Consider the following 235,074-nt stretch of genomic DNA (forward strand, 5'->3'; position numbering starts at 1 on the left):
CTGGGCGAGGAGGTTCCACCTCCTAGGTTCCTGTGATTCTCCTGCCTCAGCCCGAGTAGTGGGACATCCCACTTGCTCCCGCCGTTCTGTTTACCACAGGTGACAACCGCCATGGCTGAGAGGCAGGGAGGTCCCCCGAGGACCGAGCAAGGCTCGGTCTCCCAAAAAAAAAAAAAGATACATTGAAGTAATTTAAAAACACTTAGGAAGATGTCATTTCTTCCTACCAAGGCGTCCTCCCTTTATGGTTTGTTGTTATATAGGGAACGATAAAAAGAAAGTTTTTTTGGAGGAGGTCGGCCTCGAACTCGAGGCTCTCGCACCCTCGCCTCCCTGAGGGCCCGAAGGCCGGCGCAATGGGCCAGAGCCACAAAGGCTCCTGGGGTCGGGGCTTGTCCTTTCTTCCCTTTGACCTTACGCAGGGTGAGGGAGCCAATCACAAGAGGCTCACCCCTGACGTCACCCAGTCCCCAGGGCCAGTGAGGGCCCTGTGTTCCGTGGCGCCCCCTGGAGGGAGGAAGGGGAACTGTATCTGAGAGAGAGCAGCCCATTGGGTCCGCTGACTCCGGCCGGGTTCCCGCGCCGCGTCCAACACCCCTCACTCCCTGTCTCCCTCCCCCACGGAGACTCAATTTACTTTCCATGTCCACATTCCCAGTGCTTGCGGAAGATATCCCGCTAAGAGAGAGACATGTCAAAGGTAGGGTACATCCACATTTCCAGGCACCAAAGATGGAGATGTTCCAGGAAAGACTGCAGGGCCCCTGGGCACCTTCCACCTCCTTCCAGGCCATCACTGGCATGAGAAGGGGCAGACCAGTGTGAGCTGTGGAAGGAGGCCTCTTTCTGGAGGAGCGTGACCCCCAGTAAGCTTCAGGTGGGGCAGTTCCTGAGGGTGGGGATCTGAAATGTTGGGGTATCTCAGGTCCTCTGGGCTGTGGGGTGGGCTCTGAAAGGCAGGTGTCGGGGTGGTGGGTCCTGAATAGGAGATGCCGGGAAGGGTCTCTGGGTCTTTGTGGGTGGTGTACCACGCGGGATGGGAAGGCCAGGACTCGGGGCTGCGGTCTCAGACCCGGGTGAAGCAGTGTCCTTGCCCCAGGGGCTGCTGCTGTTGCTGCTGCTGAGCACGGGCGGGACATGGGCATCCAAGGAGCCGCTTCGGCCACGGTGCCGCCCCATCAATGCCACCCTGGCTGTCGAGAAGGAGGGCTGCCCCGTGTGCATCACCGTCAACACCACCATCTGTGCCGGCTACTGCCCCACCATGGTGAGCTGCCCGGAGCCGGGGCAGGTGCTGCCACCTCAGGGCCAGACCCACAGAGGCAGCCGGGGAGGAAGGGTGGTCTGCCTCTCTGGTCAGGGGCTGCGGAATGGGGTGTGGGAGGGCAGGAACAGAGGGCTTCCTGGACTCCTGAGTCTGAGACCGGTGGGGGCAGCCGGGGAGCTCAGCTGAGGCGCTGGCCCCAGGCACATGCTCATTCCCCCACTCACACGGCTTCCAGACCCGCGTGCTGCAGGGGGTCCTGCCGCCCGTGCCTCAGGTGGTGTGCAACTACCGCGATGTGCGCTTCGAGTCCATCCGGCTCCCTGGCTGCCCGCGCGGCGTGAACCCCGTGGTCTCCTACGCCGTGGCTCTCAGCTGTCAATGTGCACGCTGCCGCCGCAGCACCACTGACTGCGGGGGTCCCAAGGACCACCCCTTGACCTGTGATGACCCCCGCTTCCAGGCCTCCTCTTCCTCAAAGGCCCCTCCCCCCAGCCTTCCAAGCCCATCCCGACTCCCGGGGCCCTCAGACACCCCGATCCTCCCACAATAAAGGCTTCTCAATCCGCACTCTGGAGGTGTCTTTCTGTGGGCTCAGGGCAACCACACACACACAGGGTGGGTCCAGCTTCCAAACCACTTTATACAGAGTCACAGTACAGAACTCTGGTAGAAAACAAGGTGGACGGCTGGGCGCGGTGGCTCACGCCTGTAATTGTCGGAGGCTGCGGTGGGTGGATCAGCTGAGGTGAGGGGTTCCAGACCAGCCTGACCAACATGGAGAAACCCCATCTCTACTAAAAATACAAAATATCGTCGGGCGTGGTGGTGCATGCCTATACTCCCAGGTACTTGGGAGGCTTAGGCAGGAGAATCTCTTGATCCTAGGAGGCGGAGGTTGCAGTGAGCAAGATCCCGCCATTGCGCTTCAGCCTGGGCAACAAAAACAAAGCTCCATCTCAAAAAGTAATAATAATAATAATAATAATAATAATAATAATAATAATAATATAACAATTAAAAATGTTTGGCCAGGCGCAGTGGCTCACGCCTGCAATCCCAGCACTTTGGGAGGCCGAGGCGGGTGCATCACCTGAGTTCAGGACTTTGAGACCAGCCTGGCCAACATGGTGAATCCCTGTCTCTACTAAAAAAAATACAAAAATTAGCTGGGTGTGGTGGTGTGCGCCTGTAGTCCCAGCTACTCGGGAGACTGAGGCAGGACAATTGCTTGAACCCAGGAAGCAGAGATGCAGTGAGCCAAGAGCGCACCACTGCACTCCAGCCTGGGTGACAGGGCCTGACTCCGTCTCAAAAAAAAAAAATAAATAAATAAAAATAAAAAAATAAAACTAGAAAATAGTCAACTACTATTACTCAATAGCAACAGATGGTAAAATACAGGATCAGAGAAAGTAATGATTTGTGCCCGGTCACACAGCCAACAAATGGCAGAGATGGGACTTCACCTCTGGGCAACTGCACTCTGCCATCCTTCCTGTAGAACTCTAAGGAACCGAGAGTCTTGCATCCTGGAGGATGTTCCAATCAATTTTTTTTTTTTTGAGGGGGAGTCTCACTTGTCGCCCAGGCTGGACTGCAGTGGCTCAATCTCGGCTCACTGCAAGCTCCGCCTCCCGGGTTCACACCACTCTCCTGCCTCAGCCTCCGGAGTAGCTGGGACTACAGGCGCCCGCCACCACGCCTGGCTAATTTGTTGTGTTTTTTAATAGAGACGGGGTTTCCCCGTGTTAGGCAGGATGGTCTTGATCTCCTGACATTGTGATCTGCCTGCCTCGGCCTCCCAAAGTGCTGGGATTACAGGCATGAGCCACTGCACCTGGCCCAATTTTTTTTTTTTTTTTTTTTTTTTTTTTTTTTTTTGAGATAGAGTCTGAGTCTGTCTGGCCAGGCTGGAGTACAGTGGCACAATCCTGGCTCACTGTAGCGCCTGCCTCCTGGGTTCAAGTGACTCTCCCGCCTCAGCCTTCTGAGTAACTGGAATTACAAGCGCCTGCCACCGTGCCCCGCTAATTTTTGTATTTTTAGTAGAGATGCAGTTTCACGACATTGGCCAGACTGGTCTCAAACTCCCAACCTCCAGTGATACTCCTGCCCTGGCCTCCCAGAGTGCTGGGATTATAGGGGTGAGACACCACGCCTGGCCCCAAACAAATTGCTTTAAGACGAGGTCTCCCTATGTTTCCCCACTGCACTTGAACTCCTGGGCTCAAGCAATCCTCCTGCTGTGGCTCCTGAGTAGCTGGGACTACAGACTCAAGCCACCACGCCTGGCCACATTCCACAATTTAGAGAAAGTCCACAACCTGGAATCCTAGGGAGACCCTGATTCACCTCAAAACTGCCACTAAGGAGGTAAAACCCTGCCCCTCAGAGGCAGGCTTCAGTTTCCCTGTGTGTGAAATTGACGTGGCGCTGGGAGAGGCTGGTGGAGGCGCGGATTTTGCAGTTTCCCTACAACATTCTGGAAGCCTGTGGTTCTGGGAAAGGGTGGCGTGGAGAAGACTGGGAAACAACCAGTGGTCACCAGAGCTGTAGCACCTCCTCCACCTCGGAGCTCTGGGGCTGGGAACCCCAGGCTTCGGGGCCCCTGTGGAGGACGCAGGTGGCCCCCTCTTTCCTGACATCTCAGGAGAGGGAGGGACAACCGGCTAGGGGAAGAAAAGCACAGGAAGGTTATACAGCCAGATGGGGAAGGGGCCAAATCCCTGAACAACCCCTTCCCAGAGTTCCTCTTCAAGTGCAGGGTACCCGAGAGTCAAGGCCCCGCCCCCTTTCCAGAGGCCCCTTTTCTACCCAGGTGATGGGTCCTAGCTGGGATGGGAGGCAGATGGACGGAGGGGAGGGGGGGAGGAGGGGAAGGGAGAGGCAGTGGATGAAGGAGGATGGAAGACATGACATCCCCCTCGGCCCATTCATCCCATTCAGGTCCCCAAGCCGCGCCCCCCTCCGCCCCACCTGCACTGCCAGTGCCAACGTCAGAGGGAGGAAGGGGGAGCTCGGCTTAGAAGGCTGAGGCCCTGCCACCTGGGCCACACAGATCATGTGGCCTTCCTTCTCCCCACAGAAGGCCAGACCATGGACACCCCCTGAGCTGGAGGTCATCCTCCGTCTCCACCCTGTTTTCTTTTTCTTTCTTTTTTTTTTGCGATGGAGTCTCGCTCTGTCGTGGAGGCTGGAGTGCAGTGGCGCAATCTCTGCTCACTGCAAGCTCCCCCTCCTAGGTTCACTCCATTCTCCTGTCTCAGCCTCCCAAGTAGCTTGGACTACAGGGGCCCGCGACCAAGCCCAGATAAGTTTTTGTATTTTTAGTAGAGACGGGGTTTCACCGAGTTAGCCAGGAAGGTCTCGATCCCCTGACCACATGATCCGCCCGCCTCGGCCTCCCAAAGTGGTGGGATTACAGGAGCGCAGCACCACGCCCAGCTAATTTTGGTATTATCAGTAGAGATGTGATTTCACAGTGTTGGCCAGGCTGCTCTCGAACTCCTGACCTCAAGTCATCCACCCGCCTCAGCCTCCCAAAGTGCTGGGACTACAGGTGTGAGCCATAGTGCCTGACCTGTAGTTGTTGAATATTTATTCTTAATCTACAAGTTGGGTGTGATGCAAGTCCTGTACATGGAGTCCCCCAAACTTCTAGAGCAAGGGCTTCCCCATAATCCTGGCAGGCAGGCCTCCCCTGGGGTTCCAAACTTCTGTCCCCACTGAAGTGTTTATCCTCTTCTCTAATCCCAGCCTCCTTTTCCCTGTTTCCATGTGCTCTGAGAGATGCTCCCGCTCCCCCAGGCTCCCTCTGCATCCCCCTCATTTTCTTCCTCCCCACTGTGTCAATGGAGTCCTAACCCCCACCCTTGACATTGTCCCCTTTTCCTACTACAAAGTGGGACCTTCTTTTCCCCCGAGTGGTCCTGTCTAGGGGTGCCGCTGCCGGGCCCCCTCTGCTCTTCCTGCTGGAGACTGGGGCCTTTTGGGAGTCAGCAGGCACCCGGGCCAACCGCAGCCAGCGAGGGGTCAGCGATACTTCGCCGGCGAGTCATCAGGGTGAGCTGGCCGTGTGCGATGCAGTCACTGGCTGGGTGACAGACCCCCGGACCGCTGTGGACTTGGTTGTGCTCGAGGTGGAGGCGTTGGGCGAGGTGCCTGCAGCTGGCGGCAGTTCCCTCCTCCAACACTTCTTTGTCACCTGCTTCGAGGCCGATAACTCTGAAGAAGGTGGCCCAGGGGTAGGTGGAGGGGCTGCCGCCGGGGTGTGGACCGGGGGGCACTGGGTGTCTGAGTGCAAGGCCAAGCAGTCCTATGTGCGGGCATTGACCGCTGATGCCCAGGGCCGTGTGGACTGGCGATGGATTCAAATTGGCACTACCTGTGTCTGCACACTCCTCAGCCGGACTGGCCGGGCCTGAGACTTATACCCAGGAACTGGTCAGGCAGAAAAAGAACAGAGCTGGATGCTGAGAGACCTCAGGGTTGGCCCAGCTGCTCTACGGACCCCAGTTGGGGAACTCATCAAATCATCACAAAATCACAACTCTCTGAATTTGAGCGCAATCTCTGCAGGATGGGTGCCACCACATGGGGTTTTGAAGGTTGAATAGGAGTTCTCCAGGGGGAAATTGAGAGTAATCATGATGATGATGATGATGATGATGATAATAGCCACTATTTACTGAGTGTTTACTCTTTCGTAGCCCTAATACATAACTCCTCGGATCATCTCTCATGGATTTGATCATTGGTGACCTTTGGTGTTAAGCTGCTGACTGCTCAGTCACAGAGGACACCACCTTGCTCATCCTGGGGAGTGGGAGGGCACATTTCACGATGTGCATGGGGGAGGAGAGAAACTGGAACATGCAAGCAGATGGCCAGGGGACCTTGAGGACATGGTCTACGGAAGGCCTTTAAGTATCTGGGAGCTGGGGTTCAAATGAGAAATCTTACTTGGTGAGAGCAGGCAGGGGTTGGCTTCGAATGTTCTGTTTTGAGATAAAGAGCTACCGATCACACGGGGAGTATAAGCAAGGTTGAATGAGAAGCGATCAGGATGCTGGAGAGTTCAGCCCTGGGCGGGGAGCTCAAGTCAGGTTTCTAGCCCTCTTCCCTGTGCCAACCTATACCCGACACTGGGAAAGAAACAGACCTTAAAATTGTCCAGCTTGATGGCATCGCGGGAAAGGGACTAAGTCCAGATAATGTCCTCCGAGGCTGCGGCCTCGGGGGCAGGACACACCTCCTGCGGGCCTATTCAATAATCAGTTAAATCACCTGAAGCACACGCATTTCCGGGGAGCGCTCCGGGCACCCTGGCTTGAGGGTAGAGTGGGCGGAGGTCCCTAAGGGAGAGGTGGGGCTCGGGCTGAATCCCTCGTTGGGGGCACCAGGGTCAAGTGGCTAACCTGGCAGCCCAGTCACGGGGAGGCCCTCTCTCGTTGGGCAGAAGCTAAGTCCGAAGCCGCGCCCCTCCTGGGCGAGGAGGTTCCACCTCCTAGGTTCCTGTGATTCTCCTGCCTCAGCCCGAGTAGTGGGACATCCCACTTGCTCCCGCCGTTCTGTTTACCACAGGTGACAACCGCCATGGCTGAGAGGCAGGGAGGTCCCCCGAGGACCGAGCAAGGCTCGGTCTCCCAAAAAAAAAAAAAAGATACATTGAAGTAATTTAAAAACACTTAGGAAGATGTCATTTCTTCCTACCAAGGCGTCCTCCCTTTATGGTTTGTTGTTATATAGGGAACGATAAAAAGAAAGTTTTTTTGGAGGAGGTCGGCCTCGAACTCGAGGCTCTCGCACCCTCGCCTCCCTGAGGGCCCGAAGGCCGGCGCAATGGGCCAGAGCCACAATGGCTCCTGGGGTCGGGGCTTGTCCTTTCTTCCCTTTGACCTTACGCAGGGTGAGGGAGCCAATCACAAGAGGCTCACCCCTGACGTCACCCAGTCCCCAGGGCCAGTGAGGGCCCTGTGTTCCGTGGCGCCCCCTGGAGGGAGGAAGGGGAACTGTATCTGAGAGAGAGCAGCCCATTGGGTCCGCTGACTCCGGCCGGGTTCCCGCGCCGCGTCCAACACCCCTCACTCCCTGTCTCCCTCCCCCACGGAGACTCAATTTACTTTCCATGTCCACATTCCCAGTGCTTGCGGAAGATATCCCGCTAAGAGAGAGACATGTCAAAGGTAGGGTACATCCACATTTCCAGGCACCAAAGATGGAGATGTTCCAGGAAAGACTGCAGGGCCCCTGGGCACCTTCCACCTCCTTCCAGGCCATCACTGGCATGAGAAGGGGCAGACCAGTGTGAGCTGTGGAAGGAGGCCTCTTTCTGGAGGAGCGTGACCCCCAGTAAGCTTCAGGTGGGGCAGTTCCTGAGGGTGGGGATCTGAAATGTTGGGGTATCTCAGGTCCTCTGGGCTGTGGGGTGGGCTCTGAAAGGCAGGTGTCGGGGTGGTGGGTCCTGAATAGGAGATGCCGGGAAGGGTCTCTGGGTCTTTGTGGGTGGTGTACCACGCGGGATGGGAAGGCCAGGACTCGGGGCTGCGGTCTCAGACCCGGGTGAAGCAGTGTCCTTGCCCCAGGGGCTGCTGCTGTTGCTGCTGCTGAGCACGGGCGGGACATGGGCATCCAAGGAGCCGCTTCGGCCACGGTGCCGCCCCATCAATGCCACCCTGGCTGTCGAGAAGGAGGGCTGCCCCGTGTGCATCACCGTCAACACCACCATCTGTGCCGGCTACTGCCCCACCATGGTGAGCTGCCCGGAGCCGGGGCAGGTGCTGCCACCTCAGGGCCAGACCCACAGAGGCAGCCGGGGAGGAAGGGTGGTCTGCCTCTCTGGTCAGGGGCTGCGGAACGGGGTGTGGGAGGGCAGGAACAGAGGGCTTCCTGGACTCCTGAGTCTGAGACCGGTGGGGGCAGCCGGGGAGCTCAGCTGAGGCGCTGGCCCCAGGCACATGCTCATTCCCCCACTCACACGGCTTCCAGACCCGCGTGCTGCAGGGGGTCCTGCCGCCCGTGCCTCAGGTGGTGTGCAACTACCGCGATGTGCGCTTCGAGTCCATCCGGCTCCCTGGCTGCCCGCGCGGCGTGAACCCCGTGGTCTCCTACGCCGTGGCTCTCAGCTGTCAATGTGCACGCTGCCGCCGCAGCACCACTGACTGCGGGGGTCCCAAGGACCACCCCTTGACCTGTGATGACCCCCGCTTCCAGGCCTCCTCTTCCTCAAAGGCCCCTCCCCCCAGCCTTCCAAGCCCATCCCGACTCCCGGGGCCCTCAGACACCCCGATCCTCCCACAATAAAGGCTTCTCAATCCGCACTCTGGAGGTGTCTTTCTGTGGGCTCAGGGCAACCACACACACACAGGGTGGGTCCAGCTTCCAAACCACTTTATACAGAGTCACAGTACAGAACTCTGGTAGAAAACAAGGTGGACGGCTGGGCGCGGTGGCTCACGCCTGTAATTGTCGGAGGCTGCGGTGGGTGGATCAGCTGAGGTGAGGGGTTCCAGACCAGCCTGACCAACATGGAGAAACCCCATCTCTACTAAAAATACAAAATATCGTCGGGCGTGGTGGTGCATGCCTATACTCCCAGGTACTTGGGAGGCTTAGGCAGGAGAATCTCTTGATCCTAGGAGGCGGAGGTTGCAGTGAGCAAGATCCCGCCATTGCGCTTCAGCCTGGGCAACAAAAACAAAGCTCCATCTCAAAAAGTAATAATAATAATAATAATAATAATAATAATAATAATAATATAACAATTAAAAATGTTTGGCCAGGCGCAGTGGCTCACGCCTGCAATCCCAGCACTTTGGGAGGCCGAGGCGGGTGCATCACCTGAGTTCAGGACTTTGAGACCAGCCTGGCCAACATGGTGAATCCCTGTCTCTACTAAAAAAAATACAAAAATTAGCTGGGTGTGGTGGTGTGCGCCTGTACTCCCAGCTACTCGGGAGACTGAGGCAGGACAATTGCTTGAACCCAGGAAGCAGAGATGCAGTGAGCCAAGAGCGCACCACTGCACTCCAGCCTGGGTGACAGGGCCTGACTCCGTCTCAAAAAAAAAAAATAAATAAATAAAAATAAAAAAATAAAACTAGAAAATAGTCAACTACTATTACTCAATAGCAACAGATGGTAAAATACAGGATCAGAGAAAGTAATGATTTGTGCCCGGTCACACAGCCAACAAATGGCAGAGATGGGACTTCACCTCTGGGCAACTGCACTCTGCCATCCTTCCTGTAGAACTCTAAGGAACCGAGAGTCTTGCATCCTGGAGGATGTTCCAATCAATTTTTTTTTTTTTGAGGGGGAGTCTCACTTGTCGCCCAGGCTGGACTGCAGTGGCTCAATCTCGGCTCACTGCAAGCTCCGCCTCCCGGGTTCACACCACTCTCCTGCCTCAGCCTCCGGAGTAGCTGGGACTACAGGCGCCCGCCACCACGCCTGGCTAATTTGTTGTGTTTTTTAATAGAGACGGGGTTTCCCCGTGTTAGGCAGGATGGTCTTGATCTCCTGACATTGTGATCTGCCTGCCTCGGCCTCCCAAAGTGCTGGGATTACAGGCATGAGCCACTGCACCTGGCCCAATTTTTTTTTTTTTTTTTTTTTTTTTTTTTTGAGATAGAGTCTGAGTCTGTCTGGCCAGGCTGGAGTACAGTGGCACAATCCTGGCTCACTGTAGCGCCTGCCTCCTGGGTTCAAGTGACTCTCCCGCCTCAGCCTTCTGAGTAACTGGAATTACAAGCGCCTGCCACCGTGCCCCGCTAATTTTTGTATTTTTAGTAGAGATGCAGTTTCACGACATTGGCCAGACTGGTCTCAAACTCCCAACCTCCAGTGATACTCCTGCCCTGGCCTCCCAGAGTGCTGGGATTATAGGGGTGAGACACCACGCCTGGCCCCAAACAAATTGCTTTAAGACGAGGTCTCCCTATGTTTCCCCACTGCACTTGAACTCCTGGGCTCAAGCAATCCTCCTGCTGTGGCTCCTGAGTAGCTGGGACTACAGACTCAAGCCACCACGCCTGGCCACATTCCACAATTTAGAGAAAGTCCACAACCTGGAATCCTAGGGAGACCCTGATTCACCTCAAAACTGCCACTAAGGAGGTAAAACCCTGCCCCTCAGAGGCAGGCTTCAGTTTCCCTGTGTGTGAAATTGACGTGGCGCTGGGAGAGGCTGGTGGAGGCGCGGATTTTGCAGTTTCCCTACAACATTCTGGAAGCCTGTGGTTCTGGGAAAGGGTGGCGTGGAGAAGACTGGGAAACAACCAGTGGTCACCAGAGCTGTAGCACCTCCTCCACCTCGGAGCTCTGGGGCTGGGAACCCCAGGCTTCGGGGCCCCTGTGGAGGACGCAGGTGGCCCCCTCTTTCCTGACATCTCAGGAGAGGGAGGGACAACCGGCTAGGGGAAGAAAAGCACAGGAAGGTTATACAGCCAGATGGGGAAGGGGCCAAATCCCTGAACAACCCCTTCCCAGAGTTCCTCTTCAAGTGCAGGGTACCCGAGAGTCAAGGCCCCGCCCCCTTTCCAGAGGCCCCTTTTCTACCCAGGTGATGGGTCCTAGCTGGGATGGGAGGCAGATGGACGGAGGGGAGGGGGGGAGGAGGGGAAGGGAGAGGCAGTGGATGAAGGAGGATGGAAGACATGACATCCCCCTCGGCCCATTCATCCCATTCAGGTCCCCAAGCCGCGCCCCCCTCCGCCCCACCTGCACTGCCAGTGCCAACGTCAGAGGGAGGAAGGGGGAGCTCGGCTTAGAAGGCTGAGGCCCTGCCACCTGGGCCACACAGATCATGTGGCCTTCCTTCTCCCCACAGAAGGCCAGACCATGGACACCCCCTGAGCTGGAGGTCATCCTCCATCTCCACCCTGTTTTCTTTTTCTTTCTTTTTTTTTTGCGATGGAGTCTCGCTCTGTCGTGGAGGCTGGAGTGCAGTGGCGCAATCTCTGCTCACTGCAAGCTCCCCCTCCTAGGTTCACTCCATTCTCCTGTCTCAGCCTCCCAAGTAGCTTGGACTACAGGGGCCCGCGACCAAGCCCAGATAAGTTTTTGTATTTTTAGTAGAGACGGGGTTTCACCGAGTTAGCCAGGAAGGTCTCGATCCCCTGACCACATGATCCGCCCGCCTCGGCCTCCCAAAGTGGTGGGATTACAGGAGCGCAGCACCACGCCCAGCTAATTTTGGTATTATCAGTAGAGATGTGATTTCACAGTGTTGGCCAGGCTGCTCTCGAACTCCTGACCTCAAGTCATCCACCCGCCTCAGCCTCCCAAAGTGCTGGGACTACAGGTGTGAGCCATAGTGCCTGACCTGTAGTTGTTGAATATTTATTCTTAATCTACAAGTTGGGTGTGATGCAAGTCCTGTACATGGAGTCCCCCAAACTTCTAGAGCAAGGGCTTCCCCATAATCCTGGCAGGCAGGCCTCCCCTGGGGTTCCAAACTTCTGTCCCCACTGAAGTGTTTATCCTCTTCTCTAATCCCAGCCTCCTTTTCCCTGTTTCCATGTGCTCTGAGAGATGCTCCCGCTCCCCCAGGCTCCCTCTGCATCCCCCTCATTTTCTTCCTCCCCACTGTGTCAATGGAGTCCTAACCCCCACCCTTGACATTGTCCCCTTTTCCTACTACAAAGTGGGACCTTCTTTTCCCCCGAGTGGTCCTGTCTAGGGGTGCCGCTGCCGGGCCCCCTCTGCTCTTCCTGCTGGAGACTGGGGCCTTTTGGGAGTCAGCAGGCACCCGGGCCAACCGCAGCCAGCGAGGGGTCAGCGATACTTCGCCGGCGAGTCATCAGGGTGAGCTGGCCGTGTGCGATGCAGTCACTGGCTGGGTGACAGACCCCCGGACCGCTGTGGACTTGGTTGTGCTCGAGGTGGAGGCGTTGGGCGAGGTGCCTGCAGCTGGCGGCAGTTCCCTCCTCCAACACTTCTTTGTCACCTGCTTCGAGGCCGATAACTCTGAAGAAGGTGGCCCAGGGGTAGGTGGAGGGGCTGCCGCCGGGGTGTGGACCGGGGGGCACTGGGTGTCTGAGTGCAAGGCCAAGCAGTCCTATGTGCGGGCATTGACCGCTGATGCCCAGGGCCGTGTGGACTGGCGATGGATTCAAATTGGCACTACCTGTGTCTGCACACTCCTCAGCCGGACTGGCCGGGCCTGAGACTTATACCCAGGAACTGGTCAGGCAGAAAAAGAACAGAGCTGGATGCTGAGAGACCTCAGGGTTGGCCCAGCTGCTCTACGGACCCCAGTTGGGGAACTCATCAAATCATCACAAAATCACAACTCTCTGAATTTGAGCGCAATCTCTGCAGGATGGGTGCCACCACATGGGGTTTTGAAGGTTGAATAGGAGTTCTCCAGGGGGAAATTGAGAGTAATCATGATGATGATGATGATGATGATGATAATAGCCACTATTTACTGAGTGTTTACTCTTTCGTAGCCCTAATACATAACTCCTCGGATCATCTCTCATGGATTTGATCATTGGTGACCTTTGGTGTTAAGCTGCTGACTGCTCAGTCACAGAGGACACCACCTTGCTCATCCTGGGGAGTGGGAGGGCACATTTCACGATGTGCATGGGGGAGGAGAGAAACTGGAACATGCAAGCAGATGGCCAGGGGACCTTGAGGACATGGTCTACGGAAGGCCTTTAAGTATCTGGGAGCTGGGGTTCAAATGAGAAATCTTACTTGGTGAGAGCAGGCAGGGGTTGGCTTCGAATGTTCTGTTTTGAGATAAAGAGCTACCGATCACACGGGGAGTATAAGCAAGGTTGAATGAGAAGCGATCAGGATGCTGGAGAGTTCAGCCCTGGGCGGGGAGCTCAAGTCAGGTTTCTAGCCCTCTTCCCTGTGCCAACCTATACCCGACACTGGGAAAGAAACAGACCTTAAAATTGTCCAGCTTGATGGCATCGCGGGAAAGGGACTAAGTCCAGATAATGTCCTCCGAGGCTGCGGCCTCGGGGGCAGGACACACCTCCTGCGGGCCTATTCAATAATCAGTTAAATCACCTGAAGCACACGCATTTCCGGGGAGCGCTCCGGGCACCCTGGCTTGAGGGTAGAGTGGGCGGAGGTCCCTAAGGGAGAGGTGGGGCTCGGGCTGAATCCCTCGTTGGGGGCACCAGGGTCAAGTGGCTAACCTGGCAGCCCAGTCACGGGGAGGCCCTCTCTCGTTGGGCAGAAGCTAAGTCCGAAGCCGCGCCCCTCCTGGGCGAGGAGGTTCCACCTCCTAGGTTCCTGTGATTCTCCTGCCTCAGCCCGAGTAGTGGGACATCCCACTTGCTCCCGCCGTTCTGTTTACCACAGGTGACAACCGCCATGGCTGAGAGGCAGGGAGGTCCCCCGAGGACCGAGCAAGGCTCGGTCTCCCAAAAAAAAAAAAAAGATACATTGAAGTAATTTAAAAACACTTAGGAAGATGTCATTTCTTCCTACCAAGGCGTCCTCCCTTTATGGTTTGTTGTTATATAGGGAACGATAAAAAGAAAGTTTTTTTGGAGGAGGTCGGCCTCGAACTCGAGGCTCTCGCACCCTCGCCTCCCTGAGGGCCCGAAGGCCGGCGCAATGGGCCAGAGCCACAATGGCTCCTGGGGTCGGGGCTTGTCCTTTCTTCCCTTTGACCTTACGCAGGGTGAGGGAGCCAATCACAAGAGGCTCACCCCTGACGTCACCCAGTCCCCAGGGCCAGTGAGGGCCCTGTGTTCCGTGGCGCCCCCTGGAGGGAGGAAGGGGAACTGTATCTGAGAGAGAGCAGCCCATTGGGTCCGCTGACTCCGGCCGGGTTCCCGCGCCGCGTCCAACACCCCTCACTCCCTGTCTCCCTCCCCCACGGAGACTCAATTTACTTTCCATGTCCACATTCCCAGTGCTTGCGGAAGATATCCCGCTAAGAGAGAGACATGTCAAAGGTAGGGTACATCCACATTTCCAGGCACCAAAGATGGAGATGTTCCAGGAAAGACTGCAGGGCCCCTGGGCACCTTCCACCTCCTTCCAGGCCATCACTGGCATGAGAAGGGGCAGACCAGTGTGAGCTGTGGAAGGAGGCCTCTTTCTGGAGGAGCGTGACCCCCAGTAAGCTTCAGGTGGGGCAGTTCCTGAGGGTGGGGATCTGAAATGTTGGGGTATCTCAGGTCCTCTGGGCTGTGGGGTGGGCTCTGAAAGGCAGGTGTCGGGGTGGTGGGTCCTGAATAGGAGATGCCGGGAAGGGTCTCTGGGTCTTTGTGGGTGGTGTACCACGCGGGATGGGAAGGCCAGGACTCGGGGCTGCGGTCTCAGACCCGGGTGAAGCAGTGTCCTTGCCCCAGGGGCTGCTGCTGTTGCTGCTGCTGAGCATGGGCGGGACATGGGCATCCAAGGAGCCGCTTCGGCCACGGTGCCGCCCCATCAATGCCACCCTGGCTGTCGAGAAGGAGGGCTGCCCCGTGTGCATCACCGTCAACACCACCATCTGTGCCGGCTACTGCCCCACCATGGTGAGCTGCCCGGAGCCGGGGCAGGTGCTGCCACCTCAGGGCCAGACCCACAGAGGCAGCCGGGGAGGAAGGGTGGTCTGCCTCTCTGGTCAGGGGCTGCGGAATGGGGTGTGGGAGGGCAGGAACAGAGGGCTTCCTGGACTCCTGAGTCTGAGACCGGTGGGGGCAGCCGGGGAGCTCAGCTGAGGCGCTGGCCCCAGGCACATGCTCATTCCCCCACTCACACGGCTTCCAGACCCGCGTGCTGCAGGGGGTCCTGCCGCCCGTGCCTCAGGTGGTGTGCAACTACCGCGATGTGCGCTTCGAGTCCATCCGGCTCCCTGGCTGCCCGCGCGGCGTGAACCCCGTGGTCTCCTACGCCGTGGCTCTCAGCTGTCAATGTGCACGCTGCCGCCGCAGCACCACTGACTGCGGGGGTCCCAAGGACCACCCCTTGACCTGTGATGACCCCCGCTTCCAGGCCTCCTCTTCCTCAAAGGCCCCTCCCCCCAGCCTTCCAAGCCCATCCCGACTCCCGGGGCCCTCAGACACCCCGATCCTCCCACAATAAAGGCTTCTCAATCCGCACTCTGGAGGTGTCTTTCTGTGGGCTCAGGGCAACCACACACACACAGGGTGGGTCCAGCTTCCAAACCACTTTATACAGAGTCACAGTACAGAACTCTGGTAGAAAACAAGGTGGACGGCTGGGCGCGGTGGCTCACGCCTGTAATTGTCGGAGGCTGCGGTGGGTGGATCAGCTGAGGTGAGGGGTTCCAGACCAGCCTGACCAACATGGAGAAACCCCATCTCTACTAAAAATACAAAATATCGTCGGGCGTGGTGGTGCATGCCTATACTCCCAGGTACTTGGGAGGCTTAGGCAGGAGAATCTCTTGATCCTAGGAGGCGGAGGTTGCAGTGAGCAAGATCCCGCCATTGCGCTTCAGCCTGGGCAACAAAAACAAAGCTCCATCTCAAAAAGTAATAATAATAATAATAATAATAATAATAATAATAATAATATAACAATTAAAAATGTTTGGCCAGGCGCAGTGGCTCACGCCTGCAATCCCAGCACTTTGGGAGGCCGAGGCGGGTGCATCACCTGAGTTCAGGACTTTGAGACCAGCCTGGCCAACATGGTGAATCCCTGTCTCTACTAAAAAAAATACAAAAATTAGCTGGGTGTGGTGGTGTGCGCCTGTACTCCCAGCTACTCGGGAGACTGAGGCAGGACAATTGCTTGAACCCAGGAAGCAGAGATGCAGTGAGCCAAGAGCGCACCACTGCACTCCAGCCTGGGTGACAGGGCCTGACTCCGTCTCAAAAAAAAAAAATAAATAAATAAAAATAAAAAAATAAAACTAGAAAATAGTCAACTACTATTACTCAATAGCAACAGATGGTAAAATACAGGATCAGAGAAAGTAATGATTTGTGCCCGGTCACACAGCCAACAAATGGCAGAGATGGGACTTCACCTCTGGGCAACTGCACTCTGCCATCCTTCCTGTAGAACTCTAAGGAACCGAGAGTCTTGCATCCTGGAGGATGTTCCAATCAATTTTTTTTTTTTTGAGGGGGAGTCTCACTTGTCGCCCAGGCTGGACTGCAGTGGCTCAATCTCGGCTCACTGCAAGCTCCGCCTCCCGGGTTCACACCACTCTCCTGCCTCAGCCTCCGGAGTAGCTGGGACTACAGGCGCCCGCCACCACGCCTGGCTAATTTGTTGTGTTTTTTAATAGAGACGGGGTTTCCCCGTGTTAGGCAGGATGGTCTTGATCTCCTGACATTGTGATCTGCCTGCCTCGGCCTCCCAAAGTGCTGGGATTACAGGCATGAGCCACTGCACCTGGCCCAATTTTTTTTTTTTTTTTTTTTTTTTTTTTTTTTTTTTTTGAGATAGAGTCTGAGTCTGTCTGGCCAGGCTGGAGTACAGTGGCACAATCCTGGCTCACTGTAGCGCCTGCCTCCTGGGTTCAAGTGACTCTCCCGCCTCAGCCTTCTGAGTAACTGGAATTACAAGCGCCTGCCACCGTGCCCCGCTAATTTTTGTATTTTTAGTAGAGATGCAGTTTCACGACATTGGCCAGACTGGTCTCAAACTCCCAACCTCCAGTGATACTCCTGCCCTGGCCTCCCAGAGTGCTGGGATTATAGGGGTGAGACACCACGCCTGGCCCCAAACAAATTGCTTTAAGACGAGGTCTCCCTATGTTTCCCCACTGCACTTGAACTCCTGGGCTCAAGCAATCCTCCTGCTGTGGCTCCTGAGTAGCTGGGACTACAGACTCAAGCCACCACGCCTGGCCACATTCCACAATTTAGAGAAAGTCCACAACCTGGAATCCTAGGGAGACCCTGATTCACCTCAAAACTGCCACTAAGGAGGTAAAACCCTGCCCCTCAGAGGCAGGCTTCAGTTTCCCTGTGTGTGAAATTGACGTGGCGCTGGGAGAGGCTGGTGGAGGCGCGGATTTTGCAGTTTCCCTACAACATTCTGGAAGCCTGTGGTTCTGGGAAAGGGTGGCGTGGAGAAGACTGGGAAACAACCAGTGGTCACCAGAGCTGTAGCACCTCCTCCACCTCGGAGCTCTGGGGCTGGGAACCCCAGGCTTCGGGGCCCCTGTGGAGGACGCAGGTGGCCCCCTCTTTCCTGACATCTCAGGAGAGGGAGGGACAACCGGCTAGGGGAAGAAAAGCACAGGAAGGTTATACAGCCAGATGGGGAAGGGGCCAAATCCCTGAACAACCCCTTCCCAGAGTTCCTCTTCAAGTGCAGGGTACCCGAGAGTCAAGGCCCCGCCCCCTTTCCAGAGGCCCCTTTTCTACCCAGGTGATGGGTCCTAGCTGGGATGGGAGGCAGATGGACGGAGGGGAGGGGGGGAGGAGGGGAAGGGAGAGGCAGTGGATGAAGGAGGATGGAAGACATGACATCCCCCTCGGCCCATTCATCCCATTCAGGTCCCCAAGCCGCGCCCCCCTCCGCCCCACCTGCACTGCCAGTGCCAACGTCAGAGGGAGGAAGGGGGAGCTCGGCTTAGAAGGCTGAGGCCCTGCCACCTGGGCCACACAGATCATGTGGCCTTCCTTCTCCCCACAGAAGGCCAGACCATGGACACCCCCTGAGCTGGAGGTCATCCTCCATCTCCACCCTGTTTTCTTTTTCTTTCTTTTTTTTTTGCGATGGAGTCTCGCTCTGTCGTGGAGGCTGGAGTGCAGTGGCGCAATCTCTGCTCACTGCAAGCTCCCCCTCCTAGGTTCACTCCATTCTCCTGTCTCAGCCTCCCAAGTAGCTTGGACTACAGGGGCCCGCGACCAAGCCCAGATAAGTTTTTGTATTTTTAGTAGAGACGGGGTTTCACCGAGTTAGCCAGGAAGGTCTCGATCCCCTGACCACATGATCCGCCCGCCTCGGCCTCCCAAAGTGGTGGGATTACAGGAGCGCAGCACCACGCCCAGCTAATTTTGGTATTATCAGTAGAGATGTGATTTCACAGTGTTGGCCAGGCTGCTCTCGAACTCCTGACCTCAAGTCATCCACCCGCCTCAGCCTCCCAAAGTGCTGGGACTACAGGTGTGAGCCATAGTGCCTGACCTGTAGTTGTTGAATATTTATTCTTAATCTACAAGTTGGGTGTGATGCAAGTCCTGTACATGGAGTCCCCCAAACTTCTAGAGCAAGGGCTTCCCCATAATCCTGGCAGGCAGGCCTCCCCTGGGGTTCCAAACTTCTGTCCCCACTGAAGTGTTTATCCTCTTCTCTAATCCCAGCCTCCTTTTCCCTGTTTCCATGTGCTCTGAGAGATGCTCCCGCTCCCCCAGGCTCCCTCTGCATCCCCCTCATTTTCTTCCTCCCCACTGTGTCAATGGAGTCCTAACCCCCACCCTTGACATTGTCCCCTTTTCCTACTACAAAGTGGGACCTTCTTTTCCCCCGAGTGGTCCTGTCTAGGGGTGCCGCTGCCGGGCCCCCTCTGCTCTTCCTGCTGGAGACTGGGGCCTTTTGGGAGTCAGCAGGCACCCGGGCCAACCGCAGCCAGCGAGGGGTCAGCGATACTTCGCCGGCGAGTCATCAGGGTGAGCTGGCCGTGTGCGATGCAGTCACTGGCTGGGTGACAGACCCCCGGACCGCTGTGGACTTGGTTGTGCTCGAGGTGGAGGCGTTGGGCGAGGTGCCTGCAGCTGGCGGCAGTTCCCTCCTCCAACACTTCTTTGTCACCTGCTTCGAGGCCGATAACTCTGAAGAAGGTGGCCCAGGGGTAGGTGGAGGGGCTGCCGCCGGGGTGTGGACCGGGGGGCACTGGGTGTCTGAGTGCAAGGCCAAGCAGTCCTATGTGCGGGCATTGACCGCTGATGCCCAGGGCCGTGTGGACTGGCGATGGATTCAAATTGGCACTACCTGTGTCTGCACACTCCTCAGCCGGACTGGCCGGGCCTGAGACTTATACCCAGGAACTGGTCAGGCAGAAAAAGAACAGAGCTGGATGCTGAGAGACCTCAGGGTTGGCCCAGCTGCTCTACGGACCCCAGTTGGGGAACTCATCAAATCATCACAAAATCACAACTCTCTGAATTTGAGCGCAATCTCTGCAGGATGGGTGCCACCACATGGGGTTTTGAAGGTTGAATAGGAGTTCTCCAGGGGGAAATTGAGAGTAATCATGATGATGATGATGATGATAATAGCCACTATTTACTGAGTGTTTACTCTTTCGTAGCCCTAATACATAACTCCTCGGATCATCTCTCATGGATTTGATCATTGGTGACCTTTGGTGTTAAGCTGCTGACTGCTCAGTCACAGAGGACACCACCTTGCTCATCCTGGGGAGTGGGAGGGCACATTTCACGATGTGCATGGGGGAGGAGAGAAACTGGAACATGCAAGCAGATGGCCAGGGGACCTTGAGGACATGGTCTACGGAAGGCCTTTAAGTATCTGGGAGCTGGGGTTCAAATGAGAAATCTTACTTGGTGAGAGCAGGCAGGGGTTGGCTTCGAATGTTCTGTTTTGAGATAAAGAGCTACCGATCACACGGGGAGTATAAGCAAGGTTGAATGAGAAGCGATCAGGATGCTGGAGAGTTCAGCCCTGGGCGGGGAGCTCAAGTCAGGTTTCTAGCCCTCTTCCCTGTGCCAACCTATACCCGACACTGGGAAAGAAACAGACCTTAAAATTGTCCAGCTTGATGGCATCGCGGGAAAGGGACTAAGTCCAGATAATGTCCTCCGAGGCTGCGGCCTCGGGGGCAGGACACACCTCCTGCGGGCCTATTCAATAATCAGTTAAATCACCTGAAGCACACGCATTTCCGGGGAGCGCTCCGGGCACCCTGGCTTGAGGGTAGAGTGGGCGGAGGTCCCTAAGGGAGAGGTGGGGCTCGGGCTGAATCCCTCGTTGGGGGCACCAGGGTCAAGTGGCTAACCTGGCAGCCCAGTCACGGGGAGGCCCTCTCTCGTTGGGCAGAAGCTAAGTCCGAAGCCGCGCCCCTCCTGGGCGAGGAGGTTCCACCTCCTAGGTTCCTGTGATTCTCCTGCCTCAGCCCGAGTAGTGGGACATCCCACTTGCTCCCGCCGTTCTGTTTACCACAGGTGACAACCGCCATGGCTGAGAGGCAGGGAGGTCCCCCGAGGACCGAGCAAGGCTCGGTCTCCCAAAAAAAAAAAAAAAGATACATTGAAGTAATTTAAAAACACTTAGGAAGATGTCATTTCTTCCTACCAAGGCGTCCTCCCTTTATGGTTTGTTGTTATATAGGGAACGATAAAAAGAAAGTTTTTTTGGAGGAGGTCGGCCTCGAACTCGAGGCTCTCGCACCCTCGCCTCCCTGAGGGCCCGAAGGCCGGCGCAATGGGCCAGAGCCACAATGGCTCCTGGGGTCGGGGCTTGTCCTTTCTTCCCTTTGACCTTACGCAGGGTGAGGGAGCCAATCACAAGAGGCTCACCCCTGACGTCACCCAGTCCCCAGGGCCAGTGAGGGCCCTGTGTTCCGTGGCGCCCCCTGGAGGGAGGAAGGGGAACTGTATCTGAGAGAGAGCAGCCCATTGGGTCCGCTGACTCCGGCCGGGTTCCCGCGCCGCGTCCAACACCCCTCACTCCCTGTCTCCCTCCCCCACGGAGACTCAATTTACTTTCCATGTCCACATTCCCAGTGCTTGCGGAAGATATCCCGCTAAGAGAGAGACATGTCAAAGGTAGGGTACATCCACATTTCCAGGCACCAAAGATGGAGATGTTCCAGGAAAGACTGCAGGGCCCCTGGGCACCTTCCACCTCCTTCCAGGCCATCACTGGCATGAGAAGGGGCAGACCAGTGTGAGCTGTGGAAGGAGGCCTCTTTCTGGAGGAGCGTGACCCCCAGTAAGCTTCAGGTGGGGCAGTTCCTGAGGGTGGGGATCTGAAATGTTGGGGTATCTCAGGTCCTCTGGGCTGTGGGGTGGGCTCTGAAAGGCAGGTGTCGGGGTGGTGGGTCCTGAATAGGAGATGCCGGGAAGGGTCTCTGGGTCTTTGTGGGTGGTGTACCACGCGGGATGGGAAGGCCAGGACTCGGGGCTGCGGTCTCAGACCCGGGTGAAGCAGTGTCCTTGCCCCAGGGGCTGCTGCTGTTGCTGCTGCTGAGCATGGGCGGGACATGGGCATCCAAGGAGCCGCTTCGGCCACGGTGCCGCCCCATCAATGCCACCCTGGCTGTCGAGAAGGAGGGCTGCCCCGTGTGCATCACCGTCAACACCACCATCTGTGCCGGCTACTGCCCCACCATGGTGAGCTGCCCGGAGCCGGGGCAGGTGCTGCCACCTCAGGGCCAGACCCACAGAGGCAGCCGGGGAGGAAGGGTGGTCTGCCTCTCTGGTCAGGGGCTGCGGAACGGGGTGTGGGAGGGCAGGAACAGAGGGCTTCCTGGACTCCTGAGTCTGAGACCGGTGGGGGCAGCCGGGGAGCTCAGCTGAGGCGCTGGCCCCAGGCACATGCTCATTCCCCCACTCACACGGCTTCCAGACCCGCGTGCTGCAGGGGGTCCTGCCGCCCGTGCCTCAGGTGGTGTGCAACTACCGCGATGTGCGCTTCGAGTCCATCCGGCTCCCTGGCTGCCCGCGCGGCGTGAACCCCGTGGTCTCCTACGCCGTGGCTCTCAGCTGTCAATGTGCACGCTGCCGCCGCAGCACCACTGACTGCGGGGGTCCCAAGGACCACCCCTTGACCTGTGATGACCCCCGCTTCCAGGCCTCCTCTTCCTCAAAGGCCCCTCCCCCCAGCCTTCCAAGCCCATCCCGACTCCCGGGGCCCTCAGACACCCCGATCCTCCCACAATAAAGGCTTCTCAATCCGCACTCTGGAGGTGTCTTTCTGTGGGCTCAGGGCAACCACACACACACAGGGTGGGTCCAGCTTCCAAACCACTTTATACAGAGTCACAGTACAGAACTCTGGTAGAAAACAAGGTGGACGGCTGGGCGCGGTGGCTCACGCCTGTAATTGTCGGAGGCTGCGGTGGGTGGATCAGCTGAGGTGAGGGGTTCCAGACCAGCCTGACCAACATGGAGAAACCCCATCTCTACTAAAAATACAAAATATCGTCGGGCGTGGTGGTGCATGCCTATACTCCCAGGTACTTGGGAGGCTTAGGCAGGAGAATCTCTTGATCCTAGGAGGCGGAGGTTGCAGTGAGCAAGATCCCGCCATTGCGCTTCAGCCTGGGCAACAAAAACAAAGCTCCATCTCAAAAAGTAATAATAATAATAATAATAATAATAATAATAATAATAATAATAATATAACAATTAAAAATGTTTGGCCAGGCGCAGTGGCTCACGCCTGCAATCCCAGCACTTTGGGAGGCCGAGGCGGGTGCATCACCTGAGTTCAGGACTTTGAGACCAGCCTGGCCAACATGGTGAATCCCTGTCTCTACTAAAAAAAATACAAAAATTAGCTGGGTGTGGTGGTGTGCGCCTGTACTCCCAGCTACTCGGGAGACTGAGGCAGGACAATTGCTTGAACCCAGGAAGCAGAGATGCAGTGAGCCAAGAGCGCACCACTGCACTCCAGCCTGGGTGACAGGGCCTGACTCCGTCTCAAAAAAAAAAAATAAATAAATAAAAATAAAAAAATAAAACTAGAAAATAGTCAACTACTATTACTCAATAGCAACAGATGGTAAAATACAGGATCAGAGAAAGTAATGATTTGTGCCCGGTCACACAGCCAACAAATGGCAGAGATGGGACTTCACCTCTGGGCAACTGCACTCTGCCATCCTTCCTGTAGAACTCTAAGGAACCGAGAGTCTTGCATCCTGGAGGATGTTCCAATCAATTTTTTTTTTTTTGAGGGGGAGTCTCACTTGTCGCCCAGGCTGGACTGCAGTGGCTCAATCTCGGCTCACTGCAAGCTCCGCCTCCCGGGTTCACACCACTCTCCTGCCTCAGCCTCCGGAGTAGCTGGGACTACAGGCGCCCGCCACCACGCCTGGCTAATTTGTTGTGTTTTTTAATAGAGACGGGGTTTCCCCGTGTTAGGCAGGATGGTCTTGATCTCCTGACATTGTGATCTGCCTGCCTCGGCCTCCCAAAGTGCTGGGATTACAGGCATGAGCCACTGCACCTGGCCCAATTTTTTTTTTTTTTTTTTTTTTTTTTTTTTGAGATAGAGTCTGAGTCTGTCTGGCCAGGCTGGAGTACAGTGGCACAATCCTGGCTCACTGTAGCGCCTGCCTCCTGGGTTCAAGTGACTCTCCCGCCTCAGCCTTCTGAGTAACTGGAATTACAAGCGCCTGCCACCGTGCCCCGCTAATTTTTGTATTTTTAGTAGAGATGCAGTTTCACGACATTGGCCAGACTGGTCTCAAACTCCCAACCTCCAGTGATACTCCTGCCCTGGCCTCCCAGAGTGCTGGGATTATAGGGGTGAGACACCACGCCTGGCCCCAAACAAATTGCTTTAAGACGAGGTCTCCCTATGTTTCCCCACTGCACTTGAACTCCTGGGCTCAAGCAATCCTCCTGCTGTGGCTCCTGAGTAGCTGGGACTACAGACTCAAGCCACCACGCCTGGCCACATTCCACAATTTAGAGAAAGTCCACAACCTGGAATCCTAGGGAGACCCTGATTCACCTCAAAACTGCCACTAAGGAGGTAAAACCCTGCCCCTCAGAGGCAGGCTTCAGTTTCCCTGTGTGTGAAATTGACGTGGCGCTGGGAGAGGCTGGTGGAGGCGCGGATTTTGCAGTTTCCCTACAACATTCTGGAAGCCTGTGGTTCTGGGAAAGGGTGGCGTGGAGAAGACTGGGAAACAACCAGTGGTCACCAGAGCTGTAGCACCTCCTCCACCTCGGAGCTCTGGGGCTGGGAACCCCAGGCTTCGGGGCCCCTGTGGAGGACGCAGGTGGCCCCCTCTTTCCTGACATCTCAGGAGAGGGAGGGACAACCGGCTAGGGGAAGAAAAGCACAGGAAGGTTATACAGCCAGATGGGGAAGGGGCCAAATCCCTGAACAACCCCTTCCCAGAGTTCCTCTTCAAGTGCAGGGTACCCGAGAGTCAAGGCCCCGCCCCCTTTCCAGAGGCCCCTTTTCTACCCAGGTGATGGGTCCTAGCTGGGATGGGAGGCAGATGGACGGAGGGGAGGGGGGGAGGAGGGGAAGGGAGAGGCAGTGGATGAAGGAGGATGGAAGACATGACATCCCCCTCGGCCCATTCATCCCATTCAGGTCCCCAAGCCGCGCCCCCCTCCGCCCCACCTGCACTGCCAGTGCCAACGTCAGAGGGAGGAAGGGGGAGCTCGGCTTAGAAGGCTGAGGCCCTGCCACCTGGGCCACACAGATCATGTGGCCTTCCTTCTCCCCACAGAAGGCCAGACCATGGACACCCCCTGAGCTGGAGGTCATCCTCCATCTCCACCCTGTTTTCTTTTTCTTTCTTTTTTTTTTGCGATGGAGTCTCGCTCTGTCGTGGAGGCTGGAGTGCAGTGGCGCAATCTCTGCTCACTGCAAGCTCCCCCTCCTAGGTTCACTCCATTCTCCTGTCTCAGCCTCCCAAGTAGCTTGGACTACAGGGGCCCGCGACCAAGCCCAGATAAGTTTTTGTATTTTTAGTAGAGACGGGGTTTCACCGAGTTAGCCAGGAAGGTCTCGATCCCCTGACCACATGATCCGCCCGCCTCGGCCTCCCAAAGTGGTGGGATTACAGGAGCGCAGCACCACGCCCAGCTAATTTTGGTATTATCAGTAGAGATGTGATTTCACAGTGTTGGCCAGGCTGCTCTCGAACTCCTGACCTCAAGTCATCCACCCGCCTCAGCCTCCCAAAGTGCTGGGACTACAGGTGTGAGCCATAGTGCCTGACCTGTAGTTGTTGAATATTTATTCTTAATCTACAAGTTGGGTGTGATGCAAGTCCTGTACATGGAGTCCCCCAAACTTCTAGAGCAAGGGCTTCCCCATAATCCTGGCAGGCAGGCCTCCCCTGGGGTTCCAAACTTCTGTCCCCACTGAAGTGTTTATCCTCTTCTCTAATCCCAGCCTCCTTTTCCCTGTTTCCATGTGCTCTGAGAGATGCTCCCGCTCCCCCAGGCTCCCTCTGCATCCCCCTCATTTTCTTCCTCCCCACTGTGTCAATGGAGTCCTAACCCCCACCCTTGACATTGTCCCCTTTTCCTACTACAAAGTGGGACCTTCTTTTCCCCCGAGTGGTCCTGTCTAGGGGTGCCGCTGCCGGGCCCCCTCTGCTCTTCCTGCTGGAGACTGGGGCCTTTTGGGAGTCAGCAGGCACCCGGGCCAACCGCAGCCAGCGAGGGGTCAGCGATACTTCGCCGGCGAGTCATCAGGGTGAGCTGGCCGTGTGCGATGCAGTCACTGGCTGGGTGACAGACCCCCGGACCGCTGTGGACTTGGTTGTGCTCGAGGTGGAGGCGTTGGGCGAGGTGCCTGCAGCTGGCGGCAGTTCCCTCCTCCAACACTTCTTTGTCACCTGCTTCGAGGCCGATAACTCTGAAGAAGGTGGCCCAGGGGTAGGTGGAGGGGCTGCCGCCGGGGTGTGGACCGGGGGGCACTGGGTGTCTGAGTGCAAGGCCAAGCAGTCCTATGTGCGGGCATTGACCGCTGATGCCCAGGGCCGTGTGGACTGGCGATGGATTCAAATTGGCACTACCTGTGTCTGCACACTCCTCAGCCGGACTGGCCGGGCCTGAGACTTATACCCAGGAACTGGTCAGGCAGAAAAAGAACAGAGCTGGATGCTGAGAGACCTCAGGGTTGGCCCAGCTGCTCTACGGACCCCAGTTGGGGAACTCATCAAATCATCACAAAATCACAACTCTCTGAATTTGAGCGCAATCTCTGCAGGATGGGTGCCACCACATGGGGTTTTGAAGGTTGAATAGGAGTTCTCCAGGGGGAAATTGAGAGTAATCATGATGATGATGATGATGATGATGATAATAGCCACTATTTACTGAGTGTTTACTCTTTCGTAGCCCTAATACATAACTCCTCGGATCATCTCTCATGGATTTGATCATTGGTGACCTTTGGTGTTAAGCTGCTGACTGCTCAGTCACAGAGGACACCACCTTGCTCATCCTGGGGAGTGGGAGGGCACATTTCACGATGTGCATGGGGGAGGAGAGAAACTGGAACATGCAAGCAGATGGCCAGGGGACCTTGAGGACATGGTCTACGGAAGGCCTTTAAGTATCTGGGAGCTGGGGTTCAAATGAGAAATCTTACTTGGTGAGAGCAGGCAGGGGTTGGCTTCGAATGTTCTGTTTTGAGATAAAGAGCTACCGATCACACGGGGAGTATAAGCAAGGTTGAATGAGAAGCGATCAGGATGCTGGAGAGTTCAGCCCTGGGCGGGGAGCTCAAGTCAGGTTTCTAGCCCTCTTCCCTGTGCCAACCTATACCCGACACTGGGAAAGAAACAGACCTTAAAATTGTCCAGCTTGATGGCATCGCGGGAAAGGGACTAAGTCCAGATAATGTCCTCCGAGGCTGCGGCCTCGGGGGCAGGACACACCTCCTGCGGGCCTATTCAATAATCAGTTAAATCACCTGAAGCACACGCATTTCCGGGGAGCGCTCCGGGCACCCTGGCTTGAGGGTAGAGTGGGCGGAGGTCCCTAAGGGAGAGGTGGGGCTCGGGCTGAATCCCTCGTTGGGGGCACCAGGGTCAAGTGGCTAACCTGGCAGCCCAGTCACGGGGAGGCCCTCTCTCGTTGGGCAGAAGCTAAGTCCGAAGCCGCGCCCCTCCTGGGCGAGGAGGTTCCACCTCCTAGGTTCCTGTGATTCTCCTGCCTCAGCCCGAGTAGTGGGACATCCCACTTGCTCCCGCCGTTCTGTTTACCACAGGTGACAACCGCCATGGCTGAGAGGCAGGGAGGTCCCCCGAGGACCGAGCAAGGCTCGGTCTCCCAAAAAAAAAAAAAAAGATACATTGAAGTAATTTAAAAACACTTAGGAAGATGTCATTTCTTCCTACCAAGGCGTCCTCCCTTTATGGTTTGTTGTTATATAGGGAACGATAAGAAGAAAGTTTTTTTGGAGGAGGTCGGCCTCGAACTCGAGGCTCTCGCACCCTCGCCTCCCTGAGGGCCCGAAGGCCGGCGCAATGGGCCAGAGCCACAATGGCTCCTGGGGTCGGGGCTTGTCCTTTCTTCCCTTTGACCTTACGCAGGGTGAGGGAGCCAATCACAAGAGGCTCACCCCTGACGTCACCCAGTCCCCAGGGCCAGTGAGGGCCCTGTGTTCCGTGGCGCCCCCTGGAGGGAGGAAGGGGAACTGTATCTGAGAGAGAGCAGCCCATTGGGTCCGCTGACTCCGGCCGGGTTCCCGCGCCGCGTCCAACACCCCTCACTCCCTGTCTCCCTCCCCCACGGAGACTCAATTTACTTTCCATGTCCACATTCCCAGTGCTTGCGGAAGATATCCCGCTAAGAGAGAGACATGTCAAAGGTAGGGTACATCCACATTTCCAGGCACCAAAGATGGAGATGTTCCAGGAAAGACTGCAGGGCCCCTGGGCACCTTCCACCTCCTTCCAGGCCATCACTGGCATGAGAAGGGGCAGACCAGTGTGAGCTGTGGAAGGAGGCCTCTTTCTGGAGGAGCGTGACCCCCAGTAAGCTTCAGGTGGGGCAGTTCCTGAGGGTGGGGATCTGAACTGTTGGGGTATCTCAGGTCCTCTGGGCTGTGGGGTGGGCTCTGAAAGGCAGGTGTCGGGGTGGTGGGTCCTGAATAGGAGATGCCGGGAAGGGTCTCTGGGTCTTTGTGGGTGGTGTACCACGCGGGATGGGAAGGCCAGGACTCGGGGCTGCGGTCTCAGACCCGGGTGAAGCAGTGTCCTTGCCCCAGGGGCTGCTGCTGTTGCTGCTGCTGAGCATGGGCGGGACATGGGCATCCAAGGAGCCGCTTCGGCCACGGTGCCGCCCCATCAATGCCACCCTGGCTGTCGAGAAGGAGGGCTGCCCCGTGTGCATCACCGTCAACACCACCATCTGTGCCGGCTACTGCCCCACCATGGTGAGCTGCCCGGAGCCGGGGCAGGTGCTGCCACCTCAGGGCCAGACCCACAGAGGCAGCCGGGGAGGAAGGGTGGTCTGCCTCTCTGGTCAGGGGCTGCGGAACGGGGTGTGGGAGGGCAGGAACAGAGGGCTTCCTGGACTCCTGAGTCTGAGACCGGTGGGGGCAGCCGGGGAGCTCAGCTGAGGCGCTGGCCCCAGGCACATGCTCATTCCCCCACTCACACGGCTTCCAGACCCGCGTGCTGCAGGGGGTCCTGCCGCCCGTGCCTCAGGTGGTGTGCAACTACCGCGATGTGCGCTTCGAGTCCATCCGGCTCCCTGGCTGCCCGCGCGGCGTGAACCCCGTGGTCTCCTACGCCGTGGCTCTCAGCTGTCAATGTGCACGCTGCCGCCGCAGCACCACTGACTGCGGGGGTCCCAAGGACCACCCCTTGACCTGTGATGACCCCCGCTTCCAGGCCTCCTCTTCCTCAAAGGCCCCTCCCCCCAGCCTTCCAAGCCCATCCCGACTCCCGGGGCCCTCAGACACCCCGATCCTCCCACAATAAAGGCTTCTCAATCCGCACTCTGGAGGTGTCTTTCTGTGGGCTCAGGGCAACCACACACACACAGGGTGGGTCCAGCTTCCAAACCACTTTATACAGAGTCACAGTACAGAACTCTGGTAGAAAACAAGGTGGACGGCTGGGCGCGGTGGCTCACGCCTGTAATTGTCGGAGGCTGCGGTGGGTGGATCAGCTGAGGTGAGGGGTTCCAGACCAGCCTGACCAACATGGAGAAACCCCATCTCTACTAAAAATACAAAATATCGTCGGGCGTGGTGGTGCATGCCTATACTCCCAGGTACTTGGGAGGCTTAGGCAGGAGAATCTCTTGATCCTAGGAGGCGGAGGTTGCAGTGAGCAAGATCCCGCCATTGCGCTTCAGCCTGGGCAACAAAAACAAAGCTCCATCTCAAAAAGTAATAATAATAATAATAATAATAATAATAATAATAATAATAATAATATAACAATTAAAAATGTTTGGCCAGGCGCAGTGGCTCACGCCTGCAATCCCAGCACTTTGGGAGGCCGAGGCGGGTGCATCACCTGAGTTCAGGACTTTGAGACCAGCCTGGCCAACATGGTGAATCCCTGTCTCTACTAAAAAAAATACAAAAATTAGCTGGGTGTGGTGGTGTGCGCCTGTAGTCCCAGCTACTCGGGAGACTGAGGCAGGACAATTGCTTGAACCCAGGAAGCAGAGATGCAGTGAGCCAAGAGCGCACCACTGCACTCCAGCCTGGGTGACAGGGCCTGACTCCGTCTCAAAAAAAAAAAATAAATAAATAAAAATAAAAAAATAAAACTAGAAAATAGTCAACTACTATTACTCAATAGCAACAGATGGTAAAATACAGGATCAGAGAAAGTAATGATTTGTGCCCGGTCACACAGCCAACAAATGGCAGAGATGGGACTTCACCTCTGGGCAACTGCACTCTGCCATCCTTCCTGTAGAACTCTAAGGAACCGAGAGTCTTGCATCCTGGAGGATGTTCCAATCAATTTTTTTTTTTTTGAGGGGGAGTCTCACTTGTCGCCCAGGCTGGACTGCAGTGGCTCAATCTCGGCTCACTGCAAGCTCCGCCTCCCGGGTTCACACCACTCTCCTGCCTCAGCCTCCGGAGTAGCTGGGACTACAGGCGCCCGCCACCACGCCTGGCTAATTTGTTGTGTTTTTTAATAGAGACGGGGTTTCCCCGTGTTAGGCAGGATGGTCTTGATCTCCTGACATTGTGATCTGCCTGCCTCGGCCTCCCAAAGTGCTGGGATTACAGGCATGAGCCACTGCACCTGGCCCAATTTTTTTTTTTTTTTTTTTTTTTTTTTTTTTTTTTTTGAGATAGAGTCTGAGTCTGTCTGGCCAGGCTGGAGTACAGTGGCACAATCCTGGCTCACTGTAGCGCCTGCCTCCTGGGTTCAAGTGACTCTCCCGCCTCAGCCTTCTGAGTAACTGGAATTACAAGCGCCTGCCACCGTGCCCCGCTAATTTTTGTATTTTTAGTAGAGATGCAGTTTCACGACATTGGCCAGACTGGTCTCAAACTCCCAACCTCCAGTGATACTCCTGCCCTGGCCTCCCAGAGTGCTGGGATTATAGGGGTGAGACACCACGCCTGGCCCCAAACAAATTGCTTTAAGACGAGGTCTCCCTATGTTTCCCCACTGCACTTGAACTCCTGGGCTCAAGCAATCCTCCTGCTGTGGCTCCTGAGTAGCTGGGACTACAGACTCAAGCCACCACGCCTGGCCACATTCCACAATTTAGAGAAAGTCCACAACCTGGAATCCTAGGGAGACCCTGATTCACCTCAAAACTGCCACTAAGGAGGTAAAACCCTGCCCCTCAGAGGCAGGCTTCAGTTTCCCTGTGTGTGAAATTGACGTGGCGCTGGGAGAGGCTGGTGGAGGCGCGGATTTTGCAGTTTCCCTACAACATTCTGGAAGCCTGTGGTTCTGGGAAAGGGTGGCGTGGAGAAGACTGGGAAACAACCAGTGGTCACCAGAGCTGTAGCACCTCCTCCACCTCGGAGCTCTGGGGCTGGGAACCCCAGGCTTCGGGGCCCCTGTGGAGGACGCAGGTGGCCCCCTCTTTCCTGACATCTCAGGAGAGGGAGGGACAACCGGCTAGGGGAAGAAAAGCACAGGAAGGTTATACAGCCAGATGGGGAAGGGGCCAAATCCCTGAACAACCCCTTCCCAGAGTTCCTCTTCAAGTGCAGGGTACCCGAGAGTCAAGGCCCCGCCCCCTTTCCAGAGGCCCCTTTTCTACCCAGGTGATGGGTCCTAGCTGGGATGGGAGGCAGATGGACGGAGGGGAGGGGGGGAGGAGGGGAAGGGAGAGGCAGTGGATGAAGGAGGATGGAAGACATGACATCCCCCTCGGCCCATTCATCCCATTCAGGTCCCCAAGCCGCGCCCCCCTCCGCCCCACCTGCACTGCCAGTGCCAACGTCAGAGGGAGGAAGGGGGAGCTCGGCTTAGAAGGCTGAGGCCCTGCCACCTGGGCCACACAGATCATGTGGCCTTCCTTCTCCCCACAGAAGGCCAGACCATGGACACCCCCTGAGCTGGAGGTCATCCTCCATCTCCACCCTGTTTTCTTTTTCTTTCTTTTTTTTTTGCGATGGAGTCTCGCTCTGTCGTGGAGGCTGGAGTGCAGTGGCGCAATCTCTGCTCACTGCAAGCTCCCCGTCCTAGGTTCACTCCATTCTCCTGTCTCAGCCTCCCAAGTAGCTTGGACTACAGGGGCCCGCGACCAAGCCCAGATAAGTTTTTGTATTTTTAGTAGAGACGGGGTTTCACCGAGTTAGCCAGGAAGGTCTCGATCCCCTGACCACATGATCCGCCCGCCTCGGCCTCCCAAAGTGGTGGGATTACAGGAGCGCAGCACCACGCCCAGCTAATTTTGGTATTATCAGTAGAGATGTGATTTCACAGTGTTGGCCAGGCTGCTCTCGAACTCCTGACCTCAAGTCATCCACCCGCCTCAGCCTCCCAAAGTGCTGGGACTACAGGTGTGAGCCATAGTGCCTGACCTGTAGTTGTTGAATATTTATTCTTAATCTACAAGTTGGGTGTGATGCAAGTCCTGTACATGGAGTCCCCCAAACTTCTAGAGCAAGGGCTTCCCCATAATCCTGGCAGGCAGGCCTCCCCTGGGGTTCCAAACTTCTGTCCCCACTGAAGTGTTTATCCTCTTCTCTAATCCCAGCCTCCTTTTCCCTGTTTCCATGTGCTCTGAGAGATGCTCCCGCTCCCCCAGGCTCCCTCTGCATCCCCCTCATTTTCTTCCTCCCCACTGTGTCAATGGAGTCCTAACCCCCACCCTTGACATTGTCCCCTTTTCCTACTACAAAGTGGGACCTTCTTTTCCCCCGAGTGGTCCTGTCTAGGGGTGCCGCTGCCGGGCCCCCTCTGCTCTTCCTGCTGGAGACTGGGGCCTTTTGGGAGTCAGCAGGCACCCGGGCCAACCGCAGCCAGCGAGGGGTCAGCGATACTTCGCCGGCGAGTCATCAGGGTGAGCTGGCCGTGTGCGATGCAGTCACTGGCTGGGTGACAGACCCCCGGACCGCTGTGGACTTGGTTGTGCTCGAGGTGGAGGCGTTGGGCGAGGTGCCTGCAGCTGGCGGCAGTTCCCTCCTCCAACACTTCTTTGTCACCTGCTTCGAGGCCGATAACTCTGAAGAAGGTGGCCCAGGGGTAGGTGGAGGGGCTGCCGCCGGGGTGTGGACCGGGGGGCACTGGGTGTCTGAGTGCAAGGCCAAGCAGTCCTATGTGCGGGCATTGACCGCTGATGCCCAGGGCCGTGTGGACTGGCGATGGATTCAAATTGGCACTACCTGTGTCTGCACACTCCTCAGCCGGACTGGCCGGGCCTGAGACTTATACCCAGGAACTGGTCAGGCAGAAAAAGAACAGAGCTGGATGCTGAGAGACCTCAGGGTTGGCCCAGCTGCTCTACGGACCCCAGTTGGGGAACTCATCAAATCATCACAAAATCACAACTCTCTGAATTTGAGCGCAATCTCTGCAGGATGGGTGCCACCACATGGGGTTTTGAAGGTTGAATAGGAGTTCTCCAGGGGGAAATTGAGAGTAATCATGATGATGATGATGATGATGATAATAGCCACTATTTACTGAGTGTTTACTCTTTCGTAGCCCTAATACATAACTCCTCGGATCATCTCTCATGGATTTGATCATTGGTGACCTTTGGTGTTAAGCTGCTGACTGCTCAGTCACAGAGGACACCACCTTGCTCATCCTGGGGAGTGGGAGGGCACATTTCACGATGTGCATGGGGGAGGAGAGAAACTGGAACATGCAAGCAGATGGCCAGGGGACCTTGAGGACATGGTCTACGGAAGGCCTTTAAGTATCTGGGAGCTGGGGTTCAAATGAGAAATCTTACTTGGTGAGAGCAGGCAGGGGTTGGCTTCGAATGTTCTGTTTTGAGATAAAGAGCTACCGATCACACGGGGAGTATAAGCAAGGTTGAATGAGAAGCGATCAGGATGCTGGAGAGTTCAGCCCTGGGCGGGGAGCTCAAGTCAGGTTTCTAGCCCTCTTCCCTGTGCCAACCTATACCCGACACTGGGAAAGAAACAGACCTTAAAATTGTCCAGCTTGATGGCATCGCGGGAAAGGGACTAAGTCCAGATAATGTCCTCCGAGGCTGCGGCCTCGGGGGCAGGACACACCTCCTGCGGGCCTATTCAATAATCAGTTAAATCACCTGAAGCACACGCATTTCCGGGGAGCGCTCCGGGCACCCTGGCTTGAGGGTAGAGTGGGCGGAGGTCCCTAAGGGAGAGGTGGGGCTCGGGCTGAATCCCTCGTTGGGGGCACCAGGGTCAAGTGGCTAACCTGGCAGCCCAGTCACGGGGAGGCCCTCTCTCGTTGGGCAGAAGCTAAGTCCGAAGCCGCGCCCCTCCTGGGCGAGGAGGTTCCACCTCCTAGGTTCCTGTGATTCTCCTGCCTCAGCCCGAGTAGTGGGACATCCCACTTGCTCCCGCCGTTCTGTTTACCACAGGTGACAACCGCCATGGCTGAGAGGCAGGGAGGTCCCCCGAGGACCGAGCAAGGCTCGGTCTCCCAAAAAAAAAAAAAAAGATACATTGAAGTAATTTAAAAACACTTAGGAAGATGTCATTTCTTCCTACCAAGGCGTCCTCCCTTTATGGTTTGTTGTTATATAGGGAACGATAAGAAGAAAGTTTTTTTGGAGGAGGTCGGCCTCGAACTCGAGGCTCTCGCACCCTCGCCTCCCTGAGGGCCCGAAGGCCGGCGCAATGGGCCAGAGCCACAATGGCTCCTGGGGTCGGGGCTTGTCCTTTCTTCCCTTTGACCTTACGCAGGGTGAGGGAGCCAATCACAAGAGGCTCACCCCTGACGTCACCCAGTCCCCAGGGCCAGTGAGGGCCCTGTGTTCCGTGGCGCCCCCTGGAGGGAGGAAGGGGAACTGTATCTGAGAGAGAGCAGCCCATTGGGTCCGCTGACTCCGGCCGGGTTCCCGCGCCGCGTCCAACACCCCTCACTCCCTGTCTCCCTCCCCCACGGAGACTCAATTTACTTTCCATGTCCACATTCCCAGTGCTTGCGGAAGATATCCCGCTAAGAGAGAGACATGTCAAAGGTAGGGTACATCCACATTTCCAGGCACCAAAGATGGAGATGTTCCAGGAAAGACTGCAGGGCCCCTGGGCACCTTCCACCTCCTTCCAGGCCATCACTGGCATGAGAAGGGGCAGACCAGTGTGAGCTGTGGAAGGAGGCCTCTTTCTGGAGGAGCGTGACCCCCAGTAAGCTTCAGGTGGGGCAGTTCCTGAGGGTGGGGATCTGAAATGTTGGGGTATCTCAGGTCCTCTGGGCTGTGGGGTGGGCTCTGAAAGGCAGGTGTCGGGGTGGTGGGTCCTGAATAGGAGATGCCGGGAAGGGTCTCTGGGTCTTTGTGGGTGGTGTACCACGCGGGATGGGAAGGCCAGGACTCGGGGCTGCGGTCTCAGACCCGGGTGAAGCAGTGTCCTTGCCCCAGGGGCTGCTGCTGTTGCTGCTGCTGAGCATGGGCGGGACATGGGCATCCAAGGAGCCGCTTCGGCCACGGTGCCGCCCCATCAATGCCACCCTGGCTGTCGAGAAGGAGGGCTGCCCCGTGTGCATCACCGTCAACACCACCATCTGTGCCGGCTACTGCCCCACCATGGTGAGCTGCCCGGAGCCGGGGCAGGTGCTGCCACCTCAGGGCCAGACCCACAGAGGCAGCCGGGGAGGAAGGGTGGTCTGCCTCTCTGGTCAGGGGCTGCGGAATGGGGTGTGGGAGGGCAGGAACAGAGGGCTTCCTGGACTCCTGAGTCTGAGACCGGTGGGGGCAGCTGGGGAGCTCAGCTGAGGCGCTGGCCCCAGGCACATGCTCATTCCCCCACTCACACGGCTTCCAGACCCGCGTGCTGCAGGGGGTCCTGCCGCCCGTGCCTCAGGTGGTGTGCAACTACCGCGATGTGCGCTTCGAGTCCATCCGGCTCCCTGGCTGCCCGCGCGGCGTGAACCCCGTGGTCTCCTACGCCGTGGCTCTCAGCTGTCAATGTGCACGCTGCCGCCGCAGCACCACTGACTGCGGGGGTCCCAAGGACCACCCCTTGACCTGTGATGACCCCCGCTTCCAGGCCTCCTCTTCCTCAAAGGCCCCTCCCCCCAGCCTTCCAAGCCCATCCCGACTCCCGGGGCCCTCAGACACCCCGATCCTCCCACAATAAAGGCTTCTCAATCCGCACTCTGGAGGTGTCTTTCTGTGGGCTCAGGGCAACCACACACACACAGGGTGGGTCCAGCTTCCAAACCACTTTATACAGAGTCACAGTACAGAACTCTGGTAGAAAACAAGGTGGACGGCTGGGCGCGGTGGCTCACGCCTGTAATTGTCGGAGGCTGCGGTGGGTGGATCAGCTGAGGTGAGGGGTTCCAGACCAGCCTGACCAACATGGAGAAACCCCATCTCTACTAAAAATACAAAATATCGTCGGGCGTGGTGGTGCATGCCTATACTCCCAGGTACTTGGGAGGCTTAGGCAGGAGAATCTCTTGATCCCAGGAGGCGGAGGTTGCAGTGAGCAAGATCCCGCCATTGCGCTTCAGCCTGGGCAACAAAAACAAAGCTCCATCTCAAAAAGTAATAATAATAATAATAATAATAATAATATAACAATTAAAAATGTTTGGCCAGGCGCAGTGGCTCATGCCTGCAATCCCAGCACTTTGGGAGGCCGAGGCGGGTGCATCACCTGAGTTCAGGACTTTGAGACCAGCCTGGCCAACATGGTGAATCCCTGTCTCTACTAAAAAAAATACAAAAATTAGCTGGGTGTGGTGGTGCGCGCCTGTAGTCCCAGCTACTCGGGAGACTGAGGCAGGACAATTGCTTGAACCCGGGAAGCAGAGATGCAGTGAGCCAAGAGCGCACCACTGCACTCCAGCCTGGGTGACAGGGCCTGACTCCGTCTCAAAAAAATAAATAAATAAATAAAAATAAAAAAATAAAACTAGAAAATAGTCAACTACTATTACTCAATAGCAACAGATGGTAAAATACAGGATCAGAGAAAGTAATGATTTGTGCCCGGTCACACAGCCAACAAATGGCAGAGATGGGACTTCACCTCTGGGCAACTGCACTCTGCCATCCTTCCTGTAGAACTCTAAGGAACCGAGAGTCTTGCATCCTGGAGGATGTTCCAATCAATTTTTTTTTTTTTGAGGGGGAGTCTCACTTGTCGCCCAGGCTGGACTGCAGTGGCTCAATCTCGGCTCACTGCAAGCTCCGCCTCCCGGGTTCACACCACTCTCCTGCCTCAGCCTCCGGAGTAGCTGGGACTACAGGCGCCCGCCACCACGCCTGGCTAATTTGTTGTGTTTTTTAGTAGAGACGGGGTTTCCCCGTGTTAGGCAGGATGGTCTTGATCTCCTGACATTGTGATCTGCCTGCCTCGGCCTCCCAAAGTGCTGGGATTACAGGCATGAGCCACTGCACCTGGCCCAATTTTTTTTTTTTTTTTTTTTTTTGAGATAGAGTCTGAGTCTGTCTGGCCAGGCTGGAGTACAGTGGCACAGTCCTGGCTCACTGTAGCGCCTGCCTCCTGGGTTCAAGTGACTCTCCCGCCTCAGCCTTCTGAGTAACTGGAATTACAAGCGCCTGCCACCGTGCCCCGCTAATTTTTGTATTTTTAGTAGAGATGCAGTTTCACGACATTGGCCAGACTGGTCTCAAACTCCCAACCTCCAGTGATACTCCTGCCCTGGCCTCCCAGAGTGCTGGGATTATAGGGGTGAGACACCACGCCTGGCCCCAAACAAATTGCTTTAAGACGAGGTCTCCCTATGTTTCCCCACTGCACTTGAACTCCTGGGCTCAAGCAATCCTCCTGCTGTGGCTCCTGAGTAGCTGGGACTACAGACTCAAGCCACCACGCCTGGCCACATTCCACAATTTAGAGAAAGTCCACAACCTGGAATCCTAGGGAGACCCTGATTCACCTCAAAACTGCCACTAAGGAGGTAAAACCCTGCCCCTCAGAGGCAGGCTTCAGTTTCCCTGTGTGTGAAATTGACGTGGCGCTGGGAGAGGCTGGTGGAGGCGCGGATTTTGCAGTTTCCCTACAACATTCTGGAAGCCTGTGGTTCTGGGAAAGGGTGGCGTGGAGAAGACTGGGAAACAACCAGTGGTCACCAGAGCTGTAGCACCTCCTCCACCTCGGAGCTCTGGGGCTGGGAACCCCAGGCTTCGGGGCCCCTGTGGAGGACGCAGGTGGCCCCCTCTTTCCTGACATCTCAGGAGAGGGAGGGACAACCGGCTAGGGGAAGAAAAGCACAGGAAGGTTATACAGCCAGATGGGGAAGGGGCCAAATCCCTGAACAACCCCTTCCCAGAGTTCCTCTTCAAGTGCAGGGTACCCGAGAGTCAAGGCCCCGCCCCCTTTCCAGAGGCCCCTTTTCTACCCAGGTGATGGGTCCTAGCTGGGATGGGAGGCAGATGGACGGAGGGGAGGGGGGGAGGAGGGGAAGGGAGAGGCAGTGGATGAAGGAGGATGGAAGACATGACATCCCCCTCGGCCCATTCATCCCATTCAGGTCCCCAAGCCGCGCCCCCCTCCGCCCCACCTGCACTGCCAGTGCCAACGTCAGAGGGAGGAAGGGGGAGCTCGGCTTAGAAGGCTGAGGCCCTGCCACCTGGGCCACACAGATCATGTGGCCTTCCTTCTCCCCACAGAAGGCCAGACCATGGACACCCCCTGAGCTGGAGGTCATCCTCCATCTCCACCCTGTTTTCTTTTTCTTTCTTTTTTTTTTGCGATGGAGTCTCGCTCTGTCGTGGAGGCTGGAGTGCAGTGGCGCAATCTCTGCTCACTGCAAGCTCCCCCTCCTAGGTTCACTCCATTCTCCTGTCTCAGCCTCCCAAGTAGCTTGGACTACAGGGGCCCGCGACCAAGCCCAGATAAGTTTTTGTATTTTTAGTAGAGACGGGGTTTCACCGAGTTAGCCAGGAAGGTCTCGATCTCCTGACCACATGATCCGCCCGCCTCGGCCTCCCAAAGTGGTGGGATTACAGGAGCGCAGCACCACGCCCAGCTAATTTTGGTATTATCAGTAGAGATGTGATTTCACAGTGTTGGCCAGGCTGCTCTCGAACTCCTGACCTCAAGTCATCCACCCGCCTCAGCCTCCCAAAGTGCTGGGACTACAGGTGTGAGCCATAGTGCCTGACCTGTAGTTGTTGAATATTTATTCTTAATCTACAAGTTGGGTGTGATGCAAGTCCTGTACATGGAGTCCCCCAAACTTCTAGAGCAAGGGCTTCCCCATAATCCTGGCAGGCAGGCCTCCCCTGGGGTTCCAAACTTCTGTCCCCACTGAAGTGTTTATCCTCTTCTCTAATCCCAGCCTCCTTTTCCCTGTTTCCATGTGCTCTGAGAGATGCTCCCGCTCCCCCAGGCTCCCTCTGCATCCCCCTCATTTTCTTCCTCCCCACTGTGTCAATGGAGTCCTAACCCCCACCCTTGACATTGTCCCCTTTTCCTACTACAAAGTGGGACCTTCTTTTCCCCCGAGTGGTCCTGTCTAGGGGTGCCGCTGCCGGGCCCCCTCTGCTCTTCCTGCTGGAGACTGGGGCCTTTTGGGAGTCAGCAGGCACCCGGGCCAACCGCAGCCAGCGAGGGGTCAGCGATACTTCGCCGGCGAGTCATCAGGGTGAGCTGGCCGTGTGCGATGCAGTCACTGGCTGGGTGACAGACCCCCGGACCGCTGTGGACTTGGTTGTGCTCGAGGTGGAGGCGTTGGGCGAGGTGCCTGCAGCTGGCGGCAGTTCCCTCCTCCAACACTTCTTTGTCACCTGCTTCGAGGCCGATAACTCTGAAGAAGGTGGCCCAGGGGTAGGTGGAGGGGCTGCCGCCGGGGTGTGGACCGGGGGGCACTGGGTGTCTGAGTGCAAGGCCAAGCAGTCCTATGTGCGGGCATTGACCGCTGATGCCCAGGGCCGTGTGGACTGGCGATGGATTCAAATTGGCACTACCTGTGTCTGCACACTCCTCAGCCGGACTGGCCGGGCCTGAGACTTATACCCAGGAACTGGTCAGGCAGAAAAAGAACAGAGCTGGATGCTGAGAGACCTCAGGGTTGGCCCAGCTGCTCTACGGACCCCAGTTGGGGAACTCATCAAATCATCACAAAATCACAACTCTCTGAATTTGAGCGCAATCTCTGCAGGATGGGTGCCACCACATGGGGTTTTGAAGGTTGAATAGGAGTTCTCCAGGGGGAAATTGAGAGTAATCATGATGATGATGATGATGATAATAGCCACTATTTACTGAGTGTTTACTCTTTCGTAGCCCTAATACATAACTCCTCGGATCATCTCTCATGGATTTGATCATTGGTGACCTTTGGTGTTAAGCTGCTGACTGCTCAGTCACAGAGGACACCACCTTGCTCATCCTGGGGAGTGGGAGGGCACATTTCACGATGTGCATGGGGGAGGAGAGAAACTGGAACATGCAAGCAGATGGCCAGGGGACCTTGAGGACATGGTCTACGGAAGGCCTTTAAGTATCTGGGAGCTGGGGTTCAAATGAGAAATCTTACTTGGTGAGAGCAGGCAGGGGTTGGCTTCGAATGTTCTGTTTTGAGATAAAGAGCTACCGATCACACGGGGAGTATAAGCAAGGTTGAATGAGAAGCGATCAGGATGCTGGAGAGTTCAGCCCTGGGCGGGGAGCTCAAGTCAGGTTTCTAGCCCTCTTCCCTGTGCCAACCTATACCCGACACTGGGAAAGAAACAGACCTTAAAATTGTCCAGCTTGATGGCATCGCGGGAAAGGGACTAAGTCCAGATAATGTCCTCCGAGGCTGCGGCCTCGGGGGCAGGACACACCTCCTGCGGGCCTATTCAATAATCAGTTAAATCACCTGAAGCACACGCATTTCCGGGGAGCGCTCCGGGCACCCTGGCTTGAGGGTAGAGTGGGCGGAGGTCCCTAAGGGAGAGGTGGGGCTCGGGCTGAATCCCTCGTTGGGGGCACCAGGGTCAAGTGGCTAACCTGGCAGCCCAGTCACGGGGAGGCCCTCTCTCGTTGGGCAGAAGCTAAGTCCGAAGCCGCGCCCCTCCTGGGCGAGGAGGTTCCACCTCCTAGGTTCCTGTGATTCTCCTGCCTCAGCCCGAGTAGTGGGACATCCCACTTGCTCCCGCCGTTCTGTTTACCACAGGTGACAACCGCCATGGCTGAGAGGCAGGGAGGTCCCCCGAGGACCGAGCAAGGCTCGGTCTCCCAAAAAAAAAAAAAGATACATTGAAGTAATTTAAAAACACTTAGGAAGATGTCATTTCTTCCTACCAAGGCGTCCTCCCTTTATGGTTTGTTGTTATATAGGGAACGATAAAAAGAAAGTTTTTTTGGAGGAGGTCGGCCTCGAACTCGAGGCTCTCGCACCCTCGCCTCCCTGAGGGCCCGAAGGCCGGCGCAATGGGCCAGAGCCACAATGGCTCCTGGGGTCGGGGCTTGTCCTTTCTTCCCTTTGACCTTACGCAGGGTGAGGGAGCCAATCACAAGAGGCTCACCCCTGACGTCACCCAGTCCCCAGGGCCAGTGAGGGCCCTGTGTTCCGTGGCGCCCCCTGGAGGGAGGAAGGGGAACTGTATCTGAGAGAGAGCAGCCCATTGGGTCCGCTGACTCCGGCCGGGTTCCCGCGCCGCGTCCAACACCCCTCACTCCCTGTCTCCCTCCCCCACGGAGACTCAATTTACTTTCCATGTCCACATTCCCAGTGCTTGCGGAAGATATCCCGCTAAGAGAGAGACATGTCAAAGGTAGGGTACATCCACATTTCCAGGCACCAAAGATGGAGATGTTCCAGGAAAGACTGCAGGGCCCCTGGGCACCTTCCACCTCCTTCCAGGCCATCACTGGCATGAGAAGGGGCAGACCAGTGTGAGCTGTGGAAGGAGGCCTCTTTCTGGAGGAGCGTGACCCCCAGTAAGCTTCAGGTGGGGCAGTTCCTGAGGGTGGGGATCTGAAATGTTGGGGTATCTCAGGTCCTCTGGGCTGTGGGGTGGGCTCTGAAAGGCAGGTGTCGGGGTGGTGGGTCCTGAATAGGAGATGCCGGGAAGGGTCTCTGGGTCTTTGTGGGTGGTGTACCACGCGGGATGGGAAGGCCAGGACTCGGGGCTGCGGTCTCAGACCCGGGTGAAGCAGTGTCCTTGCCCCAGGGGCTGCTGCTGTTGCTGCTGCTGAGCATGGGCGGGACATGGGCATCCAAGGAGCCGCTTCGGCCACGGTGCCGCCCCATCAATGCCACCCTGGCTGTCGAGAAGGAGGGCTGCCCCGTGTGCATCACCGTCAACACCACCATCTGTGCCGGCTACTGCCCCACCATGGTGAGCTGCCCGGAGCCGGGGCAGGTGCTGCCACCTCAGGGCCAGACCCACAGAGGCAGCCGGGGAGGAAGGGTGGTCTGCCTCTCTGGTCAGGGGCTGCGGAATGGGGTGTGGGAGGGCAGGAACAGAGGGCTTCCTGGACTCCTGAGTCTGAGACCTGTGGGGGCAGCTGGGGAGCTCAGCTGAGGCGCTGGCCCCAGGCACATGCTCATTCCCCCACTCACACGGCTTCCAGACCCGCGTGCTGCAGGGGGTCCTGCCGCCCGTGCCTCAGGTGGTGTGCAACTACCGCGATGTGCGCTTCGAGTCCATCCGGCTCCCTGGCTGCCCGCGCGGCGTGAACCCCGTGGTCTCCTACGCCGTGGCTCTCAGCTGTCAATGTGCACGCTGCCGCCGCAGCACCACTGACTGCGGGGGTCCCAAGGACCACCCCTTGACCTGTGATGACCCCCGCTTCCAGGCCTCCTCTTCCTCAAAGGCCCCTCCCCCCAGCCTTCCAAGCCCATCCCGACTCCCGGGGCCCTCAGACACCCCGATCCTCCCACAAGAAAGGCTTCTCAATCCGCACTCTGGAGGTGTCTTTCTGTGGGCTCAGGGCAACCACACACACACAGGGTGGGTCCAGCTTCCAAACCACTTTATACAGAGTCACAGTACAGAACTCTGGTAGAAAACAAGGTGGACGGCTGGGCGCGGTGGCTCACGCCTGTAATTGTCGGAGGCTGCGGTGGGTGGATCAGCTGAGGTGAGGGGTTCCAGACCAGCCTGACCAACATGGAGAAACCCCATCTCTACTAAAAATACAAAATATCGTCGGGCGTGGTGGTGCATGCCTATACTCCCAGGTACTTGGGAGGCTTAGGCAGGAGAATCTCTTGATCCCAGGAGGCGGAGGTTGCAGTGAGCAAGATCCCGCCATTGCGCTTCAGCCTGGGCAACAAAAACAAAGCTCCATCTCAAAAAGTAATAATAATAATAATAATAATAATAATAATATAACAATTAAAAATGTTTGGCCAGGCGCAGTGGCTCATGCCTGCAATCCCAGCACTTTGGGAGGCCGAGGCGGGTGCATCACCTGAGTTCAGGACTTTGAGACCAGCCTGGCCAACATGGTGAATCCCTGTCTCTACTAAAAAAAATACAAAAATTAGCTGGGTGTGGTGGTGCGCGCCTGTAGTCCCAGCTACTCGGGAGACTGAGGCAGGACAATTGCTTGAACCCGGGAAGCAGAGATGCAGTGAGCCAAGAGCGCACCACTGCACTCCAGCCTGGGTGACAGGGCCTGACTCCGTCTCAAAAAAATAAATAAATAAATAAAAATAAAAAAATAAAACTAGAAAATAGTCAACTACTATTACTCAATAGCAACAGATGGTAAAATACAGGATCAGAGAAAGTAATGATTTGTGCCCGGTCACACAGCCAACAAATGGCAGAGATGGGACTTCACCTCTGGGCAACTGCACTCTGCCATCCTTCCTGTAGAACTCTAAGGAACCGAGAGTCTTGCATCCTGGAGGATGTTCCAATCAATTTTTTTTTTTTTGAGGGGGAGTCTCACTTGTCGCCCAGGCTGGACTGCAGTGGCTCAATCTCGGCTCACTGCAAGCTCCGCCTCCCGGGTTCACACCACTCTCCTGCCTCAGCCTCCGGAGTAGCTGGGACTACAGGCGCCCGCCACCACGCCTGGCTAATTTGTTGTGTTTTTTAGTAGAGACGGGGTTTCCCCGTGTTAGGCAGGATGGTCTTGATCTCCTGACATTGTGATCTGCCTGCCTCGGCCTCCCAAAGTGCTGGGATTACAGGCATGAGCCACTGCACCTGGCCCAATTTTTTTTTTTTTTTTTTTTTTTTGAGATAGAGTCTGAGTCTGTCTGGCCAGGCTGGAGTACAGTGGCACAGTCCTGGCTCACTGTAGCGCCTGCCTCCTGGGTTCAAGTGACTCTCCCGCCTCAGCCTTCTGAGTAACTGGAATTACAAGCGCCTGCCACCGTGCCCCGCTAATTTTTGTATTTTTAGTAGAGATGCAGTTTCACGACATTGGCCAGACTGGTCTCAAACTCCCAACCTCCAGTGATACTCCTGCCCTGGCCTCCCAGAGTGCTGGGATTATAGGGGTGAGACACCACGCCTGGCCCCAAACAAATTGCTTTAAGACGAGGTCTCCCTATGTTTCCCCACTGCACTTGAACTCCTGGGCTCAAGCAATCCTCCTGCTGTGGCTCCTGAGTAGCTGGGACTACAGACTCAAGCCACCACGCCTGGCCACATTCCACAATTTAGAGAAAGTCCACAACCTGGAATCCTAGGGAGACCCTGATTCACCTCAAAACTGCCACTAAGGAGGTAAAACCCTGCCCCTCAGAGGCAGGCTTCAGTTTCCCTGTGTGTGAAATTGACGTGGCGCTGGGAGAGGCTGGTGGAGGCGCGGATTTTGCAGTTTCCCTACAACATTCTGGAAGCCTGTGGTTCTGGGAAAGGGTGGCGTGGAGAAGACTGGGAAACAACCAGTGGTCACCAGAGCTGTAGCACCTCCTCCACCTCGGAGCTCTGGGGCTGGGAACCCCAGGCTTCGGGGCCCCTGTGGAGGACGCAGGTGGCCCCCTCTTTCCTGACATCTCAGGAGAGGGAGGGACAACCGGCTAGGGGAAGAAAAGCACAGGAAGGTTATACAGCCAGATGGGGAAGGGGCCAAATCCCTGAACAACCCCTTCCCAGAGTTCCTCTTCAAGTGCAGGGTACCCGAGAGTCAAGGCCCCGCCCCCTTTCCAGAGGCCCCTTTTCTACCCAGGTGATGGGTCCTAGCTGGGATGGGAGGCAGATGGACGGAGGGGAGGGGGGGAGGAGGGGAAGGGAGAGGCAGTGGATGAAGGAGGATGGAAGACATGACATCCCCCTCGGCCCATTCATCCCATTCAGGTCCCCAAGCCGCGCCCCCCTCCGCCCCACCTGCACTGCCAGTGCCAACGTCAGAGGGAGGAAGGGGGAGCTCGGCTTAGAAGGCTGAGGCCCTGCCACCTGGGCCACACAGATCATGTGGCCTTCCTTCTCCCCACAGAAGGCCAGACCATGGACACCCCCTGAGCTGGAGGTCATCCTCCATCTCCACCCTGTTTTCTTTTTCTTTCTTTTTTTTTTGCGATGGAGTCTCGCTCTGTCGTGGAGGCTGGAGTGCAGTGGCGCAATCTCTGCTCACTGCAAGCTCCCCGTCCTAGGTTCACTCCATTCTCCTGTCTCAGCCTCCCAAGTAGCTTGGACTACAGGGGCCCGCGACCAAGCCCAGATAAGTTTTTGTATTTTTAGTAGAGACGGGGTTTCACCGAGTTAGCCAGGAAGGTCTCGATCCCCTGACCACATGATCCGCCCGCCTCGGCCTCCCAAAGTGGTGGGATTACAGGAGCGCAGCACCACGCCCAGCTAATTTTGGTATTATCAGTAGAGATGTGATTTCACAGTGTTGGCCAGGCTGCTCTCGAACTCCTGACCTCAAGTCATCCACCCGCCTCAGCCTCCCAAAGTGCTGGGACTACAGGTGTGAGCCATAGTGCCTGACCTGTAGTTGTTGAATATTTATTCTTAATCTACAAGTTGGGTGTGATGCAAGTCCTGTACATGGAGTCCCCCAAACTTCTAGAGCAAGGGCTTCCCCATAATCCTGGCAGGCAGGCCTCCCCTGGGGTTCCAAACTTCTGTCCCCACTGAAGTGTTTATCCTCTTCTCTAATCCCAGCCTCCTTTTCCCTGTTTCCATGTGCTCTGAGAGATGCTCCCGCTCCCCCAGGCTCCCTCTGCATCCCCCTCATTTTCTTCCTCCCCACTGTGTCAATGGAGTCCTAACCCCCACCCTTGACATTGTCCCCTTTTCCTACTACAAAGTGGGACCTTCTTTTCCCCCGAGTGGTCCTGTCTAGGGGTGCCGCTGCCGGGCCCCCTCTGCTCTTCCTGCTGGAGACTGGGGCCTTTTGGGAGTCAGCAGGCACCCGGGCCAACCGCAGCCAGCGAGGGGTCAGCGATACTTCGCCGGCGAGTCATCAGGGTGAGCTGGCCGTGTGCGATGCAGTCACTGGCTGGGTGACAGACCCCCGGACCGCTGTGGACTTGGTTGTGCTCGAGGTGGAGGCGTTGGGCGAGGTGCCTGCAGCTGGCGGCAGTTCCCTCCTCCAACACTTCTTTGTCACCTGCTTCGAGGCCGATAACTCTGAAGAAGGTGGCCCAGGGGTAGGTGGAGGGGCTGCCGCCGGGGTGTGGACCGGGGGGCACTGGGTGTCTGAGTGCAAGGCCAAGCAGTCCTATGTGCGGGCATTGACCGCTGATGCCCAGGGCCGTGTGGACTGGCGATGGATTCAAATTGGCACTACCTGTGTCTGCACACTCCTCAGCCGGACTGGCCGGGCCTGAGACTTATACCCAGGAACTGGTCAGGCAGAAAAAGAACAGAGCTGGATGCTGAGAGACCTCAGGGTTGGCCCAGCTGCTCTACGGACCCCAGTTGGGGAACTCATCAAATCATCACAAAATCACAACTCTCTGAATTTGAGCGCAATCTCTGCAGGATGGGTGCCACCACATGGGGTTTTGAAGGTTGAATAGGAGTTCTCCAGGGGGAAATTGAGAGTAATCATGATGATGATGATGATGATAATAGCCACTATTTACTGAGTGTTTACTCTTTCGTAGCCCTAATACATAACTCCTCGGATCATCTCTCATGGATTTGATCATTGGTGACCTTTGGTGTTAAGCTGCTGACTGCTCAGTCACAGAGGACACCACCTTGCTCATCCTGGGGAGTGGGAGGGCACATTTCACGATGTGCATGGGGGAGGAGAGAAACTGGAACATGCAAGCAGATGGCCAGGGGACCTTGAGGACATGGTCTACGGAAGGCCTTTAAGTATCTGGGAGCTGGGGTTCAAATGAGAAATCTTACTTGGTGAGAGCAGGCAGGGGTTGGCTTCGAATGTTCTGTTTTGAGATAAAGAGCTACCGATCACACGGGGAGTATAAGCAAGGTTGAATGAGAAGCGATCAGGATGCTGGAGAGTTCAGCCCTGGGCGGGGAGCTCAAGTCAGGTTTCTAGCCCTCTTCCCTGTGCCAACCTATACCCGACACTGGGAAAGAAACAGACCTTAAAATTGTCCAGCTTGATGGCATCGCGGGAAAGGGACTAAGTCCAGATAATGTCCTCCGAGGCTGCGGCCTCGGGGGCAGGACACACCTCCTGCGGGCCTATTCAATAATCAGTTAAATCACCTGAAGCACACGCATTTCCGGGGAGCGCTCCGGGCACCCTGGCTTGAGGGTAGAGTGGGCGGAGGTCCCTAAGGGAGAGGTGGGGCTCGGGCTGAATCCCTCGTTGGGGGCACCAGGGTCAAGTGGCTAACCTGGCAGCCCAGTCACGGGGAGGCCCTCTCTCGTTGGGCAGAAGCTAAGTCCGAAGCCGCGCCCCTCCTGGGCGAGGAGGTTCCACCTCCTAGGTTCCTGTGATTCTCCTGCCTCAGCCCGAGTAGTGGGACATCCCACTTGCTCCCGCCGTTCTGTTTACCACAGGTGACAACCGCCATGGCTGAGAGGCAGGGAGGTCCCCCGAGGACCGAGCAAGGCTCGGTCTCCCAAAAAAAAAAAAAAGATACATTGAAGTAATTTAAAAACACTTAGGAAGATGTCATTTCTTCCTACCAAGGCGTCCTCCCTTTATGGTTTGTTGTTATATAGGGAACGATAAAAAGAAAGTTTTTTTGGAGGAGGTCGGCCTCGAACTCGAGGCTCTCGCACCCTCGCCTCCCTGAGGGCCCGAAGGCCGGCGCAATGGGCCAGAGCCACAATGGCTCCTGGGGTCGGGGCTTGTCCTTTCTTCCCTTTGACCTTACGCAGGGTGAGGGAGCCAATCACAAGAGGCTCACCCCTGACGTCACCCAGTCCCCAGGGCCAGTGAGGGCCCTGTGTTCCGTGGCGCCCCCTGGAGGGAGGAAGGGGAACTGTATCTGAGAGAGAGCAGCCCATTGGGTCCGCTGACTCCGGCCGGGTTCCCGCGCCGCGTCCAACACCCCTCACTCCCTGTCTCCCTCCCCCACGGAGACTCAATTTACTTTCCATGTCCACATTCCCAGTGCTTGCGGAAGATATCCCGCTAAGAGAGAGACATGTCAAAGGTAGGGTACATCCACATTTCCAGGCACCAAAGATGGAGATGTTCCAGGAAAGACTGCAGGGCCCCTGGGCACCTTCCACCTCCTTCCAGGCCATCACTGGCATGAGAAGGGGCAGACCAGTGTGAGCTGTGGAAGGAGGCCTCTTTCTGGAGGAGCGTGACCCCCAGTAAGCTTCAGGTGGGGCAGTTCCTGAGGGTGGGGATCTGAAATGTTGGGGTATCTCAGGTCCTCTGGGCTGTGGGGTGGGCTCTGAAAGGCAGGTGTCGGGGTGGTGGGTCCTGAATAGGAGATGCCGGGAAGGGTCTCTGGGTCTTTGTGGGTGGTGTACCACGCGGGATGGGAAGGCCAGGACTCGGGGCTGCGGTCTCAGACCCGGGTGAAGCAGTGTCCTTGCCCCAGGGGCTGCTGCTGTTGCTGCTGCTGAGCATGGGCGGGACATGGGCATCCAAGGAGCCGCTTCGGCCACGGTGCCGCCCCATCAATGCCACCCTGGCTGTCGAGAAGGAGGGCTGCCCCGTGTGCATCACCGTCAACACCACCATCTGTGCCGGCTACTGCCCCACCATGGTGAGCTGCCCGGAGCCGGGGCAGGTGCTGCCACCTCAGGGCCAGACCCACAGAGGCAGCCGGGGAGGAAGGGTGGTCTGCCTCTCTGGTCAGGGGCTGCGGAACGGGGTGTGGGAGGGCAGGAACAGAGGGCTTCCTGGACTCCTGAGTCTGAGACCGGTGGGGGCAGCTGGGGAGCTCAGCTGAGGCGCTGGCCCCAGGCACATGCTCATTCCCCCACTCACACGGCTTCCAGACCCGCGTGCTGCAGGGGGTCCTGCCGCCCGTGCCTCAGGTGGTGTGCAACTACCGCGATGTGCGCTTCGAGTCCATCCGGCTCCCTGGCTGCCCGCGCGGCGTGAACCCCGTGGTCTCCTACGCCGTGGCTCTCAGCTGTCAATGTGCACGCTGCCGCCGCAGCACCACTGACTGCGGGGGTCCCAAGGACCACCCCTTGACCTGTGATGACCCCCGCTTCCAGGCCTCCTCTTCCTCAAAGGCCCCTCCCCCCAGCCTTCCAAGCCCATCCCGACTCCCGGGGCCCTCAGACACCCCGATCCTCCCACAATAAAGGCTTCTCAATCCGCACTCTGGAGGTGTCTTTCTGTGGGCTCAGGGCAACCACACACACACAGGGTGGGTCCAGCTTCCAAACCACTTTATACAGAGTCACAGTACAGAACTCTGGTAGAAAACAAGGTGGACGGCTGGGCGCGGTGGCTCACGCCTGTAATTGTCGGAGGCTGCGGTGGGTGGATCAGCTGAGGTGAGGGGTTCCAGACCAGCCTGACCAACATGGAGAAACCCCATCTCTACTAAAAATACAAAATATCGTCGGGCGTGGTGGTGCATGCCTATACTCCCAGGTACTTGGGAGGCTTAGGCAGGAGAATCTCTTGATCCCAGGAGGCGGAGGTTGCAGTGAGCAAGATCCCGCCATTGCGCTTCAGCCTGGGCAACAAAAACAAAGCTCCATCTCAAAAAGTAATAATAATAATAATAATAATAATAATAATAATAATAATAATAATATAACAATTAAAAATGTTTGGCCAGGCGCAGTGGCTCATGCCTGCAATCCCAGCACTTTGGGAGGCCGAGGCGGGTGCATCACCTGAGTTCAGGACTTTGAGACCAGCCTGGCCAACATGGTGAATCCCTGTCTCTACTAAAAAAAATACAAAAATTAGCTGGGTGTGGTGGTGCGCGCCTGTAGTCCCAGCTACTCGGGAGACTGAGGCAGGACAATTGCTTGAACCCAGGAAGCAGAGATGCAGTGAGCCAAGAGCGCACCACTGCACTCCAGCCTGGGTGACAGGGCCTGACTCCGTCTCAAAAAAAAAAAATAAATAAATAAAAATAAAAAAATAAAACTAGAAAATAGTCAACTACTATTACTCAATAGCAACAGATGGTAAAATACAGGATCAGAGAAAGTAATGATTTGTGCCCGGTCACACAGCCAACAAATGGCAGAGATGGGACTTCACCTCTGGGCAACTGCACTCTGCCATCCTTCCTGTAGAACTCTAAGGAACCGAGAGTCTTGCATCCTGGAGGATGTTCCAATCAATTTTTTTTTTTTTTGAGGGGGAGTCTCACTTGTCGCCCAGGCTGGACTGCAGTGGCTCAATCTCGGCTCACTGCAAGCTCCGCCTCCCGGGTTCACACCACTCTCCTGCCTCAGCCTCCGGAGTAGCTGGGACTACAGGCGCCTGCCACCACGCCTGGCTAATTTGTTGTGTTTTTTAGTAGAGACGGGGTTTCCCCGTGTTAGGCAGGATGGTCTTGATCTCCTGACATTGTGATCTGCCTGCCTCGGCCTCCCAAAGTGCTGGGATTACAGGCATGAGCCACTGCACCTGGCCCAATTTTTTTTTTTTTTTTTTTTTTTGAGATAGAGTCTGAGTCTGTCTGGCCAGGCTGGAGTACAGTGGCACAGTCCTGGCTCACTGTAGCGCCTGCCTCCTGGGTTCAAGTGACTCTCCCGCCTCAGCCTTCTGAGTAACTGGAATTACAAGCGCCTGCCACCGTGCCCCGCTAATTTTTGTATTTTTAGTAGAGATGCAGTTTCACGACATTGGCCAGACTGGTCTCAAACTCCCAACCTCCAGTGATACTCCTGCCCTGGCCTCCCAGAGTGCTGGGATTATAGGGGTGAGACACCACGCCTGGCCCCAAACAAATTGCTTTAAGACGAGGTCTCCCTATGTTTCCCCACTGCACTTGAACTCCTGGGCTCAAGCAATCCTCCTGCTGTGGCTCCTGAGTAGCTGGGACTACAGACTCAAGCCACCACGCCTGGCCACATTCCACAATTTAGAGAAAGTCCACAACCTGGAATCCTAGGGAGACCCTGATTCACCTCAAAACTGCCACTAAGGAGGTAAAACCCTGCCCCTCAGAGGCAGGCTTCAGTTTCCCTGTGTGTGAAATTGACGTGGCGCTGGGAGAGGCTGGTGGAGGCGCGGATTTTGCAGTTTCCCTACAACATTCTGGAAGCCTGTGGTTCTGGGAAAGGGTGGCGTGGAGAAGACTGGGAAACAACCAGTGGTCACCAGAGCTGTAGCACCTCCTCCACCTCGGAGCTCTGGGGCTGGGAACCCCAGGCTTCGGGGCCCCTGTGGAGGACGCAGGTGGCCCCCTCTTTCCTGACATCTCAGGAGAGGGAGGGACAACCGGCTAGGGGAAGAAAAGCACAGGAAGGTTATACAGCCAGATGGGGAAGGGGCCAAATCCCTGAACAACCCCTTCCCAGAGTTCCTCTTCAAGTGCAGGGTACCCGAGAGTCAAGGCCCCGCCCCCTTTCCAGAGGCCCCTTTTCTACCCAGGTGATGGGTCCTAGCTGGGATGGGAGGCAGATGGACGGAGGGGAGGGGGGGAGGAGGGGAAGGGAGAGGCAGTGGATGAAGGAGGATGGAAGACATGACATCCCCCTCGGCCCATTCATCCCATTCAGGTCCCCAAGCCGCGCCCCCCTCCGCCCCACCTGCACTGCCAGTGCCAACGTCAGAGGGAGGAAGGGGGAGCTCGGCTTAGAAGGCTGAGGCCCTGCCACCTGGGCCACACAGATCATGTGGCCTTCCTTCTCCCCACAGAAGGCCAGACCATGGACACCCCCTGAGCTGGAGGTCATCCTCCATCTCCACCCTGTTTTCTTTTTCTTTCTTTTTTTTTTGCGATGGAGTCTCGCTCTGTCGTGGAGGCTGGAGTGCAGTGGCGCAATCTCTGCTCACTGCAAGCTCCCCCTCCTAGGTTCACTCCATTCTCCTGTCTCAGCCTCCCAAGTAGCTTGGACTACAGGGGCCCGCGACCAAGCCCAGATAAGTTTTTGTATTTTTAGTAGAGACGGGGTTTCACCGAGTTAGCCAGGAAGGTCTCGATCCCCTGACCACATGATCCGCCCGCCTCGGCCTCCCAAAGTGGTGGGATTACAGGAGCGCAGCACCACGCCCAGCTAATTTTGGTATTATCAGTAGAGATGTGATTTCACAGTGTTGGCCAGGCTGCTCTCGAACTCCTGACCTCAAGTCATCCACCCGCCTCAGCCTCCCAAAGTGCTGGGACTACAGGTGTGAGCCATAGTGCCTGACCTGTAGTTGTTGAATATTTATTCTTAATCTACAAGTTGGGTGTGATGCAAGTCCTGTACATGGAGTCCCCCAAACTTCTAGAGCAAGGGCTTCCCCATAATCCTGGCAGGCAGGCCTCCCCTGGGGTTCCAAACTTCTGTCCCCACTGAAGTGTTTATCCTCTTCTCTAATCCCAGCCTCCTTTTCCCTGTTTCCATGTGCTCTGAGAGATGCTCCCGCTCCCCCAGGCTCCCTCTGCATCCCCCTCATTTTCTTCCTCCCCACTGTGTCAATGGAGTCCTAACCCCCACCCTTGACATTGTCCCCTTTTCCTACTACAAAGTGGGACCTTCTTTTCCCCCGAGTGGTCCTGTCTAGGGGTGCCGCTGCCGGGCCCCCTCTGCTCTTCCTGCTGGAGACTGGGGCCTTTTGGGAGTCAGCAGGCACCCGGGCCAACCGCAGCCAGCGAGGGGTCAGCGATACTTCGCCGGCGAGTCATCAGGGTGAGCTGGCCGTGTGCGATGCAGTCACTGGCTGGGTGACAGACCCCCGGACCGCTGTGGACTTGGTTGTGCTCGAGGTGGAGGCGTTGGGCGAGGTGCCTGCAGCTGGCGGCAGTTCCCTCCTCCAACACTTCTTTGTCACCTGCTTCGAGGCCGATAACTCTGAAGAAGGTGGCCCAGGGGTAGGTGGAGGGGCTGCCGCCGGGGTGTGGACCGGGGGGCACTGGGTGTCTGAGTGCAAGGCCAAGCAGTCCTATGTGCGGGCATTGACCGCTGATGCCCAGGGCCGTGTGGACTGGCGATGGATTCAAATTGGCACTACCTGTGTCTGCACACTCCTCAGCCGGACTGGCCGGGCCTGAGACTTATACCCAGGAACTGGTCAGGCAGAAAAAGAACAGAGCTGGATGCTGAGAGACCTCAGGGTTGGCCCAGCTGCTCTACGGACCCCAGTTGGGGAACTCATCAAATCATCACAAAATCACAACTCTCTGAATTTGAGCGCAATCTCTGCAGGATGGGTGCCACCACATGGGGTTTTGAAGGTTGAATAGGAGTTCTCCAGGGGGAAATTGAGAGTAATCATGATGATGATGATGATGATGATGATAATAGCCACTATTTACTGAGTGTTTACTCTTTCGTAGCCCTAATACATAACTCCTCGGATCATCTCTCATGGATTTGATCATTGGTGACCTTTGGTGTTAAGCTGCTGACTGCTCAGTCACAGAGGACACCACCTTGCTCATCCTGGGGAGTGGGAGGGCACATTTCACGATGTGCATGGGGGAGGAGAGAAACTGGAACATGCAAGCAGATGGCCAGGGGACCTTGAGGACATGGTCTACGGAAGGCCTTTAAGTATCTGGGAGCTGGGGTTCAAATGAGAAATCTTACTTGGTGAGAGCAGGCAGGGGTTGGCTTCGAATGTTCTGTTTTGAGATAAAGAGCTACCGATCACACGGGGAGTATAAGCAAGGTTGAATGAGAAGCGATCAGGATGCTGGAGAGTTCAGCCCTGGGCGGGGAGCTCAAGTCAGGTTTCTAGCCCTCTTCCCTGTGCCAACCTATACCCGACACTGGGAAAGAAACAGACCTTAAAATTGTCCAGCTTGATGGCATCGCGGGAAAGGGACTAAGTCCAGATAATGTCCTCCGAGGCTGCGGCCTCGGGGGCAGGACACACCTCCTGCGGGCCTATTCAATAATCAGTTAAATCACCTGAAGCACACGCATTTCCGGGGAGCGCTCCGGGCACCCTGGCTTGAGGGTAGAGTGGGCGGAGGTCCCTAAGGGAGAGGTGGGGCTCGGGCTGAATCCCTCGTTGGGGGCACCAGGGTCAAGTGGCTAACCTGGCAGCCCAGTCACGGGGAGGCCCTCTCTCGTTGGGCAGAAGCTAAGTCCGAAGCCGCGCCCCTCCTGGGCGAGGAGGTTCCACCTCCTAGGTTCCTGTGATTCTCCTGCCTCAGCCCGAGTAGTGGGACATCCCACTTGCTCCCGCCGTTCTGTTTACCACAGGTGACAACCGCCATGGCTGAGAGGCAGGGAGGTCCCCCGAGGACCGAGCAAGGCTCGGTCTCCCAAAAAAAAAAAAAAGATACATTGAAGTAATTTAAAAACACTTAGGAAGATGTCATTTCTTCCTACCAAGGCGTCCTCCCTTTATGGTTTGTTGTTATATAGGGAACGATAAAAAGAAAGTTTTTTTGGAGGAGGTCGGCCTCGAACTCGAGGCTCTCGCACCCTCGCCTCCCTGAGGGCCCGAAGGCCGGCGCAATGGGCCAGAGCCACAATGGCTCCTGGGGTCGGGGCTTGTCCTTTCTTCCCTTTGACCTTACGCAGGGTGAGGGAGCCAATCACAAGAGGCTCACCCCTGACGTCACCCAGTCCCCAGGGCCAGTGAGGGCCCTGTGTTCCGTGGCGCCCCCTGGAGGGAGGAAGGGGAACTGTATCTGAGAGAGAGCAGCCCATTGGGTCCGCTGACTCCGGCCGGGTTCCCGCGCCGCGTCCAACACCCCTCACTCCCTGTCTCCCTCCCCCACGGAGACTCAATTTACTTTCCATGTCCACATTCCCAGTGCTTGCGGAAGATATCCCGCTAAGAGAGAGACATGTCAAAGGTAGGGTACATCCACATTTCCAGGCACCAAAGATGGAGATGTTCCAGGAAAGACTGCAGGGCCCCTGGGCACCTTCCACCTCCTTCCAGGCCATCACTGGCATGAGAAGGGGCAGACCCGTGTGAGCTGTGGAAGGAGGCCTCTTTCTGGAGGTGCGTGACCCCCAGTAAGCTTCAGGTGGGGCAGTTCCTGAGGGTGGGGATCTGAAATGTTGGGGTATCTCAGGTCCTCTGGGCTGTGGGGTGGGCTCTGAAAGGCAGGTGTCGGGGTGGTGGGTCCTGAATAGGAGATGCCGGGAAGGGTCTCTGGGTCTTTGTGGGTGGTGTACCACGCGGGATGGGAAGGCCAGGACTCGGGGCTGCGGTCTCAGACCCGGGTGAAGCAGTGTCCTTGCCCCAGGGGCTGCTGCTGTTGCTGCTGCTGAGCATGGGCGGGACATGGGCATCCAAGGAGCCGCTTCGGCCACGGTGCCGCCCCATCAATGCCACCCTGGCTGTCGAGAAGGAGGGCTGCCCCGTGTGCATCACCGTCAACACCACCATCTGTGCCGGCTACTGCCCCACCATGGTGAGCTGCCCGGAGCCGGGGCAGGTGCTGCCACCTCAGGGCCAGACCCACAGAGGCAGCCGGGGAGGAAGGGTGGTCTGCCTCTCTGGTCAGGGGCTGCGGAACGGGGTGTGGGAGGGCAGGAACAGAGGGCTTCCTGGACTCCTGAGTCTGAGACCGGTGGGGGCAGCCGGGGAGCTCAGCTGAGGCGCTGGCCCCAGGCACATGCTCATTCCCCCACTCACACGGCTTCCAGACCCGCGTGCTGCAGGGGGTCCTGCCGCCCGTGCCTCAGGTGGTGTGCAACTACCGCGATGTGCGCTTCGAGTCCATCCGGCTCCCTGGCTGCCCGCGCGGCGTGAACCCCGTGGTCTCCTACGCCGTGGCTCTCAGCTGTCAATGTGCACGCTGCCGCCGCAGCACCACTGACTGCGGGGGTCCCAAGGACCACCCCTTGACCTGTGATGACCCCCGCTTCCAGGCCTCCTCTTCCTCAAAGGCCCCTCCCCCCAGCCTTCCAAGCCCATCCCGACTCCCGGGGCCCTCAGACACCCCGATCCTCCCACAATAAAGGCTTCTCAATCCGCACTCTGGAGGTGTCTTTCTGTGGGCTCAGGGCAACCACACACACACAGGGTGGGTCCAGCTTCCAAACCACTTTATACAGAGTCACAGTACAGAACTCTGGTAGAAAACAAGGTGGACGGCTGGGCGCGGTGGCTCACGCCTGTAATTGTCGGAGGCTGCGGTGGGTGGATCAGCTGAGGTGAGGGGTTCCAGACCAGCCTGACCAACATGGAGAAACCCCATCTCTACTAAAAATACAAAATATCGTCGGGCGTGGTGGTGCATGCCTATACTCCCAGGTACTTGGGAGGCTTAGGCAGGAGAATCTCTTGATCCCAGGAGGCGGAGGTTGCAGTGAGCAAGATCCCGCCATTGCGCTTCAGCCTGGGCAACAAAAACAAAGCTCCATCTCAAAAAGTAATAATAATAATAATAATAATAATAATAATAATAATAATAATATAACAATTAAAAATGTTTGGCCAGGCGCAGTGGCTCATGCCTGCAATCCCAGCACTTTGGGAGGCCGAGGCGGGTGCATCACCTGAGTTCAGGACTTTGAGACCAGCCTGGCCAACATGGTGAATCCCTGTCTCTACTAAAAAAAATACAAAAATTAGCTGGGTGTGGTGGTGCGCGCCTGTAGTCCCAGCTACTCGGGAGACTGAGGCAGGACAATTGCTTGAACCCAGGAAGCAGAGATGCAGTGAGCCAAGAGCGCACCACTGCACTCCAGCCTGGGTGACAGGGCCTGACTCCGTCTCAAAAAAAAAAAATAAATAAATAAAAATAAAAAAATAAAACTAGAAAATAGTCAACTACTATTACTCAATAGCAACAGATGGTAAAATACAGGATCAGAGAAAGTAATGATTTGTGCCCGGTCACACAGCCAACAAATGGCAGAGATGGGACTTCACCTCTGGGCAACTGCACTCTGCCATCCTTCCTGTAGAACTCTAAGGAACCGAGAGTCTTGCATCCTGGAGGATGTTCCAATCAATTTTTTTTTTTTTTGAGGGGGAGTCTCACTTGTCGCCCAGGCTGGACTGCAGTGGCTCAATCTCGGCTCACTGCAAGCTCCGCCTCCCGGGTTCACACCACTCTCCTGCCTCAGCCTCCGGAGTAGCTGGGACTACAGGCGCCTGCCACCACGCCTGGCTAATTTGTTGTGTTTTTTAGTAGAGACGGGGTTTCCCCGTGTTAGGCAGGATGGTCTTGATCTCCTGACATTGTGATCTGCCTGCCTCGGCCTCCCAAAGTGCTGGGATTACAGGCATGAGCCACTGCACCTGGCCCAATTTTTTTTTTTTTTTTTTTTTTTGAGATAGAGTCTGAGTCTGTCTGGCCAGGCTGGAGTACAGTGGCACAGTCCTGGCTCACTGTAGCGCCTGCCTCCTGGGTTCAAGTGACTCTCCCGCCTCAGCCTTCTGAGTAACTGGAATTACAAGCGCCTGCCACCGTGCCCCGCTAATTTTTGTATTTTTAGTAGAGATGCAGTTTCACGACATTGGCCAGACTGGTCTCAAACTCCCAACCTCCAGTGATACTCCTGCCCTGGCCTCCCAGAGTGCTGGGATTATAGGGGTGAGACACCACGCCTGGCCCCAAACAAATTGCTTTAAGACGAGGTCTCCCTATGTTTCCCCACTGCACTTGAACTCCTGGGCTCAAGCAATCCTCCTGCTGTGGCTCCTGAGTAGCTGGGACTACAGACTCAAGCCACCACGCCTGGCCACATTCCACAATTTAGAGAAAGTCCACAACCTGGAATCCTAGGGAGACCCTGATTCACCTCAAAACTGCCACTAAGGAGGTAAAACCCTGCCCCTCAGAGGCAGGCTTCAGTTTCCCTGTGTGTGAAATTGACGTGGCGCTGGGAGAGGCTGGTGGAGGCGCGGATTTTGCAGTTTCCCTACAACATTCTGGAAGCCTGTGGTTCTGGGAAAGGGTGGCGTGGAGAAGACTGGGAAACAACCAGTGGTCACCAGAGCTGTAGCACCTCCTCCACCTCGGAGCTCTGGGGCTGGGAACCCCAGGCTTCGGGGCCCCTGTGGAGGACGCAGGTGGCCCCCTCTTTCCTGACATCTCAGGAGAGGGAGGGACAACCGGCTAGGGGAAGAAAAGCACAGGAAGGTTATACAGCCAGATGGGGAAGGGGCCAAATCCCTGAACAACCCCTTCCCAGAGTTCCTCTTCAAGTGCAGGGTACCCGAGAGTCAAGGCCCCGCCCCCTTTCCAGAGGCCCCTTTTCTACCCAGGTGATGGGTCCTAGCTGGGATGGGAGGCAGATGGACGGAGGGGAGGGGGGGAGGAGGGGAAGGGAGAGGCAGTGGATGAAGGAGGATGGAAGACATGACATCCCCCTCGGCCCATTCATCCCATTCAGGTCCCCAAGCCGCGCCCCCCTCCGCCCCACCTGCACTGCCAGTGCCAACGTCAGAGGGAGGAAGGGGGAGCTCGGCTTAGAAGGCTGAGGCCCTGCCACCTGGGCCACACAGATCATGTGGCCTTCCTTCTCCCCACAGAAGGCCAGACCATGGACACCCCCTGAGCTGGAGGTCATCCTCCGTCTCCACCCTGTTTTCTTTTTCTTTCTTTTTTTTTTGCGATGGAGTCTCGCTCTGTCGTGGAGGCTGGAGTGCAGTGGCGCAATCTCTGCTCACTGCAAGCTCCCCGTCCTAGGTTCACTCCATTCTCCTGTCTCAGCCTCCCAAGTAGCTTGGACTACAGGGGCCCGCGACCAAGCCCAGATAAGTTTTTGTATTTTTAGTAGAGACGGGGTTTCACCGAGTTAGCCAGGAAGGTCTCGATCCCCTGACCACATGATCCGCCCGCCTCGGCCTCCCAAAGTGGTGGGATTACAGGAGCGCAGCACCACGCCCAGCTAATTTTGGTATTATCAGTAGAGATGTGATTTCACAGTGTTGGCCAGGCTGCTCTCGAACTCCTGACCTCAAGTCATCCACCCGCCTCAGCCTCCCAAAGTGCTGGGACTACAGGTGTGAGCCATAGTGCCTGACCTGTAGTTGTTGAATATTTATTCTTAATCTACAAGTTGGGTGTGATGCAAGTCCTGTACATGGAGTCCCCCAAACTTCTAGAGCAAGGGCTTCCCCATAATCCTGGCAGGCAGGCCTCCCCTGGGGTTCCAAACTTCTGTCCCCACTGAAGTGTTTATCCTCTTCTCTAATCCCAGCCTCCTTTTCCCTGTTTCCATGTGCTCTGAGAGATGCTCCCGCTCCCCCAGGCTCCCTCTGCATCCCCCTCATTTTCTTCCTCCCCACTGTGTCAATGGAGTCCTAACCCCCACCCTTGACATTGTCCCCTTTTCCTACTACAAAGTGGGACCTTCTTTTCCCCCGAGTGGTCCTGTCTAGGGGTGCCGCTGCCGGGCCCCCTCTGCTCTTCCTGCTGGAGACTGGGGCCTTTTGGGAGTCAGCAGGCACCCGGGCCAACCGCAGCCAGCGAGGGGTCAGCGATACTTCGCCGGCGAGTCATCAGGGTGAGCTGGCCGTGTGCGATGCAGTCACTGGCTGGGTGACAGACCCCCGGACCGCTGTGGACTTGGTTGTGCTCGAGGTGGAGGCGTTGGGCGAGGTGCCTGCAGCTGGCGGCAGTTCCCTCCTCCAACACTTCTTTGTCACCTGCTTCGAGGCCGATAACTCTGAAGAAGGTGGCCCAGGGGTAGGTGGAGGGGCTGCCGCCGGGGTGTGGACCGGGGGGCACTGGGTGTCTGAGTGCAAGGCCAAGCAGTCCTATGTGCGGGCATTGACCGCTGATGCCCAGGGCCGTGTGGACTGGCGATGGATTCAAATTGGCACTACCTGTGTCTGCACACTCCTCAGCCGGACTGGCCGGGCCTGAGACTTATACCCAGGAACTGGTCAGGCAGAAAAAGAACAGAGCTGGATGCTGAGAGACCTCAGGGTTGGCCCAGCTGCTCTACGGACCCCAGTTGGGGAACTCATCAAATCATCACAAAATCACAACTCTCTGAATTTGAGCGCAATCTCTGCAGGATGGGTGCCACCACATGGGGTTTTGAAGGTTGAATAGGAGTTCTCCAGGGGGAAATTGAGAGTAATCATGATGATGATGATGATGATGATGATAATAGCCACTATTTACTGAGTGTTTACTCTTTCGTAGCCCTAATACATAACTCCTCGGATCATCTCTCATGGATTTGATCATTGGTGACCTTTGGTGTTAAGCTGCTGACTGCTCAGTCACAGAGGACACCACCTTGCTCATCCTGGGGAGTGGGAGGGCACATTTCACGATGTGCATGGGGGAGGAGAGAAACTGGAACATGCAAGCAGATGGCCAGGGGACCTTGAGGACATGGTCTACGGAAGGCCTTTAAGTATCTGGGAGCTGGGGTTCAAATGAGAAATCTTACTTGGTGAGAGCAGGCAGGGGTTGGCTTCGAATGTTCTGTTTTGAGATAAAGAGCTACCGATCACACGGGGAGTATAAGCAAGGTTGAATGAGAAGCGATCAGGATGCTGGAGAGTTCAGCCCTGGGCGGGGAGCTCAAGTCAGGTTTCTAGCCCTCTTCCCTGTGCCAACCTATACCCGACACTGGGAAAGAAACAGACCTTAAAATTGTCCAGCTTGATGGCATCGCGGGAAAGGGACTAAGTCCAGATAATGTCCTCCGAGGCTGCGGCCTCGGGGGCAGGACACACCTCCTGCGGGCCTATTCAATAATCAGTTAAATCACCTGAAGCACACGCATTTCCGGGGAGCGCTCCGGGCACCCTGGCTTGAGGGTAGAGTGGGCGGAGGTCCCTAAGGGAGAGGTGGGGCTCGGGCTGAATCCCTCGTTGGGGGCACCAGGGTCAAGTGGCTAACCTGGCAGCCCAGTCACGGGGAGGCCCTCTCTCGTTGGGCAGAAGCTAAGTCCGAAGCCGCGCCCCTCCTGGGCGAGGAGGTTCCACCTCCTAGGTTCCTGTGATTCTCCTGCCTCAGCCCGAGTAGTGGGACATCCCACTTGCTCCCGCCGTTCTGTTTACCACAGGTGACAACCGCCATGGCTGAGAGGCAGGGAGGTCCCCCGAGGACCGAGCAAGGCTCGGTCTCCCAAAAAAAAAAAAAAGATACATTGAAGTAATTTAAAAACACTTAGGAAGATGTCATTTCTTCCTACCAAGGCGTCCTCCCTTTATGGTTTGTTGTTATATAGGGAACGATAAAAAGAAAGTTTTTTTGGAGGAGGTCGGCCTCGAACTCGAGGCTCTCGCACCCTCGCCTCCCTGAGGGCCCGAAGGCCGGCGCAATGGGCCAGAGCCACAATGGCTCCTGGGGTTGGGGCTTGTCCTTTCTTCCCTTTGACCTTACGCAGGGTGAGGGAGCCAATCACAAGAGGCTCACCCCTGACGTCACCCAGTCCCCAGGGCCAGTGAGGGCCCTGTGTTCCGTGGCGCCCCCTGGAGGGAGGAAGGGGAACTGTATCTGAGAGAGAGCAGCCCATTGGGTCCGCTGACTCCGGCCGGGTTCCCGCGCCGCGTCCAACACCCCTCACTCCCTGTCTCCCTCCCCCACGGAGACTCAATTTACTTTCCATGTCCACATTCCCAGTGCTTGCGGAAGATATCCCGCTAAGAGAGAGACATGTCAAAGGTAGGGTACATCCACATTTCCAGGCACCAAAGATGGAGATGTTCCAGGAAAGACTGCAGGGCCCCTGGGCACCTTCCACCTCCTTCCAGGCCATCACTGGCATGAGAAGGGGCAGACCCGTGTGAGCTGTGGAAGGAGGCCTCTTTCTGGAGGTGCGTGACCCCCAGTAAGCTTCAGGTGGGGCAGTTCCTGAGGGTGGGGATCTGAAATGTTGGGGTATCTCAGGTCCTCTGGGCTGTGGGGTGGGCTCTGAAAGGCAGGTGTCGGGGTGGTGGGTCCTGAATAGGAGATGCCGGGAAGGGTCTCTGGGTCTTTGTGGGTGGTGTACCACGCGGGATGGGAAGGCCAGGACTCGGGGCTGCGGTCTCAGACCCGGGTGAAGCAGTGTCCTTGCCCCAGGGGCTGCTGCTGTTGCTGCTGCTGAGCATGGGCGGGACATGGGCATCCAAGGAGCCGCTTCGGCCACGGTGCCGCCCCATCAATGCCACCCTGGCTGTCGAGAAGGAGGGCTGCCCCGTGTGCATCACCGTCAACACCACCATCTGTGCCGGCTACTGCCCCACCATGGTGAGCTGCCCGGAGCCGGGGCAGGTGCTGCCACCTCAGGGCCAGACCCACAGAGGCAGCCGGGGAGGAAGGGTGGTCTGCCTCTCTGGTCAGGGGCTGCGGAACGGGGTGTGGGAGGGCAGGAACAGAGGGCTTCCTGGACTCCTGAGTCTGAGACCGGTGGGGGCAGCCGGGGAGCTCAGCTGAGGCGCTGGCCCCAGGCACATGCTCATTCCCCCACTCACACGGCTTCCAGACCCGCGTGCTGCAGGGGGTCCTGCCGCCCGTGCCTCAGGTGGTGTGCAACTACCGCGATGTGCGCTTCGAGTCCATCCGGCTCCCTGGCTGCCCGCGCGGCGTGAACCCCGTGGTCTCCTACGCCGTGGCTCTCAGCTGTCAATGTGCACGCTGCCGCCGCAGCACCACTGACTGCGGGGGTCCCAAGGACCACCCCTTGACCTGTGATGACCCCCGCTTCCAGGCCTCCTCTTCCTCAAAGGCCCCTCCCCCCAGCCTTCCAAGCCCATCCCGACTCCCGGGGCCCTCAGACACCCCGATCCTCCCACAATAAAGGCTTCTCAATCCGCACTCTGGAGGTGTCTTTCTGTGGGCTCAGGGCAACCACACACACACAGGGTGGGTCCAGCTTCCAAACCACTTTATACAGAGTCACAGTACAGAACTCTGGTAGAAAACAAGGTGGACGGCTGGGCGCGGTGGCTCACGCCTGTAATTGTCGGAGGCTGCGGTGGGTGGATCAGCTGAGGTGAGGGGTTCCAGACCAGCCTGACCAACATGGAGAAACCCCATCTCTACTAAAAATACAAAATATCGTCGGGCGTGGTGGTGCATGCCTATACTCCCAGGTACTTGGGAGGCTTAGGCAGGAGAATCTCTTGATCCTAGGAGGCGGAGGTTGCAGTGAGCAAGATCCCGCCATTGCGCTTCAGCCTGGGCAACAAAAACAAAGCTCCATCTCAAAAAGTAATAATAATAATAATAATAATAATAATAATACAACAATTAAAAATGTTTGGCCAGGCGCAGTGGCTCACGCCTGCAATCCCAGCACTTTGGGAGGCCGAGGCGGGTGCATCACCTGAGTTCAGGACTTTGAGACCAGCCTGGCCAACATGGTGAATCCCTGTCTCTACTAAAAAAAATACAAAAATTAGCTGGGTGTGGTGGTGTGCGCCTGTAGTCCCAGCTACTCGGGAGACTGAGGCAGGACAATTGCTTGAACCCAGGAAGCAGAGATGCAGTGAGCCAAGAGCGCACCACTGCACTCCAGCCTGGGTGACAGGGCCTGACTCCGTCTCAAAAAAAAAAAATAAATAAATAAAAATAAAAAAATAAAACTAGAAAATAGTCAACTACTATTACTCAATAGCAACAGATGGTAAAATACAGGATCAGAGAAAGTAATGATTTGTGCCCGGTCACACAGCCAACAAATGGCAGAGATGGGACTTCACCTCTGGGCAACTGCACTCTGCCATCCTTCCTGTAGAACTCTAAGGAACCGAGAGTCTTGCATCCTGGAGGATGTTCCAATCAATTTTTTTTTTTTTGAGGGGGAGTCTCACTTGTCGCCCAGGCTGGACTGCAGTGGCTCAATCTCGGCTCACTGCAAGCTCCGCCTCCCGGGTTCACACCACTCTCCTGCCTCAGCCTCCGGAGTAGCTGGGACTACAGGCGCCCGCCACCACGCCTGGCTAATTTGTTGTGTTTTTTAATAGAGACGGGGTTTCCCCGTGTTAGGCAGGATGGTCTTGATCTCCTGACATTGTGATCTGCCTGCCTCGGCCTCCCAAAGTGCTGGGATTACAGGCATGAGCCACTGCACCTGGCCCAATTTTTTTTTTTTTTTTTTTTGAGATAGAGTCTGAGTCTGTCTGGCCAGGCTGGAGTACAGTGGCACAATCCTGGCTCACTGTAGCGCCTGCCTCCTGGGTTCAAGTGACTCTCCCGCCTCAGCCTTCTGAGTAACTGGAATTACAAGCGCCTGCCACCGTGCCCCGCTAATTTTTGTATTTTTAGTAGAGATGCAGTTTCACGACATTGGCCAGACTGGTCTCAAACTCCCAACCTCCAGTGATACTCCTGCCCTGGCCTCCCAGAGTGCTGGGATTATAGGGGTGAGACACCACGCCTGGCCCCAAACAAATTGCTTTAAGACGAGGTCTCCCTATGTTTCCCCACTGCACTTGAACTCCTGGGCTCAAGCAATCCTCCTGCTGTGGCTCCTGAGTAGCTGGGACTACAGACTCAAGCCACCACGCCTGGCCACATTCCACAATTTAGAGAAAGTCCACAACCTGGAATCCTAGGGAGACCCTGATTCACCTCAAAACTGCCACTAAGGAGGTAAAACCCTGCCCCTCAGAGGCAGGCTTCAGTTTCCCTGTGTGTGAAATTGACGTGGCGCTGGGAGAGGCTGGTGGAGGCGCGGATTTTGCAGTTTCCCTACAACATTCTGGAAGCCTGTGGTTCTGGGAAAGGGTGGCGTGGAGAAGACTGGGAAACAACCAGTGGTCACCAGAGCTGTAGCACCTCCTCCACCTCGGAGCTCTGGGGCTGGGAACCCCAGGCTTCGGGGCCCCTGTGGAGGACGCAGGTGGCCCCCTCTTTCCTGACATCTCAGGAGAGGGAGGGACAACCGGCTAGGGGAAGAAAAGCACAGGAAGGTTATACAGCCAGATGGGGAAGGGGCCAAATCCCTGAACAACCCCTTCCCAGAGTTCCTCTTCAAGTGCAGGGTACCCGAGAGTCAAGGCCCCGCCCCCTTTCCAGAGGCCCCTTTTCTACCCAGGTGATGGGTCCTAGCTGGGATGGGAGGCAGATGGACGGAGGGGAGGGGGGGAGGAGGGGAAGGGAGAGGCAGTGGATGAAGGAGGATGGAAGACATGACATCCCCCTCGGCCCATTCATCCCATTCAGGTCCCCAAGCCGCGCCCCCCTCCGCCCCACCTGCACTGCCAGTGCCAACGTCAGAGGGAGGAAGGGGGAGCTCGGCTTAGAAGGCTGAGGCCCTGCCACCTGGGCCACACAGATCATGTGGCCTTCCTTCTCCCCACAGAAGGCCAGACCATGGACACCCCCTGAGCTGGAGGTCATCCTCCGTCTCCACCCTGTTTTCTTTTTCTTTCTTTTTTTTTTGCGATGGAGTCTCGCTCTGTCGTGGAGGCTGGAGTGCAGTGGCGCAATCTCTGCTCACTGCAAGCTCCCCGTCCTAGGTTCACTCCATTCTCCTGTCTCAGCCTCCCAAGTAGCTTGGACTACAGGGGCCCGCGACCAAGCCCAGATAAGTTTTTGTATTTTTAGTAGAGACGGGGTTTCACCGAGTTAGCCAGGAAGGTCTCGATCCCCTGACCACATGATCCGCCCGCCTCGGCCTCCCAAAGTGGTGGGATTACAGGAGCGCAGCACCACGCCCAGCTAATTTTGGTATTATCAGTAGAGATGTGATTTCACAGTGTTGGCCAGGCTGCTCTCGAACTCCTGACCTCAAGTCATCCACCCGCCTCAGCCTCCCAAAGTGCTGGGACTACAGGTGTGAGCCATAGTGCCTGACCTGTAGTTGTTGAATATTTATTCTTAATCTACAAGTTGGGTGTGATGCAAGTCCTGTACATGGAGTCCCCCAAACTTCTAGAGCAAGGGCTTCCCCATAATCCTGGCAGGCAGGCCTCCCCTGGGGTTCCAAACTTCTGTCCCCACTGAAGTGTTTATCCTCTTCTCTAATCCCAGCCTCCTTTTCCCTGTTTCCATGTGCTCTGAGAGATGCTCCCGCTCCCCCAGGCTCCCTCTGCATCCCCCTCATTTTCTTCCTCCCCACTGTGTCAATGGAGTCCTAACCCCCACCCTTGACATTGTCCCCTTTTCCTACTACAAAGTGGGACCTTCTTTTCCCCCGAGTGGTCCTGTCTAGGGGTGCCGCTGCCGGGCCCCCTCTGCTCTTCCTGCTGGAGACTGGGGCCTTTTGGGAGTCAGCAGGCACCCGGGCCAACCGCAGCCAGCGAGGGGTCAGCGATACTTCGCCGGCGAGTCATCAGGGTGAGCTGGCCGTGTGCGATGCAGTCACTGGCTGGGTGACAGACCCCCGGACCGCTGTGGACTTGGTTGTGCTCGAGGTGGAGGCGTTGGGCGAGGTGCCTGCAGCTGGCGGCAGTTCCCTCCTCCAACACTTCTTTGTCACCTGCTTCGAGGCCGATAACTCTGAAGAAGGTGGCCCAGGGGTAGGTGGAGGGGCTGCCGCCGGGGTGTGGACCGGGGGGCACTGGGTGTCTGAGTGCAAGGCCAAGCAGTCCTATGTGCGGGCATTGACCGCTGATGCCCAGGGCCGTGTGGACTGGCGATGGATTCAAATTGGCACTACCTGTGTCTGCACACTCCTCAGCCGGACTGGCCGGGCCTGAGACTTATACCCAGGAACTGGTCAGGCAGAAAAAGAACAGAGCTGGATGCTGAGAGACCTCAGGGTTGGCCCAGCTGCTCTACGGACCCCAGTTGGGGAACTCATCAAATCATCACAAAATCACAACTCTCTGAATTTGAGCGCAATCTCTGCAGGATGGGTGCCACCACATGGGGTTTTGAAGGTTGAATAGGAGTTCTCCAGGGGGAAATTGAGAGTAATCATGATGATGATGATGATGATGATGATAATAGCCACTATTTACTGAGTGTTTACTCTTTCGTAGCCCTAATACATAACTCCTCGGATCATCTCTCATGGATTTGATCATTGGTGACCTTTGGTGTTAAGCTGCTGACTGCTCAGTCACAGAGGACACCACCTTGCTCATCCTGGGGAGTGGGAGGGCACATTTCACGATGTGCATGGGGGAGGAGAGAAACTGGAACATGCAAGCAGATGGCCAGGGGACCTTGAGGACATGGTCTACGGAAGGCCTTTAAGTATCTGGGAGCTGGGGTTCAAATGAGAAATCTTACTTGGTGAGAGCAGGCAGGGGTTGGCTTCGAATGTTCTGTTTTGAGATAAAGAGCTACCGATCACACGGGGAGTATAAGCAAGGTTGAATGAGAAGCGATCAGGATGCTGGAGAGTTCAGCCCTGGGCGGGGAGCTCAAGTCAGGTTTCTAGCCCTCTTCCCTGTGCCAACCTATACCCGACAGTGGGAAAGAAACAGACCTTAAAATTGTCCAGCTTGATGGCATCGCGGGAAAGGGACTAAGTCCAGATAATGTCCTCCGAGGCTGCGGCCTCGGGGGCAGGACACACCTCCTGCGGGCCTATTCAATAATCAGTTAAATCACCTGAAGCACACGCATTTCCGGGGAGCGCTCCGGGCACCCTGGCTTGAGGGTAGAGTGGGCGGAGGTCCCTAAGGGAGAGGTGGGGCTCGGGCTGAATCCCTCGTTGGGGGCACCAGGGTCAAGTGGCTAACCTGGCAGCCCAGTCACGGGGAGGCCCTCTCTCGTTGGGCAGAAGCTAAGTCCGAAGCCGCGCCCCTCCTGGGCGAGGAGGTTCCACCTCCTAGGTTCCTGTGATTCTCCTGCCTCAGCCCGAGTAGTGGGACATCCCACTTGCTCCCGCCGTTCTGTTTACCACAGGTGACAACCGCCATGGCTGAGAGGCAGGGAGGTCCCCCGAGGACCGAGCAAGGCTCGGTCTCCCAAAAAAAAAAAAAAGATACATTGAAGTAATTTAAAAACACTTAGGAAGATGTCATTTCTTCCTACCAAGGCGTCCTCCCTTTATGGTTTGTTGTTATATAGGGAACGATAAAAAGAAAGTTTTTTTGGAGGAGGTCGGCCTCGAACTCGAGGCTCTCGCACCCTCGCCTCCCTGAGGGCCCGAAGGCCGGCGCAATGGGCCAGAGCCACAATGGCTCCTGGGGTCGGGGCTTGTCCTTTCTTCCCTTTGACCTTACGCAGGGTGAGGGAGCCAATCACAAGAGGCTCACCCCTGACGTCACCCAGTCCCCAGGGCCAGTGAGGGCCCTGTGTTCCGTGGCGCCCCCTGGAGGGAGGAAGGGGAACTGTATCTGAGAGAGAGCAGCCCATTGGGTCCGCTGACTCCGGCCGGGTTCCCGCGCCGCGTCCAACACCCCTCACTCCCTGTCTCCCTCCCCCACGGAGACTCAATTTACTTTCCATGTCCACATTCCCAGTGCTTGCGGAAGATATCCCGCTAAGAGAGAGACATGTCAAAGGTAGGGTACATCCACATTTCCAGGCACCAAAGATGGAGATGTTCCAGGAAAGACTGCAGGGCCCCTGGGCACCTTCCACCTCCTTCCAGGCCATCACTGGCATGAGAAGGGGCAGACCAGTGTGAGCTGTGGAAGGAGGCCTCTTTCTGGAGGTGCGTGACCCCCAGTAAGCTTCAGGTGGGGCAGTTCCTGAGGGTGGGGATCTGAAATGTTGGGGTATCTCAGGTCCTCTGGGCTGTGGGGTGGGCTCTGAAAGGCAGGTGTCGGGGTGGTGGGTCCTGAATAGGAGATGCCGGGAAGGGTCTCTGGGTCTTTGTGGGTGGTGTACCACGCGGGATGGGAAGGCCAGGACTCGGGGCTGCGGTCTCAGACCCGGGTGAAGCAGTGTCCTTGCCCCAGGGGCTGCTGCTGTTGCTGCTGCTGAGCATGGGCGGGACATGGGCATCCAAGGAGCCGCTTCGGCCACGGTGCCGCCCCATCAATGCCACCCTGGCTGTCGAGAAGGAGGGCTGCCCCGTGTGCATCACCGTCAACACCACCATCTGTGCCGGCTACTGCCCCACCATGGTGAGCTGCCCGGAGCCGGGGCAGGTGCTGCCACCTCAGGGCCAGACCCACAGAGGCAGCCGGGGAGGAAGGGTGGTCTGCCTCTCTGGTCAGGGGCTGCGGAACGGGGTGTGGGAGGGCAGGAACAGAGGGCTTCCTGGACTCCTGAGTCTGAGACCGGTGGGGGCAGCCGGGGAGCTCAGCTGAGGCGCTGGCCCCAGGCACATGCTCATTCCCCCACTCACACGGCTTCCAGACCCGCGTGCTGCAGGGGGTCCTGCCGCCCGTGCCTCAGGTGGTGTGCAACTACCGCGATGTGCGCTTCGAGTCCATCCGGCTCCCTGGCTGCCCGCGCGGCGTGAACCCCGTGGTCTCCTACGCCGTGGCTCTCAGCTGTCAATGTGCACGCTGCCGCCGCAGCACCACTGACTGCGGGGGTCCCAAGGACCACCCCTTGACCTGTGATGACCCCCGCTTCCAGGCCTCCTCTTCCTCAAAGGCCCCTCCCCCCAGCCTTCCAAGCCCATCCCGACTCCCGGGGCCCTCAGACACCCCGATCCTCCCACAATAAAGGCTTCTCAATCCGCACTCTGGAGGTGTCTTTCTGTGGGCTCAGGGCAACCACACACACACAGGGTGGGTCCAGCTTCCAAACCACTTTATACAGAGTCACAGTACAGAACTCTGGTAGAAAACAAGGTGGACGGCTGGGCGCGGTGGCTCACGCCTGTAATTGTCGGAGGCTGCGGTGGGTGGATCAGCTGAGGTGAGGGGTTCCAGACCAGCCTGACCAACATGGAGAAACCCCATCTCTACTAAAAATACAAAATATCGTCGGGCGTGGTGGTGCATGCCTATACTCCCAGGTACTTGGGAGGCTTAGGCAGGAGAATCTCTTGATCCTAGGAGGCGGAGGTTGCAGTGAGCAAGATCCCGCCATTGCGCTTCAGCCTGGGCAACAAAAACAAAGCTCCATCTCAAAAAGTAATAATAATAATAATAATAATAATAATAATAATAATAATAATAATAATACAACAATTAAAAATGTTTGGCCAGGCGCAGTGGCTCACGCCTGCAATCCCAGCACTTTGGGAGGCCGAGGCGGGTGCATCACCTGAGTTCAGGACTTTGAGACCAGCCTGGCCAACATGGTGAATCCCTGTCTCTACTAAAAAAAATACAAAAATTAGCTGGGTGTGGTGGTGTGCGCCTGTAGTCCCAGCTACTCGGGAGACTGAGGCAGGACAATTGCTTGAACCCAGGAAGCAGAGATGCAGTGAGCCAAGAGCGCACCACTGCACTCCAGCCTGGGTGACAGGGCCTGACTCCGTCTCAAAAAAAAAAAATAAATAAATAAAAATAAAAAAATAAAACTAGAAAATAGTCAACTACTATTACTCAATAGCAACAGATGGTAAAATACAGGATCAGAGAAAGTAATGATTTGTGCCCGGTCACACAGCCAACAAATGGCAGAGATGGGACTTCACCTCTGGGCAACTGCACTCTGCCATCCTTCCTGTAGAACTCTAAGGAACCGAGAGTCTTGCATCCTGGAGGATGTTCCAATCAATTTTTTTTTTTTTGAGGGGGAGTCTCACTTGTCGCCCAGGCTGGACTGCAGTGGCTCAATCTCGGCTCACTGCAAGCTCCGCCTCCCGGGTTCACACCACTCTCCTGCCTCAGCCTCCGGAGTAGCTGGGACTACAGGCGCCCGCCACCACGCCTGGCTAATTTGTTGTGTTTTTTAATAGAGACGGGGTTTCCCCGTGTTAGGCAGGATGGTCTTGATCTCCTGACATTGTGATCTGCCTGCCTCGGCCTCCCAAAGTGCTGGGATTACAGGCATGAGCCACTGCACCTGGCCCAATTTTTTTTTTTTTTTTTTTTGAGATAGAGTCTGAGTCTGTCTGGCCAGGCTGGAGTACAGTGGCACAATCCTGGCTCACTGTAGCGCCTGCCTCCTGGGTTCAAGTGACTCTCCCGCCTCAGCCTTCTGAGTAACTGGAATTACAAGCGCCTGCCACCGTGCCCCGCTAATTTTTGTATTTTTAGTAGAGATGCAGTTTCACGACATTGGCCAGACTGGTCTCAAACTCCCAACCTCCAGTGATACTCCTGCCCTGGCCTCCCAGAGTGCTGGGATTATAGGGGTGAGACACCACGCCTGGCCCCAAACAAATTGCTTTAAGACGAGGTCTCCCTATGTTTCCCCACTGCACTTGAACTCCTGGGCTCAAGCAATCCTCCTGCTGTGGCTCCTGAGTAGCTGGGACTACAGACTCAAGCCACCACGCCTGGCCACATTCCACAATTTAGAGAAAGTCCACAACCTGGAATCCTAGGGAGACCCTGATTCACCTCAAAACTGCCACTAAGGAGGTAAAACCCTGCCCCTCAGAGGCAGGCTTCAGTTTCCCTGTGTGTGAAATTGACGTGGCGCTGGGAGAGGCTGGTGGAGGCGCGGATTTTGCAGTTTCCCTACAACATTCTGGAAGCCTGTGGTTCTGGGAAAGGGTGGCGTGGAGAAGACTGGGAAACAACCAGTGGTCACCAGAGCTGTAGCACCTCCTCCACCTCGGAGCTCTGGGGCTGGGAACCCCAGGCTTCGGGGCCCCTGTGGAGGACGCAGGTGGCCCCCTCTTTCCTGACATCTCAGGAGAGGGAGGGACAACCGGCTAGGGGAAGAAAAGCACAGGAAGGTTGTACAGCCAGATGGGGAAGGGGCCAAATCCCTGAACAACCCCTTCCCAGAGTTCCTCTTCAAGTGCAGGGTACCCGAGAGTCAAGGCCCCGCCCCCTTTCCAGAGGCCCCTTTTCTACCCAGGTGATGGGTCCTAGCTGGGATGGGAGGCAGATGGACGGAGGGGAGGGGGGGAGGAGGGGAAGGGAGAGGCAGTGGATGAAGGAGGATGGAAGACATGACATCCCCCTCGGCCCATTCATCCCATTCAGGTCCCCAAGCCGCGCCCCCCTCCGCCCCACCTGCACTGCCAGTGCCAACGTCAGAGGGAGGAAGGGGGAGCTCGGCTTAGAAGGCTGAGGCCCTGCCACCTGGGCCACACAGATCATGTGGCCTTCCTTCTCCCCACAGAAGGCCAGACCATGGACACCCCCTGAGCTGGAGGTCATCCTCCGTCTCCACCCTGTTTTCTTTTTCTTTCTTTTTTTTTTGCGATGGAGTCTCGCTCTGTCGTGGAGGCTGGAGTGCAGTGGCGCAATCTCTGCTCACTGCAAGCTCCCCGTCCTAGGTTCACTCCATTCTCCTGTCTCAGCCTCCCAAGTAGCTTGGACTACAGGGGCCCGCGACCAAGCCCAGATAAGTTTTTGTATTTTTAGTAGAGACGGGGTTTCACCGAGTTAGCCAGGAAGGTCTCGATCCCCTGACCACATGATCCGCCCGCCTCGGCCTCCCAAAGTGGTGGGATTACAGGAGCGCAGCACCACGCCCAGCTAATTTTGGTATTATCAGTAGAGATGTGATTTCACAGTGTTGGCCAGGCTGCTCTCGAACTCCTGACCTCAAGTCATCCACCCGCCTCAGCCTCCCAAAGTGCTGGGACTACAGGTGTGAGCCATAGTGCCTGACCTGTAGTTGTTGAATATTTATTCTTAATCTACAAGTTGGGTGTGATGCAAGTCCTGTACATGGAGTCCCCCAAACTTCTAGAGCAAGGGCTTCCCCATAATCCTGGCAGGCAGGCCTCCCCTGGGGTTCCAAACTTCTGTCCCCACTGAAGTGTTTATCCTCTTCTCTAATCCCAGCCTCCTTTTCCCTGTTTCCATGTGCTCTGAGAGATGCTCCCGCTCCCCCAGGCTCCCTCTGCATCCCCCTCATTTTCTTCCTCCCCACTGTGTCAATGGAGTCCTAACCCCCACCCTTGACATTGTCCCCTTTTCCTACTACAAAGTGGGACCTTCTTTTCCCCCGAGTGGTCCTGTCTAGGGGTGCCGCTGCCGGGCCCCCTCTGCTCTTCCTGCTGGAGACTGGGGCCTTTTGGGAGTCAGCAGGCACCCGGGCCAACCGCAGCCAGCGAGGGGTCAGCGATACTTCGCCGGCGAGTCATCAGGGTGAGCTGGCCGTGTGCGATGCAGTCACTGGCTGGGTGACAGACCCCCGGACCGCTGTGGACTTGGTTGTGCTCGAGGTGGAGGCGTTGGGCGAGGTGCCTGCAGCTGGCGGCAGTTCCCTCCTCCAACACTTCTTTGTCACCTGCTTCGAGGCCGATAACTCTGAAGAAGGTGGCCCAGGGGTAGGTGGAGGGGCTGCCGCCGGGGTGTGGACCGGGGGGCACTGGGTGTCTGAGTGCAAGGCCAAGCAGTCCTATGTGCGGGCATTGACCGCTGATGCCCAGGGCCGTGTGGACTGGCGATGGATTCAAATTGGCACTACCTGTGTCTGCACACTCCTCAGCCGGACTGGCCGGGCCTGAGACTTATACCCAGGAACTGGTCAGGCAGAAAAAGAACAGAGCTGGATGCTGAGAGACCTCAGGGTTGGCCCAGCTGCTCTACGGACCCCAGTTGGGGAACTCATCAAATCATCACAAAATCACAACTCTCTGAATTTGAGCGCAATCTCTGCAGGATGGGTGCCACCACATGGGGTTTTGAAGGTTGAATAGGAGTTCTCCAGGGGGAAATTGAGAGTAATCATGATGATGATGATGATGATGATGATAATAGCCACTATTTACTGAGTGTTTACTCTTTCGTAGCCCTAATACATAACTCCTCGGATCATCTCTCATGGATTTGATCATTGGTGACCTTTGGTGTTAAGCTGCTGACTGCTCAGTCACAGAGGACACCACCTTGCTCATCCTGGGGAGTGGGAGGGCACATTTCACGATGTGCATGGGGGAGGAGAGAAACTGGAACATGCAAGCAGATGGCCAGGGGACCTTGAGGACATGGTCTACGGAAGGCCTTTAAGTATCTGGGAGCTGGGGTTCAAATGAGAAATCTTACTTGGTGAGAGCAGGCAGGGGTTGGCTTCGAATGTTCTGTTTTGAGATAAAGAGCTACCGATCACACGGGGAGTATAAGCAAGGTTGAATGAGAAGCGATCAGGATGCTGGAGAGTTCAGCCCTGGGCGGGGAGCTCAAGTCAGGTTTCTAGCCCTCTTCCCTGTGCCAACCTATACCCGACACTGGGAAAGAAACAGACCTTAAAATTGTCCAGCTTGATGGCATCGCGGGAAAGGGACTAAGTCCAGATAATGTCCTCCGAGGCTGCGGCCTCGGGGGCAGGACACACCTCCTGCGGGCCTATTCAATAATCAGTTAAATCACCTGAAGCACACGCATTTCCGGGGAGCGCTCCGGGCACCCTGGCTTGAGGGTAGAGTGGGCGGAGGTCCCTAAGGGAGAGGTGGGGCTCGGGCTGAATCCCTCGTTGGGGGCACCAGGGTCAAGTGGCTAACCTGGCAGCCCAGTCACGGGGAGGCCCTCTCTCGTTGGGCAGAAGCTAAGTCCGAAGCCGCGCCCCTCCTGGGCGAGGAGGTTCCACCTCCTAGGTTCCTGTGATTCTCCTGCCTCAGCCCGAGTAGTGGGACATCCCACTTGCTCCCGCCGTTCTGTTTACCACAGGTGACAACCGCCATGGCTGAGAGGCAGGGAGGTCCCCCGAGGACCGAGCAAGGCTCGGTCTCCCAAAAAAAAAAAAAAGATACATTGAAGTAATTTAAAAACACTTAGGAAGATGTCATTTCTTCCTACCAAGGCGTCCTCCCTTTATGGTTTGTTGTTATATAGGGAACGATAAAAAGAAAGTTTTTTTGGAGGAGGTCGGCCTCGAACTCGAGGCTCTCGCACCCTCGCCTCCCTGAGGGCCCGAAGGCCGGCGCAATGGGCCAGAGCCACAATGGCTCCTGGGGTCGGGGCTTGTCCTTTCTTCCCTTTGACCTTACGCAGGGTGAGGGAGCCAATCACAAGAGGCTCACCCCTGACGTCACCCAGTCCCCAGGGCCAGTGAGGGCCCTGTGTTCCGTGGCGCCCCCTGGAGGGAGGAAGGGGAACTGTATCTGAGAGAGAGCAGCCCATTGGGTCCGCTGACTCCGGCCGGGTTCCCGCGCCGCGTCCAACACCCCTCACTCCCTGTCTCCCTCCCCCACGGAGACTCAATTTACTTTCCATGTCCACATTCCCAGTGCTTGCGGAAGATATCCCGCTAAGAGAGAGACATGTCAAAGGTAGGGTACATCCACATTTCCAGGCACCAAAGATGGAGATGTTCCAGGAAAGACTGCAGGGCCCCTGGGCACCTTCCACCTCCTTCCAGGCCATCACTGGCATGAGAAGGGGCAGACCAGTGTGAGCTGTGGAAGGAGGCCTCTTTCTGGAGGTGCGTGACCCCCAGTAAGCTTCAGGTGGGGCAGTTCCTGAGGGTGGGGATCTGAAATGTTGGGGTATCTCAGGTCCTCTGGGCTGTGGGGTGGGCTCTGAAAGGCAGGTGTCGGGGTGGTGGGTCCTGAATAGGAGATGCCGGGAAGGGTCTCTGGGTCTTTGTGGGTGGTGTACCACGCGGGATGGGAAGGCCAGGACTCGGGGCTGCGGTCTCAGACCCGGGTGAAGCAGTGTCCTTGCCCCAGGGGCTGCTGCTGTTGCTGCTGCTGAGCATGGGCGGGACATGGGCATCCAAGGAGCCGCTTCGGCCACGGTGCCGCCCCATCAATGCCACCCTGGCTGTCGAGAAGGAGGGCTGCCCCGTGTGCATCACCGTCAACACCACCATCTGTGCCGGCTACTGCCCCACCATGGTGAGCTGCCCGGAGCCGGGGCAGGTGCTGCCACCTCAGGGCCAGACCCACAGAGGCAGCCGGGGAGGAAGGGTGGTCTGCCTCTCTGGTCAGGGGCTGCGGAACGGGGTGTGGGAGGGCAGGAACAGAGGGCTTCCTGGACTCCTGAGTCTGAGACCGGTGGGGGCAGCCGGGGAGCTCAGCTGAGGCGCTGGCCCCAGGCACATGCTCATTCCCCCACTCACACGGCTTCCAGACCCGCGTGCTGCAGGGGGTCCTGCCGCCCGTGCCTCAGGTGGTGTGCAACTACCGCGATGTGCGCTTCGAGTCCATCCGGCTCCCTGGCTGCCCGCGCGGCGTGAACCCCGTGGTCTCCTACGCCGTGGCTCTCAGCTGTCAATGTGCACGCTGCCGCCGCAGCACCACTGACTGCGGGGGTCCCAAGGACCACCCCTTGACCTGTGATGACCCCCGCTTCCAGGCCTCCTCTTCCTCAAAGGCCCCTCCCCCCAGCCTTCCAAGCCCATCCCGACTCCCGGGGCCCTCAGACACCCCGATCCTCCCACAATAAAGGCTTCTCAATCCGCACTCTGGAGGTGTCTTTCTGTGGGCTCAGGGCAACCACACACACACAGGGTGGGTCCAGCTTCCAAACCACTTTATACAGAGTCACAGTACAGAACTCTGGTAGAAAACAAGGTGGACGGCTGGGCGCGGTGGCTCACGCCTGTAATTGTCGGAGGCTGCGGTGGGTGGATCAGCTGAGGTGAGGGGTTCCAGACCAGCCTGACCAACATGGAGAAACCCCATCTCTACTAAAAATACAAAATATCGTCGGGCGTGGTGGTGCATGCCTATACTCCCAGGTACTTGGGAGGCTTAGGCAGGAGAATCTCTTGATCCTAGGAGGCGGAGGTTGCAGTGAGCAAGATCCCGCCATTGCGCTTCAGCCTGGGCAACAAAAACAAAGCTCCATCTCAAAAAGTAATAATAATAATAATAATAATAATAATAATAATAATAATAATAATACAATTAAAAATGTTTGGCCAGGCGCAGTGGCTCACGCCTGCAATCCCAGCACTTTGGGAGGCCGAGGCGGGTGCATCACCTGAGTTCAGGACTTTGAGACCAGCCTGGCCAACATGGTGAATCCCTGTCTCTACTAAAAAAAATACAAAAATTAGCTGGGTGTGGTGGTGTGCGCCTGTAGTCCCAGCTACTCGGGAGACTGAGGCAGGACAATTGCTTGAACCCAGGAAGCAGAGATGCAGTGAGCCAAGAGCGCACCACTGCACTCCAGCCTGGGTGACAGGGCCTGACTCCGTCTCAAAAAAAAAAAATAAATAAATAAAAATAAAAAAATAAAACTAGAAAATAGTCAACTACTATTACTCAATAGCAACAGATGGTAAAATACAGGATCAGAGAAAGTAATGATTTGTGCCCGGTCACACAGCCAACAAATGGCAGAGATGGGACTTCACCTCTGGGCAACTGCACTCTGCCATCCTTCCTGTAGAACTCTAAGGAACCGAGAGTCTTGCATCCTGGAGGATGTTCCAATCAATTTTTTTTTTTTTGAGGGGGAGTCTCACTTGTCGCCCAGGCTGGACTGCAGTGGCTCAATCTCGGCTCACTGCAAGCTCCGCCTCCCGGGTTCACACCACTCTCCTGCCTCAGCCTCCGGAGTAGCTGGGACTACAGGCGCCCGCCACCACGCCTGGCTAATTTGTTGTGTTTTTTAATAGAGACGGGGTTTCCCCGTGTTAGGCAGGATGGTCTTGATCTCCTGACATTGTGATCTGCCTGCCTCGGCCTCCCAAAGTGCTGGGATTACAGGCATGAGCCACTGCACCTGGCCCAATTTTTTTTTTTTTTTTTTTGAGATAGAGTCTGAGTCTGTCTGGCCAGGCTGGAGTACAGTGGCACAATCCTGGCTCACTGTAGCGCCTGCCTCCTGGGTTCAAGTGACTCTCCCGCCTCAGCCTTCTGAGTAACTGGAATTACAAGCGCCTGCCACCGTGCCCCGCTAATTTTTGTATTTTTAGTAGAGATGCAGTTTCACGACATTGGCCAGACTGGTCTCAAACTCCCAACCTCCAGTGATACTCCTGCCCTGGCCTCCCAGAGTGCTGGGATTATAGGGGTGAGACACCACGCCTGGCCCCAAACAAATTGCTTTAAGACGAGGTCTCCCTATGTTTCCCCACTGCACTTGAACTCCTGGGCTCAAGCAATCCTCCTGCTGTGGCTCCTGAGTAGCTGGGACTACAGACTCAAGCCACCACGCCTGGCCACATTCCACAATTTAGAGAAAGTCCACAACCTGGAATCCTAGGGAGACCCTGATTCACCTCAAAACTGCCACTAAGGAGGTAAAACCCTGCCCCTCAGAGGCAGGCTTCAGTTTCCCTGTGTGTGAAATTGACGTGGCGCTGGGAGAGGCTGGTGGAGGCGCGGATTTTGCAGTTTCCCTACAACATTCTGGAAGCCTGTGGTTCTGGGAAAGGGTGGCGTGGAGAAGACTGGGAAACAACCAGTGGTCACCAGAGCTGTAGCACCTCCTCCACCTCGGAGCTCTGGGGCTGGGAACCCCAGGCTTCGGGGCCCCTGTGGAGGACGCAGGTGGCCCCCTCTTTCCTGACATCTCAGGAGAGGGAGGGACAACCGGCTAGGGGAAGAAAAGCACAGGAAGGTTGTACAGCCAGATGGGGAAGGGGCCAAATCCCTGAACAACCCCTTCCCAGAGTTCCTCTTCAAGTGCAGGGTACCCGAGAGTCAAGGCCCCGCCCCCTTTCCAGAGGCCCCTTTTCTACCCAGGTGATGGGTCCTAGCTGGGATGGGAGGCAGATGGACGGAGGGGAGGGGGGGAGGAGGGGAAGGGAGAGGCAGTGGATGAAGGAGGATGGAAGACATGACATCCCCCTCGGCCCATTCATCCCATTCAGGTCCCCAAGCCGCGCCCCCCTCCGCCCCACCTGCACTGCCAGTGCCAACGTCAGAGGGAGGAAGGGGGAGCTCGGCTTAGAAGGCTGAGGCCCTGCCACCTGGGCCACACAGATCATGTGGCCTTCCTTCTCCCCACAGAAGGCCAGACCATGGACACCCCCTGAGCTGGAGGTCATCCTCCGTCTCCACCCTGTTTTCTTTTTCTTTCTTTTTTTTTTGCGATGGAGTCTCGCTCTGTCGTGGAGGCTGGAGTGCAGTGGCGCAATCTCTGCTCACTGCAAGCTCCCCGTCCTAGGTTCACTCCATTCTCCTGTCTCAGCCTCCCAAGTAGCTTGGACTACAGGGGCCCGCGACCAAGCCCAGATAAGTTTTTGTATTTTTAGTAGAGACGGGGTTTCACCGAGTTAGCCAGGAAGGTCTCGATCCCCTGACCACATGATCCGCCCGCCTCGGCCTCCCAAAGTGGTGGGATTACAGGAGCGCAGCACCACGCCCAGCTAATTTTGGTATTATCAGTAGAGATGTGATTTCACAGTGTTGGCCAGGCTGCTCTCGAACTCCTGACCTCAAGTCATCCACCCGCCTCAGCCTCCCAAAGTGCTGGGACTACAGGTGTGAGCCATAGTGCCTGACCTGTAGTTGTTGAATATTTATTCTTAATCTACAAGTTGGGTGTGATGCAAGTCCTGTACATGGAGTCCCCCAAACTTCTAGAGCAAGGGCTTCCCCATAATCCTGGCAGGCAGGCCTCCCCTGGGGTTCCAAACTTCTGTCCCCACTGAAGTGTTTATCCTCTTCTCTAATCCCAGCCTCCTTTTCCCTGTTTCCATGTGCTCTGAGAGATGCTCCCGCTCCCCCAGGCTCCCTCTGCATCCCCCTCATTTTCTTCCTCCCCACTGTGTCAATGGAGTCCTAACCCCCACCCTTGACATTGTCCCCTTTTCCTACTACAAAGTGGGACCTTCTTTTCCCCCGAGTGGTCCTGTCTAGGGGTGCCGCTGCCGGGCCCCCTCTGCTCTTCCTGCTGGAGACTGGGGCCTTTTGGGAGTCAGCAGGCACCCGGGCCAACCGCAGCCAGCGAGGGGTCAGCGATACTTCGCCGGCGAGTCATCAGGGTGAGCTGGCCGTGTGCGATGCAGTCACTGGCTGGGTGACAGACCCCCGGACCGCTGTGGACTTGGTTGTGCTCGAGGTGGAGGCGTTGGGCGAGGTGCCTGCAGCTGGCGGCAGTTCCCTCCTCCAACACTTCTTTGTCACCTGCTTCGAGGCCGATAACTCTGAAGAAGGTGGCCCAGGGGTAGGTGGAGGGGCTGCCGCCGGGGTGTGGACCGGGGGGCACTGGGTGTCTGAGTGCAAGGCCAAGCAGTCCTATGTGCGGGCATTGACCGCTGATGCCCAGGGCCGTGTGGACTGGCGATGGATTCAAATTGGCACTACCTGTGTCTGCACACTCCTCAGCCGGACTGGCCGGGCCTGAGACTTATACCCAGGAACTGGTCAGGCAGAAAAAGAACAGAGCTGGATGCTGAGAGACCTCAGGGTTGGCCCAGCTGCTCTACGGACCCCAGTTGGGGAACTCATCAAATCATCACAAAATCACAACTCTCTGAATTTGAGCGCAATCTCTGCAGGATGGGTGCCACCACATGGGGTTTTGAAGGTTGAATAGGAGTTCTCCAGGGGGAAATTGAGAGTAATCATGATGATGATGATGATGATGATGATAATAGCCACTATTTACTGAGTGTTTACTCTTTCGTAGCCCTAATACATAACTCCTCGGATCATCTCTCATGGATTTGATCATTGGTGACCTTTGGTGTTAAGCTGCTGACTGCTCAGTCACAGAGGACACCACCTTGCTCATCCTGGGGAGTGGGAGGGCACATTTCACGATGTGCATGGGGGAGGAGAGAAACTGGAACATGCAAGCAGATGGCCAGGGGACCTTGAGGACATGGTCTACGGAAGGCCTTTAAGTATCTGGGAGCTGGGGTTCAAATGAGAAATCTTACTTGGTGAGAGCAGGCAGGGGTTGGCTTCGAATGTTCTGTTTTGAGATAAAGAGCTACCGATCACACGGGGAGTATAAGCAAGGTTGAATGAGAAGCGATCAGGATGCTGGAGAGTTCAGCCCTGGGCGGGGAGCTCAAGTCAGGTTTCTAGCCCTCTTCCCTGTGCCAACCTATACCCGACACTGGGAAAGAAACAGACCTTAAAATTGTCCAGCTTGATGGCATCGCGGGAAAGGGACTAAGTCCAGATAATGTCCTCCGAGGCTGCGGCCTCGGGGGCAGGACACACCTCCTGCGGGCCTATTCAATAATCAGTTAAATCACCTGAAGCACACGCATTTCCGGGGAGCGCTCCGGGCACCCTGGCTTGAGGGTAGAGTGGGCGGAGGTCCCTAAGGGAGAGGTGGGGCTCGGGCTGAATCCCTCGTTGGGGGCACCAGGGTCAAGTGGCTAACCTGGCAGCCCAGTCACGGGGAGGCCCTCTCTCGTTGGGCAGAAGCTAAGTCCGAAGCCGCGCCCCTCCTGGGCGAGGAGGTTCCACCTCCTAGGTTCCTGTGATTCTCCTGCCTCAGCCCGAGTAGTGGGACATCCCACTTGCTCCCGCCGTTCTGTTTACCACAGGTGACAACCGCCATGGCTGAGAGGCAGGGAGGTCCCCCGAGGACCGAGCAAGGCTCGGTCTCCCAAAAAAAAAAAAAAGATACATTGAAGTAATTTAAAAACACTTAGGAAGATGTCATTTCTTCCTACCAAGGCGTCCTCCCTTTATGGTTTGTTGTTATATAGGGAACGATAAAAAGAAAGTTTTTTTGGAGGAGGTCGGCCTCGAACTCGAGGCTCTCGCACCCTCGCCTCCCTGAGGGCCCGAAGGCCGGCGCAATGGGCCAGAGCCACAATGGCTCCTGGGGTCGGGGCTTGTCCTTTCTTCCCTTTGACCTTACGCAGGGTGAGGGAGCCAATCACAAGAGGCTCACCCCTGACGTCACCCAGTCCCCAGGGCCAGTGAGGGCCCTGTGTTCCGTGGCGCCCCCTGGAGGGAGGAAGGGGAACTGTATCTGAGAGAGAGCAGCCCATTGGGTCCGCTGACTCCGGCCGGGTTCCCGCGCCGCGTCCAACACCCCTCACTCCCTGTCTCCCTCCCCCACGGAGACTCAATTTACTTTCCATGTCCACATTCCCAGTGCTTGCGGAAGATATCCCGCTAAGAGAGAGACATGTCAAAGGTAGGGTACATCCACATTTCCAGGCACCAAAGATGGAGATGTTCCAGGAAAGACTGCAGGGCCCCTGGGCACCTTCCACCTCCTTCCAGGCCATCACTGGCATGAGAAGGGGCAGACCAGTGTGAGCTGTGGAAGGAGGCCTCTTTCTGGAGGTGCGTGACCCCCAGTAAGCTTCAGGTGGGGCAGTTCCTGAGGGTGGGGATCTGAAATGTTGGGGTATCTCAGGTCCTCTGGGCTGTGGGGTGGGCTCTGAAAGGCAGGTGTCGGGGTGGTGGGTCCTGAATAGGAGATGCCGGGAAGGGTCTCTGGGTCTTTGTGGGTGGTGTACCACGCGGGATGGGAAGGCCAGGACTCGGGGCTGCGGTCTCAGACCCGGGTGAAGCAGTGTCCTTGCCCCAGGGGCTGCTGCTGTTGCTGCTGCTGAGCATGGGCGGGACATGGGCATCCAAGGAGCCGCTTCGGCCACGGTGCCGCCCCATCAATGCCACCCTGGCTGTCGAGAAGGAGGGCTGCCCCGTGTGCATCACCGTCAACACCACCATCTGTGCCGGCTACTGCCCCACCATGGTGAGCTGCCCGGAGCCGGGGCAGGTGCTGCCACCTCAGGGCCAGACCCACAGAGGCAGCCGGGGAGGAAGGGTGGTCTGCCTCTCTGGTCAGGGGCTGCGGAACGGGGTGTGGGAGGGCAGGAACAGAGGGCTTCCTGGACTCCTGAGTCTGAGACCGGTGGGGGCAGCCGGGGAGCTCAGCTGAGGCGCTGGCCCCAGGCACATGCTCATTCCCCCACTCACACGGCTTCCAGACCCGCGTGCTGCAGGGGGTCCTGCCGCCCGTGCCTCAGGTGGTGTGCAACTACCGCGATGTGCGCTTCGAGTCCATCCGGCTCCCTGGCTGCCCGCGCGGCGTGAACCCCGTGGTCTCCTACGCCGTGGCTCTCAGCTGTCAATGTGCACGCTGCCGCCGCAGCACCACTGACTGCGGGGGTCCCAAGGACCACCCCTTGACCTGTGATGACCCCCGCTTCCAGGCCTCCTCTTCCTCAAAGGCCCCTCCCCCCAGCCTTCCAAGCCCATCCCGACTCCCGGGGCCCTCAGACACCCCGATCCTCCCACAATAAAGGCTTCTCAATCCGCACTCTGGAGGTGTCTTTCTGTGGGCTCAGGGCAACCACACACACACAGGGTGGGTCCAGCTTCCAAACCACTTTATACAGAGTCACAGTACAGAACTCTGGTAGAAAACAAGGTGGACGGCTGGGCGCGGTGGCTCACGCCTGTAATTGTCGGAGGCTGCGGTGGGTGGATCAGCTGAGGTGAGGGGTTCCAGACCAGCCTGACCAACATGGAGAAACCCCATCTCTACTAAAAATACAAAATATCGTCGGGCGTGGTGGTGCATGCCTATACTCCCAGGTACTTGGGAGGCTTAGGCAGGAGAATCTCTTGATCCTAGGAGGCGGAGGTTGCAGTGAGCAAGATCCCGCCATTGCGCTTCAGCCTGGGCAACAAAAACAAAGCTCCATCTCAAAAAGTAATAATAATAATAATAATAATAATAATAATAATAATAATAATAATACAATTAAAAATGTTTGGCCAGGCGCAGTGGCTCACGCCTGCAATCCCAGCACTTTGGGAGGCCGAGGCGGGTGCATCACCTGAGTTCAGGACTTTGAGACCAGCCTGGCCAACATGGTGAATCCCTGTCTCTACTAAAAAAAATACAAAAATTAGCTGGGTGTGGTGGTGTGCGCCTGTAGTCCCAGCTACTCGGGAGACTGAGGCAGGACAATTGCTTGAACCCAGGAAGCAGAGATGCAGTGAGCCAAGAGCGCACCACTGCACTCCAGCCTGGGTGACAGGGCCTGACTCCGTCTCAAAAAAAAAAAATAAATAAATAAAAATAAAAAAATAAAACTAGAAAATAGTCAACTACTATTACTCAATAGCAACAGATGGTAAAATACAGGATCAGAGAAAGTAATGATTTGTGCCCGGTCACACAGCCAACAAATGGCAGAGATGGGACTTCACCTCTGGGCAACTGCACTCTGCCATCCTTCCTGTAGAACTCTAAGGAACCGAGAGTCTTGCATCCTGGAGGATGTTCCAATCAATTTTTTTTTTTTTGAGGGGGAGTCTCACTTGTCGCCCAGGCTGGACTGCAGTGGCTCAATCTCGGCTCACTGCAAGCTCCGCCTCCCGGGTTCACACCACTCTCCTGCCTCAGCCTCCGGAGTAGCTGGGACTACAGGCGCCCGCCACCACGCCTGGCTAATTTGTTGTGTTTTTTAATAGAGACGGGGTTTCCCCGTGTTAGGCAGGATGGTCTTGATCTCCTGACATTGTGATCTGCCTGCCTCGGCCTCCCAAAGTGCTGGGATTACAGGCATGAGCCACTGCACCTGGCCCAATTTTTTTTTTTTTTTTTTTTGAGATAGAGTCTGAGTCTGTCTGGCCAGGCTGGAGTACAGTGGCACAATCCTGGCTCACTGTAGCGCCTGCCTCCTGGGTTCAAGTGACTCTCCCGCCTCAGCCTTCTGAGTAACTGGAATTACAAGCGCCTGCCACCGTGCCCCGCTAATTTTTGTATTTTTAGTAGAGATGCAGTTTCACGACATTGGCCAGACTGGTCTCAAACTCCCAACCTCCAGTGATACTCCTGCCCTGGCCTCCCAGAGTGCTGGGATTATAGGGGTGAGACACCACGCCTGGCCCCAAACAAATTGCTTTAAGACGAGGTCTCCCTATGTTTCCCCACTGCACTTGAACTCCTGGGCTCAAGCAATCCTCCTGCTGTGGCTCCTGAGTAGCTGGGACTACAGACTCAAGCCACCACGCCTGGCCACATTCCACAATTTAGAGAAAGTCCACAACCTGGAATCCTAGGGAGACCCTGATTCACCTCAAAACTGCCACTAAGGAGGTAAAACCCTGCCCCTCAGAGGCAGGCTTCAGTTTCCCTGTGTGTGAAATTGACGTGGCGCTGGGAGAGGCTGGTGGAGGCGCGGATTTTGCAGTTTCCCTACAACATTCTGGAAGCCTGTGGTTCTGGGAAAGGGTGGCGTGGAGAAGACTGGGAAACAACCAGTGGTCACCAGAGCTGTAGCACCTCCTCCACCTCGGAGCTCTGGGGCTGGGAACCCCAGGCTTCGGGGCCCCTGTGGAGGACGCAGGTGGCCCCCTCTTTCCTGACATCTCAGGAGAGGGAGGGACAACCGGCTAGGGGAAGAAAAGCACAGGAAGGTTGTACAGCCAGATGGGGAAGGGGCCAAATCCCTGAACAACCCCTTCCCAGAGTTCCTCTTCAAGTGCAGGGTACCCGAGAGTCAAGGCCCCGCCCCCTTTCCAGAGGCCCCTTTTCTACCCAGGTGATGGGTCCTAGCTGGGATGGGAGGCAGATGGACGGAGGGGAGGGGGGGAGGAGGGGAAGGGAGAGGCAGTGGATGAAGGAGGATGGAAGACATGACATCCCCCTCGGCCCATTCATCCCATTCAGGTCCCCAAGCCGCGCCCCCCTCCGCCCCACCTGCACTGCCAGTGCCAACGTCAGAGGGAGGAAGGGGGAGCTCGGCTTAGAGGGCTGAGGCCCTGCCACCTGGGCCACACAGATCATGTGGCCTTCCTTCTCCCCACAGAAGGCCAGACCATGGACACCCCCTGAGCTGGAGGTCATCCTCCGTCTCCACCCTGTTTTCTTTTTCTTTCTTTTTTTTTTGCGATGGAGTCTCGCTCTGTCGTGGAGGCTGGAGTGCAGTGGCGCAATCTCTGCTCACTGCAAGCTCCCCGTCCTAGGTTCACTCCATTCTCCTGTCTCAGCCTCCCAAGTAGCTTGGACTACAGGGGCCCGCGACCAAGCCCAGATAAGTTTTTGTATTTTTAGTAGAGACGGGGTTTCACCGAGTTAGCCAGGAAGGTCTCGATCCCCTGACCACATGATCCGCCCGCCTCGGCCTCCCAAAGTGGTGGGATTACAGGAGCGCAGCACCACGCCCAGCTAATTTTGGTATTATCAGTAGAGATGTGATTTCACAGTGTTGGCCAGGCTGCTCTCGAACTCCTGACCTCAAGTCATCCACCCGCCTCAGCCTCCCAAAGTGCTGGGACTACAGGTGTGAGCCATAGTGCCTGACCTGTAGTTGTTGAATATTTATTCTTAATCTACAAGTTGGGTGTGATGCAAGTCCTGTACATGGAGTCCCCCAAACTTCTAGAGCAAGGGCTTCCCCATAATCCTGGCAGGCAGGCCTCCCCTGGGGTTCCAAACTTCTGTCCCCACTGAAGTGTTTATCCTCTTCTCTAATCCCAGCCTCCTTTTCCCTGTTTCCATGTGCTCTGAGAGATGCTCCCGCTCCCCCAGGCTCCCTCTGCATCCCCCTCATTTTCTTCCTCCCCACTGTGTCAATGGAGTCCTAACCCCCACCCTTGACATTGTCCCCTTTTCCTACTACAAAGTGGGACCTTCTTTTCCCCCGAGTGGTCCTGTCTAGGGGTGCCGCTGCCGGGCCCCCTCTGCTCTTCCTGCTGGAGACTGGGGCCTTTTGGGAGTCAGCAGGCACCCGGGCCAACCGCAGCCAGCGAGGGGTCAGCGATACTTCGCCGGCGAGTCATCAGGGTGAGCTGGCCGTGTGCGATGCAGTCACTGGCTGGGTGACAGACCCCCGGACCGCTGTGGACTTGGTTGTGCTCGAGGTGGAGGCGTTGGGCGAGGTGCCTGCAGCTGGCGGCAGTTCCCTCCTCCAACACTTCTTTGTCACCTGCTTCGAGGCCGATAACTCTGAAGAAGGTGGCCCAGGGGTAGGTGGAGGGGCTGCCGCCGGGGTGTGGACCGGGGGGCACTGGGTGTCTGAGTGCAAGGCCAAGCAGTCCTATGTGCGGGCATTGACCGCTGATGCCCAGGGCCGTGTGGACTGGCGATGGATTCAAATTGGCACTACCTGTGTCTGCACACTCCTCAGCCGGACTGGCCGGGCCTGAGACTTATACCCAGGAACTGGTCAGGCAGAAAAAGAACAGAGCTGGATGCTGAGAGACCTCAGGGTTGGCCCAGCTGCTCTACGGACCCCAGTTGGGGAACTCATCAAATCATCACAAAATCACAACTCTCTGAATTTGAGCGCAATCTCTGCAGGATGGGTGCCACCACATGGGGTTTTGAAGGTTGAATAGGAGTTCTCCAGGGGGAAATTGAGAGTAATCATGATGATGATGATGATGATGATGATAATAGCCACTATTTACTGAGTGTTTACTCTTTCGTAGCCCTAATACATAACTCCTCGGATCATCTCTCATGGATTTGATCATTGGTGACCTTTGGTGTTAAGCTGCTGACTGCTCAGTCACAGAGGACACCACCTTGCTCATCCTGGGGAGTGGGAGGGCACATTTCACGATGTGCATGGGGGAGGAGAGAAACTGGAACATGCAAGCAGATGGCCAGGGGACCTTGAGGACATGGTCTACGGAAGGCCTTTAAGTATCTGGGAGCTGGGGTTCAAATGAGAAATCTTACTTGGTGAGAGCAGGCAGGGGTTGGCTTCGAATGTTCTGTTTTGAGATAAAGAGCTACCGATCACACGGGGAGTATAAGCAAGGTTGAATGAGAAGCGATCAGGATGCTGGAGAGTTCAGCCCTGGGCGGGGAGCTCAAGTCAGGTTTCTAGCCCTCTTCCCTGTGCCAACCTATACCCGACACTGGGAAAGAAACAGACCTTAAAATTGTCCAGCTTGATGGCATCGCGGGAAAGGGACTAAGTCCAGATAATGTCCTCCGAGGCTGCGGCCTCGGGGGCAGGACACACCTCCTGCGGGCCTATTCAATAATCAGTTAAATCACCTGAAGCACACGCATTTCCGGGGAGCGCTCCGGGCACCCTGGCTTGAGGGTAGAGTGGGCGGAGGTCCCTAAGGGAGAGGTGGGGCTCGGGCTGAATCCCTCGTTGGGGGCACCAGGGTCAAGTGGCTAACCTGGCAGCCCAGTCACGGGGAGGCCCTCTCTCGTTGGGCAGAAGCTAAGTCCGAAGCCGCGCCCCTCCTGGGCGAGGAGGTTCCACCTCCTAGGTTCCTGTGATTCTCCTGCCTCAGCCCGAGTAGTGGGACATCCCACTTGCTCCCGCCGTTCTGTTTACCACAGGTGACAACCGCCATGGCTGAGAGGCAGGGAGGTCCCCCGAGGACCGAGCAAGGCTCGGTCTCCCAAAAAAAAAAAAAAGATACATTGAAGTAATTTAAAAACACTTAGGAAGATGTCATTTCTTCCTACCAAGGCGTCCTCCCTTTATGGTTTGTTGTTATATAGGGAACGATAAAAAGAAAGTTTTTTTGGAGGAGGTCGGCCTCGAACTCGAGGCTCTCGCACCCTCGCCTCCCTGAGGGCCCGAAGGCCGGCGCAATGGGCCAGAGCCACAATGGCTCCTGGGGTCGGGGCTTGTCCTTTCTTCCCTTTGACCTTACGCAGGGTGAGGGAGCCAATCACAAGAGGCTCACCCCTGACGTCACCCAGTCCCCAGGGCCAGTGAGGGCCCTGTGTTCCGTGGCGCCCCCTGGAGGGAGGAAGGGGAACTGTATCTGAGAGAGAGCAGCCCATTGGGTCCGCTGACTCCGGCCGGGTTCCCGCGCCGCGTCCAACACCCCTCACTCCCTGTCTCCCTCCCCCACGGAGACTCAATTTACTTTCCATGTCCACATTCCCAGTGCTTGCGGAAGATATCCCGCTAAGAGAGAGACGTGTCAAAGGTAGGGTACATCCACATTTCCAGGCACCAAAGATGGAGATGTTCCAGGAAAGACTGCAGGGCCCCTGGGCACCTTCCACCTCCTTCCAGGCCATCACTGGCATGAGAAGGGGCAGACCAGTGTGAGCTGTGGAAGGAGGCCTCTTTCTGGAGGTGCGTGACCCCCAGTAAGCTTCAGGTGGGGCAGTTCCTGAGGGTGGGGATCTGAAATGTTGGGGTATCTCAGGTCCTCTGGGCTGTGGGGTGGGCTCTGAAAGGCAGGTGTCGGGGTGGTGGGTCCTGAATAGGAGATGCCGGGAAGGGTCTCTGGGTCTTTGTGGGTGGTGTACCACGCGGGATGGGAAGGCCAGGACTCGGGGCTGCGGTCTCAGACCCGGGTGAAGCAGTGTCCTTGCCCCAGGGGCTGCTGCTGTTGCTGCTGCTGAGCATGGGCGGGACATGGGCATCCAAGGAGCCGCTTCGGCCACGGTGCCGCCCCATCAATGCCACCCTGGCTGTCGAGAAGGAGGGCTGCCCCGTGTGCATCACCGTCAACACCACCATCTGTGCCGGCTACTGCCCCACCATGGTGAGCTGCCCGGAGCCGGGGCAGGTGCTGCCACCTCAGGGCCAGACCCACAGAGGCAGCCGGGGAGGAAGGGTGGTCTGCCTCTCTGGTCAGGGGCTGCGGAATGGGGTGTGGGAGGGCAGGAACAGAGGGCTTCCTGGACTCCTGAGTCTGAGACCTGTGGGGGTAGCTGGGGAGCTCAGCTGAGGCGCTGGCCCCAGGCACATGCTCATTCCCCCACTCACACGGCTTCCAGACCCGCGTGCTGCAGGGGGTCCTGCCGCCCGTGCCTCAGGTGGTGTGCAACTACCGCGATGTGCGCTTCGAGTCCATCCGGCTCCCTGGCTGCCCGCGCGGCGTGAACCCCGTGGTCTCCTACGCCGTGGCTCTCAGCTGTCAATGTGCACGCTGCCGCCGCAGCACCACTGACTGCGGGGGTCCCAAGGACCACCCCTTGACCTGTGATGACCCCCGCTTCCAGGCCTCCTCTTCCTCAAAGGCTCTTCCCCCCAGCCTTCCAAGTCCATCCCGACTCCCGGGGCCCTCGGACACCCCGATCCTCCCACAATAAAGGCTTCTCAATCCGCACTCTGGAGGTGTCTTTCTGTGGGCTCAGGGCAACCACACACACACAGGGTGGGTCCAGCTTCCAAACCATTTTATACAGAGTCACGGTATCAGAACTCTGGTAGAAAACAGGGTGGACGGCTGGGCGCAGTGGCTCACGCCTGTAATCCCACCACTTTGGGAGGCCAAGGCAGGCGGATCATGAGGTCAGGAGATCGAGACCATCCTGGATAACACGGTGAAACCCCGTCTCTACTAAAAATACGAAAAGTTATGCGGGCTTGGTGGCGGGCGCTTGCAGGAGAATGCAGTGAACCTGGGAGCGGGAGGTTGCAGTGAGCGGAGACTGTGCCATTGCACTCCAGCCTGGGCAAAAAGAGGGAAAGTCCGTCTCAAAAAAAAAAAAAATTGTCCAGTTTGAGTGGGATATGAGGTTCTGACTAACTCGCCGTCCCCCTGGCTAGGATCAGGGGGTTACTCGTCATTGAGCGCCCTTGAGTAGGGTCAGCAAAATCCAACAGAAGGGCCCCAGAAGCATGATTCAGGGAAGAGGGGTAAGTGGGATTGTGGGCCTGGCTGCAGAAGGCAGCCTCAGGTTTCCTTGTCTGAAGAATGGGCTCGTGGGATGAGATAATGAGGGTTGAGGAGGCAGAGGCCTAGACCAAAAGCTATTTTTTTTTTTTTTTTTGAGATGGAGTCTTGCTCTGTCCCCTAGGCTGGAGTGCAGCGGCATGATCTCAGCTCACTGCCACCTTCACCTCCTGAGTTGAAGTGATTCTCCTGCCTTAGTTGGGATTACAGGTGTGCGCCACCATGCCTGGCTACTTTTTATATTTTTCGATAGAGACAGGGTTTTGCCATGTTGGCCAGGCTGGTTTCAAACTCCTAACCTCAAGTTATCTGCCCGCCTCTGCCTCTCAAAGTGCTGGGATTACAGGAGTGAGTCATCGTGCCTGGTGACCAAAAGCTCTATATGGTGAAGAAATGACAAGGGAAGCCAGGGACAGACCACAGGAGTTCACAGTAGCCCTTCACCTATTACCCCTATTACCCATCTCCCTACATGTGTTGCCAACACACAGACATACAGAGACACACACACTCACTCTCTCTCTCTCTCTCTCTGGTCCACAGGACTTCACAATAGCCCTTCACCTATTACCCCTATTACCCATCTCCCTACATGTGTTGCCAACACACAGACATACAGAGACACACACACTCACTCTCTCTCTCTCTCTCTCTGGTCCACAGGACTTCACAATAGCCCTTCACCTATTACCCATCTCCCCACATGTGTTGCCAACACAGAGACAGACAGACAGACACACACACACACACACACACACTGTCTCTCTCTCTCTCTCTTTCTGTCTGGGACAGACCACAGGACTTCACAATAGCCCTTTACCTATTACCCATCTCCCCACATGTGTTGCCAACACACAGACACACACACACAGACAGACACACACACACACTCTCTCTCTCTCTCTCTCTCTCACTTTCTCTCCCCCCCTCTCTCTCTCAGGTCCAGCTTTGAGCAAAGGACATAGGCACCCCCTCCACCAATCTGTACAGACCAGGCCCCTCGGCAGGGTGGGGTGTGGCTGCCTCCGTTTCTACATCTCCTTGTTACCATCTCTGATTTTGCTCTTTTTTGCCGCCTTTCTCTCTGTCTCTAACTTCCGGTGGCTCTAGCCTCTGGGTGAGTACTAATAGCTCCGTTTCCAGCGTGGTCTGTGTCTTCCTCCCTGTCTCTCTCCTCTCTTGTATTTCTTTCTAACTCATGAAAGCCCATGTTTTTCGCTATGGTCCGGTGCACTTCTCTGTGGGTGCCTCCCTGTTTCCACACCCTGCCTACCCAGGTGGAACTTTTCAAGCCAATCAAAGGCAGGCAGGACAGCCAATGCTAGTGTTGATTACTTCAGCACGTGCATGCAGGGAGGGTCGGGGAGCCCCGGGGATGTCTGGAAATCGTTACCTTTAGGTGGGCAGGCCTGGTAGAGGGAGGAAGCAGCCGGGAGCATCTGGGCCCTGGGAGAAAGGGGGGTGTTTCTCACGGATGTCCTGAGTTGCTAGGTGCAGCGCAGGGGTCTCTGTCTCTCTGTCTGGATCTCTGACACCTCCAGGTCCCTGTCCCTCTTTTTGGGTTTCTCTCTCCCCCACCCCCTGGGTCTCTGAAATACTGAACTTCTCCTTCCCTTTCCACCCTCCTATCTTTGAGTCTCCATTCCCCCTCCTTGTGTTTCTTTGTACCCCTCTTGGGGTCCCTGTCTCTGGGTCTCTTTCTCATTCCATCCATCCAGGTGCCTGCAGGCCCTTGATTGACTAGGTTCTGGGTGGGCTGGTTCTGTCACCTGGGGCAACAACCACAATAAGCCAGCTCCTGCTTGGCTACGGAGTGGGGGTGGAACCATGGCCAGTGGCACCCTGGCTCCGTGCCGTGGCCCCGCGTGCTGTCGTATTTCTGCAACCGAGGTACCTGGATCCAGGCCCAACTGGCATCTCACCAGCAGCTACTTTTCCCACCGCATTATCCCACCCATACCCTTCACCCTGCCCACGGTGCAAGTGAGCAGACCCTAGGCTGCAGCCCTGCCGGGCCTGGAGACCCAGAAAGATAGGGGCTAAATAAAGCGGATTGGGAGCTTGGACTCCTCTCTGAAGGAGGAGGGTCCTGGAGTTCTGGGTCTGAGAGAGGAGGCGCCAGGGAATTTGGATGCCAGGGACTGCAGAGGAAAGGGCTGGGGGCCGACTGGAAGAGGTCAGAGTTTGGGGTGGGGGGTGATAGGGACTCCTGAGTCTTTCTAGCTGATGTGCGGCGCCTTCTCTCCAGTCCACGGTCGCGGACCCTCTACCTCCGACTGCAAAGCAGGATTCTCGCATCTGGGCTTTCGACGAGGTCCTCAGCAGATGGGAGACAACCTCTGGCTCGGCCTACGTGCCCAAGACCCATGGCGGGCCCTGCGCCCAGCCCAGAGCCCCAGAGCCTGCAGACCCCACGCGGACTGTGGGGATCAAGGATTTAGGAGAAAAGGTAAAGTTTGGGGAGTGCCGGAGTCCGCAGGGGACAGGGCGGGGGACTGCATTTGAGTCCCCTGCTCCTTCACGTGAGTCTCTGGGTTGCCTTTCCGCAGCTCAGACACCGCGGCTGGCGCCTCCCACTGACCACAAAGTACCAGAGCAGCGAGACGAGGGCGCAGTACACTTGCTCTCCCAGCGGGGACCCGCGCGCCCCGGAATACTTCGGGCCCCAGCCCCCACAACTCGCAGACCACCACCGCGGGGGTCCTTCCCAGGTGTCTGGGTGGAAGCCGGCGCCGGCGAGACGGGGCGGAGCTCCGGGAGCCTGGGGCGGGGCCAGAAGGAATCACGGCTTTGGGGCGTGGCTAAAGGGTCTGGGGCGGGATCGGGAGGTTAGAGGAGCCGGGGGAGGGGCTGGGCATTAGGCCAAGCCAGAAGGACCAGGGACTACAAACTCACCTTCAGGGCTCCTAAGCTGCTGCGGAGCTAGACGGCGGGCTGTGGGTGGGGAGGAGACTAGAATATTCTGAGACGGGGTCAGGTGGGAGTTGGGAGAGGTAACGTGGAGTTGCTGCCCAAGATGCAGCTCAGCTCCAGTGGCCACACCAAGACGGTTTAAGACCGAGAGCGGAACCAGGGAGGTTGTTTTTGGTGGCTGGGGGCTTGGGTTTGAGTTCCTTGAACAGCAGAAGGTGCTTGGATTTAGGGAGGTGAGGCTGGGAAGGGTTCGGGTATGAGGAAGGAAGCTGAAGTTCCCTGGCGTGGGTGGCAGGAAGGGCTCTAACCCTGGGGCGGGGTGTGAGGGCCGTGGCCGTCATGGCTGTCGAGGCCGAAGGAGAGGGATTCTGAACTCGGGACCCAGGGCTTGGGATGGGGTGTGAAATCTATGTCTTGGGTATGCCTCCTCCCCCAGTCTTGCTCAGGCTCTAATTGCCTGGACGAAGAACCCCGCGCTGTCTGGCCGGCCTTTCACAGTATCCGACCGGGGCGTCCTGGACCGCCGCCAGCTCTATCTGACCACCTCGGCGCGGGACTTTCGGTTCTATCCCAAGTAAGCCGGGCTCTCGCTCGGCACCGCCTCCTGCCTAGCCCCAGCCGTGGCCGGTGCACGCCGAGCCCCTGGGCTGGCTCCCATTCCCTGACCCGGTGGTCTCAGCCTCGACTTCTGTAGCAGCAAGAACCAAAGTTCAGGCCTCAGCCCCTCCCTTTTTTTTTTTTTAAGCACCCAGGAGTCCTTAGTGTCACCTCTCAGGAACCGCGGTAGGGACAGGAAGCCTGCACAGCGGCTCGAGGGGATTCCGGATCTGAGGGCACGGCCTCCTTCGGTACTTGAGCCCCCAGATACTCCTTCCCAAGGAAGCGAAAGTCCCCTTTTACTTCCCTAGGATGCGAAAGCTCAGTTTCCAGGACGTTAAGTACCTCGAGGACCCAGGAACGCAGGCAACGCGTGCCCGGTCGCGTCCTTCCTAAGGGGTCCTCGCCTGGAAATGCAGGAGTTTGAATGTGCAGACTCCTTAGATCCCGAGGTCTGAAACTCGTCCCCAAGGATCCAGCTGTATCCTCACCATCCTGCCCTGCTCCCACGGGACGGAGCTGTCCGGATACCCCCGCAAGGACTCCCTGACCTACTGGAGCCACGGCCCGCAGCGGCCGCCCCGACCACCGCGGGTCCGCGTGCCGCGCGTCAGCCCGGTGACCTCGGCCATGCCGCACCGGGGAGCCCTGTCTCTGGCTCAGGAGTCCTACAGCCCCCTGCTGCACCCGCTCCGGCGGCTCGACCGCTTCTGCCCGCTGGAGGCGCCCTGGGGCGGCCCGCACTGGAAGCCCCTGCGGGGCATCTACAGCGTGCCGAAAGCCTACAGTACCGAGAACTCCAGCTATGGCAGCTTGAAGCCGGCGCTGGTGTGAGCCGTCAGGGCCAGCCCCACCCCAGACCCGCCCCCAGGGCCGCGCTGCCGAGCGCAGCTCGGGACCTCCGCTCACTAGGAAGGGTTCCGGACCCAGCCTGAGTCGCACTCATTACGTCTATTGGCAACGTGGGGGCGGGACTAGCCCAGACACCCACTCAGCTGCGGCATCACGTAGAGGGGACTAAGTCCAGATAATGTCCTTGCAGGCTGTGGCCCGGGGGCAAGACACGCCCCCTGCGGGCGTATTAAATAATGAGTTAAATCACCTGAACCACACCCATTTCCGGGGACGCTCCGGGCATCCTGGCTTGAGGGTAGGGTGGGCGGAGGTTCCTAAGGGAGAGGTGGGGCTCGGGCTTAATCCCTCCTTGGGGGCATCTGGGTCAAGTGGCTTCCCTGGCAGCACAGTCACGGGGAGACCCTCTCTCACTGGGCAGAAGCTAAGTCCGAAGCAGCGCCCCTCCTGTTAGGTTGGACTGTGGTGCAGGAAAGCCTCAAGTGGAGGGCTGAGGCTTCAGTCCAGCACCTTTCTCGGGTCATGGCCTCCTCCTGGCTCCCAAGACCCCACGATAGGCAGAGGCAGGCCTTCCTACACCCTACTCCCTGTGCCTCCAGCCTCGACTAGTCCCTAGCACTCGACAACTTAGTCTCTGAGGTCACTTCACCGTGGTCTCTGCCTCACCTCTGGCGCTAGACCACTGAGGGGACAGGGCTGGGGCACTCTGCTGAGCCACTCCTGCGCCTCCCTGGCCATGTGCACCTCTCGCCCCCGGGGGGATTAGTGTCCAGGTTACCCCAGCATCCTATCACCTCCTGGTGGCCTTGCCGCCCCCACAACCCCGAGGTATAAAGCCAGATACACGAGGCAGGGGATGCACCAAGGATGGAGATGCTCCAGGTAAGACTGCAGGGCCCCTGGGCACCTTCCACCTCCTTCCAGGCCATCACTGGCATGAGAAGGGGCAGACCCGTGTGAGCTGTGGAAGGAGGCCTCTTTCTGGAGGGGCATGACCCCCAGTAAGCTTCAGGTGGGGCAGTTCCTGAGGGTGGGGATCTGAAATGTTGGGGCATCTCAGGTCCTCTGGGCTGTGGGGTGGGCTCTGAAAGGCAGGTGTCCGGGTGGTGGGTCCTGAATAGGAGATGCCAGGAAGGGTCTCTGGGTCTTTGTGGGTGGTGTACCACGCGGGATGGGAAGGCCAGGGCTCAGGGCTGTGGTCTCAGACCCGGGTGAAGCAGTGTCCTTGCCCCAGGGGCTGTTGCTGTTGCTGCTGCTGAGCATGGGCGGGGCATGGGCATCCAGGGAGCCGCTTCGGCCACGGTGCCGCCCCATCAATGCCACCCTGGCTGTCGAGAAGGAGGGCTGCCCCGTGTGCATCACCGTCAACACCACCATCTGTGCCGGCTACTGCCCCACCATGGTGAGCTGCCTGGGGCCAGGGGCGGATGCTGCCACCTCAGGGCCAGACCCACAGAGGCAGCGGGGGAGGAAGGGTGGTCTGCCTCTCTGGCCTGTGGTTGGGGAATGGGGTGTGGGAGGGCAGGAACAGAGGGCTTCCTGGGCACCTGAGTCCAGGACCTGTGGGGTCAGCTTGGGAGCTCAGCTGAGGCGCTGGCCTCCGGCACATGCTCATTCCCCCACTCACACGGCCTCCAGATGCGCGTGCTGCAGGGTGTCCTGCCGCCCCTGCCTCAGGTGGTGTGCACCTACCGTGATGTGCGCTTCGAGTCCATCCAGCTCCCTGGCTGCCCGCGTGGCGTGGACCCCATGGTCTCCTTCCCTGTGGCTCTCAGCTGTCGCTGTGGACCCTGCCACCGCAGCACCTCTGACTGTGGGGGTCCCAACGACCACCCCTTGACCTGTGACCACCCCCAACTCTCAGGCCTCCTCTTCCTCTAAAGACCCTCCCCCCAGCCTTCCAAGCCCATCCCGACTCCTGGAGCCCTGACACCCCGATCCTCCCACAATAAAGGCTTCTCAATCCGCACTCTGGAGGTGTCTTTCTGTGGGCTCAGGGCAACCACACATACACAGGGTGGGTCCAGCTTCCAAACCATTTTATACAAAGTCACAGTACAGAACTCTGGTGGAAAACAGGGTGGGGTCGGGGGATGACATTCAGCTTAGGAGGTGTCCATGGTCTCGCCTTCTGTGGGGAGAAGGAAGGCCACATGGTCAGTGTCGCCCAGGTGACAGGGCCTGAGCCTTCTAGGCCGAGCTCCCTCTTCCTCCCTCTGAGGTTGGCTCTGGCAGTGCAGGTGCGGGGTGGGGATTCTTACTGAGTTCATTGAAGAGGAAGGCGTCCTGGTACTCCTTCATGTACTGCGTGGAGCGGGACTCGTCCAGGAAGAGTGAGTAGACCCGCTTGATGTCATCCACCTGCACTTCTGTACCCTGGAGGGGGAGGGCGAGTCCTCAGTTGGGCCCCTCTCCGTGAGGCTCAAGGCACAGACCCCAGCGTATGCCACCTCCATGCTCTAGGCAGCAGAGTGTGGCATGTGAGGGGAGGGCATTCTGGGCCAGATTGCCTGGGTTCAAATCCTGCCTGGCCATCTCCTTGTTGTGGGCCCAGCCTCTTCATTCCTCAGTTTCTTTATCTGTAAGGTGGACCTAACAGCATCTACTTAAGTCAAGAGAGATTTACTGACACCTACTATAGGCCAGGCTGGATGATACAGAAGCCAACCTGAGGGATGAAAATTCCCTGCCTCTGAAAATGTACATTCTAGGATGAAATCGGAACCCTGGAAGCCCCTGAAGTACTGTATCACTCACTGCCGCCATCTGGCCCTGCTGGCTAATTCGGCCGGCTGACCTTGCGTTTCCGGCACACCAAGCTGGCAGCTGTGATGAGCTGGATGGCGTAGCGCAGTGACGTCTCCAGCCCGATGCGGGTCAGCACCGTGTAGGCGTCCTCACTCATCTCCACATCTTCTTCCTCGCACCTGCAAGCAGTGGGGGACAGGGGTGGCTCAGCCGGGGCCCAGCCTCTGACTGCAGCAGAAGTGGCCACAGCAACCCTCTGGCCCTTCCCCACTGGGAATATGTGGCGCCTGCATCTTAGAACCATAGAATGCTGACGCTAGAAGAGCCACGGAGACAGGGGCTGGGCTGGACCTAAAACCTAGGCCTCCTGACCACCCCCAGGGCGCTGGCCCCAACACCAGTCACGGGTACCTCGCCTCCCTTTCCCACCATGGCTCCTGCTCCCGGATCGGAGGCCACTGTCTGGGTGCCCGCTCAGCCCTCTCTCGTAGGCCCAGCCACCACGCCACTCCGCTGGACCTCAGTGTCAGCATTTGTCAAACAGGGTAGACCCCAGCCCTGCCTCTCAGGCGCACGGCCTGGTCCTGCCCGCACCGGATGCGGAGGATCTGCTTCGTGTCTTTCTCGCTGTAGGGGGTGGTGGAGACGATAAGCAGCCGATCCAGCAGGTCTATGGGGATGCCGTGAGGGCTCTGGTAGCTGGTGCCCCGGATTCTGAGGAAGAGGCAGAAAGAGGGGGCTGTCAGGGGCATGTTCCCTCTTCATTCCCTTTGCTGGGAACACTCTCACCTCCCATCACCACCCACTCACTGGGCCCAACACCACTTAACCTTTAGCTCGTGTCTCCTGTCACATGATGACATCACCCCTCATGACGCAGCCTTCCACAACTGCGTCAGTCCCCCAAGGGCACCTTTCCGCGGAGCTGGGCTGCTTTAAGCTAGATCTCTGCCTCCAGGATTACTGGATCAAGGTCCCACTCCCGTGCTCGACACAAAGCTTCACAAAGGAGGGGACTGCACCTGTCTTGTTCCCTGCTGCAGCGGGGCCAGCCCAGGGCTGGTGCCAGGGGATACAGTCAGTTCCCCTTATTCACAGTAGTGAGGTTCTAGAAAGTCATCGTGAACACTCCAATTAGCTGATCCTGAGCCACTCCTCCTAGTGGAATACAGGGTTAGGCTCTCTCAAGCCTCGGCTTACAGTATTTTCATCAATCAATATATATATAATCTGGGTCTATGTGTATTTTCATTTGTGTGTTTCTGGTCTTTTTGGTTTGTTTTTTGAGACAGAGTCTCACTCTGTTGCGAGGCTGGAGTGCAGTGGCGCGATCTCGGCTCACTGCAACCTCCGCCTCCCGGGTTCAACCGATCCTCCTGCCTCAGCCTCCCAAGTAGCTGGGTCTACAGGCACACACCACCACGCCCAGCTAGTTTTTTCTATTTTTAATACAGACAGGGTTTCACCATGTTGGCCGGGATGGTCTCATTCTCTTGACCTCGTGATCCACCCACCTCGGCCTCCCAAAGTGCTGGGATTACAGGTGTGAGCTACCGCGCCTGGCCTCATGTATGTGTGTTTCTATTTCCATGTGTTTGTTATGTAACATCACTGTTTATTCTCTAACATGGAGCTCGTGTCAACAGCATTCTAACTTGGGCTCAGCGAAGCGTCTGTAACACGGCATTTTCTCCGTCAGGCTTCACAGCCTCCTTGCACTTAGAATACTAGACAGCACTTCAACACTGTGCACAGGGGACACTTTAAATGGCAATATCACCAACAAATGGCCCCAAAAAGTTTAAAAAAAAAAGGCACAAAAAAAGTGACAACACTTTGGGAGGCTGAGGCGGGTGGATTGCTTGAGCCCAGGAGTTTGAGACCAGCCTGGGCAACATGGCAAAACACCATCTCTACAAAAAAAAAAAAAAAAAAAAAAAATTAGGCCAGACGCGGTGACTCACCCCTGTAATCTCAACACTTTGGGAGGCTGAGGTGGGCAGATCACAAGGTCAGGAGTTCGAGACCAGCCTGGCCAATATGGTGAAACCCTGTCTCTACTAAAAATACCAAAATTAGCTGGGCATGGTGGCGGGTGCCCATAATCCCAGCTACTCAGGAGGCTGAGGCAGGAAAACTGCTTGAACCCAGAAGGCAGAGGTTGCAGTGAGCCGAGATCGTGCCACTGCACTCCAGCCTGGTGACAGAGCTAGACTCCGTCTCAAAACAAAAACAGAAATTAGCTAGGCATAGTGGTGCATGCCCATGGTCCCAGCTGATGAGGAGGCTGAGGCCAGAGGACTGATTGAGTCCCAGGGGTGGTGTGTGTGTGTGTGTGTGTGTGGTGGGCACTGAGGCTGCAGTGTGCCATGATCGTGCCACTGCACTCCAGCCTGGGCGACAGAGCAAGACCCTGTCTCAAAGAACAAAAGTGACAAACGTAGCACTAAATAGAATACAACAAGGACACTTATTTACAGCATGAGCACTAAAGGGAGCAGGCAGTGTTGCCTCATTCACACTCAGCTGGGAAAGTGGGTGTCAGGTGACTTGAATTTGTTGCCGAAAGCAGGGCAGATATTTATTTGGGGATTACAAATAAATCTTAGCAAGCGAGATTCTCAGATACAGAGTCTATGAACAATCAGGGCTGCCCGTAGCTGCTGCCTCCCACAGGAGGTGCCCCTGGGCAGTCCCCAGGCCCTGACCTGCAGTTTCTGTGAAAACACCGTCAGCCCTGGGGGTCTCTTCCAGTGTCCAGCCATCCAGAGACCAAATTACGGCCCTGCTACCTTCTAGACTTGTGACCTGGGCAAGTCACTGGGCCTCACTGTCCTGCCCTATAAAATGGGGCTGAGGTGATATCTACCTTCTGAGCTTCTTCTGCGGATCCAAGGAGTTAAAAGAGCCAAACACAGAGCCAGGCCCAGCGGCCCAGCATCCTCTGTAGGGTGCCCGCTTCTTCCCTTTTGTGATGCCCATCCCAACCGCCCAGTTTCAGCTGGGCCCAAGGCTGCAGGGCTGGAGCTGACAGTACCCAGCCTTCTTTGCCACCAGGTACGGCACTGAGTCCAAGCAGTGCCGGGCAATGGAATGGGGATGCAAGGTTGGGGTGCAGCCTGTGGATCACAGCCTATGGGGGCTGCCTGCCCTCCACATCCCCCTGCTTCCTGCGGGCCAAAATGTGGCGAGGTGGAGAAGACAGCCAGCGGGCATGGTGGCAGGTGCCCGTAATCCCAGCTACACAGGGTGCTGGCAACACCTGGGAGATGAGGTTCCCAGGCTTCAGCACAGCACAGTACCCTCTGTGTCACAGGAATCTGTCCCCGGCATCCTCAGGCCAAACACAACATTAAGAGTTCCCCGCGCACAGGGTGCTGGCAACACCTGGGAGATGAGGTTCCCAGGCTTCAGCAGAGCACGCTACCCTCTGTGTCACGGGAATCTGTCCCTGGCATCCTTAGGCCAAACACAACGCTAAGAGTTCTGTTAATGGAGTTGCTGGGTCGAAGTGACTGAACAATCGTAGTTTATGTTATGTCTAACAGATGTCACTGTGCTTCCCTCACGACTAGAAAACATCCCACAGCACTCCTGTGAGTTTCCTGCAGCACCTGGGGGTGCCTCGGCACGCAGTTTGAAAACTGCAGCCTTGGGGGCTAAAGGAGCAGCAAGACAGAAAGGCAGCAAGAACACAGTCTCTGGGCTTCCTCGGGCAGCAGAGCTGCCTCCCACCCGCCTTTTGTAAGCAAAGAGCGCACACTGCAGTCACGCGTCCCTCCCTGACCTGGTGTCAACACAGGCTCCCGTTGACCCTCTGACCACACCCACTGCCCAGAGCATCCTGTTTTCCCCAGAGGCCCCTGTAGCCGGCTCACCGTGTGATGCCACGGTTGGTGGCCATGATCAGGACAGGCGCCATGTCACTCTCCAGGGCCCGGTTGAGGAAGGAGAAGCTCTCGATGTCCAGCATGTGGACCTCGTCGATGAACAGCACCTCGGATTGGGGTGTGTGTGAGAGTCACCACCCACGTCCCCACTTCCCCGGCCCACCTCCACCCCACCACCTGCCCCGGCCATGTCCTGGGTCCTCACTCCAGGGATGATCTCCGCCTTGCCCTCCTCGCGCCACTCAGCCACCTTGGCATTGATCTGCTCACGGACTTCTGACTTGATCTCCCCTGTGTCACCTATGGGAGGCACAGGTTGCATCAGGGAAGCTAGAGAGGAGGCGGGTTCCAGGGCCAGAGTGTGGCTAAGACAGAGAAGGATGATGCCAGGGATGGAGGAAGGGGAGCAAAGCAAGGAGGGATGAGGAGCCTGAAACATCCCCAAAGAGGAGGAACAGAGGCAGAGAACACAGGAGGGGAGAGGGCAGGGCCACACCCCCATCACAGCACCAGCAGGGGTGGGGACGAAGCGGACTTGCAGGTGGAGAACAGAGGCAGCCACGGGCCAGAGTTACAGGAAACAGCGTGGAGCAAGTGGGCCACACTCGGAGCTCAGGAACAGAGGGAGCCCGAGGGAGGCTGCTAGGCCTGGGGCAGGGCAGGGCAGGGCAGGAGGGGCCTCACCTGAGAAGAGCGCCAGGAAGCCCTGGGTGCGAGAGTTGATGACGTCGATCTCATGCAGGGACACGGTGTGCACCACCTCCTTGCGTTTCTGGAGCTCCCCATCTGGGCACTGCACGAACTTCGTCTATGGGGCGGGGGTGGGGGAAGAACGGAGGAGACAGGGCAGGGAAGGGCATGAAGGGGGCCCCTAAAGCCCTCTGTCTGGGGGAGACTGGAGCTCCAGGAAATGGAGCTGGGAGGCTAAATGGGGTCATCTGGAAACCCCAGGCCCAGGAGGTAGTCAGGACTAGGGACATTCCAGAGCGCTGAGGGTCACAGGGGCTCCCGGAGGACCTTAGAAGCCACAGGCCACATGTGGCCATGCGAAGCTATAGTGCCAGGCTGAGGGGCCCTGCTGTCCTAGGGTTACAGGGAAGACCCAGGAGTACCAGGACAAACAGTCAGGGTAACAGGAAGATCCAGACCCCATGGGTCAAGGGGGTGATGGAGGAGATGAAAACACCCCAGTGCTGGGGGCGAGGGGATCCCGGGAGTCCCGGCTGCACCTGGGAGCCCATAGCGTCGTAGTCGCGGGCGCGTGTGAAGGAGCGGCCCAGCTTGGAGATCTTGCCCGTCGCCTTGTCGATGGTGATCACGTCCCTACAGGGGGATGGGGGGTAGGGTAAGGAAAGGAATGGGCCCAAGCTCGCCCATCCCCCTGGCTGCCTGGCATGGCCCCTGACTGCTCACCCGGCCTGGACCTTGTCCTTGGTCAGGGACTCAATCATCTTGGTGCCCAGGTCGTAGATGGTCTCCATCTCTGTGGTCTTGAGGGTCAGTTTGCCCACCTTGGAGCCCTGAGAGTGGGGACAAGCCAGGGATGGGGCTCAGAGAGGGCCCTGATGTTGCCCCAGTGCCCCCAGTGTTGATAAGCTTCTGGCTCTGCTCTGGCCTCTGCTTCCACAGCTTCAAAATGGGCACAACACAAGGAAGCTCTCCGGGGAAGAGATACAGTGCGCTCACCAGCCTGACGCGGTGATGGCTCCGTGGCTGAACATGTATGTCCCAACGGACCATACTGGACACTTGCAATGTGTACAGCTTTCTGTATGTCAATTAAAACTCAATAAAGTTCTTTTTTTTTTTGAGACGGAGTCTTGCTCTGTCGCCCACGCTGGAGTGTAGTAGCGTGATCTCGGCTCACTGCAAGCTCTGCCTCCCGGGTTCACGCCATTCTCCTGCCTCAGCCTCCCGAGTAGCTGGGACTATAGGCGCCTGCCACCACGCATGGCTAATTTTTGTATTTTTAGTAGAGATGGGGTTTCACTGTGATAGCCAGGATGGTCTCGATCTCCTGACCTTGTGATCTGCCCACCTCGGCCTCCCAAAGTGCTGGGATTACAGGAGTGAGCTACTGCACCTGGTGAATAAAGCTCTTTTTTTTTTTTCTTTTTTTTGAGATAGAGTCTTGCTCTGTCGCCCAGGCTGGAGTGCAGTGGTGTGATCTCGGCTCACTCCAACCTCCATCTCTCAGGTTCAAGTAGTTCTCCTGCCTCAGCCTCCCAAGTAGCTGGGATTACAGATGTGTGCCACCATACCCAGCTAATTGTTTTGTGTTTTTATTATTTATTTATTTTTGAGATGGAGTTTCGTTCTTGTTGCCCAGGCTGGAGTGCAATGGTGTGATCTCGGCTTACTGCAACTTCTGCCTCCCAGATTCAAGCGATTCTTCTGCCTTAGCCTCCCAAGTAGCTGGGATTACAGGCACCCACCACCACGCCCAGCTAATTTTTTGTATTTTTAGTAGAGACAGGGTTTCACCATGTTGGTCAGGCTGGTCTTGAACTCCTGACCTCAGGTGATCCACCCGCCTTGGCCTCCCAAAGTGCTGGGATTATAGGCATGAACCACCGCGCCCAGCCATTTTGTATTTTTAGTATAGACAGGGTTTCACCATGTTAGTCAGGCTCGTTTCGAACTCCTGATCTCAAGTCATCGCCCACCTCAGCCTCCCAAAGTGCTGGGATTACAGGTGTGAGCCACTGTGCCTGGCCAAAACTCAATAAAGCTCTTAATAAAAATAGTAAACAGGCACAGTGCAGTGGCTCACACCTGTAATCCCAGCACTTTGGGAGGCCAAGGCGGGCAGATCACAAGGTCAGGAGATCGAGACCACAGTGAAACCCCGTCTCTACTAAAAATACAAAAAATTAGCCGGGCGTGGTGGCAGGTGCCTGTAGTCCCAGCTACTCGGGAGGCTGAGGCAGGAGAATGGCGTGAACCTGTGAGGCAGAGCTTGCCGTGAGCTGAGATTGTGCCACTGCACTCCAGCCTGGGCAACAGAGCAAGACTCCATCTCAAAAAAAAAAATTATAATAAAATAAAATAAAAATAAAAAATAAAAATAGTAAACAAACAACATGCCTAAAAAATAAAGTCTATCAAAAACAACATAGGCTCGAGGTCTCGCAAAATTGCCAAAGGTCACACTTTGACATTCCTATTTTATACCCAAATAAAAAGTGTTTTTGTTGATCACAAAATCAGAAAACACAGCTATGCAAAAAGGAGAAAACAGAAATTGTAAAAAAAAAAAAAAAGAGGCCAGGTATGGTGGCTCACGGCTGTAATCCCAGCACTTTGGGAGGCCAAGGTGGGCAGATCATGAGGTCCGGAGTTCAAGACCAGCCTGGCCAACATGGTGAAACCCCGTCTCTACTGAAAATACAAAAATTAACCGGGCGTGGTGGCATGCACGCACCTGTAATCTCAGCTACTCGGAAGGCTGAGGCAGAAGAATCACTTGAACCCGGGAGGCAGAGGTTGCAGTGAGCCGAGATTGCACCACTGCATTCGTCTGGGGGACAGAGGGAGACTCTGTCTCGAAAACAGAAAAAAAAGAGAGAGCAAATCACCTGTATCATGTAAGCTGGACAGGACATACCTTTCGGCCACGGAACGAGTTTTGAAGTCTGTTGGGTTTTGAGGTCTGTTGGGAACTCACTAACAGATCTCTCTCATTATTTTACCGCCTCAGTTTCTATTGCCCACAATGTCCCTCATAAGGGGATAAGCCATTGTCAAGTTAACTGACCTCCTACTGTAGGCATGTACATGGCTCTAGTCTGCAGCTAGAACATTCCATGGGATTCTGACCTCAGTGCAGACCTGATATCTACTCTCTCCAACCCTGGCGCTGGAGGTGGCCTCAGCAGGGTACAGACTCACACAGACTCACCGTCCCTGTTGCTGGCCGATCAATCTGGATCTCCACCACCTCCCCTTCGATGATCTCCGTCTCCTCCCTAGCCAGAGAGCAGATCTGAGGAGACAGCCTGACACCTGGGCCCTCAGGAATCACAACCTTCCATGAGCTCTGGGACAAAGGACGAGCCGCCCGGGGTGCAGGGTTGCTCCCAGGCTCTGGGGTCTGGCACCCGCCTCGGGTCCCCCGCTTACTTGATGCGAACGCCGATGGACCGCCGGAAGGCCTGCGTCAGCGCCTCGGTCTTGCTCATCTCCAGGGAGAAGATTTCACTGCCGGCGATGGCTGTGAATGGCGTGTCAGGGCCCAGGGCCTGCGCCATGCCTGGGAAGGAGGCAGTCTGTGTAGGTGAAGCCGCTCTGGCACCAGGTCCCCGACACCTGCTCTGTGGCAAACTAGCTTTTCTCCCACCCCAGGAAAGAGGGTTCAGTGCCATCCTACATGTAAGGACTTGGCTCCGAGCTGAGCAGAGCGCTGGGGAGGGGGAACTGGAGAGCGGGGTTCAGCCATGAGGCAGACAGTGAGTGAGAAGCCAGGCAGGGCAGGTTGCTCCGGCAGGCCTGGCTTAGAATCCCACATTGCCCAGAGGGTACACCCTAGAACCTCGCCACACCTCAGTCTCCCAGCCTCTACGAGCTGTTTAGCCTCAGAGCTGGGCAAAGGGGACCAGGGACGAAGGCCAAGGAGCCCACACGATAGCTACAAGTGATGAAGGCAGACTGCCTCGGCTCCCATCCCAGATCCACCACTTAAGTGCAGGTGGCGCCGTGGGATCTTGAGCGATCTGAACTGCTCCCTGAGCCTCAGTCTCCCCCTCTGTCTAATGGGGATGATAACAGAACACGTGCCAGCATGGGATGACACCCTGCTTAGGAGCAACTATGGGCAGGCAGGCAGGCAGGCACTGGTGCTCAGCAGTAACATGGTTGCACAGCCTGAAACTGGCACAGGGCAGGACGCTCTACCGCCGGTGGCCTGGGGTGCCTGGCAGGAAGCAGGTCTGTCTCCAGCAATGGCTCTGAACGCCAGACCTTTCCTTCCAGTTCCCTGGCCACAAGGTTTGGTCCAATGTGGGGCACGCCCTTTCAGACAGGCTGACACCACACCCTCCTGCCCAGTGTCAAGTGGGACCTGTTCTTAGTCCTCTTTGCGGATGCACAATGGCCCTCATCACAGAACTCAGCAAGTATCTGCTGAGGGCTGAGTGGACGAGCACGGCCCATGCCATCTGGGGACACCAGGGGTCCTCTCTGCCTCTTTCACTAGACTAAGAAGCGTCCCCACCAGGGCGAGGCTAGCCTCACCCCAGTGCTGCCCAGCACAGGGTTTGGCCTGCAGGAGGCCTGCGGGAGACACAAGAAGAGGAAAGGCGAGGCCGGGCACAGTCACAACATGCCTAAAAAATAAAGTCTACAGGCTCCCGCCTGTAATCCCAGCACTTTGGGAGGCCGAGGCAGGCGGGTGGATCACCTGAGGTCAGGAGTTCGGGACCAGCCTGGTCAACATGGTGAAATCCCATTTCTACTAAAAATACAAAAATCAGTTGGGTGTGGTGGCACACATCTGTAATCCCAGCTACTTGGGAGGCTGAGGCAGGAGGATCACTTGAACCCAGGAGGCAGAGGTTGCAGTGAGCGAAGATCACACCACTGCACTCCAGCCTGAGCGACAGAGTGAAACTGTCTCAAAAAAAAAAAAAAAAAAAAATGAAGAAGGGTAGGAAAGCAGAAAGGATGGAGGGAAGGAAGTTACTGTGTGTGCCACATTCTGGGCCTGGACATGCTGTCCCCAGTGTCCGCCCAGGAGCCTCCTGGCCATCCTACTAGGCTTAGCTCAGGTATCCGCTTCTCTGGAAGCCTCTACCAACAAATGCCACCACATGCCCCGTTTTCCTACCAAGGTCAGGAGCCTCCTCTGTCACATGCTACCTGCATTGTAACACACGTCGCCTTGGAAGGGATCGTGTCCATGACCACCTCCTCCAGACCAGGAGCTCTTTGAAGTCAGGCCTTGGTCTAACTCATCTATGGGTCCCCAGTGTCCAGTCCGAGGCCTGGCACCCCAACAGGCACTGCTTTATCTTCACTGAAGACCTGGCTGTTACTCTGATTCTCCCTGCCTGGCCCCAGCCTCAGCACAGAGGTGGGAGTGAGTGGGAAGAGCAGTGGGTTAGGAAAAGCTTCAATGGGGCAGAGATGCTGAAGTAGGGTTTTGAAGGATAAATAGGAGTTCAACAAGGAAGAAGAGGAACAGCTGGGAGTGAAAAGATCATAAACCACTAGCGGACTGCAACAAAGACTGCTGGGTGACTCCTCAATACCCACCTTCCCCTTCTTCCTTAGTTCCAGAACCCTCATTTTCTTTCCTGTTTCTTTTTTTTTTAATTTTTTATTTTTACAACAACCTTTTGCCCAACAGAAGAATCCTCATTTTCTTAAGGCAAAAATGGTCCAAATTATAAAATTTTAAAAAACATTTAATGTGCCAGCCTCCCCTGAAGCAGAGTGTGATCATATGATTAAATTCTAGTCAATGAGATAATGAGATATAAGCAGAAGCATGGAGGATTTCCAATGACTGTTTAAAGGAAGCCAACTCGAGGGGGTTCATCCTCATGGCAACTCCTTTCTTCCTGCTGCCTGGGTTATGAGTGGGAAGGCTGGAGCTCTGGCAGCCCTCTTGGAACATGGCGTCCTCTTGACTGGAACCAAGTGCAGAGGATGGTGAGGCAGGAAGATGGAAGACTTCTTGGAACTGCTTAATAAGCCCCAAATGGCCTACCTCTAGATTCTTCCATGGGTGAGAATGAATCCTGAGTGTTTAAGCCACTGCCATTTTGGGTCATCTGTTAAATGCGGCTCATCCTGACCCTGACTTACACAGGAGGAGTTATTTAGCAGGAAACAGGAGAGTTCCTGCCCTGGGAGGTTTCTTACCCATGGCGATGGCCGTCTTCCCTGTGCCCGGCTGGCCAGCAATAAGGACTGCCCGCCCGGCAATCTTCCCTTCCCGGATCATCTCCAGCACCACGCCGGCCGCCCGCCGTGCCGCCAGCTGACCCACCATGCCCTGTGAAGCCTGTGGGTGGGAGGCGCACATGAGGTGATTTCCTGTGGGGCTACCATGGCATTTCTACCACATCCTGGCTAGTGAGATGGAAGCAGACATTACTAGCTGGGACTTCTAGGAAAAGCCAAAAAAGCTTTCCCTGCCTTTTTTTTTTTTTTTTTTTTTTTTGAGACAAGATCTTGCTCTGTCACCCAGGCTGAAGTACAGTGGTACGATCATGGCTCACTGTAGCCTTGACCTCTAGGGATCAAGAGATCCTTCCACCTCAGCCTCTTGAGTAGCTGGAACCACAAATGTGCACCACCATGTCCAGCTAATTTTTAAAATTTTTTGTAGAAATGAGGTGTCACTATGTTACCCAGGCTGGCCTCAAGCTCTTAGGCTCAAGCAATCGTCCCACCTCAGCCTCCCAAAGTATTGGGATTACAAGTGTGAGCCATTGCACCCAGTCTAACTTTTTTTTAAGGTGGCAAAGCAATTGCTACCCACTCCCAATTCTTTTTTTTTTTTTTTTTCCGAGATGCCACCCAGGCTGGAGGGCAGTGGCACAATCTCGGCTCATTGCAACCTCCACCTCCCAGGTTCAAGTAATTCTCCTGCCTTAGGCTCTCGAGTAGCTGGGATTACAGGCATGCACCACCATGCCCGGCTAATTTTTGTATTTTTAGTAGAGATGGGGTTTCACCATGTTGGTCAGGCTGGTCTTGACTCTGACTTCAGGTGATCCACCCACCTTGGCCTCCCAAAGTGCTGAGATTACAGGCATGAGCCACCACACCTAGCCTAATCAATTCTTTAGTACCAAGAAAACCCACATGTGGCTGAAGTTTATGGGTAGGTAGCCAAAGGTCCAAAAGACCGTAACATAGTCCCCACACTCCCCAGGGCCCTGGGTACCCACTACCCAAGACCTTCATGGAGAGGCCCTCACACCCCAGCCTCCTCTGCTCTACCTGCCGAGGCTCCAAGGCATCGTCCAGCCCCAGTCCCCGGATGTGGGAGTGGGCACCTACATGAAGGGAAAGAACAAAGACTCAGTTACTAGCCAGCTTGCTGCACATGTGGCCTGACCCCTCTGAGCCCTGGTTTCCTTCTTTGTCAAAGGGGTGGGTGGGAGTAGGGAGCAGGGGTTGGGGGAATGAAGGGGCACATGGGAAGGATATCCCAAATTGGCACCTCCCTAGGAAGATGGCTGAATGTGGTACATGCTCAATGAACTGGAGCTGCTCTGAGGATGCATCCTAGTTAAACAAAAGTCACTGAGGCCTGATTAAGCACATAATTGTACTAAGAACTAACCACAAGGGCTAATGATCACAATTACTTCATGTTTATGGTTTACACAGCACCCACATGTTCTCAGTTTATTCCATATGACCCTGCAAAAAAAGAGCCCTGGCTGGGGCCGGGCACAGTGGCTCCTGCCTATAATCCCAGCACTTTGGGAGGCCGAGGCGGGTGGATCACTGGAGGTCAGGAGTTCGAGACCAGCCTGGCCAACATGGTGAAACCCTGTCTCTACTAAAAATACAAAAATTAGCTGGGCATGGTGGCAGACGACTGTAATCCCAGCTTCTCAGGAGGCTGAGGCAGGAGAATTGCTTGAACCTGGGAGGCGGAGGTTGCAGTGAGCCAAGATTGTGCCACTGCATTCCAGCCTGGATGACAGAGCAAGACCTGTCTCAGTAAAACAAAATAAAATGAAACAAGAGCCCTGGCTGCTATCACCCTGAAAGCACTTCTGAGTATCAAAATGGCAACAGTCCCAGAACCTATTGATATGAATGGGGAGGGAGCTCAGAGAGGTTAGGTCCCATGCCCCAGCCACACAGCCAGCGAGAGGGGAAGATGGGATTCCCATGCTTTACATTAGATGAGGGTTGAGCAAACCTCAGCCTGGAGGCCAGCCACCTGTTTTTGCAAATAAAATTTTATTGGAGCTGGGTGCGGTGGCTCACGCTTATAATCCCAGCACTTCGGGAGGCAGAGGCAAGCAGATCACCTGAGGTCAGGAGTTCGAGACTAGCCTGGCCAACATGGTGAAACGCCGTCTCTACTAAAAAATACAAAAATTAGCCTGGCGTGGTGGCATGCACCTGTAGTCTCAGGTACTCGGGAGGCTGAGGCATGAGAGTCACTTAAACCAGGGAGGTGGAGGTTGCAGTGAACTGAGATCGCCCCACTGCACTCCAGCCTGGGCAACACAGTGAGACTCCATCTCAAAAAAAAAAAAAAAAAAAAAACCAACCAAAAAATCTTTGTATTGGAACACTGCCATTTATATACTGTCTGTGGCTGCCTTCGCACTGCAAGAGGAGAGTTGAGTAGTTTCAACAGAGGAAGGATTTACCATCTGACCCTTTCAGAAAGATTTGCTAGGGTCCGGGCGCGGTGGCTCACGCCTGTAATCCCAGCATTTTGGGAGGCCGAGGCAGGCGGATCACGAGGTCAGGAGATAGAGACCATTCTGGCTAACACAGTGAAACCACGTCTCTACTAAAAATATAAAAAATTAGACGGGCGTGGTGTCAGGGGCCTGTAGTCCCAGCTACTCGGAAGGCTGACAGGAGATTGGTGTGAACCCGGGAGGTGGAGCTTGCAGTGAGCCAAGATTGCGCCACTGCACTCCAGCCTGGGGGACAGAATGAGACTCCGTCTCAAAAAAATAAAATAAAATAAAATAAAGAAAGATTTTCTGACCCCAGTACTTGACTGTGAGCACCCCAAGGGAGGCTCCTGGGTGCAGCTAGTCTCTACTGGGTCCTCAGCTCACAAGCGGTGCTTGGCTCTTCATCCTTTTTTTTTTTTTTAATTTTTTTATTGTTTTTTGGCCAGGCGCGGTGGCTCGTGCCTGTAATTCCAGCACTTTGGGAGGCCGAGGCGGGCGGATCACAAGGTCAGGAGATCGAGACCATCCTGGCTAACACGGGGAAACCCCGTCTCTACTAAAAACGCAAAAAATTAGCTGGGCATGGTGGCGGGCGCCTGTAGTCCCAGCTACTCGGGAGGCTGAGGCAGGAGAATGGCGTGAACCTGGGAGGCAGAGCTTGCAGTGAGCCGAGATTGCACCACTGCACTCCAGCCTGGGCGACAGAGCGAGACTCCGTCTCCAAAAAAAAAAAAAAAAAAAATTTTTTATTTTTATTTTTTGAGAGAGTGTCTCACTCTGTCGCCCAGGCTGGAGTGCATGGTGCAGTCACATCTCACCACATCCTGAACCTCCTTGGTTCAAGCAGTTCTCCCAAGTAGCTAGGACTCAGGCATGGACCACCACTGCCGGCTAATTTTTTGATTTTTTTTTTTAGAGACAGGATCACACTATGTGACTCAGGCTGGTCTTGAACTCCTGATTCAAGCAGTCCTCCTGACTCCGCCTCTCAAAGTGCTAGGATTACAGGCGTGACCCATCATGCCCGGCCATACTTGGCACTTTTTGTTTGTTTTTGAGATGGAGTCACTCTGTCACCCAAGCTGGAGTGCAGTGGCACGATATTAGCTCACTGCAATCTCTGCCTCCCAGGTTCAAGCCATCCTCCCTAGTAGCTGGGACTATAGGCATGCACCACCATGCCTGGCTAATTTTTGTATTTTTAGTAGAGACAGGGTTTCACCATGTTGGCCAAGCTGGTCTCAAACTCTTGACTTCAGGTGATCCACCCGCCTCAGCCTCCCAAAGTGCTGTGATTACAGGCGTGAGCTACAGCACCCAGTCTCGGCACTTTATTTATTTATTTATTGAGAGACAGAGTTTCACTCTTGTCACCCAGGCTGGAGTGCAATGGCGTGATCTTGGCTCACTGCAACCTCCACCTCCTCGTTCAAGCAATTTTCCTGCCTCAGCCTCCCAAGTAGCTGGGATTACAGGCATGCGCCACCACGCCCAGCAAATTTTTGTATTTTTAGTAGAGACGAGGTTTCACCATGTTGGCCAGGCTGGTCTCAAATTCCTGACCTCAGGTGATCCGCCCACCTTGGCCTTCCAAAGTGCTGGGATTACAGGCATGAGCCACTGCACCCAGTGCCCCGGCACTTTTAATAGATGAAACAGTGTTGGCACACAGACCCAAAATGCTTTATATGAACTACCTTACTGAATCTTACATTAACTGATGAGGTAAACTATCTTAGCTTCGTCTTGCAGATAAGGAAACTGAGGCACAGAGAGGAACTAGTCCCTGGCCACATGGTGGGAAAGTGGCAGAGCTAAGCTCCAGGAATCCAGCACTGGGCTTCTAAAACCCATCTTCAGAGCCAGAAGCCCTTACTGCCTTTCTCGGATGCCCTGAATCAGTGAGCCTGCTGCATGAATGAATGCGGTCGCTTCCCTGCTGGTAAAGCTCTTTGTGAGAGCGCACCCTGCTGGCCTCACTGCGTCTCAACTTCCTGCTCTGTGTGAGCCGGGGCCAGTGATTTAGCTGTCCTGAAAATCAGTTCCCTCAGCTAACAGTTACAATATGCACCTCATGCGGCTACTGCGAGGGTTCCACAGGACGCAAACTCGTGCATTCAATGGTTATCTCTTGATCATCTGCTCTGTTAGGTCCTGTGCTAGGGACACAGCTAGGAATGAGACAGACCTCATCCCTGCCCTCAGGGAACTCACCCCACAGTGTGTACTGGGTATACGAGGCCAAACCCAGTAAAGCACCCAGTAAATATCTATGACTTCCAGGCAAACATACCCGGGAACCCCACCAGGATAGCCAGGATAGCAGCCTGGTCCCCAGTGCATCATCTGACCCAACTCTGGAACTGAGGATCCTCCTCCCCCATTAGACAGGGCGAGTGGGGGAATGGTAGTGGGGGCACAGTTGGTGTGCAGGCCACCTCCCTCTCCATCTTAGGGGTCCTCAATAGGTTTGCTCTGTCAGGGCACATGGCAGGTAGGGCTTAGGTCCTATTCCTGACCCAACTCACTCACCGATTCGCTCAATCCTTGTTACATCACGGATCTCCGGGACTTTGGTTGTGGCTGTCTGGGGGTGGAAGAAGATGTGTCAGAGGACTAGTGTGGTCCCAGCTTTCACCAACCCCTCCTCTGTCCCTCCCATGAGATGGTCCTTTCCACTCCTTCCCCTCACAGGCAGGCGATGGGACAGGCACCAGTCACCCCCACCCCTCTTGCCTGTCACTGCCTAATGGCTGGTTGGTTGAGCCCCAGGAAGACAAGGACTGTCTGTCTCATCGACAGCTTGGTCCTCAGGGTCCAGCACGTATTTGGTTATTTGGTGAATGAATGAAATCCTCCCTGTTTCTTTTTTTTTTTTTTTTTTTTGAGATGAAGTCTCGCTCTGTCACCCAGGCTGGAGTGCAGTGGCCCAATCTCGGCTCACTGCAACCTCTGCCTCCTGGGTTCAAGAAATTCTCTGCCTCAGCCTCCTGACTAGCTGGGATTACAGGCGCGTTCAACACACCCAGCTAATTTTTGTATTTTTAGTAGAGATGGGGTTTTGCCATGTTGGCCAGGCTGGTCTCAAACTCCTGGCCTCAAGTGATACACCAGCCTTGGCCTCCCAGAGTGCTGGGATTATGGGCATGAGCCACTGTGCCCGGCTAAGTCCTCCCTATTTCTTTTTTTTTTTTTATTTTTTGAGATGGAGTCTGCTCTGTCGCCCAGGTTGGAGTGCAGTGGCCCGATCTCAGCTCACTGCAACCTCCGCCTCCTCGGTTTAAGCGATTCTCCTGCCTCAGTCTCCTGAGTAGCTGGGACTACAGGCGCACACCACCACACTTGGCTAATTTCTTTTTGTATTTTTAATAGAGATGGGGTTTCGCCCATCTCTACTGGGGTTGGCCAGGCTGGTCTCGAACTCCTGACCTCAAGTGATCTGCCCACCAAGGCCTCCCAAAGTGCTGGGATTACGGGTGTGAACCACCGTGCCCAGACAAGTCCTCCCCATTTCTAATAACTGTGAGCTCCATAAGGACAGACACCAATGAGGAGCAGGCATGGAGCTGGACATGCTCTGGCCCCTGCTAATTTCCCAGCATCCCTTGTACCAGGCGGCCCCAGTTCTCAACCACCAGGCCTTGCACATGCTGGCCCCTGAGTCCAGACTGCTCTCCCTGCCCTCTCACTGAATTAGATCAAGTGCTGCCCCCTAGGGGAGGCCCTTTCTGACCAACACCCCTGCCAGGCTAGTTCTAGGACCTCTAGACATTCAGACAGATGAAAGGCCTCCCTGGGAGCCCCATCTGCCTGTGTGATCTCACATTCCTGAGGGAGATGGATGGATCAATATTCTCTGCTCCAGTGGACATGAGTCCCATGAAGGGCACGGCCTGTGTCTCTCTTGCTCACCTCGGGACTCAATGTCTGTGGTTTGCTGAGTGATACTCTAAAGTGCTGAGCTCATTCAACAAGAATATACCGAGGCTTCCCATGTTGACAGTTCTCCACAGAGAGGAGCCAGCTACCACCCCTTCTCACATGGGGGAGGGAGGTGAGTAAACACCACCTGGGACAATTCAGGACCCCCCCAGAGGTCCACACAAAACATGGACACGAGTGTTCACGGCAGCACTATTCACAACAGCCAAAAGATAGAAACAACCCACAGGTCCATCAGCTGATGAATGGCGAAATAAAACACGGTCTATTTGTGCAAAGGAATATTATTCAGTCATAAAAAGGAATGGAGTTCTTTTTTCTTTTCTTTTCTTTTTTTTTTTTTTTGAGACAGAGTCTCACTCTGTCACCTAGGCTGGAGTGCAATGGCGCAATCTTGGCTCACTACAACCTCTGCTTCCTGGGTTCAAGTGATTCTTCTGCCTCAGCCTCCCGAGTAGCTGGGATTACAGGTGTCCGCCACCACACCTGGCTAATTTTTTTTTTGTATTTTTTAGTAGAGATGGGGTTTCACCATGTTGGCCAGGCTGGTCTTGAACTCCTGACCTCAGGTAATCCACCTGCCTTGGCACCCCAAAGCGTTGGGGTTATAGGCGTGAGCCACCGCGCCCGGCCAGGAATGGAGTTCTGATACATGCTACAACGTGGATGAACTTTGAAAACATTATACTGACTGAAAGAAGCCACACACGAAAGACACATATGGTATGATTCCATCTATATGAAGTAGCCACAATAGGCAAATCCATATACAGAGAAAGATTAGTGGCTGCCTAGAACTGAAGATGGGAGGTATGGAAGGATTAGCAGTGACAGGTAAGAGGCATGGGGTTTCTTTTTGGGGTGACGACAATGTTCTAAAATTGACTGTGGAAATGGCTGCACAACTCTGTGAATATACTAGAAAACACTGAGCTGTATACTTTAAATGGGTGAATTATGTAGTACGTGAATTCTATCTCAATAAAGCTATTAAGAAAAAAAAAAAAAAAAACAGGCTGGGCGTAGTGGCTCCCACCTGTAATACCAGCACTTTGGGAGGCTGAAGCAGGCAAATCACTTGAGGTCAGGGGTTCGAGACCAGCCTGGCCAACATGGTGAAACCCTGTCTTTACTAAAAATACAAAAATTAGGTCAGGCACGGTGGCTCACGCCCGTAATCCCAGCACTTTGGGAGGTCAAGGCAGGTGGATCACTTGAGGTCAGGAGTTCAAGACTAGCCTGGCCAACATGGTGAAACCCAGTCTACACTAAAAATACAAAGAATTAGCCAGGCGTGGTGGCAGGTGCCTGTAATCCCAGGTACTTGGGAGGCTGAGGCAGGAGAATTGCTTGAACCCAGGAGGCGGAGGTCGTAGCGAGCAGAGATCGCGCCACTGCACTCCAGCCTGAGCGACAGAGCAAGACTCTATCACTAACACACACACACACACACACACACACACACACACACAGATACAAAAATTAGCTGGGTGTGGTGACGCGCACCTGTAGTCCCAGCTACTCAGGAGGCTGAGGCAGGAGGATCATTTGAACATGGGAGAGAGGCAGAGGCTGCAGGGAGCCAAGATCACACCACTGCACTCCAGCCTGGGAGACAGAGTGAGACTCTGTCTTGAAAAAAAGAAAAAACAAAAAAACAATCCTGGATGGTGGATCTTTGCATGTCTGTTACATTATTTTCTGACACTTTGGAATAGTTCATAATTTCTAATAAGGAAAAGGAAGCCTAAGAAGCTAGCATGCTAACCGAGGCCACCCATCCCCAAGTCTCCTTCCTTCCCACAGGTTTGTGTTTTTTTTTTTTTTTGAGACAAGATCTCATTTTGTCACCCAGGCTGGACTGCTGTGGCCTCCACCTCCCAGGCTCAAGCAATCCTCCCACCTCAGTCTCCCAAGTAGTTGGGACTACAGGTGTGTCCCACCACACTTGGCTAATTTTCTTCTCTTTTCTTTTTCTTTTCTTTTTTTTTTTTTTTGAGACACAGCCTTACTCTGTCACCCAGGCTGGAGTGCAGTGGCGCGATCTCGGCTCACTGCAACCTTCGCCTCCCGGATTCAAGCAATTCTCCTGCCTCAGCCTCCAGAGTAGTTAGGACTACAGGCATGTGCCACCACGCCCGCCTAATTTTTTTTGTATTTTTAGTAGAGACGGGGTTTCACCATATTAGCCAGGCTGCTCTCAAACTCCTGACCTCATGACCTGCCCGCCTCGACCCGCCAAAGTGCTGGGATTACAGGTGTGAGCCACCGCGCCCGGCCTAATTTTCTTATTTTTTTGTAGAGACAGGGTTTCGCTATGTTGCCAGGGCTAGTCTTAAATTCCTGGGCTCAAGCAATCCTTCTACCTTGGACTCCCAAAGTGTGGGATTACAGGCGTGAGCCACTGTGCCCAGCCCACAGGTCTTTCTTCTCTTCTTCCCCCAGAGAGGACATGCAGTTATCCAGCCCAGAGGAAGCCTCCTCCCTCTGGAGCCAATCGTTTAGACTTTCTGGCCATCAATGGTCACAAGCTTTCCCTGTCACTGTGTGAACCTTCCCACCTACTGTCTCCTATAGGAAGGTGGAACCCAGGAGCATAGAACATTACCCCCAGACTACAAGCAGAAGACTAGGCATCCCCGCCCCACAAAAAAGACATGAATCCAGGAATCCCAAATGTAGCTCTCTCAACATAAACAGGCCCCTTACCAAGGACTGTCTCCTACAAAGACTTTCTCTTTCATCATAAGTCTCTCCAAAACCTCGCTGCCCGCTGGTCCCATGAAAACCAAGGTCATTTCAAAACTCAGCACCCACCGTCCCCTCATACTTCCAATACTTTCTCCACGGTAGTTCTGGTCATAGCCTTCCTCTTCTACTTCCCCATCCACCTCCTCCTCCTCCTTGCCCTGGTGACAGCAACAGACTCAAATCTCATCCCCAGCTACCAACAACTTTCTCTCCCTCCCTTCCTCCATCTTGACTGGGCTCATCATGGAAATTGAGGCACCTGTAAGCCCAGCCCAGTCCCTAAGTTCAGGTCACATTACCTTTTTTTTTTTGGAGACAGAGTCTCGCTTTGTCGCCCAGGCTGTAATGCAGTGGCGCGATCTTAGCTCACTGCAACTTCTGCCTCCCAGGTTCAAGCGATTCTCCTGCCCCAGCCTTCTGAGTAGCTGGGATTACAGGCCTGCACCACCACACCTGGCTAATTTTTGTATTTTTAATAGAGACGGGGTTTCGCAATGTTGGCCACGAACTCCTGACCTGAAGTGATCCGCCCGCCTCGGCCTCCCAAAGTGCTGGGATTACAGGCATGAGCCACCACGCCAGGCCAAAATCACTTCTTTATTCAGGTAATTGAGCAGGTGCCAGGCCAAGTTTCCTGGCCTCTCCTTCATTCACATGTATTCATTCATTCAAATATTCAAGTGATAATTTATTGAGCATTTACACTGAGACGTAGCCCGTGTGAAATACTGGAAATATGAAAATGGCCAAAACGGTAGCATGACAAGATCCCGATTTCTGGGTCCCTAATCCTTCAGTCCTCTCCACTAAGACTCTCTTGTTCCTCGACAATTTCTTCCCACTAAAGGCTCACTAGGCGCCCTCGCGCTCTCAGACACACTGAACAGGTACCTGCCTGTGCTTCCAGCTTGGAACTCAAGTGCCATTGGCACCACTAACAATCCAAGGCTCCCAAATGGCTCGAAGCGCAAGGTCCTACAACCCTCCTCATCACACACTGGCGCCAAGGACTGCGGAACCGGCCGTTGCGCCAAGAGAATTTTGAAAGTTGGAGTTCCTATAGCATGATGGGGCCAGACCTGAGATTCTGGGATCCCAGCCCCCTCCCCGCCTCAGATCCAGAAGTCCAGCCCCCATGTCCCCTTCTCCCCCAGATCTGGGAGGCCGAGCTTCCTCCTCCTTCAGACCCAGGAGTCTGAACCCCCAGATCCCTCCTCCCTCAGACCCAGGAGTCAGGGCCTCCAGCATCCTCCTCTCTCAAACTCGAGACTGCTAGCTCGCTCCTCACCCTCCATGCACCCACACTTACAACGGTTGCCATGATGCTCACCAACCGCCAGAGTCCTAGCGGAAACGGAAACGCGCGAGGAGCGAGATGTTCTGGCTCCTCTAGGCTAGCTGGTTCTTCAAAGATCTCGATGGTTCCTCATAAATATGTAAATCTTGTGGGGGCGTGGCGGGACTTTAGGCGCCGCCCTCCCACCGAGGCTGCGCTGGAAGACGGGTGTCCGGAACTCCTGGGTCCATTCCCGATGTCTCCTGGCTCCTCCTCCTTTTGCTCAGCCCCACCACCGCCCCGCTCAGGCCGATTGCAAAATTCTTAGCTGTTCTTTGAGTAACCACACGTCCTCCACGCTCCTTTCCTCTTTATCCCACCCTCCTCCTCCTCCCCACTTTGAGGCCTCCAGCTCCAGATTGACAGAGCTGAAGGCCAATCGTTTCCGTAAAGCGCAGCGGCAAGCTCCGCCCCCTGGAGGTCTCACGGCCGAGGCGGGGCCGGGACACAGCGACTCCAACCCGTTCCACCAATGAGGACACGCGGAAATCCCCGCCCCCGGGCGTGGGCCAATGGCGCTGGCTGGGGGGGGGGCTACCGCCTCCTGGCGGCTGCGAGGTTTCACTGCAGGGGCGCCAGTGGGCTCAGTGACGCTGCGGCCGCCTTCTGCCTAGGTCCCAACGCTTCGGGGCAGGGGTGCGGTCTTGCAATAGGAAGCCGTGCGTCTTGCAAGCTTCCCGTCGGGCACCAGCTACTCGGCCCCGCACCCTACCTGGTGCATTCCCTAGACACCTCCGGGGTCGCTACCTGGAGGTCCCCGGAGCCCCCCTTCCTGCGCCAGCCATGCCTTTAAACCGCACTTTGTCCATGTCCTCACTGCCAGGACTGGAGGACTGGGAGGATGAATTCGACCTGGAGAACGCAGTGCTCTTCGAAGTGGCCTGGGAGGTGGCTAACAAGGGTGAGCACGCCAGGCGTCGGGGCCCTTGACGAGAAGGACAGTAGTGGATGGGGGCCCGGAACTCTGAGTTGTAGGAGGACGGGGCTACTAGGGGAACCCTTGTGACCTGGGCAAGGAGGCTGTGACTCCTGTGTCCTTGAGGAGGGGCTGGGAGGCCGGAGGTGGGTGGGAGAGGGATGGTTCGTTTGACTTAAGATGAAAGGAGGCTGGAAGCCCGGGTTCTGGGTCCTAGGGAAGAGGGCGCTAAAATGAGACTCCTAGGTCCTGGAGGCAGGCTTCCGAGAGACTAGATACCTGGGTCCTGAACAGGGAAGGGGATGGGGGGATGGGATTTCTGCGTGCAAACCTGGGAAGCTGCCGGGGTTTCAGACCTATGACCCTAACAGCATGGTCTAGGGGATAAAACTCCAGATTGAGAGAAAGCTGACTGGGAGATAGGAGGCCTGAGCGGCGGTGGGAGGACCTGAGGACCTGGCTGCTTAAGAATAAAGATGGGACGGGCTGGAGACTGTAATCCTTAGATCCCAGGGTCGGAGAGGCTTGCGGGCCTGAATGCCTGGGCTTTGAAGGAGCTGAGGGCCTGAGCTATTAGTTCCTAGGAGTAGAGGAGCCCATGGCCTGGGACACATGCGTACTGGAATAGGGGAAGGCTGGGAAGTCCTAAGTTAGTCAGAGGCTGGGCCCTTGGATGGGAGGGGCTAGGAGCCTGCATTTCTGTGTCTTGGGCTTCAAAAAGCTGAGGTTCTGGCCTTGGAGAAGGCTGGGGCTGAAATCCCCAGGAACAAGCCAATCTCACACCTCAAAGAGCAGGGTCTGGGGGGTTGCTTTGCTGGGTCTTGGAGGAGAAAGGGACTGTGTCTCCCAGGAGGAGAGGGGGCCCGTGAACACCCAGCTGGGTATCGCCAGGGCCTGGGCTCCAGGAGGGGAGGAGGCTGGGGGCTGGGGCTCCTGGGTCTGGGATGGGGTCATGGGAGAGGCAGAGCCCTGCATGCTGGTGTCCCTAGTCAGGGAGAGGAAATTGGGAGGCAGGTCAGCAAGGTCCCTGGGGGCAGGGAATGACCATGCAGGCTTCTCTTGGGCAATGGTGAGAAGCTGGATTGGCCATGAGGGGGTCTCCCTCACTGGGTTTTGGAGCCTGGCTGCGATTTAAACCCAGCTCCTGTGAGCTGGGAACTCGGGAACCTGAGTCCGGGTAGTCAGTCCTCAGCTCTGCCATCCTTAGAGCCCCAGTGCCTAATTCCTTCAGACCAAGGGGTCCCGGCACCCAGCCCCTTCTCTCTCAGACCCAGAAGTCTAGCCTGAGCCCCCTCCTCCTTCAGGATCCTGACCCCAGCCCCCTTCTCCCTTAGACCCAGGAGGACTGCCCTCCAGCCCTCCTGTTCCCCTCATCCAAGCTTCCAACCCCTACTCCAAACTATGGGCTCCCAGTCCCCTCTTCCCCCTGAGCTAGAGGTCTGGGGCCTGAGTGCCCCCTACATCCCCAGCCCACCCCACCCCAGGCCCCAGAACTATGGACCTCGGCCGGGGCCTGCCCTCACACGCTTGGGCCCACAGTGGGTGGCATCTACACGGTGCTGCAGACGAAGGCGAAGGTGACAGGGGACGAATGGGGCGACAACTACTTCCTGGTGGGGCCGTACACGGAGCAGGGCGTGAGGACCCAGGTGGAACTGCTGGAGGCCCCCACCCCAGCCCTGAAGAGGACACTGGATTCCATGAACAGCAAGGGCTGCAAGGTGGGACATGGCCCAGCCCAGGGCAGAAGCGGGTGGACAGCCTGCCATCGGGGTGGGAGCCACAGACGGAGAGGGTGCAGGGTGGACAGCCCCAGCCAGAGAGTGAGGCAGGCTTGGACACAGGAAGGAGGCGTGATAGGACACCCAGACAGATGCAGGGCCTGGAAGTGGGTGGGTGGATCCCAGACCTGGGCGAATGGACAGACAGATGGCAAGTATGAGACAGACTGAGACGGAGATCCAAGAGGCCAAGGTCCTCAGACCCAGAGAGAAAGAGAGCAAGATCGAAAGACAGCCTGGTCAACATGGCGAAACCCCGTCTCTACAAAAAATACAAAAATTAGCTGGGTGTGGTGGCGGGTGCCTGTAATCCCAGCTACTCGGGAGGCTGAGGCAGGAGAATCGCTTGAACCCGGGAGGCGGAGGTTGCAGTGAGCTGCGATTGGGCCACTGCACTCCAGCCTGGGCGACGGAGCAAGACTCTGTCTCAGAAAAGAGTGCCAGCCAGCCAGGCAGAGTTGGGGAGAAGTGGGCCTGAGGTCAGGAAGGAGCAGGATTCTGGAGCCTGAAGTTCAAGTTCACCCTCCACTTGCTGCCTGTGTGTCCTTGGCTAATGGACATGCTAATAGCATCTACCTTCTAGCGATGCTGGGAGGAGGAAACAGTTAATAAGGATAAAGTGGTTAGTAGAGTTCTTGGCATGAAGGTAGCACAGTGTGTGGGCGGTGATTGTCATTGTTATGATCATCGTCATTATTGTCACTAACAGCCAAGCTTGGAGAGTGAGGGGGACAGGCAGACCAAGGGAGAAGGGTGGATGGAGCCACAGGCAAGAGTAATAGACTGGGGACAGAAGAGAGGCCGCCAGATGTTTCAGAAAGTCAGTCCTAGAAGGAGAGAGAAGCATGGAATATCGGGGAAGAGAGGAGAGGTCAGTGGACAGACCCACAGGACGGAGTCTGAGATGGGCAGATCAGGGATTAGAGAGGAGGGGGAGTTCCAGGGCCCCAGGGTGAAGACAGAAAGAGACACACTGTTGTCCAAGGAGAAAGCCATCAGGCGGCAGGGCTAAGGGACAGACAGGTCCAGGCTGGGGATGGAGAGGCACTGTGGTTCCTTTACTCATTCACAGCCTCTGGTTTGGGATGGGGTCTGGAATCCATTCAGGTCCGACTGTGTCCCTAAGGGAACCCAGAACAGCCCAGTCCCTTCCTGAGGGCAGCTGCTTCCCACGTGCTGGGGGCCTAAGAATAGCCCCCCCCCAGCAAAAGGGCAGACAACAGCTGGGAGGGGGAGGGACCTCAGAGCGAGGCTCCGGGCAGCAAAAAGCCAGGTCGGCGAGGAGCGGGGCTGCTTCTCCACTGCTGTGGCAGCAGGCCCAGAACCAAAGCCATGGTCTCAGGGAGGAAAACAGCCAACTGCAGAAATGTGGCAGAGGCAGAAGTGAGACAGCAAGTCTTAGACACACGGCAGTGGCTAGAAAAATGCAGCCCTGGGGCAAGGACAGAGGATGGGCTATGTTAGAAATGTGTGGCGTGGCCGAGGGCGGTGGCTCATGCCTGGAATCCCAGCACTTTGGGAGGCCGAGGTGAGAGGATAGCTTGAGCCCAGGAGTTCCTGACCCGCCTGGGCAACATGGCGAAACTCTGTCTCTACTAAAAATACAAAAAATTAGCCAGGCATGATGGTGCGTGCCTGTGATCCCAGTTACTCAGGAGGCTGAGGTGGGAGGATGGGATGTGGAGGCTGTAGTGAGCCATAATTTTTTTTTTTTTTTTTTTTTTTGAGATAGAATCTCACTCTGTCGCTCAGTCTGGAGTGCAGTGGTACAATCTCGACTCACTGCAACCTCCGCCTCCCGCGTTCAAGCAATTCTCCTGCCTCGGCCTCCCAAGTAGCTGGGACCTCAGGCACATGCTGCCACGCCCGGCTAATTTTTTGTATTTTAGTAGAGACAGGGTTTCACCATGTTGCCCAGGCTGGTCTCAAACTCCTGAGCTCAGGCAATCCGCCTGCCTCGGCCCCCCAAAGAGCTAGGATTACAGGCGTGAGCCACCGCGCCCAGCCCAGTGAGCCATGATTGCACCACTGCACTCCAGCCTGGGCGACCGGAGTGAGACCCTGTCAAAAACAAAAACAAACAAAAAAAAATGGAAGAAAGAAAGAAAAAGGAGAGAGGGAGGGAAGGAGGGAGAGAGGGAAGGAAGGAAGGAAGGAAGCAAGGAAGGAAGGAAGGAGGCTATGGACTACAAAATGGGCCTATGGATAGAGGAAAGAGGTCGCAGGTGACAGATATGTGACGAAAGGAACAGAAACAAGGCATCATGGGGAAGAAAAGTGGCAGCATGAACAGTAAGAGAATCATTACAGGCTGGGTGCGGTAGCTCACGCCTGTAATCCCAGCACTTTGGTAGGCTGAGGCCAGGAGTTTGAGACCAGCCTGGGCAACATGATGAAACCCTGCCCTTACAAAAAAGTTAAAAATTAGCCGGGGTGCGACACCTTGTGCCTGTGGTCCCAGCTACGTGGGAAGCTGCAGTGGGAGGATTGCTTGAGCCTGGGAGGTCAAAGCTTCAGTGAACCGTAATTGCACCACTCCATTCCAGGCTGGAGGACAGAGCAAGACCGTGTCTCTGAAAATAAAAAAGGGCCTGCTTTAGGTGGCTCACACTTCTAATCTCAACGCTTTGGGAGGCTAAGCAGGAAAACTGCTTGAACGCAGGAGTTCGCGATCCGCCTGGGCAACATAGTGAGACCCCATCTCCACAAAAAAATTAAAAAATCAGCCTGGCATGGTGGCCCACGCCTGTAGGAGGTGAGGTGGGAGGATTGACTGAGCCAGGGAGGTTGAGGCTGCAGTGAACCATGTTCACACCACTGCACTCCAGCCTGGGCAACAGAGCGAGACCCTGTCTGAAAACAAAAAAGAAGCATCCCATGGAAGGAATTAGCATCAGAAAGAAAAGACAGTGGGAGATGCAGATGGTTGGTAAGAGAAATGTGGCAGCAAGTACAGAAACAAGGCAGCAGGTAGGGGAAATGATTTGCAGAGTGGCCAGACAGGGCAGTGGGGGCATAGACACAGGACATGTGACATATGTGGTTATAAGCAGAGAAAGGAGGCAGCGAGTGGAAGAAGGGTAGCAGTTATAGGAATTAAACAGGAGGCTGGGTGCGGTGGCTCACGCCTGTAATCCCAGCACTTTGGGACGCCGAGGCGGGCGGATCACGAGGTCAGGAGATGGAGATCATCCTGGCTAACACAGTGAAACCCCGTCTCTACTAAAAATACAAAAAAAAAGTAGCCGGGCATGGTGGCGGGCCCCTGTAGTCCCAGCTACTCGGGAGGCTGAGGCAGGAGAATGGTGTGAACCCAGGAGGCAGAGGTTGCAGTGAGCCGAGATCGTGCCACGGCACTCCAGCCTGGGCAACAGAGCCAGACTCCGTCTCAAGAAAAAAAAAAAAATTAGCCAGGTGTGGGAGCGGGTGCCCGTAATCCCAGCTACTTGGGAGGCTGAGGCAGGAGAATTGCTTGAACCCGGGAGGCAGAGGTTGCAGTGAGCTGAGATCGCACCACTGCACTCCAGCCTGGGCCACAGAGCGAGACTCCATCTCAAAAAAAAGAAAGAAAGAAAGTAAGCAGGGGGCAGGGAAAATATTGCAACAGAGATGGAAAAAATGTGTAGCAGGAATAAATCATGCAAATAGAGAAGTAAGGCTAAGGCAGCAGGTGAGAAATTAGCAGCAGATATGGAAACAGAAGATAAGAAAGCTGAGGCTTAAGTCTAGACATCTGCCTGCAAATGGGAGAACCACAGATGAGTGAAGATATGAGGTTGAAGCCCAGAGCCTCCCTATGGTGCCTCCCCCACCCCATCCCAGGTGTATTTCGGGCGCTGGCTGATCGAGGGAGGCCCTCTGGTGGTGCTCCTGGACGTGGGTGCCTCAGCTTGGGCCCTGGAGCGCTGGAAGGGAGAGCTCTGGGATACCTGCAACATCGGGGTGCCGTGGTACGACCGCGAGGCCAACGACGCTGTCCTCTTTGGCTTTCTGACCACCTGGTTCCTGGGTGAGGTAGGCCCCGTCTGACACATTCCACCCATACCTGAAACTGCAATGACCATCAGCCCCTGGGCCAGAGGATGGGCTTCTCCGTGGGCATTCTGGGAGTCATAGGGTCCTTTAATCCAAGGATTAGCTCTGGCCTTTGAGGACATGGACATCCAAGGGCCCAGGCTCTACTCTCGATGCCAACTTCATTTACTCTAGTCTTCCAAGCATAGGGATTCTTGGAATCAGCCTCAGAGTGAGGCTGGCGGGCTTGCCCGAGGAATTCTAGGAGTTGTAGTTCTCTAGTGTGATATTGCTGGACTCAGCTCTCAGATGCTGCCCTGGATGCTCATGAATCCCCAGCCTGACCTGGTTTTGACCCCCTTGTAGGTTTTAAAAGGCTCAAGAAGCTTAGTTTCCAGGCTGGGCACGGTGGCTCATGCCTGTAATCCCAGCACTTTGGGAGGCCGATGGGGGAAGATCACCTGAGGCCAGGAGTTCAAGATGGCCAAACCTTGTCTTTACTAAAAATACAAAAAAATTAGCTGGGTGTGGTGGTGGGCACCTGTAATCCCAAATCCCAGCTACTTGGGAGGCTGAGACAGGAGAATTGCTTGAACCTGGGAGGCGGGAATTGCAGTGAGCTGAGATTGCATCACGGCACTCCAGCCTGGGCCACAGAGTGAGACACTGTCTCAAAAAAAACAAAAAAGAAAAAGAAAAAAAAAAAAAGAAGCTTAATTTCTCATGCCCTGGGACAAATAATTCAGGAACTGGCTGCTCCTATGGCATTCTGGGAGTTGTAGTCCTTTTGCCAATGTTGGGTGCAGACAGCGTACCCTTGAGACAAGGGGTCTTTGGAAACTATGTCCAGGACCTGGGAACATGAAAACTTCAGTCTGTCCAATCTAACCCTGCCAGGACTTAGATGGTTGGCCAAAAAATCCTCAGTTCCTCTCAACCCCTGAGGAGGCAGTCACTTGAGCCCAGGAGTTCAAGACCAGCCTGGGCTGCCTCAGGGATTTACAGGTCCCTGTCCGGTTGGGATTGCTGCAGTGGGCCACTGCCCACTCTGTGCAGTAGTGGTGACAGATTGACCTCTCCCCGAGTCCTTGTCCCTACTGGGGATTGCCGATTCTCTTCCCAACACTCGTGGAGACAGTGGCCCTGTCCCTGTTGCCCACAGTTCCTGGCACAGAGTGAGGAGAAGCCACATGTGGTTGCTCACTTCCATGAGTGGTTGGCAGGCGTTGGACTCTGCCTGTGTCGTGCCCGGCGACTGCCTGTAGCAACCATCTTCACCACCCATGCCACGCTGCTGGGGCGCTACCTGTGTGCCGGTGCCGTGGACTTCTACAACAACCTGGAGAACGTGAGCTGGGACCGTGGCAGATGGGGGACTGCGAGTATGCCAGGAAAACCCAAAGCTCTGGGGGGCCCAAGGGGATGGCACCCCCTCTTCTCCCAGGATCCAGGAGTCCAAGTCCCCAGACCCCTCCTACCTCAGACCCAGGAATCCAGCCCCCAGCACCAATTTCTCTTAGGACCCCAGTGTCTGGACCTCCAGAGTCTTCTCCCCAGTCCTTCTAACCGGACTGCTGTCCCCTTCCACCCAGTTCAACGTGGACAAGGAAGCAGGGGAGAGGCAGATCTACCACCGCTACTGCATGGAAAGGGCAGCAGCCCACTGCGCTCACGTCTTCACTACTGTGTCCCAGATCACCGCCATCGAGGCACAGCACTTGCTCAAGAGGAAACCAGGTAGGGGCTGGGCTGAAGTCCCCAGATGTGAATGAGGTAGGCAGCTGTCTATGCCAAAGCCAGTTGCTCCTCAGTCCAAGAAGCCCACTGTAAGTTGAAATAGCATAAACCGAAAACGTATTTCGGCTGGGCACGGTGGCTCACACCTGTAATCTCAGCACTTTGAGAGGCCAAGGCAGGAGAACCACTTGAGCCCGGGAATTTGAGACCAGCCTGGGCAACATGGCGAATCTCTGTCTAAAATATTCGCCAGACATTATGGTGTGTGCCTGTATCCCTAGCTACTCAGGAGGCTGAGGTGGGAGGATTGCTCGAGCCTAGGAGGTCAAGGGTGCAGTGAGCTGTGATCGTGCCATTGCATGATTTGGGTGGCCTGGAGAGACCCTGTCACAGCCTGGGTGACACAGTGAGACCCTGTCTCAAAAAATAAAAAAATGCATTTAATACACCTAACCTACTGAACATCATAGCTTAGGCTAGTATACCTTAAATGTGCCCAGAACACTTTATGTTAGCCTACGACTGGGCAAAATCATCCAATACAAATCTATTTTATTTTATTTTATTTTTATTTATTTATTTATTTTTGAGACGGAGTCTTGCTCTGTCGCCCAGGCTGGAGTGCAGTGGCACTATCTTGGCTCACTGCAAGCTCCGCCTCCCAGGTTCACGCTATTCTCCTGCCTCAGCCTCCCAAGTAGCTGGGACTACACGCGCCTGCCACCACGCCTGGCTAATTTTAATACAAACCTATTTTATAATAAAGTGTTGAATAGGCTGGGCGCAGTGGCTCACACCTGTAATCCCAACACTTTGGGAGGCCAAGGCGGGCAGATCACGAGGTCAGGAGATTGAGACCAGCCTGGCCAACATGGCAAAACTCCATCTCTACTAAAAATACAAAAATTAGCCGGGCGTGGTGGTGGATGCCTGTAATCCCAGCTACTCGGGAGGCTGAGGCAGGAGAATCACTTGAACCCGGGAGGCGGAGGTTGCAGTGGGCCAAGATCGCACCACTGCACTCCAGCCTGGACAGCAGAGCGAGACTCCATCTCAAAAAATTAAAAAAAAAAAAAGTGTTGAATATCTCATCAAAATCCAAAATTGGACTCATGTGGATGTATGTAACTTTCACACCATCATAAAGTTGAAAAATCATAACTTGGCTGGGCGCGGTGGCTTACACCTATAATCCCAGCACTTTGGAAGGCTGAGGTGGGCAGATCACCTGAGGTCATGTGCTCAAGACCAGCCTGGCCAACATTGTGAGACCCCCTCTCTGCCAAAAATACAAAAATTAGGTGGGCATGGTGGCAGGCGCCTGTAATCCCAGCCACCCAGCTACTCGGGAGGCTGAGGCAGGAGAATCTCTTGAACCCAGGAGGCAGAGGTTGTCGTGAACCAAGATTGCGCCATTGCACTCCAGCCCGGGCAACAAGAGCGAAACTCTGTCTCGAAAAGAAAAATCATAACTTGGACCATCCTAAGTCCTAAGCTGGGGACCATCGGTTACCATTTTTCTACCTAAAGAATAGAGAACTGCAGCTCCCAGAAGGCTGTGGGGGTGGTGACCTGTATTTGAGGCTCTCTGACTATATACTCTGGAGGCTAATGGGAGGTATAATTTCTTTCATATTAATTTCAGATATGATAAAATTCTGTAATTGGCTAATGTAGATTGGTCTTATGAAAGGGAATGGAAGATCAGTGGACTTTGCTTTTGAGAAAGGTTAGGTCAGAACTGGGCATTCTTCCCAGCCCTTAGTATCCGTTCTCAGTGAGTATAAGGTGAGAACTACAACTCCCAGAAAGCCTTTGACTGGTTAGCTCTATATGTTCCAGAACTTTGCCCTAGGCGCTGATGGGGGTTGTAGTTTTTCATTGATATACTTTAATTTCTATGAGGAGAAGAAATGATTGGGTCCCTGTAAGAAGCTTGGAAGTAGAGGATATATCCTAGGAGAAGCAGGACTTTGGGGATGTTTAATCATTTCCATCTCAGGGTGGGCTAAGAGGAAACAAAAGAACTACAACTTTCCCAGAATCACCAGTGTGGATCAGATCCCTGTTAGCCATTTGCAGTAGCTGAGGAGACTTATACTTGTGCTTGTGAACCTAAGCAAGTAATATTAGGCAAGAAGGCATCTTGGAGTCAGGGTATGTGTGTCACCAAGGGAACTGGCCAGGCATGGTGGCTCACACCTGTAATCCCAGCACTTTAGGAGGCCAGGGCAGGAAGACTGCTTGAAGCCAGGAGTTTGAGATCAGCTTGGGCAACATGACAAGACCCCATCACTACAAAAGTAAAATAAATAAATTAGCCGGGTGTGGTAGTGCACACCTGTAGTGCCAGCTACTCGGGAGGCTGAGGAGGGAGGATTGCTTGAGCCCAGGAGGTCAGGGATGCAATGAGCTGTGATTGTGCCACTGCTCTCCAGCCTGAGCGACAGAGAGAAACCCTGTCTCCAAAAACAAACAAACAAAAAAGGCGGGAGGGGGGACCTCATAGGAACGCTCTTGAAACAAAAAAATTGCAAAAGGCAAAGGGTGTTTTCTTCATTTATTCATTCAACCACAACATTGATCTGAATGAACAAATAAAACATGGGACCCTCACCCCCAATCCCAGATATTGTGACCCCCAATGGGCTGAATGTGAAGAAGTTTTCTGCCATGCATGAGTTCCAGAACCTCCATGCTCAGAGCAAGGCTCGAATCCAGGAGTTTGTGCGGGGCCATTTTTATGGGTACGTGGGGCATATACCTAGGTCTTAAGAGAGGAGGGCGTTGGGAGCCTAACCATCTAGGTTTGGGGGAGGGGGCAGCTGGGGGCCCAGACTCCTGGGTCTGAGGGAGGGGGCACCTGGGTATTCGGCCTCCTTAATTCTTGAGCGCTGGAACAATGGACTGAGGATTAAAGGAAATCTCCATCTAAAGAGAAGAACTACAACTCCCAGGAGGCCCCGTGGTGCCTCTGTATTACCTAAGACATTCTCTGCCCCCAACCCATAGCTTCTGGGATTTGTAGTTTTGAGGCCAGGGCTAGCGGGTGAGGGCTTTGGGCTTTACCGTGCCTTGTGGGTTCTTTAGGCATCTGGACTTCAACTTGGACAAGACCTTATACTTCTTTATCGCCGGCCGCTATGAGTTCTCCAACAAGGGTGCTGACGTCTTCCTGGAGGCCTTGGCTCGGCTCAACTATCTGCTCAGAGTGAGGCCTGGGCTATGAGGGGACAGGGAGGGCAAGCAAAGCAGTTTATAACTAGGGAGAACAGCCAGACGCAGTGGCTCACACCTGTAATCCCAACACTTTTGGAGGCCAAGGCGGGAGGATCACTTGAGCCCAGGAGATGGAGACCAGCCTGGGCAACATGGTGAAACCCCATCTCTACAAAAAATACAAAAATTAGCCAGGCATGGTGGCTCACACGTGTAGTCCCAGCTACTCGGGAGGGTGAACGGGGCGGATCACGCGAGCCCAGGAGGCGGAGGTTGCAGTGAGCCAAGATCATATCACTGCACTCCAGCCTGAGCGACAGAAAAAGACGCTGTCTCAAAAACAAAACAAAACAAAACAAAAAATTACAGAACAGAAACCCAAGAAGCCAGGAACATGGGGGTAGGAAAGCCCCTGAGTGTGGTGGGGGGCCGTGAGGGGAGTATAGAGACCCAGAAAGAAGGTCAGAGTCCAGGTGGGGACTGTCCTATAATTCTCCTTGACAGGAATGGGTATGGCAGGATCCCAGTGGTCTTGGCAGAAAGGCTGGCTGGTTCCAGCCTTCCCCACATGATCCTGGCCTCCCCCTCCTTTCTTTCTGCGCAGGTGAACGGCAGCGAGCAGACAGTGGTTGCCTTCTTCATCATGCCAGCGCGGACCAACAATTTCAACGTGGAAACCCTCAAAGGCCAAGCTGTGCGCAAACAGCTTTGGTTAGCAGCCCTCGCTCCGGCCCCTGGCCCAGCCCACTCCCAGATGCATGCTTTGGGTCCTGTGTTTCTCCTAGAGTCTCAGTTTTTTGTTTTTTGGTTTTCTTTGTTTTTTTTTTTTGTTTTTTTGAGACAGTCTCACTCTGTCGCCCAGGCTGGAGTGTAGTGGCGCGATCTTGGCTCACTGCAACCTCTGCCTCCTGGGTTCAAGCAAGTCATCTGCCTCAGCCTCTCGAGTAGCTGGGACTACAGGTGCACACCACCATGCCCGGCTAATTTTTGTATTTTCAGTAGAGATGGGGTTTCACCACATTGGCCAGACTAGTCTCAAACTCCTGATCTCGTGATCTGCCCGCCTCAGCCTCCCAAAGTGCTGGGATTACAGGCATGAGCCACCGCACCCGGCCCTCTTTTTTTTTTTTTTTTTTTTTGAGATGGAGTTTTGCTCTGTCGCCCAGGCTGGAGTGCAATGGCATGATCTTGGCTCACTGCAACCTCCTCCTCCCGGGTTCAAGCGATTTTCCTGCCTCAGCCTCTGAGTAGCTGGGACTACAGGGATGTGCCACCACACCTGGCTAACTTTTTATTTTTATTAGAGACAGGGTTTCACTATGTTGGCCAGGCTGGTCTTGAACTCCTGACCTCAGGTGTTCCGCCTGCCTCGGCCTCCCAAAGTGCTGGGATTCCAGGCGTGAGCCACCACACCTAGCCTTTTTTTGTATTTTTAGTAGAGATGGGGTTTCACCATGTTGGCCAGGCTGATCTTGAACACCTGACCTCAGGTGATCCAGCCGCCTTGGCATCCCAAAGTGCTGGGATTACAGGGGTGAGCCACTGCACCTGGCTTAGTTTCTTTTTCTTTTCTCTGATTTTTTTTTTTTTTTTTTTTTGAAACAGAGTCTCACTGTTGCCCAGGCTGGAGTGCAGTGGCGTAATCTCAGCTCACTGTAACCTCCGCCTCCCAGCAAAGTTCAGTTTCTTCATCTGTAAAACCGTTCATTCATTAGCAGAGATACTCACTGAGCATCTACCATGTGCTGGCTAATTTTTATATTTTTAGCACCGATGGGATTTCACCACGTTGACCAGGCTGGTCTTGAACTCCTGACCTCAAGTGACCTGCCCTCCTCATGTATTCCACGTCCTGGGAATACAGCTGTGAACCAGAAAGATAAGATCCCTTTCCTCATGGAGCTTGTATTCTAGAAAATCCTGTAGACGGAATTTACTTTCGGGCAAAAATAAAGCAGAACTGGAATATGAGACGGAGTTGTCAGGACAGGCCACACTGAGAAAGTGTTATTGGGCAGAGACGAGGAAAGGTGACCAGGGAGCAAGCCCTGTGGGTATCTGAGGAACAGCAAACGCGAAGGCCCTGAGGCATGATTGAGATGCGGTGGGGAGTCCCATGGGGCTGGAGTGACATGTCTCATAGAGAAGGGGTAGAAAGTGAGGCAAGATGGAGGGCACCTGTAGTGCCAGCTACCCAGGAGGCTGAGGCCGGAGGATCATTTTGGCCCTGGAGATTGAGGCTGTAGTGAGGCATGATTGCACCACTGCACTCCAGCCTAGGCAACAGAGTGAGACTCTGTCTCAAAAAAATAAAAAAGAAGTCAGGCGTGGTGGCTCACACCTGTAATCCCAGCACTTTGGGAGGCCAAGGCGGGTGGATCACCTGAGGTCGGGAGTTTGAGACCAGCTTGACCAACATGGTGAAACCCCGTCTTTACTAAAAATAAAAAAAATTAGCTGGGCGTGGTGACACACATCTGTAGTCCTAGCTACTCAAGAGGTTAAGCAGGAGAATCGCTCGAACCCGGGAGGCAGAGATTGCAGTGAGCCAAGATCGCGCCAATGCACTCCAGCATGGGTGACAGTGAGACTCAGTCTCAAAAAAAAAAAAAAGAAAGAAAGAAAGAAAGAAAGAAAAAGGCTGGGCGCGGTGGCTCACACCTGTAATCCCAGCACTTTGGGAGGCTGAGGAGGGCAGATCACTTGAGGTCAGGAGTTCGAGATCAGCCTGGTCAACGTGGTGAAATCCCATCGGTACTAAAAATACAAAAATTAGCCAGATGTGGTGCACGCTTGTAATTGCAGCTACTCAGGAGGCTGAGGCAGGAGAATTTCTTGAACCTAGAAAGTGGCCGAGATTGCGCCATCCTGGGCGACAGAGCAAGACTCTGTCTCAAAAAAAAAAAAAAAAAAAGAAAAAAAAAAAGAAAAAGAGACAAAGAAAGAAAAATAAATGAGGCCAGAGCTATGGGACGATTTTAAGTGGAGGAGTGACCATGGGGCTGTTGTGTGACACTGCTAGCTTTACTTGTGTGCCTAAGTGGTCCTTTCTCAGAATCTTATTTTCTTTTCGTATAAAATGGGGCTTAGCATTGCCATCTGCAGGACAAGTACAAGTCCTAATAATAGCTGACATTTCTGGAAGGCTTGCCATGTGTACTTTTTGGCATGACATCATTGGGTCCTCATCGCAAATCTCTGAGGTTGATTCTATTTTCATCCTCCTCTGAAAAATGAGTCACTGCAGTCAGAGAGGGAAGGCCACCTGTCCCTGACCACACAGCTGATGTCAGGCACGTGGGATCTAAGCCTTCCAGGGCCTGCCCCCTGGGTCACCATCCTCCAGCCTGGAGGCCCCAGGGCACGGCTTCCCTGCTTACACCTCAGTTTCCTTGCTATCCTAGAAACCTAAGGGTAGCTGGACGCGGCAGCTCATGCCTGTAATTCCAGCACTTTGGGAGGCTGAGGTGGCCAATTACCAGCCAGAGGTCAGGAGTTCGAGACCAGCCTGGCCAACATGGTGAAACCCCGTCTCTACTAAAAAGACAAAAATTAGCCGGGCATGGTGGCAGGTGCCTGTAATCTCGGCTACTCAGGAGGCTGAGGCAGGAGAATTGCTCGAACCTGGGAGGCAGAGGTTGCAGTGAGCCAAGATCATACCACTGCGCTCCAGCCTGGGCGACAGAGTAACTCTGTCAAAAATAATAATAATAATAATAATAAATAAACTGCTGGGCGCAGTGGCTCAAGCCTCTAATCCGAGTACTTTGGGAGGCTGAGGTGGGCAGATCACCTGAGGTTGGGAGTTTGGGACCAGCTTGACCAACATGGAGAAACCCCGTCTCTACTAAAAATACAAAATTAGCCGGGCGTGGTGGCTCATGCCTGTAATCCCAGTTACTCGGGAGGCTGAGGCAGGCGAATTGCTTGAACCCGGGAGGCAGAGGTTGTGGTGAGCTGAGATCACACCATTGCACTCCAGCCTGGGCAACAAGAGCCAAACTCTGTCTCAAAATAAACTAACTAAAGAAGCCTAACAGTAAATGGCAGCTAGTGTGTGTGTGTGACCGTGTTGCTCTGCTTCCTCCAGGGACACAGCCAACACGGTGAAGGAAAAGTTCGGGAGGAAGCTTTATGAATCCTTACTGGTGTGAGTGCCCCACCCTCAGCCCTGTGCCCTCCTAGACCCTGACTAACCCCTCTCATCACTCCGTTCTCACATGCATGCCCCTGCTTGCCTTGCAGTGGGAGCCTTCCCGACATGAACAAGATGCTGGATAAGGAAGACTTCACTATGATGAAGAGAGCCATCTTTGCAACGCAGGTATGGATTGGACCTCTGTGCAGAGAGATAGCAGTTCCTGGCAGCCCCAGAGGCAGCTTGCCACGCCAGCTCAGACCCCAGAGATTGCTGGGAGTCCTGCTTTCTCCCGCAGCCCTTTATGAAGGGATCTATTCTGAGGTCCACAGAAGGGCACGTGCTGACTCATGCAACTTCAATTGCTGGAGGCGAGGCACTTAGGGTGGGCTGTTTTCTGTGGCTTATTCTGCCACGAGGGTTGTTGGGAGGTGTGGGATTCTGGGGTCAATGAGCAAAAGGAAGCTTATTTATTTATTTTTATTATATTTATTTATTATTTTGAGATGGAGTCTCGCTCTGTCGCCCAGGCTGGAGTGCAGTGGCACGATCTCGGCTCACTGCAACCTCTGCCTCCTGGGTTCAAGCAATACTCCTGCCTCGGCCTCCCAAGTACCTGGGATTACAGGCACATGCCACCACACCCAGCTAATTTATGTATTTTTAGTAGAAATGAGATTTCACCATGTTGGCCAGGCCAGTCTCAAGCTCCTGACGTCAAGTGATCTGTCTGCCTCAGCCTCCCAAAGTGCTGGGTTTACAAGCGTGATTGCCTGTTCCCAGCCCAAAGGGAAGTTTAAAAGGAAGTGCAGAAATTTAATAAAGGGCCAGGTGTGGTGGCTCATGCCTGTAATCTCAGCACTTTGAGAGGCCAAAGCAGGAAGATCACTTGAGACTAGGAGGCTGAGGCTGCAGTGAGCCATGACTGTGCCACTGTACACCAGCCTGGGGGACAGAGCCAGATCCCACACTACCCCCCCCCACCCACCCCCAAAAGAAAGTCAAGGCCTGGCTTGGTAGCTCACACCTGTCAGTATTCCCAGCACTTTGGGAGGCTGAGGTGGGAGGATTGCTTGAGCCCAGGAGTTTGAGACCAGCCTGGGCAACATGATGAAACCCTGTCTCTACCAAAAATACAAAAATTAGCTGGGCATGGTGGCATACACCTGTTATCCCAGCTACTTGGGAGGCTGAGGCCAGAGGATGCCTTGAGCTCAGGAGGTCGAGGCTGCAGTGAGCTATGATTATGCCACTGCACTCCAGACTGGGCAACAGAGCGAGACGGACACATACACACACACACGAAAGAAGGAAAAGAAAGAAAAGAAAAGGTCAAGACAGCCATAAAAGAATTACAACTCTCAGCTCTCCTTGGGCCTTGCTGCACACGGCTCCACCTCTACCCCTAAAACTGCTGGGAGTGGTAGTTTTATCGGGCCACTTTAGGGACGCAGTCAGGAGGTGAGCAAAAGCACCCAGCATTCTCCAGAAAACATTGCAAACTCTCAGCAGCTGTGGTTTCTTATTCCAGAGGCTGTGTGTTGGTCCCCAGACACCCCTGGGAACTGTAGCTGCTTTAGATTCCTAACTTCAGAGAGAATTGGCATTTATAAAACGAGAACTTACGTCATTCTATTGAGTCTAGGGGCCCGAAAAACTACAACTCCCAGCAGCCCCTGCTGGCTTTCTGGGGCATTGACTCTTCCCTTGTCCAGAGGCTTCTGGGAGTTAGAGTTCTTTCATTCTCTGGGGTCCAGGGACTTCAGTACTTGTGGTCTACATTGGTGAGCCATCTCCCGGGGAATGGAAACCCAGACAGCTAAGTTGTAGAAACAAAACGTGAACTGCTTTTGGCTAACCTATAATTTCCAATAGTCCCTAAAGCAGCCCACCTCATTATGAATGTTTCTGCCATAGGGCTGCTGGGAGTTGTAGTTTCTCGGGCCCCTAGCCTCAGTAGAGTGGTGGTAAGTAAAATCTTTAATGAGCTGTGGTGGAACAGTTAGTTGCCAAGAACTATACACCCCAGCAGTCCTCAGGACTTCCTATCACACTAGCTCTGTCTTGCTCCAGAGACTCTTGGAAATTGTGGTTTCTTTGGGCCTTTGTTAGGTAGGGTTGGAGGTGAATTTTCTTTTTTCTTCTTTTTTTTTTTTTTTTTTTTTTTGAGACGGAGTCTCGCTCTGTCGCCCAGGCTGGAGTGCAGTGGCGCGATCTTGGCTCACTTCAACCTCCACCTCCCGGGTTCATGCCGTTCTCCTGCCCCAGCCTCCTGAGTAGCTGGGACTACAGCCGCCCACCACCACGCCCGGCTAATTTTTTGTATTTTTAGTAGAGACGGGGTTTCACCGTGTTAGCCAGGATGGTCTTGATCTCCTGACCTCGTCATCCTCCTGCCTCGGCCTCCCAGAGTGCTGGGATTACAGGCGTGAGCCACCACGCCTGGTGGTTGGAGGTGAATTTTCATAAGGAAACTACAACTCCCAGCAGTCTCCAAAGCTTGCTGCCATATTGGCACAGTCTCCACCCCCATTGACTGGGGATAGTTATATTTCCTTTGGGTTTCTTTAATAATAGAGCCCAGAGTACAGAACAAGGTAGCTGCAACTCCTCATAGTCCTTGGAGGTAAGGGAGTTGCTAACACGGCTTTGCCTCAAAGACAGCTGGGAATTGTAGTTCTTTGAAGCTCATGGTGGTTAAGGGAAGGAAAACATTTCCAGGCCAGGTGTGGTGGCTCATGTCTGTAATCCCAGCACTTCAGGAGGCCAAAACGGGTGCATCGCTTGAGCCCATGAGTTCAAGACCAACTTGGCCAACACAGTGAAACCCCATCTCTATAAAATAAAAAAAAAATTAGGCTGGGCGCAATGGCTTACGCCTGTAATCCCAGCACTTTGGGAGGCCGAGGCGGGTGGATCACGAGGTCAGGAGATCTAGACCATCCTGACTTAACATAGTGAAACCGCGTCTCTACTAAAAATACAAAAAATTAGCCGGGCGTGGTGGTAGGCGCCTGTAGTTCCAGCTACTCGGGAGGCTGAGGCAGGAGAATGGCATGATCCTGGGAGGTGGAGCTTGCAGTGAGCCAAGATCGTGCCACTGCATTCCAGCCTGGGCGACAGAGCGAGACTCCGCCTCAAAAATAAATAATAATAATAATAATAATAATAATAATTTAAAAGGAAAGAAAGAAGACCTTTACGGGTTGTACTAGTGGGAATCCACAACTCCTGGTGATCACTTGGGTTTGTTGCCCCACAGCCGGTGCATTTGTGGTCTCCTTGGCTCCCCCAGGGTCAGCATGGCTCACGAGGAAGTAGGGAGTTCTCTGTCCCTTCCATGACCCCTTACCCTTCTTGTGACTCCTGCAGCGGCAGTCTTTCCCCCCTGTGTGCACCCACAATATGCTGGATGACTCCTCAGACCCCATCCTGACCACCATCCGCCGAATCGGCCTCTTCAATAGCAGTGCCGACAGGGTGAAGGTGAGGGCATTTGGTCAGGGCTGGGTTGGGCACAGCAGAGGGAAGGGGTTGGGTCCTGGGCCTCACACACTCCATTCCCCTATAAGTTTTATCGAAGGTATTGCTGTGGTTAGAAAGAACCCTGGCTTCTGAGGCAGACAGACCTGGGTTTGAACATTGGTCCTGCCAAACACATGCTGTGTGATGCTAGACAAGCTTTTTACCCTCTCTGGGCCACCTTGGGATCTCAGGGCTTAGCTAAACAAGGCACTTGGGCTGAGTCCTTCTTTTTCACTACCAGGTGATTTTCCACCCAGAGTTCCTCTCCTCCACAAGCCCCCTGCTCCCTGTGGACTATGAGGAGTTTGTCCGTGGCTGTCACCTTGGAGTCTTCCCCTCCTACTATGAGCCTTGGGGCTACACGCCGGGTGAGTGTAGTGGGCAGGGGACAGCGTGGTCATGGCGTCCTAGTCAGAGCTAGCATGTCTTGGGGCGAGGCACTGGCCTTCTCTGAGCCTGTTGCCTTCTTTGCAAAACAGGAACAATGGTAATCACCTGTTCTGCTACAGCGCGTGCTTTTGTGACACAATAACTCACGTATTGAGAAACTAGAAGACTGGGTTTTGAGGACTAGTTAGTGTCAAATGGATGTCACAGTTCACACTGCTTTCTCCCAGTGCATGGGCATGTGGCCCCCCAAATAGCGGCAATGAAATGCACAATTCACAAATACAGCCGAGTGTGGCCAAGTCTCCTCGTAAGACATTCCCAGTGCCCATCAACTCCACCTTCCTCTTGTTGGTTCACATTAGCCAGTGTTTTTAAAGCTAAATAAGGCTGGGCGTGGTGGCTCATGCCTGTAATCCCAGCACTTGGGGAGGCCAAGATGGGCAGATCATGAGGTCAGGAGTTTGAGACCAGCCTGGCCAATATGGTGAAACCCTGTCTCTACTAAAAATACAAAAATTAGCCAGGTGTGGTGGTACGCACCTGTAGTCTCAGCTACTTGGGAGGCTGAGGCAGAGAATTGCTTGAACTTGGGAGGCGGAGGTTGCAGTGAGCTGAGATCATGCCACTGCACTCCAGCAGTGCTGTGCTCTGGGTGACAGAGCGAGACTCCGTCTCAAAAAAAAAAAAAAAAAAAAATTAAAGCTAAATTAGTGCCATTTCCTAATTTGTTAGTAATTTAACAAGTCTTGCAAACTGTGCTTGCATGATAATTAGGAGTCGTGGTCAGCCCCAATTCCCTTTTTCCATAGGCCTTGTTTTATAGATAGACTGATAGATAGTACTAGTCTGTTTTCACACCGCTATAAAAAAAAAAAAAAATCCAAGACTGGGTAATTTATAACGGTAATTGACTCACCGTTCCACATGTCTGGGGAGGCCTCAGAAAACTCAGTCATGGCAGAAGGGGAAGAAAGAAGCTTCTTCTCATGGCGGCAGGAGAGAGAAGTATGTGAGGGTGCAGGAAAAACGAACATTTATAAAACCATGAGATCTTGTGAGAATTCACTCACTATCATGAGAACAGCGGCGGGGGAACCACCCCCGTAATCCAATCATTTCCCTCCCTCGACACGTGGGGACTACATTTCGAGATGAAATGTGGGGGGGAGCACAGAGTCAAACTATATCATAAATATATATTTAATACTTTTTACTATTTGTTTCTTTTTTGAGATGGGGTTATTACTCTGTTGCCCAGGCTCACCTGGAACTCCTAGGTTCAGGTGCTTCTGCCTCAGCCTCTTGAATATCTGTCATTATAGGTGCATCCCACCATGCCTGACAGATGTATTATATTTAGTGCCTATTTTTGCAGTTTACAGATGTTTTTAGGAAAACTTACATAACAATTATAGATCAGGCCAGGCATGGTGGCTCACGCCTATAATCCCCACACTTTGGGAGGCCGAGGTGGGAGGATCACTTGAGGACATGAGTTTGAGACCAGCCTGGCCAACATGGTGAAACCGTATCTCTACTAAAAATACAAAAATTAGCCGGGGGTGGTGGCAGGCACCTGTAATCCCAGCCCTTCGGGAGGTTGAGGTGGGAGAATCATTTGAACCCCAGAGGCAGAGATTGCAGTGAGCTGAGATCGCGCCACTGCACTCCAGCCTGGGCGACAGAGTCAGACCCTGTCTAAAATAATAATAATAATAATTATAGGTCAGGGGCAGTGGCTCACACCTATAATCCTAGCATCTTGGAAGGCTGAGGTGGGAGGATAGCTTGAGCCCAGGAGTTCAAGACCAGCCTGGACAACATGGTGAGACCCTGTCTCTATAAAAGATTTTTTTTTTTTCTTTTTGAGACAGAGTCTTGCTCTATCGCCAGGCTGGAGTGCAGTGGCACAGTCTTGGCTCACTGCAACCGCCTCCCGGGTTCAAGTGATTCTCCTGCCTCAGCCTCCAGAGTAGCTGGGACTATAGGCGCCTGCCACCACACCCAGCTAATTTTTGTATTTTTAGTAGACACAGGGTTTCACCATGTTGGCCAGGATGTTTTTTTTTTTTTTTTCTCTTCTTGACCTCGTGACCCACCCGCCTTGGCCTCCCAAAGTGCTGGGATTACAGGCATGAGCCACCGTGCCCGGCCTTTTTTTTTTTTTTTTTAATTAGCCATGCGTAGTGTTGTGTGCTTGTAGTCCCAGCCTCTTGGGTGGCTGAGGTGGGAGGATTGCTTGAGCCTAGGAGGTCAAGGCTGCAGTGAGCTATGATCAAGCCACTGTCCTCCAGGTTGGGTGATAAAGTGAGACCTTGTCTCGAGAAAAAAAAAAAAAAAAAAAGCATTGGGCCAGGCGCAGTGGCTCACACCTATAATTTGACCACTTTGGGAAGCCAAGACGGATGGATCACCTGAGGTCAGGAGTTCAAGACCTGCCTGGCCAACATGGTGAAACCCTGTCTCTACTAAAAAATACAATAATTAACTGGGCATGGTGGTGTGTGTCTGTAGTCCCAGCTACTCGGGTGGCTAAGGCACGAAAATCGCTTGAACCCGGGAGGTGAAGGTTGCAGTGAGCTGAGATTGTGCCACTGCACTACAGCTTGGGTGACAGAGTGAGACCCTGTCTCGAAAGAAAAAAAAAAAGCGTAAAAATCCATCAAAAAATTATAATACATTCCTTGAACTATTTCTCAAGGTTGTTAAAGGTATTAAACAAGACGTACTAGATGCTCTGTACACAGGGATACTAATAATGAGAGACCTTATCTTACCCCCCATCAAAATAGACTAAGTCCGTACAAGATACTGGCACAAGAAAGGATCTTACAGGTTGTAACAATTAAGTAGAATGATGGACCTTGGCCCGATCCTACAGGTTGTGAGAGTTAAGTCAAATGGATATTGGGATGCTCAATAAATTAGCATCCTTATCTCCCAACTATAGACTTTCCCGCATCTTGGAGCAAGAGCAAGTAATTCTCTTTTCTGAGCCTCTTAGCGTCCCCTCTGAGAAATAGGGAAATGCACAGCCTGGTTGTGGGGGCTCAGCGACGCTCCGCACAGCGCCTGGCACTTGGTACAGGCGCCAGTAGAGGGCGGTGTTGAGGCGTCTATTGCGATTAAGACGGTAGGAGATGAGGGAAGCTAAGTGGGTCTCTCTCCTGCCTTCCCGCAGCTGAGTGCACGGTTATGGGAATCCCCAGTATCTCCACCAATCTCTCCGGCTTCGGCTGCTTCATGGAGGAACACATCGCAGACCCCTCAGCTTACGGTCAGCGCCCAGGCCCCTGAGGATTTTGGAAGGGGGCTTGAGAACAGTGACTCCTGGATCCTGGGAAGGAGGAGCTTGCACCCTTGGAGACCAGGGGCACCAGGAAATGGGGGGGCTCTCGGGCCGCTGGGAGAGGAGGGGTCCTGGTGCCACAGAGTCCTGGAGACCATGAAGATCTCCCCAGGATGTTTTCTGAACCTGGGTCCTGGCCTCCACAGGTATCTACATTCTTGACCGGCGGTTCCGCAGCCTGGATGATTCCTGCTCGCAGCTCACCTCCTTCCTCTACAGTTTCTGTCAGCAGAGCCGGCGGCAGCGTATCATCCAGCGGAACCGCACGGAGCGCCTCTCCGACCTTCTGGACTGGAAATACCTAGGCCGGGTAGGACCCCCACTTTCCTATCCTCTCCTGGCAAATCAGCAGCTCCTGGCTAGGGGTTTTTGGTGCAGGGTCTCATCCTACTTGTAACAGTTGCTGTCCCTTTAAACAATGAACCAGGCCGATCGCGATGGCGGCTCATGCTTGTAATCCCAGCACTTTGGGAGGCCTAACAGGAAGGATCGCATGAGCTCAGGAGTTAAGAGACCAGCCTGGGCAACATTTTATTTTTACTAAAAATAAAAAAAAATCAGCCGAGCGTGGTGGTGCGTGCCTGTAGTCCCAGCTACTGGGGAGGCTGAGGTGGTAGGGTCGCTTGAGCCCCGGAGGTTGAGGCTGCAGTGAGCCTTGTTCAAACCCACTGCACTCCATCCTAGAGTAACAGAGCAAGACCCTGTCTAAAAAGAAAAAAAGAACATTGGTCAGGCGTTCTCATTTGCATAAGGGTGTGGCCAAAGAGGTGACTGACTTGAGAATTCGGCCCCTGTTTGAGGGGTATGGCTCAGAAACTGTCCATTCACAGGTCTGCTTATCTACATAAGGGGTGGAGTCAGATAGATGGATTATTTGTATGGGGTGCAGCAGTGTGCTCATCTGCATAAAGGGTGTGGCCAAGACCCCCATCATCTGCCTGGGGGTGGGGCCTGGCTCTCACATCCTCTGCCCCCTCTCCTCCTTTCTCCTAGTACTATATGTCTGCCCGCCACATGGCGCTGTCCAAGGCCTTTCCAGAGCACTTCACCTACGAGCCCGACGAGGCGGATGCGGTGAGTGGACCCTGGATTTCTGCTTAGCCAGGAGCTAAAGGGCTGGGCTTCGGTGGGGTGGGGGTCCCTCCTGGAGTGGGAAGGCCTAGAGGTGGCTGGATGCCTGGGTGGGACTGTGAGGTCCTCAGCTCACCCTGGTTTGCACCCACATCGCCGTATGCAGGCCCAGGGGTACCGCTACCCACGGCCAGCCTCGGTGCCACCGTCGCCCTCGCTGTCACGACACTCCAGCCCGCACCAGAGTGAGGACGAGGAGGATCCCCGGAACGGGCCGCTGGAGGAAGACGGCGAGCGCTACGATGAGGACGAGGAGGCCGCCAAGGACCGGCGCAACATCCGTGCACCAGAGTGGCCGCGCCGAGCGTCCTGCACCTCCTCCACCAGCGGCAGCAAGCGCAACTCTGTGGACACGGCCACCTCCAGCTCACTCAGCACCCCGAGCGAGCCCCTCAGCCCCACCAGCTCCCTGGGCGAGGAGCGTAACTAAGTCCGCCCCACCACACTCCCCGCCTGTCCTGCCTCCCTGCTCCGGAGAGAGGATGCAGAGGGGTGCTGCTACTAAACCCCCGCTCCAGATCTGCACTGGGTGTGGCCCCGCAGTGCCCCCACCCAGTCCGCCAAACACTCCACCCCCTCCAGCTCCAGTTTCCAAGTTCCTGCACTCCAGAATCCACAAAGCCGTGCCTTTCTCTGGCTCCAGAATATGCATAATCAGCGCCCTGGAGTCCCCTGGGCCTGGACCGCTTCCCAGAGGCCAGGAATCTGCCATTACTCTGCGGTGGTGCCAGAGGTTTTAGGAAACCTGGCATGGTGCTTTCAGGTCTGGGGCTTTTAGAGCCCCCCGTGTGGCTTACAAATTCTACAGCATACAGAGCAGGCCACGCTCAGGCCCGGCATGCGGGCCACCAAGTTCTGGAAACCACGTGGTGTCCCTGCGAATGGGGCAATCAAGTCCAGAGACGGGGCACTTTCAGAGTTTGAAGGTAACTGAGAGCAGATGGTCCTCCATTTCAACTCCAGAAGTGGGGCTCTGGGAGGGGCTCATGTTCTAGCCCTCCCTAGCATGTCAGAGCCAGGCTCTGCCTGGAGGATCCCTCCATCCAGCTCCTGTCATCCCCTACACTTTGGCCAAGCAAGAGGTGGTAGAACCACTTGGCTGCTCATTCCTTCTGGAGGACACACAGTCTCAGTCCAGATGCCTTCCTGTCTTTCTGGCCCTTTCTGGACCAGATCCTACTCTTCCTTTCTAAATCTGAGATCTCCCTCCAGGGAATCTGCCTGCAGAGGACAGAGCTGGCTGTCTTCCCCCACCCCTAACCTGGCTTATTCCCAACTGCTCTGCCCACTGTGAAACCACTAGGTTCTAGGTCCTGGCTTCTAGATCTGGAACCTTACCACGTTACTGCATACTGATCCCTTTCCCATGATCCAGAACTGAGGTCACTGGGTTCTAGAACCCCCACATTTACCTCGAGGCTCTTCCATCCCCAAACTGTGCCCTGCCTTCAGCTTTGGTGAAAGGGAGGGCCCCTCATGTGTGCTGTGCTGTGTCTGCACCGCTTGGTTTGCAGTTGAGAGGGGAGGGCAGGAGGGGTGTGATTGGAGTGTGTCCAGAGATGAGATGAAAAAAATACATCTATATTTAAGAATCCCAGGTGTGGTCAGACATGACACTTGGTGGGCCTGGCTGTGACGTCCCCCCAATGCCACCCCTTCCCTGGTCTGAGCTCATCCTCCTATTCTAGAGAGACTTGGATTTTGCTGTTCTAAAATTCCAGTGTCATTCATGGAAGGTATCTCTGATTGCTTACTTGGGACTTGATTTGCAAGTGGCAAAAATTTGGCTTAAGACATCTTTGGCGTAAAGGGGCTGTGTGACTGGGAGGAAGATCTATAGGACAGCTGTGAACCTCATGTAGCTTTTTTTTCTTTTTTTTTTTTTTTTGAGACGGAGTCTCACTCTGTCACCAGGCTGGAGTGCAGTGGTGCGATCTTGGCTCACTGCAACCTCCGCCTCCTGGGTTCAAGTGAATCTCCTGCCTCAGCCTCCAGAGTAGCTGGGATTACAGGCGCCCGCCACTGCACCCAGCTAATTTTTGTATTTTTAGTAGAGGTGGGGTTTCACCATGTTGGCCAGGATGGTTTTTGTTTTGTTTTGTTTTGTTTTTTTTGAGACAAGAGTCTCGCCTTGCTTCCAGGCTGGAGTGCAGTGGAGAGCAATCTCGTCTCAGCTCACTGTAACCTCTGCCTCCTGGGTTTAAGCAATTCTCCTGCCTTAGCCCCTTGAGTAGCTGGGACTACAGGAGCACGCCACTACACCGGGCTAATTTGTGTATTTTTAGTAGAGGCGGGGTTTCACGTTGTTGGCCAGGCTGGTCTCCAAACCCTTAAACTCAGGTGATCTGCCCGCCTCGGCCTCCCAAAGTGCTGGGATTACAGGTGTGACCCACCGCGCCTGGCCACTTCTTTTTTTGATACAGGGTCTCTCCCTCTGAATCCCAGACTGGAGTGCAATGGAGCAATCATGGCTCACTGCAGCCTCAACCTCCCAGGCTCAAGTGATCCTCTCGCCTCAGCCTCACAAGTAACAGGGACTATAGGCACATGCCACCACACCTGGTTAAATTTATTTATTTTTTTTTTAGAGAATGGGGGGTCTCCCTATGTTGCTTAGGCTGGTCTCAACCTCCTGGGCTCAAGTGATCCTCCTGCCTTGGCCTCCCAAAGTGCTGGGATTACAGGCTTGAGCCACCCTGCCCCAGCCCCAGGGGAAGGAGAAGGGGAAGAGTCAGAGCTGACACAGCAGTTTTGCAGCTTGGACCTAGCAAGTGCTTTTTAAGGCCTGTTTTAAGCTTCTTCAGTTCCCATTCGGAGAATCCGGCCCAAAGTTTCACATCCCATTTCTGTGATGAACCCTAAAACCCCTTGTCCAGCATTGCTTGGGCATCACGTGTTCCTGGCTGCTCAGCTCCACTTGCCAGTTCCTCTCAGTGTGCGCCTCACATTGGGATTACTGAAGCTTGGGCCGTAATCTCTCAACTCTGGAGCAAAGACCGCAGTGAGCCTCCTGGTTGCCATGCAAGTTGCATAGCAATAGCGTCAATGTGCCCATATAAAGGGCCTAATAATTCCAACTGCCTCCCAGAATTGAGGCTTTTTTTTTTGAGACAGAGTCTTACTCTGCTGCCCAAGCTGGAGCACGGTGGCGCGATCTCAGCTCACCGCAACTTCCGTGAGGCAGACATGTTTTTTGTTTGAGATGGGAGTTCCACTCTTTTTGCCCAGGCTGGAGTGCAATGACGCCATCTCAGCTCACTGCAACCTCCGCCTCCCAGGTTCAAGCGATTCTCCTACCTCAACCTCCTGACTAGCTGGGATTACAGGTATGAGCCACCACACCCAGCTAATTTTGTATTTTAGTAGAGACGGGGTTTCTTCATGTTGGTCAGGCTGGTCTTGAACTCCTGACATCAGGTGAGCGACCCACCCGGCCCCATAATCACTCGTTAAATAGGGCTGTTTCTGGCTGAGACCTAACAGATGTTTCTAGGTACCAACCTAGGTCTTAATTCAATTCCCTGGAGTCTATCTCTACCATCTGGGAGGGACAGTTAACAGCCAGGCAAGCAGAGAACCCTCAGGTTCAACACTACCCAGATAGCTTCTTGTCTTAGGACAGGTAAGAAAATGGGAGATGGGGCCAACTCCTCTTTCACTGGCATCCCAACCCAGCCAGAAGCTTTATGAGAACAGATCCCACCTCATCTTCCACACCACACACAAAACCACCAGCTGCATCAAAAAGCTTTATTTCCATTTGGTCCAAGGCTTGTTAGGATAGTTAAGAAAGCTGCCTATTGGCTGGAGGGAGAGGCTTAGGCAGAAGCCCTATTACTTTGCAAGGGGCCCTTCAGAAGTCGCTGGGCTCAGAAGGCTTAGTCGTGCTTGAGAGTGAGCCTTTCGAAGAGATACTCGCCCAGCCCAGCCTCCGGGCCACCCAGCCTGTGGAGGTTGGTCAGGTGGTCACCCATCTTCTTGATAAGCTTCACTTCCTCATCTAGGAAGTGAGTCTCCAGGAAGTCACAGAGCTGAGAGAGAAGAGGGAGAAATTAGAAACCCAATCCCTGGAAAAGAGGGAGAGAGAGCAGCCAGTTGCAGATTAAAATGTGACAGGTGTGAAATGAGGCTCTGAAGGAAATTTGCCCAAAGGGAGCAGAGGCTTGAGGGGTATGGTTGGGTAGCCATGGATGCAGCGGGTACGTACATGGGGGTCCGTGCGGGCAGAACCCAGGGCATGAAGATCCAAAAGGGCCTGGTTCAGCTTTTTCTCCAGGGCCATGGCAGCTTTCATGGCGTCTGGGGTTTTACCCCACTCATCTTCAGCTGGCTTCTATACAGAAGGGAGAAATGGCTCAGAATACCCACACTCGGCATATAGAACTAAACCTACATTTCCCAAGAGTCGTTGGGGGTCAGAGGCCCAGGCCACAAAGACGTGTGACAGCTTGTATTTATCACTCTTCGCACCCTGTCCTAGCTCTTACAGCTATACGTCCCTAAGACCATGCAGCGGTGTGGACTGCCGCGTCTTGTGGGCACTGCACGAGGTGCGCCTCTATTTCCAGCGGTTAAGAGGGCTCACAAGACCGAACTCAATCTCCCAGAAGCCCACGCGACACCTAAGCCCTCAAATCAAGGCTCCTCGCGCGCACGGCCTGCTGGGAGATGTAGTCCATTACCCACACACTAGTTACCTTGATGTCCTGGAAGAGAGCGCGGCCGCCACGCTGGTTTTGCATCTTCAGGAGACGCTCGTAGCCCTCGCGCTTCTCCTCGGCCAATTCGCGGAAGAAGTGGCTCACGCCTTCCAGAGCCACATCATCGCGGTCGAAATAGAAACCCTACGGGAAGAGATGGAGGCAACAATGGTTAGCGGGAGGCGAGGCCAAGGGGACTCCGCCCTCTGTTTACCCGACCGCACAAAGAAGGCTGGCGCGCGCAGTGAGGGCCGGAGGTGCGCAGCTGGAGGAAATTAGGGCCAGGGGCGTCCTGGGGACTCACCAGAGAGAGGTAGGTGTAGGAGGCCTGCAGGTACAAATTGACCAGGCTGTTGACGGCTGCCTCCACGTCGGTGGAATAATTCTGACGAATCTGGGAGCTCATGGTTGGTTGGCAAGAAGGAGCTAACCACAAAAACGGTGCTGGCAGGTCCCAGAAGCAGGAGATGGCCGAGAAGATGGTCCCGGAGGTTGCAAGTGGAGAGGAAATCGGAGGGCGGTCGGAGGCTGGAAGAGAGTCCCCGGATCTGTTCCGTCCAAACACTGTTGAAGCAAGAGACAGACCCGCGGGACCGCCGAACTGCGAGGGGACGTGGCTAGGGCGGCTTCTTTTATAGTGCGCTGGCCCTCGGAGGCGGGGCGCTCGGGGAGGGCTAGCGGCCAATCTGCGGTGGCAGGAGGCGGGGCCGAAGGCCGTGCCTGACCAATCCGGAGTACATAGGAGTCTCAGCCCCCCGCCCCAAAGCAAGGGGAAGTCACGCGCCTGTAGCGCCAGCGTGTTGTGAAATGGGGGCTTGCGGGGGTTGGGGCCCTGGGGCTGATTCTGGAAATGCAGGGTTTCGTGGGCGGGAGGGTGGGGGCTGGGGTCCCTCTGGGAGGCTAGAGTTTTATGGGAGCACTAACGGCCCTGTGAACTGATGACCCTGGGGTCCTGGGGGTGCCTCAGGAAAGTAAGATTCTGGGGTTTCCGAGGGCATGGATTTTTCTGGAACCTTGGATGGGGGGAGGGGCACCTCAAAGGTGCAGGGAGGACCTGTAGTTGCCTGAGGTTTGCGCTGCGAGATAAGGAGTCTCCGGATCCTTGGGAAGCTTGGAAGGCTGTGAGGTGTTATTTCTGGACCCCTGGAGATCTCTGGAAGATGGAGTGGTGCGGGGACTGGAGTCCTGGGATTTACAGAGGTGGGGGTTCACGATGCAAACTCTCTATATTTTGGAGCCCTCCCCGGGGAAATCTTTAGGTTCTTGAGGTGCTCTGCAAGTTGGAAAGGGCAGTTATTCTGGAGCCGTGGGTTTCACCCAGTGCGGGAAGCCCAGGAGGAGCATTGTATGAGGTAGGGTGACTTCTGGAACCCTGGACAGCCCTCTGGAACCCTCCAAAGATGGGCTGGGACTTTAGGGATACCTTGGAGCTCTTTCAGGGGCCCAGGCTTTTTCTGGGAGTGGAAATGGGGAGGAACGAAAAGTCTGTTTTGAGCTTTGCGGTGTCTCTGGGATTGCATTTCCTGGAGGCTGTTTTGGAGGCAACTCACAGACTTCGAGAATTCTCCGTGGCCCTGAACAGTGTCTCTGAAGTTGCCCTCGTGTCTTGCCTGACGTGTGCTCTTTCAGGCCCACAAAGAGAAGCCCTGCGTTGTGGACAAACAGTCTGGGGACCTATGGACGAGACGTCTGTCTTCGACTAATGCATATTTTTTAAGTGGGCCTGGTCCACGTTGATTTCTGGGAGACGGAGTCGGAGTCGGCGCAAACCTTGACTCTACTTAAGTGCCCTGATGGAGGCAGCCCGTGCGCTGGGCAGGGAGCTGAAGCCACTGGGGTGTGGGGTGAGGTCAGGCCCTGCCCTACAGAGGAGCTGCTCCGAACAGCCCAGGCGGGGCAGCCCCTGACCGAGGGGATCTGCAGATGCCCCGCCAGGCCGGTATCTGGGGTCCTTGTTGCAGGCAGCGACTGCTGAGTCATGCTGAGCTCAGCGCGGGAAGGGGCCCCCGCGGGGACGGAGGGGGGTGGGGCCACTCGCTGACCTCATCCCCTTGGCACTCCCCGACTTTTTTGGTGGGACCCTCAGAACTAGACCTGGCTCAGACCCAAATCGGGCCCCCTACCCCAAGGTCCCCCCTTGTTGGAAGCCGGCTGTGTGCTTTGTCTCCGTGTCTTTTTGGTTCCCATAATTTTTTTTTTTCTGGGATCCTGCCTGTGGCCATATTGTCCCCTCACTCTGGGTGGTGGCTCAGTGTACACTCATTGATCCTCTGCCCCTCTCTGTCCCCTGACTTGGGGTCTCTGGGAAGAGTCCGTGGAGGAGGGGCAGCCGTCCAAAGCACCCCGTTGACTGTGGGGCCCGAGTTACTCATTTACCAAATGTCATACCTCAGCCCAGAGACCTTTAGTCGGCCGAGAGGGGCCTTGGGGCCCATAGGTGGAGGGAGAGGAGGGGCTGAGAGAGACAGAATCTGAAGACCATAGAGAACGTGGGGTGGGGAGACAGAGGCCCAGAGAAAAAGAGACTCAGAGACCCTGAGAGAGGGGGACAGAGACCTGGGCAGGGGGACAGAGACCCAGAGAGAGGGGAAAACAGACCCGGAGACAGAGGGGTACAGAGACCCTGAGAGAGAGGAGAGGGGGACAGACCTAGAGAGAGGGGGACAGAGACCCAGAGGGAGGGGAAAAGAGACCCGGGGGGGGGGGGGGGACAGAGGCAGGGAGGTACAGAGACCCGGGGGTGGGGGGGATAGAGACCCAGAGGGACCCGGCGGGAGGGGATAGAAATCCAGAGTGGGGGACAGAGATCCAGAGAGAGGTGGGGACACAGATCCAGAGAAGGGGGGACAGAGACCCAGAGAGAGGGGGGACAGGGACTCAGAGAGAAGGGGACAGAGACTAGGGAGGACTGAGACCTGGGGGGGGGACAGGGACCCGGGGGCGGGGGACAGAGACCGGGGAGAGGGAAAGAGACCCAGAGAGAGGGGAGGTACAGAGACCCAAGAGAGAGTGACAACCAGAGAGAGGACAGAGACCCAGAGAGAGGGGGACAGAAACTCAGGGTGGGGGGACAGACCCAGAGAGAGATGGGGGGCCAGAGATCCAGAGGGGGGGGGACAGAGACCCAGAGAGAGGGGGCCAGAGATCTGGGTGCCAGGGGTGGAAAGAGGCCCAGAGAAAGAGGGCCAAAGGTGGGGTGGGAACAGAGGCTCGGAAAGCAAAGACCCAGAGAGAGAAGTGGGGACAGAGACCCAGAGATGGGAGGGGGTAAAGACCCAGAGGGGGGCGCCAGAGACCCTGTGACTGAGAACCCACATCCTCTAGCCCCCTTGTCTTCGCTCCGCCTGTGTCTAAGGTCACTGGGCCTCTGAGCTCAGCACCTTCTTCCGGCAGTTCCTCTCCAGGGGGGCCCCACCCAGCTGTGGGGCCAGACCAGGTTCCTCCTCCTCTGCCCTGCCCTCCAGCCTCTCAGTCCCCAGTCAGGTCCCTTCCTCTCTGTCCTCAGCCCAGCTCAGGAGGCCTCTCCCGTGGGCCCTCGCCCTGGTGTCCTCAGCCTGCCACCCTCCAGCGACCTCACCACCAGGCTCCAGAGCCCTTCCTGCTCCTCTGGTCCTCCCATCCCTCCTCCCCCCACTCCCATTCTCCAGCTCAGTAAAGGTATGGCCTCCTGAGGTCTTACGTGTGACACACCAGGCTGTGGTCCCCGGGCCCCGGAGGCTTGCTCTGCAGCCGGCCGTGCTGTTCTTCCCCTACCCACACGCCTGCTTGGGCCTCACAGGCTGCTGCCTCTGTCCCGCACAGATCATCCTGGGCTGCGACAGATGTACCACCTATCACCCTCCTTTCCCGTGAGCTCCCTTCTTTTCCTTTCCCGTGAGCTCCTGCAGGTCAGGCCCGGGACCAACTCATCCCTAACCCACAGACCCCACAGGGCACCCTAGAAAAAGATGTCAAGTGAGTGCAGAGAGTCCCACGTCCCTGAGTGGCCCAAGCAGGTATCTCTAGGCCAGCAGACGGCGGGCCCGGCGTGGGGCGGCAGACAGGGCCTGCTCTCCTGACGTGCTGGGGAGCAGGGCAGAGGCCCAGTGACTCAGATGCCGAAGTGTGTCCCGAAGGAGGTTTATTACCCCCTCAAGACCACTCTTCCCCACCCCCCCCAATAATTACAAAAGTAAGAAAAATGCCCATGTCCCCCAGTCCCCACCCCTCCCAGAAAAATGCCATAATTTATGGAGAAAAAACACAGTCCAAGGCAGCTGGGGGCCTCAGCCCATCTTCTTCCAGATGGTGAGTGAGGCGGTGAGCACTCCCGCCACAAAGATGGTCACGGTCTGCCACGTGGGCGTCCCAAAGTAGGAGAGGAGGCCGTCCTGGAGACAGGGACATCAGTCGCTTCAGTGACTCGGCCAGGGGCAGCCCCTGGGCAGGCAGAGGCGGGATCAGGGACGGAGGAGGCCAGAAGGCAGGATTGCGGGCAGGGGACTGAGATGAATGGGCATTAAAGAGCTGGACTCAGGCCAGGCATGGTGGCTCACACCTGTAATCCCAGCACTTTGAGAGGCCGAGGCGGGAGGATCGCTTGAGGCCAGGAGTTCGAGACCAACCTGGGCAACATAGCGAGACCCCTTCTCAGTGGGAAAAAAAAAAAAAAAAAAAGAAAGAGCTAGGGTCAGAGGGTCATCAATGAACTTGAGCAATTCCAGAGGCAGTGGAGGCTCCAGGGAGGGCAGAAGGCGCTAATCAAGTCAAGGTCACAGTGAGGTCAGGGGTCACTGGGAGGTCAGCAGGGTAGATGAATCGGGGATTGATCAGACACGTAAGGAAACGCATTATAGACCACATCTGATGATCTGAAGATGGGGAGAGGGCACCACTGTGACCTGCTCCAGAAGGCCCAGGGTCCCAGAGGAGTGGCGGGGGGCAGGGACGGTGGGGCAGGGGCAGTGGTGAGGGCGTGGTGGTGGGGGTGAGGAGGCTTGAGGAGTCTCACCCAACCACCCTGGTCTTGGATCCAGCCCAACAGCCGCTCCCGGAGGAAGTCCAACGTCCAGCCCATGATGGTTCTGATCAGTTCCGGCACCTTGGTGCACAGGGCCTGTGGGGAGTGGAGTGGGCTTTAGGGACTGAACCTTGTCCCCACTGCCTGGAGATAGTGGCCCCAAACCTCCTTTCTCAATTCTTTGCCTCCCCTCAAAGATTTCTGCCACCCACAATTGAAGTCGGCTTCAAAAATTGTAAACATGGCCAGGTGCGGCGGCTCATGCCTGTAATCCCAGCACTTTGGGAGGCCAAGGCAGGTGGATCACTTGAGGTCGGGAGTTCAAGACCAGCCTGACCAATACGGAGTACTGCCATCTCTACTAAAAATACAAAATTAGCCGGGCGTGGTGGCACATGCCTGTAATCCCAGCTACTTGGGAGTCTGAGGCAGGAGAATTGCTTGAACCCGGGAGGCAGAGGTTGCAGTGAGCCGAGGTTGCGCCATTGCACTCCAGCCTGGGCAACAAGAGCAAAACTCCATCTCAAAATAAATAAATACAAAAATTAGCTGGGTGTGGTGGCAGGCACCTGTAATCCCAGCTCCTTGGGATGCTGAGGCAGGTGAATCACTTGAACCCAGGAGGCAGAGGTTGCAGTGAGCCCAGATCACGCCATTTCACTCCAGCCTGGACAATAGAGCAAGAATCTGTCTCAAAAAATAAATAAATAAAAAAAATAAAATTCTAAACAAGATAATGTTACTCTCAACTGCCCCACCCCTGAGCCTTCTGTGGCTCCCCAGTACCCTCAGGATGAAGACCCGAAGGCACAGCGCAGCCCACAAGCCCTGTGTGCAGGCTTTGGCCTGACCTCACTCCACCTTTCCACTTCCTGTTTTGTGCCTCGCTGAGCTGCTTCCATTTTTTTTTTTTTTTTTTAATATGGAGTCTTGCTCTGACACCCAGGATGGAGTGCAGTGGCGCAATCTCGGCTCACTGAAAGCTCTGCCTTCCGGGTTCAAGCAATTCTCCTGCCTCAGCCTCCCAAAGGGCTGGGATTACAGGTGCCTGCCAACATGCCTGGCTAATTTTTTTTTTTTTTTTTTTTTTGAGATGGAGTTTTGATCTTGTTGCCCAGGCTGGAGTACAATAGCGCAGTCTCGGCTCATTGCAACCTCCACCTCCCAGATTTAAGTGATCCTCCTGCCTGAGCCTCCTAAGCAGCTGGTATTACAGGCATCCGCCACCACACCGGGCTATTTTTTTTTTTTTTTTGAATTTTTAGTGCAGACAAGGTTTCACCATGTTGGTCAGGCTGGTCTCAAACTCCTGGCCTTAGGTGATCCGCATGCCTCAGCCTCCCAAAGTGCCAGGATTACAGGTGTGAGCCACCATGCCCAGCCCCATTTTTTTTTTTTTTTTAATTTTTTAAATTCCCATCAAATTCTTCCTGCCTCGGGACTTCTTCATGTACTCCTGTTTCCGCCTAAACAGGCCTCGACCAAGCAAATTCTTACCCTTCAGCTCTCAGGGCAAATGTCACTTCCCCAGAGAGGACTTTTCTTTTTTTTTTTTTTTTTTTTGAGACGGAGTCTCACTCTGTCACTCCAGGCTGGAGTGCAGTGGTGCAATCTCAGCTCACTGCAAACTCCGCCTCCCAGTTCACGCCATTCTTCTGCCTCAGCCTCCCGAGTAGCTGGGACTACAGGTGCCCACCACCACGCCCGGCTAATTTTTTGTATTTTTAGTAGAGACGGGGTTTCACCATGTTAGCCAGGATGGTCTCGATCTCCTGACCTCATGATCCCCCTGCCTCGGCCTCCCAAAGTGCTGGGATTACAGGCGTGAGCCACCACGCCCAGCCAGAGAGGACTTTTCTGGACCAGAGAAGATCAACCCCTGACCATGGACCCCAACCTGCTCTCCCAACTCCCAAGACTTCTCCTGCAGCCTTTATCTGGCCACTTCATTCTGTCATCCCCGCTCTGTAGGTGGTCCCACCATCACCTGCACTGCTATTCCCCTTACCTCCGACATTCAAGCCCCATCAGCTCAATCTTGAAAACACATCAAGAAATATCCCTCTCAGCTGAGCACGGTGGCTCACGCCTGTAATCCCAGCACTTTGGGAGGCCGAGGCAGGCGGATCACCTGAGGTAAGGAGTTCGAGACCAGCCTGGCCAACATGGTGAAACCCCATCTCTACTAAAAATGCAAAAATTAGCTGGGTGTGGTGGCAGATGCCTATAATCCCAAGCTACTCGGGAGACTGAGGCAGGAGAATCGCTTAAACCCAGGAGATGGAGGTTGCAGTGAGCCGAGATTGCGCCACTGCACTCCAGCCTGGGTGCAACCGAGAGAGACTCCGTCTCAGAAAAAAAAAAAAAAAAGAAAGAAAGAAATATCCCTCCCATTAGCTGGTGTGGTGGGGAGAGCCTGTAATCCCAGCTTCTCAGGAGGCTGAGGTAGAATTGCTTGAACCCAGGAGGTGGAGACTGCAGTGAGCCAAGGTCATGCCACTGCATTCCAGCCTTGGTAACAGAGCGAGACCCTGTCTCAAAAAAAAAAAAAAAAAAAAAAAAAAATCTTCCAAAAAGAAATATCCCTCCCTGTTGGAGACCAGCCTGGACAACATAGCGACACCCGACCTCTATAGAAAAAGACTAATGCAACAGTTAGTGGGGCGTGGTGGCATGCTCCTGTAGTCCCAGCTACTCTGGAGACTGAGGCGAGAGAACTGCTTGAGCCCAGCGGTTTGAGGCTGCAGTGAGCTATGATCACTACTGCACTCCAGCCTGGCCAACAGAGCAAGACCCTACCTCTTAAAAAAAAAAAATCCCCCCCCCCAGCACCTCTGCTGCTACCACCAGGGCTTGTCATCTTTCAGCAAGACTATGACAGGTGCCACCTCTCCAGGATCCTTGCTTCTGCCCTTGTGCCCCATGATCTCTTTTGGCCAACAACAGCCAGGAGCATTTCACCACCACCCCCACCATATTTTCTTATGAGAATCTTCATAATGAAAAGTTAAAAGAATTTCACAGTTAAAAGCCATACAGCCGCCACCTACAATTAGATTCTACAATTAACATTTTGCTATACAGACAGTCCCCAACTTATGATGGTTTGACTTACAATTTTGACCTTACTATGGGTTTATCAGGGCATTGAATGCATTTTCAACTTATGTTATTTTCAATTTATGATGGGATTACTAGGATGTAACACCATTGCAAGTCAAGGGGCATCTATACTTGCTAGAATAATCTCTTAAATTTATAAATCAGGTCCTGTCACTTCCGTATTTAAAACCAGCCAATCACTTCCATCACACTCAGAGTAAAGTTAAAGTCTTTCCAGGCTGGGTGCAGTGGTTCACGCCTGTAATCCCAGCACTTTGGGAGGCCAAGGTGGGCGGATCACTTGAGGCCAGGAGTTTGAGACCAGCCTGGCCAACATGGCGAAACCCCATCTCTACTAAAAATACAAAAACTAGCCAGGCATGATGGTGTGTGCCTGTAATTCTAGCTACTTGGGAGGCTAAAGCATGAGAGTCACTTGAACCCGGGAGGCAGAGGTTGCAGTGAGCCGAGATGGCGCCATTGCACTCCAGCCTGGGCAACAAAGTGAGATTCTGTCTCAAAAAAAAAAAAAAGAAAAGAAAAAGTCTTTCCAGCAGCCCGAAAAACTCCATACAATCTGCCCCTGCCCAACTGTGCCCTCCTTTCCCACCCTCTCCCCAGCTCACTCTGTTCCAACAGCACTGGCCTCCTCCCTACCGTCAAAAGATGAGGCTTGGTCCTACCTCAGGGCCTTTGCACTTGCTGTTCCCTCTACCAGATGCCTCTTCCCCCCGATCACTATAGATCACTGCATGCTTCTTATCATTCTAGCTTTGGCTTTAATGTCACCTGCTCTTTGATGTCACCTGCTCTTAGAAGTCTTTCCTGGCTCGTTGCGGTGGCTCATGCCTGTAATCCCAGCACTTTGGGAGGCCAAGGCAGGTGGATCACTTGAGGTCAGGAGTTCAAGACCAGCCTGACCAACATGGTGAAACCCCATCTCTACTAAAAATACAAAAAAAAAAAAAAAGCCAGGGATAATGGTGCACACCCGTAATCCCAGCTACTCAGGAAGCTGAGGCAGGAGAATCGCTTGAACCTGGGAGGCAGAGGTTGCAGTGAACCAAGATCATGCCATTGCACTCAAGCCTGGGCAACAAGAGCAAAACTCCATCTCAAAAAAAAAAAAAAAAAAAATAGAAATCTTTCCTGACCACTCTGCTAAATCACACTGCCCACTTTACTTCACCCCTGCACGTGAACTCCCTGACAGCAGGGATGTAGCCTGCTTTGTACGGTGCTGTGTCCCAGGTGCCAGGTACAGGCCTGGCACATAGCAGGTCCAGTAAATGCTTGTTGAATGAATAAAAGAAGGAGCAGACACCCAGTGCACAGCCATCTCTCTCCATGCCCTCTGTGGTCACTGGGCCACTGCAGGGGGTTGATACCACGATCCCCAGGTCCTCACAGGTCTGAGGGGGGCATCCCTGGGCTCACTGCCCTGCAGCTGCCCACCTTGAGTACCAGTTTGCTGGCAAAGTAGAAAAGGGCGACAACCCGGCCCCAGTTGAAGTTGCCGTCAGAAAACATGTCAGCTGCCACTCGGAAAAAGACCTCTCGGGGGGAGTCTGTGTCCACGGCGGCAATCATCCTGCAGGAGAGAGGAGAACCAGTGCCGGGGAGCGGGCATCAGGCTGATGGCGGAAATTCCCGCATCCACCGCACACTGAAGATAAGGAGACTGAGCCCCAAGCCAGGCTGAAATGAAAAGCAACAGGCCAACGGGGGACAAGGGAAGGGGACAAGACAGACATTTAGGAAGGTGGGAAAAATGACTCCCTGAAGGAGGTTTTAAGATCCTGGCAGAGAAGAGGGCTGGGAGTCCGGAATGCTTGCGCTGAGTTGTGGGGCCCAGACTCCTAGTTCTTAGGGGAGGAGGAGAATGCGGGGCTGAGAGTCCTGTGTCCTGAAGGAGCCCAGTGGCTGGACTTCTGGGTCCCCAGGGGCCCACACCTCTGCAGCTCCATGTTACTGTCCAGTTCGTCCCCGATGCGCTTGAGACACTCGCTCAGCTTCTTGGTGGACGCATCCTGAGGCACCGGGTCCAGGGCCAGCTCGGGTGCCTCCCCCCCCATTCGCCCTGCTCGATCCTGGATGAAACTAGAGTGGGGATGGAGTGAGGGTGCAGAATCAGAACGAGGTGTCACTCCTCAAATCTGTGCCACAATAATCAGACCTCAAACTCACCCCTGAAGCAAAAGGGCCCCTGTCTTCATGATCTGCTCAGAGCTGGTGGGCCCTAGAGGAGAAAGGAAGGGAAGAGGTACCTGGACTCTTGGGTTCTAGGGGATCAGGAGACTGTGGAGACTCACGGCCCCTGAAGGACGACAGAGCTGGGGACCCTGGACTTCTGGGACCCTAGCAGATAAAGTGACGGGGGGGCCCAGACAACTAAGTCCCTGATGGAGAAAGGCCAGGAGGCTGGGCCTGTATCCTACATTCTCCCCGGGGAAAGAGGCTAGGGGAACGCTAAATGCATCCAGACCCCTGGCCTGAGGGGGCAGAGGCGAGACCCGCCCCTCCCACCAGTGCCAGAGGCAGGAAGTGGTGCGGGCGACAAGCCCGGGCCTGCCCGGGGGCTTGGCTTCCGAGATCCCCTGGTTCTCGGGGGTCCGAGAGCGCCAGAGAGGCAGGGATCGGGGCACGGGGATCAGAGAGCCAGGAACCTCCGAGGACGGAGGGGGCTGGAGGCTGGCAGCGCCCGATCCGGGAGTTTCTGCCCCTCAGTGCTTGGAGATCGCACAGCCCCAGGCCGGTAGGAAGGATCCCGGACGGGCCGGCGAGGGGGCTCGCCCTCCTCCCGCCCGTCTGCCTCCCGCCTCACCCCCGCCTCTGGGCTGCTCCCCGGACCCGTCCATCACCGCCGCTCCCGCCGCCGCCTCTCGCCGGGTCCGCGCGGGCGGCCGCAGCGCGCCCGGGTCACGTGAGAGCCCCGCTGAACGTGCGTCCTTCACGTGGCCGCCCCGCAAAATGGCCGCTGCCCCGCAGCGCCGCCGGGTCACGTGACCGCACCTGCCTCGCTCCCTCGGGAAGTTTGGTCCCGTCACATGACTGTCCAATGAGCATCTCCCGATAAGTGCCAGCAGTGGCGCCGTCCAACAGCCGCCCGTCCAATCGCAGCTCTAATGCCTTCATTTATCCAGGCACCATTTTTAGAAGTTTCGGGCAGGGTTTCAGCTCTCCCCAGCGCAGAAGGAATAGCAAGTGCAAAAGCTCAGAGGCCCAAAATAGCGTGCTTCCAGGCAGGACGTTGTAGATGACTAAAAACTGAGGGTTTTGTTTTTTTGCAGAGACCTGGATCTAGCTATATAGCCCACGCCCAGGCTTGTCTCTAACTTGTGAGCCCAAGAGATAACCCCGTCTCAGCCTTCCAAAGCGCTGGGATTACAGGCATGAGCTACCGCGCCAGGCCTGCTTTTCTGTTTGTTTGCTTTTTCCTGGTTTTTTTTTTTTTTTTTTTTTGAGACAGGGTCTCGCTGTGTTGCCCAGGCTGGAGTGCAGTGGCCCAATCATGGCTCACTGCAGCCTGGAATTCCCGGGCTCAAGCCTCCCACCTCAGCCTCCTGAGTAGCTGGGACTACACCGCCCCTGGTTAATTTTTAAAACTTTTTATGTGGAGATGAGGTCTCTCTATGTTGCTCAGGCTGGTCTCTGAACTCCCAGACTCAAGCAATCCTCGCACCTTGGCCTCCCAAAGTGCTGAGATTACAGGCTTGAGCCACCCCACCCAGTCATGACTCGAATGTTTGTGTTTGTGTAAAAAGAAAAGGAATATGAAGTTTAAAAAGTGGCAGAAACTAATCTGTGCTGATAGATCAGCAGGGTATGGAGGGGAGGGGCCACAAGAGACACTCCCCGGGTGCCCCAAATATGCCATATTTTTATCTGAATGGTGTTTACATGGGTATACACATTATTATTATTATTATTATTATTATTATTATTATTATTATTATTATTTTGAGACGGAGTTTTGCTCTTGTTGCCCAGGATGGAGTGCAATGGCACGATCTCGGCTCACTGCAACCTCTGCCTCCGGGTTCAAACAATTCTCCTGCCTCACCCTCCCAAGTAGCTGGAATTGCAGGCATGCGACACCACGCCCAGCTAATTTTGTATTTTTAGTAAAGATGGGGTTTCACCATGTTGGTCAGGCTGGTCTCAAGCTCCTGACCTCAAGTGATCCACCTGCCTCGGCCTCCCAAAGTGCTGGGATTACAGGCGTGAGCCACTGTGCCCGGCCGGGTATACACATATTTACAATTCATTGAGCTGTACACATAAGACTTGTGTGCTTTATGAATATTATGACATGTCACTTTAGACAGAAAATAATAGCAACTAAGGAAAACTCAGAAAAATGAGCTAGGATGAGATGATAAAGGGTTTGGGCCTGTCAGAGAAGGGACTTGATCTATGTCCAGAAGGCCGCTGGGAACCATGGGAAAATTTTGAGCAGGCAAAGGGCAGAGTCAGACTAGGGTGTCAGGAAGATCTCTTGGACTTCCTTCTTTCTCGAAAAAGCTCCTGGTTGGGCTCAGTGGCTCACTTCTGTAATCCCAGCACTTTGGGAGGCCGAGATGGGTAGATCACCTGAGGTCAGGAGTTTGAGACCAGCCTGGCCAACACGGTGAAACCCTATCCCTACTAAAAATTCTAAATTAGCCAGGTGTGGTGGCAGGCACCTGTAGTCCCAGCTACTCGGGAGCTGAGGCAGGGGAATCGTTTGAATCTGGAGGCAGAGGTTGCAGTGAGCCGAGATCGTGACCTTGCACTCCAGCCTCAGTAACAAGAGGGAAACTCCAACTCAAAAAAAAAAAAAAAAAAAAAGCTCACATAGCACCCAGGATTTGTAATGCTTCTCACAGCTGAAATGTGTGCAGTGTTTTAATTTAATGTTGGTTTTTTTCATCCACCCAAAATTTCCACAAGGTTAATTTGTCCTCAATTCTCCCAGAAACCCGCATGTTACTTGATTCATAGTTATCTCTCAAAATGTGTTATTCAATAACTGTATGATTGAATGTTGGGGAGCATGCAGAAATCAGACATTGTCTGCCTCTGACATTCAGAGAAGACTTCTCAGAGGAGGTATTTCCCCTTCACCTTGAAGGATCAGTTTGATTTGAAAATTGAAGAAAGGGGCCAGGTGTGATGGCTCATTCCTATAGTCCCAGCACTTTGGGAGGCCAAGGCAGGAGGATCACTTGAAGCCAGGAGTTCAGGACCAGCCTGGGCTGTACCATGGTGAGACCCTGTGTCAACTAAAAAACAAAAGAAAGGAGGGGGGGCCGGGCGTGGTAGCTCACACCTGTAATCCCAGCTGTTTGGGAGGCCGAAGTGGGTGTATCATCTGAGGTCAGAAGTTTGTGACCAGCCTGGCCAACATGGCGAAACCCCGTCTCCACTAAAAATACAAAAAAATTAGCTGGGAGTGGTGGCGCATGCCTGCAGTCCCAGCTGCTTGGGAGGCTGAGGCAGGAGAATCGCTTGAACCCAAGAGGCAGAGGTTGCAGTGAGCCAAGATCGTGCCACTGCACCCCAGCCTGGGCAACAGAGCAAGCCTCTATCTAAAAAAACAAAAAGAAAAGGAAGCAGAAAAAAAAGAAAATTAGCTGGATGTGGTGGTGTGTGCCTGTAGTCCCAGCTACTTGGGAGGCTGAGGTGGGAAGATTGTTTGAGCTTGGGAGGTCCCGGCTGCCATGAGCTGTGATCAATTGCATCACTGCAATCAGACTGGGTGACAGAGGAAGAGCCTGTCTCAAAAAGAAAAAAGAAAAGAAAAAGCCAAGATAAAGGGGGAGGGTAGAGCTTAGGTGACAACTAAATGATAGCTTAGAGCAAAGCAAGGTCAACATTGGGTCAAGACTGTGAAGTGAAACCAGTGTCCTGAATCACTGGAAACAAGAAGGTACATGTGAAATGTTGCATCCAGAAACCCTTTATCTGAAGCTGTGCACCTGCTTTGGAAATCAAGGCTGCTACTCTGTATCAAGTGGATTAGATCCTGTCAGCAAGACTCGGATGTTTCATTTTTACTGATAGAATTTCCAACAATTTATGAATTTAGAGAACAAAGTCTCTGTGAGTAAGAAACCATGTCCTTGGCCAGCGTGGTGGCTCATACCTGAAATCCCACCACTTTGGGAGGCCAAGACAGGCAGATCACCTGAGGTCAGGAGTTTGAGATCAGCCTGGCCAACATGGTGAAACCCTGTCTCTACTAAAAATACAAAAATTAGCTGGGCGTACTGGTGCGCTCCTGTAATCCCAGCTACTTGGGAGGCTGAGGCCAGAGAATCACTTGAACCCAGGAGGCAGAGGCTGCAGTGAGCAGAGATCGTGCCATTGCACTCCACCTCGGGTGACAGAGCGAGACTTCATCTCAAAAAAAAAAAACAAACAAAGCGTATCCTTGAGAGAAATAGTGTTTCCTGTTAACTTTGCATTCGGCTTTTATCTGTGTGTGTTACTCCAGTCCAAGGAGATAGCCCTTCCCTACCCCAGTTACAGAGAAGGAAGGAAAGGGCTTTTAATGCAGGTATACACCTCTGAACAGTAAAGTCACTGAGTGAGGGAATACACTTTTTAGCTAGTTGTGAAGTCAAAACTGTTTATTTTTATTTTTATTTATTTATTTTGAGATAGGGTCTCCCTCTGTCGTCCAGGCTGGAGTGCAATGACACAAATGTGGCTCACTGCCACCTCGACCTCCTGGGCTCAAGGGATCCTCCCACCTCAGCTTCTGGAGTAGCTGGGACTACACGTGTGTGCCACCATGCGCTGCTAATTTTGTATTTTTTGTAGAGAGAGGGTTTTGCCATGTTGCCCAGGCTGGTCTCAAACCCCTGGGCTCAAGTGAGCCACCTGCCTCAGTTTCCCACAGTGCTGGGACTACAGGCATGCGTCACTGTGCCTGTAGCTAAAACTCTTTTTTGTGTGTTTTGTTTTGTTTTGTTTTGCTTTGTTTTGTTTTTTGAGACGGAGTCTTGCTCTGTTGCCAGGCTGGAGTGCAGTGGTGTGATCTCAGCTCACTGCAACCTCCGCCTCCGGGTTCAAGTGATTCTCCTGCCTCAGCCTCCTGAGTAGCTGGGACTATAGGCGTGTGACAACGCCCTGCTAATTTTGATATTTTTGTTAGAGATAGGCTTTTGCCATGTTGGCCAGGATGGTCTCGATCTCTTGCCCTCATGGTCCTCCCGCCTTGGCCTCCCAAAGTGCTGGGATTACAGGAGTGAGCCACCACACCCAGCCAAACTCTTTATAATAATAAAGATGCTGAATCAAAACTATTAAGCCATCCAAGATGGCACCTGAGGAGTCACACCTCCAGGTATTCATGCTGCTGTGTGGTCTCTGCCCACACTCAATAGGGCTAAACAGTGTGACCAAGAGGATATTCTGGAAATGACAGAGTGTGATTTCACAGGATAGGTCAGAAAAGCCACTACAGCTTCCACCTTGTTCCCTTTCAGATCACTTCCTTTAAGGAAAGCCAGCTGCCATGTGGTGAGTGTCAGGCCTCTGAGCCCAAGCTAAGCCGTCATATCCCCTGTGACCTGCACGTACACATCCAGATGGCCGGAAGCAACTGAAGATCCACAAAAGAAGTGAAAATAGCCTTAACTGATGACATTCCACCATGGTGATTTGTTCCTGCCCCACGCTAACTGATATGATATATTCTCCCCTCCACCCCACTTAAGAAGGTACTTTGCAATATTCTCCCCACTCTTGAGAATGTAATTTGTACGCCTATCCCAAACCTATAAGAACTAATGATAATCCCACCACCCTTTGCTGACTCCCTTTTCAGACTCAGCCCACCTGCACCCAGGTGAAATAAACAGCCTTGTTGCTCACACAAAGTCTGTTAGGTGGTCTCTTTGCACGGACACGTGTGACAGTGAGGACACTCAAGCAGTCATACTCTGGCGAAACATGGGTGGCAGGAAACCAAGTCCTCTGGCCAGGTGAGTTAATCACTTTGGAAAGGGATTCTTCAGCCCCAGTCAAGCTTTCAGGTGAAGATAGCCCTGACTGATGTCATGACTGCAATTTTCAGGGAGACCCTGAGCTGGAACCACCCAGCTTAGCCACCCATTAATTTCTTTTTTCTGTCACCCAGGCTGGAGTGGAGTGGTGCAATCTTGGCTCACTGCAACCTCCGCCTCCCAGGTTCAAGAGATCTCTGCTGTCTCAGCCTCCCGAGTAGCTGGGATTACAGGCATGCACCACTATGCCCAGGTGATTTTTGTATTTTTAGTAGAGATGGGGTTTCACCATGTTGGCCAAGCTGGCTAGAACTCCTGATCTCAGGTGGTCTGCCCGCCTTGGCCTCCCGAAGTGCTGGGATTACAGGTGTGAGCCACTGTGCCTGGCCTAATTTTTGTATTTTTAGTAGAGACGGGATTTCACCATGTTGGCCAGGTTGGTCTTGAACTCTTGACCTCAAGTGATCTGCCCACCTCAGCTTCCCAAAATGCTCAAATTACAGGCATGAGCCACTGCACCTGACAGAGGCTGGGTAATTTATAAACAAAAGAGGTTTGCTGGGCATGGTGGCTCACACCTGTAATCCTAGTACTTTGGATTTGCCAAGGCAGGCAGGTTACCTAACGTCAGGAGTTCAAGACAAAAAAAAATTAGCCGGGTGCAGTGGTGCACACCTGTAATCCTAGCTACTTGGGAGGCTGAGGCAAGAGAATCACTTGAACCTGGGAAGCAGAGGTTGCGGTGAGGTGAGATCATGCCATTGCACTCCACCCTGGGCCACAGAGTGAGACTTCATCTCAAAAAAAAAAAAAAATGAGGTTTAATTGGCTCATGGTTCTGCAGACTGTGTACAGGAAGTGTAACACAGGCTTCTGCTTCTGGGGAGGCCTCAGGAAGCTTCCAGTCATGGCAGAAGGTGAAGGGGGAACAAGCATCTCACAAGGCGGGAGAAGGAGCAGGAGAGAGCGGGGAAGGTGCTACACTGCGAAGACCAGCTCGGTCGGGGAGACCCTAACCCAGTGGCGCTAGAGGAATTAAAGACACACACACAAAAATATAGAGGTATGGAGTGGGAAATCAGGGGTCTCACAGCCTTCAGAGCTGAGAGCCTCGAACAGAGATTTTTTGACAGCAAGCCAGTGATAAGCATTGTTTCTATAGATTATAGATTAACTGAAAGTATTCCTTATGGGAAACAAAGGGATGGGTCGAAATAAAGGGATGGGCTCTGGCTAGTTATCTGCAGCAGGAACATGTCCTTAAGGCACAGATCGTTCATGCTATTTTCTGTGGTTTAACAACGCCTTGAAGCAGTTTTCCACCCTGGGTGGGCCAGGTATTCCTTGCCCTTATTCCGGTAAACCCACAGCCTTCCAGCGTGGGCGTCATGGCCATCACAAACATGTCACAGTGCTGCAGAGATTTTGTTTATGGCCAGTTTTGGGGCCGGTTTATGGCCAGATTTTGGGGGCCTATTCCCAACACTACACACTTTCAAATGACCAGATCTCGAGAGAACTCACTGTCGTGAGGGTGGTACCAAGGTGGTGGTGCTAAACCATTCAGGAGAAAGCCACCCCCATGAGCCAATCACCTTGCACCAGGCCCTGCCTCCAAAACTGGAAATTAAATTTCAAGATGGGATTTGGGCAGGGACTCAGATCCAAACTACATATCAGTCACCATCTCATTTTTTTTTTTTTTTTTGAGACGGAGTCTCGCTGTGTCACCCAGGCTGGAGTGCAGTGGCGTGATCTTGGCTCACAGCAAGCTCCGACTCTCAGGTTCACGCCATTCTCCTGCCTCAGCCTTCCGAGTAGCTGAGACTACAGGCGCCCGCCACTACACCCAGCTAATATTTTTGTATTTTTAGTAGAGACGGGGTTTCACTGTGTTAGCCAGGATGGTCTCGATCTCCCGACCTCATGATCCGCCTGCCTCGGCCTCCCAAAGTGCTGGGATTACAGGCGTGCCCACTGCGCCCGGCCCCATCAGTCACCATCTCATTTATTCCTCAGCAGAGGAAAGTTAGTAGTACCCCTTTACTGATGAAGAGACAAACAGAGGCTGGGGGAGAGTGTATTTAGGGACACTTCCTACCCACACACTATTAGTTTCCTGAGGTCACAGGCACCATCTGGCTCCAGTGCCCAGGCCTACACTTAACTGGTGAAACTGTTACAGGATCTTTGGGGTGTTGCTTTTCTGGCCAGAAACCTCTGTGGCTGGTGGTGCCTTTGCCTTAGTTCTTGTCCTGTGTCCAGGAAGAATGAGGTACGCAGACAACGGAAGGGTGAACAAGACAAACAGGAGCTTTACTGAGTATTACAACAGCTCAGAGGAGACCCGCAGTGGGTAGTTCTTCTCTGTAGGCAGGTTGTCCCACCAAGTGCTCGGCTCTCAGTAGAGAGGAGCCCTGGAGAGGGTAGCTCCGCTCTGTAGCTGGTCATCCTGTTGTCTCTCTGTCCTCTGCTGGCTCTGGCTGAGCCTGGAGCTTTTATGGGCCTCAGAGAGGGGAAGTGCATGCTTATTGGTCCATGGCAGGATGGGTGGGACCAGGAAAAAGCACCATGAGTTCCCCCTTCAGTCCACAGGACTGGCACCCTGGCCCCCAGGCTTCAAACCTGCCCTGGCCTGAAGGTGGGGCTTCACTGGGGACCTGCCCCCTTCTGCCCAGGAGCCTGTCTGCCTCCCATGGCCATCCATGGTGCCCAGGCTGCTGGCACCAAGGGGCACCTTCACACCAGCACCCAGCCACCCTTAGCACCCCCTCAGGTTCCCCTCTTGTGCTCCTCGGCACCCAATGTCTGGAGGAGGCCAAGGTGGCAGAGTGCTGGCATGTTAGCACTACCCTGAGCATGTGCACACCTGGTGGACAATGTCAGCACCTGGGCTCAGCCCCAACCCCACTCTGAGATCAGAGCAGGAGAGGGAGTGGGGAGAGGCCAGGCAGCGGTAGCAGGCACCTCTGAGCCTACAAGGACAAGGGAGGCCTTTCCAGGCCTCTCAGGAGTGCAGGGATGCCTGGGTCTACAGCCCCGGTTTGGGGGCTGCAGCTGTGCCCTGGGGGGCAGGGCTCCTGCCTGCTCTGTAGAGCAGGAGGCCCACATCCACATCCACAGACACAACTGGGTGGGGCTCCTGTCTACTCCCAGCTCCCAATAGCACGGGGGTGTCTGGATTGCAGCCACGGCCTGGGCAGCTGCAGTTGCTCCTGGGGAGCTCTCACCCTCCTGATCTTGGAAGGGGCAGGGCTCCCGTGTGTCCCCAGCTCCTGCCAGCTCCATAAAGCATGGCACCTGACTGTACCCTTGTGCAGCCAGGGGTGGGAGCTCTGGGTCCTTACTAGGACTGGGCTGGCATCGGGGGCAGAAGCAACATGGCTGTGAGCGCCTCCTGTGACCCTGGCACTCAGAGACGGCCTGGAGCTCCCCCTCACCTGGCACAAAACCCGGCCCAGCTCTGTGGGGGCAGCCCCCCGGACAGCAGACTGCAGGGGTGAGGGGCTGTCCATCTCTTTTCTGTGCCCTCCCGGCAGCAGCCAGCATGATGGCAGCGGCTGTACCAGATGGCCCACTGCTGCCATTAAAACCCATGCCAAGGAAAGTCAAAGAGATAGAGAAAAACAGAGTCCTGGGCTGATGCCTGCCCTGCCCTGAAGGCTTTAATTACCAAGCATTCCATTCGTGTGCAGGCTTTTTTTTTTTTTTTTAGAGATGAGGTCTCCAGCCAGGCGCGGTGGCTCACGCCTGTAATCCCAGCACTTTGGGAGGCCAAGGCGGGCGGATCACGATGTCAGGAGATCAAGACCATCCTGGCTAACACGAAACCTCATCTCTACTAAAAATACAAAAAATTAGCCGGGCGTGGTTGTGGGTGCCTGTAGTCCCAGCTACTCAGGAGGCTGAGGCAGGAGAATGGCGTGAACCCGGGAGGCGGAGCTTGCAGTGAGCCCAGATCGTGCCACTGCACTCCTGCCTGGGCGACAGAGCGAGACTCAGTCTCAAAAAAAAAAAAAAGAAAAAAGAGATGGGGTCTCACTATGTTGCCCAGTCTGGTCTCAAACTCCTGGCCTCACGTGGTCCTCCTGTCTCAGCCTCCCAAAGTGCTGTGACCCCCATGCCTGGCCTTGTGGAGACATTCTGAGTTGTGTTTCTGACACTGTCCAAAGGAACAGCCTGACTACTACATTGAATTCAAGGAGAGACAATTACAGGCAGGAAGAGCAACAAGAACAAAAGCTGGGTGGCTTTCAGGAGTCCAGAAAGAGACTGATTTTTGAGGTGAGAAATCAAGTTGTTTTGCAAAAGTCACTCCAAGGCAATGAGGGTCAAACCCCAGAGAGGCCGTGGCAGGCAAACGGTGGATCTTCCCATAGGCGTCTGTGCCAGGAGCTTCTGGGAATGTGGTCCTGACCCTGCACATTCCTCCCTCTCCAAAATCATTCTTTTTTTTTGAGACTGGGTCTGTCTCTGTCACCCAGGCTGAAGTGCAGTGGTGCAATCATGACTTACGGCAGTTTCAACCTCCTGAACTCAAGCAGTCCTCCCACTTCAGCCTCCCAAGTAGGTGGGACTATAGGTGCAGGCCACCATGCCTGGATAATATTTTTATTTTTTGTAGAGACAAGGTCCTGTCATGTTACCCAGGCTGGTCTCGAAATCCTGGCCTCAAGCAAGTCTCCCACCTTGGCCTCTTGAAGTGCTGAGATTACAGGTGTGAGCCACCACGCCCAGCCTTCCCACATCATTCTGCCCGAATTATTATTTTCTTTTTCTTTCTTTTTTTTTTTTTTTGAGATAGAGTTTCGCTCTTGTTGCCCGGGCTGGAGTGCAATGGCACGATCTCGGCTCACTGCAACCTCCGCCTCTCAGGTTCAAGTGATTCTCCCGCCTCAGCCTCCCGAGTAGCTGGGATTACAGGCATGCGTCACTATGCCCAGCTAATTTTGTATTTTTAGTAGAGATGGGGGTTTCACCATGTTGGTCAGGCTGGTCTCAAACTCCTGACCTCAGGTGATCCACCCTCCTCAGCCTCCCAAAGTGCTGGGATTACAGGCATGAGCTGCCATGCCCGGCCCTGCCCAAATTCTTTTCTAGTGACCCTTTGATACTGGGTTCTCCAGCTTCTGCCAAACCACTACCACGAAGATGTAAGATGTCTTTATTTATTCGGGGATACATCAGCGTTTGTCTTGGGGGAAGGTGACTCCAATGGCCTTCCTCACCTCTTCAAGGATGTCAGCCAGGAGCTCACTTTCCGACAGGGGAATCACAGGACTTTCCTTCATACCTGTGGGGAGAGTGTAGTTAGGGACCCCTCCTACCCACGTGCCCGAGACCCAAAGAACTACAATTCCCAGAATTCCATGTGGCACAATATACATGGTTCAGGCAGATGGATGCTGCAGGGGTTCCTGAGAGCTATAGTTCTTTTTTTGGAGTGAGAGTCTTGCTCTGTTGCCCAGGCTGGAGTGCAGTGGTGCGATCTCGGCTCACTGCAACCTCCTGGGAGATGTAGTTCTAAACAGCAGGGTGACAGAGCAGGTAGGGAGGGGCCCAACATCCCCCTACCAGGCCTGGCGCCTGCCCCGCATCCATATCCTTACCCTTGCGTAGGCACTCCCGGACGTGCTTGGCCTCATAACTCATGCCTGCCCCGTTGTCAAAATTGCAGTCCTTTGGGACTGGGGGCAGCGGGAACTCCTTATGCTCCCCCTTCACCACCAGCTCGGTCGGGCACCAGCAGGGGTTGAGGAGCTGGAGGGAGAGAAGAAGTGGCACTGCTGCCTTCACCAACGGTGCTGCTGAGGCTGCCTCCAGGAACAAGCCAGGTGTTGCACAGGGGCCTCCCTCTTGAACCTGGTGGCTAAGAGCTTGCCCTGTCCGTCCCCGGGGAGCTTTGGACCCTCCCTCATTTCTAGTTGCTAGAAGTTTGTTCCTTAGCAACGCTGCTGTCACACAAAAATCCTGTCTGTCTCCCCAGGAGCAAACCTCTCCCTAACCTTAGGAGGTTAGAAACAAGGTGTTCTTAAGGTCTAGAGAGGAGGGCTTATCTTCGTGTGTCTGTGAACCATGTTTTCTTCTTATTTATTTTCTTTCTTTCTTTCTTTCTTTTTTTTGAGATGGAGTCTTGCTCTGTCGCCCAGGCTGGAGTGCAGTGGATCAATCTCGGTTCACTGCAACCTCCACCTCCTGGGTTCAAGTGATTTTTCTGCCTCAGCCTCCCGAGTAGCTGGGATTACAGGTGCCCACTACCATGCCTGGCTAATTTTTTTCTTTTTTGTGAGACAGAGTTTCGCTCTTGTTGCCCAGCCTGGAGTGCAATGGCGCGATCTCGGGTCACTGCAACCTCCGCCTCTCGGGTTCAGGCAATTCTCCTGCCTCAGCCTCCTGAGTAGCTGGGATTACAGGCATGCACCACCACACTTGGCTAATTTTTGCATTTTTAGTAGAGACAGGGTTTCATCATGTTGGTCAGGCTGGTCACAAATACCTGACTTCAGGTGATCCACCCGCTCTGGGCTGCCAAAGTGCTGGGATTACAGGTGTGAGCCACCGCGCCCAGCCTGTATTTTTTTTTAAATAGAGACGGGGTTTCACCATGTTGGCCAGGCCAGTCTTGAATTCCTGAGCTCAAGTGATCTGCCTGCCTTGGCCTCCCAATCACGCTGGGATTACAGGTGTAAGTCACCATGCCTGGCTATAAAATAGGGTTTTTTTTTTCTAGCAACAAGGCCCCAGGAAGACCAGTTAAGCTGACCTTTGGTAACACCCAGATCCTCCCCCGGATGCACTTCCGAAATTCACAACTGCCCACTAAGCATGGTTGATAATAACTGGCTTCTCCTCAGGACTAAAGATAGATATTTGAGACAGGATCTCACTCTGTCACTCAGGCTGGAGTCCAGTGGCACAATCACAGCTCACTGCAGCCTCGACCTCCAGGGCTCAAGTGATCCACCAGCTTCAGCCTCCAAAGTGCTGGGATTATAGGTGTGACCACCGTGCCGGCCAGGCCCAAGGATATATATATATATATATATTTTTTTTTTTTTTTTTGAGATGGAGTTTTGCTCTTATCACCCAGGCTGGAGTGTAATGGTGTAATCTCAACTCACTGTAACCTCCATCTTCCGGATTCAAGCAATTCTCCTGCCTCAGCCTCCCTAGTAGCTGGGATTATAGGTGCTTGCCACCACACCCAGCTAATTTTTATATTTTTAGTAGAGATGGCGTTTCACCATGTTGTCCAGGCTGGTCTCGAACTCCTGACCTCAGGTGATCTGCCTGCCTTGGCCTCCCAAAGTGCTGGGATTACAGACGTGAGCCACCGTGCCAGCCAGGCCCAAGGATATTTGACAGAGCAATAGGTTCATCCTAAGTAAGGAGAGCCTAGAGGCCCAGAACCCACCTCTTGGCTTGGTTAAGGAGGAACTCTTTAGCAATGATGTGAAATTGGCTGGTTAAGCTCTCTTCTAGCTCCAGAGGCCATTTGTCCCCCTCCTATTTTAGGGGCACAATCCCCAGTGCTTGGGCCCGCCATGCCTCACCTGTGCCATGCCCTTGGTGCCGCTCACGGAGGCCGTGTTGGAGAGCTGCGCAGTGATGCTGCAGGTGAAGCTGCCGTGGACCTCTCCTGGGTACTGCAGGAGCACCGTGACAGTGTCATCCACACCTGGAGGGAAGTCCTGGGTCAGGGCAGGGGTCTCTCAGGGCAGAGTCTCTGAGACTGCACAGGCCTCAAATCCTGCCTGTGGAAACTTGGGCAAGAGACTTCACTTCTTGCATGGCAAGGCAAAAGAATGAAGTGCTGGCTGGTCGCGGTGGCTCATGCCTGTAATCCCAGCACTTTGGGAGGCTGAGGTGGGCAGATCATGGGGTCAGGAGATCAAGACCATCCTGGTTAACATGGTGAAACCCTGTCTCTACTAAAGATACAAAAAATTAGCCAGGCGTGGTGTAGTCCTGTAGTCCCAGCTACTCGGGAGGCTGAGGCAGGAGAATGGCGTGAACACGGGAGGCGGAGCTTGCAGTGAGCCGAGATGGCACCACTGCACTCCAGCCTGGGCGACAGAGCGAGACTCCATCACACACACACACACACACACACACACACACACACACACACACACACACACCACACACACGAAGTACAGTCTTGGCTGTGCACAGTGACTCACACCTATAATCTCAGCACTTTGGGAGGTGGAGGCAGGAGGATCCCTTGAGTCCAGGAGTTCAAGACCAGCCTGGGCAACATAGTGAGACCTCGTCTCTACAAAAAATAAAAAATTTAGTTGGGTGTAGTGGCTTGTGCCTGTGATCCTAGCTACTCAGGAGGCTGAGGTGGAGGATCCCTGGAGCCTGGGAGGTCAAGGTTGCAGTGAGCAATGATTGTGCCACTGCACTCAGCCTAAGTGACAGAGTGAGACCCCGTCTCAAAAAAAAAAAAAAAAAAAAAAGCCAGTGGTTCATGCCTGTAATCCCTAGCACTTTGGGAGGCCAAAATGTGTGTATTGCTTGAGCCCAGGAGGTCGAGACCAGCCTGCGCAACATGGGGAAACTCCATCTCTACAAAAAACAAACAAACATAGCCAGGCGTGGTGGCCCACATCTGTATGCCCAGCTACTTGGGGGTCTTACGCAGGAGAATTGCTTGAATTTAGGAGGTTGACGCTGCAGTGTGCCAAGATCACACCACTATATTCTACCCTGGGTGGCAAAGTGAGATATTATCTAAAAAAAAAAATTACAGTCTATTTGCCCATCTCTGAAAACTGAGCTGGCCATGTAACTTGCTTTGGCCAATGGGCCAGTAGCAAATATGGTGTAATTAGAGGCCTGAAAAGTGCTTGCACATCAGCAATTCTCACACCACGATATGAATGGTATCTAGCCAGCTGGAGAGGCCAGGTGGAGGAGAATCAAGGCTTCCCAGACAGTCGCCTGCCACCTGTAAGACATAAATGAAGCCTACCAGACTGTCCAGTCCCAGATGAACAGCCAACTGACTGCAGCTGCAGGAATAAGACCAGCAGAAGAACCATCAAGCAGAGCCCAGCCCCAATTTGCCAATGCACAGAATCACAAGCTAATAAATGATTGCTATTTGAAGTAACTAAGTTTTTTTTTTTTTTTGAGACAGGGTCTGGCTTGCTGGGGGCGGTGGCTCACACCTGTAATCCCAGCTCTCGGGGAGGCAGAGGCGGGAGGATAGCTTGAGCCCAGGAGTTCGAGACCTGCCTGGGCAATATAGCGAGACTCTGTTCTCCACAAAAAGGAGACAGGGTCTGGCTCTGTTCCCCAGGCTGGAATGCAGTGGCACCATCTCAGTTCACTGCCACCTCTGCCTCCCAGGCTCAATTGATCCTCCCACCTCACCTTCCAGAGTAGCCGGACTATAGGTGCACACCACCACGCCCAACTAATTTTTTTTGCACTTTTCGTAGAGACAGGGTTTTACCATGTTGGCCAGGGTGGTCTTGAACTCCTGGCCTCAAGTGATCCGCCCACCTCAGCCTCCCAAAGTGCTGGGATTACAGGCGTGAGCCACCGTGCCCAGCCTGAAGTCACTAAGTTTTGGGGTAGTGTTATGTGTTTTTTTTTGCGGCTGAACGTAACTTTCATGAAGCATGAACTGCCTCTTGCTCCTTGGGGTTAAAGGTCAAAGATGAAGGGCATCACATCTGGGTGGCTCAGGCACTCTTGGATACTTTCCAGCTGAGTGGAAGCCAAGGCAAGGGCCTCTTCTGCAAAGTGGGGCGGCTTTTTTTTTTTTTTTTTTTGAGATGGAGTCTCACTCTGTCGCCCAGGCTAGAGTACAGTGGCGCCATCTCAGCTCACTGCAACCTCCGCCCCCTGGGTTCAAGTGATTCTCCTGCCTTAGCCTCCCAGATAGCTGGGATTACAGGTGCCTGCCGCAATGCCTAGCTAATTTTTGTATTTTTAGTAGAGATGGGGTTTCATCATATTGGCCAGGGTGGTCTCCAACTCCTGACCTCAGGTGATCTGGCCACCTCGGACTCCCAAAGTGCTGGGATTACAGGCATGAGCCACCACGCCTGGCCAAGTGGGGTAGTCTTTTATGTAGCAAAGGTTCACTGAGACAACTTCAAAAAATAATAATTTTATATTTATTAACTGCCATTTGCCTCAGCAGTTACTTCATTAACTCCCATGACAACCCTACTAGTGACACTTTACCAGTAAAGTAATTAAGATTCAGAGATGTTAAGTCTGCTGGCTAAGATCACATAGCAAAGTCCCAGGAGAGTGCCCACCTGCAGTCTTGACTCTGATCCTCTCTGGCTTCATGGAAAGTTGTTCCTCTAGGTGTCTGATCTAATTCTCATTGACTTGGAGACTTGTCCTTAGTTCAGTGCTCCCAGAGAGACAGAATCATTCCCATCACCATGAAATATTCCAGGATAGATGGTACCTGTTTCATGACGCCTTCCCACGACGGAAATCTTCTCTGGCTTCTGCCCTCCAAAGACCATGGAGATGAACTGGACACAGTAGATGCCGATGTCCAGCAGGGCGCCCCCAGCCTGGGCCCGGTCTACGGCCCGGGGAACATGGGTGAGATTCTTCCCAAATTCTGCCCGAGCCACCCGGAGGTCTCCTAGAGTTCCCTGGGCCAAAACAGACCTCAGAGCCTCGGAGGCAGGAAAGAAGCGGGTCCAGATGGCCTGCAGACCACAAGGAAAGGAGTTAACCAACCAGTTCTAATCCCTTCTGGGGTCCCAATCATAGGGGGATACCCACTGCAACCCAGTCTCCAAACACAGCCCATCAGTCCCCAGGTTGTATCCCTCTTGCTCCTGACCCTCTTGACTTTTCTTCTTTTTCCTTTTTTTTTTGAATAGAGATAGGGTCTCACTATGTTGCCCAGGCTGGTCTCGAACTCCTGGGCTCAAGCAGTCCTCCCACCTCAGCCTCCCAAAGTGCTGAGATTACAGGCATGAGCCACCGTGCCCTATTGACTTTTGTTCTTTTTCATCTGGACCATTGCCCCAGTCTCCCCATGTTATGGGATGAATTGTGTCTCTCTCCCTCTCGCTTCTGCCCTGCCAAACACAATTCACGTGTTGAAGCCTTAACTCCCTAGTACCTCTGAAAGCAACTGTTGTGGCCACAGGGTTTTCGGAGAGATAATTATGTTAAAATAAGGTCAAGGCTGGGCACGGTGGCTCACGCCTGTAATCCCAGCACTTTGCGAGGCCACAGTGGGCAGATCACGAGGTCAGGAGTTCGAGAGCAGCCTAGCCAAGAGACCAGCCTGGCCAACATGGTGAAACCCCGTCTCTATTAAAAATACAAAAAATTTTAGCTGGGCGTGATGGCGCACACCTGTAGTCCCAGCTACTCGGGAAGCTGAGGCAGGAGAATTGCTTGAACCCGGGAGGTGGAGGTTGCAGTGAGCTGAAGATTGCACCATCGCACTCCAGCCTGGGTGACAGAGCGAGACTCCAACTCAAAAAAAAAAAAAAAAATGAGGTCATTAGGGTGGGCCCTTATCCAATATGACAATATGACTGGTGTCCTTATAAGAAGAGATTAGATGTAGGTATAGAGCATGCAGGCCAGTGGGTTTAAGAGTTACGTGTGCATTTCCTAGTGAAACTCCTTAAAGGAGGCATATAGATACAGAAGGTAGAAATAAAACTCTTTGTTCATAGATGACATGATCTATGTAGAAAAATGCAAAATGACAACAACAAAAAAAAACTCCTGGAACTGGGGGCCAGGCGCTGTGGCTCATGCCTGTAACCCCAGCGCTTTGGGAGTCCAAGGCGGGCGGATCACCTGAGGTCAGAAGTTCCAGACCAGCCTGGACAACATGGCAAAACCCCGTCTCTACTACAAATACAAAAATTAGCCGGGCGTGGTGGTGCATGCCTGTAATCTCAGCTACTCGGGAGGCTGAGGCAGGAGAATCACTTAAAGCCGGGCAGCGGAGGTTGCAGTGAGCCAAGATCACGCCACTGCACTCCAGCCTGGCGACAGAGCAAGACTCTGTCTCAAAAACAACAACCATGACAACAAAAACCAGAGTTCTACCTCTTGGAGCACCCAGTCTGGAGAGACAGAGAACAGGCAACCAAGGGATGAACAAAGGAATACCAAGGACACAAATAAAACGGAGGGTCCTTCACGCAGGACAGCCGGGACGGTGACAGCCTGAGGAGGTGACATTCCAGTGGAGACGGAAGCTCCGTGGACTAGGCAAAGAGCCCTGAGAAAATGTCACGGGAGAGCCGGGAGAATGGGCAAAGGTCCCAAGGCTGCACTCCGGCAATTTCTTTTTTTTTTTTTTAAAGACAGTCTCGCTCTTGTCATCCGGGCTGGAGTGCAGTGTCGGGATCTTAGCTCACTGCAACCTCCGCCTCCCGGGTTCAAGCGATTCTCCTGCCTCTGCCTTCTGAGTAGCTGGGATTACAGGCGCCCACCACCAGATCCGGCTAATTTTTGTACTTTTTTAGTAGAGACGGGGTTTCGCCATGTTGGCCAGGCTGGTCTTGAACTCCTGACCTCAGGTGATCTGCCCGCCTCGGCCTCCCAAAGTGCTGGGATTACAGGCGTGAGCCACCGCACCTGGCCCACACCAGCAATTTCTAAAAATGCTGACGCAAGAGTGTCAGGGCTCACGGGGGAAGGGCGGGGCAGGACGGATGTGGCCGAGGTCCACCCGGGCTCCGAGCAGTCGAGAGGAGCGTGAACACAGGCCTGAGGGCACCGGGGAGCCAGGGGCAGGCTCTGCGCGGGCTCTGAGCCTGGGTGTTGTGGCAGTAGGCTACTGGTGCCCCCAAAGATATCCACGACCTGATCCCCGGAGTCTGTGAATGTGTGACTTTACAAGGCTAAGGGGTCCTGGCGGATAGGATTACATGAAAGACCTTGAGGTAGGGGCCGGGCGCGGTGGCTCACGCCTGTAATCCCAGCACTTTGGGAGGCCAAGGCAGGAGGATCACTTAGAGTCGTGAGTTCGAGACCAGCCTGGCCAATATGGTGAAACCCCGTCTCTACTAAAAATACAAAAATTAGCTGGGCATGGTGGCGGGCGCCTGTAGTCCCAGCTACTTGGGAGGCTGAGGCAGGAGAATCACTTTAACCTGGGAGGTGGAGGTTGCGGTGAGCCGAGATCGCGCCACTGCACTGCAGGTTTGTAGGGGGTTCCTTGGTCCTTTCAACCTCTACCTGGAACCCCACCCAAACTAAGCCATTGCCATTCTATGCCACTTTCACTCTTGGCATCTTTTTCTTGTTTTTTTTTTTTTTTTTTTTTTTTTCTTGTTTGAGATGGAGTCTCACTGTGTTGCCCAGGCTGGAGTGCAGTGGCGCAATCTTGGCTGACTGCAAGCTCCGCCTCCCGGGTTCACGCCATTCTCCTGCCTCAGCCTCCCAAGTAGCTGGGACTACAGGCGCCCGCCACCACGCCCGGCTAATTTTTTGTATTTTTAGAAGAGATGGGGTTTCACCATGTTAGCCAGGACGGTCTCGATCTCCTGACCCCGTGCTCCGCCCGCCTCGGCCTCGCAAAGTGCTGGGATTACAGGCGTGGGCCACCGCGCCCGGCCGGCATCTTTTTCTTAAAGACTGACAAAAGATCCAAGCAATTTCAGTAAGCCTTGCCGTGTTTGCTAAGGGCCAAAAGCAATGGCTTTCACGGTAATAGATGCTACCAAGGAGATTCAGATACATCCTGGCAAATGCACTGACCCCGCCCGCGCACTGGCAACCATATTTAATGGCAAGCACTTTTATGCTGGATGTTGGAAGGGCTCCTCTGCCCTCACCTCCATAAGGAAGAGGCCTCGGGATCGGGCCTCCGCGACCATCTCGCGAACTTCCGCCGCGTTCACGCCCATGGGCTTCTCGCACAGAACGGCCTTGCCCGCCGCCAAGCACAGCATCACCGCCGCCTTGTGCTGGGGGTGCTGGGTGCCAATGTAGGCCACCTCTAGGGTGGGAGTAGGTCAAGAGGTCAGAAGCCCCGCCCACCCAGACAGCCGAGCTCCGCCCACAACTTCGAGGCCCCGCCCTAGCACCCAGGGACCAGGTGGTGGGTCACACCCCAGTCCCCCTTAGGGAGCTGTCCTTAGGAAGGGGCTGTTACCTCTCGCCATTCTCGCTCTCTTTTTTAAAATTTTTAATTAATTATTTTTTTTTTTTTTTTTTTTTTTTTTTTCTGAGACGGAGTCTCACTCTTCGCCCAGTCTGGAGTGCAGTGGCGCGATCTCGGCTCACTGCAAGCTCCACCTCCCAGGTTCACGCCATTCTCCTGCCTCAGCCTCCCGAGTAGCTGGGACTACAGGCGCCCGCCACCATGCCCGGCTAATTTTTTGTATTTTTAGTGGAGATGCGGTTTCACCATATTAGCCAGGATGGTCTCGATCTCCTGACCTCATGATCTGCCCGCCTCGGCCTCCCAAAGTGCTAGGATTACAGGCGTCAGCCACCGCGCCCGGCCTATTTATTTATTTCTAAGACCAAGTCTCACTCTGTCGCCCAGGCTGGAGTGCAGTGGCGCGATCTTGGCTCACTTCAACCTCTGCTTCCCGGGTTCAAGTGATTCTCCTGCCTCAGCCTCCCCAGTAGCTGGGATTACAGGTGCGTGCCACCATACCTGACTAATTTATTTTTATTGTTATTTTTTGTAGAGATTGGGTCTTGCTATGTTGCCGAGGCTGGTCTCGAACGCTAAGTGTAGTTTAACACCTACTAGACAGCCACTCCCAGACCAAGCCCGTTTTATAGTTCTCCTCCCAGCCAAAGGTCTTTATGGAACCCAAAGGGATTGGCCCATCCTGAGGAGCCTTGCATCTCCCACTGGGCAGCCAGGGGGCACCGCTCCAGGGGTGGCGGCCAGCACCCCCATCGCCCTCGCCACTCACCCACGTTCGGGTCCTTGGCCAGCTCCTCATAGGAGCCGTAGGCCTTGGGGATGTCGTGTTTCTGTGCAAACTCCTTCGCACGGCTCAGGTCGCGGGCCGCCACCGCCACCACCTGGAGGGGCACAAGAATCAGATTTGAGGGGCTGAGGCAGGCGTGGAAACTGGGTGGAAGGGAGGCAAAGGAGGAGGCTCTGGCCAGGGGAAGGGGAGACGTGGTCCTGGGGGAAGAGATGACGGGGGCTGGACATTTGGGCCCTGGGAAAGAGAGATCTGGGGGAAAGCCGTTATTAAATCCCCCAATATTGAAATTGTCTTCATAGTAGCTTACATCAAGGCCTTTCCAAACCTCAAGACACTCAGGTTTGTGTGGGAAAAGAAAGAGATCAGATTGTTACTGTGTCTATGTAGAAAAGGAATCTGTATTATGAATAAGTTCAAGGAAAGGTGCTGTGTCCGGATGTGCACGTAGGCTAGATTTATGTTTCACTTTACACAAACATCTCAGTGTAGCAAAGAGTAACAGAGCAGTATTGCTGCCAGCATATCTCGCCTCCAGCCACAGGTAGGTTTTCTCCTATCTCAGAATAGAAGGAATGGGAATGGTCCGCTTTACACTGAGACAGTCCATTCCCAGGGAGAGCAGGAGACAGAAGCCTTCCTCTTATCTCAACTGCAGAGAGGCCTCCCTCTTTCACTACTTCTCCTCAGCACAGACCCTTTACTGGTGTCGGGCTAGGGGATGTAAGGTCTTCCTTTCCCACGAGGCCATATCTCAGGCTTTCTCAGTGGGGGGAAACCCTGGACAATACCCAGGCTTTCTTGGGCAGACGTCCCTGCGGCTTTCCACAGTGCAATGTGCCCCTGGTTAATCGAGAATGGAGAATGGCGATGACTTTTACCAAGCATACTGCCTGCAAACATATTGTTAACAAGGCATATCCTGCAAAGCCCTAAATCCATTAAACTTTGATTCAATACAGGACATGTTTCTGTGAGCACAGGGTTGGGGCTAAAGTTACAGGTTAACAGCATCTCAAAGCAGAAACAATTTGTCTTAGTACAGATCAAAAGGGAGTTTCTTATGTCTTCATTTTCTACATAGACACAGTAACAATCTGATCTTTCTTTTCCCCACAGGTTTGCAGAACAGGTTAACAGCATCTCAAAGCAGAAACAATTTGTCTTAGTACAGATCAAAATGGAGTTTCTTATGTCTTCATTTTCTACATAGACACAGTAACAATCTGATCTTTCTTTTCCCCACAGGTTTGCAGAACAGAGATGGAGAAGGAGGTAGCAAGGAAACAGACGTTTCACTGCAATGACGACCCACTCACTAGTCCTGAACCCTAAACTCCCTCCTCCTTTAGACTCTGGAGTCCCGCCCCCCGCCTCCTCTTCCCCAGAATCCGGAGGGCGGGCAGACCTGGTGCTCAGAGCGAGGCAGCGTCTGCAGCACGGCTGTGAAGTCGCTGGAGATGAGGCCGACAGACACGATGCCCCAGCGCAGCGCCATGGTTGCGACGCGGAGCCCTCGACACCTTCGGTCCCTCCAGGCGCGAATTAAGTACCTGACGCCCCGCCCACCCCGGGGGCGGGTCCCCATCCTCCGCCCGTATTGCGCCTACGCCGATTCTCGTTGGCTCCAGTCGACAGAGCGGTCATTTAGTTCTAGCTTCCCCGTTGGGCGAATGCACCGTTTAGCTCCGCCTTACAGAGGGAACCACACCTTGACGTCGCTTCTGCAGATCTCTTACCTTGACTTTAGGCTCGTCGGATACGCTGGGTAAGGACAGCGTGGGGAGGAGAGGTTTGCTTTCTTGCCAACACCAATCCTTGAGAGTTAGATTTAATGTCTTGCCCTCTGGACTTTGTGGCAAAACTTTGCCCTGACTTTTTTGCTCTCAAAGCCACGCATCATTAGGGGTTGTTCACAGAGAGAGAGGGGATTGTAACAGCAAACTTAATAATTATTACTAATATGTATAGAGCACCTGTAGACCAGCTGCTCAGCTCTGCGCTTTACCTTCTTCGTTCCTAATTTCTCCCCGCAGACCTGGGAAGTAGGTTCTATTGTCCCCAGTTCACAAAGGGGGAAACAGACTCCAAGATCCCTGGTCATTTTTTGGAGGTCTCACAGTCAGGAGGTAAAGACCTGTGAATTGGCTGCTTCCAGAAGCTATAGTTTTAGAAACCAGGCTGCTTTGCTTGTTAGGAGCCCCAGAGCCTGGCCGACTGGTTTCAAAACCCTCCTTGCCCCTTCTTGGCTGTATTGCTTTTGGACAAGAGGTCGCCCTCTCTGGTCCTCACTTTTCTATTCTGGAAAGCAGAGATCATGATAACATCTACTTACATACGGTTGTGAGGAGGATTCATTGAGCTCTATGGTCTATTATGTAAAATATACTGTATTATTATAATTATTGTTGATATAGGGTCTCGCTCTGTCGCCCAGGAAGGAGTGCAGTGGCACAATCATAGCTCACTGCAGCCTCAAATTCCTTAGCTCAAGGAATTAGCTCCTGCCTTAGCCACTCTAGTACCTGGGACTACAGTAGCTGGGACCCAAAGTAGCTACTGGCTACTACACCTGGCTAATTATTTTGTTTTATTTATTAATTATTTTAGAGATAGGGTCTCACTCTGTTACCTAGCTGGACTGCAGTGGTGTGATAATAGCTCACAGCAGCCTTGTACTCCTGGGCTCAAGCTATCTTCCCGCCTCAGCCTCCTGAGTAGCTGGGAGTATAGGCATGTGCCCCACTTACCGCTATTTGTTTGTTTGAGACGGAGTCTCACTCTATCCCCAGGCTGGAGTGCAGTGGTGTGATCTCAGCTTACTGCAACCTCCGCCTCCCTGGTTCAAGTGATTCTCCTGCCTCAGCCTCCTGAGTAGCTGGGACCACAGGCACCCTCCACCATGCCCAGCTAATTTTTTTTATTTTTAGTGGAGACAGGGTTTCACCATGTTGGCCAGGATGGTCTCGATCTCCTGACCTTGCGATTTGCCTGCCTTGGCCTCCCAAAGTGCTGGGATTACAAGCATGAGCCACTGCATCCAGCCTGCTAATTTTTTTTGTTGTTGTTGTTTTTTGTTTTTTGTTTTTGAGACGAAGTCTCGCTCTGTCATCCAGGCTGGGGTGATCATGCAGTGGCATAATCTTGGCTCACTGCAACCTCCACCTCCCGGTGTCAAGCAATTCTACCTCAGCCTCCCGAGTAGCTGGGATGACAGGCGCCCACTACCACGCCCGACTAATTTTTGTATTTTTACTAGAGATGGGGTTTCACTGTGTTTGCCAGGCTGGTCTCGAATTCCTGACCTCAGGTGATCCGCCTGCCTCGGCCTCCCAAAGTGCTGAGATTACAGGCATGAGCCACCATGCCCAGCAATTTTTTGTACAGAAAAGGTCTCACTTTGTTGTTCAGGCTGGTCTCCAATTCCTGGGCTCAAGCAATCCTCCCGCCTCAGCCTCCCAAAGTGCTGGGATTATAGGTATGAGACACTGTGTCCGGTCGATTTTTAAACTTTTTATCAAGGAAGGGTCTTGCCAGGTTTCCCAGGCTGGTTGGGACATGATTGTTCCTAACTGGCTGGCCAGCTTCACACAGGGCAGGATATTAGTCAGTTTCTATTACTTGGTAGACAATAATTGAGACCTGAGTGTCACACACGGATTCACAGACTTCAAGTTTACACAAACTGCTGAATAGAAACACAAATGGGACCAGACACGGTGGTTCACGCCTGTAATCCCAGTACTGTAGGAGGCCCAAATGGGAGGAATACTTGAAGCCAGGACTTTGAGACCAGCCTGGGCAACAAAGCAAGACCCCATCTCTACCAAAAAAAAAAGTGGGGGGAGGGGGCAGGGCACAGTGGCTCATGCCTGTAATCCTAGCACTTTGGGAGGCCGTGGTGGGCGGATCACTTAAGGTCAGGAGTTCGAAACCAGCCTGGCAAACATGGTGAAACCCCCATCTCTACTAAAAATACAAAATAATTAGCCAAGCATGGTGGCGGGCGCCTGCAATCCCAGCTTCTTGGGAGGCTGAGGCAGGTAAATTGCTTGAACCTGGGAGGAGGAGGTTGCGGTGAGCCAAGATCGCACCACTGCTCTCCAGCCTGGGTGACAGAGAGAGACTCTGTCTCAAAAAAAAAAAAAAAAAAAAAATTTAGGGGGAGGGAAATCCACATAGGACACAATATCATTACTATGAAGAAAAAGAAAAACTCATTTAATAATAAATATCAAAAAATAATTTTGATACTCCCAGGTATTTGTCCTAGAGAGAAAAAATAACATGTTTGCACACAAACCAGTGCACAGGTGTTAGCAGCTGTACATAGCTCAAGCCCAAATGTCCTTTAAGCTGCCAGTGGATTCAACAAAATACTACTCAGCGGCCAGGCACGGTGGTTGACGCCTGTAATCCCAGCACTTTGGGAGGCCGAGATGGGTGGATCACAAGGTCAGGAGATCAAGACCATCCTGGCTAACACGGTGAAACCCCATCTCTATTAAAAATACAAAAAATTAGCCGGGCGTGGTGGTGGGCACCTGTAGTCTGGAGGCTGAGGCAGGAGAGTGGCATGAGCCTGGGAGGCAGAGGTTGCCGTGAGCCGACATCACACCACTGCACTCCAGCCTGGGCGACAGAGCAAGACTCTGTCTCAACAAAAATAATAATTATTATATTTTCTTATTGCTGCACCCCAGCACCTCACAGAAGGCAAAAAGTTAAACACTGAAAAGAAAATGTGCTGGGCACGGTGGTACATGCCTGTAATCCCAGCACTTTGGGAGACTGTGGTGAGCAGATCACTTGAGCCCAAGAGTTCGAGACCAACCTGCAAAAAATTAGCCAGGTGTGGTGGTGTGCATCCGTATTCCCAGCTACTAGGGAGGCTGAAGCGGGAGGATCGCTTGAGCTGGGAAGGTTGAGGCTGCAGTAAGCTATGATGGCACCTCTGCACTCCAGCCTGGGCAACAGAGTGAGACTCTGTCTCAAAAAAGAAAAAAGAGGGCGGGCGTAGTGGCTCACGCCTGTAATCCCAGCACTTTGGGAGGCCGAGGCGGGCGGATCACCTGAGGTCAAGAGTTTGAGACCAGCCTGGCCAACATGGAAACTCCATCTCTAACTAAAAATACAAAAATTAGCTGGGCGTGGTGGTGTGCACCTGTAATCCCAGCTACTTGGGAGGCTGAGGCACTGAAATCGCTTGAACCCAGGAGGCAGAGCTTGCAGTGAGCCAAGATCACGCCACTGCACTCTAGCCTGGGCAACAGAGTGAGACTCTGTCTTAGAAAAAAAAGAAAAAAAAAAAAAGAAAAAAGAAGAAAAAGAAAATGCTGTGGGGCGCTGCCATGTGGAAAGACATTTGGGAAAGGCTAAAAGAACCCACTGCACACTTAATGGTATATCACATGTCAGTACCCGGTCAGACTCGCCTCTGGTAACATGGAGGTAGACACTCTAGCAAGAATTAGAACACTGGGTCCCTCACAATCCTCAAGGGCTTGGAGCAACTCAGTATTGTGTATAGACTGCAGATTTCACTTACCATATAATCTTCAAGTGGCAGGATTGATTAAAAAGAAAAATGGCCGGGCGCAGTGGCTCACGCTTGTAATCCCAGCACTTTGGGAGGCCAAGGTGGTCGGATCACGAGGTCAGGAGATCAAGACCATCCTGACTAACACGGTGAAACCCCATCTGTACTAAAAATACAAAAAATTAGCCGGGCGTGGTGGCGGGCGCCTGTAGTCTGGAGGCTGACGCAGGAGAATGGCTTGAACCCGGGAGGCAGAGCTTGCAGTGAGCCGAGATCGCGCCACTGCACTGCAGCCTGGGTGACAGAGCAAGACTCTGCCTCAAAAAAAAAAAAAGAAAGAAAGAAAGAAAAATGGCATTTTAAAAAATTTTTTGGCAGGTTTTATTTATTTATTTATTTATTTATTTGAGACAAAGTCTGGCTCTGTTGCTCCAGCCTGGGTGACAGCGCCACACTCCGTCTCAAAAAAAAAAATAGAAAAAATTTTTTTTTGTAGAGATGGTGTCTCACCATGTTGCCTAGGCTGGCCTCCAACTCTTAGGCTGAAGTGATCCTCCCAACTCGGCCTCCCAAAGCACTAGGCATGAGCCACCAAGCCTGGCCCAACTATCCATCATGCATAGTTGTAAAGCAAGTGTGGCCAGACGCATTTCTACTAGAGCTGATAAAAGGTCAATGGTAAACACTATTTAGGATTTCCCAGAATCTTGAGCCAAGGGGAGGGGTTGGACTGGCAAATTCCCCAGACTGGATAGGGTGTTTCTTGTCAGAGGGCAAGAATTTCTCAGGCAGCTGCAGTGGTCTCCCTTGATCCTCTTGGGATTGGGGCCAAAACAATCCACTTACCCCTACACTAGAACATGGTCCCTTTTTTTTTTTTTTCTCGAGACGGAGTCTTGCTCTGTCACCCAGGCTGGAGTGCCGTGACACAATTTCAGCTCACTGCAACTTCCGCCTCCTGGGTTCAAGCGATTCTCCTGCCTCAGGAGTAGCTGGGATTACAGGCGCCCATCACCATGCCCAGCTAATTTTGTATTTTTAGTAGAAATGGGGTTTTACCATGTTGGCCGGGCTGGTCTTGAACTCCTGACCTCAAGTGATCCACCTGCTGCGGCCTCCCAAATTGCTGGGTTATAAGCGTGAGCCATTGTTTGCAGGCTGAGTGACTTAGTTTAATGTTATTTATTTATTTATTTTTTAAGACGGAGTTTTGCTTTTGTTGTCCAGGCTGGAGTGCAATGGCGTGATCTCGGCTCACTGCAACCTCCACCTCCTGGGTTCAAGCGATTCTTCTGCCTCAGCCTCCTGAGCAGCTGGGATTACAGGCATGCGCCACCAGGCCCGGGTAATTTTGTATTTTCAGTAGAGACGGGGTTTCTCAACGTAGGTCAGGCTGGTCTCAAACTCCTGACCTCGGGTGATTCGCCTGCCTCAGCATCCCAAAGTGCTGAGATTACAGGCGTGAGCCACCGCGCCCAACCTCGTGACTTTATTTTAAAATGCTACTCTGCCATGTGATTTTTTCTTTTTTTAAGAGATGGGGTTTGTAATCTCAGCTACTTGGGAGGCTGAGGCAGGAGAATTGCTTGAACCCGGGAGGCGGAGGTTGCAGTGAGCCGAGACTGTGCCATTGCACTCCAGCCTGGGAGACAGAGCAAGACTCCGTATCAAAAAAAAAAAAAAAAAGAAAGAAACAGGGTTGGCCGGGCGCGGTGGCTCATGCCTATAATCCCAGCACTTTGGGAGGCAGAGGAGGGCAGATCACCTGAGGACAGGAGTTTGAGACCAGCCTGGCCAACATGGCGAAACCCTGTCTCTACTAAAAATACAAAAATTAGCCGGGCGTGGTGGGCGCCTGTAATCCCAGTTACTCAGGAGGCTGAGGCAGGAGAATCACTTGAACCCGGGAGGCGGAGGTTGCAGTGAGCCGAGATAGAGCCACCGGCAACAAGAGTGAGACTCTGTCTCAAAAAAAAAAAGAAAAAAAAGAGACGGGGTTTCACTATGTCGCTCAGGCTGGTTTCAAACTCTTGGGCTCAAACGGTCTTCCTGCCTCAGCCTCCCAAAATGCTGGCATTACAGGCATGAGCCACTGCACCCAACCTGCCGTGTGACTTCTGACTAACCCGAAACTGGGAATGCCTCCAACATGTCTAACGGATGTGTTACTCTTTATGTAGAAACACGTACTTACCAGCCTTTCCTCCAGAACAAGCCTTGATGTTGTCACATCCATCACAAGATATATCGCCCATAGCCACCTACGCGTTCCTTCCAGAGCACAGATATGCTTTCCTCGAGATAGAAGCCCTGTGTCTGGGGGTTGCAGGGCATGATCTATCTGTCTTGCTGCTGCCCAAGACCACACTTCTTCTTTTTTTTTTTTCCAGACAGAGTCTTGCTTTGTAGCCCAGGCTGGAGTGCAGTGGCGTGATCTCGGCTCACTGCAGTCTCCACCTCCCGGGTTCAAGTGATTCTCCTGCCTCAACCTCTCCAGTAGCTGGGATTACAGGCGCCCACCACCACACCTGGCTAATTTTTGTATTTTTAGTAGAGACAAGAGTTTCACTATGTCAGTCAGGCTGGTCTCGAACTCCTGACCCCAAGTGAGCCACCTGCCTCGGCCTCCCAAAGTGCTGGGATTCCAGGCATAAGCCACCATGCCTGGCGAAGACCACACTCTAAGTTTCCCCCTAATAAACCACCCTGTATTGACAAACTAGATGGGTCGGCCTCATTCTTTGGTTTCTTGGCTCCTTCGGCATTTGGGGACCGCTTTGCCTATATGAACCTTTCAAAGAACACCATTTAGGCCCATTTTCCAGATTGGGTCACTGAGGCTCAACTCCCCTCATTTTCTGAGAGAAGCAAAGAGAGGCTGCAGCTGATGTTTGCTATGCTCATTGTTCAGGTGCAGCTGGGAGGGCATGACACACATATAGCTTCCCAGGACATTCCAGGATCTGGGAATATGTATTTTTGTTTTGTTTTGTTTTGTTCTGAGACAGAGTCCCGCTTGGTCACCCAGGCTGATGTGCAGCGTTGCAATCACGGCTTCCCAGGCCCAAGCGATCCTTTCACCTCAGCCTCCCAAGTAGCTGGAACTACAGGCATGTGCCACCACACCCAGCTAAATTTTTTTTTTTTTTTTTTTTCTTGAGATGGAGTCTTGCTCTGTCACCCAGGCTGGAGTATAGTAGTGTGATCTCACCTCACTGCAACCTCTGCCTCCCAGGTTCAAGTGATTCTTGTGCCTCAGCCTCCCTGAGTAGCTGGGATTACAGGTGTACACCACCACGCCCGGCTAATTTTGGTATTTTTTTGTAGAGACGGGGTTTCACCACATTGCCCAGGCTGGGCTTCAACGCCTGCCCTCAAGTGATCCGCCCACATCAGCCTTCCAAAGTGCTGGGATTATAGTTGTGAGTGACTGCGCCTGGCCCTATTTATTTATTTTTTTACATAGAGATGGGGTCTCCCTATATTGCCCAGGTTGGCCTCAAACTCCTGGGCTCAAAGGATCCTTCCTCCTTGGCCTCCTGAAGCGTTGGGATTATAGGCATCAGCCACTGTGCCTGGCCTATTTATTTTTCTCGAGAAAGGGTCTTGCCCTGTCTCCCAGGCTGGAGTGCAGTGGCATGGTCATGGCTCACTGTAGCCTTAACCTTCTGCAGCCAAGCAATTCTTCTGTCCTTAAGCCTCCTGAGTAGCTGGGACCACAGGTGCATGCCACAATACCCGGCTAATTTTTTTTTTTTTTTTTTTTTAGAGATGAGGTCTTGCCATGTTGCTCAGGCTGGTCTTGAGCTCTGAGCTTGAGTCATCCTCCTGTCATCCTCTCCTGAAACCCCCCACCCTGCCCATCCCTGGCCTCCAAGGTGCTGGGCTTATAGGCATGAACCACCGTGCCTGGCCAGAATTTCATGTAAACAAATACTCCTGGCCGGGCGTGGTGGCTCAGGCCTGTAATCCCAACACTGTGGGAGGCCGAGGTGGGGGGATCACCTGAGGTCAGGAGTTCTCAAGACCAGCCTGACCAACATGGTGAAAGCCCCATCTCTACTAAAAATACAGAAAAATTAGCCGGGTGTGTGCTGGGCACCTGTAATCCCAGCTACTCAGGAGACTGAGGCAGGAGAATCGCTTGAACCCGGGAGGCAGAGGTTGCAGTAAACCGAGATCGCGTCATTGTACTCCAGCCTGGGAGACAGAGCAAGACTCTGTCTCAAAAAACAAAACAAAACAAAACAAAAACAAATATTCCCCGCTTGCTTTTTACTAGACCCCAACTTGGTCCAAGGAAACATCCCCATCCCAGGTGAGGATGAAATCACCACTGGTGGATGCCACCTTGGTGGATCTGTCTGCAGCTGTCACTGACCTGTGCCTCACAGCCAGTGGGATATAAGGGAACATGAGGAGAGGGCTGAAAGGAGAGGGAACTCTGGGGACAGATTTTCTCCCACTTAACAATGCCCAGAACAGAATGCGGCCTCTTCCTTCACTGGCTGTTGGTGACATCTGGAGCAGCTGCAGCTACCTTGGGACCATGAGGGGGAGTCCAGCCCCCAAACCTATCCTTGGCACAGCTAGGGGATGCGAGAACCTGGTTCCCTGAAGTCATCCTGCCTTGGGACATCTTGGTTTTTATCATAATTCATTTTTATTTATTCTTTTTTCTGTTAGAGACAGGGCCGCATTCTGTCACCCAGCCTGGAGTGCAGTGGAGTGATAGATCATGGCTCACTGCAGCCTCAAACTCCAGGGCTCAAGGGATCCTCCCACACCAGCCTCCTAAGCAGCTGAGACTACAGGCACACACTACCATGCCCAGCTCATTTTTTTTCTTTTTCTGAGAGACGGGGTCTTGCTACATTGCCCAGGCTGGTCTCAAACTCCTAAGCTCAAGTGATCCTCTTGCCTCAGCCTTCTTTTTTTCAGACAGAGTCTCGCTCTGTCACCCAGGCTGGAGTGCAGTGGCACGATCTCGGCTCACTGCAACCTCTGCCTCCTGGGTTCAAGCAATTCTCCTGCCTCAGCCTCCTGAGTAGCTGGAACTACAGGTGCCTGCCACCACACCCAGCTGATTTTTTTAGTATTTTTAGTAGAGAAAGGGTTTCACCGTGTTAGCCAGGATGGTCTCCATCTCCTGACCTCGTGATCTATCCGCCTCTGCCTTCTAAAGTGCTGGGACTACAGGTGGACCCACCACACCTGGTACATTCTTTTTTGAGACGGAATCTTGCTCTGGCACTCCGGTTGGAGTGCAGTGGTGCAATCTTGGCTCGCTGCAACCTCCGCCTCCCAGGATCAAGCAATTCTCTTGCCTCAGCCTCCCAAGTAGCTGGGATTACAAGTGCCCACCACCACACCCGGCTCATCTTTGTATTTTTAGTAGAGATGGGGTTTTGCCATGTTGACCAGGCTGGTCTTGAACTCCTGGCCTCAAGTGATCCCCCCTATCTTGGCCTTTCGAAGTGTTGGGATTACAGGCGTGAGCCACAGCACCCGGCCAAATTCATCTTTTAAAAGTTGCTTAATCCCGGCCAGGCGCAGTGGCTCACTCCTGTAATCCCAGCACTTTGGGAGGCTAAGGTGGGCAGATCATGATGTCAGGAGTTCGAGACCAGCCTGGCCAATATGGTGAAACCCCCATCACTACTAAAACAACGCAAAAATTAGAAGGCCGGGCGTGGTGGCAGGCAGCTGTAATCCCAGCTACTCGGAAGGCTGAGGCAGGAGAATCGCTTGATCCCAAAAGGCGGAGGTTGCAATGAGCTGAGATTACACCACTGCACTCCAGCCTGGGTGACAGAGTAAGACTCCATCTCAAAAAAAAAAAAAAAAAATTGCTTAATCCCAGGTTTGGGTTTTCTGTCCTTGTGGCTGAAGGGACCCTGAGTGAAGGCTGCAGACTCATCAGGGGCAGACGGAAAGATACCAGGATTGAGCCTCTCAGAAGTGATGCTTGAATCCAGTCTTCAAAGATGAGGACTCCGGCAGGTGACGTGGCAATAGCGTTTTGGAGGGACCAGTACAGATACACAGGCACGGAGCCATGCATTTGTTCCAGAAAGTATATTTGGATGGAACCGGAACACGGAACAGGACACACAGCAGGATGCGGAGCAGTGTCAGATGAGGCCAGAAAGGTGGGTGGGACTGGTCTTCAGGGGCTCCAGTTGAGGCTGAGGGGCTGGGCCTAGGTCCTGGAGTGGGGTCAGCTCTGGGACCCTTCTGGGGCTGTGTGGGGAAGGGGCTGGGAGCCAAGAGGTCCAGGAGGAGGCTGGCGATGAGATGGCTGGAAGCCAGGGGTTCAGGGAGGCCCGGGCTCCTGGTATCAGGGTTCGCTGGCTATACTGAAGATCCCCTGCCCCTGGCACCCAGCTGTGGAGGGGACACTGTCTTTGAGGCATCACTGGTTCCACAAAAGGAAGGGGAAGGTCTTGAGGGACCACCCCATGCCCTCATTAATCAACCAGAAGCTTGGCCCGGAGCAGCAGCGGGGATTCCAGTAGCTGTGGGCATACAGGATGCTAGGGCGGCCACAACCCAGGCAGCTGAGGCCGAGCCACCTAGGAACGCAGGCTCAGAGCAGACCCTCTTGGGACAGACGGAGAAGGGGAGGGGGCGGGCTTCCCTAAGTTAAGCCGATCACTGAGCGCCTCACTGGACCCTCGGAGGACAGAAGGGAAGAGCCACAGACTTGGAGGCTGTGAAAGTGGAGACAGGTGGACCTGGGGTGGCAGCAATGCGTGAAATGCCAGGCCGTGCCCCTGCCCCAGGAGCCCAACATGACACCGGCCCCCAGGGAAGCTGACTGTGCCACTTCATCCAGCGCCCATCAGTCGCCTTGGAGCATCAGGAATCCTGAGGGCTGGGGTCCCGGAGGATCACAGATGCTGGGGCACCTCAACCTCAGGGAGCCGCTCGAGAAGTTTCTTTTCTGAAGTGTCCACCTCCTTCTGGTCACCGGCTGGAGCTGGGACAGGTACATCATCTGGAAATGGAGGGAGGGAATGGTGGCACAGGACATCCCAACCCCTCCTCCCCCAGGCCCCCAGAGGCCCAGCCCCTCCTCCCTCACACCCAGGGGTCCCAGCCCCCAGCCCCTCCTCCCTCACACCCAGGGGTCCAGCCCCCAGCCCCTCCTCACTCACACCCAGGGGTCCCAGCCCCCAGCCCCTCCTCCCTCATACCCAGGGGTCCCAGCCCCCAGCCCCTCCTCACTCACACTCGGGAGTCCAGGCCCAGCCCCTCCTCCCTCACACTCAGGAGTTCAGGCCCAGCCCCTCCTCCCTCAGACCCAGGAGTCCGGACCCCCAGTCCCTCTTCCCTCAGATCTGGGAGTCCAGGCCCCAGCCCCTCCAACCTCAGACCCAGGGGTCCAGCCCTGCAGCCCCTCCTCCCTGGACTAGGGCCAGCACCTGTGTCTGGGTGGAACTTGAGCTGCCCCTCAGGGTGGGCAGCCGGGGCCTTGTGGCCCTGCTGCTGCTGCTGCTGCTGCTGCTTCCGCTGCTCCATGTGCAGCACAGCCTGTGGGAGGTGGGGGGGTCACACAGACAAGAGGGTGTGACGCTGGCATTGCAAGTGCTCAGGCCTCAGTCCCCAAACTGAGACTTCACAGCAACCTGCTAAGTGGTCACTGGCCAATCCCTTCTCCGTGGGCCTCAGTTTTTCTCTTTCATTGACAGTCGGGCTTAATAATAGTCAGGGATCCAGTTCTCCCTCCAGTCACGGCTTGGGTCTTGCTTTGGGACAGGGAAACCCTCACCCATCCCTGGCTGAGTCTGCCTTTCTCCCCGTCCTGGGCCTTTCCCTCCTCACTTACAGCCTTACTGCCCTTATCTCACATGGCAGCCACAGAGCCGTCAGAGACGGGAAAACGTCTGCTCTTACTCAAGATGGTGGTGAATACTTGAGGCTCCCCCAGTGATTAACATGGTGGCCACAGGCCTTCCCAGCTTCTGGACACCCATGGGGACACGGACACGGGCAGCCAGAGATTCAGTGGATGGAAGCAGCTTCCCCCGCCGTCACCTGCTGCAGCTCTCTCTTCTGGGCCTCCAGGCGGCCCTGGGACCGCCCTAGAGCCTCTGTCTCCTGGCTGAGGCGCTGGGCCTTGGCATTCAGCTCTGCCTCCCGGGCAGCCAGCTCCTCTTCAAAGCGCCTCAGCTCTTCCTCGGTGTAGGCAGGGTGCATCTCCACTGTCTGCAGGGCAGGCACAGGGGCCATCAGGGGCACAGGTCCAACCTCGGCCCACCCACATTGGAAAGGGTTGTGCCAATGGGGGAGTTGTAGAGGAGGCTGGGAGGCCAGGGCCATGTGGGTGGGCAAAGAAGCCCAAGTGGGAGGTGGGAGTGGGATAAAGACCGAGAGACAAGGCCGGGCGCCATGGCTCCCGCCTGTAATCCCAGGACTTTGGGAGGCGAAAGTGGGAAGGATCACTTGACGCCAGTAGTTCAAGGTCAGCCTGGGCAACGGAGCGAGACCCTGTCTCTACAGAAAATTGGCCGGGCATCTTGAAAAATATATTGAAATAGGCCAGGCACGGTGGCTCACACCTGTAATCCCAGCACTTTCGGAGGCCGAGGTGGGTGGCTCACCTGAGGTCAGTAGTTTGAGATGAGCCTGACCAACATGGAGAAACCCCATCTCTACTAAAAATACAAAATTAGCTGGGCATAGTGGTACATGCATATAATCCCAGCTACTCAGGAGGCTGAGGCAGGAGAATTGCTTGAACCTGGGAGGTGGAGGTTGCAGTGAGCTGAGAATGCACCATTGCACTACAGCCTGGGCAACAAGAGCAAAACTCTGTATTGAAAAATAAACAAACAAATAAATAAATAAAACAGAGACCTAGATTAGCTGGGCATGGTGGTATGTGACTGTAATCCCAGTTACTCAGGAGACTAAGGAAGGAGGATCACCTGAGCCCAGGAATTCAAGGCTGCAGTGAACTATGATTACGCCACTGCACTCCAGCCTGGGTGACAGGAGACCCTGTCTCAAAAAATATTAATAAATAAATAAAAGAATGAGCTAGATTAGCTAGGCATGCTGGCATGTGCCTGTAGTCCCAGCTAATAGGGAGGCTCAGGCAGGAGGATCACTTGAGGACAGAAGTTTGAGGCTGCAGTGGGCCATGATAACACCCCTGCACTCCAGCCTGGGTAATCCCAGCACTTTGGGAGGCTGAGAAGGGTGGATAGCTTGAGTCCAGGAGTTTCAGAGCAGCCTGGCCAACATGGCAAAACCCTGTCTCTACCAAAAAATACAAAAATTAGCTAGGTGTGGTGCGGTGGTGCATGCCTGTAATCCCAGCACTTAGGGAGGCCAGGTCAGGTGGATCGCTTGAGTCCAGCAGTTCTAGAGCAGCCTGGCCGATATGGCAAAACCCGATCTCTACAAAAAATACAAAAATTAGCCAGGCATGGTGGCTCACGCCTGTAATCCCAGCTACTCATGAGGCTGAGATGGGAGGATTGCTTGAATCCAAGAGGCGGAGGTTGCAGTGAGCCGAGATCCCACCACTGGGCTCCAGCCTATGCGACAGCAAGACCCTGTTTCAAAAAAAAAAAAAAAAAAATCACACCTCTAATCCCAGCACTTTGGGAGGCCAAGGTGGGTGGATAACCTGAGGTCAGGAGTTTGAGACCAGCCTGGCCAACATGGTGAAATCCCGCCTCTACTAAAAATACAAAAATCAGCTGGGTGTGGTGGCACGCACCTGTAATCCCAGCTACTCAAGAGGATGAGCAGGGAGAATTGCTTGAACCTGGGAGGTGGAGGCTGCAGTGAGCCGAGATTGTGCCACTGCAGTGCAGCCTGGGCGATGGAGTGAGACTCCGTCTCAAAATAAATAAAAATAAATAAATAAATAAATAAATAAAAGAGTCCTAGAGACAGGGGAGAACAGAGACCCAGAGATAGAGATGCAGTGACCCAGGAGAATGGACGGAGACTCAGAGAGAAAGAGAAGGGGCCTCAGATTCTGAAAGAAAGGTCATGGCTGGAAGAGAGGTTCAGGACCCCGAGTATCCCCCATGTTCTCACCTCCCAGCCCTCCCCGGTGTCCCCAAAATCCTTCCTCTGAGTGGATGCGAGGAACTCCTCCAGGGTCACGAGGCGGTCCTGGTTGGTGTCCACCTGGGAAGCCAGATAAGGGTGAGTGACAGAGCTGGGGCCCCGTCCTCTCCCCCGCCTGGCCCCCACCTCACATTCTTCATCACATGCTCCCGCATGCGCAGTCGCTCCTCCTCCATCTCCCGCATGTCGTCCTCCTCATTCTTTGGGTCGTACACTTTCTCCAGCTGCAGGAGCAAGCGAGAGGCAGGCAGCATTGAGAGGTCCCCAGCAAGCTCATTCCCGACAACTTCAACTCCCAGCAGTCCTTTGGGCACGCCACCACTCCTGGGAGCCGTTTTTGCCCCAGGGGCTGATGGGAGTTGTAGTTTTCACTGAGCTCCCATCCAGGGGGATTTAAGGGGACTGCTAGGAGGAAACAAGCGGCTGATTTGGGCGTCCCTCCAGGTGTCCGAGGCTTCCAAGATGCTCACCTCCTTGGTGAAGAGTGCCTCCAGCTCCTGCTCATCCAGGACACCATCACTGTTGATATCTGAAGGGAAGAGGATAGCAAGGTATCTCAGGGGACCGAGGAGGGGATGTGTAAGGTCCCTGGTGAAGAAATTTTGGGCTGATGTGGGGTCTGTTATCAGAGGACAGGTAACTACGGGTCTCCCGCGGTGGAACGGTGGCCCCCAGGCTTTAGCACCCCACTAGACCCGTTGCTAGGGCCACTGCCTAGCGACCAGGGGGTTGAGAATGGAATAGATGAAAGGGAGGGTTCGAGGAAACATGCTTGGGTCACTGTCATGCAGGATTCTCTGGCCCTGGCATTCAGTGCTCTGGACACAGAGTCAGCTCCAGGGTTATCAGGGACCTCTGCCTCCCGGACAACCAGGCCAGTGCCGACTCCAGTTGTGAGGGGAACCTCTCCTACCAACGTAGACCCCACAGCTGCAGGGCTTCAGGCTCGGTCAGCCACACTTCCTGTCCTCACCACCGGCCCTCCTTCCTCGGCTCCCTCAGACAAGCACAACCTTCCTCCTGCGGAGGAGGCCAGGAACCCTCATCTTGCAAATCCAGTGGTTAATTTCCGCCTGCATCTGACTTGACTTTCTGCCCTTGGCTTCCAGAACATGATTCTGTCCTCTCTGGCTGCCCGTCCACCTCCTTTGATGTTTCCATCCTCTTCCTGACCTCCACATGCTAGTGCGGCCCAGGGCTCAGGCCTGGGGGTCTCTTCTCGGCCTAAACTCTGGATCTGCGCTGTCCAATACAGTAGCCCCTAGCCACATGGGCTGTTTAAATTTAAATTGATTAAGATTAAAGAAAATGTAGGGGCCAAACTTAGGGGCTCATGCCTGTAATCCCAGTACTTTGGAAGGCTAAGGCAAGAAGATCACTTGAGCACATTAAGTTCGAGACCAGCTTAGAAAAGATGGCTAGACCCCGTCTCTACAAAAAAAAAAAAAAAAAAAAAGTTAAAAATTGGGCCGGGTGCGGTGGCTCACGCCTGTAATCCCAGCACTTTGGGAGGCCGAGGCAGGAGGATCACCTGAAGTCAGGAGTTCAAGACCAGCCTGGCCAGCATAGTAAAACCCCGTATCTACAAAAATACAAAAATTAGCCAGGCATAATGCCAAGTGCCTGTAACCCCAGCTACTCAGGAGGCTGAGGCAGGAGAATAGCTTGAACCTGGGAGGCGGGGGTTGCAGTGTGCCAAGATCATGCCATTGCACTCCAGCCTGGGCAACAGAGCAAGACTCTGCCTCAAAAAAAAAAAAAAAAAAATTTAAAAATTGGCTGGGCATGGTGGTGTGCACCTATGATCCCAGCTACTCTAAGGGTTGAGGTGGAAGAATCACTTGAGCCCAGGAGGTCTGGGTTGCAGTGAGCCATGATCACGCCACTGCACTCCAGCCTGGGTGACAAAGGGAAGCCCCATCTCTAAAAATAAAAAAAATGAAAAATAAAAAAAGGTATAGGGAGTTGCTCTGAACCTATTCTGGTCTGTAGGGACTGCCTGATTAAAAAGATTAAATAAGGTTTTTATTTTTTTATTTTTTAGAGACAGGGTCTCACTCTGTCACCCAGGCTGGAGTGCAATGGTGTGATCGTAGCTCACTGAAGCCTTGAACTCCTCGGCTCAAGTGATCCTCCCACCTCAGCCTCCCAAGTAGCTGGGACTACAGATGCACGCCACCACACCCAGCTAATTTTTGTATTTGTTTTCGTAGAGATGGGGTTTTGCCATGTTGCCCAGGCTGGTCTTGAACTCCTGGTCTCAAGAAATCCACCCGCCTTGGCTTCCCAAAGTGCTGGGATTATAGGGGTAAGCCACTGCACCGGGCCTATTTATTTGTTTATTTATTTTTGAGACAGAGTCTCGCTCTGTTGCCAGGCTGGAGTGCGGTGGCATGATCTCAGCTCACTGCAACCTCCACCTCCAGGGTTTAAGTGATTCTCCTGCCTCAGCCTCCTGAGTAGCTGGGACTACAGGTGCGTGCCACCACGCCCAGATAATTTTTGTATTTTTAGTAGAGATGGGGTTTCACTATGTTGGTCAGGATGGTCTCGATCTCTTGAGCTCCTGATCTGCCCACCTCGGCCTCTGAAAGTGCTGGGATTACAGGCGTAAACCACTGAGCCCAGCCTATTTTCTATTTTTTAGAGACAGGGTTTCACTCTGTTGCCCAGGCTGGAGGGCACTGGTATGATCATAGCTCACTGCAGCCTTGAATTCCTGGCCTCAAGTGATCCTCCCACCTCTGCCTCCCATGGAGCTGGGACTACAGATGCACGCCACCACACCCAGCTAATTTTTGTATTTTATTTGTAGAGATGGGTTTGTGCCATGTTGCCCAGGCTGGCCTTGAACTCCTGGACTCAAGGGATCCACCCACCTCGGCCTCCCAAAGTGCTGGGATTACAGGCGTGAGCCACCGCATCCAGCCCAAATGTCCTCTCTAGAGCTGTGCTGGGACTCCAGTACAGCAGCCACTAGCCACATGGGGCAATTGAAATAGAAATTAATATCCAGTAGAATGAAAACTTCAGTTCCTCACCATTATGCTAAGTGAAATAAGCCAAACACACACACACACACACACACACACACACACACACACACACACACACACACACACACACACACGACAAATACCAAAAGATCCTACTTGCATGAAGTACCTAAAATAGTCAAAATCATAGAGACAGAAAATAGAATGGTGGTTGCTAGAGAGCGGGGGAAAGAAGGGGAGGGTGAGGGTTTAATGGATACAGTTTCGGTTGTGCGAGATGAAGAGCTCTCAGAATTGGTTGCATGACAGTGTAAATATACTTAATACTATTGAACTGTACAATTAAACATGTTTAAAGCTGGGCGCAGTGGCACACACCTGCAGTCTCAGCTACTCAGGCGACTGAGGCAGGAGGATTGTTTGAGGCCTGGAGTTTGAGTCCAGCCTGGGCAACATAGCAAGATCCTGTCTCAAAAAAAAAAAAAAACGCGGTGGGTGGTGCCGGTGGGATGGCTCATGCTTGTAACCCCAGCACTTTGGCAGGCCAAGATAGGTGGATCGCTTGAGCATAGGAGTTTGAGACCAGCCTGGGCAACATGGTAAAACCTTGCCTTTACTAAAAATTAAAAAAATTAGCCAGGCATAGTGGTGCGTGCCTGTGGTCCCAGATACTTAGGAGGCTGAGGGGGAGGATCACTTGAACCTGGGTGGTCGAGGCTGCGAGGTAGTACACGTCACTACCTGAGACCCCATTACAGAATCTTCTGATTCTTTTTTACTTTTTATTGTTTTTTGAGACAGAGTCTCACTCTGTTGCCCAGGCTGGAGTGCAGTGGTGTGATCTCAGCTCATTGCAACCCCCGCCTTCCGCCTCCCGGGTTCAAGCGATTCTCCTGCCTCAGCCTCCTGAGTAGCTGGGACTATAGGTTAGCACTACCATGCCTGGCTAATTTTTGTATTTTTTTTTTTTAATTTTTGTATTTTTAGTAGAGACTGGGTTTTGCCATGTTGGCCAGGCTGGTCTCCAACTCCTGGCCTCAAGGGACCCACCCACCTAGGCCTCCCAAAGTGTTGGGATTACAGGCGTGAGCCACCCACCCGGCCTAGAACCTTCGTTGATTCTGAGATGCACTTTTGTGTTCTTCTATTTTATCACCCCGAAATAGGGATGCATCTTTATTTAATTTTTAATTTTTATTTTTTTCTTTGTTTTTTTGAGATGGAGTCTTGCTCTGTCACCCAGGCTGCAGTGCAATGGCACGATCTTGGCTCACTGCAAACTCCGCCTCCCGGGTTCAAGTGATTCTCCCACCTCAGCGTCCTGAGTAGCTGGGATTACAGGCACTCACGATCATGCCCGGCTAATTTTGGTATTTTTTGTGGAGATGGGGTTTCACCATGTTGGCCAGGCTGGTCTTGAACTCCTGACCTCAGGTGATCCTCCCACCTCAACCTCCCAAAATGCTGGGATTATAGGCGTGAGCCACCACGCCTGGTCTATTTTTTTTTTTTTTTTTTTTTCAAATAGAGACAGGGTCTCACTTTGTTGTCCAGGCTGGTCTTAAATTCCTGGGCTCAAGCCATCTTCCACCTTGGCCTCCCAAAGTGCTGGGATTACAGACGTGAGCCACTGCACCCAGCCCAGGACGCATCTTGTTTCCAATGGTACGTTAATTTAATTGGCAGCTTACGTAAAATGCTAGCACCTCTCATACTGTACAGTCTCGTGGAGTTACTAAAGTATGGTATGATCTGTGTGCCTGATCACTGGCTCTGAGGGGGAGGTACTTTGTTTTGTTTACAGTTGTATCCACGGGGTCTTGACAAAGCTTGGTCCTTAGAGGGAACTTAGGAAAGGTTTGCTGAATGAATGAGTCAGGCCTTGCTAAGCTCTTCTGACCGGCTGCAGATTCTGGGACAGGGTGCTTGGCATACCTGAGGGGGCTTGGCAACCCCAGGCCACATTTCCAGACAGGGGGAGACAGACTGAGGGGAGTGTGCCTTTGATCCACCATAGAGAAAGGGCTTTCAAGGCCGGGCGCAGTGACTCACGCCTGTAATCCTAGCACACTGGGAGGCTGAGGGGGGCAGATCACACGAGGTTGGGAGTTCGAGACCAGCCTGGCCAACATGGTGAAACCCCATCTCTACTAAAAATACAAAAGTTAGCCGGGCATGGTGGTGCATGCCTGTAATCCCAGCTACTCGGGAGGCTGAGGCAGGAGAATCACTTGAACCCGGGAGGTGGAGGGCAGGGGGTTGCAGTGAGCCGAGGTCATGCCACTGCACTCCAGCCTGGGCAACAGAGCAAGACTCCATCTCAAAAAAAAAAAAGGAAAAAGAAAAAGAGAAAGGGTTTTCCAGGCTTCTGGAGGCCTGGTTCTTAGGGAACAACCCACTCCTAGCGACAGGGCTCCCAGAGTGGACCAGGGCTTCTCCTGGGCTGCTGTGGGCAGAGGGCCCAGGCCTAGCCAAGCCTGGTTTGCTTACAGAGGACACCAGCTGTCCTTAGAACCCCGAGGTCTGGTGTTTGCTAGAAAAGAGGCCCAACCCTTCCATGCAGATCCTAGCCTTGTAGTCGGGAGAGGCAGGGCTGTCTGGTCAACCAGGGGACATAGGCTTGGCTCTTGGGCCTGACTAAGCCCTCCTGGGACAGACACACCCCTCTTAGCATTCAGGTCCTAGAAGGGTCAGAATCTAGGGTTCATCCTGGCTCTGGAACTCCCTCCCCACCTTACCATGCAGTATGAAGAAGGTCTTGGGGTTAAACCTGTTGGGGTCCAGTCCATCCAGCTCCTCCCACACCTCCTTCAACTGGGCTTGGCTGCCCTGTGGAGGGGAGAGCCAGGAGCTCATGAGCAAGAAGTCTGGATGCCATGGGATAAAACCAAATATCCCCTTACCCTCATCCAACAAACATCATCTCCCTCAAGCAAGAAAACTAAGAAAACTACAACTCCCAGCAGACCCTGGGGCAGCCAGGTACACTAACAGGGAGTTTTTTTGCCTCAAGGGCCCTTGGGAATTGTAGTTCATTAACTGCTTTCTCATCTTGCGTTTAAACTGGATGTGGTAGGGAGTGGATGGGCACAAATGGGGTCCTCACAGGCACGTTGACTTTAGGGTGCTCGCGGTGCCGGCGCTGTTGCTCTTCCAGCTTCCTCTCCGCCTCCTTTCTCTGCTCCTCTCCCAGTGACTCCAGATAACGCCGTCTCTCATGTTCCTTAAGCATCTCGTAGCGCTTGAACTCTTCATGATGGGCTGCGTCGTACTGGGCAAGGTCCCGGGTGGCCTGGGGAAAGGCACAGGGTCATTCCCCTCTGCCGCCTCTGCCCAGCCCCCAATTCCAGCCTGTAAATGGCAGGCCCTTGGCCCTGAACCTGGCTGTGGGCAGCCCCAGCCTCTACCTGTCTTTCTTACGTCTCGTGTCCTAATGTCCCTTTTTTTTTTTTTTTTTTTTTTTTGAGAGTGAGTCTTGCTCTGCTGCCAGGCTGGAGTGCGGTGGCACAATCTCTGCTCACTGCCTCACTTCAACCTCTGTCTTCCGGGTTCAAGTGATTCTCCTGCCTCGGCCTTTTGAGTAGCTGGGATTATAGGCATGTGTCACCAGGCCCAGCTGATTTTTGTATTTTTAGTAGAAACGAGGTTTCACCATGTTGGCCAGGCTGGTCTCAAACTCCTGACCTCAGGTGATCCGCCCACCTCAGCCTCCCAAAATGCTGGGATTATAGGCGTGAGCCATCGCGCACAGCCTGATGTCGCCCTTTTTGGTTTCCATGACTGCTCCTGCCCCATAACACACTTTCTTCTCTTTATTCAAAACAGACTGGGACGGTTATACAATAGCAACTTCAACCCACCTCTTTCAAGTCCTCCACAATCTCCAGATCTTGGAGGAATAAGTAAATAGGAACAACATACGTGGTGAACTTAGTATTTATGTATTTCAGGTACAGCTAGGTGGCCAAGAACATAAGGTCAGACTAGGAGAGGTGGGTCACGCCTGGAATCCTAGCACTTTGGGAGGCTGGGGTGGGAGGATCACTCGAGCCTGGGAGTTCAAGACTAACTCACGTAACATAGCGAGACCTTGTGCCTACTAAAAATTTTTAAAATTAGCCTGGTGTGGTGGCTTGCACCTCTGGTCCCAGCTACTCAGGAGGGTCAGGTGGGAGGATTGCTTGAGCCCAGGAGGTCAAGGCTGCAGTGAGCTGTGATCATGCCACTGCACTTCAGCCTGGGCATCAGAGCAAGACGCTGTCTCAGGTAAAAAAAAAAAAAAAAAAAAAAGTAAAAAGAAACCAAAAATAGAACAAGAGGTTTCTAACTATTTTGCCCAGCGTTCAAATCTAGGCTTTGCTTTGTGACCAAATCTCATAAGCTCTGTGACACTGGGCAAGTTACTCAGCCTCTTTGTGTCTCAGTTTCCACCTCTGTAAAATGGAGTTAACAATACCAGGTTGAACAGTATACTCCCCCGACACTCCCAAATTCATGTCCACCTGGAATCTCAGAATGTGATCTTATTTGGAAATAGAGTGTTTGCAGATGTAATTAGTTAAGATGATGGCCTGCTGGATTACGGTGGGTATCACTATAAGAAGAGCTGGGTGCGGTGGCTGACGCTTGTAATCCCAGCACTTTGGGAGGCTGAGGCGGGTGGATCACCTGAGGTCAGGAGTTCAAGACCAGCCTGGCCAACATGGTGAAACCCTGTCTCTACTAAAAATACAAAAATTTTTCGGGCGTGACAGCAGGCACCTGTAATCCTAGCTACTCGGGAGGCTGAGGCAGGAGAATCACTTGAACCCGGGAGGCAGAGGTTGCAGTGAGCCGAGATTGCGCCATTGCACTCCAGCCTGGGGGAAAAAGCGAGACTTCGTCTCAAAAAAAAAAAAAAAAAAGAAAAGAAACGACTCAGCCCTCTACCAGCCTCCAACCTCAGAGAATACCAGCAGGAATGGTGAGCTGGCTCACGTCTGGGACTCTGTCCCCTTCTCCCCTTCTGCAAAGCTACCCTCAATCCTCTGCCTCCAGATCCACTCCCATTACCGTCTGGATCAGCAGCTCCAGGTCGCGGGCCTCGAATGTATGCTGGTTCTGAGGGTCCAGGTGTTCAAACTGTTTCAGGAGATTCAGATGATCCACCTGTACATCTGGAAGAGAGGGAAGAGTCCAACACCTCAGGGCATGTTCTTTCAGAACCCCCATCTTGGGCCAGACATGATCTAAAGAAGTCACGGACAGCACTAGGGAAGCCCAGAAGACAGCTTGAGCCTGGGGCAATCAGGGAAGGCTTCCTGGAGGAGGTGATCCCACGACTGAGTCTGATGCTTACAATAATAACCATAATAAAAACTAACATGTACTGCCCACTTACTAGATGCCAGGCCATGCCCTAAGCACTTTAACTGTATTAATTCATTTACTTTCCACAAAATCCTGACAACATGACAACATGGGTTTTATGATTATCCCCATTTTATGAATGTGAAAACTGAGACCCCTTGAGGGGTTGTGACTGGTCTAGGGTACCAGCTAGCAAGTGGCAGAGCAAGGATGGGAACCAGCCATTGGACATCCAAAAACCATGACACTCAACCATTTCTTTTTTTCTTTTCCTTTTTTTTTTTTTTTTTTTTTTTTGGAGACAGGGTTTCACTCTGCAGTGGCAGGATCTCGGCTCGCTGCAACCTCCGCCTCCCAGGCTCAAGCAATCCTCCTGCCTCAGCCCCGAGTAACTGGGACTACAGGTGCATGCCACCACACTCGGCTAATTTTTGTATTTTTAGTAGAAACAGAAACAGGGTTTCACCATGTTGGCCAGGCTGGTCTTGAACTTGTGACCTCAGGTGATCCACCCACCTCGGCCTCCCAAAGTGTTGTGATTACAGGTGTGAGCCACCACGCCCAGCCTCAACCACTCTTTAAAAAAACAAACAAGGCTGGGTGCGGTGGCTCACGCCTGTAATCCCAGCACTTTGGGAGGCCAAGGGGGGCGGATCACAAGGTCAAGAGATTGAGACCATCCTGGCCAACATGGTGAAACCCCACCTCTACTAAAAACATAAAAAATTAGCTGGGCATGGTGGTGCCCACCTGTAGCCCCAGCTACTTGGGAGGCTGAGGCAGGGGAATCACTGGAACCCGGGAGGTGGAGGTTGCAGTGAGCCGAGATCACGCCACTGCACCAGCCTGGTGACAGAGTGAGACTCCGTCTGAAAAATAAATAAATAAATACATACATACATACAAACAAAAGAAAAACATCAAAATTTTTGATAAAGCATCAACCAATCTTAGGGGTCAAATTGCGTGCTCCTAAGTTTCTGTGTTGAAGTCCTAAGCCCCAGTACCTCAGAAAGTGACCTGAGACTAGGTCTTTACAGAGGGAATCAGGTTAAGATGAGGTCATTACTGTGGGCCCTAATCCAACATGATTGGCGACCTTATAAAAGGCAGAAATTTATGACTGGGCACAGTGGCTCATGCCTGTAATCCCAGCACTTTGGGAGACGGAGGTGGGAGGATCACTTGGGCTCAGGCATTCGAGACCAGCCTGGGCAACATGGTGAAACCCCATCTCTACAAAAAATACAAAAATTAGCTGTGTGCAGTGGTGTGTGCCTGTAGTCCCAGCTGCTCAAGAGGTTAAGGCAGGAGAATCACTTGAGCGTGGGAGGGGAGGTTGCAGTGAGCCGAGATCGCACCACTGCACTCTAGCCTGGGGGTAGAAGTGAAATCCTGTCTCAAAATAATAATAGGCCGGGCACAGTGGCTCACACCTGTAATCCTAGCACTTTGGGAGGCCAAGGCGGGTGGATCACCTGAGGTCAGGAATTCGAAACCAGCCTGCCCAACATGGCGAAACTCCATCTGTACTAAAAATACAAAATTATCCAGGCATGGTGGCGCGTGCTTGTAATCCCAGCTACTTGGGAGTCTGAGGCAGGAGAATCGCTTGAACCTGGGAGGCACAGGTTGCAGTGAGCCGAGATCGCGCCACCGCACTCCAGCCTGGGCAACGAGAGCAAAACTCTGTCTCGGAAAAAAAAAATAATAATAATAATAATTAATAAAAAATAATAATGAAAGGAGAAATTTGGGCCAGGCACACAGAGAGGAAAGATGGTGTGAAAATGCAGTGAGAAGATGGCCGTCTGCAAGCCAGGGAGAGGGGCCTGGTACAGATCGTCCCTCACAGCCCCAGAAAGAACCAGCCCTGCCAATACTTTCCCTTTGGACTCTGACTGCAGGCCATGAGACAGTCAAGTTCTGTTGCTGAAGCACCTGGTCAGTGGTACTTGGTTACAGCAGCCTCAGCAAACAAGTGCAGCCTCCCTCGTATGGGAGCTTCCAAGTGGTCAGGAAGGGGTAGGGTTTCCAGGCAGGACAGGACAGCGCACACGCTGCCAACACACACTTACCGCACGCACGTCTCCCGAGGCCTCTAGGGGCCCAGGCCTGCGCTGTGCAATGCTGGACCCAAAATGAATCAGCCTGGCCCTGGCCTCCAGTGGCCCTTGGTTAGGTGGGGAGAAAGACACACACACACACACACACACAATGAATCGGCCTAGCCCTGCCCTCTAGCAGCCAGCCCTTGGTCAGGTGGGCAGAAAGACACCCACACCCACACCCACACACACACACACACACACCCCCACACACACACACACACACCGGCAGCTAGAATTTGGGAGACCCAGGCTGCAGTGGAGGCAGCTCCGGCCCTGGCTGAGCCCAGAGGAGTGACAGGTGTGCAGGACACAGGTACAAACTGAATCTCAAATTCATTATTTGTGCCAGGGACATGTGTTGAGCCGCTATTCCAGGCTGACCCAGCGCCGGCCGCTGTGGACATAGCAGGAATCCAATGATGACAGAATTCTGACTCTTGGAGGCCAGGCGGGGTGGCTCATGCCTGTAATCTCAGCACTTTGGGAGGCTGAGGCGGGTGGATCACCTGAGGTCAGGAGTTCAAACCAGCCTGGCCAACATGGTGAAACCCTGTCTCTATTAAAAACACAAAATTAGCCAGGTATGGTGGCAGGCACCTGTAATCCCAGATACTCAGGAGGCTGAGGCAGGAGAATCGCTTGAACCTGGGAGGCAGAGGTTGCAGTGAGCCAAGATCGCGCCACTGCACTCCAGCCTGGGCGACAGAGTGAGACTCCGTCTCAAAAACAACAACAACCACCAAAAGAGTTCTGCCTCTTGGAGCACCCAGTCTAGAGACAGAGCACAGGTGACCAAGGGATGAACAAAGGAATACCAAGGACACAAACAACACAGAGGCTCCTTCACACAGGACAGCCGGGGCGGTGACACCCTGAGGAGGTGACATTCCAGGGGAGACGGAAGGTCCACGGACCAGGCAAAAATCCCTGAGAAAGAATGTCACGGGGAGAGCGGGGCGAACAAAGGTCCCGAGGCTGCACGCCAGCAATTTCTAAAAATGCTGACGCAAGAAGGTCAGGGTGCATAGGGGAAGGGCAGGGTCGGGCGGGTGTGGCCAAAGTCCACCCAGGCTCGGAGCAGCCAAGAGGAACATGAACGCGGGCCTGAGGGCACTAGGGTGCCAGGGGCAGGCTCTGGGCAGAGGAGGGACGGGACGAGCCTGGGTGTTGTGGCAGCTGGATACTGGTGCCCTAAAAGATATCCATATCCTGATCCCCGGAACCTGTGAATGCGTGACCTTTCCGGGCTAAGGGGTCCTGGAGGATGGGATTACATTAAAGACCTTAAGATGGGGGCCAGGGCCGGTGGCTCAGGCCTGTAATCCCAGCACTTTGGAAGGCGGAGAAGGGAGGATCACTTGAAGTCAGGAGTTCAAGACCAGCCTGGCCAACATGGCAAAATCAAGTCTCTACTAAAAATACAAAATTAGCCAGGCGTGGTGGCACACACCTGTAATCCCAGCTACTTGGGAGGCTGAGGCAGGAGAATTGCTTGAACCCAGGAGGCGGAGGGTGCAGTGAGCCGAGATTGCGCCACTGTAGTGCAGCCTGGGAGACAGAGCGAGATTCTGTCTCGCCAAAAAAAAAAAAAAAAAAAGGCCAGGCGCGGTGGCTCACACCTGTAATCCCAGCACTTTGGGAGGCCGAGGTGGGTGGATCACGAGGTTAGAGATCAAGACCATCCTGGCTAATACAGTGAAATTCCGTCTCTACTAAAAATACAAAAAATTAGCCGGGCGTGGTGGCGGGCGCCTGTAGTCCCAGCTACTTGGGAGGCTGAGGCAGAAGAATGGCGTGAATCCGGGAGGTGGAGCTTGCAGTGAGCCGAGATTGCACCACTGCACTCCAGCCTGGGCGACAGAGTGAGACTCTGTCTCAAAAAAAAAAAAAAGATATTAGCTAAGCAAGGAAAAACAGTGTGACCTGATAAACTTCCCGATTTTATCGCTGTACTTATGCAAGAGTATCACACTGAAATGTGTAAGGGTGACGAGATGGTGACTGTGGTGAAGTCCCAAACGTGAGTGACAAAGCAAATGGAGCAAATGTTAACTAGAGAAGCCAGGTCAGGGGTGTTCGGGAGTTTTCTGTACTACTCTTACAACTTTTCTAAAAGTCTGAAGTTCTTTCAACTTTTTTTTTTTTGAGATGGGATCTTGTTCTGTCGCCCAGGCTGGAGTACAGTGGTGCAGTCATGGCTCACTATAGCCTTGACATCCCAGGCTCAACGATCCTCCCACCTCAGCTTCCTAAGGAGGTGGGACCACAGGCATGTATTACCATACCCAGCTTATTTTTTAATATTTTTTATAGAGACAGGGGTCTTCCTATGTTGCCCAGGCTGGTTTTGAACTTCTGGGCTCGAGTGATTCTCCTGCCTCGAAAAGTGTTGGAATTGCAGGCGTGAGCCACTGCACCCGGCCTCTACCAGAATTTTAAATGACAATGATTTTTTTTTTTTTTTTTTTTTGAGTCAGAGTTTCACTCTATTGCCCAGGCTGGAGTGCAATGGCACGATCTGGGCTCACTACAACCTCCGCCTCCCGGGTTCAACCGATTCTCCTGCCTCAGCCCCCTGAGCAGCTAGGATTACAGGCGTGCACCACCATGCCCGGCTAATTTAGTATTTTTAGCAGATATGGGGTTTCACCATGTTGGCCAGTTAGTCTCAAATTCCCAACTTCAGGTGACCTGCTTGCCTCAGCCTCCCAAAGTACTGGGATTACAGGCATGGGCCACTGTGCCCAGCCCATGATAAAGATTTTTAAAAACAACAAATGGAAACAGAATATAAACAAACAATATTGTAATGTTAATATTAAATCATGCTGGGAGGAACACTGGGGCAATCTCCCACTCACATTTCAGCACATTTCGCAGCAGGGAGGGAGGCCTCACCTGCCTAGCATACACCGGGAGCGAGGCCACCCTTCCCCACCCCTCCCTGCCTGTCCCTCCCGCCCTGCCCCTGCTCACTGGGATCCTGCTCGGCGTCCATCTTGGCCTTGAGCAGCATCCGCAGCCGTGACACTTCCTGTCGCTTGAGCTCATCCAGCTTGGTGCGGACGTGGTGGCTGACAAAGTCCAGCTCTCGGCTCAGCTTCCCGCTCTGACAGGAGAGGAGACCCTGGTCAGCCTGGGGGCCTGCTCTCTGTCTTCTCTGGAAGCTTCTTATAAGCTTTCTCATGCCCCAGTCTTATACTGCCCCTTCCCTGCTTATAGTCCCCCAGCTCCTCAGAGTCTCCAGGAAGGACAGCTCCCAACCCGTCAGCCTGGCATTCAAGGCCCTGCCCACCTCTGCTGCCCCATCTCCTGTCATTCATCAAGCCACATGTTTAGGGCCAGGTGCGGTGGGTCACGCCTGTACTCCCAGCACTTTGGGAGGCTGAGGTGGGAGGATCACATGAGCCCAGGAGTTCAAGATCAGCCTGGGCAACATGGCAAGTCCCTGTCTCTAGAAACAATACAAAATTAGCCATGCATGGTGGTGAGACCCAGGTCCACGAGAAGGACAGATCCTGATACGAGGGTTCAGTGTCCTACTCGGTGAAATGGGGACAATGATGGTGCTCCTAGAGGCCTGATATGGGAGTTCATGGTGATGTAAGGGACACCAGCACCTCCCTTATTTTGAATTCTTCCTCTGTAGAAGGCACCATAGGAGCATTCTGTTAACACAGCCCTCCCAGAACACTTGCTAAGGAGTGTCACCATGCTCTTCCAAACCCTTTACACATCTTCCTTTGGAAAATCCAAACCCCAAAATCCTTCCCTTGGAAAATCCAAACCCGAACCGTGCGCGGCAGGTTCTATGATGACTCCCATTTTACAGATGGGGAAACTGAGGCACGGTGAGGGGAGGCCCCATAGCTGGTAAGCGGCGGAGCTGCGACTAAAAGCCTGCCCACGGGACTCTGCACTAAACACGTATTCTGTGTTCCCCAAAGCTCTTCCCAGCTTGTGACCCCAAGAAGCAACTTCTCCCTGAGTCTCACTTTGGTGATTTTCAAATACAGGCAGAGCTGGAGCCATGTGGCCCCTCTGAAGAAACCAGTATGGCCAGGCGTGGTGGCTCATGCCTGTAATCCCAACACTTTGGGAAGCCGAGATGGGCGGATCACGAGGTCAGGAGATCGAGACCAGCCTGGCCAACATGGTGAAACCCCGTCTCTACTAAAAATACAAAAATTAGTCAGGCATGGTGGTGTGCGCCTGCAATCCCAGCTACTTGGGAGGTTGAGGCAGGAGAATCGCTTGAACCTGCGGGGTGGAGGTGCAGTGAGCTGAGATTGCACCATTGCACTCCAGCCTGGGTGACAGAGCAAGACTCCGTCTCAAAAAAAAAAAAAAAAAGAAACCAGTCCTCCCCTGAACTCTGCCCTCCCAGCACATACCCCTCCCACAGCCCCCACTCCCCCAGCCACACCTTGATGTCCTCTGCATTGGCAGCCTGCAGCTTCTCTCGGAAATGCCCATCCGTCTCCAGCACATCGATGACCTCCTGGAGGTACCGGTGGTAGTACAGGCCTGTGTCCTGAGGCAACAAGGACAGACATAGCAGCCCCTGCTCCCACCCCCATCCCCACCCTCACTCCTGTTACTGCTATGGCCTGCTCCCTGGGGCAGCTGACAAGGGACTCAGTTTTTACCTTTTCCCACGTATGCAGCAAAGATGAAATGAAAATCACATCAGTGAACACCCAGCCCAATACTGCCCAGAGTGGGTGCTCAGAGTGGACATGACTTGTTGGGAAGCCGTGAATCATACCTTTATCCATCCATCCAACCATCCATCCATCCATGCATCCACCCACCCATCCATCCATGCATCCACCCACCCATCCATCCATACATCCCACCCACCCATCCATACATACATCCTACCCACCCATCTATCCACCCGTCCATCCAACCATCCATCCACTCATCCATCCATCCATCCACCCACCCATCCATCCACCCGCCCATCCATCCACCCGCCCATCCATCCAACCATCCATCCATCCATCCACTCATCCACCCACCCATCCATCCATCCACCCGCCCATCCATCCATACATCCCACCCACCCATCCATCCATACATCCCACCCACCCATCCATCCATACATCCCACCCACCCATCCATCCATACATCCCACCCACCCATCCATCCATACATCCCACCCACCCATCCATCCATACATCCCACCCACCCATCTATCCAACCATCCATCCACTCATCCATCCATCCATCCACCCACCCACCCATCCATCCATCCAGCCACCCATCCATCCACCTACCCATCCATCCATCCATCCATCCACTCATCCATCCATCTGCCCACCCATCCATCCAACCACCCATCCATCCAACCATCCATCCATCCATCCACTCATCCACCCACCCATCCATCCATCCACCCGCCCATCCATCCAACCATCCATCCATCCATCCACTCATCCACCCACCCATCCATCCACCCGCCCATCCATCCACCCGCCCATCCATCCACCTGCCCATCCATCTACCCACCCGCCCATGCATGCATTCATTCATTCAACAAACATTCACCAGGCCCCTATCATATGCCAGGCACTGTGAACAACACAGACAAGAGTCCCAGGCCTCCTAGTCCCACCCCTGTCATGCGTAGCTGGGTGGGACTTTACTCTCCCTGGGCCTTCTATGCTCTTCCTATTTATAAAATAGGCAATATATCCTCTGCCTCCCAGAGTTGTGGTGAAAAGCAAATAAGATAAGTTGGAAAAAATAAATAAATAAAATTACAAAAGAGAGAAGGCCAGGCATGGTAGCTCATGCCTGTAATCCCAGTGCTTTGGGAGGCTGAGGTAGGAGGATCACTTGAGCCCAGGAGTTCAAGGCTGCAGTGAGGTATGATCCTGCCACTGCGCTTCAGCCTGGGCACCAGCACAAGACCTTGTCTATTAAATATATATATATATATATATATATATATATATATATATATATATATATACATTCTTTACCTCTTTACCAAGTCTCACAAGATCCCACATGATCCACATAATCCCCCTCTCCCCTCCCCCTCACTCTCCCTGCTCCAGCCACAGCAGCCTCCTTGACGTCCTCAACTTGCTCTGCTTTCTCCTACCAAGTGGCCTTTGCTCATGCTGTTCCCTCTGCCTGGAATGCTCTTCCCCTCACTTCCTCTCTTCCTTGCTCTTGACTTAACATATCTCTCCAGTTCAGAACTCAGCAGCTCACACCTATAATCCCAGCACTCTGGGAGGCCGAGGCGGGCAAATCACTTGAGCTCAGGAGTTCGAGACTAGCCTGGGCAGTATAATGACACCCTGTCTCTATCAAAAATACAAAAAAAATTAGCTAGGCATGGTGGCACATGCCTGCAGTCCCAGCTACTCCAGAGGCTGAGGCAGGAGGATCGCTTGAGCCTGGGAGATGGAGATTGCAGTGATTGCACCACTGCACTCCAGCTTGGGTGACACAGCAAAAATCCCTCTCCAAAAAAAAAAAGAAAAAGAAAAAGAAAAAATGAGGTGGCTCATGCCTGTAATCCCAGCACTTTGGGAGGCCGAGGCAGGCAGATCAAGAGGTCTAGAGATGGAGACCATCCTGGCCAACATGGTGAAACTCCGTCTCGTGGTGGTGTGCGCCTGTAGTCCCAGCTACTCGGGAGGCTGAGGCAGGAGAATCACCTGAACCTGGGAGGCAGAGGTTGCAGTGAGCCAAGATTGCACCACTGCACTCCAGCCTGGCGACAGAGTGAGAAAGAAAGAAAGAACTCAACTCACGCCTCCCTTCCTCCCTGACTGTCACCCCTGGTGTTCACTCTCATAGAGCCCTGCCCTTTGTCTTCCCTCTCCCAGTGAGCACGGATAGTCCATGGGCATGGGGCATGCACATAGCTGGGCCCTAACAACTACCACTATGCCTGGCTCATAGAAGGTGCTCAGGAAACATGTGGAATGGAAGAAAAGAAATGGGACTCAACAAAGCCTTCCTGGGTCTGCAAGGATTTCACAGAATAGAGGCCTAACTTGCAGCATGAGGACCAGGAACATGCAATGATCCGTTCCAGGGGGTAATGACTAGCCCATTCTTTGTTTTTTGAGACAGTCTCAGAAAACAGAGTCTCAGCTCTGTCGCCCAGGCTGGAGTGCAATGGCGTGACCTTGGCTCACTGCAACCTCCACCTCTCTTGGTTCCAGCAGGAGAATTCGTGCCTCAGCCTCCCAGAGTAGCTGGGATTATAGGCGTGAGTCACCACGCCCAGCTAATTTCTGCATTTTTGGTAGAGATGGGGTTTTGCCATGTTGGCCAGGCTGGTCTTGAACTCCTGACCTCAAGTGATCCGCCTGTCTCGGCCTCCCAAAGTGCTAGGATTACAGGCATGAGCCACTGCCTGACCAGCCTATCCTTATGGGGAGCTATAGGAAGATTCAGACCACAAGACATGCATTGACCTTCAGGATCTCCAAAGTTCCAAATCCCTTAAGACCAAAGCTTTTATTGGGTTTGATAAACACATGTTGGAATTAATAAACAAGCAGTTCACCCGCCCTTTTGTAATTTAAACTACAACTCCCAAGAGCACCATGAAGTCAGAATATCCCAGCTAGCCAACATCAACTGCTACTAGGAACTAGCAACATGGTGCTACTGGGAAATGTAGTTTTGTTTGTTTGTTTTCAAATTCCTTCTTGGGTGGAGAGAATCTTTAAAAAACAGACGTTTAGTTGGGGCGTGATGCAGATTTTCCACACCTCAGAGTCAGGGACCTCCAGTTTTTCACCAAGTCAAACCCCTGCTGCTGGGAGGAATGGTGGGCAAAAAAAACAAGCTACAACTGTAGGGCCAGGAAGTCACTGGAGCATCCACCCTACGGGCACCGGGGTCTGCAGGAGCTGTAGTACCACTGCAAACACCTGGCTGGACAGCAGGGCAGGGCCACTCACGGGACTCTCAGTCGCAGGGGTCTCCTCCTTGTTGGGCGCCCCTCGCTCCAGGGGGACAGCCAGCACGGCGCGAAACAGGAGCGGCAGCAGCAGCGGCAACAGAAGGAGGGTTCCTCGGGGCCCAGAGGGAGGCATGGCAGTGTGGTCTGTGGGGGATGGAGGGCTGGATAATGCATAATGTCTGTCCCAAGCCTCTTCCTCCCCTGGAACCAGGAGTTCGGGCCCCCAGCGCCGCCCCCACTTCCAAGAATCAAGACACAAGCATTTTGTTACCCAGGCCCCAGGATTCCAGGCCTCCGGCCTTCCCTTCCTCCGACACAGGAGTCTGGGCCCTCAGACCCACGGGTCCTGGCTCCCAACATGCTCCTCTCTCACACTCAGGAATCCGGGATCTCGGCCGCCTCCTCTCCCAGACCCAAGAGTCCAGGGTCCCAGCCTCCTCTTTTCCCAGGACCTAAAGTACTGGCACCCAGTGCATCCTCCTCCGGGACCCAGTTTTCCAGCCCTCTGGCCCCCATCCTCCCTAGGACCCAAGAGTATGGGAACCCTGGCCTCTCACCTCTCCTTCACCACAGAGGGCGTTTTCCAGGGCGGGCAAGGACCTCCGGTGCGTTCTTGGTGACTTCCCCCCTACACTACGCCCACTTATCCACAGAGGCCCCGCCCCAAAGAGGTCTGATTGGTCCACGCTGGCTCTGTAGCTTTCATCCACGTCTAGCGGCCCCGCCCCTTGCCGAAGTCGCTCGCATTTTCATGAAAGCCTCGCTTCTTTCTCGGAATCCCAGCCTCTTGACGCCACATTTCCCGCCTATGCCAAAAGAGAGAGAAGGCTTTCAAAGATAACTACAACTCCCTGCCTGCCGGGGGAAAAATAACTTCCGCGGGCATCGTGGCCCCTTCGCCTCATGGGAGCTGTAGTTTTCCCATTTATTTTCGCTCCACGAAGTGCCTGGAAGTTATAGCGCGGTAGCAATTGCACAGCCTTTCTTATGAGTTTCTTTCTTCTTCTTCTTATTATTCGAGACAGGGTTTGCTCTGTCACCCAGGCTGGAGTGCAGTGGCGCAATCACTTCTCACTGCAGCCTCTACCTCCCAGGCCCAAGCAATCCTCCCGTGTCAGCCTCCCAAGTAGATGGGACCACAGGCCACACTACCATGCCTGGCTAATGTATATTTTTTTAATTTTTAATAAAAATATTTAAATCTTTAATTCTTTTTTAGGCTTTTTTTTTTTTTTTAACATTCTCTCTTTCACTCTTCTCACACTTTGTTGTTGTTGCTTTTTAAAGAGACGGATGTCAAGCCGGGCTTGGGGGTTCACTCCTGTAATCCCAGCACTTTGGGAGGCTGAGGCAGGCAGATCACCTGAGGTCAAGGGTTTGAGACCAGCCTGGCCAACATGGAGAAACCTCGCCTCCACTAAAAATACAAATTAGCCAGGCGTAGTTGCGCATGCCTGTAATCCCAGCTACTCAGGAGGCCGAGGCAGTACAATCTCTTAAACCCGGGAGGCGGAGGTTGCAGTGAGCCGAGATCGCGCCACTGCACTCCAGCCTGGGCGACAGAGTGAGACTACGTCTCAAAAAAAAAAAAAAAAAAAAAAAGTCTCTGTGTTGCTGGTGTGGATCTGGATCTCCTGGACTCAAGCAATCTTCCCTTCCCGTCTCCGCCTCCCAAAGTGCTGGGATTACAAGCGTGAGCCACTGCGCCCCGCCTCTTTTAAATTTCTTGTAAGCGAGGTGCGTACAGTGAGGCCGCGAGGTCTCTGGTCTCTCTCTCGCTCTTCTTTCTTTTTTTTTTTTTTGAGAGGGAGTCTCGCTCTGTCACCCAGGCTGGAGTGCAGTGGCGCGATCTCAGCTCACTGCAAGCTCCGCCTCCCGGGTTCACGCCATTCTCCTGCCTCAGCCTCCCGAGTAGCTGGGACTACAGGCGCCCGCCCGCCACAAAGCCCGGCTAATTTTTTGGATATATATATATATATTTTTTTTTAGTAGAGACGGGGTTTCACCATGTTAGCCAGGATGGTCTAGATCTCCTGACCCCGTGATCCGCCCGTCTCGGCCTCCCAAAGTGCTGGGATTACAGGCGTGAGCCACCGCGCCCGGCCGGTCTCTGGTCTCTTTAAGGAACCCCCACACGTCATTCGTGTTCAGAACCCCCGGAGCAGGGTTGCCTGACTGCATCAGTGACCGAGTTCGTTACTTTGTTGGAAGTGGAGAGTGGAGGGGTCAGAAGGGAGTGGACCAGGTCAGGTCCCAGGGGGAATCCTCCCTCCCTCTGAGCCCTCTTTCTTCTCCTCCCTATTTCGCAGATATCCCGAGATTAGGTCCCCAGCTTCCAAAGAGAGGCTCAGGTATGTTTAGAGATTGGCCAGAGAGGCAAGGTACCGAGGCATCAATGTGAGCAGCCTCTCCAGGCACCTGGTGAGAACAAGTCTCCCGGATCCCAGGCAGGTGGGCGGCGGAGTTCTAGGCCGCTGGGGGCTGGGTGTTTGAAGTGCACAGTCCTGAGTTCTGAGGCCTGGGTGCTGGAGAATTAGATATTTGGGGGAGAGAGAAGCGGACTTGCGGACCCCCGTGGGAAGCTGGAAACAGGCTACTAGATCCCGACAGGAGTGGGTGCTGGGATTCGGGCTGCCTGGGTCCGGAAGCAAATTTAAAGATAAGGATCAGGCTGGGCACTGTGGCTCATGCCTGTAATCCTAGGACTTTGGAAGGCCAAGGCGGGCGGATCACCTGAGGTCAGGAGTCCGACACCAGCCTGGCCAACATAGTGAAAACCAGTATCTACTAAAACACAAAAAAATTAGGCATAATAGCGGACACCTGTAATCCCAGCTACTCGGGAGGCTGAGGCAGAAGAATCGCTTGAACCCAGGAGGTGGAGGTTGCAGTGGCCGAGATGGCGCCACTGCACTGCAGCCTGGGCGACAGAGCGAGGCTCAGCTGTCTCTAAATAAATAAATAAATAAATAAATAAATAAATAAATAGATAAGGCTAAAGATTAGGTGCTGGTGGGCAGGATCCATTGGGATGTTGGTTCTGATCCTGACTCCTCATTCTTGCTTCTGCAGAATGTCTCAGGATAATGACACATTGATGAGAGAGTGAGTAGGGAAACAGATGAGTAGGGGTGGAGGTGGAAAGGGCTGGGGACCCCGTGCACTCGGCTCTGGCTTCATAACCATGTTTGCAGGTTCAGCACCATCGGCCTTGCAGGAAGGGGCTGGGGACCTGGACTCCTGTGTCCTAAACGGACGGGGCTAGGGTGCAGACTTCTGGGTCTGAAAGAGAAGGGATTGGGGGCCCCAGACTCCCGAATCCTGAGACAGGAGGGACCTGGGATCTCTGGGTCCCGGCTTCTGTGGGCCAGTGCCAGGAGAAAGGGCCCTATAACTGGTGGAGCAGGCTCAGGTTCTGCACCTTCTGTGACCTCACAGGTGCCCAGAACCCAAGCTGAGATAGGGGCAGGATGGGGGAAGGAGGGACTCTCTTGGGCAACCGAGGTTCCCTGTGCACTGTCACCATGGGCCTGCATCTCTCTCAGCATCCTGGGGCATGAGCTCGCTGCTATGAGGCTGCAGAAGCTGGAACAGCAGGTATTGTGCCCAGGAATCTCACCACTCCAACTCTTCCGCCTTCTGTGCCTCCCCAGGGGCCTCTCCACCAGGTCTTGCTCTAGGACTCCCGGCCCGTGTTGGCTGTCTCTCATCCTTGAGTTTTCCCACTGAGAAATGAGAAAATAGGAATTTGGGGCCGGGCGGGGCAGCTCACGGCTGTAATCACAGCACTTTGGGATGCTGAGGTGGGCAGATCACTTGAGGTCAGGAGTTCAAGACAAGCCTGGCCAACATGGCGAAACCCCGTCTCTACTAACACACAAAAAATTAGCCGGGTGTGGTGGCAGGCGCCTGTAATCCCAGCTACTCGGGAGGCTGAGGCAGGAGAATCGTTTGAATCCGGGAGGCGGAGGCTGCAGTGAGCGGAGATCGTGGTACTGCACTCCAGCCTGGGCGATAGAGCCAGACTCTGTCTCAAAAAGAAAAAAAAAAAGAAAGAAAGGAAAAAGAAAAGAAAATAGGAATTGGGGGTTCTAAAGAAGCAAACAAACCCTTGTGATGAATTTCTAAGGAAAAAGGCTTCTAGAAGGCAGGACTCCTGGGTCCTGGAGGATGAGAGGACAGGGTGTCAGGACTCTTGGATCTGAGTCCAACGGTGGAATGAGGGAGGAGCAGCTGAAGAACTGAGCGCCTGGACATCTGGGCCCCAGTGGAGGAAGGGGTTCACGAACTCTCGCGCCGATGCGAGCCCTTGCCCCAGGCCCCACCTCACTTCTGTCTTCCCATCTGGTTCCTGTCCCGGACACCCACCTCTCCCATTTCCCCAGCGGCGGCTGTTTGAAAAGAAGCAGCGACAGAAGCGCCAGGAGCTCCTCATGGTTCAGGCCAATCCTGACGCTTCCCCGTGGCTTTGGCGCTCTTGTCTGCGGGAGGAGCACCTTTTAGGTGACAGAGGTGACCAAAGGCCCCTGGGGGCGTTCGCCTGGAGGGGAGGGGCCTGTGGGAGTCTGTGGGCGGGGCCTAGTGGATGACGGGGTGGAGCCTTAGGGTGGGGACTTGGCAGTGGATGGGGGCGGGCCTTGGCCCAGGAGAGCTTTAGAACAGGGCCTGTGGGCGCCCAGGGGAGAGGCTTGTGGGGGCCCCCCGCGGCGGGACCTGTGAGGGAGGGGTTCGGGGCGGGGCTACAGAGCGCAGGGGCGGGGCATGGTACAACTAGCAGGGGAAAGGGGCAAGAGAATGTGATGATTGGGCTTGGCAGAGCTCGGTGGTGGAGCCTGGGAAAGCCGGGACCCCCACCCCAAACCCGGGATTGCGGAGACGGGGTCTAGGGGTCTGGGGCGGGGCGTGGTCTCATTACGAGAGCCTGGCGCGAGATTCTTTATATGCGGCGCCCGCAACAATCCAGCGGCAGGGCTGTGCTTGTTTGAGGCTTAGGATGCAGTTTGGGACCTGGGTCTCAAGGTTTGGGTGGTCCGCGAAACAGGGTGATTTTTTTTTTCTTTTTTGAGACGGAGTTTAGCTCTTGTTGCCAAAGCTGGAGTACAATGGCAGGATCTCGGCTCACCGCAACCTCAGTCCACGGGTTCAAGCGATTCTCCTGCCTCAGCCTCCCAAGTAGCTGGGATTACAGGCATGCGCCACCAAGCCCGGCTAATTTTGTGTTTTTAGTAGAGACGGTGTTTCTCCATGTTGGTCAGGCTGGTCTCGAACTCCCGACCTCAGGTGATCCGCCTGCCTCGGCCTCCCAAAGTGCTGGGATTACAGGCGTGAGCCACGGCGCCCGGCGGGGGTGATATTTGGGAGCCCAGTGACGGGGTGGATTTTGGTTGAGGACCGGAATTTGTAGATCGTTTTCATGGGCTCGCTGCACCTTCTCCCAGGCCTTGGGAACCCTTTCCTCCGGAAGAAAGTGTCAGAGGCACATCTGCCCTCTGGCATCCACAGTGCCCTGGGCACCGTGAGCTGTGGTGGAGACGGCAGGGGCGAGCACGGCCTCCCGATACCGCGGACAGAAGCAGGTATTTGCGAGTCCATCGACCTCCTAGACCCCAGAACTCCGTCCCCACTAAAACCCAGGAGTCTGGTGCCTCAATCCATCTGTCCAAAATACTCAGGAGCTCAGGACCGCACCCAGTCCTTCCTCACACCAAGGAGTTCAGGTCCTGAGCCGCCTCCTCCTGCAGCATCCAGAAATCCAACTCTCCCCTCCTTCCTTACTCAGTGTTCAGGAATCTCGGTCTCCAGTCCCCTTTCTTATCCTGGCTCCCAGACAATTCCGATGCAGAATTTGAGGAAGTCTCCGTGGAGAATGGTTCCGTCTCTCCCCCACCTTTTGAACAGTCTCCGAGAATCCGACGCAAGGGTTGGCAAGCCCGCCAACGACCTGGTAATTTAGGGGACATTGGGGTGAAACCTGGGATCTCCTGGTTCATGCAGCAAATCTTCCCCTTTCTTAGGTAGCAGCTTCACTGAAGTATAATTCACATACCATACAAGTCACCCATTTAAAGTTTACAATTCCATGGTTTCCAGTATACGGTCGCCCCTCGGTATCTGCAGGTGATGTGTTCCAGGAACCCCACAGATACCAAGATCCACAGACGCCAAAGTCCCTTATATAAAATGGTGTAAAATTTGCATATAAACTATGAACATCCCCCCATATACTGTAAGTCATCTCTAGATAACTTATAATACCTAATACAGTATAAATGCAATGTAAATATTTGTTGCTGTTGTTGTTGGGAGGGAGTCTCACTCTGTCGCCTAGGCTGGAGTGCAGTGGCGTGATCTTGGCTCACTGCAACCTCCGCCTCCTAGGTTCAAGCTATTCTCCTGCCTCAGCCTCCCAAGTAGCTGGGACTACAGGTGCGCACCACCACGCCCAGCTAATTTTTGTATTTTTAGTAAAGATGGGGTTTCACCATGCTGGCTGGACTGGTCTTAAACTCCTGACCTCATGATCCACCCACCTCAGCCTCCCAAAGTGCTGGGATTACAGGCATAAACCATCATGCCTGGCCCATAAATAGCTGTTATATTTTATTTAAAAAAATGTTTAAAACTAAAGTGCCTGTAATTCCAGCACTTTGGGAGGCTGAGGCTGGTTGGTCACTTGAGTCCAGGCATTTGAGACCAGCCTGGCCAACGTGACGAAACCATGTCTCTACTAAAAATACAAAAATTAGCCAGGCAAGGGGGTGCAGGCTTGTAATCCCAGATACTCCGGAGGCCAAGGCAAGAGAGTCGCTTGAACCCAGGAGACCGAGGTTGCAGTGAGCCGAGATCATGCCACTGTACTCCAGCCTGGGTGACAAAGCAATATTCTGTCTCAAAGAAAAAAAAAATTGGTTCTGTTATTTATTGTCGTCTTGTTGTTTTTCAATTTCTTTCCTGAATATTTTGGGTCAGCAGTGGGTATGTGGAGCCTGTAGGATACGAGAAGCTAACTATATTTACATAATTCTGCAACCGTCACCACAATCAATTTTAGAACATTTGTATCACCCCAGATAGAGATCCTGCATCATGGCTGGGCACGGTGGCTCACGCCTGTAATTCCAGCACTTTCGGAGGCAAAGGTCGGTGGATCACCTGAGGTCAGGAGTTCAAGACCAGTCTGGCCAACATGGTGAAACCCAGTCTCTACTAAAAATACAAAAATTAGCTGGGCATGGTGGCATGCACCTGTAATCCTAGCTGCTGGGGAGGCTGAGGTGGAAGAATTGCTTGAACCCAGGAGACAGAGGTTGCAGTAAACTGAGATCAGGCCACTGCATTCTAGCCAGGGTGAAAGAGCGAGACTTTGTCTCAAGGAAAAAAAAAAGAAAGAAAGAAATAGTGCATCAATTAGCAGTCACCCCTTTTCCATTTACCCCGGCCCTTGGCAACCACCAACCTCCATTGTCTTCTTAGATTTGGCTATTCTGTACATTTCACACAAATGGAATCATATACATGTGTGGTCTTTTGTATGTGGCTTCTTTCTTCAATTCCTTTTTTTTTTTTTCTTGAGACAGAGTCTTGCTCTGTCTCCCAGGCTGGAATGCAATGGTGCGATCTCGGCTTGCTGCAACCTCTGCCTTCTGGGTTCAAGTGATTCTCCTGCCTCAGCCTCCCGAGTAGCTGGGGTTACAGGCGCGTGCCACCATGCTCGGCTAATTTTTTGTGTTTTTTAATAGAGACAGGGTTTCACCATGCTGGCACAGCTGGTCTCAAACTCCTGAACTTGTGATCTGCCTGCCTCGGCCTCCCAAAGTGCTGGGATTACAGGCGTGAGCTACTGCACCTGGCCTCTTTTGCTTTGAGATGGTGTCACTATGTTGCCTAGGCTGGTCTTGAACTCCTGGGCTCAAGTGATCCTCTCACCTTGGCTTCCCAAAGTGCTGGGATTACGGGTGTGAACCACCATGTGTCTTCATTCACCTCATTCACCTAACAATTTTTTTTTTTTTTTTTTTTTGAGACGGAGTCTCACTCTGTCACCTAGGCTGTGTAGGGAAAAGAAAGAGAGATCAGATCGTTACTTTGTCTATGTAGAAAAAGGAAGACATAAGAAACTCCACTTTGATCTGTACTAAGAAAAACTGTTCTGCTGGCCAGGCGCGGTGGCTCACGCCTGTAATCCCAGCACTTTGGGAGGCCAAGGCGGGCGGATCACGAGGTCAGGAGATCGAGACCACAGTGAAACCCCATGTTTACTGAAAATACAAAAAATTAGCCGGTTGCAGTGGTGGGCGCCTGTAGTCCCAGCTATTCAGGAGGCTGAGGCAGTAAAACGGCGTGAACCCGGGAGGCAGAGCTTGCAGTGAGCTGAGATCGCGCCACTGCACTCCAGCCTGGGCGACAGAGCAAGACTCCATCCCAAAAAAAAAAAAAAAAGAAAAACTGTTCTGCTTTGAGATGCTGTTAATCTGTAACTCTTGTCCCAACCCTGTGCTCACAAAAACACGTGTTGTATTGACTCAAGGTTTAAGGGATTTAGGGCTGGGCAGGATGTGCTTTGGTAAAAATGGTTTTGCAGGCAGTGTGCTTTGTGAAAGTCATTGCCATTCTCCATTCTCTATTAACCAGAAACATAATACACTGTGGAAGGCTGCAGGGACCCCTGCCCAAGGAAGCCTGGGTATTGTCCAGGATTTCCCCGACTGAGACAGCCTGAGATGTGGCCTCGTGGGAAGGGAAAGACCTGACCGTCCCCCAGCCCGACACCCGTAAAGGGTCTGTGCTGAGGAGGATTAGCAAGAGAGAAAGGCCTCTATGCGGTTAAGATAAGAAGGAGGCATCTGTCTCCTGCACAGCTCTGGAAATGGAATGACTCAGCGTAAAACCGACCATACATTCTATTCTGAGATAGGAGAAGACCACCTTATGGCTGGAGGCGAGACATCATGGCAGCAATACTGCTCTTTACTGCACTGGGATGTCTATGTAAAGTTAAACATAAATCCAGCCTATGTGCACATCCAGGCACAGCACCTTTCCTTAAACTTATTTATGACACAGAGTCTTTTGTTCACATATTTTCCTGCTGACCCTCTCCCCACCATCACCCTATAGTCACACCAAATTCCCCTCACCAAGATAGTAAAGATAGTGACCAATAAATACTGAGGGAACTCAGAGACCAGCGCTGGTGCAGGTCCTCACTTGCTGAGCACCGGTCCCCTGGGTCCACTTTTCTTCCTCTATACTTTGTCTCTGTGTCTTCTTTCTTCTCTCAGCCTCTCGTCTCCACCTTGTGAGAAATACCCACGGGTGTGGAGGGGCAGGCCTCCTTCAGGCTGGAGTGCAGTGGCACGATCTCGGCTCACTGCAACCTCTGCCTGCTGGGTTTAAGCGATCCTCCTGCCTCAGCCTCCTGAGTAGCTGGAACTACAGGTGCGCGCTGCCATGCCCTGCTAATTTTTGTATTTTTAGTAGAGACCGGTTTCACTATGTTGGCCAGGCTGATTTTGAACTACTGACCTCGTGATCCGCCCACCTCCGCCTCCCAAAGTGCTGGGATTACAGGCATGAGCCACCGCCCCCGGCCCACCTAACAAATTTTTTTTTTTTTTTTTGAGACGGAGTCTCACCCTGTTGCCCAGGCTGGAGTGCAGTGGCACAATCTCGGCTCACTGCAAGCTCCACCTCCCAGGTTCACACCATTCTCCTGCCTCAGCCTCCCAAGTAGCTGGGACTACAGGCGCCGGCCACCACACCCGGCTAATTTTTTTTTTTTTGTATTTTTAGTAGAGACGGGGTTTCACCGTGTTTGCCAGGATGGTCTCGATCTCCTGACCTCGTGATCCGCCCGCCTCGGCCTCCCAAAGTGCTGGGATTACAGGAGTGAGCCACCGTGCCCGGCCATAAAATTTTAAGGTTCATCCGTGTGGTAGTATTATCAGTACCTCATTCCTTTTTATTCGCTTATAATATTCCATTGTGGTGACATTTCCTTTTATTTTCATGAGATGGCCAATGATTTCAATGACAGAATTATTATCACCCAAAACTCCATCCCCCCATCTTCAGTCTCTGTGATGCTTTGTCTGAGATAAGGAAAAGGAAAGACCCTAACCCCTCCCTGTCCTTAGATCCAGGGTAATCAGAAACTCTGGCCCTTATAGACTTCCGTGCACCTGGAGAAGGAGGAGGTTGTTGCAAGTGAGGGCGCTGAGTCATGAGTAGGGACTGAGAACCCAGGAGTTCTGGCCTTCTCTGGCTAGCACTGATGATGGTGTCCCACACTCCTGGGATCCAGCTCCCCTGAGCTTAGTCCAGGCTTCTTTCATCCTTTAGGTGAAGGGGTGGGTTGCCCCTCCACACCTGTGGGTGTTTCTCGTTAGGTGGAACGAGAGACTTGGAAAAGAAAAAGACACAGAGACAAAGTATAGAGAAAGAAATAAGGGGACCCAGGGAACCAGCGTTCAGCATATGGAGGATCCCGCCAGCCTCTGAGTTCCCTTAGTATTTATTGATCATTTGTGGGTGTTTCTCCGAGAGGGGGATGTGTCAGGGCCACAAGACAATAGTGGGGAGAGGGTCAGCAGACAAACACGTGAACAAAGGTCTTTGCATCATAGACAAGGTAAAGGATTAAGTGCTGTGCTTTTAGATGTGCATACACATAAACATCTCAATGCTTTACAAAGCAGTATTGCTGCCCGCATGTCCCACCTCCAGCCCGAGGGCGGTTTTTCCCTATCTCAGTAGATGGAATGTACAATCGGGTTTTATACCGAGACATTCCATTGCCCAGGGACGGGCAGGAGACAGATGCCTTCCTCTTGTCTCAACTGCAAGAGGCATGCCTTCCTCTTATACTAATCCTCCTCAGCACAGACCCTTTACGGGTGTCAGGCTGGGGGATGGTCAGGTCTTTCCCTTCCCACGAGGCCATATTTCAGACTATCACATGGGGAGAAACCTTGGACAATACCTGGCTTTCCAGGGCAGAGGTCTCTGTGCCCTTCCGCAGTGTTTGTGTCCCTGGGTACTTGAGATTAGGGAGTGGTGATGACTCTTAAGGAGCATGCTGCCTTCAAGCATCTGTTTAACAAAGCACATCTTGCACCGCCCTTAATCCATTCAACCCTGAGTGGACACAGCACATGTTTCAGAGAGCACGGGGTTGGGGGTAAGGTTATAGATTAACAGCATCCCAAGGCAGAAGAATTTGTCTTAGTACAGAACAAAATGGAGTCTCCTATGTCTACTTCTTTCTACACAGACACAGTAACAATCTGATCTCTCTTGCTTTTCCCCACATTAGAGACCCGTGCAGAGGGTGAGAGTGACTCCCAGGATATCGGAGATGCACACAAGTCACCCAATATGGGACCAAACCCTGGAATGGATGGTGACTGTGTATATGAAAACTTGGCCTTCCAAAAGGTAGGAAAATGCACAATCACTCAGGATATTGGAAGAGGGCTAGCCTCGGACCTCTGGTGAGGGTGGGGCTAAAATTCTGCCGCCCAATCAGAAGCTCTTTTTCCTGGTGGTGATTAAGCTAGCAGAGACTTGTGTGTGTGCATGCATGCGTGCGTGCGTGCGTGTGTGTGTGTGTACCATTCATCAAATCAGAGGATTTGACTTGACATGGACATGGCCATTAAAATACAGCTTATGGCATGGTGGCTCACGCCTGTAATCCCAGCACTTTGGGAGGCTGAGGTGGGCAGATCACTGTCACTTGAGGTCAGGAGTTCGTGACCAGCCTGGCCAACGTGGTGAAACCCTGTCTCTAGTAAAATACAAAAATTAGCCGGGTGTGGTGGCGCACGCCAGTAATCCCAACTACTCAGGAGGCTGAGGCAGGAGAATCACTTGAACCTGGGAGGCGGAGGTTGCAGTGAGCTGAGATTGCACTCCAGCCCGGGAGACAGAGTGAGACTGTACAAAAAAAAAAAAAAAAAAAAATAGGTGCAGCCATGGAAAGACAGCGAGCTTCAGAAAAGGCAGAACACTGATCGAAAAGGGCCAGTTGCCGGCCAGGAACGGTGACTCACGCCTGTAATCCCAGCACTTTGGAAGGCCGAGGCAGGCAGATCACCCGAGGTCAGGAGTTCCAGACCAGCTTGGCCAACTTGGTGAAGCCCCGTCTCTACTAAAAATACAAAAATTAGCTGGGCGTGGTGGCGCAAGCCTGTAATCCTAGCTACTTGGGAGGCTGAGGCAGGAGAATTGCTTGAACCTGGGAGGCAGAGGCTGCAGTGAACCGAGATCGAGTCACTGCACTCCAGCCTGGGCAACAGAGCGAAACTCAAAAAATAAAAGAAAAGGGCCAACTGGCACTCACTTTGGTGTTGGTGAAAGTGCAGTAGATGGTTTCTCTTGAGGGTAGATCTGGGCTGTATTATGTTATCTAGATCAAACTAACAGCCATTTTAACGGAATGGGCCTTGCTTTCAAAAAGCAATCTTCCAATCAGCAGGTGGAATGCGTGTGGCTGCCGAGGAAAGCGAATAGACTGGCCAGACAACAGAGGAGGGCGTGACTGGGTGGACTGAATGAGATTTTTGACCAATAAGCAGAAAATGTGGATGGGCAAGGGCGGGACCCTAGGGCTGGGATGGCCAATCAGTAGTGAGCAAGGCTGGGCGGGTGTTTGTCCCTCGACTTTAAATTTGGTGCCTGGGCTAGGAAGAAGACTTGGAAAAGAAGAGAGAGGCCTCTGAGTCTACAGGGACGAACTCCTCAGCAGCAACCAACGAAGAGTTGTCCAAGGCCCTGAAAGGCGAGGGTGGCACGGACAGCGACCGTATGAGGCACGAAGCCTCCTTGGCAATCCGCTCCCCCTGCCGAGGGCTGGAGGAGGACATGGAAGCCTACGTGCTGCAGCCAGCGCTCCCGGGCACCATGATGCAGTGCTACCTCACCCGTGACAAGCACGGCGTGGATAAGGCCTTGTTCCCCCTCTACTACCTCTACCTGGAGACCTCTGACAGCCTGCAGGTGCAGTAAGCCAGCCCAACAGCCTTGGGAGTAAGCCCCCACCTCCCAGGCAAAATCCCACTCCTTTCTGAGCTAGGTCAAGACCAGCCTGGTGCTGGGCACAGTGGCTCACGCCTGTAATCCCAGCACTTTGGGAGGCTGAAGCGGGTGGATCACCTGAGGTCCGGAGTTCAAGACCAGCCTGACCAATATGGTGAAACCCCGTCTCCACTAAAAATACAAAAATTAGCCGGGAGTGGTAGCAGGCGCCTGTAGTCCCAGCTACTCAGGAGGCTGAGACAAGAGAATCGCTTGAACCTGGGAGGCGGAGGTTGCAGTGAGCCGAGATCGCATCACTGCACTCCAGCCTAGGCGACAGAGCAAGACTCCATCTCAAAAAACAAAACCAACCAACAAACACAAAAAAGACCAGCCTGAACAACATGGCAAAACCCCGTCTTTACAAAAAATACAAAATTGGTCAGGGGTGGTGGTATGTGCCTGTAGTCCAAGCTACTCGGGAGGCTGAGGTGAGAGGATTGCTTGAGCCTGGGAGTTCAAGGCTGCAGTGAGATGTGATCATGCTACTGCCCTCCAGCCTGGGTGACAGAGTTAGACTCTGCATAAAAAAAGAAAAAAAAAAAAAAAGGGCTGGGCGCGGTGGCTCACACTTGTAATCCTAGCACTTTGGGAGGCCGAGGCGTGCAGATCACAAGGTCAGGAGTTCGAGACCAGCCTGGCCAACAAGGCGAAACATCGTCTCTACTAAAAAATACAAAAATTAGCCAGGCGTGGTTGTGGGCGCCTGTAATCCCAGCTACCCAGGAGGCTGAGGCAGGAGAATGCTTGAAACTCGAAGGCGGAGGTTGCAATGAGCTGAGATCTCACACCACTGCACTCCAGCCTGGGCGAAAGAGCGAAACTCCATCTCAAAAAAAAAAAAAAAAGGCCAGGCACGGTGGTTCACGCTTGTAATCTCAGCATTTTGGAGGCCAAGGCAGGTGGATCGTTTGAGCTAACAAGCTCCAGATCAGCTTGGGCAGCAAGGTGGAACCCTGTCTCTACAAAAAAAAAAAAAAAAAATTAGCCAGGCCTGGTGGTGCCCACCTGTAGTCCCAGCTACTTGGGAGGCTGAGGCTGAGGGAAAATGGCTTGAGTCCAGGAGGTGGAGATCTTGTGTCAAAAAAAAAAAAAAAAGTCTGGACCCTCCCTCACTGAGCCTTCCTTGCTATAAGCTATCAGGCCTCACTTAATCCTGAGATAAATCCTGCCCCCAGCAACCAGGCCCCTCCCCTCACAAATTTGTCTTTCCAGATCCAAGCCCCACTTCTCTCAATCTAGCCTTTCTGGCCTTTACCCTGCAAGTATGGTCTCCTCTCCTCAGGGTATCCTCTCTCCCCCTAGAAAGAGGTTTTTTGCCCTATTCAGAGCCAAACCCATTTTTCTTGGTGAAACACCTACCAAAGTCCTGCTGCAATATTGCAAGCGAGGGTGCTCCCCATTCTCCAAAGCCAGACCCTTCCTGGGCTAAGCTTCAACTCTGGACCCATAGGCAGAAGGAATGAGGAGGAGATATTAAGACAGGAAGCTTCCATTCAGAACCCAGCTGATGGCTTCCCTCAGTGAGAACCACATTTCCCAGTAAGTCTTTTTTTTTTTGAGACGGAGTCTTGCTCTGTTGCCCAGTGCAGTGGCACGATCTCGGCTCACTGCAAGCTCCGCCTCCCAGGTTCACGCTATTCTCCTGCCTCAGCCTTCTGAGTAGCTGGGACTACAGGCGCCCGCCACCACACCCGGCTAATTTTTTGTATTTTTAGTAGAGATGGGGTTTCACCGTGTTAGCCAGGATGGTCTCGATCTCCTGACCTCGTGATCTGCCCGCCTCGGCCTCCCAAAGTGCTGGGATTACAGGCATGAGCCACCGTGCCCGGCCTCCCAGTAAGTCTTGAGAAGCTTGTTGTGCCATCACTGGCTCCTCTATCATGGGACATGACGTTTCCTTGTCTTTGGACCCCTGGCTCTAACCAGCCACCAGAAGTCCATTTTTTTTTCATTATTTTTTATTTTTGTTTTGAGATGGAGTCTCACTCTATTGCCCAGGCTGGAGTGCAGTGGTGCGATCTCAGCTCACTGCAACCTCTGCCCCCTGGGTTCAAGCAATTCTCCTGCCTTAGCCTCCCTACTAGCTGGGACTACAGGCACGCACTACTATGCCTGGCTAATTTTTTTATTTTTAGTAGAGACGGGGTTTCACCATGTTGGCCAGGCTGGTCTCGAACTCCTGTCCTCAAGTGATCTGCCAGCCGCAGCCTCCCAAAGTGCAGGGATTACAGGCATGAGCCACCACACCCAGCATCCAGAAGTCCATTCTAATGGACTGTTCCTCTCATCCATAGCGCTTCCTCCTGGCTGGGCGAAAGAGAAGAAGGAGCAAAACTTCTAATTACCTCATCTCCCTGGATCCTACACACCTATCTCGGGACGGGGACAATTTCGTGGGCAAAGTCAGGTGGGTAGAGCTCTGACATGTGGTGAGGAGCAGGTAGCAGGGAGCTTGGGGACAGGGGGACTCCATTTCCCAGCAGGCCACAGAGCATACCTTCCACCTGCTCAGGGACCAGAAGAACTGAAGGGTTTGGAATGTAGGCTGGCATTTAAGGCATTTGACTCCTTGAGAGGCAAGGGACTGGGATTCCTGACTTTCTGTGGGAAAAGAGGCCTGGAATGTGTGAATTATTGCATCCAAAAAGGAAGAGGGAGTGGCGAGGTGGCTCACGCCTATAATCTCAGCACTTTGGGAGGCAGAGGCGGGAGGATCACTTGAGGTCAGGAGCTTGAGACCAGCCTGGCCAACATGGTGAAACCCTGTCTCTACCAAAAATACAAAAATTAGCCAGGCATAGCGGCGTGCACCTGTAATCCCAGCTACTTGGGAGGCTGATGCAGGAGAATCACTTGAACCCACGAGGCAGAGGTCTTGGTAAGCTGAGATTGAGCCACACTGCACTCCAGCTTGGGCAACAGGAAAAAAAAAAAGAGGGTTCCTAAAGGGCCCTTTAGATAAAATAGGGAGGCTACATAAAGTACATGGCTCACCCAAGAAATGAGGGGGCCTGGGACCATGGATGCTGGAAACATGGTTGTTTCATTTATTTAATTATTATTATTATTATTGAGACAGAGTTTCACTTTTGTTGCCCAGGCTGGAGTGCGATGGCGTAATCTCGGCTCACTACAACCTCCGCCTCCCGGGTTCAAGCAATTCTCCTGCCTCAGCCTCCTGAGTAGCTGGGATTACAGGCACGCACCACCACGCCTGGCTAATTTTGTATTTTTAGTAGAGACGGGGTTTCTCCATGTCTGTCAGGCTGGTCTTGAACTCCCAACCACAGATGATCCACCCGCCTTGGCCTCCCAAAGTGCTGGGATTACATGTGTGAGCCACCGTACCCGGCCTCATTTATTTAATTATTTATTTTTATTTATTTGTATATTTATTTAGAGACAGGGTTTCATTCTGTCACCCAGGCTGGAGTGCAGTGGCAAGATCATGGCTCATTGCAGGCTTGACCTCTGGGGCTCAGGTGATCCTCCCACCTCAGCCTCTTGAGAGCTGGGACCATAGACACAAACTGCCACGCCCGACTTGTTTTTCTATTTTTTGTAGAGAAGGAGTTTTGCCATTTTGCCCAGGCTCAAGCTATCCTCCTGCCTCTGCCTCCTGGAGTGCTGGGATTACAGGTGTGAGCCCCTGTGCCCAGCCAGGAACATGATTCTTAGACATTCGGACATAGTCTTAGACATAGGGGATTGATGGGAAGAGTCGATGTGATGAGTGACACTTACTCAAAGAGTAACACTTCGTATTTTTATTCTATCCATTCCCTTCCTGGAGCAGATCCAATGTCTTCAGCACCAAGTTCACCATCTTTGACAATGGGGTGAATCCTGACCGGGAGCATTTAATCAGGAATACTGCCCGGATCAGACGGGAGCTGGGGGCTGTGTGTTATGTGAGTGTCCTGGGGATGAGAGAATGGGGTAGGATAGTCGGAAGAAGGAACCAGGCCAACTGGAATGTAATACCCCCAGGAGCCCAACGTCTTAGGATACCTGGGGCCTCGGAAAATGACTGTGATTCTCCCAAGAACCAACAGCCAGAACCAGCGAATCAATGTCCAGCCACTAAATGTGAGTCTCTGACATCAGGAATCTCTGGGTCAATGGAGAAGGGGCTGGGGCCGGTCCTCCTAGATCCCAGAGGAGGAAGAAGAAGAGGAGGAAGAGGAGGCCAGTGGGTTGCAGGTGTCACATGAAGCCTGAAGGACTTTGTTAGACTTCCATGTCTCAGGGAGTAAAAGACTAGAGACTCAAAACATTTGCATCTGGAGAAAAAAGGGTTGGTGGTAGGTTAACAAACTTACCAAAAAGGGGTCTGATCCAGACTCCAAGAGAGGGTTCTTGGATCTCAGGCAAGAAAGAATTTGGGGCCAGTCCGTAGAGTCAAGTGAAAGCAAGTTTATTAGAGAAGAAATAAAAGAATGGCTACTCCATAGGCAAAGCAGCCTTGAGGCCAGCTGGTTAGCTATTTTTATGGTTATTTCTTGATTATATGCTAAATGAGGTGGATTATTCATTAATTTTCTGGGAAAGGGGTGGGCAATTCCCAGAACTGAGGGTTCCTGCCTCTTTTAGACTCTCTCTTTCTTTCTTTTTTTTTTTTTTTGAGACAGAGTCTCGCTCTGTCACCCAGGCTGGAGTGCAGTGGCGCGATCTCGGCTCACTGCAAGCTCGGCCTCCCCGGCTCACGCCATTCTCTTGCCTCAGCCTCCTGAGTAGCTGGGACTACAGGCGCCCACTACCATGCCTGTCTAAGTTTTTATATTTTTAGTAGAGCCGGGGTTTCACTGTGTTAGTCAGGATGGTCTCGATCTCCTGACCTCGTGATTCACCCGCCTCGGCCTCCCAAAGTGTTGGGATTACAGGCGTGAGCCACCGTGCCCGGCAGTAACCTCTCTTACAAGCAAAATTTATTTAAAGACCTGTGCTAACATTCTTAAATATCTGTTAGCCGTAATAAAGAAATCAGTGTACTTATGTTTTTAGCTCCCACAATTTACAGTAAATATTTGCCCTGGCATGCTTATACCGGTCCAAGCAAGCATTAGGTCATAGCCTGTTCCTCTTCCTTATTTGAAGGTGTTTTTACCTTTCTCAACATTCCACAAGTTACTTCCTCCTTACTTTGTATTCTTCTGCTTTTTCCTCTTTTAAAAAGTTCTAAGTTGCTAGCCAATTGGGACAAATACAGAACGTGAGGTCCCATTCCAGCCAGTGGAAACCCGACACGGCAGTAGGGTGGATGCGTCAGGTTATAAATGACCCTGTCTCCTTTGTTCAGTGTACTCTCATGGCAAAACTCCTGGTGAGTGTACCCTTTCTGCAGAAAGTAAAAAAATTGCCTTGCTGAGGAAATTAAATTTATGTGCAAGTGCTATTTCTTTACGGCACCGGGGAACAAGCATTTCTAACATTGTGATGCCAGTCCTGTCAAACTCCTGTCTCATCCTGTGTCTAAGAATGCCTAACCTCCTGGGAACGCAGCCCAGCAGGTCTCATCCTCATTTTACCCAGCCCCTGTTCAGGATGGAGTCGCCCCTGTTCCAGATGGAGTTTCGAAAGCCTCTGAGAAAACCACAGCCCCTTCTTTACCTTCTAGGAACAGGAGTCGCTACTGAGTCGTTACCAACGTGGGGACAAACAAGGGTTGCTTTTGTTGCACAACAAAACCCCGTCGTGGGACAAGGAGAACGGTGTCTACACGCTCAATTTCCATGGTCGAGTCACTCGGGCTTCGGTGAAGAACTTCCAAATCGTGGATCCCAAACACCGTGAGCTCCTGGAAACCAGTTTAGCCGGGCCAGGTGGGGTGGGGGTTAGGGTGTGAATGGAAGGGAACTACATCTCCCATCATCACTCGAGCGTTTTTCTAGGCAGGGCAGACGCCACCCTATTGCAAAGCCTATTGGGAATTGTAGTTTACGCACCCTCAGGGTTTCTGGCTTAGTAAGGGCACCGCTCAGCCTCTTAAAAGTCTCCATTCTCGGCCTGGTGCGGTAGCTCATGCCTGTAATCCTAGCACTTTGGGAGACCGAGGCGGGTGGATCATGTGAGGTCAGGAGTTCAAGAACAGCCTGGCCAACATGGTGAAACCCTGTCTCTACTAAAAATACAAAAATTAGGCCGGGCACTGTGGCTCACACCTGTAATCCCAGCACTTTGGGAGGCCGAGGCGGGCGGATACGAGGTCAGGAGATCGAGACCATCCTGACTAACACAGTGAAACCCCGTCTCTACTAAAAATACAAAAAAAATTAGCTGGGTGTAGTGGTGGTCACCTGTAGTCCCAGCTAATCAGGAGGCTGAGGCAGGAGAATGGTGTGAACCCGGGAGGCGGAGCTTGCAGTGAGCCGAGATCGCGCCACTGCTGTCCAGCCTGGGCAACAGAGCGAGACTCCATCTCAAAAAAAAAAAAAATTAGCTGGACGTGGTGGCACATGCCTGTAATCCCAGCTACTTGGGAGGCTGAGGCAGAGGAACTGCTTGAACCTGGGAGGCGGAGGTTGCAGTGAGCCAAGATCAGGCCACTGCACTCCAGCCTGGGCGACAGAGCAAGACTCTGTCTCAAAAAAAAAAAAAAAAAAAAAAAATCGTCTCAGTTCTCGAAGCTGGGAGATGAGAGAGTCAGGCTAAGGCTTTGTTCCTGATTCACTTCTCAGAAGAACATCTGGTGCTCCAGTTCGGCCGAGTGGGCCCAGACACATTCACCATGGACTTCTGCTTTCCATTTAGCCCGCTCCAGGCCTTCAGCATCTGCTTGTCCAGTTTCAATTAGAAGCTGGCTGTTGAATAACTCAATAAAATACCATACCCTTGTCAGCTTCTGTGCCTCCTCATTTGGAGGAAGGGCCCCGACATGCCTTCTTTTGCACCACCTTAATAACCAACACTGACCGGGCAAGGTGGCTCACGCCTGTAATCCCCACACTTTGGCAGGCTGAAGCCGGTGCATCACCTGAAGTCAGGAGTTCGAGACCAGCCTGGCCAACATGTGAAACCCCGTCTCTACTAAAAGTACAAAAATTAGCTGGGCGTGGTGGCAGGTACCTGTAATCCCAGCTATTCAGGAGACTGAGGCAGAAGAAACACTTGAATCTGGGAGGCGGAGGCTGCAGTGAGCTGAGATAGCTCCACTTCACTCTAGCTAGACTCTGTCTCAAAAAAAAAAAAAAAAAAAAAAAATGCCGGGCGCGGTGGCTCACACCTGGAATCCCAACACTTTAGGAGGTCGAGGCGGAAGGATCACTTGAGGTCAGGAGTTCGAGACCAGCCTCGCCAATATAGCAAAACCCGTCTCTACTAAAAATACAAAAATTAGCTGGGCATGGTGGCGCATGCCTGTAATCCCAGCTACGCCGGTGGCCGAGGCACGAGAATTGCTTGAATCTGGGAAGCGGAGGTTGCAGTGAGCCGATCGTGCCACTGCACTCCAGCCTGGGCAACAGAATGCAACTCTATCCCAAAAAAAAAAAAAAAAGGAATTTTCACACTACATCTGAAGAATCAGGAGGAACTAGCTGAGCAAGAGTCCTCAGGGTTGGGATCCTCAGGCAGCAGGTAGCACTCATACAAAGGTTTTTAATTAGGTGGAATTAGGCTTGGTTGCCTTGGGGAAATGAAGGGATTATATGGCAGGAGTGGGGGTCTCAAACTCCTGACCTCGAGTTCGAGACCAGCCTGACCAACATGGTGAAACCCCGTCTCTACTAAAAATACAAAAATTAGCCCTGTGTGGTGGCGGGCCCCTAGAATCCCAACTATTCAGGAGACTGGGGCAGGAGAATCACTTGAACTCGGGAGGCGGAGGTTGCAGGGAGCCAAGATCCTGCCATTGCACTCCAGCCTGGGCGACAGAGCAAGACTCTGCCTCAAAATAAACAAACAAAACAAAACAAACAAACAAACAAAAACCTGACCTCAAGTGATCCATCTACCTCGGCCACCCAAAGTGCTAGGATTTCTAGTTTAACTAAGCTGCTTTTGTAAAGCTAATGAAAGGCCATTAGGTTAGGAGGATGAGAGAAGCCTGCATTCTGTGAAGGTCTAGAGGTAGATTAATACAAAAATTAGCCCTACGTGGTAGCGCACGCCTGTAATCCCAGGTACTAGGGAGGCCGAGGCAGGAGAATTGCTTGAACCCAGGGGGTTGCAGTGAGCCGAGATCACGCCACTGCACTCCAGCCTGGGTGACACAGAGAGACTCGGTCTCAAAAAAAAAAAAAAAATTAAAAATTAGAGGTAGAAGTGGGCATAGTGGCTCACGCCCATAATCCCAGCATTTTGGGAGACTGAGGCGGGCAGATCATGAGGTCAGGAGTCTCAAACTCCTGACCACCAACATGGTGAAACTCCTTCTCTACTAAAAATACAAAACTTAGCTGGGCGTGATGGCTCACGCCTGTAATCCCAGCTGCTCAGGAGGCTGAGGCAGGAGAATCGCTTGAACCCAGGAGGCGGAGGTTGCTGGTGTGCTGAGATCGTGCCATTGCACTCCAGCCTGTGTAACAAGAGTGAAACTCCATCGAAAAAAAAAAAAAATTAGCTGGAAGTGGTGGCGCACACCTGTAGTCCCAGCTTCTTGGGAGGCTGAGCCAGGAGAATTGTTTTAACCTGGGAGGTGGAGGTTGCAGTGAGCCGAGAGCCCACCACTGCACCCCAGCCTGGGCAACAGAGTGAGACTCCGTATCAGAAAAAAAAAAAAAAAAAAGAATAACAGTATATAGAATAATTACCCTATTATAGCATTTATTTCATGAGCATTGTTTTAACTCCTTTGGGGCCTTACAATCCCATAAGATATGTACAATTGTTAGTCAGCTTACAGATAAGGAAACTAGGCCTATGGACACAGGGCTTATAAATGTAAAATCAGGCTGCGACAGCAATCATACAGGGTAGTTGCAGGAGATTAGAAAATTCCAGGCAGCAGTTTTCACAAGACCAGACGAGCAACAGGAAACTTGAAATAGCTACAGAAGCTATGGGCTGATAAGATCCTGAAAAACCAGGGCGTGGGCCAAGTAGGCTAAGTCCGACTAGACCCAATATGGCACTGGGTCTGACCTCGGTTTCACGTAGGACCTCATTATATGTTCATTAACACAGTCACACACCCACCAGCATTATGACGGTCCCAGGAACACCCATATTTGGTGTAAAGATGGGTGGCACCACAGTTCTGAGAAATCTCCATCTTTTTCCAGGAATGCTCATGAGTATTTTACCCCTTGGTTAAAAAAATCCAAAAAGGGCCAGCGTGGTGGCTCACATCTGTAATCCCAGCACTTTGAGAGGCTGAGGCAGGTGGATCACAAGGTCAGGAGTTTGAGACCAGCCTGGCCAACACAGTGAAACCCTGTCTTTACTAAAAATACAAAAATTAGCCAGGCGTGGTGGCGCACACCTCTAATCCCAGCTACTCGGGAGGCTGAAGCAGGAGAATCACTTGAACCCGGGAGGCAGAGGTTGTGGTGAGCTGAGATTGCACCACTGCGCTTCAGCCTGGGCAACAGAGCGAGACTCAGTCTCAAAAACAACAACAACAAAAAAAACTATAAAACCCACCAGCTGTTATGTGGGTGGCAAGACACCCAGGTGCCGA

The 235,074-nt window shown here is 54.2% G+C and overlaps 23 protein-coding genes, 1 long non-coding RNA gene and 12 pseudogenes across 47 annotated transcripts; 30 read left to right on the forward strand and 6 right to left on the reverse strand.

Annotated features, from left to right (window-relative positions):
- The first annotated feature begins 480 nt into the window (after positions 1-480).
- Positions 481-1,834, forward strand: LOC129528613 (choriogonadotropin subunit beta variant 2-like). 2 transcript variants are annotated; one of them, XM_055370013.2, is made up of 3 exons: positions 490-700; positions 1,100-1,267; positions 1,503-1,834. In XM_055370013.2, the coding sequence occupies exons 1-3, from the start codon at positions 692-694 to the stop codon at positions 1,815-1,817; spliced, it is 492 nt and encodes a 163-aa protein (XP_055225988.1). In that variant the 5' UTR covers positions 490-691; the 3' UTR covers positions 1,818-1,834. The 2 variants fall into 2 exon arrangements, 1 of the variants encoding a protein (XP_055225988.1); XR_010132197.1 differs by lacking the exon at positions 1,503-1,834 and having other exon boundaries at positions 481-866; positions 1,100-1,241.
- A 3,248-nt stretch (positions 1,835-5,082) lies between these two features.
- On the forward strand, positions 5,083-5,691 carry LOC134757754 (neurotrophin-4-like; annotated as a pseudogene).
- A 1,503-nt stretch (positions 5,692-7,194) lies between these two features.
- Positions 7,195-8,586, forward strand: LOC129528614 (choriogonadotropin subunit beta variant 2-like). Of its 2 annotated transcripts, XM_055370014.2 has the most exons (3): positions 7,240-7,452; positions 7,852-8,019; positions 8,255-8,586. In XM_055370014.2, exons 1-3 carry the CDS (start codon positions 7,444-7,446, stop codon positions 8,567-8,569), a joined length of 492 nt encoding a protein of 163 aa, XP_055225989.1. In that variant the 5' UTR covers positions 7,240-7,443; the 3' UTR covers positions 8,570-8,586. The 2 variants fall into 2 exon arrangements, 1 of the variants encoding a protein (XP_055225989.1); XR_010132198.1 differs by lacking the exon at positions 8,255-8,586 and having other exon boundaries at positions 7,195-7,618; positions 7,852-7,993.
- Positions 8,587-11,826: 3,240 nt separating this feature from the next.
- Positions 11,827-12,435, forward strand: LOC134757755 (neurotrophin-4-like; annotated as a pseudogene).
- Positions 12,436-13,983: 1,548 nt separating this feature from the next.
- Positions 13,984-15,330, forward strand: LOC129528615 (choriogonadotropin subunit beta variant 2-like). Of its 2 annotated transcripts, none has more exons than XM_055370016.2 (3): positions 13,984-14,362; positions 14,596-14,763; positions 14,999-15,330. In XM_055370016.2, the coding sequence occupies exons 2-3, from the start codon at positions 14,623-14,625 to the stop codon at positions 15,311-15,313; spliced, it is 456 nt and encodes a 151-aa protein (XP_055225991.1). In that variant the 5' UTR covers positions 13,984-14,362; positions 14,596-14,622; the 3' UTR covers positions 15,314-15,330. The 2 variants fall into 2 exon arrangements, with proteins under 2 accessions (XP_055225991.1, XP_055225990.1); XM_055370015.2 differs by having other exon boundaries at positions 13,984-14,196.
- Positions 15,331-18,578: 3,248 nt separating this feature from the next.
- On the forward strand, positions 18,579-19,187 carry LOC134757695 (neurotrophin-4-like; annotated as a pseudogene).
- Positions 19,188-20,730: 1,543 nt separating this feature from the next.
- Positions 20,731-22,077, forward strand: LOC129528616 (choriogonadotropin subunit beta variant 2-like). Of its 2 annotated transcripts, none has more exons than XM_055370018.2 (3): positions 20,731-21,109; positions 21,343-21,510; positions 21,746-22,077. In XM_055370018.2, exons 2-3 carry the CDS (start codon positions 21,370-21,372, stop codon positions 22,058-22,060), a joined length of 456 nt encoding a protein of 151 aa, XP_055225993.1. In that variant the 5' UTR covers positions 20,731-21,109; positions 21,343-21,369; the 3' UTR covers positions 22,061-22,077. The 2 variants fall into 2 exon arrangements, with proteins under 2 accessions (XP_055225993.1, XP_055225992.1); XM_055370017.2 differs by having other exon boundaries at positions 20,731-20,943.
- A 3,246-nt stretch (positions 22,078-25,323) lies between these two features.
- On the forward strand, positions 25,324-25,932 carry LOC134757756 (neurotrophin-4-like; annotated as a pseudogene).
- Positions 25,933-27,481: 1,549 nt separating this feature from the next.
- LOC129528617 (choriogonadotropin subunit beta variant 2-like) lies at positions 27,482-28,828 on the forward strand. Of its 2 annotated transcripts, none has more exons than XM_055370020.2 (3): positions 27,482-27,860; positions 28,094-28,261; positions 28,497-28,828. In XM_055370020.2, the coding sequence occupies exons 2-3, from the start codon at positions 28,121-28,123 to the stop codon at positions 28,809-28,811; spliced, it is 456 nt and encodes a 151-aa protein (XP_055225995.1). In that variant the 5' UTR covers positions 27,482-27,860; positions 28,094-28,120; the 3' UTR covers positions 28,812-28,828. The 2 variants fall into 2 exon arrangements, with proteins under 2 accessions (XP_055225995.1, XP_055225994.1); XM_055370019.2 differs by having other exon boundaries at positions 27,482-27,694.
- Positions 28,829-32,081: 3,253 nt separating this feature from the next.
- On the forward strand, positions 32,082-32,690 carry LOC134757757 (neurotrophin-4-like; annotated as a pseudogene).
- A 1,545-nt stretch (positions 32,691-34,235) lies between these two features.
- Positions 34,236-35,583, forward strand: LOC129528618 (choriogonadotropin subunit beta variant 2-like). Of its 3 annotated transcripts, none has more exons than XM_055370023.2 (3): positions 34,236-34,492; positions 34,845-35,016; positions 35,252-35,583. In XM_055370023.2, exons 1-3 carry the CDS (start codon positions 34,392-34,394, stop codon positions 35,564-35,566), a joined length of 588 nt encoding a protein of 195 aa, XP_055225998.1. In that variant the 5' UTR covers positions 34,236-34,391; the 3' UTR covers positions 35,567-35,583. The 3 variants fall into 3 exon arrangements, with proteins under 3 accessions (XP_055225998.1, XP_055225997.1, XP_055225996.1); XM_055370022.2 differs by having other exon boundaries at positions 34,237-34,615; positions 34,849-35,016; XM_055370021.2 differs by having other exon boundaries at positions 34,237-34,449; positions 34,849-35,016.
- A 3,220-nt stretch (positions 35,584-38,803) lies between these two features.
- LOC134757758 (neurotrophin-4-like) lies at positions 38,804-39,412 on the forward strand (annotated as a pseudogene).
- Positions 39,413-40,970: 1,558 nt separating this feature from the next.
- On the forward strand, positions 40,971-42,274 carry LOC129528620 (choriogonadotropin subunit beta variant 2-like; the record flags this gene model as incomplete). Its single annotated transcript, XM_055370026.2, has 3 exons — positions 40,971-41,166; positions 41,566-41,733; positions 41,969-42,274. Coding segments are annotated over exons 1-3 (483 nt in total), but the record flags the coding sequence as incomplete, so codon positions are not given.
- A 3,250-nt stretch (positions 42,275-45,524) lies between these two features.
- LOC134757759 (neurotrophin-4-like) lies at positions 45,525-46,133 on the forward strand (annotated as a pseudogene).
- Positions 46,134-47,692: 1,559 nt separating this feature from the next.
- LOC129528619 (choriogonadotropin subunit beta variant 2-like) lies at positions 47,693-49,022 on the forward strand. 2 transcript variants are annotated; one of them, XM_055370025.2, is made up of 3 exons: positions 47,693-48,054; positions 48,288-48,455; positions 48,691-49,022. In XM_055370025.2, exons 2-3 carry the CDS (start codon positions 48,315-48,317, stop codon positions 49,003-49,005), a joined length of 456 nt encoding a protein of 151 aa, XP_055226000.1. In that variant the 5' UTR covers positions 47,693-48,054; positions 48,288-48,314; the 3' UTR covers positions 49,006-49,022. The 2 variants fall into 2 exon arrangements, with proteins under 2 accessions (XP_055226000.1, XP_055225999.1); XM_055370024.2 differs by having other exon boundaries at positions 47,693-47,888.
- A 3,240-nt stretch (positions 49,023-52,262) lies between these two features.
- LOC134757760 (neurotrophin-4-like) lies at positions 52,263-52,871 on the forward strand (annotated as a pseudogene).
- A 1,565-nt stretch (positions 52,872-54,436) lies between these two features.
- Positions 54,437-55,766, forward strand: LOC129528621 (choriogonadotropin subunit beta variant 2-like). The gene is made up of 3 exons (XM_055370027.2): positions 54,437-54,632; positions 55,032-55,199; positions 55,435-55,766. Exons 1-3 carry the CDS (start codon positions 54,624-54,626, stop codon positions 55,747-55,749), a joined length of 492 nt encoding a protein of 163 aa, XP_055226002.1. The 5' UTR covers positions 54,437-54,623; the 3' UTR covers positions 55,750-55,766.
- A 3,237-nt stretch (positions 55,767-59,003) lies between these two features.
- LOC134757761 (neurotrophin-4-like) lies at positions 59,004-59,612 on the forward strand (annotated as a pseudogene).
- A 1,565-nt stretch (positions 59,613-61,177) lies between these two features.
- Positions 61,178-62,507, forward strand: LOC129528622 (choriogonadotropin subunit beta variant 2-like). Its single transcript, XM_055370028.2, has 3 exons — positions 61,178-61,373; positions 61,773-61,940; positions 62,176-62,507. The coding sequence occupies exons 1-3, from the start codon at positions 61,365-61,367 to the stop codon at positions 62,488-62,490; spliced, it is 492 nt and encodes a 163-aa protein (XP_055226003.1). The 5' UTR covers positions 61,178-61,364; the 3' UTR covers positions 62,491-62,507.
- Positions 62,508-65,728: 3,221 nt separating this feature from the next.
- Positions 65,729-66,337, forward strand: LOC134757762 (neurotrophin-4-like; annotated as a pseudogene).
- Positions 66,338-67,902: 1,565 nt separating this feature from the next.
- LOC129528623 (choriogonadotropin subunit beta variant 2-like) lies at positions 67,903-69,232 on the forward strand. 2 transcript variants are annotated; one of them, XM_055370030.2, is made up of 3 exons: positions 67,903-68,250; positions 68,498-68,665; positions 68,901-69,232. In XM_055370030.2, exons 2-3 carry the CDS (start codon positions 68,525-68,527, stop codon positions 69,213-69,215), a joined length of 456 nt encoding a protein of 151 aa, XP_055226005.1. In that variant the 5' UTR covers positions 67,903-68,250; positions 68,498-68,524; the 3' UTR covers positions 69,216-69,232. The 2 variants fall into 2 exon arrangements, with proteins under 2 accessions (XP_055226005.1, XP_055226004.1); XM_055370029.2 differs by having other exon boundaries at positions 67,903-68,098.
- A 3,239-nt stretch (positions 69,233-72,471) lies between these two features.
- On the forward strand, positions 72,472-73,080 carry LOC134757763 (neurotrophin-4-like; annotated as a pseudogene).
- Positions 73,081-74,645: 1,565 nt separating this feature from the next.
- Positions 74,646-75,975, forward strand: LOC129528624 (choriogonadotropin subunit beta variant 2-like). 2 transcript variants are annotated; one of them, XM_055370032.2, is made up of 3 exons: positions 74,646-74,993; positions 75,241-75,408; positions 75,644-75,975. In XM_055370032.2, exons 2-3 carry the CDS (start codon positions 75,268-75,270, stop codon positions 75,956-75,958), a joined length of 456 nt encoding a protein of 151 aa, XP_055226007.1. In that variant the 5' UTR covers positions 74,646-74,993; positions 75,241-75,267; the 3' UTR covers positions 75,959-75,975. The 2 variants fall into 2 exon arrangements, with proteins under 2 accessions (XP_055226007.1, XP_055226006.1); XM_055370031.2 differs by having other exon boundaries at positions 74,646-74,841.
- A 3,232-nt stretch (positions 75,976-79,207) lies between these two features.
- LOC134757764 (neurotrophin-4-like) lies at positions 79,208-79,816 on the forward strand (annotated as a pseudogene).
- Positions 79,817-81,381: 1,565 nt separating this feature from the next.
- LOC129528625 (choriogonadotropin subunit beta variant 2-like) lies at positions 81,382-82,711 on the forward strand. 2 transcript variants are annotated; one of them, XM_055370034.2, is made up of 3 exons: positions 81,382-81,729; positions 81,977-82,144; positions 82,380-82,711. In XM_055370034.2, exons 2-3 carry the CDS (start codon positions 82,004-82,006, stop codon positions 82,692-82,694), a joined length of 456 nt encoding a protein of 151 aa, XP_055226009.1. In that variant the 5' UTR covers positions 81,382-81,729; positions 81,977-82,003; the 3' UTR covers positions 82,695-82,711. The 2 variants fall into 2 exon arrangements, with proteins under 2 accessions (XP_055226009.1, XP_055226008.1); XM_055370033.2 differs by having other exon boundaries at positions 81,382-81,577.
- A 5,415-nt stretch (positions 82,712-88,126) lies between these two features.
- On the forward strand, positions 88,127-89,441 carry LOC109024055 (choriogonadotropin subunit beta variant 2-like). Of its 2 annotated transcripts, XM_055370035.2 has the most exons (3): positions 88,127-88,466; positions 88,714-88,881; positions 89,117-89,441. In XM_055370035.2, exons 2-3 carry the CDS (start codon positions 88,741-88,743, stop codon positions 89,429-89,431), a joined length of 456 nt encoding a protein of 151 aa, XP_055226010.1. In that variant the 5' UTR covers positions 88,127-88,466; positions 88,714-88,740; the 3' UTR covers positions 89,432-89,441. The 2 variants fall into 2 exon arrangements, with proteins under 2 accessions (XP_055226010.1, XP_030860349.2); XM_031004489.3 differs by lacking the exon at positions 88,127-88,466 and having other exon boundaries at positions 88,531-88,881.
- A 2,404-nt stretch (positions 89,442-91,845) lies between these two features.
- On the forward strand, positions 91,846-94,362 carry SAXO3 (stabilizer of axonemal microtubules 3). Its single transcript, XM_055370045.1, has 5 exons — positions 91,846-92,001; positions 92,267-92,467; positions 92,568-92,729; positions 93,378-93,505; positions 94,041-94,362. Exons 1-5 carry the CDS (start codon positions 91,846-91,848, stop codon positions 94,360-94,362), a joined length of 969 nt encoding a protein of 322 aa, XP_055226020.1.
- An 885-nt stretch (positions 94,363-95,247) lies between these two features.
- On the forward strand, positions 95,248-96,349 carry LHB (luteinizing hormone subunit beta). 2 transcript variants are annotated; one of them, NM_001365012.2, is made up of 3 exons: positions 95,248-95,262; positions 95,615-95,782; positions 96,019-96,261. In NM_001365012.2, the coding sequence occupies exons 1-3, from the start codon at positions 95,248-95,250 to the stop codon at positions 96,259-96,261; spliced, it is 426 nt and encodes a 141-aa protein (NP_001351941.2). The 2 variants fall into 2 exon arrangements, with proteins under 2 accessions (NP_001351941.2, XP_018870099.3); XM_019014554.4 differs by lacking the exon at positions 95,248-95,262 and having other exon boundaries at positions 95,549-95,782; positions 96,019-96,349.
- Positions 96,350-96,402: 53 nt separating this feature from the next.
- On the reverse strand, positions 96,403-118,724 carry RUVBL2 (RuvB like AAA ATPase 2). Of its 2 annotated transcripts, none has more exons than XM_019014531.4 (15): positions 118,407-118,724; positions 112,937-112,991; positions 108,969-109,024; positions 107,883-108,024; positions 105,141-105,270; positions 104,920-104,986; positions 102,432-102,538; positions 102,248-102,341; positions 101,703-101,826; positions 101,224-101,318; positions 101,007-101,125; positions 97,723-97,842; positions 97,178-97,307; positions 96,642-96,756; positions 96,403-96,511 (listed from the first exon to the last, which is right to left on the reverse strand). In XM_019014531.4, exons 1-15 carry the CDS (start codon positions 118,416-118,418, stop codon positions 96,486-96,488), a joined length of 1,392 nt encoding a protein of 463 aa, XP_018870076.1. In that variant the 5' UTR covers positions 118,419-118,724; the 3' UTR covers positions 96,403-96,485. The 2 variants fall into 2 exon arrangements, with proteins under 2 accessions (XP_018870076.1, XP_063557936.1); XM_063701866.1 differs by having other exon boundaries at positions 118,428-118,447.
- A 55-nt stretch (positions 118,725-118,779) lies between these two features.
- On the forward strand, positions 118,780-144,225 carry GYS1 (glycogen synthase 1). Of its 2 annotated transcripts, none has more exons than XM_019014519.4 (16): positions 118,780-119,334; positions 120,889-121,070; positions 124,953-125,144; positions 126,307-126,492; positions 126,737-126,881; positions 129,511-129,628; positions 129,972-130,092; positions 130,705-130,811; positions 134,191-134,250; positions 134,346-134,424; positions 137,611-137,724; positions 138,005-138,131; positions 141,335-141,430; positions 141,649-141,812; positions 142,496-142,576; positions 142,740-144,225. In XM_019014519.4, the coding sequence occupies exons 1-16, from the start codon at positions 119,217-119,219 to the stop codon at positions 143,061-143,063; spliced, it is 2,214 nt and encodes a 737-aa protein (XP_018870064.1). In that variant the 5' UTR covers positions 118,780-119,216; the 3' UTR covers positions 143,064-144,225. The 2 variants fall into 2 exon arrangements, with proteins under 2 accessions (XP_018870064.1, XP_055226011.1); XM_055370036.2 differs by having other exon boundaries at positions 118,996-119,334; positions 120,819-121,070.
- A 2,144-nt stretch (positions 144,226-146,369) lies between these two features.
- Positions 146,370-149,285, reverse strand: FTL (ferritin light chain). The gene is made up of 5 exons (XM_019014555.4): positions 148,884-149,285; positions 147,638-148,518; positions 147,331-147,477; positions 146,841-146,966; positions 146,370-146,664 (listed from the first exon to the last, which is right to left on the reverse strand). Exons 2-5 carry the CDS (start codon positions 147,737-147,739, stop codon positions 146,512-146,514), a joined length of 528 nt encoding a protein of 175 aa, XP_018870100.2. The 5' UTR covers positions 147,740-148,518; positions 148,884-149,285; the 3' UTR covers positions 146,370-146,511.
- Positions 149,286-151,436: 2,151 nt separating this feature from the next.
- BAX (BCL2 associated X, apoptosis regulator) lies at positions 151,437-158,396 on the reverse strand. 6 transcript variants are annotated; one of them, XM_004061110.5, is made up of 6 exons: positions 158,259-158,364; positions 157,622-157,673; positions 157,388-157,534; positions 156,890-157,025; positions 152,324-152,428; positions 151,437-151,703 (listed from the first exon to the last, which is right to left on the reverse strand). In XM_004061110.5, the coding sequence occupies exons 1-6, from the start codon at positions 158,290-158,292 to the stop codon at positions 151,599-151,601; spliced, it is 579 nt and encodes a 192-aa protein (XP_004061158.1). In that variant the 5' UTR covers positions 158,293-158,364; the 3' UTR covers positions 151,437-151,598. The 6 variants fall into 6 exon arrangements, with proteins under 6 accessions (XP_004061158.1, XP_018870095.2, XP_055226018.1 ...); XM_019014550.4 differs by having other exon boundaries at positions 151,437-151,752; XM_055370043.2 differs by having other exon boundaries at positions 151,437-152,183.
- A 10,179-nt stretch (positions 158,397-168,575) lies between these two features.
- On the reverse strand, positions 168,576-180,037 carry DHDH (dihydrodiol dehydrogenase). The gene is made up of 7 exons (XM_004061109.5): positions 179,755-180,037; positions 178,329-178,440; positions 177,231-177,394; positions 173,870-174,122; positions 170,982-171,106; positions 169,038-169,188; positions 168,576-168,721 (listed from the first exon to the last, which is right to left on the reverse strand). The coding sequence occupies exons 1-7, from the start codon at positions 179,932-179,934 to the stop codon at positions 168,612-168,614; spliced, it is 1,095 nt and encodes a 364-aa protein (XP_004061157.2). The 5' UTR covers positions 179,935-180,037; the 3' UTR covers positions 168,576-168,611.
- A 9,911-nt stretch (positions 180,038-189,948) lies between these two features.
- On the reverse strand, positions 189,949-213,271 carry NUCB1 (nucleobindin 1). Its single transcript, XM_004061108.3, has 13 exons — positions 212,933-213,271; positions 212,374-212,519; positions 208,860-208,967; positions 207,410-207,542; positions 202,026-202,129; positions 200,080-200,265; positions 199,712-199,802; positions 194,448-194,506; positions 194,109-194,201; positions 193,945-194,037; positions 191,926-192,096; positions 191,313-191,421; positions 189,949-190,885 (listed from the first exon to the last, which is right to left on the reverse strand). The coding sequence occupies exons 2-13, from the start codon at positions 212,506-212,508 to the stop codon at positions 190,779-190,781; spliced, it is 1,389 nt and encodes a 462-aa protein (XP_004061156.1). The 5' UTR covers positions 212,509-212,519; positions 212,933-213,271; the 3' UTR covers positions 189,949-190,778.
- Positions 192,682-193,938, reverse strand: LOC129528626 (uncharacterized). The gene is made up of 2 exons (XR_008673896.1): positions 193,619-193,938; positions 192,682-193,200 (listed from the first exon to the last, which is right to left on the reverse strand). It is a non-coding gene; the product is annotated as an uncharacterized lncRNA (long non-coding RNA).
- A 2,572-nt stretch (positions 213,272-215,843) lies between the features above and the next one.
- Positions 215,844-232,292, forward strand: TULP2 (TUB like protein 2). 4 transcript variants are annotated; one of them, XM_019014526.3, is made up of 11 exons: positions 215,844-215,972; positions 216,761-216,887; positions 217,814-217,951; positions 218,155-218,319; positions 223,690-223,811; positions 225,063-225,374; positions 227,750-227,862; positions 229,252-229,366; positions 229,446-229,544; positions 231,073-231,277; positions 232,133-232,292. In XM_019014526.3, the coding sequence occupies exons 1-11, from the start codon at positions 215,946-215,948 to the stop codon at positions 232,246-232,248; spliced, it is 1,539 nt and encodes a 512-aa protein (XP_018870071.3). In that variant the 5' UTR covers positions 215,844-215,945; the 3' UTR covers positions 232,249-232,292. The 4 variants fall into 4 exon arrangements, with proteins under 4 accessions (XP_018870071.3, XP_055226024.2, XP_055226025.2 ...); XM_055370049.2 differs by having other exon boundaries at positions 215,847-215,972; positions 218,203-218,319; XM_055370050.2 differs by having other exon boundaries at positions 215,847-215,972; positions 218,203-218,319; positions 231,073-231,244.
- Positions 232,293-235,074: the final 2,782 nt, after the last annotated feature.

Source organism: Gorilla gorilla, chromosome 20, assembly GCF_029281585.2.
Source record: "Gorilla gorilla gorilla isolate KB3781 chromosome 20, NHGRI_mGorGor1-v2.1_pri, whole genome shotgun sequence".
Classification (NCBI taxonomy): Eukaryota; Metazoa; Chordata; class Mammalia; order Primates; family Hominidae; genus Gorilla; species Gorilla gorilla.

Excerpts from the sequence above, each read along its gene's own strand:
- LOC129528622 (XM_055370028.2), top strand. Across the intron at positions 61,941-62,175 it reads CCGGCTACTGCCCCACCATG|ACCCGCGTGCTGCAGGGGGT; the intron begins GTGAGCTGCCCG and ends CACGGCTTCCAG.
- FTL (XM_019014555.4), bottom strand. The coding sequence starts at position 147,739 with ATGAGCTCCCAGATTCGTCAGAATTATTCCACCGACGTGGAGGCAGCC. Across the intron at positions 146,967-147,330 it reads CTCTCTTCCAGGACATCAAG|AAGCCAGCTGAAGATGAGTG; the intron begins GTAACTAGTGTG and ends CCTTCTGTATAG. Across the intron at positions 146,665-146,840 it reads CTGCCCGCACGGACCCCCAT|CTCTGTGACTTCCTGGAGAC; the intron begins GTACGTACCCGC and ends CTTCTCTCTCAG.
- GYS1 (XM_055370036.2), top strand. The coding sequence starts at position 119,275 with ATGAATTCGACCTGGAGAACGCAGTGCTCTTCGAAGTGGCCTGGGAGG. Across the intron at positions 121,071-124,952 it reads TGAACAGCAAGGGCTGCAAG|GTGTATTTCGGGCGCTGGCT; the intron begins GTGGGACATGGC and ends ACCCCATCCCAG. Across the intron at positions 138,132-141,334 it reads GCCTTGGGGCTACACGCCGG|CTGAGTGCACGGTTATGGGA; the intron begins GTGAGTGTAGTG and ends GCCTTCCCGCAG.
- LOC129528618 (XM_055370023.2), top strand. The coding sequence starts at position 34,392 with ATGTCCACATTCCCAGTGCTTGCGGAAGATATCCCGCTAAGAGAGAGA. Across the intron at positions 34,493-34,844 it reads GCACCAAAGATGGAGATGTT|CCAGGGGCTGCTGCTGTTGC; the intron begins CCAGGAAAGACT and ends AGTGTCCTTGCC. Across the intron at positions 35,017-35,251 it reads CCGGCTACTGCCCCACCATG|ACCCGCGTGCTGCAGGGGGT; the intron begins GTGAGCTGCCCG and ends CACGGCTTCCAG.
- LHB (XM_019014554.4), top strand. The coding sequence starts at position 95,552 with ATGGGAAGGCCAGGGCTCAGGGCTGTGGTCTCAGACCCGGGTGAAGCA. Across the intron at positions 95,783-96,018 it reads CCGGCTACTGCCCCACCATG|ATGCGCGTGCTGCAGGGTGT; the intron begins GTGAGCTGCCTG and ends CACGGCCTCCAG.
- LOC129528617 (XM_055370019.2), top strand. Across the intron at positions 28,262-28,496 it reads CCGGCTACTGCCCCACCATG|ACCCGCGTGCTGCAGGGGGT; the intron begins GTGAGCTGCCCG and ends CACGGCTTCCAG.
- LOC129528616 (XM_055370017.2), top strand. Across the intron at positions 21,511-21,745 it reads CCGGCTACTGCCCCACCATG|ACCCGCGTGCTGCAGGGGGT; the intron begins GTGAGCTGCCCG and ends CACGGCTTCCAG.
- RUVBL2 (XM_019014531.4), bottom strand. Across the intron at positions 104,987-105,140 it reads TCCATCGGCGTTCGCATCAA|GGAGGAGACGGAGATCATCG; the intron begins GTAAGCGGGGGA and ends CTCTCTGGCTAG. Across the intron at positions 97,308-97,722 it reads AAGCAGATCCTCCGCATCCG|GTGCGAGGAAGAAGATGTGG; the intron begins GTGCGGGCAGGA and ends CACTGCTTGCAG.
- LOC129528621 (XM_055370027.2), top strand. Across the intron at positions 55,200-55,434 it reads CCGGCTACTGCCCCACCATG|ACCCGCGTGCTGCAGGGGGT; the intron begins GTGAGCTGCCCG and ends CACGGCTTCCAG.
- LOC109024055 (XM_031004489.3), top strand. The coding sequence starts at position 88,651 with ATGGGAAGGCCAGGACTCGGGGCTGCGGTCTCAGACCCGGGTGAAGCA. Across the intron at positions 88,882-89,116 it reads CCGGCTACTGCCCCACCATG|ACCCGCGTGCTGCAGGGGGT; the intron begins GTGAGCTGCCCG and ends CACGGCTTCCAG.
- LOC129528623 (XM_055370029.2), top strand. Across the intron at positions 68,666-68,900 it reads CCGGCTACTGCCCCACCATG|ACCCGCGTGCTGCAGGGGGT; the intron begins GTGAGCTGCCCG and ends CACGGCTTCCAG.
- NUCB1 (XM_004061108.3), bottom strand. The coding sequence starts at position 212,508 with ATGCCTCCCTCTGGGCCCCGAGGAACCCTCCTTCTGTTGCCGCTGCTG. Across the intron at positions 200,266-202,025 it reads TGGAGCTGCTGATCCAGACG|GCCACCCGGGACCTTGCCCA; the intron begins GTAATGGGAGTG and ends GCCTTTCCCCAG. Across the intron at positions 194,202-194,447 it reads AGGCACTCTTCACCAAGGAG|CTGGAGAAAGTGTACGACCC; the intron begins GTGAGCATCTTG and ends TTGCTCCTGCAG.
- LOC129528614 (XM_055370014.2), top strand. Across the intron at positions 8,020-8,254 it reads CCGGCTACTGCCCCACCATG|ACCCGCGTGCTGCAGGGGGT; the intron begins GTGAGCTGCCCG and ends CACGGCTTCCAG.
- LOC129528624 (XM_055370031.2), top strand. Across the intron at positions 75,409-75,643 it reads CCGGCTACTGCCCCACCATG|ACCCGCGTGCTGCAGGGGGT; the intron begins GTGAGCTGCCCG and ends CACGGCTTCCAG.
- BAX (XM_055370039.2), bottom strand. The coding sequence starts at position 158,292 with ATGGACGGGTCCGGGGAGCAGCCCAGAGGCGGGG. Across the intron at positions 157,535-157,621 it reads GGGGCCCTTTTGCTTCAGGG|TTTCATCCAGGATCGAGCAG; the intron begins GTGAGTTTGAGG and ends TCCCCACTCTAG. Across the intron at positions 157,026-157,387 it reads AGTAACATGGAGCTGCAGAG|GATGATTGCCGCCGTGGACA; the intron begins GTGTGGGCCCCT and ends TCTCTCCTGCAG.
- TULP2 (XM_019014526.3), top strand. The coding sequence starts at position 215,946 with ATGAGGCTGCAGAAGCTGGAACAGCAG. Across the intron at positions 216,888-217,813 it reads GCACCTTTTAGGTGACAGAG|GCCTTGGGAACCCTTTCCTC; the intron begins GTGACCAAAGGC and ends ACCTTCTCCCAG. Across the intron at positions 223,812-225,062 it reads AAAACTTGGCCTTCCAAAAG|GAAGAAGACTTGGAAAAGAA; the intron begins GTAGGAAAATGC and ends TGCCTGGGCTAG.
- LOC129528619 (XM_055370024.2), top strand. Across the intron at positions 48,456-48,690 it reads CCGGCTACTGCCCCACCATG|ACCCGCGTGCTGCAGGGGGT; the intron begins GTGAGCTGCCCG and ends CACGGCTTCCAG.
- LOC129528613 (XM_055370013.2), top strand. Across the intron at positions 1,268-1,502 it reads CCGGCTACTGCCCCACCATG|ACCCGCGTGCTGCAGGGGGT; the intron begins GTGAGCTGCCCG and ends CACGGCTTCCAG.
- SAXO3 (XM_055370045.1), top strand. The coding sequence starts at position 91,846 with ATGGCCAGTGGCACCCTGGCTCCGTGCCGTGGCCCCGCGTGCTGTCGT. Across the intron at positions 92,468-92,567 it reads TCAAGGATTTAGGAGAAAAG|CTCAGACACCGCGGCTGGCG; the intron begins GTAAAGTTTGGG and ends GCCTTTCCGCAG. Across the intron at positions 93,506-94,040 it reads GACTTTCGGTTCTATCCCAA|GACGGAGCTGTCCGGATACC; the intron begins GTAAGCCGGGCT and ends CTGCTCCCACGG.
- LOC129528615 (XM_055370015.2), top strand. Across the intron at positions 14,764-14,998 it reads CCGGCTACTGCCCCACCATG|ACCCGCGTGCTGCAGGGGGT; the intron begins GTGAGCTGCCCG and ends CACGGCTTCCAG.
- DHDH (XM_004061109.5), bottom strand. The coding sequence starts at position 179,934 with ATGGGGACCCGCCCCCGGGGTGGGCGGGGCGTCAGGTACTTAATTCGC. Across the intron at positions 177,395-178,328 it reads GGCCAAGGACCCGAACGTGG|AGGTGGCCTACATTGGCACC; the intron begins GTGAGTGGCGAG and ends CTCCCACCCTAG. Across the intron at positions 174,123-177,230 it reads GAGGCCTCTTCCTTATGGAG|GCCATCTGGACCCGCTTCTT; the intron begins GTGAGGGCAGAG and ends TGTGGTCTGCAG.
- LOC129528625 (XM_055370033.2), top strand. Across the intron at positions 82,145-82,379 it reads CCGGCTACTGCCCCACCATG|ACCCGCGTGCTGCAGGGGGT; the intron begins GTGAGCTGCCCG and ends CACGGCTTCCAG.